Raw genomic sequence first — 221,727 nt, forward strand, 5'->3', positions numbered from 1 at the left:
TACCTTGGTGCTTTTCTTTTTCCTTTTTTATGAGATGAAGTCTCGCTCTTGTTGCTCAGGCTGGAGTGCACTGGTGCGATCTCGGCTTACTGCAGCCTCCACCTCCCAGGTTCAAGCGATTCTCCTGACTCAGCCTCCAGAGTAGCTGGGATTACAGACACCTGCTAACACATCCGGCTAATTTTTGTATTTTTACTAGAGATGGGGTTTCACCATGTTGGCCAGGCTGGTCTCGAACTCCTGACCTCAGGTGATCTGCCAGCCTCGGCCTCCCAAAGTGCTAGGATCAGAGGCATGAACCAATGCACCCAGTCAGTGCTTTTTCATATTAATATACATAGACATAATTCTTAAACTAACATTCACTAACTTACATTTACTGGTTTCTGTGTTCTGCTGGTCCCCCTCTTAATTAACTTAACGATGGGTACTTCAGATAGCTGAACAATGGACCTGTGTTGAAAGACAACACAACCTGATTTTTGGCACTGGGCTGGCTCCCAATCTGTTTTAGGAGTGTTAATATGCTGGGCCCATTGCCTCACGCCTGTAATCCCAGCACTTTGGGAGGCCGAGGCAGGCGGATCACTTGAGACTAGGAGCTTGAGACCAGCCTGGCCAATGTGGCGAAATCCCGTCTGTATTAAAAATAAAAAAATTAGCTGGGTGTTGTGGAGCATGCCTATAATCCCAGCTACTCGGGAGGCGGAGGCAGGTGAATTGCTTGAAGTGGGAAGGTGGAGGTTGCAGTGAGCCAAGATCATGCCACTGTACTCCAGCATGGGTGACAGCCAGACTCTGTCTTAAAAAAACAAACAAACAAACAACAACAAAAACTGTTAATAGAGGTTCTTGAGATAAGTTAGGAGTTTCATTTCTCGCTTACAATGTCTTCTGTAACTAATTTGATTTTATCTCTCAAACTGAAGTCTTATAGACCTGGTAGAGTAGATTCAAGGCAGCTGCTCTATTATTTTTCTTCTTTCAAAATGGTTATAGCCAGCGTGGGCAACATGGCGAAATCCCTTTTCTACTAAAAATATAAAAATTAGCTGGGCATGGTGGTGCACGCCTGTAATCCCAGTTACTCAGGAGACTGAGGCAGGAAAATCATTTGAGTCCTGGAGGTCGAGGCTGCAGTGAGCCGAGATCGCTCCACTGCACAAAAAACGGTTGCAGAGAAATAACTGCTCTAATTCTTACCCCCTTAGCTAGTGAAAAGATGGAAATGGGACAGGATAGAGCGTGACCAGTGCTTTTAGGGCTAAAACTGGGAGTGGGTCACACACATCACCTCCTCTCCCACCCGCTCCTGGCCACAATTTAGTCACACGAGCGCATCTAGATCGCAGCCAGACGGATGGCCACATGGGAGTGGGAGGTGATACCACTAAAAGAGGGAATGCTTGGGGACAATCAGCAGTCTTTTCTCAGTGTTTGAGGTTTTACTGAGAAAACACAGTCTGTGGGAGTTAGTAAAGTGAACAGACCTGCGTAGTCATCTGCGTAGTCAAGAAATTGAACAGTCGGCACCGCAGAGTTTGGAATTTCTTAACGTAAAGGAAGCGTCAAAAGGTAAAGGACCGTTCTAGCCAGGATGCAAGGCTGAGTACGAGACAGCAACGCGTAGGCAGGGCAGCGGGCGGTCAAAGGTGTGCACCCAGCCGATAGTGCGCGCCCGGCGATGGGGCGTGGCCAGGAAGAGAGGCGGGGCTCCACCGAGCCTGGCGCTGAAGCTGACGGCCAGAAAGGGGCGGGGCCTGGCGGCGATACGCATTGGGGCGGGGCTTCCAGACCGGGCATCCCAGCTAGAGCGGAGGGGCGTGGTTACACATAGGCTATTGGGGGCGAGATTAAGCAACGTAGAATTTCGCAGCCAGAATGGACAGGTCTCAGCGATCCTGAAAGCAGCCTGGACGACCAGAGGCGAGTCAGGTGGAAAGGCTGGCCGGGCTTCGAGAAGGGAGGAGGCATCCAGCTACTTGAACGCCTGAACCGCGCTCCGTGACGTCGGAGGCGCGGTTTCGCGGCGTCTGGGCGGACGCTGCGCTGGGGGGCGGGTCTGGGCGCGCGCTCCAAGATGGCGGCGAACGTGTTCCCGTTCCGCGACGCCCGTGCCGCCCCGGACCCGGTGCTGGAGGCTGGCCCGGTGGCACACGGGCTACTGCCGGTACCGCTGGTGCTGGACAACGGGTCGTTCCAAGTCCGCGCTGGCTGGGCGTGTCCCGGGCAGGACCCAGGTCCCGAGCCGCGCCTGCAGTTCCGCGCAGTGTGCGCCCGCGGTCGTGGCGGGGCACGGGGCGGGGCGGGCCCGCAGGTGGGAAACGCCCTGGGCAGCCTGGAGCCTCTGCGCTGGATGCTGCGCTCGCCCTTCGACCGCAACGTGCCGGTCAACTTGGAGCTTCAGGAGTTGCTGCTGGACTACAGCTTCCAGCACCTGGGTGTCTCCTCACAGGTGAAGGGCGAAGTGGGCTGGGCTGGGCTGGGCTTGAGGGGAGGGGTGCGGTCTCGTCTCCTCTCAGTCTGCTTTCGGAGAGGTAACAGTCACTTCAGTAGCTCCGATTGTCTTTTAGTCGATCAGATGCTAGGCGCTGGGGGTATGGCAGCGAATATGGTGCTGCTTGTATCTTGGAGCATGCATTTGGGCATGTATGCTCGTTTGTTAAGAAGTCCATTTATTAACAAGTATGTATTGAGCACTTACTCTGTGTCAGGCACTTTTTAGGCATTTGCAGTACATCTGTGAACACACAAAACCTCCTTGCTTATGGAGCTATTAATACTATGGAAAGATATTCTAGTATGAAAAGTCAGTAAACATAGAATTAAATATAGTAGATTCTATGCCATCATAGGAGAGGAGGGAGTTACATTTTTTTCAATAAGATGGTCAGGGTAGGAATCCTGAAGGTGATGTTTGAACAAGGACTTGAAGGAGGTGATTGAGATAGCAAGCGTGTGAACATCTGAAGGAAAAACAGTCCAGGCAGTGTAAACAGCCAATGAAAAGGCCCCGAGGTAGGAGTGTGCCCTAATCCTAATTGCAAGGCTGCCTGTGTGAGGGGGAGAGTAGTACCTGGAAGAGGATGTCAGAGAGGTAGTGGAGAGGCAGATCACACACCTTATAGGCTTTTACTGAGTGAAATGGGGAGCCATGGCAGGGCGTTGAGCTGAGGAAGGACCTGACTTATGTTCAAAAGGATCACTGTGACTGCTGTATGGAGCATGAATTGTCATGGGTCATAGGGTGGAAACAGGGACGAGTTAGGAGGCTGTTGGAATAACCCAGGTGAGGGATGATAGTGGCTTAGATGAGGCAGGTAGCAGGGAATGTGATTAGAAGCAGTTGGATTTTGGAGATACTTTGAAGATAGAGCCAACACGATTTGCTGACAGTTTGGATGGGACGTTGACTTAGTAACTTAAATTGACTCTACTTTCATATTTTCCAGTAAAGATGAGATGAGAGTCTTACAATCGCCTGTGATCAGGTTTTTGATTAAGAGGCCAAAAGCAAAATCAGCCCTGCAATAAGGATTTTGGGTTCTTCTATGCTTCAAAAAGAGTATTCTGTTACCACTCATCTATTTGCCCTTTCTTTTCAAAGTAGGGCTGCGTTGATCATCCCATAGTTTTGACAGAAGCTGTGTGCAACCCACTATATTCACGGCAAATGATGTCCGAGCTTCTTTTTGAGTGCTATGGGATTCCCAAGGTTGCCTACGGAATAGATAGCCTCTTCAGCTTCTACCACAATAAGCCAAAGAACTCAATGTGCAGTGGACTCATCATTTCATCTGGATACCAGTGTACACATGTTTTACCCATCTTAGAAGGGAGGTGAGTTGCACTTGTGGCATTTGAGTGCTATTTTGAGAAGCATTCGGGAAACTTAGTGCGTGCTTTAAAGGCAGAGTAGAAAGAGCAGTACTAGCCTATGAACTGAGCCCTTGGGCTTAGCTTTGAACTACCTCACTGTGTGACTATGGATAAGTCCCTTTGCCCATAGTTCTGTCCTTTGTGACCTTCTGGAGGGAGTTGGGGTGGATGATCTCTTAGTTCCACATCCATAATTCTACAGTTTTATAATTCTGATTTATGGGGAGATAGCTAACACAGTATCTACAGGTAATAGACATTTAATAGAAATGTTTTGAATACATTTAATTGAGACCATCTTTGTGTTCTGGAGTGGTTTTTTTTTTTTTTTTTTGACAGAGTCTTGCTATGTCATCCAGGCTGGAGTGCAGTGGCACAATCTCGGCTCAGGGCAACCTCCGCCTCCCAGGTTCAATTGATTCTCCTGCCTCAGCCTCCCAAGTAGCTGGGACCACAGGCACCTGCCACCATGCCCGGCTAATTTTTTTTGTATTTTTAGTAGAGACAGGGTTTCACCATGTTGGTCAGGCTAGTCTCAAACTCCTGACCCCAAGTGATCCACCCTCCTTGGCCTCCCAACTTGCTGGGATTACAGGGGTGAGCCACCGTGCCCAGCAAATTTAAAGTTCTTTAATCATTATTGTTTAGACCTTTCAGATACAGTGTCTGGCACATAGTGGACCCATACTAAATATTTTCAAGTTGAATAAAAGGCAAGGGTAGTTTATGTCATATTTAAAAGTCTGTTCCCACTTTATCGTTGAGCTTTCACTGTCTGATAAGAGCCTAGGCCAGCACTGTGTTCTCCTGAGAAGGTTTCTCACATGGCATAAAGAGACTCACACTTTAGAGCTGAATGTCTGGGTTTGCAGCTCTGCTACTTAACTTCCTCACTTCATTTCCTGACATGTAAAATTGGGAACAACTGATTTTCCAGGGTTTCTCTGAGAATGAAATGAGATAAGGTAGGTAATGGCACTTTGTAAACTGTAAAGCAGACTGAACATATAAGACAAATACCATTGAATTTCTTGCGAAGTTTCTGTGAAAATCTGTGAAGAAAAAAGTAATTCTTAGGTGTTACCAAACACTCCTGATGTATGAAGTTCTCTATGTAAAAAGAATATGCAGAGGCCGGGCACGGTGGCTCAAGCCTGTAATCCCAGCACTTTGGGAGGCCGAGACGGGTGGATCACGAGGTCAGGAGATCGAGACCATCCTGGCTAACACGGTGAAACCCCGTCTCTACTAAAAAATACAAAAAACTAGCCGGACGAGGTGGCAGGCGCCTGTAGTCCCAGCTACTCGGGAGGCTGAGGCAGGAGAATGGCGTAAACCCAGGAGGCGGAGCTTGCAGTGAGCTGAGATCCGGCCACTGCACTCCAGCCTGGGCGACAGAGCGAGACTCTGTCTCAAAAAAAAAAAAAAAAAAAAAAGAATATGCAGAAATAAAAGTAACATGTTATGTTATATTGAGAGGAAATTACCTGAAGGCTGCGAAATTATCAGAGTGAATCATACCCTGTTCTATGCTGGCATCTGCTGGTGAGGTACGATACAGCAGTGACATTTTAGTTTTCTACAGCAAGTTCCTAGTGCTCTGCCACTACTTTCACACATTAGGAAAATAAAGTTACTCTGGTTCTTTTATAGTAAACCAGGATGTGTGTGGTTACTTAATGTGTTACTTAATCAGTAGATGTGGAGTGTGCAGGGGAGGACTTCTTAAACTCTGGCCTTCATCAGTCACCTAGGGATCCCATTAAAATGCAGATTCTCAGGCCCTGCCCCAGAGCAGCTGTGTACTGGGAATTGGCATGTTCAACATTTCCTCCAGCTAATTCTGGGATACTTGGTCCCAGGACTACAGTTTGAGAAATATATGATGAGACTCATTAAGATCTGACTTTGGAGTGCATTCCTGTTAGGTGGCCATGTGACTGTATAGGTGAACTAGGAATGCCTGCCTAGATAAGAGGCTATACCAAGGGAACTTTAACGTCCCTTCCAACTGTCAGGTTTTGTGTTTCTTCTGCTGGTCTGTTTCTTCTTTATCTGCCTTAAATTATCTTGTTTTTCCCAAGATGCTCCGTATTTCTGTCCTCCAGAAATTTCAGTGCTGTTTTCTACTGCTTGGTTATAGATTAGATGCTAAAAACTGCAAGCGCATCAATCTTGGAGGAAGCCAAGCAGCTGGTTACCTCCAGCGTCTCCTCCAGCTGAAGTACCCTGGGCATCTGGCAGCCATCACCCTCAGCCGCATGGAGGAGATTCTGCATGAGCACAGCTACATCGCTGAGGATTATGTGGAAGGTATCCAAGAGGATGTTTGCCTGCAGCTTTTGGGTGTTGTCTACCTTGTATTCCTTAAATTACTGCCAGCGTAATTCTTTGTTTGCTCACTTTTTAAGCACCCCCTTCCCCTTTTTGTATTCCCTTTCTTAAACTATTCAGTAACCTGATAACTTACGTTGTATGGGTTCCCTTCACAAATGGTAGCTTTTATAACTTGCCTGTAATACAGATCTTGGAATTGTACAACTTTCAACTTTTTCCAGATACTAAACATTTTTAAGAGCGAGCAGAACATATCAGACTAAAAATATCTTAAGTTAGAAAACAATTGACATTGTTTTATTATACCATTAGAATAGCATCTATGCTGCATAAACACCTCTTATTCTTTTCAAGCTTGTCTTGGACTTTTGGTTGTATTTTACACTTCAAATTAAAGTGTGAGTTTTAGTTACTATTGTCACTTGAATGTGATGAAAATATCTTCCTCCTGAATTTAAATAGTTCGTATTAAAACCAAAGGACTATGGACAATGCCGCTGTGAATACAGCTGTATTCCAATAGTGGATTTGCTTGTTCTCGTTGAGGGTGCTGACCTCAGCTGACCAATAATGAGCTCCTGAAGGGCAAAAACTACATCTGTTTTTTTTTTTTTAATTTTTAATTGTGGAAACCATGTAACATAAATTTGCCGTTTTAACCATTTTTAAGTATATGTTTCATGTGTTAAGGGCTGTGTTTTAATTAACTTTAGAAAGCATTTATTCAGCATCTGTTATTGCTGGGATATAAAGAAGTTGGGGAGACAGATAGGGAAATAAATAATTGATGAGAATACTCAGTCTGGAGAGTTAGAGGCTTGCCAGAAGACACGGCTGAAGCACACAACTCTCCGTGCTCCCACTTCTCTGTTCTCTGGGTGCTCCAGTATTGACTCTTTTTTTTTAGTCAACTTTTTCTTTTACAGTTCTGTGATATGATTATAAAGAGAGAGCATGAGGGAATTTTTTGGGATGATGGAACTGTTCCGTATCCTGATTGTGGTATTGGTTACATATGCTTTCTCTTTATAATCAGACCCTGTCTTTATCCACAATAAACAGGAACAGACTACTGATACACTCAACAACTTGAATGAATCTCAAAGGCATGATGTTGAGTAAAAAAAAAAAAAAGTTTCAAAAAGTACATACTATTTGACTCCATTTACGTGACATTTTGCAAAGATAAAACCATAGTGATAGAGAAGAAGTGAGGGAAAGATTGCCTGGACTTGGGATAGAGGCAAGCTTTTGGGTGAACTCATTTTCATTTCTCCAGAGTAAATAGATTGCTGGGTCATGTGCTTGCATGGTATGTCTTTCCGTCCTTCTACCTTGAATCTACTATATCATTATATTCAAAGTGAGTTTCTTGGTAGTTGGATCATTTTTTAAAAAATATCTATTCAAAGTCAACCTCTATTTAATTGTTAGGCTGAACCATTTATAATTAGTTTAATTATTCATATGCTTGGATTTATGTTCATCATTTTATTATTTTTGTTTCTTCTGTTTATTGTTCTTCTGTTTCTCTCTCCTGCCTCCTTTTAGGTTATTTGAGCTTTTTTTTTTTTTTAAGTATTTTATCTGTTGTGTTTTTTACTGTACCTTTTTACTGTAGTTTTTAGTGGTTGCTCTAGAGATTACAGTCAACACAACTTTTCATAGTCTACTTAGATTCTGTGTTTACCACTTCAAGGGGAATGTGGAAATGTCAGCACTATATTGACTCCTTTATTTTGCCTGGTTTATCTTAAAGTTGTCTTATTTATTTCTTCTGTATACATTGGAAACCCATCAGACAGTGTTGTGATTTTTACTTTCAATTGTCAAATAGGTTTTAAAGAACTCATAAGGAGATGAGTCTGTTATGTTTAACCAGATTTTTATCATTTACATTGCTCTTTCTTCATTCTTGATGCTCCAGGCTTCCTTCTGGTGTTGTTTCTTGCCGAATAACTTTACTTAGCAGTTCTTTTAGAACGGGCCTGCTGGCATTATGTCCAGGTTTGGTAGCTGCTTTTAGTTGATTGAGTAGATTCAGGGATTGGGTGGAGTGTATTTTCTCCATCTGACTTATGTCTGAAATGCTGGTATTGATTTAAAAAAAACAAAAACAAAAAACAGAGTCTTGCTCTGCCGCCCAGGCTGGAGTGCAGTGGTGCAATCTTGGCTCACTGCAACCTCCGCCTCCTGGGTTCACGCCATTCTCCTGCCGCAGCCTCCTGAGTAGCTGGCACTACAGGCGCCCGCCACCACAGCCGGCTAATTTTTTGTATTTTTAGTAGAGATGGGGTTTCACCGTGTTAGCCAGGATGGTCTCAATCTCCTGACCTCCTGATCCGCCCGCCTCGGCCTCCCAAAGTGCTGGGATTATAGGCATGAGCCACCGCGCCTGGCTGGTAATTGACTTTAATTGTTGTGTTAATAGTGTTTCCATTTCATAACTTTCAAAACTGTTTCTTTGAAGAATTACACAAATGGCGGTGTCCTGATTATTATGAGAATAATGTCCACAAGATGCAGCTCCCATTTTCCAGCAAGCTCCTGGGCAGCACCCTGACCTCTGAGGAGAAACAAGAAAGGCGGCAGCAGCAATTGCGGCGGCTGCAGGAGCTCAATGCCCGGCGGCGGGAGGAGAAGCTGCAGCTGGATCAGGAGCGTCTGGACCGACTGCTATACGTGCAGGTAATAACAAACACAGGGACGGGCGCCCTTCTGTGTTAACAAGATGATCTCAGATTTTGTTGTATGTTTTTCCATTGGCCTTAAGATGCTTTGACTGTTTGTCACCTTTGGGGTCAGGAAGGAGTGCAGGGGGATCTTCAGCATAGAATATAGTGTAGAAGCAGCTGTTTTGGAAAGAGCTGTGGACTCCAGCATTGTTTATTTTCACCTTATAAGCTCCTTTATGTTTTTAAACTTTATAAGTGTAGCATACATCATGCAAAGTGCACAAATCTTTGTTTCATCTTGAAGGATTTTCAAAGTGAAACTCGCCCATGTATCTGCTGTCAGGTCAAGAAACAGCATTGTCAGCATCCCCCCCAGAAGGTTCCTTTTATGTCTCCTCTTAGTAACTTTCCCACCTTCCTCCACAACCTTTCTCCCCCCGCCCCAAAAAAAGGGGTAACAACCTTTTAGGTATCTGTCACCATCATTAGTTTTACCTAATCAGTTGTTGCTACAACTGTGATGCAATGCTAGCCTAGAGACAGCTAGAGAGGTGGGCAGCTGTGTGAAACTGGAGGGAGCTGGAGGTGTGGCTCTGGGCAGCGTAGGCCAGGGGAGCTCTGGAAGCCCTCTCCAGCTGTCATTTTCTCCGTTTGACTCTGAAGCTACTTTCCTTCCTGTTTGTGACTGCTCTGTTTTCAGGAACTTCTAGAGGATGGCCAGATGGATCAGTTTCACAAAGCTCTGATAGAGCTGAATATGGACTCCCCAGAAGAGCTGCAGTCCTACATCCAGAAGCTCAGTTCAGCAGTGGAGCAGGCTAAGCAGAAAATCCTCCAAGCAGAAGTCAACCTCGAGGTGGATGTGGTAGACAGCAAGCCAGAGGTAACTGAGGGCCTTGGAAGGAGCAGCCCTTCTTGAGAGGAGGAGTGTCCTCAGAGGGCTGGCATCAAAGGGATTTTGCCCAGAGTCGGGAGGAAAAGAGAGCAGAAGGGACATGGATGGTGGCAGAGACAGCACTGACCTTGTACCAACTGAAATTCTGTGAGAAGGGATTTCACCCTGTAGAGAAAGTGCATTTAACATAGGAAGAACATTCACACAGCAAACCTGTGGTGCTGTCTTGAACCTAAACCAGCTCCACTGATAGTCATTGGCAGTCATATACTTCCTTTAATTTTCTTCTAGTATGTTATTAAATATATTGTGGTTGATTATTCACCTACCTCCTTTCTATCTTGGTATTCTCTAAGGACAAGGATCATGCTTCATACATGATTTATGAATTTTTTACAGCAATTGCTAGTTATGCTCAATAATACATGTATAGGTTGCCTTAAGATCAGCCTTTTATTAGTTGCTAAAGACCCTCTGAATAAGCTCTTTGATTTTCTCTTTTTCTTCTTCCTCTTCTGTTTTCCTCACCCATGCACTGTTAATAAGTGTTTTTGAGGCCGGGCATGCTGGCTCACACTTGTAATCCCAGCACTTTGGAAGGCCCAGGTGGGCAGATCACCTGAGGTCAGGAGTTCGAGACCAGCCTGGCCCACACAGCAAAACCCTGTCTCTACTAAAAATACAAAATTAGCTGAGTGTGGCGGCACATGCCTGTAATCCCAGCTACTTGGGAGGCTGAGGCAGGAGAATCACTTGAACCTGGGAGGTGGAGGTTGCCGTGAGCTGAGATTGCTCCATTGCACTCCAGCCTGGGCAACAAGAGCAAAACTCCATCTCAAAAAAAAAAAAAAACCAAAAAACAAATAAAGTGTGTTTCTGTTCGTTTGAGACAGGGTCTTACTTTGTTGCCCAGTTGGAATGCAGTTACATGATCATAGCTCAATGTAACCTCAGACTCCTGGGCTTAAGTGGATCCTCCCACCTCAGCCTCCTAAGAAGCTAGGACTGCAGGTGAGCGCCACTATGCCCAAGTCATTTTTACAATTTTTTTGTAGAGATGGGGTCTCACCAAGTTGTCCAGGCTGGTGTCAAACTCCTGGCCTCAAGTGAACCTCCCTCCTCAGCCTCCCAAAGCACTAGGATCACAGGCTTGAGCCACCATGCTTGGCTGTTAATAAGTGTCAAAGTAGCCAAAAGAGCTTAGGCCCCAGCATCTTAGTTTCTGTATGGCAAAGGGGCAGCCTGCAGGTCAGTATCACTGGTAGAGTCCCCTGCCTTTAGAACTGGAAGAAAGAGTTAGTAATTGTACATACTATTCCTGGATCTGTCATCCCTAGAATTCCAAAACAAAGTAATTTATTGCCTTGAGACATGTTTTAGGCAGGATAAACCAGACTAGCCTCTTGTTTTTTTTTGTTTTTCTTTTTAAATCAATTTTAATTAAGCTGTTGATTACCTATCCTTTTAGAAAAAAAGATACTTTGGAAAAATGCAAGTCAGTGCCATTTGATGCTGGGTGTATCTTGGTGCTTATCAGTGATGTCAGAGTTGCCTTTGGCTCAGCAGGAAGCTTACTTTTGCAGTGACGGGCTCCCAGCTGGAGGCTCGCTCATAGTTTCTGCTCTCACCGTTGCATTCTCTACATCTCGACAGGCTGTCGATTGTGTGAGGACAGTACATGAGTGTATGCTTTATAGAGCAGATCCTGAGATAGGCTTACTAGATACACCTTACTGGATCACTAAGATCTTGTGTAGAAGGGGCCTTTACCATCTTCCAACGTGGCATCCCAGATCAGCCTCAGCTGAATCAGTGTGCCTTTTCCATTTTGCTTCTCTCGGTTTTCAGTTCTTTGTTTGAGGTTTGACTTGTTGTTTACTGAAATCTGGAACCATGTTGTCTTTGTTATATATTCATCCATATTTCGTTTTTATCATGCTTGACATGTTAGCAGGACATACTCTTCTTTATACCAGAGCAGTGCCACTCAGCCACATGCAGATGAAGGATTTCACATTTCAAAAAGGGAAGAAACCAAACAGCTGTGAAGATGTGATTCTTCAGCAGTTGGGAAACTAGTTTTTCCTTTTCTTTGTTCATTTGTCTGCATTTGTTACGTGCTGTGATTCACCACCCATTCCCCCATTCTTTCAGCAGATACTCAGTAGGTACCTACTTCATTTTATGCTCTGGCACACACATTTAAATCTCCTTGGGTTTAGGGGATTTTGAAATGTTGGACTGCAAAAGATTTTTCTATGTGCAACAAATTTGACGATCAGCTGGGCTGGGGGCAGTGGCTCACGCCTGTAATCCCAGCGCTTTGGGTGGCCGAGGCGGGCAGATCACCTGAGGTCAGGAATTTGAGACCAGCCTGGCCAAAATGGTGAAATCCCATCTCGACTGAAAATAGAAAAATTAGCCAGGCGTGGTGGCAGGTGCCTGTAATCCCAGCTACTCGGGAAGCTGAGGCAGGAGAATCGCTTGAACCCAGGAGGCGGAGGTTACAGTGAGCCGAGATTGCGCCATTGCATTCCAGCCTGGGCAACAGAGCAAGATTCTGTCTCAGAGAAAAAAAAAAGCGATGATCAGTCACTAAACCTTTAATGGTTAGTCAGCATTCAGCATTTTAGGGTAATTCTTAATGATCAGAGTCAATTACAGTCACATTTGTGGGATAAAGTTGACTATGACACTGGCTAGCCAGTTCTACCTTTCAAAAAGTATTTGTAGTATTTTCCAATAATATGATTCATTTAGAATGAATTGAATCGATATATGTGAACCAAAATTCATATTGAAATTACACTTAAGCAGTAATGGCTGAACTGAATACAGCTGGAATTTAACTAATAGTGATCTCAAAAATCTGTTTTCTTATAGACTAATCTATTCTGGCCCTTGCTATTCTGCAGTTATTTCTGTGAGGATGTTGTGGAGGAGCAGGCTTTGTTAGCATGAATTCTAACGAAATATTTAAACCAGAAGATGCTTGATTTTCATGGCTACAAGCACAGCATAAGAGGGTATGAGGGGGGAGAACACAGTTTTTGAGCATCATCATTTGTTGGAAAACACAATGGGCCAGATATAGAAAGTTCTCCCGCTTTACTAGCCAAGATCAAGGTTGGCCTCTGCTGCTTCTTGTGCCGCTCAAGGCTGTTTTAGGGAACCATGCTGCATCTTCTGTGGTATGCCTTGGCAAACTGTCATTCCATGCAGTTCCAAAAGAATAGTCATATTAGTGTTTCTGAACACCACGTAAGACATGTGGAGACCCTGGCAAACTCTAGCAGGAGAGAAGCCAGCCGTGGCAGAGAAAACTGTTCTCTGTTGGATGCCTGTTCTCTGTGTTGAAATTACCAGCTTTGTTCCTCTCTGTGAATCATATGAATTGGGATAAGTAATCTTATCTTCACAAAGATTTTATAATCTTTGTGAAGATAAGAAGTTATCTTAAGATGGTATGCTTTGGAATGAAGCTAGGTGAAGGTGAATGTTGATTTTTTTTTTTTTTTTTTTTTGGCGGCTGAAGAAACCTCTTGAAACCCAAAGCTTTACAATCATCTCTATTCCAGGGGAATTTGAGGGTGTAGCCCAGGGGCCCACCACTCAGTGCCAGGTGCAGTATACCAGGGATGCAGAGGTGATTAAGATACAATGCCTGCCTTCCTGGGTACTTCAAAAACAAAAAGCGAAGGCGATAGCACCATGCTTAGCTGACTGTAATGAAGCATAGCAGGTATGCTGGTAAATGTGTGTGGGAATACACATTTGGTTTTTTGAGAAAGGATTGGATGTTTCAGCTGGTCCTTGAAAGATTATTTGGGCCGGGCACAGTGGCTCACATCTCTAATGCCAACACTGAGAGACTGAGGAGGGAGGATCACTTGCACCCAGGAATTTGTGACCAATCCCTGAACCACGTAGATCCTGTCTCTAAAAAAAATTTTTTTTGGCTGGGCGCGGTGGCTCACGCCTGCAATCCCAGCACTTTGGGAGGCAGAGGCGGGTGGATCACCTGAGGTTAGGAGTTTGAGACCAGCCTGGCCAATGTGGTGAAACTCCGTCTCTACTAAAAGTACAAAAATTAGCCGGGCGTGGTGGCAGGTGCCTGTAGTCCCAGCTACTCGAGAGGCTGAGGCAGGAGAATGGCGTGAACCTGGGAGATGGAGCTTGCAGTGAGTGGAGATCGCACCACTGCACTCCAGCCTGGGCAACAGAGCGAGACTCCATCTCAAAATAAATAAATAAATAAATTTTAAATTAGCTGGGCATGCATCTGTAGTCTCAGTTACTTGAGAGGCTGAGGTGGGAGGATCACTTGAGCTTGGGAGTTCGAGGCTGCAGTGAGCCATGGTTGTGCCACTGCATTCCAGCCTGGGCAACAGAACGAGACCCTCTCTAAAAAAAAAAAAGGAAGATTATTTGATTTCAGTAGGTAGCAGAGGAGGAGGGAAGGACATTTTAGGTGGAAAGAACTACACATGCAGGTATACAGAGTGTGAACAAGAAAGGCTGTGGTAGGTGATGAAGTGGAGATTAAGGTCTTTACCCATTAGGCTTACGAGCCTGCATATTATCCTTCAGACATTCGTAGCCTTCCAAGGATGTTGAGCAAGTGAATGAGACAATGAGATTTTGTTTTGGGAAACTAACTGGTGGCAGTTAGGATGATGGGTTGAAGGGAGGGGTGAGGCTATGGGGGGAAAACAGAACAGATGTAGGATCAGATGTAGGATCCCAAGATCTCACTGCCATTTACAAGCCAAGGTGACGAGAGTAGCAGTGTTGATAATAGAGCGTGTGGCATGTGCCGACCCCTTGCTGAGCACCTACACAGGTGTCCTCCTGGTTCATGTTCACAACTCAGCGCATAGGTACTGTCAGTATCCCTCTTTTACAGACAAAGATTTCTTGTGAGGTCGCATAGCTAGGAGTAGTACTGGTCAAATTCAGACACGAGCAGTTCAATTCCAGATTCCACTCTTGTAACCCTTAGGCTGTATTGAAAGGCAGTGGGTAGATGGTAGTGCCTTTGACCAAGTTTGGGAAGATAATTGGCTTAGTTTTGAGCACCTTTTTTTAAGAGATTGGATCTTACTCTGTTGCGCAGGCTGGAGTACATGGTGTGATGATGGCTCACTGTAACTTCAAACTCCGAGGCTCAATTGATCCTCCCACCTCAGCCTCCCTAGTAGCTAGGACTATAGGTGTGCACCACCACGCCCAGCTAACTTTTTGCTTTTTAATTTTTTGTAGAGATGGGTCTTGCTGTGTTGCCCAGGCTGTTCTTGAACTCCTGGCCTCAAGCAGGCCTCCTACCTTGCCTTTCAGAGTGCAGGGGTTACAGGCATGAGTCACCGCACCTGGCCCTGAGCTCCTTATTTTTAAAATCACTGTAGGACATCAGGTGGAGCTTTTGAGGACTCTGCGGGACATCAGGTGGAGCTAGGGGAGGACAGAATCAAATGGGAAGCAAGAAAAGAAAAATTCCTGGAGAATGCCACCACTTGAGAGTTAGGTGACAGAAGAAAAGCCAGGATGAAGATTGAGCGAGAGCAGTCAGAGATAAGGGAAGCCAAAAGGGTTGATGGGAGAGTTAAGAGCTTGAATGGTCATCTTAACTAGGATGAGAATTATTTTTTGAAACAGGGAAGGCTTGGAAGGATAAGAAAATAGGACGTGAGAGTGATCTGGCTGCGATATCTGTCACCCCATTGATTGCCAGGGTTGATTCGGCTGATCTGGCCGGCTAGGCGGGTGTCTCCTGTCCTCACCACTTCGTGTGTGTCCCTCCTGAATCTGCATGCTTGGTCGAAGAGGACGACCATCCCCAATAGAGGAGGACCGGTCTTCCATCAAGGGTATACGAGTAGCTGCGCTCCTCTGCTAGAACCTCCACACAAGCTCTCAAGGACATGAAAATAGATAAAGAAGTAGAATGAAGAATAAAGAGGGAAGTTCATTTTTTGAAGCAACTAAGGTGATCTTTTAAGATTCCCAGGGTTGAGATTAGAAAGGAGACTGGAGAAGGGTTTTGGGAAAGGGCAGACAGAAGGAAGCTGAGAATTAACCACAGGATTGCCTAAATAGCACCTGGGACTTTCTGCACTCTTGCCCCCCTGGAGCGTATTTAACTTTTCTATTGCTACAAAAACCACTCCAAACTTGGCAGCATAAAACAACAACAATTTTATTGTGTTCATGGGTTTGGTGGGTGAGGAATTTAGAGAGGATACAGCAGGGATCTCTGCTTCAAGGTGCCGGGAGCCACTGCTGGGAAGCATTAAATAGTTGGGGACTGGAATCAGCTGGAGGGTTTTTCACTTCTCTGGTATCTGGGCTGGGAGGACTTAAGGGCTCGGTTCATGGGGGACTCTTGACCCAGGCACCTACACATGGCTTCTTCGTGTGCCCTGGGCTCCCCCAGCATGGCCTCTGGTTTCCAAGAGGGAGCTTCCCAAGAGAGCAGCCAGAGAGTGAATGTGTCAAGAGATGAAAGCATAAGAAAGCTGCATGACCTTTTAGGACCGTACCTCAGAAGTCACCTGACATCATTCGCACCATACTTTGTTGGCTGTAGTCCTCACAGTCCCCCACTGAGACTCAAGGGGAGGAAACAAAGCCCCTCCACCTCTTTATGAGGAGTGTCAGGGTCACATTACAAAAAAGTGTGTGGGATAGAAGTTACTGTTGTGACCTTCTTTTAAAAATATAATTTGCTCCAGAGCCCAAGTGGAAAGAGTACTGGGAGGCATCCTTTAGACTGCAGGCTTATTGGTTGGGTGTAACAGAAGCAGATAGAGTTCATGGAGGGATGGTGGCAAAAGTGATTGGATTCCAGGCTAGGTAGAGAAGGGTGTGTGAATCCACAGGAAGGGTCATCACTTGGATTGAGGGAGGCCAGGATGGAGGTTAGGATGAAGATGAAAAATAGGGTAAAAATGTGGGGTGTAGAGAGGAAGGACTCCAGTGGACCCCAGTGCTTGCTTTCATCTGTTACTTGGGGAATCACAGGTTACAGGTTTTTGTCTGTATTTATCTTAAATACACAGATGATATTTTTGTCTTCAACCCAATAATATGACAGAATTATTTAAGGGACCAAATTAAGTGTGTGTTTAAAAGGGAAGAGGGAAGAGTTGTTCATTTCTCACCCAACGCTGCCCCAAGTTCATGTCCTACTTATACACAGATGGAGAAGCAGCTCAGAGTGTGCTTTTCCAGCTCTGCCTCTGTGGACCTTTCATATACCTTTGATTGCCTTCCAAGCTGGATCAGTGACTACAGAGCCTGGCAGCCTTCTGTTATGTCACACTGCCTCCTGGTTCCTGCTTCCCCCAGATGACAAACCACCAAATGAAAAACAACTTTGATGATCAATTTCCACTCCTCTGCTGGAACCCTTTGGGGTCATTCCTGAAGAACTGGGTTTGGTGCCAAGCCAGAATAGGCACAGACACTCCTGTGGGAGGGCTCGTTTCTTGTGAGGGGAGCTGAGAGTCTTCCAGATCACAAACTGCAGATGGCAAGGGGAATGTTCCTTTACTCCCTCTCTGCTGTCCCTGCTTGGACAGAGGAGCCTGTCATTGTCTCAGCTGGTCTTGCTGCTGCATGTAAAATCTTTCATTGATCTCTTGTATTATCTACTCAGAGCTTAGGCTAGATCGTTTCCATATTCCTAAAGCCCCACTTGTCTTAGCCTCATGATTTGTAGAACTCCAGCTTAAGGCAGAACAAAGACTTCAGAACTGAGTAGTTCTGTCTCTTCCCACGTGTCCACTGCCTGCTAGTGCTATGTGACCTTGGGCAAGTTACTTCACCTCTCTGAGCCACAGTTTTCTCACCCATCAAATACAGCAATATCTGCAGTGAGGACTGTGCAGATAGCAGGTGTCCCTCCCTTCTGTGTCTGCTTCAGTATTGGCAGGGACAGCTTTTGCTTCCTTCCCTGAGAGCAGGGTTCTTAAGATTCGTGTTACCCAACCCATCTTCTTTCCTCCTCAAATTACCTCTATAAACCAGCCCCCTCATCCTGTACACAAGTCTCACATGAAGAAACATTCGCTTTCCTTTCCACAGTTTATCCTCAAGCCTGGAAAATCCCCCTCAAATATTGTAGAGTCATCTATACTGAACAGAATTTAGAGTACATTGTCACCCATTTTGCATGCCATATTTGCCACATGACTTTTGGTGTGTGAATGTGTGTGGAGTATTGAGGGGTATTGCCTTATTTTAATGCCAGTTTACATTTGCAGTATATATGAGTAGGTTCTAGAGAAGTATATTTAAGTTCTCTGAATTATGTTGGTAATTTACATATTTCATAAATTCCGAGAGTAAGGAGAGACTCAGAATGCATGCTCAGTGGCGCAGTCTCCCTCTCAAGCATACTTGGCTATTGGTTACACTCCACTTGAACCCTCCCAAGACACTACCTCATAAGACAGTCCATTCTGCAGCAGCTCTCATTGTTACAGCATTCTTCCCTGGGATGCAACTAAATATTTCCACCCGGAACTTCTCTCCATGGAGTCCAATGACAGATGGCTAAATATGTCTCTCAGAACCCCCACCATCCCCAGCTTACTTTGTACAGATTAGAATTAAAAGTGCCCTAACTTCTCTTTTGGAAATGGTGCTGGCATGTCTAGACCCTGCTCAGGTTCATTGTGGTCATAGAGGAGAACTTGTTCTGCTGGTCATAGAGGAGAACTTGTTCTGCAGGACTCCACAGATAGGAAGCACTCTGCTACCTTGGGGCCTCTAGTCCCGTTCCCAGCCCAGCAGGACCTGCTGTTAAGGGACCGATTGTTAAGATCATTAGTGTTGACACATACATTTATTTAATAATTTATTTCTATCTCTGAGGCAGAGTCTTGCTCTTTCATGCAGGCTGGATTACAGTGGCATGATCATGGCTCACTGTAACCTCCACCTGCCAGGTTCAAGTGATCTTCCCACGTAGCTGGGACTACAGGTGCTCACCACCACACCCAGCTAATGTTTGTACTTTTTGTAGAGATGGGGTTTCACTGTGTTGCCCATGTTGGTCTCGAACTCCTGGACTCAAGCAGCCCGCTTGCCTTTGCCTCTCAAAGTGCTGGGATTACAGGCGTGAGCCACCGCTCCCTGGCCAGCAGATATATTTATTAATTATTAAGAGATTGCTTTAACTTTGCTGGCAGTCTAGCTGTCTTGTAGGATAGCAGCTGTCACACCCTTCCCTCAGAGTTGCGTGTGTGGTGGTGTGACTCATGCAAGCAGCAAGCCTTCCACGGGGCCCAGCCATGAGCTGGCACCATCAGAAGGCTTTAGAGAAGGCGGGGGTTGGTGGGGCTTGTATAAAGTAGGAAAGGTAGGAGATCAAAGCAAAGCCCGTTCCTGGCTTTTTAGTCTTCGTGTTCATGTGTGCTTTTTTAAAAATAGCTTAGAAACATTTTCATAGTTTTTATGTAAGGTTTTAGAACATTGAGCAAGATCCCAGTTCTTTTTTGTGGCACTAAAATGATAGAACTGAGGCCTGCTGAAGGTACAGGTTCCATTTTGCTTCTTCTCCTCTTAGACCCCTGACCTGGAGCAGCTAGAGCCGTCTTTGGAAGATGTGGAAAGCATCAATGATTTTGATCCCTTGTTTTCAGAGGAAACACCTGGAGTGGAGAAGCCGGTCACTACTGTCCAGGTTTGACTCCTACAGCCCAGAACATGCTTATTTTTTGAAGGTGTTGACTTAAATGGCTGGGCTAGTCTGTTTCTTTAGGACTGAAAACAAAACTGTTATATTTTTAGAAAATTGGGTACCAAAACTTAAAACATCTGAAATCAGGGATTTTTTTTCCCCAGTGATTGATGGATTGGTTCCAGCACCAAGATCTGTGAATCTGTGAGAAACAGTCCATCCGGCAGAAACATCTGGGAAAGGGATTGGGAACTTGAGATCTGAAGACTGGCTCCTAATGGTTTCATTTACATTTAAGCCAATGCCAGTACACATAATCCTCTTTGGAGTCTATGTTTCTGTCATTACAATACCAACCAGCTAAACTGTCCTGAGTCTGAGACCCACCTGGGAGAGAGCTTCCTTGCCATACAGGGATGGGGCACTAAGCAAGGCACTGAGCAGGAGACTTGTCCTCTAGGCTGGGCCTTTCCTGCTGCTCTCCACAAAACCTCTCCCTGCAACTCGGGGACCATTTCATGGTGGAAACATGTACATGTTTATAATATACAGGTTGGAAGAAAGTAGGAAGTTAAATTAGCAGGTCAAGAGAGTTGGGAGAGGCTATACTGGCATTAACAAGGGACAGAAACTGTTGGGATAAGAAATGCAGTTTGAGGAAACTAGCCACTGGAATGTTTGTCATTTGGCCTAAAAATATCTTTTAAACCTTGGGTTTTTAAAGCCCGTGTTTAACTTGGCAGCATATCATCAGCTGTTTGTTGGGACAGAAAGAATTCGAGCTCCAGAGATTATTTTCCAGCCATCTCTCATAGGAGAAGAGCAGGCTGGGATTGCAGAGACTCTTCAGTACATTCTGGACAGGTGAGACAGCGAATCTGCTTTTCCTTCTATTTTCCTGAAACATTTCCTTGGATTTTGCATTGAATGGTAGATGTGATGGTCAGGCACTTGAAAATGCATCTCACTCTCTTCTTTTCGTTGACTTGCTGTGCTCAGACAGTATTCCCTTAATCTCTTATCACCAGGCCTGGCACCTACAGGCACCTACAACTACAGAACTGGAGCTTTGTAGTTAGTTGTTTTCTGAACCTATAAATGCTGGGTTGACTTGAGTAGCTTTAAGAGTGTCTTTTTAAGTTTGAACAACCCAATAACACGTACGGTGGTTTCCATGTAAATCTTCACATTATTAAAGACTAGTGATCTTAAATCACCCTAAAATATTGCAGAGCTAATAAAATTTTTTCCCCTCCTTGGAGGCATTTTTCTTACTTAAGAGTTTACATTTCCATAAGAATCGAGGTATTTTACCCATTTATGCGGGCATTTACCTGAAGTGTGAGTTTGATCATTCAAGTTAGTCAAGTAGGGAATCGAATTCTGTAGGACTCTGGCTGCTGTTGGTTATAACGACAGGGAAACGTGTACCTAGCAAGGAAGAAAAAGCTGCTGCTGCTGCTGTTTTGAGTGCCTTTGAGCCTTGTCTTAACCGTGGTTGAAAAGTGATCAAAGATGTCTTAAAGCTGTTATTAAAAAAGATAAGAAGAAAGCACAGGTCGATAGATGGGCCCTCAAAAGGGAGGCATGGCTTTTGGGGATAATGGAAATGTTTTGTCCCTTGATTGTAGTGATCATTACTGGAACGTATAAATTTGTTAGACTTTATCAAAACATATGTAAATTTATTCTCGTTTTTTTTTTAAATGTATTATAAAGGTATAAAAATTCTAATCATGTTAAGGAAATAAGTTGACCATTCAAATTATGGTTTTGTCTGGCTATTGGGAAACATTGGGCTGGCACTCTGTAGGGACACAAATGAAAATTGCAAGTTTTGATTTTTTTTTTTTAGCTTTTTGTGTAGATGTTTTCCTGTTTTGTACTGAGAGCTTACATTTCGGCATCCACATTTCGTTCTGATATTTGAGTTAAGGGACTATCTTAGGAGTTGTTTCTTTCCTAGGTACCCGAAGGACGTTCAGGAAATGCTGGTTCAGAACGTTTTCCTCACTGGCGGGAACACGATGTATCCTGGGATAAAAGCCAGGATGGAGAAGGAACTGTTGGAGATGAGACCCTTCCAGTCTTCTTTTCAGGTACTTGATTGTTTGAGTAGTCAATTATTCTGAAAATAGCATTACCTGTTTTCTGATTGCAAAAGTAATAATCATGCAGAAATATCCACAGTTAACATTTTTGTGGCTTTTCTTCTGATCTTAAGTCCATGTTTAATTTTTAAAGCAAAATGGGAATCGTGTTTTATATACTATTTTGTGGTTTCTTTAAATTGGAAGATGAAGACATGCATAGAATTCTAAGAGTGTGAAAGAGTGTGTACCTCAAGAGCAAGTCATTCTCCTACCCAGTCCTGGCCCTGCAGGCAGAGCTTGTCCGCCATACATTTTCTACACGTGTGAGTGTGTACTGCTTTGTAAGCTGAACTGAACTTGTCATGAACATTTTCCCATGTCATTATTCTGTTAAAATACTATCTTTATGACTGGTGTGAATGCCCCACAATTTACCTACCAAATCCCTGATTACCAAGAAACATGGTCTGAGCTCCCATCATGGCACTGTGGGGATGCTGAGATGTCCTAAACACAGCACCTGGCTGCAAGGACCTCGCTATCTGAGCAGGCAGCAGCCAGGTAAATCAGAGCATAAGGAATATACAGGCATGGGCACCTGGCAGTCTCCATTGGTGTTCAGAAAAGGCTCCATGGATCTGGACCTTCTCAGGTGAATAGGTGTTTGCCATGTAGACAGTGTGGGGCATGGGACACATTGGAGAGAGCATCCCAGACAGAAGGATTAGCATGAGCAAGGGCACACAGGCCAGAAGCTTGTTGAGGGAGTGCGAAGTGGCTGAGTTTTGCTGTAGCACGTGGCTGACAAAGAGGAGAGGAGGTGGGTGAGGTAGAGAGGTCAGCAAAGCCCACACTGTGCAGAGCCTGTGCATCTTGCTAAGAAGCTTGGCCTGGGTCTGCTCTGCTGCATGATGTAGTGTACATTCAGGGTGGCGTCTCTGGGCTTTGGTCCTGACTCCATCGTCACCATTACTGAATTGTGCTAAGCTTTGGCTTTCTCAGTGGTAGGAAGAGGGTAATCGGTATGTGTTGCTGGGATTCGGTGTACTGGTGCACGTCAAGCGCCCAACAATGGGCCTGCGTGTAATAAACTCTCAGACATGAGCTGTTGTTTTGAGGGTCCCTAAGACCATTCCAGGCAGGATGTTTCTCTGGGAGGAGTCACAGGACTCAGCATGTAATCATACTTACAGCTGTGACTTAGTACGGCAACTCAGCAGAGAGACAAGGTGCCTGGGGTGAAACCTGGGAGCAACCAGGTGTAAGTGTCTGAGGCCTCTCCCTGTGGAGTCACACAGGACGTAATTTCCCCAGCAGTGCCTTGTAAGAGCGCATTAAGTGTTGCCAACCAGGGAAGTTGGTAGGAGACGCAGTGCCTGGGGTCGTTATTTGGGGTCTGATCACATACGCACCGCCTGCTTGGAGCATACCCAAATTCGAGGCTCACAGACGGGAAACACGTGTTTGGCATAAACCACATTATTTGTATGAATGGGCTTATTGAGCCACTCTTACCGGGTGGTGGTGGGAACCCTCCCAAAATTCAAGTTCCCAGATGCCTGCCAAGGCCCCACCCTTGGAAGTAGCCTTTCTAAGGTAACAGTAGGGCCGTTCTGTTAACTCTTTTCTGTACAGCTGTTACCTTTAGCCATAGTGATGAACCATGAAGGAGTCTAAGCAGGGAATGTGATCTGATTTACATTTAGTAAGATATATTTGACATTGATGTGCAAAATAGAGTATTAAGAGAAATATTGGAAGCAGACCAGTTAGGAGGCAGCTTTCCAGCCTCTAGGAGGAAGTCCTCACTCCACTCGTCAGGCTTTACAGGGTCTCTTGTTTCTGACCTTGAAGAACTGTCCAGGGTTCTCTCATCATTCCCCCTTCCACCCTGCACTTCAGCCACAGCTAACTGCTATTAGTTTTCCAGAGTTTTCCTGCCTTAGGGCCTTTGCACATGCTGGCTCCCTTTGCCTAGAGTACTCTTTCTAGCTCATCCAACTCTCTCAGTGGCTGGTTTCCTGGAAATCACTTCCTCCAGGAAGCCTTCCCTGTCCTTTCCTATGTTCCTTACGAGATCCACCTCTGTTAGGGAAGAGACAACCACTGTCTTGTGAAATGTGTCCCAAGCCCTTGGCACAGTGTCACTTGGTAGCTCTGCAGGAAATACGAAAGCAGTGGCAGAGGGAGAGGAAGAGAGGAAGTTGATGTAAAAGAGGCTAAGGCAGTCAAATTGTCAGAACTTGTTAGTAAGTTGGATCTGGGGAGGGAAGTGAGACCTAAGATAATTCCTAAGTTCTAGGTGGAGCAACTAGTTTGCTGAATAAGAGATTCACTGGACGAGGAGCCGTGGGAGGAAGGACAGACTTAAGGAAGAGGATAGTGTGTTCCATTTCCAGGGTGGGTTGAGTTTCCAATGGACACACGGAGAGGTGGCCACAGCTAGCTGGATGAGCGCTCGGTGGGGAAGGGGAAAGGTGAGAGGGTAGTTTTACACCCTTCCACCTGCCACAAGCATAAATGTGTTCTGGGCACTCTTTGGGAGGGTAGGTGATGTTAAGGATGAACCCCTAAAGAACACTAGCATTTAAGGGCTGTAGGACACCCATGAGTCTAAGAAGGAGATGGAGAAAGAGGAGGGGGGAGCAGGAGAGAGCAGCAGTGCTGAAGCCAAGGGGTGACAGGAAGGGGCGTGAGCCTGGGGCTGGGTCATGCTGGCAGCAGCGACTTAGGATGAAGTAGTAGAGAAAAAAATCGTAGAGGATTTTCAAGATGTGTTTCTTGGTAATTTCCAAAGTCTCTCATGAATCACTTTGTAAGCATTGGTTGTAGGAATGCTGCTACCAGCCAGATCTTTTCCCAGCCCTGCGTTTGCTGTTATGGTCTCACCTGGCCTTGCCTCAGCTCCCCCCGGCTCCTGTTTCTGCCCCCTTTCACACTGTAATGTCATGAGTGTGTCACACCGTCACTAAGCCCTGATGTTCCAGTTTTAGATTATGTATTCAGCGGTGGCTCAAACACACCAGCCACCTAAGGCCCTCCGTGATCGTTAGAAGGAAGAGAACCCCAAGATGTGCAAATTTACAACTTTAAGCTCCTGTTTTTTCTTAAACAGCAAAACATTTTTAAATATTACAAAAATATCAGACAATTTAAACCAAAATAAAAACCAAGAAAACTAGTCTCGGCCTCTGCGAGCAATGTTCTTTGTATACTCTCCGGTCGTTTTCATCTCATGTATGGTTTTAACCAAAAAGAGATTGTTGACAGCTTATTTTGTAACCTGTAATTTTTTCACTTTCAAATTATTGTGACACTGTTTTTATATCAATAGGTACATTTCCAGAGCATCCTTTTTATGGCTATATAGTCTATTAATCATATATCTTGCTGCATTTTTTATTAGTAATGATGAGAGCTATGCTTTATTGAATACTCTGTACCAGGCAGCATCTATCACGTGCCTTACACTCATGCACTTAAGTCCACTGAAGCCAGGAGGTGGGGCCTCTGGTTATCCTAGTGGCGAGGTCCTGGTTCACAGGCCCCTTGCCCACGTGGCAAGCCCAGCAGCTGGACTCCCGAGCCTGCACTTTCCCACCTCCATTTGCGCATGCTGATTCCACCGTTACGTCCTCTGCCCTTCACTCCCGAAAGTTCTGAAACCACCATTGCAACCTGGAACTCGTGGGATTGGTGGAGTGGGGAGGTGAGAGGGAGGTAGGAAGTGAGGCGGTTAACTCCAGAACACAGGAGGCCCGATGGGAGCTGTAGTGTTACCATAATGATCAGGTCAGCCTAGCCGAGGGCCTTCTCAGAGCTGCTGAACCCCAGCCCAGCTCCGATGAGAAGAAGGGGAAACTAAGTGCCAGCAGCCTCACAGAGAACGTCACCCCTCTCTGCTGCCATTTCTCCTGAGGCTCTTTTGCTACCCTGACTAGAGCTGCCTTGCAGTGGCCCCTGTTTCCCTCTGCTCAGAGTGGGGAGCAGGGCCAGGAAGGCCTTTTCCCCAGGTCACAGGCCAGCCTCCGCTTCACCTCTCCCTGACAGCTTGTGGTTGACAGCATCGTGCAGCAGGAGGCCGAGCCACTGGCCTCTCTCTGACCCCGAGTGTCAGGTCTTGTGTTAGTAAAATGTCTGACAGCTGTGTGTTCTGAAGAATCTGGGCATTCCAGCTCAGCTTTGTTTACAGGGTGTGGAGCTAGCCCCGAACTGTCTTGGAGTGCACTGGGCCCACCTATGTGTATATTTCTGGGGATAAAATATCGGAGGCTGTAGCTAAGCCAGGTGAACTTTCATGCCTGGAGCCCTGGTGGAGGTGTCCTGGTGAATCTTCTTTGTGTTTCAGGTTCAACTTGCCTCGAACCCTGTTCTGGACGCCTGGTACGGTGCTCGTGACTGGGCCTTGGACCACCTAGATGATAATGAAGTTTGGATCACCAGGAAAGAATATGAAGAAAAGGGAGGAGAGTACCTCAAGGAGCACTGTGCTTCCAACATCTGTGTCCCCATCCGCCTGCCGAAGCAGGCCTCCCGCTCCTCAGATGCCCAGGCATCCAGCAAGGGTTCTGCTGCTGGCGGAGGTGGTGCTGGCGAGCAGGCGTAGCAGAGGCCCTCCAGAAAGGCTGCCCTGCACACCATGCCTTGGGCCACGTTGGCAGCATGACGAGACTATGATTGTGCCAAATGTATCCACCCAAGTCTGCTGGTCACATTTGGCAGCAAAATGGATTTCTCCTGGGGAGAACAAAGTTAAGGGACACTGAGACCTGTCCTTCAGAATTAGGTTCACTTGGGGCTTCTGTGGCGAAGAGACTAACTGGCCTTCTGATGTCTTTGTTCAACTGTGACCGGCTGTGGCATCAGCTTCCTGTAGCAGTGTATGAAGACAGAGTGGAGGACACAAATATACAAAATGCACAAGACTGATTTCTTGCCATGTTTTAGTCTTTTTTGTTTTAAAAAAATTCTTTAAAATTTATCTTGTCCGTGTAGATACTTCATTCTTCTGGATGTATTCAGAAATTGCATGAATGCCCAGCAAGGGGAGCTCTTTCATGCCTATGAAAAGGTAATGTTTATTGCCAGGCACAGTGGCACATGCCTGTTAAGGCCCAGCTATGTGGGAGGCTAAAGCATGAGGATCGCTTGAGCTCAGGAGTTGGAGGCTATTGTGTGCTGTGATCGCACCTGTGAATAGCCACTTCACTCCAGCCTGGGCAACACAGGAAGACCTTGTCTCTAAAAAGATACATTTTTCATAAAAGGTAATGTTTGTGCAATAAAAGCAGTTGCCTCAGGAACCAGAAATATTTCCCTCCTCCTATTTTTTCCCCTTACAGATAAGGAGAAAAGGCCCAGAAAGTTACCAACATGGGAGGTCACTCTGCAAGCCAGGGACTTGCTTGGTGCCAGAGCCAGTGGCCCAGCTTTGTTCATACTTTCTCTGCTGGAAACTTTTCCACCATACAAGGCCTACAGATGTTTTATTTCTGTCCCTCTGAGTTTGTTGGCTCCTTAACTTTTACAGACTTTTCAGAAGAAAGAGACTGGAGGAGGTTTATCCTGTATCCTATTCAGTTTTGCCATAACCTCACATTCCCGGTACCTTCCCAGCTCTGTCTTAAGTGGACAGATAACCCCTCCCTTTTACAGAGATTGCTTGGTGAGAATTTTAACTCAAAGACAACCAATTATTGATCCCAGAAGGCCCCTGAGCTAGTATCATTGTCACTGAATTTGTACCTTTAAATCTTATGGAGCCTCTAGCCCACCCCTCTGATGAGGCCACCGCAGAACCTGTTTGCTCATACAGTTTACCTGGATCTCCAGCTCTGGAAGGCTTAGAAACTGCAGACTGGGAGGGAAGGAGCAGCAGTGGTGATGGAGAGAGTGGAAGACCACAGCTGACCCTAGACAAAGGAAAAAGGAAAGGTTATCACAAACCTAAACAGAAGATGCACAGGGGGAAGATACTCCATTGAAAAGAAATAAAGGAAATAAGAAAGTAATAGATACGGAAAAGAGGCAAAGGAAATTAAACTGTAGTTGAAGAAGAAAATTTGACTAATTGAGTTTTGTGGTGCTGGTGGTAAAAACAACGTGACATAAACTTTACCATCTTAACCATTTGTTTTGTTTTGAGACAGAGACACTCTTTCGCCCAGGCTAGAGTGCAGTGGCGCAATCTTGGCTCACTACAGCCTCCTCCTCCCGGGTTGAAGTGATTCTCCTGCCTCAGCCTCCCGAGTAGCTGGGACTACAGGTCCGTGCCACCAAGTCCGACTAATTTTTTGTATTTTTAGTAGAGATGGGGTTTCACTGTGTTAGCCAGAATGGTCTAGATCTCCTGACCTCATGATCGGCCTCCCAAAGTGCTGGGATTACAGGCGTGAGCCACCGCGCCTGGCCCATCTTAACCATTTTTAAGCGTCCAGAACAGGAGTGTTAACTTTGTGCACATTGTTGGTCGAAAGATCTCCAGAACTTTTTCATCTTGTCAAACCATACTCAATACCCATCAAACAACTCCCCCGCCTCGCCTCTGTCCCTCCCCAACCCTTGGCAACCATCATTCTACTTTGTAAGAGTTTTTCTTTAGATACCTCACATAAGGGAAGCCATGCAGTATTTGTTTTTTCGTAACTGGCCTATTTCACTTAGCATAATGTCCTCAGGCTTCCTCCATGTTGTGGCATGTGTCAGAATTTCCTTCCCTTTTAAAGCTGAATAATACTCCATCATATGGATATACCACATTTTCTTTCTTTACCTTTGATGGACATTAAGGCTGCTTCCATTTCTTGGCTATTGCAGATAATGCTGCAGTGAACATGGGAGTGCAGATATCTCTTCAGGATCCTGATTTCAATCCCTTTGGATATATACCTAGAAGTGGGACTGCTGGATCATATGGTAGTTCTATTTTTAATTTTTTGTGGAACACTCGTACTGTTTTCCATAGCAGCTGCACCATTTTCATTCCCACCATCAAGGCATGAGAGTTCCAGTTCCTCCCCATCCTCACCAACTCATTATTTTGTTTGTTTGTTTTTGTTTTTTATAGTTTCCACATTTACTATCTTTCATCTTTTTGATAATAACCATTCTAACTGAGGTGAGGTGACACTTCATTTTGGTTTTGATTTGCATTTCCGTGATGATTAGTGATGTGGAGCATCTCTCTGCTTGTTGGCCATTTGCGTGTCTTCTTTAGAGAAGGCTCTATTCATGTCATTAGCCCCTTTCTTCATTGGGTTATTTCCTTTTTTGTTGAGTGTAGGAGTTCTTGATATACTCTGGATATTAACCTCTTATTAGATACATGGTTTGCAAATATTTTCTCCTATTCTGTAGGTTACCTTTTCACTCATACTGTTTACTGTGCAGAAGTTAAGTTTAATATGGTCTCCTTTGCCTGCTTTTTCTTTCATTGTCTGTTTTTGGTGTCATATCCAAGAAATCATTGCCATAGTCAATGTCGTGATGCTTTTCCCCTAAGTTTTCTTCTAGGAGTTTAACAGTTTCAGGTCTTATATTTAGGTTTTATCAACTACATTAAATTTTGTTGAAGAAAAAACAATGGAACAGAATTAATGTTTAAATTGGTAATAAAATTGTTTTCCCCCACAAAACAAACCACCCTGAATATAAATACTGTAAGGACACTCTGTGCTTGGAAAAATTGACTCAGAAGTGTCAGATCCTAGTGAAATGATTAGATTTTAAAGATAAAAGAAGTCCTCTCAGGCCAGGGGTGGTGGCTTATGCCTGTGATCCCAGCACTTTGGGAGGCTGAGGCAGGCGGATCACTTGAGGCCGGGAGTTTGAGACCAGCCTGGCTAACATGGCAAAACCTCGTCTCTACTAAAAAACAAAACTTAGCTGGGTTTGGTGGCGCACACTTGTAATCCTAGCTACTTGGGAGGCTGAGGCATGAGAATTGCTTGAACCCAAGAGGCCAAGGTTGCAGTGAGCCAAGACTACACCACTGCACTCCAGCGTGGACAACAGAGCAAGGCAAGACTGTAACCCCCGCCCAAAAAAAAAACAACAGTCCTCTCAGCCTCCATGCAAAAAGAGAGATGGCTTACATAAGATAGGAAAATTAGATGGTGTCAGACTTTTTAAGAGCACTAATACTGGGAAGTTAAATACGTTGAATAATTAGAAAACAAAAATGATAAATTTGAAGAAGGATCGCAAAATTTTTAAACTACTAGAAGGCCTAATTAATGTAGAAAGCACAAATGCATGTGATAAATAAGGTAATAGTCATCAAAAGAAGAAGTAGGTTGGGCTTAGTGACGCACATCTGTAATCCTAGCGGTTTGGGAGGCCGAGGCAGGAAGATCATTTGACCTTGGGAGTTTGAGACCAGCCTGGGCAACATAGGGAGACTCCACCTGTACAAAAAAATTTAAAAATCAGCTGGGTGTGACGTTGCATGTCTGTGGTTCCAGCTGCTCGGGAGGCTGAGGTGGGAGGATTGCTGCAGTGAGCCATGATTGTGTCACTGCACTCCAGCCTGGCCAACAAAGTGAGACCCTGTCTCAAATAAGCATCTGTTTTGCACACACTCTGTAAATATGAAAAAATCTAGATGCAATTGTCAATTTTCTGCATTCAAGCCTTTAACATATATATTAAAAAAGTGAATTTTCTAGGAAAATAATTCACCAAAACTGACCTTAACAGAAGTATATAAAGTCCAAACAGACATTTTTTTCCCGTAGACAAACTCAAGAAAATTGCCACAGAGCTGCCTCCCTCCCTCCAAAAAACTCCAGGACCAGTTGAGTTTAATAGCTATTAGTCTTAAAGAGTAGATACAGTGTTCCTCAAACTTTACCAGAGCATAGGAAAAAAAAATCATCTAAATTGAGTATAATGTTGCTATAAAAATCCAGTAGGTTGTACACACACACACAAAACAATCTTGCTTAAAGATATCAATGGAGAAAACACAAATTATTTGCAATTGAAATCCACCAACACATTAAGAAATAACATCATGGCTGGGTGCAGTGGCTCACGCCTATAATCCCAGCACTTTGGGAGGCCGAGGCGGCCGAATCACGAGGTCAAGAGATCGAGACCATCCTGGCCAGCATGGTGAAACCTCGTCTCTACTAAAAATACAAAAATTAGCTGGGCGTGGTGACGTGCCTGTAGTCCCAGCTACTCGGGAGGCTGAGGCAGGAGAATCACTTGAACCCAGGAGGTGGAGGTTGCAGTGAGCTGAGATTGCACCCCTGTACTCCAGCCTGGTGACAGAGCAAGACTCCGTCTCAAAAACAAACAACATTCTGACCAAATGGGTTTTATTCCAGGAAATCCAGATATATCTGTCAAACACCAAAATCTCAGTGGCTTAACACCAGGTATATTTCTTATGCTGCATGTTCAGTAAATACCAGTATGGTGGAGTGCAGGCAGGGGGTGATGCATTGCTGTGGATTATTTATTACTCCACACCATCTTATGATCCTTCCATCTCAATGCAAAGCAAGGGAAGAGAACATCGAGGGTTAAGTCCTGGCTCCCAAATGTGCCACCCAGAACATATCCATCATGAATACTCAAATTTCACTGGCCAAAGCAAGTCATTTAGCTATGTTTAATTTCTTAGTATTTCATTTTACTCTTTATTTATGACTGTATGCCCTTGTGTGTGTGTGTTGGTGGTTCTTGGAATTACAATATGCATCTTTAAAATATTACACTCTGGGGGGTCGCAGGCAAAAAAAATTACAATCTGCCATTAATTCATTCTACAATACTTCGTATGTAATGTCAGAATGCTACCATATATACTGCGGTGTACCACAGTATAACTGTTTCCCCCCGGTTGGTCTTTTGTGGTATTGTCATGTATTTTATCATTATGTTGTGAATCCCATAACAGTATGAATTTTTTTATGTAGTAGTCTTCTGGAGAAATGTAAAAAGATGGTCTTGGCTGGGTGTGGTGGCTCACCCCTGTGATCCCAACACTTTGGGGGGCCAAGGTGAGAGGACTGCTTGAGCTCAGGAGTTCAAGACTAGCCTGGGCAACATAGCAAGACCCTGTCTCTATTAAAAAACAAACAAATGCCAGGTGCAGTGGCTCATGCCTGTAATCCCAGCACTTTGGGAGGCCGAGGCAGGTGGGTCATGAGGTCAAGAGATCAAGACCATCCTGGCCAACATGGTGAAACCCGATCTCTCTCTACTGAAAATACAAAAATTAGCTGAGTGTGGTGGCACACGCCTATAGTTCCAGTTACTCGGGAGGCTGAGGCAGGAGAATCGCTTGAACCCAGGAGGCAGAGGTTGCAGTGAGCCAAGACCATGTCACTGGACTCCAGCCTGGTGACGGAGTAAGACTCCTTCTAAAAAAAAAAAAGAAAATCTTAGCTGGCCTTGGTGGTGCATGCCTGTAGTCCCAGCTACTAGGGAGGCTGAAGCAGGAGGATTTCTTGAACCTGGGAGGTCAAGGCTGCAGTGAGCCATGATTGCGCCACTGCACTCCAGCCTGGGTGACAGAGGAGCAAGACCCTGTCTCACAAAAAAAAAAGAAAAGAAAAAAAAAAAGATGATCCTTAGCACTAACCTGCAAGTTGGCCCTTTCCAGTACAGGAGAGTAGGGATGGAGGGTCATTTCCTTGACGCTAGTCTCTCAGCTTGGACATTCCTCTCAGGAATGATTAACAGGATGAAGGAGGGGGCTTCGCCTTTGGCCAGTGTCCAGCTTAAGTAGCCTTTTGGAAAAGTTCCAGCAGACATGGAGCAGGTGGGGTTCTGCAAGCAGCCATTCCTCAGCCTAGATAACCCTCTGGTTCCACAAGAATTGGGAGATGAATTCAGCTGCCTGCACTTCCCAGCCTGCATCAGGTTTTTATTTGTTTGTTTGTTTGTTTATTTATTTATTTATTTATTTTTATTTATTTAGAGATGGAGTCTCGCTCTGTCACCCAGGCTGGAGTGCAGTGGTGCAATCTTGGCTCACTGCAACCTCCGCCTCCTGGGTTCAAGCTATTCTCCTGCCTCAGCCTCCTGAGTAGCTGGGACTACAGGCACATGCCATCATGTCTGGCTAATTGTATTTTTAGTAGAGTCGGGGTTTCACCGTGTTAGCCAAGATGATCTTGATCTCCTGACCTCGTGATCCACCTGCCTCAGCCTCCCTAAGTGCTAGGATTACAGGCCTGAACCACCATGCCTGGCTTGCATCAGGCTTTGATGAGCACGTGGCCAGGAGAAGGGTAGTGCTGTCTAGCCGATCCCCTGCCCGGGCAACCTCCTGTGGATTGTCTGGGATTGAGGTTGGTCGTATGCCCCAGCCTGGACAAATTTCTGGAAACTCTTTTGCTTTAGTCGTGGGAGCAGGGCTTAACCCACTGATACTCCCCAGCTTGCAACGCTTCAGCAATAATCTGGACTGGGTTTCATCACAGGTGGTGTTAAGTCTCCAAGGCTTTACAATTGGACCATTAATAACCATGCCCTGGTCATCAGTAGAAAAGGGCATTCCAGTAGTGTGAACTAGGTCCTTGTGCTGATGGTGATTCTGCCAGCCTTTGCTACAGGCATTCCTTCAGCCATTCAGAGAAGATACGCTCAAATGCTACAGTATACTCTAAGATATGAATAAAATGAACCAGGATATTTTCAAAGGGCCCCAAAGGAGAGGATGACCTGCCCTCATTTTCTTGACATCTTTTCTTACATCTGGGCCTGTGCAATAAGGAAGCTCTTACAAAACTGCTGAGACACACTGGGAAATCCAGGGTATACCGATCACATCCAGCCAGTCCTGGCACTCCTTGGTGTGTGCCAAGCTAGGGGCCATGGGAACGGGGTTAGTGGGTAGACCCTTTGATGTCACTCCACAGCTTTCTGGGGAGCACCAAAATGACAGGAATGCAAAATCTCTGAAGCCTCTTTTCTGAATTCCGGGCTGACCCTGCAGAAGGGCCAAGCTTAAAGAAGCAGCTGGGCCGGGCCCGGTGACTCACGCCTGTAATCCTAGCACTTTGGGAGGCTGAGGTGGGTGGATTGCCCAAGGTCAGGAGTTCGAGACCAGCCTGGCCAACATGGTGAAAGCCCGTCTCTACTAAAAAATACAAAAATTAGCCAGGCGTGGTGTTGGGTGCCCGTAATTCCAGCTACTCCACAGGCTGAGGCAGGAGAATTACTTGAACCACAGGCTGAGGCAGGAGAATTACTTGGAGGTTGCAGCGAGCTGGGTTACTTCACTCCAGCCTGGGCATAAGAGTGAAACTCCGTCTTGGAGAGCAGGGGCGGGGGGAAGCTGCCCGAGGAGACTGGTAGGGTGATGAACGTGAGAGCAGAGGTGTAGCTCAGGACCCTGCAGCACCGCAGCTTTGGCTCTTTGCAGGCTGTAGAAGCAGAATCGTAAGACTTCTCCTGGCCCATTTCTGTCCATTTCTCGATTTGAGTTCTCAGCCTGCTCTTCTGGCTCCCTGCTGTCTAATGAATTCCAGAGCTTGACCTTGAGAATGCAGATTCTCCCGGTCGACAATTTCTAGTGAAGGGAATCTCAGAAAGAGACAAAGGAGATGTTCCTTCTTCCCCTGCAAGAGTGGAGAAGCAGACACTCTTGCGAGAGCCTCATAAAGCTGGTGAAAGTCTGTTCTGATAAAGCACCCAGGAGATCATTCCTCCCGCCCCCTGCTCCCAGGATAGGCACTTAGGTGAGAATGTGTGACTCATCCAGTTCTGATACCTGCTGCAAATGGTATATGAAACAAAGGAATCTTTTAAGCCACCTGGGTTTCAAAGAAATGTAACTGTGTACTTTTTTTTTTTTTTAATCTGCTTTTAAATTGGTAACCTTGCTTAATTACATGTTGCCCTGGTAATAACCTTGCAATTGACATCTCTTTTAAAAAATGAAGGAATACATTGTCTGTATTGGCCAGAAGAGCTTTGCAAGTTTCTTTGTTCATCTTTCTCCTATGACTATGATTTTCTTCACACAAAGAGTTTGAGAGGCCTTGCTTCATTTTAAATTAACAATACATACTTTGCATATTTGACTCGAGAATTGTGTGTATGTTATACACTGTTATAAACCAATTTCAATAAAAATAAAAGCACAATCCTCAAAATCAAAGCAAAGTGAAACAAGTGAACCTCATTATATATCAAGCTGGTGGTTTTATTCACATGGAGAGGACTTATTTTAAGTGACTTTAATTAGGTGACTTTATTTTAAGTGACTTTCCATGGTAGTTGGAAAAAAAGAAACCACAGTAGTTGAATGTATATCTTTAGTGGGATAAATGCTAAGAACAAAAAATAACTGCACAGAAATCTCACTGTTTTCAATAATTATGTTGTTAGTAATGGCATTGGTATGATTATTCTGAAGATATAAATATGTGTGTATATATTCAAATAATGTTAACGTTGTTAGCAACCAAGATTTTCAGTATAACAAATATAAAAATATAAAATAAAAACTGAAAAATCGTATAATCCTAAATTTGAATTGCACATATCTGTATGAATACATGATGTATTTTCTCTTTATAAATATTAACTAATTAGTCTAGAACAACAAATAGCCATAACAAGGAGTATACCCCTAGTGACTACATTGTGGCTTCTCAATACCATGCCCCATTCAAAGGAACCAGTGCTCCTTGGAGAAATGACTGTTTCTAGTTCTGGGACAGGAAATATATAAAATAGACCTGGAATATCTTTTTTTTTTTTTTTTTTTGAGGCAGGGTCGCCCTCTGTCGCCCAGGCTGGAATGCTGGAGTGCAGTGGCACAATCATGGCTCACTGCAGCCTTGACTTTCTGGGTTCACTTGATCCCCCTGCCTCAGCCTCCTAAGTAGCTGGGACTACAGGTGCACACCACCAGTCCCAGCTGAGCCTGGAATATCTTGTTGCACCAGAAAGCAAGGAAACTATCCAAGACTCCTTAAGACTTTTGGGATCACATCAAAAGAACTCAAGGTCAGGGTGCAGTGGCTCATGCCTGTAACCCCAAAACACTGGGAGGCTGAGGCAGGAAGATCTCTTGTGGGAAGGAGTTAGAGATCAGCCTAGGCAACGTGACGAGGTGGCCTCATCTCAAAAAAAAATTTTTTTTAATTAGCCAGGTGTGGTGGCTGGCACCTGTGGTTCTGGCTACTCAAGGGGCTGAGGTGGGAGGATGGCTCAAGCCCGGGAGGTCAAGGATGCAGTGAGCCATGATTGCACCACTGCACTCAAGCTTGGGCAACAGACTGAGCCCTGTTTCTTAAAAAAAACAAACAAATGGCTGGGCGCAGTGGCTTACACCTGTAATCCCAGCACTTTGGGAGGCCAAGACGGGCAAATCCCCTGAGGTCAGGAGTTTGAAACCAGTCTGACCAACACAGTGAAACCCCATCTCTACTAAAAATACAAAAAATTAGCCAGGCGTGGTGGCAGGCGCCTGTAATCCCAGCTACTAGGGAGACTGAGACAGGAGAATCGCTTGAACCTGGGAGGCGGAGGTTGCAGTGAGCCGAGATTGTGCCACTATACTCCAGTCTAGGCGACAGAGTGAGACTCCGTCTCAAAAACAACAACAAAACAACAACAACAAAACTCTCAAAATTCAAGAGTCCACTTGAAGGGGCTCCTGCTGGCCCAGGAATGGGACAATTTGAGCATCTGAAAAAATAACAATGAAAGGTTGAAATATATTAAAATCTATGAATTCATCATGGTCACCTTTGGAGAATGCTAGGGAACCAGCTCATAATTCTGAAACTAGGAAATAAAGGGCAAAAGCAGGCATCAACCTCATCTTTCTTATAGAAACTGTACCTCTTGGCAACCGAACAGTTAATAAGGGAATGGTTTTCATTGTAGATTTCCAGCTAAATAAATGGAGACAGAATGATGAAATACCACAATTTTCCTTTTCTTTCTTTCTTTTTTCTTTCTCTTCTTTCTCTTTCTTTCCCTTCCTTCCTTTCCTTCCTTTTTCCTTCCTTTCCTTCCTTTCCTTCCTTTCCTTCCTTTCCTTCCCTTCCTTCCCTTCCCTTCCCCTCCCTCCCTCCCTTCCCTTCCCTTCCCCTCCCTCCCTCCCTTCCTTCCTTCCTTCCTTCCTTCCTTTTCTTTTCTTTTCTTTTCTTTTCTTTCTTTTCTTTCTCTTTCTTTTTCTTTTTGAGATGAAGTCTGGCTCTGTCATCCAGCCTGGAGTGCAGTGGCATGATCTTGGCTTACTGCAACTTCTGCCTCCTGAATACCACCATTTTCTAGCTCCTAATGAAATAATGGCAAGAGAAAAATCTTCATCAATGACAGCTAAAAACCACTCAGTGAAAAGTTGATGGAAGGCTGGGCACAGTGGCTCATGTCTATAATCCCAGAACTTTAGGAGGCTGAGGCAGGTAGATCACCTGAGGCCAGGAGTTCGAGACCAACCTGCCAACATGGTGAAACCCCGTCTACTGAAAATACAAAAATTAGCTAGGCGTGGTGGTGCACCCCTGTAGTCCCAGCTACTTGGGAGCCTGAGGCAGGAGAATCACTGGAACGTGGGAGGTGGAGGGTGCAGTGAGCCGAGATCGCGCCACTGCACTCCAGCCTGGGCGACGGAGAGACTTCTTGGCCTCAAAAAAAAAAAAAAAAAAAAAAAAAAGAAAAAGAAAGAAAAAGAAAAAGAAAAAGAAAAAGAAAGAAAAGAGTTGATGGACGTCTTTATAAAGGATGGATATTATGTGCCTCCTGGTATGATACAATAAGACATACTAAACATCATCCATGATGAATTCTTGGGAAAAAATTTGAACCTGAATGTGATCAAGCCATTACATTTAATGGCCATTTTACTAGAAATTCTGGGGACAGAGAAACATATTATGAATTAGCATCCCCACAGGAAGCAGACAGGATACTCAGGTTAGGAGAATGAGATATAAAGGCAGGGTGTGAAAGATGGTGCGGCGTGCTGGGAAGGTCCGCAGAGAAGCCTTTACAATCGGAAAGGAGAGGTTACCCAAATTTGGAAGGAGAAAGAGTTGTATTGAAAAGTTGTGTTGAGAGGGACACAGCTTCAGTCAAGAAGCACAGCCAAACCAAGGTGGCCTTGCCAGCAGGGAGACAGAGAAATACACACCCCGACTGCATTGTCCTCCCTCCCTCCCTCCCACACCTGCCAGGGCTCCCTATTGGCCAAACCTATCTGAAGCCAGAGGGCAAGAGAGCCCAGCTGATGTAATTCACACATGGCAACCTCCAAGGGCAAATTCAAAGGTCAGAGTAGAGAAGGGTAGTTGCTAAATGGGACAAACGAGTACAGTCTGTCACAAATATGATAACTAACACCACAGGGCTGCAAACAGCAAAATCCAGAATGCAGAAAACTCTCCAGGAGAAATAGCATTTTCCCTGCACCAAAGTGCAAAGGAGGAAAAAGAGAGGGATAACATATAAATTAAAAGAAAATTTAGGCTGGTGCAGTGGTTCACGCTTGTAATCTCAACACTTTGGGATGCCAAGGTGAGCAGATTGCTTGAGGTCAGAAGTTCGAGACCAACCTGGCCAACATGGTGAAACCCTGGTCTCTACCAAAAAAAAAAAAAATTAGCCATGTGTAATGATACGCACCTGTAGTCCCAGCTACTCAGGAGGCTCAGATAGGAGGATCACTTGAACCCGGAAGGCAGAGGTTGCAGTGAGCTGAGATCATGCCACTGCACTCCAGCTAGGGTGACAGAGCAAAACTTGGCCTTAGGAAAAAAAAAAAAGAAAAGGAAAGAAAGAAAGAAAAGAAAAATAAATTTTAAAAGTGTAATACAAATATAAAGTGTGGACCTTGTTTGGTTCCTAGTTCTAATAAGCCATGTCTGATAAAAGAAACTTCTGTGAAAATCTGGGAAATGTGGATATTTAATAATATGAAAGAATTATTGATAATTTTTGGAGATGTGGTTGTGATTTTTGTAGTTTTATGGACAGAGAGAGAGAATGAGTGAGCTTACCTTATAGAGATGCATACTGAAATGTTTGCAGGTGAAGTCATATTTGGGATTTGCTCCAAAATAGGCCAGGGCCTATAGATAAAACAAGAGTGGGCCGGGTGCAGTTTCTCACGCCTGTAATCCCAGCACTTTGGGAGGCCGAGGCGGGCGGATCACGAGGTCAAGAGATCGGGACCATCCTGGCTAACACAGTGAAACCCTGTCTCTACTAAAAATACAAAAAATTAGCGGGGTATTGTGGCGGGCACCTGTAGTCCCAGCTACTTGGGAGGCTGAAGCAGGAGAATGGCGTGAACTCAGGAGGCGGAGCTTGCAGTGAGCCAAGATCCTGCCACTGCACTCCAGCCTGGGTGACAGAGCAAGACTCTGTCTCAAAAAAACAAAAAACAAAAAACAAGAGTGAGTGACCATGTGTTGATTGTCACTGAATATGGGGGAATAGGTACACAGGGGCTGGTTATACTTCTCTGTTTTTGTGTGTGTTTAAAATTTTCCATTAAAAAAACTAAAAAGTTGGGCCAGGCACAGTGACTCATGCATGTAATCCCAGCACTTTGAGAGGCTGAGGTGGGAGGATCTCTTGAACCCAGGAGTTTGAGACTAGCCTGGGCAATATAGCAAGACCCCTGTCTCTACAAAAGCAAAAAAAAACGAATAAGGCATGGTGACCCCAGCTACTCGGGATGCTGAGGTGGGAGGGTCACTTGAGCCTAGGAGATCCAGGCTGCAGTGAGCAGTGATTGTGCCACTGCACTTCCACTGCACTTCAGCCTGCGCTACAGTGAGACTGTCTCAAAAAATAAGATAAAAAGTAACAACACTCTTGCTTAGCCTTGTTTTGTTTATCATATAGCAATAGTAATACCCTTGTTTTGTTTATCATATAGCAATATTTCTTGGATATCACTCAGTGCATAGCAGTGCATAGTGAGCTGCTGCTTTAAAAAAAAAACAAACAGTGAAGGATTTCACTATTGTTGCACAGGCTGGTCTCAAACTCTTGGGCTCAAGCGATCCTCTCACCTCAGCCTCCTGAGTAGCTGGGATTACAAGTAGGGATGCTTCTTTCTTGTTTCTTTATAACGTATGTCTGTATAAATTATATATATCTGTATCAATTATATCACAAACATGATAAACAACACCATGGACATGCAATCAGCATATCCATGACATATACTTATAAATTTTACCCAAATGGTAGCATACTATGGTTTAACAATATATCTTGAAGATCACTCCATGCCAATAAAAACCAAGCTTCTGCTTTATTCCCTTATCTTAATATTATTTTTCCTGGATAATGCATTCATGAGATTCTGAAAATCTACCCCCCAACCTTTGGCTCTTTTGTTTTGGAGACCCAGGCTGGAGTGCAGTGAGTGCAGTGGCACAATCTTGGCTCACTGCAACCTTCACCTGCCAGGTTCAAGCGATTCTCCTGTCTCAGCCTTCTGAGTAGCTGGGATTACAGGTGCCCACTACCATGCCCAGCTAATTTTTGTATTTTTTAAAGTAGAGATGGAGCTTCACCATGTTGGCCAGGCTGGTCTCTAACTCTTGAGCTCAAGTGATCCACCTGCCTCAGCCTCCCAAAGAGCTGGGATTTCAGATGTGAGCCAGTGAGCCTGGCCTCCTTGGCTCTTTTCTCTTAAGAGACTGATAAGAATTGCAAACATTTTCCCATGATGCCATTTGTCTTTTAACTTTGTTGGGGTGTTTTTCCACTCAGATTCTTTTCGTGGACTCAAATGAAGCAATCTTTTAAAATTGCTTTTGGCTTTTATGTCGTAGTTTAAAAGGCCTCACTCACTTAGAGATAATGAAAAAACATCCTGCGTTTTCTTTTCATATATGTGGTTTTTTAAAAATCCTTTTTGGGCTGGGCATGGTGGCTCACGCCTGTAATCCCAGCACTTTGGGAGGCCAAAGCAGGCAGATCCCTTGAGGTGAGGAGTTCGAGACCAGCCTGCTCAATACGGTGAAACCTCGTCTCTATTAAAAATACAAAAATTAGCCAGGCGTGCTGGCACGGGCCTGTAGTCCCAGTTATTTGGGAGGCTGAGGCAGAAGAATTGCTTGAACCTGGGAGGTGGAGTTTGCAGTGAGCCAAGATTGTGCCACTGCACTCCAGCCTAGGCGACAGAGTGAGAGTCCATCTCAAAAAAAAAAAAAAATCCTTTTTGGTAATACATACACACATATAATGATATAAAACACAAATGTCATAAATGTACAACCAAACAACTGTGGCTAAATGAATACCTGTATGACCACCACTCGCTGTGGTCAAGAAATAGAATACTGCTGCCATCTTAGAAGCCTCCAGTGTGATCCCTCTTTCCTCATCAAAATCCGCTCCTTCCTCCTTAGAAGTGACCATTGTACTGATGTCAATGGTATTCTATTTCATGTTCCTTATCATGTTACTACTTCATCATGCATCCCTAAACATTATTCTGTTGTTTTGTTTTGAGATAGAGTCTAACTCTGTCACCCAGGCTGGAGTGCAGTGGCACAATCATGGCTCACTGCAGCCTCAAACTCCTGGACTCAAGTGATCCTCCTACCTTAGCCTCCTGAGTAGCCAGGGCTGCAGGCATGTGCCATCATGCCCAGCTAATTATTTCATTTTTTGTAGAGACAGGGGCCTCCTTTTGTTACCCAGGTTGGTATCGAACTCTTGGACTCAAGCAACCCTCCTGTCTTGGCCTCCGAAAGCTCTGGGATTATAGGCATGAGCCACTGAACCTAGCCCCTAAACATTGTGTTTTTGTTTGTTTGTTTGTTTTGTTTTGTTTTGAGACAGAGTCTCACCCTGTTGCCCAGACTGGAGTGCAGTGACGCGATCTCTGCAAGCTCCGCCTGTCGGGTTCAAGCGATTCTCCTGTCTCAGTCTCCCGAGTAGCTGGGACTACATGTGCATGCCACCACATGCGGCTAATTTTTGTGTTTTTTGTGCAGATAGGGTTTCTCCATGTTGGCCAGGCTGGTCTCGAACTCCTGACCTCAGGTGATCCCCCTGCCTCGGCCTCCCAAAGTGCTGGGATTAGAGGTGTAAGTTACTGTGCCCGGCCAACATTGTTTTTAAGATCCATTCATGTTGTGTGTAGCTGCGGTTCATTTTTTTCATTGCTGTGTAGTATTTTATTGCATGCATGTACCATAATTTATTTATCCAGATGGAATTTATCCTGGCATAGGTTTGCAGTAAGTCTCCACCTGAATTTCTTTTCAGATGACTAGCCAGTTGCGCCAACAATATTTAGTGAGTAATCCATCTTTTCTCCACTAATGTAAATGCCACTTTTATTATTTATTAAATGACCTTAAATATTGTGGTCTACTTCCATACTTGCTCATCTGCTCCATTCATCTTTCTGTTTCTGAATTTGCAATGAATTGTTTATTATTGTCACTTTATAATACACTTTAAGATCTGGCAGAGTTTGTCTCCCATGTTTCTCTTTTTTTTTTTCAGAACTTTTCTTGATTTCCCTGCATGATCTTTGGAATCAGTATGTCAAGTTCCAAAATAATCCTGTTGGTATGTTTGTTTGCATTCCATTAAAATTATAGATGAAAATATAGAAAGATGATATCTTTTCTTTATTGACTCTTCTAGCCAGAAGTGGATATGACTTTTTCCTTTATTCAAGTCTCGTGGCGCACAATAGCCTTTGCAAGTTTTAGTCATATAGTTCCTGCGCACTCCTTGTGAAGTAACTCATTCATTTAAACATCTGAATAGTATTCTATTATGTTTCATTCCATGGTTTATTTAATCATTCTATCTTTGAAAGGCATTTGAATAAATCTGTTTCCAAATGTATTCTATTACAAATAGCACTGCAAGGAGTATCCCTGCAAAAATATGTATTTGGAAATGATGTTACTATAAATGAAGTTGATGGACCAAAGGATTTTTAAAATATAAAATAATAAGATAATAAAGGTCATGCTAATATAAAAGTAAACAAGAAATTAAAGAACAGTGTGCTGTTGGTCGAGTGTGGTGGCTCACACCTGTAATCCCAGCACTTTGGGAGGCTGAGGTGGGTGGATCACTTGAGGCCAGGAGTTTGAGACCAGCCTGGCCAACATGGCAAAACCCCGTCTGTACTAAAAACACAAAAAATTAGCCAGGCATGGTCGCATATGCCTGTAATCTCAGCTACTCGGGAGGCTGAGGCACGATAATCACTTGAATCCAAGAGGTGGAGATTGCAGTGAGGTAAGATCGCGCCACTGCAGTCCAGCCTGGGTGACAGAGCAAGACTCTAAAAAAGAGTCGCCCAGGCTGGACTGCAGTGGCGCGATCTCACTTCACATATGTGTGTGTGTGTGTGTATATATATATATATTATATATATATGATGTGCTATCATATAAAAAATAAAAGGAATATGAGGATAAACAAAATATACCAAATAAAGGTAAAATGTGTAATATCCTTGTATTAAGTAGAGGATCATAGCAGGAAAGTAAAATGATTATTACAGTACTATTACTATTACACTGGTCTTGACTGCAAAATCATTTCCTGCCTGTCCCCAGGCTAGGGGTCAGAAATGGCAAAGCTGCCACCATGAACTCTGTTGAGGTTCTGCTTCAGGGCTTTTTTTCACTGAGGCGGACACCTGGAAAGCCTCCACTACAGGCCCAAAGCCAAGCAAGGGAATGAAAGCTGCCCAAGGGCTCCAGCTGCTAACTGGGTTAACACCTGGGAGTGGACCACAGCAACTGTGTGGGGAAACCCTGTCTGCACAGTGAATCCCAGCAGAATCAAGCAGAGACAAGAGCTGAGTAACACAGAGCCCCAAGGAAACCATATGCGACCCTGGATCCAGCCTCACCTGAGGATGTTTCAGAGCAGAGTTCTCTAAGGCACAAGCTACAAGTGAGCATGGCTGTAGCAGGCCCAGGGGGACACCAGAACTGGTGAAAGGGGCTTGGTGCCTCAAATACTGACCACTTTGGGAACTGCAGGAGTGCTTGAGCAGTGGATGCCAGCAGCAGCAGAGGGGCCCTTCTAGAAGCCTAAGAAGGGTGCTGGGGCAGAAGGGGACACACAGCAGGGGATCGGTTATCTATTGCTGCATAACACCCACCCCAAAACTTAGCTGCTTAATAAAGCAACAACCATTGCATTTGCTCAGGATTCTGTAGCTCAGCAATTCGTGCTGAGCTCACCTGGGCAGTTCTCCTGCTGGTCATGCAAGAGTCACTCACATGTCTATAGTCATACGGAACTTGACTGGGGTAGGTGGTCCAAGGTGGCCTCACTCATATGTCTGGGGCATCAGTTGGGATTCCTGGAACAGGATGAGTGACTGAGTCATTCTGTGCACATAGCCTCTCATCCTTAAGGAGTCTACTCCGACTTTATTCACAAGGTGACAGTGTTCCTAAAGAACCAGGCTCTATGTATACCTGCGTTCCAAGCTCCTGTCTGCATCATGTTTGCTGATGTCCCATTGGCCAGTGCAAGTCACATGGACAAGCCCCAAGTCAGTGTGAGAGGGGGCTATGCATAGGCGTGGATGCCAGGAGGTGTGGTCCACTGGACTCATTACTGTCATGATGTTGCCATGTAATATACAATGCATGCTTGGCCCTCAGCCTATTTCTAAGCTCAGGTGAGACCTTCCCTGGGACAGCCCAAGCATAAGCAAGTAAGCCTGGCAGGTGGGACTAGAGCTGGTGCCACCTGCGTTAATGAGGGGATTGGTGCTTTGATAGGATTAAACCGGGGGCTAGCATAGCACAGAGTAGGAGGCCTAACCAGTGCCAGGGCTTTCAGAGGCCCAGTGGCTCAAGGTGATAAACACAGACTCTCAAGCCAGGCAGACCTGGGTTCGAGTCTTCACTCTGCCATTTCCTTGTTCTGTAGTCCTGGGCTGGTAACTCTCCTACTCTGTCAGTTTCTTCATCTGTGAAATGGACCCCACAGGGTTGCTGTGAGAATTAAAGGAGCTCAGAAGAGCTTAGCCTGACATAAAGCAGCAGTCTATAAATGGCAGTGCTAGTGATCAATGTGACAAGAGTGGTAAACATCATGGTCCATGAGAATGGTGACAGGAGGCAGGGTCATGGCCGTTCTGGATGAACAGAGAACTCTGGATAGGTGACTAGGAGTGACCTGTTAGAGGAGGGCAGGGGAGGGCATCCCGGGCAGAGAGAACGGTGCACCAGGGATGTGCCACGCAGAGGAAGAACCATGTGAGGACAATGAGAAGACAGCCATCTGCAAGCCCGGGAGGGGGTCCTTAGGAGAAACCAACTCTGCCCGCACCTGATCTTGGATTTCTTGCCTCTACAACTCTGAGGAATAAATTTCTGTTGCTTAAGTCACCCTGACTGTGACACTTTGCTATGGCAGCCTTAGCAAACGAATCCATTGACTTTGACATCCCTCCCATTAAAGGGTGTCCTATTTCTCCTCTCCTTGAAACTCACACTTGAGCCCAGCCATCATCCTATGAGGAAGCCCAAGCTAGCCCAACAGCCATGCTGTTTCTGAGCTAGCCCAGCTGCCATGTTGTTCCTGAGCTAGCCTAGCAACCATACTAGGAAGCCCAAGCTGGCCCAGCCGCCATGCTGTGAGGAAGCCTGAGCTAGCCTACACAGAGAGACCACACAGAGAGACCCCTCGGTAGGGATTGCAGCTGACAGCCATCATCAATACCCAGACAGGAGAATGAAGACACCTCCGGATGATTCCAGCTCCCAGCTATTGAGTCACCGCCCCCCCACGCCCCCACCTCCAGCTCACGAGTCACTGCCAGCCAACAAGTATATCCACCTGAGGCCCTGGACATGTGGAACAGACAAGCTATCCCTGCTTCACCTTTTCCAAATTTCAGACCCACAGAATTCGTGAGCGTAATTAAATGGTTGTTTTACCCTTCTAAGTTTTGGAGTAGTTGGATACAAAGCAATAGCAACTCCCAAGGGCTCTTATAGATACAGCAGCTACCCACAGCCTGGTTCTATCTTTGACATAATAACATCATAGATCGCCTCTCTCCCGGGCACTCCCCAACTTTGACTGAGAGCTGATACTGCCACCTGGTGGCCAATAGAAGCTATGCAAGACCCACTATTTCTCCCTTTCTTCTTCCTTACGAGTTTATTTACGTTCATTCGTTCATTCCACATTCACAATCCCTGATGGTGGTGGATCAAGTATAGTTTTAAAAGGCATGTTCTAACATTACTGTTTTTTTTTCATCTTTGGTCATGAAATTTCATTTACAAGTCTACAATCCCTTACACTCTTCCAAAATCCAAAATTCTCTGCAAACTGAAAGTGTTTGCATCAGTTTATAAAAGCGTACTCGGTAGCTAAATCTAATCCGAACTGGCTTAAGACTATTTATAGTCTTTCATTAACATTTCACGCTGGAATTTTATTTCTTTTCTTTTCTTTTCTTTTCTTTTTGACAGAGTCTCTCTCTGTCGCTCAGGCTAGAGTGCAGCGGCACAATCTTGGTTCACTGCAACCTCCACCTCCCCGGTTCAAGTGATTCTCCTGCCTCAGCCTCCCCAGTAGCTGGGATTACAGGCGCCCGCCACCAAGCCCAGCTAATTTTTGTATTTTTAGTAGAGACTGGGGTTCACCATGTTGGCCAGGCTGGTCTCGAACTCCTGACCTCAGGTGATCTGCCCGCCTTGGCCTCCCAAAGTGCTGGAATTACAGGTGTGAGCCACCACGCTGAGCCTACAGTAGAAATAATAATGTTTGATTTGGGACTGCTGCCCTAGACCCCTCTAAGGATGTTGTAAAATAGCAGTAGTTCTCAAAGTGTGGTTCTGAGACCAGCTGCATCAGTATCAGCTGGTAAATGGAAATGGAAATTCTCAGGCCCCACTTCAGACCTACGGAATGAGTGTGGTCCAGCCCTCTGTGCTTTAACAAGCCCTCTTGGAGATTCTGACTCATGCTCACATATGAGAACCACTGATATAGACTCTGTGCACCCACCACATTGCATTTATAAAATTCAAAAAATTCTCAGATTACAAAGCACATGTGGTCCCATGTTTTATGAAAAAGGATTGCTTTCAGACCTGTATTTTGGAATGTCAAGTAATATTAAGGGAAGCCATGAGATTTTCATGTCTAAAAAGTGAGGAAGGAGCCAGGTGCGGTGGCTCACGCCTGTAATCCCAGCACTTTGGGAGGTCGAGGTGGGTGGATCACCTGAGGTCGGGAGTTCGAGACCAGCCTGACCAACATGGAGAAACCCTGTCTGTACTAAAAATACAAATTTAGCCGGCCATGGTGGTGCATGCCTCTAATCCCAGCTGCTCAGGAAGCTGAGGCAGGAGAGTCGCTTGAACCTGCGGGGAGGAGGTTGCAGTGAGCCGAGTTTGTGCCATTGCACTCCAGCCTGGGCAACAAGAGCAAAACTCTGTCTCAAAAAAAAAAAAAGGAAGGGGTGGGGGTGGGGAAGGAGTTTCTTGTTGTTATGGAGAAAGTGTGTGATTAATAACAATAAAAGCTTACTTTTGCTGAGTTATTTATAACCTACCAGGCAGTGCGCCAAGTGCCTACACTTATCTAGTCCACATAATGCACCTAGGAGACAGTTACTTTTATCATACCCATTTTATGAATGGGGAAACTGAGGCAAGTGGTGTAAGCACCTACCAAAGCCTGAAGAGGGTCAGCAGTAGAAGCTGTGGCCTTCAGTAGAGGGACACAGCCAACTCACATGGCCTCACTTCTACCCTCATCTCCTACAAGAAGCCAGAAGACAAGGGAATTCCTATGGTGTCATCCACAGTAGTGCAGAGCAAGATGAAGGATGCTACTCAGGCCTCCAAATTTCTCTTCAAAACGGTTGCACCAGTGTTTGGTTCCTCCCACTCCATGGGGTTCCACTTACACAGTCTTAGGGCTGTAGAGCTGGTAAAGACAGCCAGCCTATCATTTATTATGCCTCTAGTGTATATCTGGGTATCACAAATGGATGCTATTGTGGTTTTAAAATATAAAAGTATTGGCCGGGCCCAATGGCTCATGCCTGTAATCCCAACACTTTGGGAGGCCGAGACGGGTGGATCACCTGAGGTCAGGAGTTCAAGACCAGCCTGGCCAACGTGGTGAAACCCCGTATTTATTAAAAATACAAAAAAAAAAAAATTAGCTGGGCATGGTGGCGGGTGTCTGTAATCCCAGCTACTCAGGAGGCTGAGGCAGGAGAATCACTTGAACCTGGGAGACGAAGGTTGCAGTGAGCCGATATCATGCCCTCGCGCTCCAGCCTGGGCAACAAGAGTGAAACTCCACCTCAAAAGTAAATAAATAAATAAATAAAATAAAAGTATCACACTGTAAGTCTTCATTTGCAGCTTGCATTTTTTACCAACTCATTTTGTTTTTCAACTTTATGTTGATACAGGCAGCTTTATTTCTGTTCATTTTCTCTATTGTTTAGAATTCTGTGATATTAAAGCCTTCCTGAATCCATTTATCCATTCCCCCATTGGTAGGCATTTAGGATGTTGTTAGCCTTTTGCAGATAAAGACCTAATGAATATCTTTAGACAAGTCTTCTACACAGATGGGGGGTTTTCTCCTAGCTGTATATTCCTGAATGTGGAGCTGCTGCATTAATGGACGTGAGTACCCAACTTTCCCAAGTAATGCCAAATTTCCCTCCAAAACGATTGCACTAGGATTTGGTTCCTTCCACCCCATGGGGTTCCACTTACACAGTCTTAGCCCACCGCAGTATTGAGAGACTTTTTAATTTATATTTATCTTGCCTTTCTGATGGATGTGACCTTTATCTCCTGGCTGTTTTATTTACATTTCCCTGATAATTCAGAAATGGAACATCTCTTCAACCCATCTATTGTGTGGGGATAAACATTTTGCCTTTCTACTTCAGGCTTTGCCTGTATACAATTGTCCCGTAGGCAACACAGGTTTGAGCTGCGCAGGTTCACTTAAACATAGTTTTGGGTTTTTTTTTTTTTTTTTCAATAAAAACGGTAGGCTGCCCATATGAATGGGTTCTGCATCTGCAACCCAATGCGGGTGGAAAATACCATATTCGCCAGAATCCTGCAGGACTCCCGAAATTTTACACACTGGTTTTGGGAACCAGAGTCCTCTGCAGATACAGAAGGATGACGGTATCTTCCATGCCTAGATTTCCAGAATTCCAAAACCTACATTGCTAGAATTTCAAAAGACCTTCCCTCTCTTATTCCAGGCAGTAACACATGAAAAGGGCTTCAGCTTTCAGGCTGCCCCCTGGACTGTGGGTGTTCCAGACTCAATTTTGCCACTCAGGCCTGAGGAACAATTTTATTTGCTGTTGCTGGCATCTGTCCTTCCCCAGAGGCAAAGAGTGACAATCGCTAGATGGGTGAGAGCTGAGGACAACCGCAGTAGCAGCGCAACAAAACAAACGTGGAAGGGAAAGAAACCTAACCCCCATTTGTGATTTCCAAAATATTCTCTTGCTGTATTATCTGTTTATTAAAGCCCTGATGTATGCCAGGAGTATATTTCTCTACCCTCCAAACACTTCCACCAGCCTCCTAAAGCAGGGTCACTTCATCCCTACAACAAATCCTTGCTGCCAGGCACAGTGGCACGCACCTGTAATCCCAGCCCTTTGGGAGGCCCAAGCAGGAGGGCTTGAGGCTGAGTTAGAAGTCAGCCTGGGCAATATAGTGAGACCCTATCTCTAAAAAAAAAATTTGTTTTAATTAGCCAGGTGGCTGGGCGTGGTGGCTCATGCCTGTAATCCCAGCACTTTGGGAGGCCGAGGCTGGAAGATCACTTGAGGCCAGGAGTTCGAGACCACCTTGGCCAACATGACAAAACCCCGTCTCTACTAAAAATACAAAAATTGGCCAGGCATGGTGGTACATGCCTATAGACCCAGCTACTTGGGAGGCTGAGGCATGAGAATTGCTTGAACCTGGGAGGTGGAGATTGCAGTGAGCTGAGATCATGCTGTTGCATGCCAGCCTGGGCGACAGAGCAAGACTCTGCCTACAAAAAAAAAAAAAATTGCCAGGTGTGGTGATGGCACCTGTAGTCCCAGCTACTTGGGAGGCTGAGTCAGGAAGGTCACTGGAGCCCAGGAGTTCAAGGCTACAGTGAACTATGATGCTATCATGGCACCACTGCACTCCAGCCCAGATGACAGAGTGAGACCCTATTTCTAAAAAGTAAAATAAAATAAATAAAAATGTCCTTGGTCTTCCTATGTGCCAGGTTATGTTAGGCACTGAGAATCCGGGTTAAGCAAAAAGGCCTGGTGTCTGATCAGATCACAGGGTGACACTCACTAGATCAATGTTCTGGGGCTCTCATAACAAAATACTGCAGACTTGGAGGATCAGACAACAAACAATTTCCTCACAATTCTGGGGGTTAGGAGTCTGAGGTCAAGGTGTCAGCAGGGCTGGCTTCTTTTTCTCTCTCCTTGGCTTGTAGGTGCTGTCCTCCTTCTGTGTCTTCACAGCGTCTTTTATCTGCCTCCAAATCTCCTCTAATAAAGACACTCGTCCTACTGGATTAGGGTCTACCCATATGAACTCATTTGACCTTAGTCACCTTCTTTTATTCTTTTTTTTTTTTTTGAGACGGAATCTCTCTCTGTCTCCCAGGCTGAAGTATAGTGGCGTGATTTCAGCTCACTGCAAACTCCACCTCCCGGGTTCAAGTGATTCTTCTGCCTCAGGCTCCTGAATAGCTGGGATTACTGGAACCTGCCACCATGCCCGGCTAACTTTTGCATTTTTTAGTAGAGATGGGGTTTTGCCGTGTTGGCCAGGTTGGTCTTGAACTCCTGACCTCAAGTGATCCGCCTGCCTCAGCCTCCCAAAGTGCTGGGAATGCAGGTGTGAGCCATCACACCCAGCTCCTTAGTCACCTGTTGAAAGACCCTGCTCTGTATGCAGTCTCATGCTGAGATACTGGGGGTTAGGACTTCAACATAGGAATTTAGGAGTGGTGGGACCCAATTCAGCACATAACACTGTCTAATGGGAGAAGCAGAATTAATATTCAATGCCACACGATGTGCAAAATGACAACTGTGGTCCCTGGGGTTATGAGAGCTACTACCGGGGGGTTGGCTGAGTGGGCTCTAGGAAACTTTCCCTGAGAAAGTGACGGTTGAGCTGAGACCTGAAAGAGGTTGGGGGCTAAGCAGAGGGAGGGAACAGCAGACCAGGTGGAGGGACAGGATGTGCTGCAGGGCTGGCAATACCCCAGTAGGCACATGAAGACCAAAGGCAGTAAGCGGCACAGGTTGCTGGCGGGGGGACTTCTGGGCACAGTGTTGGAGATAGTGGCACCTTGCTCCAGGTAAAAATCATCGGAGCACTCTTTAAAAAATACAGATCTCAGGCGTCATCCAGGTCTGCTGAATCAGAATCTCCAAGGGGAAGGGCCCAAGAACCTGCATTCCCTCCCAATTTTCCTTATTTTGAAAAATATCAAATCCAGAGAAATGGAAAGAAAAGTACAAGGAACACTTGAGCCCCCTTCACCTAGACTCTCCAGTTGTTAACATTTTGGCTCATTTTTGCTTTCTCTCTCTCCCTCCCTCACCCTCTTCTTACCATGCGTCTCCTAAAAATAGGGACCTAGGCCAGGTGTAGTGGCTCACACCTATCATCCCAGCACTTTGGGAGACCGATGCAGGAGGATTGCTGGAGCCTAGGAGTTCAAGACCAGCCTGGGCAACATAGGGAGACCCTGTCTGTACAAAAATTTTTTTAAATTAGCCAGTTGTGGGCTGGGCATGGTGGCTCATGCTTGTAATCCCAGCACTTTGGGAGGCCAAGGCAGACGGATCACAAGGTCAGGAGATCAAGACCATTCTGGCTATCACAGTGAAACCCCGTCTCTACTAAAAATACAAAAAATGAGCCGGGTATGGTGACACGCACCTGTAGTCCCAGCTACTCGAGAGGCTGAGGCAGGAGAATTGCTTGAATCCGGGAGGCAGAGGTTGCAGTGAGCTGAGATCGCACCACTGCACTCCAGCCTGGGCGACAGGCTGAGATTCTGTCTCAAAAAAAAAAAAAAAAAAAATTAGCTACCAGGTGCTTGGGGGGCTGAGGTGGGAGGATTGCTTGAGTCCTGGAGGTTGAGGCTGCAGGGAGCTGTAACAGCACCACTGTCCTCCAGTCTGGGTGACAGAGTGAGACCCTGTCTCAAAAAACAAACAAAAAAGGACCTTTTCCTCCATAACCACAACCACAACACCACTGTCATATTTAAGAAGAGTAATCTCAATCCACTAATGTCCTCTAATGTACAGATAATATTTAAATTCCCTGTGGTTTACAACATTTCTTTTATAGCTATTTACTTGTTCAGTCCAAGAGCCAATCAAGGTGCCCACATTATGTGCTTTTTATTGTGTCCTTTTAATCTCTTTCAATCTGGAATAAGTCCCCGCCACTATAGAAAATGATATTAACTTTTAAAAGGAGAGTCTAGGCTTGTAGAATGCCCCACATTCTAGATTTGTCTAAATTTTCCTCATGATTAAAATCAGGTTAATTATTTTTGGCAAGAATATGACATAGAAGACGTTGAGTACATCTTATTGCATCACAGCGGGGGTGAAAAATGTCAGGTTGTCCCACTGGGGTGATGCTGTGTGATCTCGTGTTTAAGGCGGAGACCACTGGAGCTCTCTGTTGTAAAGGTACATTTTCCCCTTTTAACTAGTAGATGATCTGTGGCATGATGTTTTGAAGAGTGTGGCTATTCTGTTACCCAATATCTTTTCTCTCAATGGCTGTAGCAGCTGTTCATGGCTGTTGCTCCCTCAATCAATTATTATATTCGTGATTGCAAAATGCAATCTGCTTATTTATTATTTATTTATTTTGAGATAGAGTCTCACTCTGTTGCCCAGGCTGGAGTGCAATGGTGCGATCTCAGTTCTCTGTAACTTCTACCTCCCAGGTTCAAGCAATTCTCCTGTCTCAGCCTCCCAAGTAGCTGAGATTACAGGCGTGTGCCACTATGCCTGGCTACTTTTTGTATTTTTAGTAGAGATGGGGTTTTGTCATGTTGGCCAGGCTGGTCTCAAACTCCTTACCCAAGGTGATCCACCCGTCTTGACTTCCCAAAGTGTTGGGATTACAGGTGTAAGCCACCGCGCCCAGCTGGAATGTGCATTTTTAATAAGTGCCTCAGGTGACTTTTCTTTATCTGGAATTTTGGAAACCCCGTTTAAGGCAACATAAGGAATAAAGCAGAATGAGGAGAATGGGGCATTGCTACCAAGGCAGCTAAAGGCATTAGCTAAGGCATATTGTTCATTAGAATCTGTTAAAATGCATATTCCAAGGCCCCATCCTACACCAAAGAATGAGAAAGGGATGCAAAGGACATGCCCAGGAAGGAGCATTTTAACACTATCCCTCCTGCCGACCGTGGATATGGTTTGTTGCCACCAAAATTCATGTTAAAATTTGACCCCCAGAATGAGGGTTTGGGGAGGTAGCAACTAGTGGGAGGTGTTTGGGTAATGGAGGCAGATCTCTCAGGAATAACTTGGTGCTGTTCTCGCAGTAGTGAGTGAGTTCTGGCTCTGGGGAGACTGGATTGGTTGTTGCAGGAATGGATTATTTCCCACAAGAGTGGGTTGTCATAAAGCCAGCACAGTCCTTGGGTTCCCCCTCTTTGCACATGTCTGCTTCCCTTTTGACCTTCTCCCTTCTCTACCATGTTGCGATAGAGAAAAATCCTTGCCAGAAACCCGGGCCATACCCTTGAACTTCTCAGCCTGCAGAACTGTCAGCTAAATAAACCTCTTTTTTAAATAAATTACCCAGTCGTGGGTGCTCTCTTATAGCCACAGAAAACAGACTAAACCCCCTCTTCCATTCCCTACCCACTTTGTGGTCACCAGAACTTGTGAAACACTGACTTTGGTGGAAATTCTTAATCCTGGCTGAGTGAAGTTGCATTTTCAGCATGCCTCGGGAGTTGTTTTGATCTGTGTGTATGCCTAAAAATAAACCGCCAGAGATTTTGATTCAAAGGGTCTGGGGTAGAACCCAGCCACCAGAAAAATTTAAAACCTCTTAGTGATTCCAAAGTACCACTAAGACTGAGAGTCACTGCACAAGATTCTCCATAAATTGAACATAAAAATGAAAGCCAGAGGAGCATAGTGGCTCACACCTGTAATCCCAGCACTTTGGAAGGCCGAGGCAGGCAGATCACGAGGTCAGGAGATCAAGACCATCCTGGCTAACACTGTGAAACTCCGTGTCTACTAAAAATACAAAAAATCAGCTGGGCGTAGTGGCGGGCGCCTGTAGTCCCAGCTACTCAGGAGACTGAGGCAGGAGAATTGCTTGAACCGGGAGGTGGAGGTTGCAGTGAGCAGAGATCACGTCACTACACTCCAGTCTGGGTGACAGAGCGAGACTCCATCTCAAAAAAAAAAAAAAAAATGAAAGCCAGTCTGTCCCACTCTTAGTCACCCCTATCCTCACAGCATCACAAGTTGAGCTCACCACTGGCCCTAAATGCCTGGGGCTCCTTCCACGTACTTACGGGGCTCCTACTGCATGCAAACAGCTCTTGGGGAGCTTACAAAAGAGGTAAAACAAAAGTCACTTCCCACAAAAGCATGAGGACGTGGGAAAAAACCACACATACAAGCACTCGCAAGTATTGTACAATCAGAATTGTACAGACCAGGAAACCGACATTCAGAAGAGGAAATGACCGCCCAGCAAGTTCATGCCAGAGCCAGAACTCTTACCTGGGATGCCTTTCTCTTTCTTGGCTCATTTTTACTCGAACCCAAGTTGAACCCTCTGCACTTCCTGCTCCTCTGTTAGTTGGGCTTGGCCCGGAGCCATCATCTTCATCATCAGCAGTAACAGCAAGGGGACAAGGGCCACTATCAAAGCTTACTCTGAGTCTAGCATTAGACTAAGTATCTGTTGAATGAATGAACGAATGAATGTAGCCAGCCTAGCACCTGCCCACAGGCTGATATTAAGAACCACAGGTTCTCATCATTAACAAACCTGCATGTTGTGCACATGTACCCTAGAACTTAAAGTATATATATAAAAAAAAAAACCTAACAAAATAAATGAATAAATAAATAAATCTAAAAAAAAAAAAAAGAACCATGGGTTCAGGCCGGGTGCAGTGGCTCATGCCTATAATTCTAGCAAGATTGTTTGAGCTCAGGAGTTTAATACCAGCCTGGGCAACATAGCAAGAGCATATCTGTACTAAAAGTAAAAAAAAAAAAAAATTGCTGGGTGTGGTGGCATGTGACTGTAGTCCCAGCTACCCGGAGGCTGAGGTGGGAGGATTGCTTGAGCCCAGGAGGCTGCAGTGAGCTATGCTCATGCCATTGCACTCCAGCCTGGGTGACAGAGTGAGACTCTGTCTTGGAAAAAAACAAAACAAAAATATAAACAAAAACCTTCATTCAGGCTGGGTGCAGTGGCTCACGACTATAATCCCAGCACTTTTGGCGGACCGCTTGAGGCCAGGAGTTGGAGACCAGCCTGGCCAACACTGGGAAACCCATTCTGTATTAAAAATACAAAAACTAGCCGGGCATGATGGTGGGTACCTGTAATACAAGCTACTCAGGAGGCTGAGGCAGGAGAATCACTTGAACCCAGGAGGCAGAGGTTGCAGTGAACCAAGATCGCACCACTGCACTTCAGCCTGGGTAAGAGAGTGAGACTCTGTCTCAAAAAACAAACAAACAAACAAAAAATCTTGGTTCAGATAACCTCTAGGATGAATCCCTTTAAACGCTGGAATTAGTTCATTTTTCACAGACTCAGGAGTCTCTAGACCTTGCCGCATAGCAACCATATAATTCACCCAAATTCTACCTTCTGTATAATTTATATGTAACTATGAATTGACTGAGTTGCAGTTGACCAGTTGACCTAAAGTTATGTTGACATTTAACTCTATAATTTTTAACATCACTGTTTTAGATTTTGTATGTTGGAGCCCATTTATTTATTTGCAGGCCCTCAAACATTTTCCTATAGCCTCATAGAATATTCAGTGGCCTTGGACTGTCCCTTAGTGTCTTACCACAGATGACCTCCAAAATAAAGGAAGAGACTTTCCTGCCTGTGGACAGGAGACAGAGGTGTGGAGGATGAGAGCATAGTTTAACTTTTTTTTTTTTTGGAAGAATGTTATTGAGATGTAATTCACATGCCATACAATTCACTGGCTTAAAGTATATAATTCAATGGCTTTTAATGTATCCATAGTTGTGTGATCATCACCACAATCAATTTTAAAAGATTTATATCACCCCCAAAAGAGAAACTGGTACTGTTTTTGAGACAGCCCCCCATTTGCTTCCAACAACCCCTTCCCAGCTCTAGACAATCACCAATCTGATTTCTGTCTCTATAGGTCGGCCTATTCTGGACATTTCATACAAATACAGTCATACAATATGTGTATGGCCTTGGAACTGGCTTCTTTCACTCAGCACAAGGTGTTCAAGGGTCATTCATGTTGTGGCATATGTCAATGCCTCATTCATTTTGATTGCCAAGTAACAATGGATTGTCCGTGCTTTATTTATCCATTATCATTTGATGGATACTTGGGTTGTTTCTACTTTTTAGCTGTTGTTAATAATGCTACTATGAACATTTGTGTATAAGTTTTTGTGTATGTATGTTTTTATTTCTCCTGAGTATATACCTAGGAGTAGAATTGCTGGGCCATCTGGTAACTCTGTGTTTTAAATTTTGAGGAAATGTCATACTGGTTTTCAAAGCAGCAGCACCATTTTACGTTTCCATCAGCAACGCATGAAGGATCCAATTTCTCCATATCCTTACCAACGCTGGTTATTGCATATCTTTTTTATTATAACCATCTTAGTGGTTATGAAGTGGTATCTCGTTGTGGTTTTGATTTGCATTTCCTTGATGGCTAATGATATTGAGCATCTTGGCCATGTGTATATTTATCTTCTTTGAAGAAATGTCTATCCAGATCCCTTGCCCATTTATTTTTTTATTTTTATTTTTATTTTTTTGAGACTGGGTCTCTCTGTCACCCAGGCTGGAGTGCAGTGGCATGATCTCGGCTAACTGCAACCTCCACCTCCCAGGCTCAAACAATCCTCCCACTTCAGCTTCCCCAGTAGCTGGGACTACAGGCCCATGTCATCATGCCCAGCTAACTTTTTGTATTTTTAGTGGAGACAGGGTTTTGCCATGTTGCCCAGGCTCCTTGCCCATTTTTTATTGAGTTATCTGTCTTTATTATAGAGTTGTAAGAGTTCCTTATATATTCTAGATATAAGTCCCTTACCAGGAATATTATTTGCAAATATTTCCTTCCATTCTGTGGGATGTTGTATTAATTTGCCAAGGCTGCCATAACATAATACTATAGACTGGGTGGCTTAAACAACAGAAATTGGCTGGGCATGGTGGCTCACATCTGTAATCCCAGCACTTTGGAAGGCCAAGGTGGGTGGATCACTTAAGGTCAGGAGTTCGAGACCAGCCTGGTCAACATGGTGAAACCCCTACTTTACTAAAAATACAACAATTATCCAAGCGTGGGGGCACGCGCCTGTAGTCCCAACTACTTGGGAGGCTGGGGCAGGAGAATAGCTTGAACCCGGGAGGTGGAGGTTGCAGTAAGCCAAGATCGTGCCACTGCACTCCAGCCTGGGCAGCAGAGTGAAACTCCATCTCAAAAAAGCAAACAAACAAACAAACCCCCAGAAATTTATTTCTCACAATTCTGAAGGCTATGATTCTGAGATCAAGGTATTGGCAGGTCTGGTCCCCCAGCCCCGAGTCCTCTCTTCTTGGCTTGTAGTTGACCTTCTTCTCCCTGTGCCTTCCACTGGTCTTTCCTCTCTGTGGCGCATCTCTAATGTCTCTTCCTATGAGGACACCAGTCACTAGATGAGGACCCCATCCTAAGGACCTCAGTTTAAGTTGATCACCTCGTTAAAGACCTTATCTCCATCCACAGTTACATTCTGAGGTTCTGGGACTGTAACCAGTACAGTTCAGCATATGAGTTGGGGGGCACACAATTCAGCTTATAACAGTTATTTTTTCACTTTCTTTTTTGTTCTTTTTACGTTTAATTTTTTTTTTTTTTTTAAGAGACAGGGTCTTGCTCTGTCACCCAGGCTGGAGTAGAGTAGCACTATCATAGCTCACTGCAGCCTTGAACTCCTAGGCTTAAGCAATCCTCTTAAATAGCTAGGACTACAGTCATGAACCACTACATCTGCCTAATTTTGAAAGAATTTGTAGAGACAGAGTCTCACTACGTTGCCCTGGCTGGTCTTTAGCTCCTGGCCTCAAGTGATCCACCTATCTCAGCCTCCCAAAATGCTGGGATTATAGGTGTGAGCCACCAGGCCCAGTCCTATCTTTTCACTTTCTTGATGATACCCCTAAAAGCACAAAAGTTTTTCATTTATCTATTTTTTCTTTTGTTGCTTGTGCTATAGGTGTCATATCTAAGCAACCACTGCTTAATCCAAAGTCATGAAGATTTAGGCTTATGTTTTCTTCAGAGAGTTTTACAGTTTTATCTCTTACATTTAGATCTACATGTTGCATATAGTACGAAGCTGGGATCCAAATTCATTCTTTTGCATGTGGATATCCAGTTGTCCCAGCATCATTTTTTGAAAACACGATTCTTTCCCCATTAAATTGTCTTGGCACTCTTGTTGAAAATCAATTGGCAGTAAACGTAAGGACTTCTGTCTGGACTCTCAGTTTTATTCCATTGGTCTGTATGCCCATCCTTATACCCATACCACCCTGCCTTGATGACTGAAGTTTCCTAGTAAGTTTTGAAATCAGGACATGTAAGTCCTCCAACTTATTCTGAATTTACTTTAACTTCTGATACCAAACACTGTGTGAGAGGTGAATGAACAGCATGTCACTGGAGCTGGGAGCCCCTCCAAGCGCCTCGCTTTAGGAACACAGGCCCCAGGTGCCACAAAAGCCTTGGAGAGATGGGTTCCCATCCTCTCAGCCCGTGGCTCTTCATTATCAATCAATGGAAACATTCTGCGGAGAACAATGATCCCCTTGGGTTATTTTAAACATCACTTTAAGCCTTCCCCACCTGCTCTGCTGTCTAACTGCTTTTCCTGAAACAGTGTCATTCACAACTGGATTATTAATGAACTGAGAGGGAGCCAGGGAGCCAACCAAGGGGGCTCGCACAGTTCCTGGGGAGGGCCTGGGGGCCTGGAACAAGTTCAACCCACAGATTTTCTCTCCCCCAAGAAAGTTGACTGAGCACACAGAAAATCACTAAACTCAGGTGATGCTAGTAGTCTCAAAAGAACATTGGTAGTGAAAAAAAAAAAGGATTCGGGAAGAGTTCCTCAAACATGACAGCTGAGAATTAAATTAACTGGGTACCATCCCCAAACTCCCCAAACTTAAACTCTGAATTTCCCCAGCTGGCTGGCCCTAGGGTGCCTAGGGCTCTCATCTGTAGGCCGGGAAAGCTCAGGAAACAAGGCCTTTGTGGAGAAGAGAAACCTATTGTTCTAAGGCCAGGGTTCAGCAAATGTGGATTCCAGAGAATGTTTGGGGATGTTTTCTCCGCTTTGTTTATGAACTTTCTCTTCTCTTCCTGGGGTGGTGATGGTGGCGGCGGGGGGGGGGAGGGGGGGTTACTACCAGCAACTTAAATAGTTAAACCTATTGTGATGTAAAGTAAAGAAAGGCTGGTGCACAGAGCGCAGAGGCCTTCAGCCCCAGAAAGAGGCTTGAATAAGGTGACAGAAGTCACCGGGTATGTTTTGCTTTTTATTTTTAGCGTTAAATCTCAGGGAAGCAGCCCCTATCTTCATCCTGCACACCTCAAAGGGTGGCAGACGTCAGCAGAGGTACGACCACTTCCTTCCTCCAGCGCTTCACCTCTCTTCTTTCCAGAAAGAGGAAATGATGCGAGTCCACGCCGCAGGCCACAGCCCCCATGTCTCGCCTCCGCCAGCTGGGCGACCTGGCCCCACAGTTCTGTCCCCAGCGTAAGGCCAGGGCCGGCCCCTGGACCTCCCGGGAAGCCTTCAGACTCAGGCCGCGCAGTACTTCAAGCTAGGAACCCTCTGTTCCTGGAATTCATTCTGTGTGACCTTGAGCAGGTTACTACTCCACTCTGGGATTCAGGATTCCCGTCTGTCAAATGGGAGCAGGGATACCGTCCTTGGCTTCCCTCTTTCCATGGTCGGGGTTGGGGTTAGGAAAACTATTTTGGAGGAGGAGGCAGCATTAGGAATACTATTCCGAAGCCTGGCCGCGTCCCAACCAGTTTCAACTTCCTGAAGCTGAGAAGAGGGGTCCCCACCCGAGAGCGCCGGGACCCTGTCCGGCGCTGCCTCTCAAGCCGGATGGGGTTGAGCGCGCCCACCCCAGTCCCGGGAGCTCAGGCCCCGCCTTGGGGGAGGAGCCGAGAGGCGGCGCGGAGGCTCGCGGCAGAGCAGAGCCGGCTCTGTCGCCGCTGGAGCAGCTGCGGCTGGGGGACCCACAGACACAGCCGGGGTCGGGAGCCGCCCGGGGCAGGGCTCGGGAGAGCTGGTGAGTTCCCCGGCGGCGCCGCCTCCCTCCTTGCCCTCTGCGGCTTCGCGGGGCGGGGGATGAGGATGGGGCGGGGAGGTGGTCCCAGCCTCGGATCACCTAGCTGGGGGCCAGGGCGCTTTGGCCAAGGGACGGTAGCTTAAGATAAATGGGAGTGTGGGGACTCTGGAAAGGCGGGTACCGAGGGCGCTGGGTCCGGGAGTCGGGCCGGAGTGGGGGCGTTCTCCCCGGCCTCGCAATTCCTTGACGAGGCCAGGGGAGGGGGCGCATTGGCAGGTTGTTGGCTGCCGCCGTCGTGGCCCAATCTTAGGGCGAGGAGGTGGGGTCCTTCGTCGGTACTAGGCTCGTGGGCCGCCGTCTGCCGGGGGTGCAATGCCGGGCGGCGGGAGCCACAGCGGACAACAAACAGCCCCCTCGCGCCCACTCTCCCGGCCGGGCATGGGGGTGCCGCCCCCTCGCGTGGCGGGGTTTGGTCCCCGCGGGCAGCGGCAGGGCACAGAGAGCGCTCCTGCCTGGGCAGGAAAGGTCCCCAAAGCAGGCGCCTCCGCTTGCAGACCCACCCCGCTTCAGGATCCAGCTGACAGCATCAGCCAGCCCGGGGAGACCCGGCGCTTGGTAGTTCCCCGGGAGGGGCGCGCCCGGCCTCTCCCAGGGCCCCGTGCGCCGGCTGCTGGGTCCCCCGCGCCGGGAGCGCTCCCCTCCGGGCGACTCCCGCTCATCGATTCAGGCCAGGAGGAGCGCCCCCGAGCGCCGAGGATGGGCGGAGACGTGCAGCGCCCCAGAGAGGTCGCCCAGAGGGGTCTCACCAAGGTCACCCGGAGTGCCCAGACTGAGCTGCCCAGACCGCCCCGGTGGAGAGCGGGGAGGGGCAGGCGCTCGCTGCCCGCCTCCTTCCCCCATGCAGACTCCCTTCCTCCGCTCCCCCTCCCCGGCCTGGCCTCCAGCTTCACTGGAGATGCTGATGATGCAGCTCCCAGCCCTTAGTGGATAATTGAGCCTGGGAGAGCTTTGAATCTGGCCCTCCCGAGACCCCAGGGCTGCGCCGCTGCCGCGCTCCAGGCCTGGGTCCCGGTGCTCCCGGGCACCTCAGGAGAGGAGGGAGAGGGATGTGGCTTCATCAGCGCTTCTAGGAACGGAAAACCGAGCTGCCTGCGCGCCCATGTGATTGCATTTCACATAAAGGGCCCCTGTTCTCACTGTCAGAAGCGCCCCCCAGCTCTCCGCGGCTCGGGGCACCAGGTGTCGCCTCTGAATCACCCTCTGTGGAGGACCCAGGGCCCGGAGGTACCAGGCGCCCTTTCCCGCAGGGCTCTCCCTGGAAAGGGCCTGCGGGTGGCGGCCTCAGTCCGCAGGGGTACTTCCCTGTGTACTCTGCCATTTCCTGCGGCTGGTGAAGCACCGGAGAAAAACCCTCCATCTAGGAGGCCTCCTCCAAGGCTGGTAATAAAGCTTCTTAGCTCAGCCAGCGACTAGCTGTCTACTCGTGGACAAGGTACTTGGCCTCTGGAGTCTCAACTGCCTCTAAGAAACTGGGGCTAACAGCCGCCAGGCTGTGGGGAGATGAGGGAGAGGCTAGGTGCGGCAGAGCGGGAGGATGGACACTCCTTGGCTAATACTGGCCGCCCTCGGAATTGGCTTTGAGTGGGGCGTGTCTCTCTTAGACAGGTGCAGAAGTGGAGCCCTGGTGGGTGGTTCTGCAGGGGCTGGGGGAGTTTCCACATCTTCCTCCCCCAGCTCTGTCATAAAAAGCCGGCTTGCAGGAGGCCGGTGGGGGCCAGCAAATCTTTCCAGCCGGCTGCCTGCTCACAGGGCCCTTCCCACACAAATCTCCCATGCCCTTCTCTCCCACCTGTCACCCAAATCCAATCTTCCTGGCTGAGTCCCCAGGATGCTGGGGGCAAGGTGTCAACCAGGCCACCCTGGACCATCAACTCTGTACCTACTTGTCTATTGGGGTCTACCTAACAGTGTCCCCCTGTCCTGGAACCTTCCTGGCCCCAGCTGTTCCCAGCCTCTGGAATGTCTTCTTTCCTCTCTTTTGGTCTCCTACCACCGTGGCACTCATTAGTGGCTCTGTGGTTCATGTGTTAAGGGCCCCGTGCCATCTGTGCTCTCCAGATCATCCATGGCCTGGAAAGACGTGGTAGGCAAGGCCCTGTGCCCACTCAGACTTTGCTCTCTCTGGTAATTGACGGTGGAGTGGAAGTTAAATTCTAATCTGGCTGTTAAGTCATTTCAGGAGCTTGAGCCACAGGGCTAAGAGGATGCTGACGTAGGGAGGTGGTTTTTCCTTAAAGCCAGAACCTTTCTCCTTTCTGCAGAGCCCATTTGAGACTATTGGAAACTAGGCCTATGTGTGATGGCCTCACAGAATCCTCACAAACCCATGAAGTAGGCATTACTGATTCCCATTTTGCAGATGGGAAAACTGGGGCTCAGCTCCTCTCAAAACCAGCTCCATGCCCCAAGTGGAGCAACAGAGGCTGCAGCCAACCTGGTTTAGCAGAAGGCAGAAGGCACATACCTGAATTCAGGTGCTGTGTTTGGACTCTCAGGACCCCATCCCCCCAACCTTTCCCTCCCCTCTCACAACCTAACCACCACCCTTCCCGCACCCAGGACACTTGTGACATTTGTTGAGCAGTAGGTCCCAACTGGTACTCTTCCAGCAGAGACCAGGAAAACCTTCACTGTCCTGAGTGCATCTTAGCAACTGGGCTTCAAGGAGGGCTTGGACAAGCCTGCCTCTTACAGAAAGCTATGAGTATGAAGAGTGAGGGAGCCAGAGAGGTCTAATTTTAATTAGGGATCTATACCTAAAAGCTCCGTGACCCTGTATACATGGCTTAATCTCTCTGAGCCTGGTTTTCTCATTTGTAAAACAGGTATCATAGTAATGCCTACTTTGTGGGATTGTAAGGATTCCATGAGACCATTAACACATAGAAAGTGCTCAGTACTAGGGCCGGGCGTAGTGGCTCACACCTGTAATCCCAGCATTTTGGGAGGCCAAGGCGGGAGGATCACTAGATGTCAGGAGTTCGAGACCAGCCGGCCAACATGGTGAAACCCTGTCTCCACTAAAAATACAAAAATTAGCTCAGCATGGTGGTGCATGCCTGTAGTCCTAGCTACTTGGGAGGCTGAGGCACAAGAATTGTTTGAACCCGGGAGGAGGAGGTTGCAATGAGCCAAGATCACCCGACTGCCCTCCAGCCTGGGTGACAGACTGAGACTCCATCTCAAAAAAAAAAAAAAAAAAAAGAAAGTGCTCAGTACAGCATCTGGTGTGGGTAGGAATGCAGGAAATGATCATTGTCACCATCACTACTATTTCCTCCTTTGTGTTGGGCTCTCAAAGGTCCCACCTCCTCCAGTGCCAGGGTGGAGAGTGAGTTAGACCCTGTCTCTTCTGCCTGTAGCCATTAGGACAGGGAAAACCTCTCAGCCTGTCTCCTGGAGTGCAGGTGGGGGCTCTCTCCTGGGAACTTGAGTCTAGCACCAGCTTTTCCCTGGGGAGTCTGTGAGCAGCCACTTAGCCTTTCTCAGCTGACTGCCATTTTCCAGGATTCATTGATTCATTCAAAAGATGTTTATTCCATCCTGGCCCTTGTGCTTAGCAAGGGATTTCAAGATGAATGAGGCAGCTCTCAGAGTTCTCCCTCTATGGGGAGAGGCAGGCCTGGAGACAGATAATGAGGACACTGTGGGATAAAGGCTGCAGCAGTAAGAAGAGAGAGTGAAGAGCAGATCCACATGGCTCAGGCTGACCCAGGTCTGAATCCTGAAGCTGCCACCTTATAGCTGGGTGAGGATGGACAGGGGCCTTATCTCTCAAGCAGATAAGCCACCTCCCTAAGGTGATGATGTGAGGAAAGAAGTGAGACACTGTGGGTAAAAAACCTAGCTTGGACCAGGTGCGGTGGCTCATGCCTGTAATCCCAGCACTTTGGGAGGCAGAGGTGGACAGACTGATTGACTCCAGGAGTTCGATTCCCACCTGGGCAACATGGCAAAACCCCATCTCTACAAAAACTACTAAAATGTAGCCAAGCATGGTGGTGTGCACCTGTAGTCCCAGCTACTTGGGAGGCTGAGATGGGAGAATCACCTGAACCAGGGAAGTGGAGGCTGCTGTGAGCCATGATTGCGTGCGTCTCTGCACTCTAGCCTGGGCAACAGAGTAAGACCTTGTCTCGAAAACAAACAAACAAACACAAAAAACAGAACCAAAAAACTTAAAAACCTAGCTTGGGCTTTCTAGATATTAATAAGTGCTCACAGATGTTCATTGCTATTATAAGTCTATTATTGCCAATAACAGGTGGGCAAAAGTTGCTGTGGGAGCATGTTGAGCCCTTCAGTGACAGTTTTCCAGGTGGTAGGGCAGCCCTAGCAGGGAGAACAGTGTGTGCAGAGGCACCGAGGCTTAAAAGTGCTGGATGTTTTTGGAGAGCAGTGGGAGGAGTTGCTGATGGAGCAGAGTCATCAGAAAGTTTGATGGAGGCAGAAGCAAGGCCAGGGATGTAGCAGAGGCCATCCTGCCGGGAGCTCCGAAGGATTAAACACTCACTGACCCGAAGCAGTCCCTCTGCACCTTCCTTGGAGGGTGGCTCTCTAGTGAGGGTTGTCCAAGAAACTTCAGGATTAACTTTTGCATGGGAGGAACGGCTGGCCTCAGCTCAACTGTCCATACATTCACCATCCTTCCCTCTTCGTTCCACCCAGGAAGTACAAAGAAGAAGAGGTCCACTCCCTTTTCCTGAGATGCTTTTCCCACCTTTACACTTGTTTCTTTCTTCCTGGGACTCAGTTTCTCACTTGACAGAAGAGGGTAGAAGTGGAGGAAGCATCATGACCTGACTTACTTATTGATCATGATATAGCACCAAGTGCATTTCTGGATGCTGGTCACTGTCAAAGGTGTTTACTTGCATCACCGTTGAATTCTCATACCAATCCGTTGAAAAGAATGCACTTATCCCCCACTGCACAGAGGGAGAAACTGTGGCACAGAGGGTGAGGCTATTTGCTAAAAGGCATGCAGCTTGTAAGTGACAGGAACTCACGTCTTGGGGGCATCTCAAAGTTGCCATGTGCTATCCTGCACCACCTTCTTCACACACTTTGTAAATCTAAGGCTGACTGCAGAATATCTGGCCTCTTTCGCTTTGTGTACCTTTGGGTGCTGGGCAGTAGGAATTTTAGAGATGGGTCACAGTGGGGTGTGCTCTGGGTATGTACCCTGACTTTGGGGAAATTCCTGGGTGCAGGTGCTTTTGGGGGAGGTGTTCTTGGATGTCTCAGAATCTAGAATGGCATTCCTTCGCCCACAGATGTGCCTTGATGCAAGCAATGTGCAGTTTGATTGATGTGGCAGATGGTGGCTGAGCCCCACGGTGGCCCCAGGAAGAAATGAATCTTTTAGGATGGCTGGTCAGAGCATCACATGACCACAGACCCTCCCTGTTTCAGAGGACATCCAAACACAGGCTTACGTTTCCTTTTACATGGGGGCAAAGTTTGGGGCCAGGGTTCAAATCCTGGCTCTGCCTTCCACTGGCTTTGGGGCCGAGGGAAATTTTTTCACTTCCTTGAACCTTAATTTCTTCATCTGGAAATAAAGATGAAGAAATAAGTTGCTATTTTTACCATCTTCAATAAGTTGCTAAATAGTGACTAACAAACACAATTCTGAATTGTCATAAGGATTTGTAATCATATGTAAAATGCTTGGCTTCCAAGCTGTAGATAATATTGATATAATATCCAGCAGATTTTTCTCTGCAGTACTTATCATAATTGTGATTATATGGTTATATGTGAGCCTTACTCTCTTAGTCTTCTGTTTCATCCACTAGACCTGTGGTTATCAACTTGGGGCAGTTTGACTCTCCCTGGGGAGGATATTTGGCAATGTCTAAAGACATTTTTGGTTGTTACAACTTTGTGGGGGATAGTGGGAGAGAGGAGCTACTGACATCCAGTGAGTAGATACCACGGATGCTGCTAAATGTCCTATGGTGCACAGCACAGCCTCCCACAACAAAAAATTATCTGATCCCAAATGTCAAGAGTGCTGAGGTTAAGAAAGACTACCCTGGACTATGAGCCCCATAAGATCGGTGACTGTGTCCAATTCATTCAGCTGTGTGTCTCCTGTTGGCCAGCGTGATCAGCATGATGCCCAGCACACGGGAGACAATCAATATGCATTAAAGGAATGAATGAGGACTTGGAAGGCCTTGTGTCCCCTGGAGTCCCAGGGGTTTAGCTTGTGGAACATTTGAATAGGCAGAAGAGATTTAGATGAACTTGAATGATGAACAGCCAATTGGTAATTCACCCAAAGACATTCAGACCGAGCTGTTTTCCTTCCCAAGCAGGTGCTTGGGGGCCCAGATTATCTGAATTGTTCCTGCCATCACCACTGCATTTTACTTATGTAGATACAGGAGCCGTCTTTATCTGGAAAGTAGGCTGGGGCAGAGGAGCATAGGTGCTGTCAGCTGGGCCCTTGGGATTTGCCAAGCTGGGGCACAGCTGCTTGTCAGCTTCCTGTTTTGTCCCTTTCTAGTGGAATGAAGGAAACCCACTGAATGGCTATTTTCCACTGACATTTACAGCAATGTGATAGGCCTTGGATTAATGAGGTCAAGCTGCAGTGTGAAATCTGCCTGATAACTTGAAGCTTGGCCAACAGGAAGACATCGCTTGTTTTCTTTGGACTGTTTGATGTCCCTGGATGGCTTTAGGCAGGAAAGCAGGGGTCTCAATCCTGTACAAAAGAGGAGGGTGTTTTACGTCCTGGAATTACAGAGGCCAGAGGTGTCTCTTTTTCAATTTATTGGGAAGGTTTATTTTAATGTGGACTTAGAAATAAATAACTTAAAGCGAAGTTTCACCTGGAGCCTTCGGCTGGCTGCTACGTGTGAGTCTGGGCTGCTGAAGGGACTGTGCTGTTTTTCTGGGTCTCTGTAGGAGTTTGAAAGAGAAGACTGGCCCCAAAGGGTGTTTGGACAGGTTAGATGTGCCCATTGGTTAGAACTTACTTGGATAGGGAGAAGGGGTCTAGGGCGTATCCACAAACTTGCATATGGATGCCCTTTGGGTTCCTGCTAAAATGCGGAAACTGACTCAGTAGGGCTGGGTATGGAGTTTTCTGCATTTCTACCAAGCTCCCAGGGGGTGTCAAGCTGCTAGTCTGTGAACTGCACTTTGAGAAGCAAGGGTATGGGAGACCCCAAGTCTACAGGTGAGGGTTCCCTGGTGCAAACCGCTTAAGCACAAAAGCAAATGCAGCCTGTTGTGCCTGTTCCCACAGCCATCTGCTGTGCTGGCTGACTTGCAGAGTCACAGATGTTCACTGTGCCCCTTCCCTGTGTGCCCAGGCCTGGGACCAGACTTGACAAAGAGAATGCTTGATCTCAAGAAGCAACTCAGACAGCCAGAATGTCGGCCAGAATGATGAACTTTGAGTACTTCCAAAAACACGTGTCCAAGAACATGCTGTTTCGGTGTCATCTGGTCACCTGGAATTTGTGAAAAGTACAGATGCCTGGGCCCTAGCCCAGTCCACCTGTGTTAGAATTGGCCGAGGTAGGGCCCTGAAAATCTGTATTTTTTCAAAGTGTGCCAGGTGATTCTGATTCACAGCTAGACTGATGGAAGGGAAGGTGGGAGGAAGAACTGCCAGTACATGCAGATTAATTGCTCAGCAGGACCTATGCAAGGTTGTAGAGTTGTGTATTGCTGATAGGCACAGTGGCACTCAGCTAAAAGAGAGGCTGAAATCTAGCCTGTGATCCACTTGCCAAACTCTGCACCCTGCAGGGTTGCATCTGCTTAGAGGGAAGGGCACCTTTTTCTTAATATTCGTCATGATCACTTGGTGTTTGTTATGAGCCAGGTGCTGTCTATTTAACTCCTTCAGTCCTCCTAACAACTCTAAGGGGTGACATTATTGTTATTATTATTATTTTATTTATTTTGAGACAGAGTCTCGCTCTGTCGCCCAGGTTGGAGTGCAGTGGTGCGATCTCAGCTAACTGCAACCTCCACCTCCCGGGTTCAAGTGATTCTCCTGCCTCAGCCTCCTGAGAAGCTGAGATTACAGGCACTCGCCACCACTCCCAGCTGCATTTTGTATTTTCAGTAGAGACGGGGTTTCACCATGTTGACCAGGCTTGTCTCGAAATCCTGACCCCAGGTAATCCGCCTGCCTCGGCCTCCCAAGGTGTTGGGATTACAGGCATGAGCCACTGCGTCTGGCCAGGGATGACTTTCTTGCTACTCTGATTTTGCTGCTTGGGAAAGTGAAGCACAGGTTCAATGACTTACTCAAGGTCACACAGCCAGTAAATGGCAAAGTCAAGATTCGAATTCAGGCTTCAAAGTCCTTGCATTGAATCATTACACTCTCTGGCCCTTTCTTTGCATAAAAATGCTGTCTTCTCTTTATGGAGCTGTCCCTACTCCCTACTCGGAGGGAGTGCTTTTTCTTGTCCTTCCCTCAGAGGGGGGAAGGCTAGCAATGACCTTGGCTGGCTTTAGAGTCAGGTACAGGTTTGATTCCTACCTCCAGCACTGACTGCAACCTTGAGTAAATTACATGCATATATTTGCTGAGTCACAATTTCCCCATGTGTAAAACAGGAATAATAATAACATAATATAAATTGATATGATTAGGCATTTAGCCTCTGCTTGACAGGTAGGAGGTTCCTGATACATGCCAACTATTCTTATGGCGTTATTATCATTAGAGTTAGTCCTAGGGGTATTCAGGGGCTGGGGAAATAGGTGAGCAGAGCACTGTGTCATTATGTTCCCAGGAGCTCGGTCATTCGTTTTGTTCACTAGGTTACTTATGGCCATTACTTATCTGGGCATTCCTAGTCTCCGCTTCTTGGCCCCGGAGTCTGTGCCAGCCTGGTGAGTTCTCAGAATGTCTTAGTTCAGACTCTTATTCAGAACTGGCTTTATTTCCTCGCATCCAAGAATAAGTAAAAGGTACACATTTGGACACTTATTCTCTTTAGGGTTCTTAGCCCTTTTTGGTGATTTTCTCTGTCTCTGGTTTTCTTTCTGGAACTGTTGCTGTCATTGGCTATCCCATGGACTGGACAGAGAGGAAATGTTGTCTTATAAATATTGCCTATTACCTTATAAAAATATACCAAAGATTTCCACCAAAATGTCATTCACATTTTTTCTTTTATATGTAACTTAAGCTTTTGTTTTCCTATTGCTGTATGTCATGCTTTTTAATTACACAAAATATAGAAGTGTATCATAAGTAAATTTTCCCCATCTTCCCAGCCACTTATCCCTTTTCCCCAGAATAAATCTATGAATGTTTTATGTATCTTTCCATAAATTTCATATGCATATGCAAACCCATATTCATTTACATGTTTATGCATTTTTCTTTTTAACACAACTACACAAAACTCTTTTGAGATCTTCTTTTTCTGCTAATTTATCTGAGCACATGCCAACACACAGATATACCTGGATCTTTAAGGCTATCTGATAGTCCAGTGATAATGTACCATCATTTAATTTCTAGTTTCTTGATGATGGCTAAGATAGTTTCCAGTTTTTTCCTCCTACAAACGTATAATGTTGCAACATCCTTGTCTGAGCAGTGTATATATCTTTGTGTACTCTATACATTGATGATTTTATTCATAAGGAAAATTCCTGGCAATTTCAATTATGATAGACATTGCTAAACTGTTCTCCAAAGCTGAACCAATTTCTGTTTCCTCAACAGTGTGTGACTGTTTCCCCCATCTATTCTCCAGCACTGAGGATTAAGTAACTTTCATTTTTGTCAGTCTGATATAAAACAGAACGTTTCTGCAGCAGGTTCTGCAGTAATTTTTAGATTTTATGACCTTTTGGATTATGCCTACATAATGACGATCAAATATTCAGAAACTACATTGTACCTGGCCTTATGCTTGGAATTGGATACAAAATTAAATGAAACCAGCCTTTGCCCTCAGGCTGATCCCATCTCCTGGAGTTGGCAGACACATGAACAAATAAAATGAGAGCAAAACAGTATGGTTCACCTTGTGCTAGAGAAATGCATAAGCTTAACTAACTTTTGTTTGATAAACTCTATATTCATGAATATCACAAATGAATTCATAAAATGCCATATGCATTATGTCCCAGGGTGTGAGGAGGCTTGAAATTCTCAAAAGAAAACAACTTGATTAGAAGAAAAAAAAAAATAATGGAGCTTATCCTTATTAGGGCAGCAGAAGAAGTGGGAAGTTAGGAAGGAGTGAGTAATTTTAAAATAGTCTCTTTGGTAGTTTCCATGTTTACAAATAGGGTTTGTTTGAAGGTGCCTGTGGGGAAACCCAGCTGAGTTCGCAGCTGGCACTGATTACCGATCACTCAAACCTGGGCAGATCTGTATGTTGGTCCAGATAGAGTGCGAGCAAGGGAACAGGAGGCTGGCTTTAAAAATCAGCAACCTTGAAGCTCATAGAGGTTGGATGTGGGTGGCATAAATAGTTGTTTACCACAGGGGTTACAAGCAGGTGTGCTTGCTTGAACAGGCCTGTGGTAGAGTGGATCCACAGAATGGTTTTCAATCAATGAGTGAACATCAAACATCTGTCTATGTCTTGTAAAGGGGCCTCCTTCTGAAAAAGAACAGCCCATGTAGAAAGGGGTATGACCATCTAGTCGACCCACCTGGGGGGAACCAAGCCTTAGCTAGATACATTTTCTTTGGGCCCATCTGTCCTAGATAGCTCTTCATTCACTTGAGACATCTTAAAAGCAACACAACACAAGGAGCAGTTGAGAAAATCAACTGAATCAGTGCTGTGGAATGAACCTAACCATTGTTTTATAACAAATCCCCTCAGCAGGGATAGATAGAGCCAACTGCAAAGCATGCAGAGTTGAAAAGAGACTGTGAAGACCAGAACAATCTTAGTCCACCCTCTCACAGGAGGCAAAGCACAGGGGCCAGCCGAGGTATGTCCTGGTTCTGGTCCCAAGGTCCACCCTCCTTGCCCATTAGCCAGGTCTGTTTTGCCCAGTTTGATTTTACAGCTCTTGTTCTAAGTGAAAGGACCACTCTCTCATGGCAGAACAGAAATTCTTCGTGAATTTTCAGTCTCTTGGCCAGCCTGCTGTCCACCCTCTCCCATTTATTGAATACCTACCATGTGCTGGGTGGCACTATGATAGGATGTAAAGGTGAACAATACATATCTCTTGTCTTCTGAGAGCATCCAGTCCAATGGAAGAGGCAGATCTGAAACCAGCAATTACCAGAGTGCTGAGCGCCACAGAAGAGATGCAGTCAAATGCCTTGGGACTAGAGAGGGGAACGAAGCCCATTTGGCACAGGAGAGATAAAGAACAATTCAGAGGCAATATTAAGACATTGAGGCTGGGTGCGGTGGCTCATGGCTATAATCCCAGTACTTTGGGAGGCTGAGGTGGGCGGATCACCTTAGGTCAGGAGTTCAAGACCGGCCTGGCCAACATGGTGAAACTGTCTCTACTAAAAATACAAAAAAATTAGCCAGGCATGGTTGTGTGTGCCTGTAATCCCAGTTACTCGGGAGGCTGAGGCAAGAGAATCACTTGAACCTGGGAGCCGGAAGCTGTAGTGAGCTGAGATCACACCACTGCACTCCAGCCTGGGTGACGAGATCGAAACTCCATCTCAAGAAAAAAAAAAGACATTGAGACAATATTGTCTAAATGAGACAAGGCAAGTGCTGAACACGGTGCCTGGAAAGCCCTTAAGAGATGATAGCTATTGTCATTTTAGCACTTGAGCTACCTCTCAAAGAACAAGAGGAGTGTGCCAGGTGGAGAGAAAGAAGGGTACTGCCACTCATAAAACAGCATGTGTGGGCTGGGCGTGGTGACTCATGCCTGTAATCCCAGCACTTTGGGAGGCCAAGGTGGGCGGATCACAAGGTCAGGAGATCGAGACCATCCTGGCTAACACGGTGAAACCCCGTCTCTACTAAAAATACAAAAAATTAGCCGGGTGTGGTGGCGGGTGCCTGTAGTCCCAGCTACTTGGGAGGCTGAGGCAGGAGAAAGGCATGAACCTGGGAGGCGGAGCGTGCAGTGAGCTGAGATCCGGCCACTGCACTCCAGCCTGGATGACAGAGTGAGACTCCGTTTCAAACAAAGCAAAACAAAGCAAAAAACAGTGTGTGTGAAGGCGAGGAGGTGAGTGTGGTGTAGTGAAAATTGCATGGACTTTGTAGCAGATACATCTTGGTTCAAATCCTAGCCCTGCCACTTCCTGGTTGTGACTTCAGGCATGTCAAGAGGAGCCTCCTTTTACTAATAAATCCAGTGGGGGTAATGACACCTGTTTCTAAGACTCATTGCGCGGATTAAAGTCAATTTATGCATAGTACCTGGCACACAGTAGAGTCTCAGCAAATGGTGAGTACCACTGGGGAGGAGTGAATCCATCAGTCCTGTTGGGTGCAGCTGGAAAATTAGGTATTTAGTGAGTTGGGGGTGGGGAGGGAAGTTAGGCTGGCCAGAGAGCAAGCTAAAATGTCAAGGTCCAGATATTGGATGGTTTAGGCTGAGAGCTTGAAACTGGACAGCATAGGCAGTGGGAGCCATCAAGATGCTTCCCTCCAAAGGAAATACAGGATCAAACTTGGCTTAAGAGTGAAAACTCCACCAATGATGTAGATGGTGGGTTGGAAGGTAAGCGGTGGAGGTGAGGAAACCACTTTGGGAACTGCTGCATTCAATATTCTTGTCTTCACCTCACAGCTCAGATTACCATAGCAAAGGCTCTGTTAACTCCTGCAGTCAAGTGCTGTCTGGACAGGAAATTTAGGGCATTAGTCGAGTGTGTAGGCTTCACTGATTGTCCCCCCTTTTTTTTTTCTTGAGACAAGATCTCACTCTGTTGCCCAGGCTAGAGTGCAGTGATCTGCGGCCGTGCAGTGGTGCAATCACAGTTCACTGCAGCCTCTACCTCCTGGGCTCAGGCAATCCTCCTACCTCAGCCTCCTGAGTTGCTGGGACTACAGGTGGGAGCCAACACACCCAGCTAATTTTTTAATGTTTTGTAGAGATGAAGTCTCACTGTATTGTCCAGGCTACTCTCAAACTCCTGGGCTCAAGCCATCCTTCCATCTTGGCCTCCCAAAGTGCTGGGATTCAGGCATGAACCACTGTACCTGACCCCTTGTAATTCTTGGAAGAAAAAGGAAAAAATAAAAAAAAGCATGGGTTTCAGTGTCAAAGCCACTCTGGATTTGAATCCCAGCCCTATTGCTTACTAGACATTGGGCAATTACTTAACCCCACTGAGCTTAGTGTGCCCTTCTATAAAATAGGGATTAATAGTACCTTTCTCATAGGCTTGCTGTGAAGATTACATGAGATAGTATGAGTAGCTAAAACATATAGCTTAGCTCCAGGAATGCAGTGAGTGTTCAATAACAGTTGATAATTGTAATGAAATGTATTACTAGCTGGGCGTGGTAGTAGCTATAATCCCAGCTGCTTAGGAGGCTGAGGCGGGAGGATTGATTGAACCCAAGAGTTTGAGATCAGCCTGGGCAGCATACTGAGACCCTATCTCAAAAAAGATAAAATAAAATAAAAATAAATATATTACGTATATGACCATAGAAGGCTTTTTTTCATGTAACTCCTATTAACATCCTCTGGTGCTACTAGTGTTCTACCAAAAACATCCTGCCTTTAGCCTTTCTGGAGAAGCAGCAGCACTTTCTGCTCCAAGAAATAGTAAGGAGAGTTGCCAGGTTCTGATACAGTGGTTCTTGGGTGCACATGAGACCCACCTGGGGAGCTTTTAAAAATGTCCGTTTCTGGCTGCATTCCAGACCAATTAAACTAGAATCTGAAGAGGTGGGACCCAGACAGCAGTATTTAAAAAAAAAAAAAAAAATTGTGATGATTTCTTAAGGAAAAACAAATACACAAAAGTTCACAAATCTTAAATGAATCAATTTTTCACAAACTGAATCTGTCTAACCCATATCCTGCTTGGGGCGCTAACAGCACTCCAGAAGCCCCCTCCCCCACCTGTATGTCCCTTTCTAGTCACTCCCCACACCCTGAAACCGCATAGATTAGTTTTGCCTGTTGTTGAATTTTACATAAATGCAATCATATAGCATGCAGTTTTGTGTGTCTGGGTTATTTTGGTTAACATTGTTTGTGAGAGTCATCCATATTGTTGAGTGTAATTGTATATTGTTCATTCTCATTGCTGTACAATGTTCTATTGTGTGAACAAACCATATTTTTTTCTCCAAACTACTGCTGGGGACATTTTGGGTTGTTTATAGTTTGCGTCTATTAGAAATAGTGCAATTAACATTCTTGTGAATGCCTTTTAGTGAATGTATATAGAAATTTCTGACCAGGCGCAGTGGCTCATGCCTGTAATTCCAGCACTTTGGGAGGCCTAGGCAGGCAGATCACCTCAGGTCGGGAGTTCAAGACCAGCCTGACCAACATGGAGAAACCCCGTCTCTACTAAAAATACAAAATTAGCCAGGCATGGTGGCGTATGGCTGTAATCCCAGCTCCTCAGGAGGCTGAGGCAGGAGAACTGCTTGAACCCGGGAGGCGGAGGATGTGGTGAGCCAAGATTGCGCCATTGCACTCCTCTAGCCTGGGCAACAAGAGTGAAACTTCATCTCAAAAGAAAAGAAATTTCTGCTGGGTGTATTCCTAGGAATTCAATTGTTGGATTATAGGACATGCCCGTGTTTAATTTTACAAGACACTGCTGAACAGCTTTAAAAAGTGGTTGTACTAATTTATATTCCCACTCAGTGTGTAAGAATTTTTGCCAACAGTTGGCATTTTCTGTCTCAAAAAAAATTTGGCCATTCTGATAGATTTGTAGTGGCCTTTCTCTGTGATCTTCATGTATATTCCCAGCATCTCCAAGTGATTCCAATGCCAAGTTTGAGAACCTCTTTCCTAATAGATTTTGCAAAAGCAGAGTAGAACTGGGGAAAGAGATGTTGTAATGGTGAGTGCCTCCCCATGGACTTCCTGTGATGTCCCAGAGTTTTTGGTAGAACTGACCTGGCTCTCAGCTGGTGGAGGGAGAATATTCACATGTATCAAACCTGACAGACTGCCTCTCATTCCTATGTGCTTTATTTGGAGCAAATGGCTCCACCAGAAGTGATCTGGAAGCTAAGGGGGAAGCACTACGAAGCTCTGGAAAGATGCTGCAGCAGGACTTTAATCTCTTTTTAAAATTTAAGACCTGAATGAGAAGGGAAGATATGAGAAGTGACTAGTGGGCTATATAGACACTGTCAGAGAAGAAAATCTGGTCTTTGTGACATATTTTTGTGCCCCAAAGGCTGCCTGGAACCTGGCACTTGGAAGGTGCTTAAAAATGGTCATTGAAATAAATATATTAGAACTTTGTAACTGTCCCTAGTGAGAGACACCTACCAAAGAGTTGCAGAGGAAGGTATTGGTGAGAATTTAGTGGAATTGATGCTTTGGGTTCTTTTCTTTGTAATTTCAGTGTTGCTGCTGAGATTTCCTATCTGTTCGTTTATTATAAGCATAATTTCCTTTACATTCTTGAGCAAAGTAATAACTGCTTTAAAGATCTTTATTATTTCCAACACCTGGGTCACCTTGAGATTGGTCTCCATTGATTGCCTTTTCTCTTGAATTTGAGTCACATTTTCCCATTTGTTTGTTTTTAATTTGCCTAGTAATTTTGGATTACACCCTAAATGTTGTGAATGAGACCTGAAGAGACTCAGAATTCTTTCCTATTACTCAGAAATATATATATATTATATATATTATAATATAAATATATTTATATATATAAATAATATAAATTATATATATATATATATATCAGGCAATTAACTTGACCAAACTCAAACTCCAAAGTCAGTCTTCCTTGGGTGGGCAACATGTGAAATCTTTGCTCAATTCATTTAGCTTTAGTTGAACTACTTGAAGTCTGCCCTGTATGTATCATTCAGTGAGATTTGGGCACTGTTTATACTCAGAATTTGGGGCTACTGTTCTGTGATTCTTTTCTGGGATATTTCTCCTTATTTTCCAGCTGTGGTTACCTGAACTTTGTCTTTAAACTCCTCAAATAGTAAGACAGTGGTTTTGGCTTTCTCTTTTTTTTTTTTTTTTTTTTTTTGAGACAGAGTCTCGCTCTGTCGCCCGGGCTGGAGTGCAGTGGCCGGATCTCAGCTCACTGCAAGCTCCGCCTCCCGGGTTCACGCCATTCTCCTGCCTCAGCCTCCCGAGTAGCTGGGACCACAGGCGCCGCCACCTCGCCCGGCTAGTTTTTTGTATTTTTAGTAGAGACGGGGTTTCACCGTGTTAGCCAGGATGGTCTTGATCTCCTGACCTCGTGATCCGCCCGTCTCGGCCTCCCAAAGTGCTGGGATTACAGGCTTGAGCCACCGCGCCCGGCCGGTTTTGGCTTTCTATCCAAGTTTTAGCTAGTAAGTACAGCATTGCCTGGGGGCTTCCCACAAGTAAAAAGCTATAAAAACACGAAAGTCATCTAGTGCCATTTCTTTTTTTCTTTTTTCTTTTTTTTTTTTTTTGAGACGGAGTCTCACTCTGTCGCCCAGGCTGGAGTGCAGTGGCGCTATGTTGGCTCACTGCAAGCTCCGCCTCCGGGGTTCACACCATTCTCCTGCCTCAGCCTTCGGAGTAGCTGGGACTACAGGCGCCCACCACCGCGCTCAGCTAATGTTTTGTATTTTTAGTAGAGACGGGGTTTCACCATGTTAGCCAGGATGGTCTCGATGTTCTGACCTCGTGATCCGCCTGCCTTGGCCTCCCAAAGTGCTGGGGTCACAGGCGTGAGCCATCGGGCCTGGCCGTGCCATTTCTTTCTTTCAAGTGTTGCCTCCTCTCCAGTTTCCACTTGCTTGTAGTTGAACACATTTAGTGCCTTCCAATGTCTTTTTTTTTTTTCTTGTCTAGAGTTCATAATAGTTTTGTATGGGACGTTTGGTCCAGAAAGAGCTACTTTGCCCTTACTAAAAGCAGGACCTCTCTGATCAATAGCTTTGTTCATTAAGGGATACTTAGAGCCACCTTACTTTATTGCCTACCTCATATAGATGGCAATAAATATTTGTTCATTGGCTAAATAAATAGGCTTTACATTAAAAATGGAAGTGAATTCACAGAGAAAATTGCCAGAAGAAAATCCTGAAACTAGTAGTTACTCATTGTTGGCATCGAGTATGAAACAGCGTGTTCAGGAATTTGCTGAGTAGAAGGATGGGTGTGGTCGTAGAGCTCCAGACATTTGAGTGTAGACCAAAGCAGTTAACAAAGTGAACCTGAGATTTTAACATGAGGAGATAAATTCAATTGTGTTAGCAACACCACTTTCGTGGGATGAAACTATGGCTTATAGAGAAGTTACCATGTTCAAAGGAAATAGAACTGGTGAGAGGGAAGTGGAGGTATACTTGGAGTTCTGTGTACCCAAGAGGAGGGAATCAAAGTGGAGGAACTTTGGCTGGAGATCAAAGAGAGGAGGAACAGAAGCAATGCTCTAAAGGCAGAATACTACAGCCCGCTTCTCTGCATGGTGACCTGGAAGGTCATAGATCCAGTACTGAGACTTCAAAACCTGCCTATTAGATGGAAACTTCACTTACCAAAATGTAGAGCAACTGGAAACTTTCTGTTTTATTCTATTAGCAGTTTCATCTCTCAGACAGGAGAGGAGAGAGGCCAGTTGCTGTTATGAATCTGGTTTGGGAGTTACCAGGTGAAGTGAAAGTGAGAAAGTGCTCACTGAGGCTGGTCATGGTGGCTCACACCTGTAATCCCAGCACTTTGGGAGGCTGAGGTTGGCGGATCACTTGAGGTCAGGAGTTCGAGACCAGCCTGGCCAACATGGTGAAACCCTGTCTCTGCTAAAAATACAAAAATTAGCCGGGCGGGGTGGCACTTGCCTGTAGTCCCAGCCACTCAAGAGGCTGAGGCAGGAGAATCACTTGAACCTGGGAAGTTGAGGTTGCAGTGAGCCGCCGAGATAGTGCCATTGCACTCCAGCCTGGGTGACAGAGGCTTTGTCTTAAAAAAAAAAAAAAAAAAACAAAAAAACAAAACAAAACAAAACAAAAAAACACACAAAAATGCTCACTGAAAAAAGGAGCACCCATAGGGGGTTGAGTGTATGGGGGTTTGGAAGGCAGATTTTATGAAATTTAGGATGAGATATATTTCCTGCCCAAGCCTCCAAAAGTGATGACAGCTCCAACAGTAAGGGAAGTTATGACTTTAATCAGTTATCCTTACTCTGCATAGATTTCATTTATTTTCCTTCAAGGACTCCTCTTACAGTCATGCCACTGTGGCTCATCTTTCCTGTCGGACATTTTTTTCTTTTATTTTTAAGCAGGGAGGATATTAAAAATACTTAACTAATGGCATAGAGACTGACCAATCAAAACAGATGCCAGACTAATCAGAAGAGATGCCAACCACACACATCTGGAACATCAGCCCTAGTTACGAGTTCCCTAACCTCTCTGAGTCCCAGTTTTCTCCTCTCTGAAATGGTAACAATATCTACATTGCAGAGTTGGTGCAGTGATTCCCAGAAAGGTTACATGCAAAGAACTTGGCAGGTGGAAGGTATGCTGGGCACAGAAGCTGCCAGGATTACCTGGCATTCTTTGTTTCTAGGTTCATTTCATGTATCTAGTTTATAGGTTCTGCAATGTTAGCCTTTAATTTCATGAAGCATATGTTTTACTCTATACTGACTTCAGCAAGTATTTGTTCTATTACCAATTGGTCTGTCTGGTTTGTTGGCCAAAATGTCCCCATCTCCCTGGTCATAAATACTGTGGGTTTTCTGAAATCTTCTTGCAATTCATGAGAAAGATCTATTAAAGCACTTATGGTTCCTTTAGAGAGTTTCCCAGTTCCTTCTTCTCCTGCTTTTTATGGGTGTAGGCTTTGGAGTTAGGCAGACGTCAGTTCGAATGTCAGTTCCATCCTCCACTTAATTGGAATCTGCTCTCTGTGTTGCCCTCTGTCTTCCTCTTCTCATTCTTTTGTCCTCCAGGGTAGAACTTTTTCCTTCAGGTTCAATTCTATGCTTTTAATTGTCCCTGTTTCCTTGGAATTATTCTCTGAACTTCAGTGAACAAACTATATAAAAAGTTTTTAAAATTTCCCATTCCAGGCTGGGTACGGGGCTCACGCCTATAATCCCAGCACTTTGGGAGGCAAAGATGGAGAGAATCAGTGGAAGTCAGGAGTTCAAGACCAGCCTGGCCAACATGGTGAAACCCTGTCTTTGCTACAAATACAAAAATTAGCTGGGCATGGTGGTGCATGCCTGTAATCTCAACTACTCAGGAGGCTGAAGCAGGAGAATTACTTAAACCCAGGAGGCGGAGATTGCAGTGAGTTGAGATCATACCAACACTCTCCAGCCTGGGCAACAGAGTTAGACTCTATATCCAAAAAAAAAAAAACTATCCCAACTACTTCCTGAATTGGCTAAGAACATCCCTAGCTAAAGGGGAAGAGATAGCTTGTTAGGGATATTTGAGGTTTCTGAAATGGGGAGAGTGGTCTTATTAGGCAGCAAACTATGTTCCCCTTCCTCTCTCATGCTGGTAATGATGTGGAGCCCAAGATGCTTGGAATGGACAAGACAGTGATCCCCAAATCTGGATGAGGAAGGGTGTCAGCTGGCGACAGTGCCTTGGTCCTTCTCCATTCCTGAATGGACTCTATCCAATTACCAACAGCATGCTATCTCCCCACATTCCAGGGCCAGGCTTGGGAGGGGGAAGTAGGAACTAGAAAAAATTGTAAAAGAGCTGCAAGTTATTTAGAAGCTCTTCCTGGTAAAATGCAACAGGATGTCAGAAAATCCATGGTATTAGTGATCAGGGAGATAAGGGGACATTTTGGTTAACAAAGCAGACAGACCAATTTGCAATAGAACAAATACTTGCTAACATCCATATGGAGTAAAACAGGGGCTGCCCTCGTCTGCTTGAGTTCCTAGAGTCTGGTTCTAGTCACCTTAACAGGGTACAGTTCTTCCTTTGCCCTCTAGGGTGGGTTATTGGGAAAATTCCGATGTGAACCTGAGATTTTCTTGATGCTTAGGTACTGATGCCACGGTGAGTTTTTGCTGTTGTTTGGATGATATCCTCGGATTTGAGGGGCCTTTCCACTCGTATCTGATAACTTTCTAGATCCTCGGCTTCCCAAAGTGCTAGGATTACAGGCATAAACCACCATGCCCAGCCAAGGATTTTAATCAGTGGATACAAAGGCAACTATTGGATGCCAAGTTCTGAGGCAGCATGATGTAGAACAGAATTGCGTACTCAGTATGCAGGCAGCTACTTCCCATCTCTTCAGCCGTGGCAGGCTTTGCTAATTAATTACAACACACATTCTTCCCGTTATCACACATGGCTTCGTAATCCCTCTCCTCACAGTGCACCAAGTAGCCACCACCAACCTAAGTGGTGGCACAACAGAGGAAAGTTTTGTCATGAGTGTCATGCTGGGAGAGAAAGGCAGGGATTAGAGGCCACCCCCAGCCTACCTGATGTGAAGGGCCATCCCCTATTTAATACCTGTGTAACCCAGGAGTGTGTTCCGTAGCCACAGGTGGTCTCCTTTGGAAAATGATCCCTCCGGCTGCAAAGGGAGTTTTTATCTCCCTGTGAAGGGAGGGGGTGGACCACACTCCCTCAAGCCTGGAGAAACTGTTTGTAATTTGACTCCCGTTTCCCCAAGCTTAGCTATTACATAAGCTTCTTTAGAAGACAGGCTGTTTGGTTTAGCACCGTGCCTGTGACTGACTAATGTGTTTGTAGACATCATGTCAGCTTTGTGAGTGCCCCTGTCCTTGGCACCCTTGTTCCTGTCCCCTACGGCCTTCTCCACACTGCTGTACTTACCTGCAAGTGTGTGGGCTTCCCTGGGTTCAAGATCTTGCGGGGAAGCTCAGCATGGAAGACCGGTGTGTTCATGGGTTTTCCTTTACCTGTTTGAGCTGTGGCCTCCTTTGAAGTTTTCTTGGGGCTGAGCCTGAGAGAGTGGCTTCACCCTGACAGGCAGAACCAATCCAAATCATCAATCAGTGTCTGATTAAAATGGGCCTTGCAAGTTGTGTAGCCTGGTGGTTACCAAATGCTGGGTGCAGACACGCATGATAGAGTGCTTAGTCCCAATACGATGCCGTCCCCTGCAGGCCAGGATTGGGGCTCATGGGCCTTCACGGGGCCAGTTCCATCTACCACCCAACATAGACCTCTAAAGGCCGTGGAGTTCCTGGCAGTGGGGCCTCCAGCATCATGCCATGGCTGGACTTTGTTGAATTATCACTGTTAGACAGTTTATTCTCATGCCAGGCTGATCCTAGTTGTTCTTTCAAAAGATTATTCATGTATTTATTTTTTAAATGATTTATTTTTATTTTTTATTTTTAGAGACAGGGTCTTGTTCTGTCACCCAGGCTGGAGTGGACTGGTGTCATCATAGCTCAGTGCAGCCTCAAACCCCTAAGCTCAAGCAATCCTCCCACCTCAGCCTCCCAAGTAGCTGGGACTAGAGGCACATGCCACCACACCTAGCTACTTTTAATTGTTTTTTTATAGAGATAGGGTCTTGCTATGTTGCCCAGGCTGCGGATTCTACTTCTTCATATTACCATGCCTGAGCCTCACTCTGCCCTCCAGAGGCCTGGAACAAAGCTGATCCTTTCTTGTTGCCTTTTGTTAACACCTGGTCCTCTGCTCCCAGTATGGCCCAGCCAGTTCAGACAGAGGTCAGCAGGTCTGTTATTGTTCCACTGCTGGACATGATGACCTGATTCTTTTCCTGGGACAGCTCAAGATACATGAATTGTTTCATCTTTGTTCTTGTTGAATGTGTGGTTTTTGAATCCTGCCTCCTCTACCTTCAGCCTCCCCAATACACACAAAGTCCTGCCAAATGGGGTTACAGCCAATGGGCTTCAGGGGACGGTGACAAGTCAGAGATCTGAATGAAGGAGCACAGCTGGGAGAATTGGAGTTACAGAGCAGGCCTGTGGGGATCTGAGTTTCACAACCGATTTAAAACCAGGAGATCTGTCTATGATGATAAGGCCCAAAGTCTAGAAGGTTCATTCTAGCAGGAGTAGGACAATCGGTCCACAAAAATCCCATGGGAATGAGATTAGGGGAGACAACAGTGATTTCTAATTCAGGTATTTGGAGCACCAAGGGCCCCAGAAGTCTCTATGCTCATGAGTTAAAGCATCTCTATGCTTGAAAAAAAAAATGCTATTATTCAAAGAAGTGAGTTGTGGGAGGGCGGGGGCGTACATCCTTTAGGAGAAAAAGTAGGTCCCTAGTGAGATCCCAGGAGTAGAAAAGCCAGCACTGTTTGTTTTGTTTTCTTCTTTCCCTCGTGCTCAATGGTACAGGAAACACAAGGAGAAAAGGACCCATCGCCTTCCTCCAGGCTGCTGCCAATATTGTGTAGAGAAGAATAGCTGAAGAACATGAAAACAAATCTTCACATTTCCTTTTAACAGTGTGAACTTTGAAACACTTTCTGACTCATATTTTAAAATCTCTTAAATTTGAATTCACCTTCCTTCGTGTTGTTTTTCTCGAGGCACTAGGCTCGAGTCCAAAGATGTGTCAACCGACTGCTCCCCCAGAATTAGGAATTAACAAAGCCTGGGCCCCCTTCTCCTAGCTGAGTGGGGAGGGCTTCTCTGAGAACCTGCCTTTGACCTTCCTACCCTTCCTCAAAGCTGGGCCTCACCTCGGGCCTGAAGGGCCAAGAAATAACCATTGTGGTGTAAGAGAAGGTATTTGGTAATATGCCTCAGCAAGAGGCCATTCATTTTGCTACAAGCAACAGTTGCCTCTGGGGTCCCTATTTCTGCACTCCTAAAAACATCATTGCTGTCTCTTAAGGTGCTTTTGGCTACAGGTAGCAGCATCCAATTCAACTGGCTCAAATAATAAAGGGGCTTTTGTTGACTTGGATAACTGAAGTCCTGAGACCCCTTAGTTAAAGGACCCTGTTCCCCTCTGGTGACTGCCAAGCACTGGCTTCATCCAAAAGCCAGCTTCCTGCAGGGATGGTGGCAAGATGGCTTCCAGGAGCAACCGGGTGTTATGCTTCCAGTTCACAGCTTGTGAGAAGAGAGAGCCTCTGATTGGGCCAGCTCGGGACACGTGCCCCAACCAATCACTGGGGCGGGGCTCAGGCGGCTGCTGACAGGCTCTGGCCCATCAGGACCCAGCACTGACTAATAATGTGGGAATACACAGATCACCACCAAACCAGTGCTTCTGTAGTTTTCCCAGAGGTATATTTAGTCCCCCAAACAACTCTTGTAATAGTCGTCTTTCTTTTTTGAGGGTGGGGAGTGTGAAGAGTTCTTTAGTACATCCTGCCCACTTCCTTGTCATACCTTGGGGTGATGATATTACTCAAAGAATTGTATTGTGGGAGGGCTGAGGTGTACCCTGCCATACTTTCTTGCTCTTCCCGTAAAGGGTCAGCTCTCTGGAGCTGAGTCTCTGCTTCCCCAGATATGCACTGACTCTGTCTCTCCCTTTGGGGTCCACAAGAGGAATGAAGTTCAGACTTTGTCAGACAACAGGGGCTGAGTTAAGGCTCTGGGGGAAGGAGTGAACACACCTCAGCGGCCTGTTTCTGCTTCCCCAAGGGTCAAGTGCCTTGGCCTCAGACTTCCTGCTGGTCACAATCAAACTATTTTTGTTCATCCACCCAGATGTTAGAAAAATTAAGTACCCTGCCCTATTTCCCCTTGCTTCTGATTTCTCTTCTCATCTCACACCTACTTCCTGGATGACCTCACCCGACCTGGCCTCCACAGATCCCTCCCACAGATGTCTTGCCAGTCCTGGACACTCTGTTGACTTGTGGGCCCATGTGTCCCATTCTCTGTAGGATGGTCCGTCTGGATTTTCCAGTGCTGGACTTGCTATATCTCCATGGAGCTGGTTTTCCTCCAAATGAGGTCTTCCTTGGGGATCCCCTTGAAGTGTTGATGGTAACCATTGCTCTCCCAGATCCTGGCAGTTTGGGTTGTGTTCCCGTCACCCTCTGGGGCTTTCTCTGGAAGTGTGGATCGGTGAGCCCAGGTCTCCCAAGGAGGCCAGTCTGCAGCCCATTGGAGCCATGGCTGCTGTGGGCTGCCTCAGCACCCAGGCCAGTGCCCTGTCTTGGGGCTGCCCCACTGCTGTGTTTGCAGCTCCATGGCAGTTCTTTAATTAGACCAAGCAGGGTTTTCTCAGACGGGGGTGGGAGGAGGTGTGTGGGTCTATTGGGGGAAACTGGGTCACCTGAAAACCAGTAATCAAGAGGGAGCTGTCCTCGAGCCCCAGCTCCAAGGAACCCAGAGGGGCGAGGTGGGAGGGGCTGGCGGGGAGGGCCAAGTCAGAGAAAATGTGCCTCTGGCCCCTTTTACTGGCCCTTGGGAGACATTGTTCTCACCTTTCTCCAGGGGGCTGGGCAACTGCCCTTAATTCTTTTTGCTGGGAGTAGGGAGGACACTGCAGTGGTGCCTTCTCTCTGCCTGGGGCCTGCCACCCTGGGGCCCGTGGAGGGAGCACTGTGCTGTGAGTCAGGCAGGCCCCAAGTTTAGTTACTGCTCAGCCTCTGTATCCTTGGAGCATGTCACCCACTCCCGTGTGTCTGTGCCATCCATCCACTGCACAGGGACTGTGTCTGCCTTCACCCTGCTGCCTGTTTAGCCCCGAGCACAGGCCTGGCATGTGGTAGGTGCCTCTAAATATATGTCAAACAAAATAATGAGTTTATATGAGTGTTTCTCTTGTAAGATTATTGCCATGAGGATAAGTGGCAAGACGGGTTTCCCAAATGTCAGTCACTTATAAGTTTTGCCAACACTAAATGCCATTGTCATTAAATTTTTCTTTACTATCAACTTGATATTTCCAACTGAAATTGACTTGTTTAAAAAAGAAATTTTATATCACGGCCATAAATAAACAGTAATTGTGAAAACAAATCCACAGGAAACAAAACAATGTTATTACATTCTATCCTAGATACAGTGGCTTGCCCAGGCCAGGAGCCTGAGGCCTGCTTTCTCTTTGTTTACAAGGAGGATTGGCATGGTTATAAAGATGTTAAGGATCTATTAGCATCAGACTGACACTTTTCTCTGGAGAAAGTCTGAAAGATTAAAAGAGAAGTGAAAAGTGTATATACCCTGCTGTCTGTGGGTCCATGTTACGTCAAGACTTCTTCCTGTACTTTTGAAAGTTTCCTTGGAGTGGATTCTCCTTCCACACTTAGGGAAGCACTTGACTGAGATGATGGCTGGGGAAGTTCTTTGAAAGGGATAAAGTGCTTTAACAGCATAAGCGATTGGTGCCATTACTCTTATCGTTACTTTTAGCATGTTTTTGGTACCTCCCACTCAGAGGTGATCAGTCATAATAATGAAGAAGTGAGTAACTATGTACAGGATCTTAGGGCTGAAAGACATCTCACAAAATACTTAGGCCAGTCTGACACGGGTGGAAATTTTATCCTCCAGTGAGTGATGAGGAACTTGCCACCTCCTGAGACAGCCATTGACCAAAGTACCTTTGTCGAATTGCTTGTTGGACAGCTCTGGAGGCTGGTGTCTGTTCTTGGGGTGCACACAACTGCTTCCTTGTACTTCCTTGTTCCTCCAAATGAGGTCTTCCTTAGGGATCCCCTTTAAGTGTTGATGATAACCATTGCTCTCCCAGGTCCTGGCAGTTGGGTTGTGTTCCTACTACCCTCTGGGGCTTTCTCTGGAAGTGTGGACAGGTGAGCCCAGGTCTCATGAGGAGGCCAGGCTGCAACCCATTGGAACCTGGCTGCCATGGGCTGCCGCAGCACCCAGGCCAGTGCCCTGTCTTGGGGCTGCCCAGCTGCTGTGTTCATCCTGCTCTGTGTTGGGGAAACTCACAGGCTCTCCTTCCTTTCTTGTGCAGATTGGAGCTCTGGTTATTTGGAAACTGCTGTCTCATTCTGCCTAAGACAGAGCTTGCAAACTCAAATGACATTGGAGCTGGCAAATGATGTCAGTTAGTGAGAGCAGTCAGGCGGGAGTAACGGGGAGCATTGGGGACTATGGTAGTGGAGAGGGTATGTGCCTGACTCTACACCAGTTGATGATGATGCCGTGTGAGCCCACTGTGGCCACATACCAAGATGTTCTAAGAAAAGCTGAACCTCCGATGTTGGATATAAAATCTCCAAGTTGTAAATGTTAGCAATGAATTAAAATATTGTAAAACATGGTGTGGACTTCGACCAAACAAACCAACAAACATGATGTGGATCGCAGGGGGACTTTCTGTTAGGCCTGGCCCACAGCCACAAGTGGCTCATCACTGCCAACAAGACTTCTCTGCTCCTTTTGGGCTGGGCAGCCACGTCCTCTTTGGGCCATGTTTGTGCATGTTGGTTTCCAGAGTTCCCTCCATTGTGGTCAGTCACTCAGTAAACCTTTGAACACCGTCTAACTCCCTCTCAGCTCGTGTCTGCTCCTTTCAACTGGTGAAATCCTGCTTCTGCACTGAGATTCAAATCCACTGTCCTGTATTCTGGAGAGCCTTCCTTGAGAACCCTGGGCGGACTGACTCTTCCATTATCTAGCTGTGGTATGTTGGGTAAATGACTTAATCCCTCTGTGCCTCAGTTTCCTCCTCTGGAAAACGGGCCTGATAGTACCTAGTACTACCATTTTATTAGGTTACTGGGATAATTAAATGGATTTATAAGATAAATCGATAGACAGAAGGCAGAGCTAGTCCACATCCATCTCTGAATCAGGGCTCGTCACAGAACAGGACTTCATTAAATGTTTGCTCACTTGAGGAAGTGGAGTGAAACAAACTTGTGGTCTGCTAGCTCCCAGAGAGGTCTGACTATAATAATTATATTGGGTGGTTGTGAATTGAACTATTTTGAACTCCTTACTTCTAACAAAGCAACCAAAACATCTATCTAAGTGGCTAAAATAGAAAGCAGTGACAATCCCAAATGCTGGCGGGGAGCTGGATCACTCACACATTATTGGAGGGCATGAAACCAGCACAGCCATTCTGGAGAACAGTTGGGCAGTTTTCTTTTAAAAGTAAACATGCGGCCAGGCATGGTGGCTCACGCCTGTAATCCCAGCACTTTGGGAGGCTGAGGCGGGTGGATCACGAGGTCAGGAGATCGAGACCATCCTGGCTAACACAGTGAAACCCCGTCTCTACTAAAAATACAAAAAATTAGCTGGGCGCGGTGGCAGGCGCCTGTAGTCCCAGCTACTTGGGAGGCTGAGGCAGGAGAATGGCATGAACCCGGGAGGCAGAGCTTGCAGTGAGCCGAGATCGCACCACTACACTCCAGCCTGGGCAACAGAGCAAAACTCTGTCTCAAAAACAAACAAACAAACAAAAAAAGCAAACATGCGCCAGGCGCGGTGGCTCGTGCCTGTAATCCCTATAATCCCAGCACTTTGGGAGGTCGAGATGGGCAGATCACCTGAGGTCGGGAGTTTGAGACCAGCCTGGCCAACATGGTGAAACCCTGTCTCTACAAAAATAAAAAAATTCGCTGGGCATGATGGTGGGTGCCTGTAATCTCAGCTACTTGGGAGACTGAGGCAGGAGAATCGCTTGAACCTCGGAGGCAGAGGCTGCAGTGAACCGAGATCGCACCATTGTACTCCAGCCTGGGCAACAGAGTGAGATTAAAAAAAAAAATGTAAACATGCAATTACCATATGCCTTATCACTTGTACTCTTGGGTATTTGCTCCTGAGAAACAAAAACTTATGTTTACACAATCTATAGATGAATGGAACAGCTTTAAACTGGAAACAATGCAGATGTTCCTCAATAGGCAAATGGTTAAACAAATTGGGGCCATCCATAAAATGGAATACTACCCAGCAACTAGAAGAAATGCACTATTGATGCATGCAACAATGTGGATGAATCTCAAAGGAATGATGCTGGGTGAAAAAAGCCAATCCTCAAAGATTACCTGCTATCTGATTCTATTTATATAACATCTTTTGAAATGACAGAATTCTACAGATGGGGAACAGATTAGTAATTGCCAAGGCAGGGACAGGAGTGGGTTGGAGGGGGAGCTTAGAGAAGGAGATAGGTGTGGTTATGAACCGAGGTGGTAGATACATTGATACAGCTGCATAAAACAAAACACATCCAAATAAGTACATGTAAAACTAGGGAAATTGGCATAAGATTGGTGGGTTGTATCACTGTCAGATTTCTGGCTGTGATACTGTGTAGTAGTTTTCAAGACACTACCACTGGGATAAACTGGGTGAAGTGTACACAGGATCTCTCTGTACTATTTGTTACAGCTCCCTGTGAATCTACAATGATCTAAAATAAAAACTTTAATTAGTTGAAAGTGCATTGCGAGTATATTCAAAACAGAAATCAAAACAAAACAAACAAAAGGCAACCAAAGCCAGCTAGCTTGTCTCCCATTGAGACTTGCCACTGGCTTATTTATGCTGGAGGTCACACCCACTCAGACCCTGGGACTTTTGCCCTTTGGGCATTGCCAAGCCAACCCCTTCCACATTTTGCCTGTTTACTCTCCGGTCTCCGGTCTCCGAGCTGGGAGAGGCATGAAGAACGATCTGGATCTGACCCAACCTAGCACCTGAGGATTTAGGCTGAACCCTGCTCTTCAGCTTCCGTAGAAAGGGCTTTTGGAGGGGCAGGTGATGCGGGCGACCCAGGAGATTAACAACGCTTCCTGAAACCAACCAGGGGCTAACCCAATACTCTATGCGACAGTGGGCCACATCACACAGATGTAGACTCCTGCCATTGTTTCCTGTTTCCCAACAACCCAAAACCAGCCTTGCCTGCTGGTTCACAGACATGCTGCATTAACATCTCCCTACCATTCCTCTCCAAGCTTGTGTCTCATTGCTTAGGTGTCTTAACGTTTTGAGCCAGCTCTTTTAAAAAAATTATTTTTATTCTTTTGTAGAGATAAGGGTCTCGCTATGTTCCCTAGGCTGGTCTGGAACTCCTGGTCTCAAGCTATCCTCCCACCCTGGACTGCCAAAATGTTGAGATTGCAGGCATTGAGCCACCGCATCCAGCCCCAGCTCTTTTTATTCCTTGCACCTGTAACTTCTGGGAGGTGGATAGGACACTTTGCAGGTGGAGGAACAAGCTTAAAGAGGATCAAGTGATTGTCCTAAGACCCTTTCCCTCTGTGTCTGAAAGTTCATAGAGTCCGTGCCGAAGACCAGCTGACTTTAGACTCTGAAATTTTGTTGACCTCATGTTGTCTGAGACTCATGAGAGCAAGAGATAATAATTTTTTTTAAAAAGGTCATTCAAAGAGAGAAACTTCAAGATTTCCTATGTCTCAGTAGTTCCGCATTTTTCAAACTTTTTGGTCTTAGGATTTCTTTAGTTCCTTAAATTGAGCACCCCAAAGAGCTTTTGTTTATGTGGATTATATCTGTCAATATTTATCATAATATAAATGAATATTGAGAATTTTTAAAAATAGTAATAATTCCTTTAAAATAAAACCATAAATCCAAGATATATTATAACAATATAATAATCTATAATATATTTTATTAGACTGTTATGAAAGCATAATATATAACATTTTGATGAAAAATAGCTACTTTTCAAAACAAAAAAAATTTAGTGAGAAAAGTGATGTTTAAGAATTTTGCAAAATTCTTTATGTTGAGCTTAGCAGCTGGATTCTTGTATCTACTTCTGCATTTAGTCTGTTGCAATGTCACTTTTCATATAGCTTTGGGAACCACTGTACACTCATGAGATAATGAGTGGAAAAGGTTAGTAATATCTTAGTATAGTTATGAAAATAGTTTTGACCTATGGACTTCTTGAAATGGTTTCAGGGATTCCCTATGGGGTTCCCAGACCACACTTTGAGAAGCACTGCAATAGCATATTATTTCTTCTGGTCTCTTTCTAGTCCTGTCCATCGCATCTCCAGAACAACTTGCATCTCATAGTGATCAGAACAAAAGAGGCTTGAGCAGAAGTGTCAGATATTCATAATTCTGAGGCCTTGGACGTTTGTATAGTCTCCAGATTTTGGGGGGTCTACAGCCCCCATCATGTCCTGACCCTCCCTGCACCCCTTCTGGTTCCAGCACCCAGATACCCAGATCCTTAAGTAGGGTGACTCTTGGCCGGGCACAGTGACTCACGCCTGTAATCCCAGCACTTTGGGAGGCCAAGGCGGGAGGATTACAAGGTCAGGAGATCGAGACCATCCTGGTTAACATGGTGAAACCCTGTCTCTACTAAAAATATAAAAAAATTAGCTGGGCGTGGTGGTGGGCACCTGTAGTCCCAGCTACTCGGGAGGCTGAGGCAGAAGAATGGCGTGAACCCTGGAGATGGAGCTTGCAGTGAGCCAATATAGCGCCACTGCATTCCAGCCTGGGCGACAGAGAGAGACTGCGTCTCAAAAAATAAAAATAAAAAAAGGTAGAGTGACTCTATACAAGAAAACTAAAAGGGCATGGTTCCTGTTAAATGGCTGTGGCTAGATAGGCAGACAACCAAGCTATCCAATAGAGCTTTCTGCAGTGATGGAAATATTCTCTATCTGCATTGTCCAATATGAAGCATGTGGCGATTGTGCACTTGAAATGTGGATAGTGTTGGCCGGGCGCGGTGGCTCAAGCCTGTAATCCCAGCACTTTGGGAGGCCGAGACGGGCGGATCACGAGGTCAGGAGATCGAGACCATCCTGGCTAACACGGTGAAACCCCGTCTCTACTAAAAATACAAAAACTAGCCGGGCGAGGTGGCGGGCGCCTGTAGTCCCAGCTACTCGGGAGGCTGAGGCAGGAGAATGGCGTAAACCCGGGAGGCGGAGCTTGCAGTGAGCTGAGATCCCGCCACTGCACTCCAGTCTGGGCGACAGAGCGAGACTCCGCCTCAAAAAAAAAAAAAAAAAAAAAAAAAAAAAGAAATGTGGATAGTGCAACCAAAGAATTAAATTATTTTACTTTATTCTAATTAATTTAAATGTAAATAGTCACAGGTGGCTACTGGCTGCTGCATTAGACAGCACAGCCAGACCTTGCTGATACTTACAGAGCCATTGTAAGGATTTGCACTTTTCTCAAGGAGCAATGGAAGGAAAACCTCAAAAGCGTTTTGAACAGGGGACGTTGGGGTGACAATCAGATCTGAGTTGTGGAGTCTGACACGTGTTCATCTGTGTCTCCCTCCCTGCCACAGGCCCCACCATGAGGCCCCAGCCCCACCAGAGGCCCCGCGCTGCCCTGGCCCCCGGTGCACTGTGCTAGCCCCCAGCCAGGGCGTGGGGAGGGCGGTGGCCATGGCCAGCCACGTGGACCTGCTGACGGAACTGCAGCTGCTGGAGAAGGTGCCCACGCTGGAGCGGCTGCGGGCCGCCCAGAAGCGCCGGGCCCAGCAGCTGAAGAAGTGGGCACAGTACGAGCAGGACTTGCAGCACCGCAAGCGAAAGCATGAGCGGAAGCGCAGCACGGGCAGCCGCCGCAAGAAAGTGTCATTCGAGGCCAGTGTGGCCCTGCTGGAGGCCTCGCTGAGGAACGACGCCGAGGAAGGTAGGCCCCTCTGTGCCTTGGCGGCCATGCAGCTGCCTTGGCCTCTGATCAGGGTTTGGAATCCAGGTTCTGTGCAGTAGACGTGTGGGCAAGGCAGGTCTGCAGACCCTCTTCCAAGTTCCAGCAGCCCCATTCCTCTTAGGAAGTGGCCTTTCCTAGGAAAAGCTTCGAATTTATCATAGACTTTTTTTTTCCTCTCTCTCTAAGACAGGGTCTCGCTCTGTCTCCCAGGCTGGAGGAGTACAGTGGCACGATCTCAGCTCACTACAACCTCTGCCACCCAGGCTCAAGTGATCCTTCCACCTCAGCTTCCCTAGTAACTGGGATCACAGGTGTACTGCCACCATACCCAGCTAATTAAAAAAAAAAAAAGTTTTTTGTAGAGATAGGGGTCTCATTTTGTTGCCCCTGCTGGTCTCGAATTCCTAAGCTCAAGTGATCTGCCCACATTGGTCTCCCAAAGTGCCGGGATTACAGGCATGAGCCACAGCGCCAGGCCTAGACTTTTTGTTTAAACATCTTCATTCATTTGTATTTATTTATTTATTTATTTATACATAGGGTCTTACTATGTTGCCCAGGCTGGTCTCAAACTCCCAGCTTAAAGGGATTCTCGTGCCTCAGCCTCCCAAGCAGCTAGGATTATAGGCAAGCCACCTTGCCCAGCTTTATTTTTTTGGGAACAAGGATTCCAGCCTTTGGCTAAGGAATACCATAATAACTTTCTTTCTCTCCCACAAATATTTGCAGATAACCACAAATATTTACAGACAACTTCTTTTGCATTACTTTCCTAGATATAGTGGTGAACAAGTTGGATCTGGTTTCTCCCCACCAAGAGCTCAATACTCGTAGGATCTTGCATTTCATAAAGCTCTCCTCTGTGCCAGACCCCATGCCTGGCACCCTCTGAATGCTGTTCCGTGTATTCAGTGTATGTAGCCTTTGCTGCAGTCATAAATGATGTAGAGGGATGGACTCTGAAGTGAGGCTACCTGAATCTAAAACTGCCTTTGTCAGTTCCCTGCATGAGCTTAACAAGTAGACAAGTCTCTTCTGCTCTCTGTATTTCGTTTACACCTCTGCAAAATGGGGCTAATAAGAAAATCTACTTTAACGGCTTGCTGTGAACATTAAGTTAGAAAATCCCTATGAAGTTCCTAAACATGGTCCCTTATGCTAAGGAAGTGATTATTAATGTTTTATTTTATTATATTAGTATATTTATTTACATTAACAGAGGATGTCCATAAAGTCTGAAAACAGATATAGACAATGCTGTCTAGGACATTTTCACTCTGTAAAGTGAATGAGTAAATAAATATAAACAAACATGTATACACATTTGTATAATTTATGTTTCCAGGTGTTTTTCTTTTTCTTTTTCTTTTTTTTGAGATGGAGTCTCGCTTGTTGCCCAGGCTGGGCGGAGTGCAGCGGTATGATCTCGGCTCACTGCAACCTCTGCCTCCCAGGTTCCAACAATTCTTCTGCCTTAGCCTCCTGAGTAGCTGGGATTGCAGGTGTACACCTCCATGCCCTGGCTATTTTTTAAAATTTTTAGTAGAGACGGGATTTCACCATGTTGGCCAACCTGGTCTCGAACTCTTGACCTCAGGTGATCCACCCGCCTTGGCCTTCCAAAGTGCTGGGATTACAGGCATGAGTCACTGGGCCCAGCCTATGTTTCCAGATTTTATGGATACCTTGTACTTGTCATATTTAACTTAATTATATTATTTTTGTGTCTCATGAGCTAGATATCATGATCTGTACCATGTACAGTGCTTTAAGAGCCATGTATGATAACACCCATTTTACAGATGGGGAAACTGAAACTCATAGAGGTTCAGAACCTTGACCAAGGTGGCAGAGCGGGATCAGAACCACCGGCATCCGACTCTTGTCACTGCCCTCATAGCCTTATAGGTTTGCTTCCTGTTGTAGGAATAAATGGAGGATCCACGATTTAACCATAGCCCCCTTCCCTGGGCTTGTTTGGAGGCGGTCTCGCCTGCTCATTGTGAGCCAAGGTCTGTGTACCTCCCTGTTCCCCTGGGCACCTCTGACCCATCCCTGTATAATAAACCTTCCTGACTGTCCCTGGAGAGGCCTGGCCATGCTTCCTGGGTCCCTGCACGCACCTTCCAGTCAATGAAAGAACAGAGAGGTGGTGGCATTTCTGGCCCAAGAGGTGCTGGATTTTAGTCACCTTGCTCTTCATGTTCTAGAACCCTCTGAGAAGTGTAATTCCACTTCCACCTGGCTGCAGAGGGCTCTAGGAAACGAGCCAAGAGGCATCCCTGGAACTACTCTGCTGCAAGCAGCTCCACTGAGAGCCTGGGGTGAGCAGCCCTGGTGAGAAGAGAGGTGGAATCTCGGGCTTGGGGACATGGCCCCGAGGCTCCTTCCCACGTGCAGTTTGCCAAGTGACGCGGCAGCCCCATCCCCACGCAGTGGGTGGCTTGTCATGATGTCTAATTTTTGTTGGGGGCGGAAGTTCATCAGCTCTTCTCACCCCTCATTATTGACTGCCTTCTTGCCTGACAAAGCCCCATTGCCCCTTCCCGAGGGGCTCTGTGCACGGGCTGCGGGCTTCAGACCATTCTCCCAGCCCCCTGCCGAGCCCCCACCCCTTGCTGATGTCTTGTTTCCTGGTTAGTAGGAGCCCTGGGTTGGGAGTGAAGGGGTCAGTGCCCCGCAGCCCTGCCTGTGACTTTGAGTAGCTTGTTTCATCTCTGTGGGTCCAGTTTTTTTGTTTTGTTTTGTTTTGTTTTTGAGAGCAAGTCTCGCTCTGTCGCTCAGGCTGGAGTGCAGTGGTGCAATCTTGGCTCACGGCAACCTCTGCCTCCCGAGTTCAAGCGATTCTCCTGCCTCAGCCTCTCGAGTAGCTGAGACTACAGGCATGTGCCACCACACCCAGCTAATTTTTGTATTTTTAGTAGAGTTGGGGTTTTGCCATGTTGGCAAGGCTGGTCTCACACTCCTGACCTCAAAGTGATCCGCCCACCTTGGCCTCCCAAAGTGCTGGGATTACAGGCGTGAGCCACTGTGTTCAGTTTTTGAATCTGTGAAATCAGGTTTTGAAGCTTGCACTCAAGAGGGTATGGCAAGACTTAGACAAGGTCCTGGATGTGACAGTTCTTTGAAAATTTACCCTGAGACCTGTACCAGCACGGTGATAATGCACTTTATTTTGTTTTGTTTTTTACAGACTTCAATGTCTTTCAGAATCTAAATATGCACAAATACACTCTTCTTGTAAAAAACAATCAACATAGAAGTGTACAAAGTAAAAAGTCCTTTCTGTCTCTCCCTTCCTCCCTCTCTCCTTCCTCCCTTCCTTTGCTTCTTTTTGTCCACCCATCACTACTGTTGTTAGTGTGATGGTTCTTTTCCAGGTTTTTTTTTTCATTTGCCTATGCATTTGTGGACTTCAGAGGAATCTAGAGCCAGGTTTCTTTTTTAAAAAGCTTTTACATAAGTGATGGTATCCTGGACACATTATTCTGCAATTTGCTTTTTTTCCCATCCAACAGTATATCTTGGAGACATTTTCATGCCAGAACATATACAGTACAGATCTGTGCCATTATTTTTATCTGCTGTGTCGTATTCCATAGTATGGATTCACCAGAATTTTCGAACTAGCTCCTTATTGATGCAGATCTTTCCAGTAGCTTTGCTTTTGCCACAGTGAATGTTTTATGTGCATGTGCAAATGTTTATTGAGGACAGATGTGGTGAAACAAAAGAGATGGATCTGAAGGTATTAAATTTGAATGAGAAAAGTGCTAGACCCCATGGGCTGGTCCCCCTGTCTCTAGGGCCAGCCAAGTGAGGGGAAGGGGCCAGAACACTGTGCTCTGTGCCAGGCCCTGGGATTGGTTTGGGGGTCCACAGGTGCCTGGGTTTGGATGAGGGGTGTGAGGCTGCCATCAGTCAGCCCTTGACCTCACTGAGCTATGCTCAGCTTCCTGGCAGCACTACAGAGCCTGCTGCTTCCAGCAGGCTAGAAACGGCTGCTTCTTGCTGGTGGAGCTGGTGTTTGGGAGGCTGCCGGGGTGTTAGCTCACAGTGGCGTGGGAACGTGGGGTGGCAGCTCCCCCGCTTCCCTGAGCTCACAGCAGCCTCTGAGTCAACCTCCCCCACCTGCCTGGGGAATGTGAGTTGTTTCCAGAGAAAGGCAGGCTGGGAACTCTTGAGTTTCGTCCTCTGGTCCCATATTGCCTTTAGGCTAGTGTCCTTGCCCTTGGACTTGCCTGAGCCCCATGCTCACTGCTCTCACTGCCATCACCCTCTGCCCCAGGCAATGCCAGCTCCACCGAGATCCTCCCATATTCCCTGTGTTATCTTACCTCCACACCTTTATATATGCAATTCCCTCTGTCTGGGACACTCTTCCTGTGACTAACTTCTGTAACTCTCAGCTTTGAGTCCGGCGTGACCTCTAGGGAGCCATCCATGAGCCTTTTCTGCACTTCCACCCCATCACTGGTTAAAGTAGCAACTCAATACGTAGCTGATGTTTACTGAGAGACAATGTAGTGTCATGGCTAGGAGCACAGACCCTGCAGTTTGTCCTCCAGGATTCAAATCCCCGCTCTACCGTTTACTAGATATGCATCCTTGGGAAGTTACTTTACTTCTCGGTGCCTCGGTTTCTCCATCTGTAAAAATGAGGATGATAATATACCTGCTCCAAAAGTTGTTGGGGGGGTTAAATTAAGTTGATAAACATTGAAGTGGTATGGTGAGAGCTATGTAAGTGATATAAATTGTTGTTATTCTACACTATTATTCTACATTTACATAATCTATTATTACGGCATATTCTGATTGTCATCATTGTTATTATTTATCAGGTACTTTGTACCAGACAGCTTGCCTTACATATGTTATCTCGGTTAATCTTCACAGTAACTCTCTGAGGTTAGAGAGTCAAACCCCATTTTTTAAAAATAGCTTGGGGTTCAGTTTACGTATTATACAATTTGCCCACTTTAAGTGTACAATTCAATGATTTTCAGTAAATTTACAGAGTTGTGCATCCATCAGTCACAATCTAATTGTAAAACATTTCCATCGCTGGGTGGGGTGGCTCACACCTGTAATCCCAGCACTTTGGGAGGCCAAGGTAGAGGATGGCTTAAGCCCAGGAGTTCTAGACCAGCCTGGAAAGCCCGTCTGTACCGAAGGAAAAAAAAAAAAAAAAAAAAGCCAGGCGTGGCGGCACATGCCTGTGGTCCCAGCCACTTGGAAGGCTTAGGCAGAAGGATCACTTGAGTCTGGGAGGTTAAAGCTGCAGTGAGCCGTGATTGAACCACTAGCTTGGGTGACAGAGCAAGACCCCATCTCAAAAACAAACAGAAAGCATTTTCATCATCCCAAAAAGAAGCCTTATGCCCATTTGCAGTAACTCCTGGTTCCCAGCCCCAGGCAACCATAATCTACTTTCTGTCTGTATAGCTTTGCCTTTTCTGGACATATTATTTACATGGAATCATATAATATATGATCTTTGTGATTGACTTCTTTCATTCAGAATACTGCTTTCAATGTTCATCCTTGGTGTGACATCATATATCAGGGTTTCATTCCTTTTCATTGCCCCGTAGTATTCCATTGTATAGATATACCACATTTTGTTTATCCATTCACCAGTAGGTGAGCATTTGGATTATTTCTGTTTTGGGGTAGGATGAAGAATGCTGGTAAGCAAATTTGGGTACAAGTCTTCGTGTGGATATATGTTTTCATTTCTCCTGGGTCATCACCTTGGAATAGAATTGTTGGGTCATATGGTAAATTATGTTTAACTTTTTAAGAAACTGCTGTACTGTCTTAGAAAATGGCTTCACTGTGTTAATTCTCATCCCCCCGTTTTACGGATGAGGAATTTGAAGCTCAGAGAGACTAAGTCACCTGCCAAGGTCTCACAGTTTTAAGTATCAGACTCAGTCCCAGGACTCAAACCCAGAGCAGTTGTCTCTGAAGCCCATGTATTTAACCACCAGGCAGTTCTGTACTTCCTGGTTTTGTTTTCACTAGAAAAGCAGAGAACCCTCAGTTGTGGTTCTGATCTGTGTTTGTTTTGGCCTTAGGCATCCTGGTGGTTCTGCTGGCCTCTTAGGCCCTTTGATTTGGGGGCCCCCAGATAAGCTCTTTAGCCCCAGATATAACTCTTTCTAGGGCCACAATAGCCCAGCCTCCCTTGAAATCATCGAATTTATGTTAAGTTGTTAGAGACTTCTGTTTTTCTCTCAGAATGTGTAGGGTTTTCTTTATGGAAATTCTCATTCAAAAAATGTTTGAGTGATTCTTCTGTACTCTAAATTTAACTCTTATTAAATTTAATGATTTTTCTCACTGTAAAGGTTTTTGAACTCTTTTTTAAGCAGTGGAAACTTTTCTTTAAATGAGATATTATGCAGAAGCCCAATATGTAAAGCAAAGGAAGGAGGTGTTCTGACTGGGGTCAGATGGGTGGGGTGCTCAGTCATCCCTGCCACCTGCAGCCCCCTCCCCTGCCCCCAGGCACAGCACCAGACACCTGGGCCCTGCCGCCCCCCTCTTAAACCATTGGCTCCTCTGCAGGAACTAACTCTGACTTTCACTTTTGATGATTTTGAAAAGGGAAGTTTCTTTTCTTCTAATTATTTAAAAAAAAAAAACAAACCCATTATTGTTATAGAAACTTTTAGAAGTACAGAAAAAAGAAGCATTAAGAAGAAGATAAAATCACCCATATTCCCACTGAACAGCAACAACCATTGATAATATTTTAGTATCGTGTCAGGCAGCGTCCTGGGAGGAAACAAATGGTGATTTTATATGGGGCGATTTGTGGAAAGTTTGATGAAGGGGCAGTTTGTAAAGGGTTTAGGGAAGTGGTCCCCAAACTTTTTGGTCTCAGAGCCCCTTTATATTCTTAAAACCTGAGAACTTCTAAGAGCTTTGGTTTAACTGGGTTCTATCTACCCATATTTACTGTATTCGAAATTTAAACAGAGGCATTAAATATTTATTCATTCATTAAGTCAGAGTGATAAACATATTATCTATTGATTATCTGCTTCTGCGTAGCAGGTGAGCTCAAAATTTAGCAGCTTAAAACAATAAACATTTACTGCCTCACACAATTTCTGTGGCTCAGGGATCCAGAGCAGCTCAGCTGGGCGGTTCTAGTTCAGGATATCTCATAAGGTTGCAGTCACTTCAGGATTTACCTGGGGCTGGAGAATCCAACTTCAAAGATGGCTCACAGGCATGGCTGTTGGCAAGAGGCCTCAGTTCCCTGCCATGTGACCCTCTCTATAGGACAGCTCGACTGTTCTCTCAGCATGGCAGGTGGCTTTTTTCAGAGTGAGTGATCCAAGAGAGAGAGCAATCCACAATGCCTTTATGACCTCATGTTGGAAATCATGTACCATCACTTCTACCATCTTTTATTCATGAGAAATGACTCACTAGGTCCAGCCCACACTCAAGGGGTGGGGAATTAAGCTTCATCTTTTGAAGAGAGAATTTGTGGACATGTTTTAAAACCACCACATGTTAACATAAATATTTTTATGAAAAATGGTATTTTTCAAAACAAAAAAAAAAAGCAATGAGGAGAGTAGCCTTGTTTTATATTTTTGCAAATCTTTTTAAGATCTGGCTTAACGGAAGACAGTTGGAGTATCTTATCTGCTTCTGCCTTCAATCTGCTGTGATATGTTATTTTGGTTGAAGTAAATAAAGAAAGTCTTATGTAGTTGGAAAAGGGAGGAAATATTTTAATTTGCTTTTTCAGATATTGTGGATATTCTTTGATACTACATCTAAACTCAACAAGTAGTACTTTCTTAAAGGTTAGTTGCAGTGCAGAATCTGAAGCCATATCAATTTACATCAAAATCCATTGGTCTGTCTTGCATTTTGAATGGTTCTTTTACCCATGTGTACTTTTTTTTTTTAATGTAATGTATTGGATCTGTTAGAAAATATTGGTTCACTTTACCCATGTGTACTTTTTTTTAAAATGTAATGTATTGGATCTGTTAGAAAATATTGGTTCACTGAGTTATACAGATTTTCCAAATGTTGACACGTTGCTTTGTACAATATAAGAAAATGCATAGTTTCAATACCAGTCTTGCCATACAATTATTCAAGTACTGGGAAACTGTTAAGTTTATGGTAGCTATAAAAGTTTTCTAAAATTTGGATTTTTGCTTAAAAGTTCAAATTCTATCATTGGTAACAAATGCTGTTAGTTGTGAGAAGATTCATTTGCCCTTTTTAGGAAAAAAAAAAAAAAACACTGCCTGTTAAATACTCAAGTCTGAATAACCATTGTTTGCTAGACATCCTTTAAGTAAAACTAGTGCTCCATGAGAGAAGAGGCTAGCTTAGCACACAGCTTAAAAAATAGCTCAAGTGGGCCGGGTGCGGTGGCTCACACCTGTAATCCCAGCACTTTGGGAGGCCGAGGCAGGCGGATCACAAGGTCAGGAGATCGAGAGACCACGGTGAAACCCCATCTCTACTAAAAATACAAAAAATTAGCCGGGCGCGGTGGTGGGAGCTTATAGTCCCAGCTACTCAGGAGGCTGGCGTGAACCCGGGAGGCGGAACTTGCAGTGAGAGGAGATCGGGCCACTGTACTCCAGCCTGGGGGACAGAGCGAGACTCCGTCTCAAAAAAAAAAAAAAAAATGGTTCAAGTATTGCAGTTGGAGACAATGATTATTCTTTTTTTGAACTTCCCATTTTGTCACATGGTATATTAAAAGGACATATACTCAAGGATTAAGGTTTCATAAAATTGATACATTTTACTGCTTTATCAAGGACATTTTTAAGGGAAACTGGTATTGATTTTTTTTTCTTTTGATTGTACATACAAAACAATGAAGTTGGTGATTGCTAGTACAGCTTGGTGCCACTGAGTTAATTCTGTTAAAACAATAGTAGTTTTACCCACCATTTTTATACCATCAGTGCAAATGTCAACACAGCGGAAAATGCAAGTAATTTCTTTTTTTTTTTTTTTTTTTTTTTGAGACGGAGTCTCGCTCTGTGGCCCAGGCTGGAGTGCAGTGGCCGGATCTCAGCTCACTGCAAGCTCCGCCTCCTGGGTTTATGCCATTCTCCTGCCTCAGCCTCCCGAGTAGCTGGGACTACAGGCGCCCGCCACGTCGCCCGGCTAGTTTTTTTGTATTTTTTAGTAGAGACGGGGTTTCACCGTGTTAGCCAGGATGGTCTTGATCTCCTGACCTCGTGATCCGCCCGTCTCGGCCTCTAAGTGTTACTGTGAAAATCGTTTTGATCTTTTAATACCCTGAAAGAGTCTAGGGACCACTTTGAGAATCACTGGTTTATGGGAGTCAACAAGGAATGGGGCAATACCCTGGGATAGCAAAAGTTGGGAGATCTTACCCACCCCACCCCACCGCCCCCCTGGGCCTGAAGGAGACAAGGAAATGGAACCTACTGGAACCTAAGGCAGGTACCGTATGGAGAGGGCTGCCTAACAGGAGCAGTGGCTGCCACTCCATGCCTCTGCCATTCTGGTGCTTTCAATGACAAACCTAACCAGAAAGCAGAATGCAAGGAAGCCTTTGATGTAGTGCAAGTCGGCTGACTTCCTCAGGCATGGAGAAGGGAAGATCTAGAAGGACAGATGGGGCAGAGAGTGAGCCCAGCTGTCTTCAACCCTTCGGATCTACACACAACAAGGAGTGAGTTTGTGTACATTTAAAAAACAACTTTTAGGGCCAAATATGGTGGCCCATGCCTGTCATCCCAGAGCTTTGGGAGTCTGAGGTGGGCGGATGGCTTGAGCCCAGGAGTTCAAGACTGCAATGAGCTGTGATGGTGCCACTACACTCCAGCCTAAGTGACAGAGGAAGACTCTGTCCCTAAAAAATAAATAAACAAATACATAAAAATGTAAAAGTAAAAACAACTTTTACCCTAACATTCACTTGTGAATTCAGCAAAATGAGTCATCTGCTAGAGCTGTGGTATCGTGGAGAGCCTGTCTGAGGAGGTGATTTGGGCTCGGACCTGAATGTGGAGGAGTCTGGGAGAAATGTACAAAGGATATCTGATGGGAATAGGCTTGGTGTGTTTGAAGACAGGAGAAAGATGGGAGGGGAAAGGGTAGGGGGAGCAGGTGGTTGGGGAGAGCATACTGACCTTAGAAGACTAGAGTAGGAACTGTACATTTGATTTCAATGAAAAGCCACTGGTGGTTTTGAAAGAGGAATCATAGGATGAGACATAGATTTTGAATTAGGGATGGATTTTCCTAGTTGCTGAGTGCAGAATGGACTGTAGGAATCTATTCTCACGAGGCCATGAGGGGAGCAGGGAGGCTCATGAGAAGCTGTCACAGTGGTGAGAACCTATGGTGGTCACTGGATGATGCAGAAATCAGGAGGTGGAGCCCACGGGGCTTCTGTGTCAAGTGACGGAGGAGGGACTCAGTGATGACTCTTGGGTTTTTGGTTTGAACACCTAGGTGGATAACAGTGCCACATTCTGAGACTGGGAAGATTGGAGTAGGAGGGAGGAGGGGATTTGGAGAGAATCAAGTTCTGTACGACTGTCCAAGTTGACATGTCCTTTTAACATCCACATGGAGTTCTTGAAAAGGCAGATGAATATGTGAGTCTGGAGCTCAGGGGAGATATGAGGGATGGTTATAATATTTGGGAAGTCATCAGCATAATACGAGTGCGGTCTTTTCAAAAATGCAGGACTGTATGAGGTCATCTAGGAATAGAGGGTAGTTGGAGCAGAGAAGGGATCGCAGAGAAGGGATCACTAGAGAAAGCTCTGGGACACCTCAATAGCTGCCTATTGACTCAAGAAGAAGAGAACAAAGGAGACCAGAATCATCTACTCAGATGGTAGAAAGAAAACTAGGAAGAGTGTGGCATCTCAGAAGCCTGGAAGAAAGGACTGTCGGCTCAGTCAAATGCTGTTGAGGGGTTGAATATTTTGTCTTATCTTTATACAGTCTTTGGAAAAAGAGATTTCTAATGATGACCTCATATATCCTGTCTGGATGTTCCATAATTTATGCAACTACTCCCTTATTATTGTATTTTGAGGCCATTCCCAATTTTTGCTAGTATAAATATGCCGTGGTGAATATCAATGTATAAAAGTATTTGGTTGGCTGGGTGCAGTGGCTCATGCCTATAAATCCCAGCACTTTGAGAGGCCAAGGCAGGAGGATCACTTGAGCCCAGGAGTTCAAGACCAGCCTAGGCAACATAGTGAGATCCCGTATCTACACAAAATTTTAAAAATTACCCAGGTGTAGTGACGTGTACCTGTGGTCTTAGCAACTTGGTGGGGTGGAGGTGGGAGGAACTCCTGAGCCCAGGAGGTTAAGGCTGCAGTAAGCCGTGATTGTGCCACTACACTCCAGCCCAGGTGACAGAGTGAGAACCTGTCTCCAAAAAACTAAATAGATAAAATAAAAATAAAAATATTTGGCCATAGCTTTATTTACTAGGTAGATTCCTAGATGTTCATTGGCTTTGAGGTCTCGATATAAACCACTCATTTGACTACCAGAGAGGTTGCATCAGCTGTGTGTATCCATCCCGGCTGTCTCCCCACCTCATCACTACCTGCCACATCAATGCTGGATGATGACATTGAAAACACACCTTTGCTGATATATTTGATATATGGAAAATAGTCCTGTTGTCTTAATTTGCATAAAATTGAGACAGTTAAGGTTGCATACCTATTCATAAGTTTACTGGTCATCTCTCTCCTTTGAGTTGTCTAGTTTGTCTTTTTGTTGTTGTTGTTGTTGTTTTGAGATGGAGTCTCCCTCTGTCCCCAGGCTGCAGTGCAGTGGTACAATCTTGGCTCACTGCAACCTCTGCCTCCTGGATTCAAGCAATTCTCCTGTCTCAGCCTCCCGAGTAGCTAAGATTACAGGCACCCACCTCCACACCTGGGTACTTTTTGTATTTTTAGTAGAGATGGGGTTTCACCATGCTGGCCAGGCTGGTCTCAAACGCCTGACCTCAGGTGATCTGCCTGCCTCAGGATCCCAAAGTGCTGGGATTACAGGCATGAGCCACTACACGCAGGCTATTTGTGGATTTTTTCTGCTAGTGCGCTTCTTATTGGTTTCAATGATTGTGTACGTTTATGTTTGTGTGTGTGAGAGGAGACAGGGAGAAGGCAAGAAGGGGGAGAATGACGTTGGAGGGAGAGATGCCAACCCTTTGTTGTCATGTATGGTTCATATATTTTCTGCAGTGTGTGTATGTCTTTGCTTTAACGTTTTGTGTATAGTAATGTTTTTATGCCTTGGAGTTCTTATTTTTTATATTGTCAAACCTAATGATACTTGATCTCTTTTTTAAAAATTATTTTATTTTTTGTTTTTATCCCTTTAAAGCAGGGACCAGAAAAGTGTGGCCTGAAGTCCACATCTTCCCACTGTCTGTTTTTGTAAATGAAGTTTTATTGGAACACAGCCATGCCCGTTCATTTACCTATTATCTATGGCTGCTTTCACATTACAATGGCAGAGTTGAGTTGTAACCGCGACCACATAGCCTGCAAAGATTAAAATATTTACTCTCTGGCCCTTTACAGAAATAGTTTATGGGCTCTTGCACTAAAATGTTTCCTCATTTAGTGATGTGTATTAAACCTATGTTTTCTTCTAGGGCTTTTAGGCCTTATTTAAATAAATAGTATTTCTGGACTCCATTTTAGTATAGAGTACTAAATGAAAATCTGTCTATATTTTGTTTCCAAAGCATCATCAATTGTCCCAACATCCCTTCCTTCCCCATGAGTTTGTGAGGCCACCCTCGCACTCTAGAGCCTCATCTGTAATGAAGGGTAACTCTTCAACCTGTCTATTCTGTTCCAGCAACCTATTTTGGTGCCAGTTACATACCGCTTTCATCCTTGTAGATTTATATTGTGGCTTAATATGTGATGAAACAAGTTTCCCTCAGATTATCCTTCTTTTTCAAAATGCTCCTGCTTATTTGCAGCTGTTCACATAACATTTAGGACTGTTTGGTCAAGTTTTCCCTCCAAACCTCAAAAATAGATTTCTCCAAAGCTTTGCAGGGACATGGATGGAGCTGGAGGCTATTGTCCTTAGCAAACTAACACAGGGACAGAAAACCAAATACAGCATGTTCTCACTTATAAGTGGGAGCTAAATGATGAAAACACATGGACGCATAGAGGGGAACAACACACACTGGCTCCCTGTTGGATGGTGGATTGTGGGAGGAGGGAGGAGATCAGGAAAAATAACTAATGGGTACTAGGCTTCATACCTGGGGGATGAAATGATCTGTACAACACATTCCCAAGACACAAGTTTACCTACGTAACACACCTGCACTTGTATCCCGAACTTAAAAGTTTAAAAATTAAAATAATTAATTAATTTGGACCAAACTGATACGTTTACCATGCTGAGTTTTTCTAAGCATGGGAATGGCACATTTCTCTGTTAAACATGTCTTCTTTCTTGTCCTTTAGGAAAGCTGTAGGTGTTTGTTTGTTTGTTTGTTTTGTTTTGTTTTCATGTAAGTCCTGTTTAATGTCTTAAAAGGAGGGCTTTGGGTTTTGTACATTAATGTTATACCAGGTCAATTTACTGCTTTCACCTTAGCCTCGGTTTCTCAGTAAGTTATCTTGGGGGTTTCTATGTAGAAAGAACATTATTTGCAGATGATAAAGTTGTCTAATCATTCCAGTGTTTCAGTGAGCCTGGAGATCTGAGTCCTATCCAGATTCTATCCTCTCTCCCCTTCTCTCCAGGCTAACTACTTCTGTTTCTTTTAGTATTCTTTTATGATATGTGACCTTGAGATTTGTGAACATGCTCTACCTTGTCTACATTCTTCCCAAAGTCTGATCTGGCTCACTCTAGAGTGAATGAAACTGTCACTTTCCTCGTTCTGGTTGGTTTTGCCTGTTAGTATGACTCAAGTTTCCATTAGCTTTTTGAGTAGCTGCTGTTGACTCATATTGAATTTATAAGAAAACAAAACCCCCAAGTCGGCCGGGCGCGGTGGCTCAAGCCTGTAATCCCAGCACTTTGGGAGGCCGAGACGGGCGGATCACGAGGTCAGGAGATCGAGACCATCCTGGCTAACATGGTGAAACCCCGTCTCTACTAAAAATACAAAAAACTAGCCGGGCGAGGTGGCGGGCGCCTGTAGTCCCAGCTACTCGGGAGGCTGAGGCAGGAGAATGGCGTGAACCCGGGAGGCGGAGCTTGCAGTGAGCCGAGATCCGGCCACTGCACTCCAGCCTGGGCGGCAGAGCGAGACTCCGTCTCAAAAAAAAAAAAAAAAAAAAAAAAAAAACCCAAGTCAGTTTCCCTTTAATGAAGCTACATTTTCCCCATACAGATTAAAAAAAAGAAAACTAGTTGTTGAAGCATAATCATCAGGCAGAAAAGGGTAAAACTGGTTGGATTTTTATATGCTAAGCATACCTGTGTAACTAATCAGCACTCAGATCAAGAAACAGAACATTACCAGGACCCCCAGAAGCCTTCCTGGACTCACAGTTGATTTTTAACATTGAGGTCAATCTCTACATTTATCTTGTTGAGTTTTGAGCCCAGTTATCTACCTGTTCAGATAGTTTTGGATTCTTGAATGATACATTAGGACTTTGGTGTCCTCAGTGACAAAAACTCACACTAACAAGGTTAACAAAACAGTGTTCATGTAGTAGAGAAGTTCAAAGATAGCATAGCTTCAGGCACATGTGGATGCATGAGACTACCAAGAAATGTCTCTGAGAAGATGACTAGCAGCTTGAAATATATGTCCTAAATCCTTTCGGCAACCTCAATAAGAATAATTTCTTTTCCCAGAAGTGTCCCAGGCTCAACAAGTCCCAGAATGGAACCTCATTGACTACGAGGTCAATTCCTGAGTCAATTGCAATGGCTAGATCAGGGAAGCAATGCTATGATTGGTCTGATTGGAGCCACATGCCCACTCCTGGAGTCTGCTTCTCCCAAACGCTGACACTTGGGATTATGTTGTACCTACCCACTCCCCGCAAAATATTGCGATGCTATTTCCAGAAGGAGGGAGAATGGATGCTGGTCAGGCCATGATTAAATATATTCACCTCAAATGAAATATTCACCAGCAGTTGCTACTCCATATCATTCATAATTGCAATAAGGATTTGCCTTCTAGACCAGAATTGTCCAATAGAATTTTTTTCTGATGATGGAAATGTGCTGTCCAATATGATAGCTGCTAAAGTTTTGATTGTATTTAGTTAGAAATAATGTAATTAGTCAACTGTGGCTAGGCTAGAAGCTGCTGACTCAGAAACATAGTCATAGGCCATTATCCAAATCCCTGATAAAAATATTGAAGAGGGCCTGGCACGGTGGCTCCGCTTGTTAATACCAGCATTTTGGGAGGCTGAGGTGAGTGGATCACCTGAGATCAGCAGTTTGAGACCAGCCTGGCCAACATGCGGAAACCCTGTCTCTACTAAAAAATACAAAAAATAGCCAAGTGTGGTGATGGGCACCTGTAGTCCCAGGTACTTGGGAGGCTGAGGCAGGAGAATTGCTTGAACATGGGAGGTGGAGGTTGCAGTGACCCGAGATCATGCCACTGCACTCCAGCCTGGGCAATAGAGCAAGACTCCATGTCAAAAAAAAAAAAAAAATTGTTGAATAGGTCATGGGTAGAGATGCTGCCTGGGGCCACACCCCTGGAGACCTTTTTCAGATTAATGTATCAAAGTCAACTATTAAACATTGGGAATAGTTGTGAAACTGAAAAGAACTTAACTACATTGTTATTTGCAGTTGGTATGTGGGAACAGTAGCAGGAGTCTCTACAATTAAAAAAAAAAAAAAAAAAAAAAAGAGCTGGCTGGGCGTGGTGGCTCACGCCTATAATCCCAACACTTTGGGAGGCCAAGGTGGGCAGATCACCAGAGGTCAGGAGTTCAAGACCAGCCTGGCCAACATGGCGAAACCCATTCTCTACTAAAAATATAAAAATTAGCTGGGCATGGTGGCACATGCCTGTAATCCCAGCTACTCAGGAGGCTGAGGCAGGAGAATTGCTTGAATATAGGAGGCAGATGTTGCAGTGAATTGAGATTGCACCACTGCACTCCAGCCTGGGTGACAGCATAAGACTCTGTCTCTAGAAAAAAGCCATCTTTGCCTACAAAACTTGGAAGACGATTTCTCTCTGAGGGTTAAATTACAACAAAATGTGATGGATCAGAGTAGCGATTCATGCACAGACATTTATGGAACATAGTCTGGACATCATCAGGCTGGCATTGGTGGTTCAGTAGTGAACAAAACAAAATGGGCCAGGCCACCTTGGAGCTCAGAGTCTAAAAAGTCATTGTGAAGAGAGTATAGTATTAACATGCTTAACAATGGATGGTGTTATTATAAAGAAGGCCTTGCGGGGCATGGTGGCTCACACCTGTAATTCCAGCACTTTGGGAGGCCAAGACAGGAGGATCACTTGAGGCCAAGAGTTCGAGATCAGCCTGGGCAGCATAGTGAGACTGTATCTCTACCAAAAAAAAATAAAAAAACAAAAAATAAATAAAAAGCCATGCATGGTGGTGTGGGCCTGTACTCCTAGCTGCTTGGGAGGCTGAGGCAGGAGAATTGCTTAAGCCCATGTGGGCAAGGCTGCAGTCAGTCACAATTGTGCCACTGTACTCCAGCCTGGGTGACAGAGCAAGGCCCTGTATCTGGGGAAAAAACAAAAAAGAAAGCCTTGTCAAGAACAGATGCCAGAAAAAGGGGGCTAGGAGATCATTTATGAACAATTCTATTTAAATATAATTCAGGGGAGAGGACACTGTGAGCAACACTTTGACGATTATCATCCCATTGCTAAAGACAATCTGATTATGGAAAAAGGGGACTTCAACCGATCGTGGTGATCTTGGCGTAATCATTAAACATGATGATTATGTACTTCCTTACAACCTTCTGATTATAATTTGGCATCCCAGCCAGGTCTGCCTATAAGCACAGAATGAGTTGACCATGCTTAACTGAATTTCATACATGCAAAGCAGTTATTCTCCTGTGATCCTGGCATTGTGTTTTTATGCAGCAACCTCATAAACTTGGATAGTATGAGACTGCTCTTGGGAGAAGAAACTGCCGTTGGTAGGCTGGTCAACCATGGTTGATCACCAAGGTGATACCATCCTAGGGATCTTGGGGATATTTAACCAATTGGAACTCCCTTGGAACCTCCCTCAAATCAAACCACAATGACACTCAACCAGTATTTCTGCAGGGTGTTAATAAGGAGATATATGAGAGGCTTGTCAGGTGCTAAATGGAGTCTAGACATTTTCTATCTCTGAAATTTCTCAGTGTAGTGAACCCATTGAGAAGATAGATGAGCCATTGCTGGCATGATTGATTCTTGCTTGGCTTCTAGGGACCACTGTTTCCTTTTTTTGTTGTTGTTGGGGTGGGGGTGTAGAGGGACAGAGTCTTGCTCTGTTGCCGAGGCTGGAGTGCAGTGGCATGATCTCGGCTCACTGCAACCTCTGCCTCTCAGGTTCAAGTGATTTTCCTGTCTCAGTCTCCTGAGTAGCTGGGATTACAGGTGCCAACCACCACGCCCAGATAATTTTTGTAGTTTTAGTAGAGACAGGGTTTCACCATGTTGACCAGGCTGGTCTCAAACTCCTGACCTCAGGTGATCCATTCCCCTCAGCCTCCCAAAGTGCTGGAATTACAGTACCAAAGTGGAATTACACCCAAAGTGCTGGAATTACATGAACCACCGCGTCCTGCCCCACTGTTTCCTTTCTAATGGAGTGAGAAAATGGTCAGTATTTCTGTCAAAGAAACTCATGAGGCTGTTTGTATGCATGGACTTCAGGCCCTTCTGTCAACAATCGCCAAAGCTGAAGCATCACGTGGAGGAACACTGGGGTTTGAAAAACAGGAATGTTGCAGAATCTTCTCAGAGTATTACATTTTCCAACATGTCCATCCCATGTTTGTACCAACAAACAGAGCTGGTCCCACTGCCCTCATCCTTTGTCTACCATGTTAGGCTGAGGAAGTTGCATGCAGAGCAGAGGTGAAGACTAAGAAAGGAGATACAAGAAACCTGCTGAGTAGGGGAGAGGGAAAAGGTCCCTCTGCCAGTTACGCTGGAAAAGCTAAATGAAACTCAAATCTCAATGGAGGTGTTATAGAGTTTTCAGTCTTTCAAGAGAAGCTCAGGACACAGGCTTTTTGACTTCAGGACCCCACATTTCCTGGGCACCACAAAAGTAGCAGTGGCAGTCCAACAGGTGAATCAGTGTCAAGAGCTAGACTGTAATCACTTGCCTTTTGTTGCATTACAAACCACTCTTGAAACACTTAGTGGACTGAAACAACAACTTCTTATTTCTCAATGATTCTTTGGCTTCTCTGGGCACTCTTTCTGCTGGTCTTGCCTGGGCAGTGCTGGTTCTTCCTGGGCTCACTCATGAGGCTACAGATAGCTGCTCGGTCAACCAGTGTCTGGGGCTCAGCTGGGATGACCTGGCCTCTCTCTGCATGTGGTCCTTTATCCAGCACGATGGTCTCAGAGTTCCAAGCAGGTAAGCTCCAATGCACAAGTATTTATCCAGCCTTTGCCTGCATCGTGTTTGCTCATGTCTCATTGGCTAAAATGGATCACATGACCAAACTCAGACTCAGTGTGGGAAAAGTCTATACAAGTTCTTGGGTACTGAAAGGCATAGTTCATTGGGGGCCATTGTTATAATCTACCACACATTCTAGACTTTGCTTTGCTTCAGATCTGAATTCTAGCAACTCGACGTGATAACCCTAGGTATGTCATGTTGCTCAGACACTGTAATTGCCTATTGATGTCCCTGGAATGTCTGAGATGTATCGGATGGACCAAACACTGCCTCTCTCTGGGAACCCTGGACTTTGGGTTGAGAATGCCTAGTGTTTAGTTGGCATTGACTCTAAAACCACGTGGCATTCAGAATTCAGCACTAGGCAGTGGCGCGTATGCTGATTTGATTTTATTAGCCTATTAGCTGCAGAGACACAACAGTGATTTATGTGATTTTATAATATTATATTGAACCTTCAATAATTGGGGTTAAAGTCTGGATTGATGTTGTAACAGAAACAGGAATAGAAAAATAATCATCAGCCAGATGGAAGAAATTATTAGTTCACAAATGCAGTGTGCTCAGTAATAAAATCTTTCAAAATGTGGATGACATGGGTGCAATCAAATATAAAGAGGCCTGCAGTGGAAAGCTTGGGAAGCTCTGCAGAGATGCAGTGGACCTTGAAGGTTAAGAGCATGGAGTCAGACAAAACTAATTTTTAATCTCTATTTTGTGACCCTGGGCAAGTTACTTAACCTCTTTTGGACTCAGATTCCTCATCTGTAAAGTGGAGAGAATGATGCAGGGAAGGGAGGGGAGTGGCTCACCATGAAGATTCATAGAAATAAAGGATGGATAGTGGACATGGTCAGTGTAGCTGTTACTGTCACCTGCCAGTAGTCTCAGTTATAGCAAGCCAGAGGCAAGGTTAACATCTCTTCCTTTTCTTTCTAATTCTCCTGGTCCCCACATTGCCAAAACTATTCCCATTTTCTCTGTCTCTGTTTATTCAATGGCAGCCTTCTATCAGTCAGTTACATAAGAGTATTCTTTTTTTTTTTTTTTTTTTTTTGAGACGGAGTCGCTCTGTCACCTGGGCTGGAGTGCAGTGGCCGGATCTCAGCTCACTGCAAGCTCCGCCTCCGGGGTTTACGCCATTCTCCTGCCTCAGCCTCCCGAGTAGCTGGGACTACAGGCGCCCGCTACCTCACCCGGCTAGTTTTTTGTATTTTTTAGTAGAGACGGGGTTTCACCGTGTTAGCCAGGATGGTCTCGATCTCCTGACCTCGTGATCCGCCCGTCTCGGCCTCCCAAAGTGCTGGGATTACAGGCTTGAGCCACCGCGCCCGGCCAAGAGTATTCTTATTGTAGTCATTTACACTTTAGTATGAATGAATCAGCACATTTTGTATCTATTTTCATTGGAAGCCAGTGGGAAGTGAAAGGCTTTGGCCACCCCACATAATATGTGACTTAAAGCCTGCTTGCAATAGAAAGCCCTTGCAGAGTCTCTAAAAGAAAAGGACCTGCCCCCTGAAGAACTTCTGAGATCATAGACCTATTGGTGCCCGGCTTTTCCTGGTTCCCATGTGTCATCTCTGAACATGGCCATGAATATCTGTTTTGGTTGACTTGAGCCATTTGAATGTCTAAAACTCATCTTAATAACAAAAGTTCTTTGGAGGGATGCTAATTAACTTCTTTAAATTACTTTCTCTAACCTTTTGGAATTAATGCAATCTGTTCCCTTGTTATTAAAAACAAAAAACAAAAGACAAAAAACCCTAGGATACTCCACAAAACTTCTCCCAAGTTACTTGGCACCTAACATTTTGTCAAGGAGACATGGTGGCCAACCTTCCCCTGAATGGGTTCGGTTTCTATATAGTCATTCCTTCCGGCTCATGACTTTCTTCTCCATTTGCTGCCCACGGACGCTGAAAATAACTTGTTTTCTGGCAAGCTTAGGATGAGATTCCTTATGATTTAATCAGATCCATAATGAAGCTCTCCCAGCTTTCAGGAGAAAACATCCTGAACCACAGGGCTGGTTAAGGGCAGGGCCCTGGTGAAGGGGAGGAGCCCCCTGCCTGAGCAGCACACTTGGAGCCAGGAGAGCTGCAACAGGGCCCTGCTACCCACCCAGTGGGGTGCCCCCCTTGTGGCTGAGACTCCTGGCAGTGCTCCAAGTTGTGTACCATGTGAGCTCTGCCGTCCCACTCCCTGCAGCCCAGACTAAAGGCCTCAAAGATAATAGGCAGGAGATCCCATCTGTAAATACCAGCTGCTTGGTCCAGGAAGAGACAGTTTCCTACATATATATATATATATATGGAGAGAGAGAGAGAGAGAGAGAGAAGAAGCAGAAGAAGAAGAAGAAGAAGAGGAAGAGGAAGAGGAAGAAGAAGAGGAAGAAGAAGAAGAAGGAGGAGGAGGAGGAGGAAGAGGAGGAGGAGGAAGAGGAGGAGGAGGAGGAGGAGGAGAGACCAGGATAGACTTGTCCTGGCTGAAACTAGGATTCCCTTGATTGTTCCAAACTGATGTTAAATTAGAGGATAATAATTCCAGATACGATAACAAGCTGGGGGTGGCAAAGTAGCTGGGTAATGAGGGAGCATCTGAGTAGGTGACAGAGAATTGGATAATGAAGAGGCAGGTAAGGTGATGGGAAGCAGCTGGGGCGAGAGGGAGTAACCAGGCAATAAGGCAAAGTAGCTGGAGAATGGAAGAGTAACTTGATGATGAAGGCCAGGTACAAAGTGGGAGTTACTGCAGTGGGGCAACAGAAGACAACCCCAGACCTGGGGTAGAGGCTACTCTGCTCTGTTCCAGTTACCTTCATTTTGCCACTTCCTTAGGTCTTGCTGGTGAGAAGTAAACTCAGCCTAAGTCTGTACCAGTTAGCCGGAATCTGGGCTGTTGTAAACTGTTGGGGTGAAGCTCTCTGGGAGTGAGGCTCAGGTTGTAGCAGTAGCAGGTAGATATGGTGAGTTTATTTCCTTGAAGGAGGGGCTCTCTCTTCTCTCAGCCCCTCAAAGGATGGGTGAGGTTGCCTGCCAGAGGTCCTGGCACAACTCACACCTGAGCCCCCAATTTCCCCATCATCACCTTCATCCTTCTCTCAACCAGTTTTTTATTGAACAACTTAAGTACCAGGCATTGTGCTAAAAATCTTTCTATGCATCAACTCATTGCATCCTCTCAACAACTCTACAAAATAAGAACCATTAGTAATCCCATCTTACAGGTGGATAAACTGAGGCTTAAAAAGTCTAACAACTTGCTCACGTAAGAGGCATAGCCAGGACTCTCTGACCTCTAAGCCTTATGCCACAATCATGGATACTTCTACATGGAGCGTTTCTCCTTCAAAAGCTCACCCCTACCCATTCACTATTTAACAGCACTTAGCAAGGTTTGGGCTGGGAGTCAAAGCTCAGGTAGGCTGTCCTGGTTGGGTAAGGAGCCTGAGAAACAATTCAAATGCTCATGGTCCCTACGTACGGTGGGCATGGCCACCTGGCTGCCCTTTTCCAAACCCATTGCCCGTAAGATCTATTGGATAAAGTCACAGTTTAGAATCAGTCTTCCCCAGGGTGCACCCACCACTGGCAATCAGACCTCATTTGCACTGATACATTTATAGTCGACGGTGAATTTCTATTATCTATATAGAATGAGACAAAGAAACGGAAGGCTCCTGGGTTTAGGAAGTTTCTTCTTCTCTCCTCTGTCTGACAGCCATCCTTTCCGGCATGTCTTGGGACAGATGCCATGTCAAGGGTCATCTAGGTACTTGGAACATATTGTATAATTCCAGGCTTTGTAATTTTTTAATTGAAAAAATTCATGTTTGGAGAGCCTAACTGTATTCCTTATTTAATGGAAGAGCCTAACTGTATTCCTTATTTAATGGAAGCAGTGCAGTCGCATTGTCATTGGTGACGTGGTCCCTCATTTCATAAGCTGCTGGCTCCAAGATAGGCCATTCACTCCAGGAGGTTCATGATTGGTAAAATTGTTTTGCACTAAAAGGAGCTTAAGGTTAAGCACTAATTAATGGAAGAGGGTTGGATTTTATATAGATAGATTGGTAGGTAGGTTTGGGGACATGTCAAATACACCATCTTTGTCTCTGCAGCTGAAAATATATATTTAAAGCCCACACAACTCTGTAGATTTCTTAAAGCTCCATTTTTGGCAAGTATATTCCAGTCTTGGTGTGCTCTGGTTAATAAACAGCTTCTGACTCATGGCACTCAGTGACTGATGGTTGCATTGACCCAAGTATCTCTCAGGACACAGCTGATGTGGTCAAAAATCCCTCAGATGGTTTGAGCCCACCAGTCTTTCTTGGCAGACATGGCTTGAGAACCTCAGTTGGGCACTAGGACACTATCTTATCTCAGGCGACCAGAAAAAAATATTATAGATTGGGTGACGTAAATGATAGAAACATATTTCCTTACAGTTCTGGAAGCCAGAAATCCAAGATCAAGGTGCCAGAATGGCTGGTTTCTCATGAGGGCTCTCTTCCTGGCTTTCCACCTTCTCACTGTTTCCTCACCTGGTGGTGGTTTAGGGTAAGAGAGACTCTCTGGCGTCTCTTTTAAGGACACTAATCCCATCATGGGGGCCCCACCATCATGACCTTATCTAAAAGTATCTCCCAAAAGTCCCATCTCCAAATTCCATCGCACTGGGGGTAGGACTTCAATGTATGAATTTGCAGGGAACACAGTGTAGTCTATAGCAGGCACTTTCTGAGGCTGGGCAAGAGAGCTGGCTTCTTTGATGTCCCTGGGCTTCCTTGTGATGCTGGAGAAACTGATGAGGGATTCTCTGGAAAGCTTGGGGTGAACACAAAGGCCTCAAAAAGCTAGAAGCCCATTCCTAAGGCCTGGCTGCATTGAAGCAAAGTTTACTGCTGATTGGAAGATCTATGGGGTCTTCAGATCCTGCCAGAACACAGGACATATCATTTTGTGGGGGAGAACCCTGGTCTTTGAAAACTTCCTGGTGGAAAGGAAAAGAAAAGAGGCAGAGGAAAGGGCTAAACCTGATGTATTGGGTAAATATTAATAAATGAATGTACCTAGTGGCTGCCATGCTCTTCTGGCAATGAGATTGGAGGAAGGGGATATGATTCAGACCCTCTCCATAAAACTCTGGAGAGGGCAGTGGGCTTGTTTACCAAATCCCTGATGCTACCCAGAGAGGTGCCCAGGAACTTGAAGCAAGTAGGGATGTAGAAGGAACCTGTATTATTAGGGAGGTGTCCTGGTTCTCTATTGTTACATAAAAAAAAACCATTCTAAAATTTAGCTGCTTAAATGATCTCACGTGGGTCAGGGGTTCAGATGGAGCACACAAGGGAAAATTTGTCTCTGCTCCACAACGTCCAGAGCCTCAGCTACAATGACTGAAACAGTCATCCTGTTGTCCCAGGGCCTCTCTACCATGGTGGCCTTGGCAGAGTCAGACTTCTTAGATGATGGCTCAGAGCTCCAAGAGCAAATGTTGCAAGATCCAGGAAGCCGCCATTTTCTTAAGACCTTGGAGCAGCTATCAAGCTGACCCTGACTTAAGTGGAAGGGATGAAGACCTCACCTTCTGCTGGCAGGATTTTGATGGTCACAATTGGGGCTGTCTTTAAACTGCCACGGGAGGCTACCTGCTACAGCATTTTGAAGTTTATCTCTTGTTCATGTGACAGCCCAGCACGGGTATTCATGCTTACTTCAGCCTGTGGGTAGGGAATGGGGAGTGACTGCTAGTGTGGGTTCCTTTTTTTCTGGGGAGGGGGTGTGTATGAAATGTTCTGAAATTGATTGTGGTGATGGTTGCACAACTCTGTGAACCGTTGTGGTGCACCATTGTGGTGATGGTTGCAACTCTGTGCAAAAATCCCTCTTAGGCAGCTCTCTTCAACACAGTGACCCCATACCCAAGCTCCTTCCATCCTATGGCTCTGCCCTCTAGATCAGAGCTGTCCAATAGAAAAAAAATTCAAGCCACATATGTAACTTTATTTATTTATTTAGAGTCAGGTTCTTGCTCTGTTGCCCAGCCTGGGATGAAGTGGCAAAATCATGGCTCATTGTAGCCCCAGACCCCTGGCCTCAAGCTGTCTTCCCACCTCAACCTCCCAAGTAGCTAGGACTACAGGCACATGCCACCACATCTGGCTGATTTTTAAATTTTTTGTAGAGACAGGGTCTTGATATGTTGCCCAGGCTGGTTTGAATTCCTGGCCTGGTTTGAACTCCCAAGGTGTTGAGGTTATAGGCATGAGCCACTGTGTCTGGCTAGTAATTCTTAAATGCACTAGTAGCTACATTTTTAAAAGGTTAAAAAAAAAAACAGGTGAAATTAATTTTAATATATTTTATTTAATCCAATATATCCAAAATATCATTTCAACATGCAATAAACATAAAACTTATTAATGAGAGATTTTACATTCTGGTTTTCTCATATTTTTTACATTTATTTATTTATTTAGAGACAGAGTTTCACTCTTGTCACCATTGCACCCATTGGAGTGCAATGATGCGATCTCAGCTCACTGCAACCTCCACCCTCCGGGTTCAAGTGACTCTCCTGACTCAGTCTCCCAAGTAGCTGCGAGTACAGGCATGTGCCACCATAGCAGGCTTATATTGTATTTTTAGTAGAGATGGGGTTTCACCATGTTGGTCAGGCTGGTCTCAAACTTCTGACCTCAGGTGATCCTCCCACCTTGGCCTCCCATAGTGCTGGGACTACAGGTGTGAGCCACTGTGCCTGGCCTTTTTGTATGTTTTTGAAATCTGAAATTGATGCATCTTGTGTTGATTCAGATTAGCCACATTTCAACTGTTGTGGCCACACGTGGCTCATAGTCACCACATGGGGCAGTATAGCCCTGGATCCTCAGAGTCCCCTCATTCAGGTTGGAGGTGGGGATTGCAGGGGAGGGATCTGCAGGCCAGATCTGGAAGTGGCAAGTTCTGCCCACATTCCACTGACCGGAACCCAGACTGTGGTCACACCTTTGCAAGGGAGACTGGAACATGCAGCATCTAGCTTTGTGCCCAGGAGAATAAGGAAGCAAAGTCTAGCGAACACTCAGCAGAGTCTCTCCCAGAAGCCAGCAATTTTCTGTGCACCTACTATGAGCTAGTCAGCCTGGTAGGCAGCTGTACCTAGGTTTTGAGTAAGGTGGAAGAACTTTTGCTGTATATACTGGTTTCCTTTAGCTCATATTTCATATTCCTTAAAGTGGCTTCCAGGGTCTTCCATGCTAACTTGTTTCCCAGTGCTCCCAGGGGTCCCCTGCAGGTCCCATTTGCACAGTTACTCATGCCCTTCCTCCCGCTGGGAGTATTGGTGTTTTCCTCCGGTCCTGTGCCCATCTTCTCTGATCCTCCCCCTTCCCTGGGTCCTCTTCAGTCTCTTACATTTCCCTTTTATGCCCTGCACCATGTACAGACATACAGGCAGCATGAGTGGAGAAACATGCAGTTCAGAAGCAGCTGGGCCTGGATTCCAGCCCCAGTTCTATGACACATCTGCTGTGTGACCCTGAGGAAAGTCACTCAACCTCTCTGAGTCTTGAATCTGTCCCCTCTGTAAAACGGCAATAACCAGAGCTACCTGGCGGGATGTTGGCCCCTGCCTGTCCCAGTGCTGCACAGCTGCAGGCCAAAGCTCAACTTGGTATTTGAGCTGGTTCTGACCTGGGCAGGCCCTAGAAGAGGGTGAGACCCCTTCCCACTGAGGGAGATAGATTTGATCTTGCGATGAGATGTCCTTGTCTATGAGATGCCTGGGAGAGCCAAGACTCTTGTGTCCCTCCAGAGTGATGGCTCCACTTGCAGGGCTAGGCTCTGCCTCAGGGTCACCATCCAGCTTTTAAAACGTTTGGCTTGAAGAATCTCAGCATGGTTATGATAGGGCCCTGACCTGTCAGTTTTCACCCTGGGATGGGATATCTTCTCACCCCCACCCTTTAGCCAGCCTGCATCAATCTCCTGTTGCCACTTGAGAATCCAGATAGTGGCCCCTGGCCTGCTGCAGTTCTTCTTCTTCTTCCTTCTTCCTTCTTCTTCTTCCTTCTTCCTTCTTCTTCTTCTTCTTCTTCTTTTTTTTTTGGATGGAGTCTTGCTCTGTCACCCAGACTAGAGTGCAGTGGTGCAGTCTTGGCTCACTGCAACCTCTGCCTCCCAGATTCAAGTGATTCTCCTGCCTCAGCCTCCCAAGTAGCTGGGATTACAGGAGCCTGCCACTGCGCCCGGCTAATTTTTGTATTTTTAGTAGAGACAGGGTTTCACCATCTCGGCCAGGGTGGTCTCGAACTCCTCACCTTGTGATCCACCCACCTCAGCCTCCCAAAGTGCTGGGATTGCAGGCGTGAGCCACCATGCCTGGCCTGCAGTTCTTCTTTTGCTTTTGATCTCTTACTGGACTCTTAGGAGGCTGACACCAGCCCTGACCAAGCCCAGTCTCCTTGGAGAACAGGCCCAAGTCCAGCCCACAGCTGTGTAGGGCCCCCTAGCCTTGTTGCCTCCCATGCCTGTTTTCTTTCCCTCTCTCTAGGGGCAGGGCATGCTGGGCTGGCTTCCTGAAGCACCAAGAAAAGTTATGAGGAGGGGACAGTTAATGCCAGGTAACCAGCGACCCTGAGCCCGTCCTCATTGCTATGTTCAGAAGAGACAAAGGCAATGTTAGCATAGTGAATGTTGAACTGGGCTGGGTGCCGTGAAAATGATATAAGGCAGAAACTATAAGGCAGAGGATACTATTACACACCCATTTTTGGAAGAGGAAACTGAGGTGCAGAGAGGTTCAGAGAGTTGCTCAGGTCTCACAGCTCCAAGTGCTCAAGTTGAATTTTGACTCGATGTTAAATGAATGCCCCTGACACAACCCTACCACCTAAAAACTAAAAGGAAGATATGAAAGCAAATGTAGACAGAATATAGCTAGTAGCTAGAGGTAAAGTGAAGAGTCCCAAAGACTCAGAAATAAAATCACTGTCTGACCCTTTGTCCAGAAAATTCCTGACGTAATAGATGGGCCTCATCATCCCGAGGAATCCAGAGTCAGAGTCAGGAATAAGCAGGTCCTTGAGGAAATGAGGAATGGGATGAAGAAGAGTGTTCAGGAGGGAGAGCATGGCCACAAGGGTGACTGTGGCCTGCCCTAGGGTGGGGAGTACAAAAGCAAGATCTTGGAGCTCTTGGGCGTTCCTTCCCTGCTCTCCCGCCCACCCCTGAGTCCATGAGTTACGGCCTTTGGAGGCTGTCTGATCTCTGCCCTGCTTCCTGGCTCATCCAGCCACTGCTTGTCACCAACTCAGCTTCCTGGGTGTTCTGATGTTCGAAAGAGGGTGTGTGGATGGTGGACGAGAACATTCTGGTCTATAGGAAGGAGTGGGCTTCAAGATGAGTAGATACAGTGGTCCCCCTACTTAGTTCCCTGATGCTAGGAGACCATCGTGGTGCTGGGTCATGAAGCAGAGAGAGCATTTGTGGGCTCTCCCAGCCCAGAACTGAAGCTTCTGAACCATGGTGACTCTAGCAAGCCCACCACCCAGGAGTCAGCCTGCCTCCCTGGATGCAAGTTGCCTCTGGTGCTTACAAACCACAGGACAAAACACAAAAAAATGTAGAAATGGGGACGTTCCCAGAAGACAACTTCCTGGGGCTCAGATAATCCTGCTCTGACCGCAGAGACCTGATGCACCTCGTACTTCCCCTCGCATCTGTGAAGCATGAACTTGGCTGGTTTCATGCTGCTGTGGCTCAAAGATCCCTGCTGACAGGTTTAACTCCCTGCATGATTGAGCTCCTGCAGAGCCCAGGACCGCTCCACTAGGCCGAAGTGAGGGGTAATAGAAATGAAAACTTTCCACGTTTCCGTGTCTGTCTCCCCATAGCCTGAGCCCACACCATCTGCCTCCTTTTACTTTGGCCTGGATGATGGGAAGGACCAGGCCCTTTCCAGGTTCCTGTTCTGGCTCCTCTAGACAGCAGCAGTGTGATCCTGGGCCAGTCGCTTTGCCTATCTGCACCCCAGGTTTTTCATCTGGACAGTGACGGTCACAGTAACAGCCACCTCAAGGGAATTGTGAGAATTAAATGAACCTGTGGATGTCATCCTAGAACAGTGACTAGTATATAGTAGGTCCTCAATAGAGGTTAATTCTCATCTTTTCTGCTGGGGGACCCAGATGAGATGAAAGTTTTCTGTTTAATGAAAATGTGCACAAAAGCCCAGCAGCGCTATTCCTAGATATATTCCCCCAAGAGAAATGACATATGTCTACATAAACACTTGTCTACAAATGCTCATAGCCACATTTCTCACAATCACCCCAAAGTGGAAACAACCCAAATGTCCATCAACTGATGAGGGGATACATGGAATGCGGTCTAGCCATACAAAGGAATCTCATTCTGCCATAAAAAGAAATGAAGGACAGACATATGCCAAACCACGGATGAACCTTGAAAACACTATGTTAAGTGAAAGAAGCCAGACACAAAAGGCCACGTGTTCTAGAACTCCACTGGTGTGAAATGTCCAGAATAGATGAATCTATAGAGACGGAAAGTAGATTAGGAGTTACCTAGTGTTAGGGGCGTGGTGGGGAATGAGGAATGACTGCTAATGGGTATGGGATTTCTTTTTTTTTTTTTTTTGAGACGAGTCTCGCTCTGTCGCCCAGGCTGGAGTGCAGTGGTGCAATCTTGCCTCCCTGCAAGCTCCACCTCCTGGGTTCACCCCATTCTCCTGCCTCAGCCTCCCAAGTAGCTGGGACAACAGGTGCCCACCACCACGCCCAGCTAATTTTTTTGTATTTTTAGTAGAGACGGGGTTTCACTGTGTTAGCCAGGATGGTCTCGATCTCCTGATCTCATGATCCGCCTGTCTCGGCCTCCCAAAGTGCTGGGATTATAGGCTTGAGCCACTGTGCCCGGCCAAGGGTATGTGGTTTCTTTTTGGGGTGTTCAGATGTTCTAAAACTGATTGTGGTGATGATCGTGCACCTTTAAATATAATTTAAAAACTGAAGTGTACATTTTTAATAGGCGAGTTGTATGACATATGAATTATGTCTCCATAAAGCTATTTAAAAATGAGAAGTTAGGGAGAGGAAGAGACACTTACTAGCACTTGCTAGTGCCACTGACTTAAATTGCTTCCTAAATATTCACCCCTTTGATTCTCACAGCAACCTTTTGGGATGTCCTTTCATTACCGCATTTTTGCAGTTGTGGAAACAGAAGCACAAAAAAGGTGAAGTAACATGGCCAGAGTCACAGAGCTAGTTAGCAGACCTGGAATCTGAACTCAAGCAGTGGTGCTCTAGGATTGAACCACCACCGTAAGCTGCCCCCTACTGCAACCAGAGGTCGGACTGCGTGTATAACAGAGGGAGTCCACAGGACCTCATTCACCCAGAAAGACCACCAGAGTCCCCCACCTGTCACAGAGGGATCTTCCAGGACTTGGTTGCGGAGGGTGTGGGGCCTACATACCAGCAGAGAGCCAGGCTCTGAGAGGCAGACAAGAAGTGGGTGTTTCTGGGTGACACTATGGGACTAACATGTCTCTGACCCAGTTTGAGAGTGCCTGGCCCCTCCTGGAGCTGGAGCTGCAGAAATCGATTTGCAGACTGCCAGTTTCCACTTAATTAGCGTGGCCTCCTTCTGGCTGGGAAAACACCATTAAATGGGCTGGGTTGGCCTGGAATCATGCCGGTGGCCTCAGCCCTGGTTCTCTGGGGCTATCTGTCTCTTGGGCTCTGTCCCCTTAGCCAGGCTGGAATTCAGAATGGCCCGAGTTCCTGGTTTGGCGTATAAGGCAAACTCTACCCATGTCCAAGCCCAAGTGTGAGATGATCCTGGGGCCCAGATTGAGGGAACTGGAAGGAGAAGTAGAGGCTTCATTCTTCATACTCTGCTTCCTTGGGCCCCTCTGTCTGTGTCCTGGCACACAGAACTCTGACTTGCACAGGGCAACTACCCTGTGCCATGTACACTGCTGCATTCTTTAGATGCGTTGCCTGGTCCACCTTTCACTCACATCCTGCACAGATGGGCTCCACTTCACAGATAAGGAGACTGAGGTGCAGAGGAGTTGCCACTTACTGAATGTTACCACGGCAATAAGTGACAGGGCCGGATTTCTACCTCCGGGTCTCCTGCTTCTGTTGTAATCTCAGCTGCCCCTGCAGAGCCTGCCTCTGTTTTGAGGGCACGACTCATCATCTGGGCTTTAAAAACTCGAAAAGAGGCCAGGGGCGATGTCTCACGTCTATAATCCCAGCACTTTGGGAGGCCGAGTTGGGCAGATCACGAGGTCAGGAGATCGAGACCAACCCGGCCAACATGGTGAAACCCCGTCTCTACTAAAAATACAAAAATTAGCCAGGCATGGTGGCGTGCGCCAGTAATCTCAGCTACTTGGGAGGCTGGAGGAGGAGAATTGCTTGAACCCAAGAGGGAGAGGTTGCAGTAAGGTGAGATCACGCCACTGCACTCCAGCCTGAACGACAGAGCGAGACTCTATCTTGGAGAAAAAAAAAATTAAAAAATAAATAGGCCGGGCGCGGTGGCTCAAGCCTGTAATCCCAGCACTTTGGGAGGCCGAGACGGGCGGATCACGAGGTCAGGAGATCAAGACCATCCTGGCTAACACGGTGAAACCCCGTCTCTACTAAAAATACAAAAACTAGCCGGGCGAGGTGGCGGGCGCCTGTAGTCCCAGCTACTCGGGAGGCTGAGGCAGAAGAATGGCGTAAACCTGGGAGACGGAGCTTGCAGTCAGCTGAGATCCGGCCACTGCACTCCAGTCCGGGCGACAGAGCGAGACTCCGCCTCAAAAAAAAAAAAAAATAAATAAATAAATAAATAAATAATAAAAATTTGAGAGGTTTGATTTCTGCTTCTGGTTTCGGAGGGAGGAAAATCACTTAGGCAATGAGCCCCCAGGGAATAGAACAGCTCCTAAATCCCTGGTTGGCTGTCCTCTGTGGGCTGAGTGTGTGCAGCGGGGAGAAGGGGCACCTCTGGGTTCTACCCTGACTTGCTGCATGACCTTCAGCAACTGACTTGATTTCTCTGAGTCTCTTTCCCTCATCTGTAGAACGGGGCACAGCAACAGCTTCCTTTGCAATGTGGATGACATAGAATGCCCTGGAAGGTGTGTTGACATGCGGTTAGTGTCCCATAGCAGCTGACTGTTATCTCGCCAGCACTCTTGTGGTTAGCCCATCGGAAACGAACCCAAAGAAGGCCTGCTTGCTTTTTCTTGCACCGTGGATGTCTGGGATGTGAGGCAAGGCACGTCTTTTTCCCACAGAGGGGATACAGCCCGCCATGCAGGAGATAGCCTGGGATGGAGGGTGGGCCTCCTGGGCCTGGAGCTCAGCCTCTGTCTGGTGATGCCAGGAATCAGGCACATGCTGTGGAGCAGAGGCGCCCTGCAGTGCACACAGTACTGGTGTTTTCTTTTAAATTGAGGTAAAATTCACAAAACACAAAATTAACCATTTAAAAGTGTACAATTTAGTGGCATTTAAGTACCTTCACAAAGCTGCGCAGTCATCACCTCTGCTTAGTTCCAGAACATTTTCATTGTCCCAAAAGGAAACCCTGGACTCATTAGCAGTCACTCTCCAGTTTCCTCTTCCCCCTAGCCCCTGGCAACTGCTAATCTACTTTCTGTCTCTATGGATTTATCTGTTCTGGATATTTCATATAATATGTGACTTTTCGTGTCTGGCTTCTTTTACTTGGTATAATGTTTTTCGGGTTCATCTACGTTGTAGCACGTGTCAGTACTTTATTCCTTTTATGATCGGATTGTATTACATTGTGTGGATAAACCCCACTGCCAACCATACACAGCCAGGCTGGAGTCACCCTAAGGTCCACCTCTGCAATGGTGGTTAAAGTGATGTCCCCAAAGGGCACTGTGGTCTTGGCTCCTTGACCTCACCAGCCATTCATGCCCAAACATCAGTCTGATACTGAGGGGTAAGAGGTAGGAGGTGACTCTGGGGGATGGGGATGGTTAAAGATCCACCAGGGACAGAATATGAGCTTCCTGTGTGGTCCAACTCAGGAGTCACCAGGGTCCATGGTTCAGATGCTGGGCTCTGGAGCGAGACCATCTAGGCTCATATCCTAGCTCTGTTGCCTACTGGGTAAACTTGGGCAAACCATTCAATTTCTCTGTGCCTCAGTTTCTCTTTTGGTTAAATAGAATAATAATATACTACCTACTTAAAAGGGTTGTACCAGAGCTAAATGAAGCCTTGCTTTTTTAGCACAGTGCCTGGCACAGAGGAATGTTTCCAAAATGTGTTAGTTGTCCAAAATGTGTTAGCATTTCCAAAATGTGTTAGCTGTCAGCTCTTGTGATTATTTGATTTTTGTTGTTGTTGTTGTTTTTTTTTCACCTGAGACGGAGTCTTGCTTTGTTGCCCTGGCTGGAGTGCAATGGCGTGAACTTGGCTCACTGCAACCTCCACCTTCTGAGTTCAAGCGATTCTTCTACCTCAGCCTCCCGAGTAGCTGGGACTACAGGCATGCACCACCACACCCGGCTAATTTTTGTATTTTTAGTAGAGACGGTTTCACCGTGTTGGCCAGGCTGGCCTCAAACTCCCGACCTCAGATGATCCACCCATCTCGGCCTCCCAAAGTGCTGGGATTACAGGTGTGAGCCACCACACCTGGCCATGATTCTTTGATTCTATCAGTTGGTGTTTCCCCCCAAAATTGCAGTCCTGTGACTGTGCTAAGGCCCTGCCTGGGCACTATGCACCCTCTTAGCATGGATTACCTCTTCTTACTGCTCCTCTTCTGGGCTGTTTTCCATCTGTTTCAGGGCTTTCTTGTTACTGTGCATCACTGTGAGCTCCACAGGGCAAAGGCTGGCTCTGGTTCGCTCAGCACAGTGTGCACGCTGGGCACAGTCCATCTGAACAACTGCATGCCCACACCACTCCTGCATTTCATCTAAGGACCCCATGGTACACCCCAGTGAGCTAAGCTCATGCCTTTTTATTTTGAAATAATTATAGATTTACATGCAATTTAAAAAATACAGAGGGATTCCTTCTACTCTACACCCAGTTTACCCAAATGGTAACTTTTTTTTTTTTTTTTTTTTGGAGAGAGGTTCTCACTCTGTCACCCAGACTGGAGTGCAGTGGTGTAATCTCAGCTTACTGCAACCTCTGTCTTCCGGGTTCACATGATTCTTCTGCCTCAGCCTCCCAAGTAGCTGGGATTACAGGCGCACGCCACCACGCCTGGCTAGTTTTTGTTTTTAGTAGAGATGGGGTTTCACCATATTGGCCAGGCTGGTTGGTCTTAAACTCCTGGCCTCAAGTAATCCTCCCACCTTGGCCTCCCAAATGGTAACATTTTGCAAAACCAATATATGTTATCACAACCAGTAAATTGACATTGATACGGTTCACCAATTCGATCCAGATTTTGCCAGTTTTGTATGCATTAATTTATGTGTGTGTGTGTGGTGTGTGTGTGTGTGTGTTTGGCTCTGTGAAATCTTTAATCACAGGAACAGATTTGTGTGACCAGCACTGCAGTCAGGAGGCAGAATTATGAAATACTGGTTACATGATAAAACTATAATATTTTGGACATATTGGATTAGATAAAATATATCATTAAAATATCACCTGTTTTTATTTTTTAAATGTTGCTAACAAAACACTTCAAATCACATATGTGGCCTATGGTAATTTCCCTGGGACAGTGCCATCGGCCCAAAAAGTCCTCTTGTGTCTCTTCCCAGTCAGTCCTCTGCCCTCTCCCAGGCAGCTACTGTTCTGATGGGTTTTTTCCTCACTACGGGCTATTTCTTTTTTCTTTCTTTCTTTCTTTTTTTTTGAGGTGATATGCACATAAAAAATTAACCGTTTTATTTTTATTTATTCATTTATTTTTGAGAGAGTCTTGACGTGTCACTCAGGCTGAATGCAGTGGCATGATCTTGGCTCACTGTAACCTCCAGCTCCTGGGTTCAAGTGATTCTTGTGCCTCAGCCTCCTGAGTAGCTGGAATTACAGGCATGCACCACCACGCCCAGCTAATTTTTGTATTTTTAGTAGTGATGGAATTTCACCATGTTGGCCAAACTGGTCTCGAACTCCTGACCTCAGGTGATCCACCCGCCTCAGCCTCCCAAAGTGTTGGGATTACAGGCGTGAGCCACTGCACCCGGCCTGCAAAGCAAAAATTTATTGAGCACTGTGGTGTGCCAGGACTCATTTATAAGTAAACAAAAAAGGTCCCTGTCCTTGTAGAGTTTATAATCTATAGGGGGAAACTGCAAGCCCACAAATACCTAACTTATCATTTAAAAGTCTGACTAAATGCTACGAAGGTACAGGCAAAGTGCTTTGATAGGGAACAGAGGGACAGTGTGTGTCTAGGAAGGCCAGTCAGGTGGGTCCCTCTGAGGAGGTGACATTTAGGAGGCCTGAAGGATGGGAACTGAGCCAGCTGTGCAGAAGGATAGGGGAGGCTGGGCTAGAGGAGAATGTTCTAGGCAGAACAAAATAGGATGAGCAAGGGCCCTGGGGCAGAGAAATCCTCTGGTGGTTCAGTGCAAAGTTAGGAAGGTGTGAAACAGTGGGAAGGGAAGGGACAGGGATGTTCCTGCTGGCTGATGGCCCGTACTGTAGGGGCCATGACTTTGTGTTAGCTGCAGGCAGGACTGGAGACATGAAGGGCCAGGCTCTGGGCCAATTTCCTTGCTGCGTTCTCAGCTCCAAGAGGCAGCTCAGCTGGGATATTGTGGCTCATTGCAGTGTCTTGCAGCCTCTCAAACTGGAGGTCTGGAGGGTTGGGGCATGGTTAGTGGCAGCTGTGACAGAGACCACCAGAAAACAGGCATGTAATTCCTGCAGTGATTCACACCCAGGCCCCAGTTTACTGCAGCTGCACCCTCAAACAGGGCTTGGATGCTTGCATCTCCCTGACCTTTGTGTACCCTCATTCTCCCAGGGCCTGGGGGGGGGGTTTGGGTGGGGCAGCACATGGCTCAGCCTCGTGCCCTCCTCTCACTGGAGAACTTGACTATAAAGCTGCAAGCTCAGGCCCACGCCCTGGCCAGCCTCCTGGAGCTTTGAGAACAAGGTGTCCTGTACACGGAGTCCTGGCCCCGGTATCTGAGCCCACAGGAACCCTGTATGCAAAAAGAAAACTGACCCCAGCCCCATGTTACCTAAGAACATCTTTGGAATTTGGCTCCTTTTGAAATGAAATGGGAAACCTGCACTCAAACAAGCAGGTATGGGGAATTCAATAGGAGGCAAATGCCCTCAGGGTCACCTCTGGGCCAGGGTGCATTCTGAGCATTGGTTTATTCATTCCGCAAACATTGTGGACACGTGCTTTGTGCCAAGCTTCATGGGGGGATGCAAGAAGAGATGTTCAGTCAATGTTTTTGGGAAGAAGGAGAGAGGGGTGGGATGAAAGGGAAGGATTGAGAAGGAGGAGAGTAGGGAAGTAGAGAGGAAGGAAGGGAGGGAGGAAGGAAGGAAGGAAGGAAGGAAGGAAGGAAGAAGGAAGGAAGGAAGGAAGGAAGGAAGGAAAGAAGGAAGGAAGGAAAGAAGGAAGGAAGGAAGGAAGGAAAGGAGGGAGGGAGGAAGGGAAAGGAGGGAGGAAAGGGAGGGAGGGAGGGAGGGAAGACAAATGGGCAGAAATACCCTCACAGAGTTCATCGTCATGTGACTGTGGGTGCAGCTGTGCCCATGGTAATGTAACTAAGTATTTACAATCTAGCTCAGCTCTGATCAATGGAAAAATAATGTGAGCCTCATATGTAATTTTAAATGTTCTAATAGTTCCAGTAAAGCAGGCAAGAGACAGGTGAAATTAATTTGAATAATTATTTAACTCAACATCATTTCAACATGTATTTAGTATAAAAATATTAATGGGTATGTTACGTATCTTTTTCACACTAAATCTTCAAAGTCCGGTGTGCATTTTATACCCCCAGCACATCTCAATCTGGATTATGCACATTTCAAGTACTCCCCAGCCCTGGACGCTGTGGAGGGTGGCAGGCACTCTGACTGAGGTGCGCAGAGCCTGCTGAGGGCACTTAACTCAGGGTCAAGGAAGACTTCACCGGGTGGTGGCTTCAGTCATTTATTCATTTGTTCATTTACTGTTCAACTAATGTTTATTGAATGCTTCCTGTGCTGGGTGTGATAGCTGGGCAGAGACTCTGCTTGGAGGAAGGAGGGAAGGGTATTCCAGACTAGGAGAGCAGATTGCAAGCTCTGAGAGGGCAGACTGGTGTCTGTCTGGTTCACTGCTGTAGCCCTGCACCTGGTGCAGAGTTGGTGCCTGGCGAATACTTGCGGAGTGGGGAAGGAGGGAGAGAGGAGTTGGGCATTTCTAAAGCTCAGTAGGCAGAGAAGACTGCCCAGAGAGGAAGCTGGAGACACCGTTCTCAAACTTGACGGTGCACTGGAATCACTGGGAGGGTTTGTTAAAGCACAGATTGTTAGACACCCCCTCCCGCAGGGTTCCTGATCCAGTAGGGCTGGGGTAGGGCCACAGGATTTGCATTGCCAGCAGATTCCCAGGTGCTGCTGCTGCTGCTGGTCCAGGGATCACTGAGAACCACTGGGCTAAACCATAAACACTGTGAAGGCAGAGAGGAGCCAGGAGAGGTTTCTGAGCAGGAGAGAGGGGCGCACTTAGGTTTGTGATTTAGAAAACTGTGGGTGCGAGGCACTGTGGCGCGTGCCTGTAGTCCCAGCTACTCAGTAGGCTGAAGCAGGAGGATCACTTGGGGCTGGGAGATCTGGGCTGTAGTGTGCTATGCCAATCGGGTGTCCGCACTAAGTTTGGCACGAATATGGTGACCTCCCGGGAGCGGAGGACCACCAGGATGCCTAAGGAAGGGTGAATCGGCCCAGGTCGGAAACAGAGCAGGTCAAAATTCCCCTGCTGATCAGAAAACTGTGCGTGGCTGCTGAGGATAGGGGTTTCCACCTCCTTCCCACCTCTCCTGCCAGGTCAGTGGCACCCTTAGCTCAGGAGGGTGCGTCAGGACCCAGTTCCATCCTCACATGGTGGGGAAGACTGGGCTGTGCTCCCAGAACAAGAAACAGACCCGGGTGATGAGTGTCAAATGTGGATGGTTCTCTGCACTGTGGGCGGAAATAGAAACCCTTAGTCAGCTGTGGGGTTCAGCGATGAATTTCCCTGGTTAACGGAAACTTGACTGGCTGCGGGTGAGAGGGAGGTTGGGTTCTGAGACATCTAGGAGGCCTGGGCTCTTCAGTCCTCATGGTGCCCAGCTCAGCATGATGCCTTCAGGCTCGAGACCGCTTCCTCCCGTTGAGCCTCTTCTCTGGGGGCACTCATTATGTATGCTACATAACAAATCACCCCAAAATGTGGCGACTGAAAGTAACAATAGATGTCTGTTTTCTCACAGTTTCTGTGAGTCAGGAACCCGGGGTCACTGGGTGGTTTGGTCTCAGGGTCTCTCAGGAGGCTGTAGTCAATATGTGGGCCAAGGCCTGACTGGGTTAGGAGATCTGATTCTACGATGGCACCCACAGGCGGTTGACGGGAGGCCTCACTCCCTCACTGGTGGTCTTTTCACAGGACTGCTAAGTCTTCACACTGTAATAGCTGGCCTCTCCCAGAACAGGTGATCCAAGGGGCAAGAGAGTAGCTGCAACATCTTTTTTTTTTTTTTTTGAGACGGAGTCTCGCTCTGTTGCCTAGGCTGGAATGCAGTGGCGTGATCTCAGCTCACTGCAACCTCCGCCTCCTGGGTTCAAGTGATTCTCCTGCCTCAGCCTCCAGGGTAGCTGGGATTATAGGCATGCGCTACCACACCCGGCTAATTTTTGTATTTTTAGTGGAGACGGGGTTTCACCATGTTGACCAGGATGGTCTCAAACTCCTGACCTCAGGTGATCTGCCCGCCTCGGCCTCCCAAAGTGCTGGGATTACAGGCCCAGGTGTGAGCCACCACGCCTGGCCAGCTGAAACACCTTTTATGACTCAGACTCACAAGGCACACTCCATCCTATTGGTGACATGTTAGCCCTGTTCACTGGGGAAGGGAACTGGACAAGAGCATGAATCCTAGGAGGCTGGGGTACTTGGGTGGCATCTTGGAGACGGACCACAATGCCCAAACTGTCCTTTGGCCTTATCTCGTAGTCAGTCCACAGATCTCCAAAGATAACTCTGTTTGGTGCTGCTATTTGTTGTCTTGGAGCTTGAAGACTGGGCCCTACATTCCTAAGGGGTGCCTGCTGGGGCTAGGAGGTGGGGTAGGGGAGAGCCAGCTAGTAGCTAAACACCTTACTCATTCCAGACACTGTGTTCAACACTTTATAATCTAATTCTTAGAAAATCTTGTGAGATTATAGTCCCCATTCTACAGATGAGGAAACTGAGGCTCAGATAGAGGAGATGACACATCTGAGATCAAACCACTGGGATATGGTGGGGTCTGAATTCTGAACCACTACACCTGTGTTTTCATATCATACCAGGTGCAATGCTTAGGTAGACTGCATGTCCCCCAACATTATGCTGTGATGGCTTCTCTCCAGGGTGGAAGTGGTTGGAGCAAAGGTCAGACTGGCCCTTTCATCCCTTGGGCTCAGAGCCTGGCACTAGGCACGCTGGCAGAAGAGGAAACAGGAAGGCTTTGGGCTGCATGCAGATCCCCAACTCTTAAAACCTGGGGTCAAGTTGGGCTCTCTCATACATTCTCATGGTGGAGCAAGCATGGGTCAAGTGTGGGTGTATTGGAGCCTCTTACCAGCTGAGTAGATTGGGGCAAGTTAATTAAACCCACTGTGCCTCAGTATCCCCAATTGTAAAACAGGAGCTCATGGTAGAGCCTGCCTCACATTTGCCTTGGGCTGTTGTAAGGATTAAATGAGATCATTTCCTACACGTGCAAGACTCAGGGCTGGGCACAGAGCAAGTGGTCAGTAAACGTGAACTCTTCTTATCACTGGCTTGTTAGATGCTGCTATGCATCTGCTCTCTGTTCCCACATCTGGCTGAGCTGTGAGGATATGAGTGTTGAAGACCATGGCATTTTTGTCTATTGCTGGGAGCATCAGCAAATGATCCTTCCCCCAGGTCCTGGAGCTCAGGGCATTCTCAGCAAATGGCTCTCAAGTCCCATACATCACTCTACCTCCATCCTGTCCTGGTCCTCTCTGAGCCAGGAACAGAGGGTTCCAGAAGCCTTGGAAAACTTGCAGCTTGCTCCCTTCTGGGCCCAGCCAGCTCCTCTCTAGCTGTTCCTGTCTGATAAGAGAGTGGATTTTTCCATTTCCTGCAGCAGAAATGCTCCTGTTTCCTCTCTGCCCACCCAGCTGCCCTGGTTTCTGCTACTGCAGGGGCAGAAGATGGGTATCTGGAAGTCACAGGAGATTGTGCAGCATTAAGGGAGGGTAGCAGGACAGGGCCCCCCGGGCACGTGGGGCTGCCAGGCAGTCAGCATACCTTGCAGGAGCCAGACTTCTCTGTTCTGTTATGACATGGGAACCGAGTCTGTATCAGAAATGACAAAACCAAACACCCGCAAACAAAACCCCCTAGCCAAGCAAACAGGAAGCAGGGTCTGGATAAAAATACCATCCTCTTTGCAGCTGCAGCCTCCACCATGCAGGTTTCAGAAGGTCACGCTCTTGACAGGAAATGCGGCTGCTTTCAGAGGGGAGAGATGGCTGAGTTGGGTTTTGGGGTAGAGACAGTGGGGACAGCCAGAAGCAACAGCAGGCTCTCTGGGGAGGTTCGTGCACCCTTCACTTCTTAACAGGTGAAGGAACTGGGCCCAATCTCTCTGTGCCCTTCCTGGCCGCGATCCCAGGGTTCACCTTGGTCTTATATTTGTTTCTTCCTCTCCTACCAGGGACCAGGAGACTTTTATTGTGAGGGTGAAATGAGACTGTGGTTTCGAACTTGTTTTTTTTTTTTTTTTTAAGATGGAGTTTTGCTCTTCTTGCCTAGGCTGGAGTGCAAAGGTGCGATCTCAACTCACTGCAACCTTCACCTCCCAGGTTCGGGCGATTATCCTACTTCAGCCTCCTGCGTAGCTGGGATTACAGGTGCCCACCACCACACCTGGCTAATTTTTTTGTATTTTTAGTAGAGACATGTTTCACCATGTTGGCCAGGCTGGTCTCAAACTCCTGACCTCAGGTGATCTGCTCACCTTGGCCTCCCAAAGTGCTGGGATTACAGACATGAGCCACCGCACCCAGCCATTGAACATATTTTGTTAGCTGAAAAGCATTACCCTGAGGATCAGCAAAGTTTTTCTGCAAAGGGCTAGATAAGAAATATTTTCGGCTGTGTGGCCATATGGTCTCTGTCTAACTCCTCAGCTGTGCTGCTGGAGCCTCAAAACAGCCATAGGCAATGCATAACAAGGGAGTGTGTGTTCCAATTAGTTTTTGGACACTGGTATGCCACTTTCATATAATGTTCATGTATTGCCAAATATTACTCTTCTTTGATTTTTTTCAACCATTAAAAAAATAGAAGCCATTCTTAGCTTGCAAGCAGTATAAAATTAAGTCAGATTTGGTTTGTAGACCACAGTGTGCCAACCCCTGCACTCTCCAAACATAATGGTTTGTATTATTGTTGCTATTTAACTTCCTACTCAATATAGGAATCCCAGCTTTAGCACTTCCTTCATGGGGTCAGCCAGGTTGAGACTTTGTTTCTGCGCTAGCTACTTTGAGCAGAATAGAGTTCTTACCACTTGGCTATCATTTTGTGGAAGGTTTTTGTTTTGTGGTGAAACTGAGAAGTTCTGATTATAAAGGTAGTACATATGGATTTTTAAATGCTTGGGAAATACTGGCAAACAGAAAATAAAAATCCCTGATAAAGCATAGCTACTGTATATATTGTTTTCCAGTGAAAAGTGTGGAGGTGTGGAATGCATTTTTTTCCTTTCCAGTTGAGATTGCATTGAATGTAAAGTTTTGACTCCTTGTTTTTCCATTCTATATTACATATCAAGCATTTTCCCATGTCATTAGAAATTCCTCAAAGCTACCAGCTGCAGAATATTCCATTATATGGATGTTCCATCATTTACCAAATCAGCCTTCAATTGTTTAGGCATTTGGGTTGCTTCCAGGATTTCTCACTTATAAACGATATACATATAAACAATGCTGCTGTGAACATCCTCATTCGTAAATCTTTGCCCTCTGATCTTTTCTTTAGGGAGTATGTGTGCTGAAGATTCCTGGGAAAACTGTGCTTCTGACTTATAACTTATATACTAACTTTTTTTTTTTTTTGAGTTGGAATCTCGCTCTTGTTGCCCATGCTGGAGTGCAATAGTGTGATCTCAGCCCACTGCAACCTCCCAGGTTCAAGCAATTCTCCTGCCTCAGCCTCCTGAATAGCTGGGATTACAGGCACCCACCACCACACCCAGCTAATTTTTTTGTATTTTTAGTAGAGATGGGGTTTCACCATGTTGGCCAGGCTGGTCTCGAACTCCTGACCTCAGGTCATCCATGCGCCTCAGGCTCCCAAAGTGCTGGGATTACAGGCGTGAGCCACGGCACCCAGCCTATGCTAATCATTTTTGCTTTACTGAATTTGACTTTGCTGATTATGCAATTCATAAGGTTTCCTCACTGATAATGACTTCATTCTCCCCTCCTGCACCACTAGCCCCAGGCAGCCACTGATCTGCTTTCTGTTTATAATTTCATTTTGAAGTACCTCATTTTTGATCAGCCTAAAGTTGATTACCTCCTTATTTGCTCAGAATTCCATTCTTCGTAATAGTAACGCTGCCACCTCCACTTTCTTTGTGTTTGTGTTTGCCTGTTTTATATTTGAACATTCCTTTATTTTTAGTCTCCCTGCTATTTTGTTCGGAATATATCTCTTGTAAGCAGCACACAGTTGATTTTTTTTTTTTTTTTTTTTTTTGGCAACCAAATCATTGCTGCTTTATGGGAAGGATAAATGATTCAATTTATTCATCTGGTACATATTTGGATGTCGGTCATCTTGCTTCGTGATTTGTGGCATTTGTTTCTTTATTATTTCTTTCATTTTGCGACTTTAACGAATACTATGTTGATTTGCATTTATCTTTTCCATCTATAATGTGGAAGATACAAGTAGTGACTTCAATTTCTTGTGTGGTTACCTTTAAAATTTTCAGAAATCTTGTTTTATTTTCCCAGGCAGACACTTGGAAGCCCAAAGGAGGATTTGTTCATGTCCTATGTAATACAGGGCTTAAGCAGAGTAGCATCTTTAGGAAAGACCAAAATTGAAAGGCAGGCAGAGACTGGAGAGGTAGTTTTGGGACAGCAAAACAGGACCAGGGAAATCAGAGAGAAGCTTCAAAAGGGACAGGTGTGAACTGAAGGAACTTCCCCCTTCATACGCAGCTTGTTGCCTCTCGCTAAAGATTGATAGGAATGGATTTTATTCTTGGCTATAATTGAATGAGGGTCCCTTGTAATTAGTCATGCCTGAAATACCAGTTATGTATGGAATCACCCAGACTAGAATTGAATCTCAGCACTTACTAGCTAAATAAGCTTGGGCAAATCATATAAATTCTCTGTCAAATGGTCTAATAATAGCACCTAAGTCATGGTGTTGTTGTGGGGATTGAGGGATCCCAGGGATCTGGGATAATACCTGTAACATCCTGGGACAGTGCCTCATACTTGGAAAAATAGTCAATGAATGTTAGATGCTATTATGATGGCTGTGAAGCTATTACAGTGTTTATACGCATGTATCTCCTACTTGCAGGGCTGGAAATATTTTAATCTATTACTTGCCTGGAGAGATAAAGTAATTTGACTATTAAAAAAAATCAGGAGAGATAGCTGGAAGGAGAAGTGAGGTGAAAGGGATGGGTCTTGGAGAGCAAGAGCAAGTCAGAAAGAGGCATGCAGGGCATTTGGGGAGAGGGAAATTGGGATAAGAGCAGATACCTTGGAGAGCTCCCAGGCGGCCAGTGCCTATTTAGGCACGCCAGGCTCTGCAGAGCGGAAGGGAGATCAGGTCGCTAGGTCTGCAGTGAAGCTGTAAGGAGAGGTGCTGGGAGAATTCTGGAGGTAGAATCAGTAAAGAACAGGGGCCTGATACAGCGGGGGTCTGATGTTGTATGAATAGAATGCGTAAGTTCCAAGATCATGTTTCTGGATAAGGGGGATCCTTGCCGTCATTCTCTGAGATTAAGCACTGTAAGGGGTAAGAGAAGGGGAAGGAAGGGAGAAGAGAGAGGGAAGGGTCCAAGGCACACAGTCTTTGCAGCTTTGGTGGAGAAACCTTACAGGCCCATATCGTCTTCACGGTAGCTGAGTTAAATGCAGTTCTCCCTCCCTTTGAGGAAATCTAATGCACAAATGTCCCCTTACACATTAGGAAGTGATGCCCCACCTCACCCCAACCTCCATGTCTCAGAAAGACTATACATTTTGAAAAGGATTAACTGCAGGCCTACTTTGCACATCAGTTTTCTGGGTATCTTTAGTTTTTTATTCTTAGAATTAAAAACATCTTTTTAATTTGTTCATTCAGTCAACAAATATTTGTTGAGTGCTTTCTCTAGGAGCTGCATGCCCCAGATAAGAATTCAGACATGAGTTGCCCACATAGAGCTTATATCCTAAAGGGTGTGCTGTCACTTTTCCTGCATACCCCCAATGCCAAATGTAAGTTACATGTGCAGAGGCATCTGGGTAGCTGATGTGAATCTCTGTTAACCCCTTTTGTCTAGCAGAGACATATGTCCTGGGCACGGAGGTTCTAGAAGGGAGAAGGTTTATAGCTACGTGTCTGGGCTCCCCTTGGCTATCTTGTCCTGGTGATGCTAAGGGTATCAGAGATGGTAGGAGAGGAACTGGCCTCTTTGTTCAAGCCAAAGGGTGAAGATTCTCTCTGAGAAGGAAAAGTCTGTGGCCCAGCCAGGGAATGCTCTTGTCCAAAGGAAGAAGCATACAGTAGCCCAAGAATAGATGTTCTGGTCGTTTCTGAGGCTTGGGTAGAGGCCAGGTAAGCTCCATTCACTTCTGCGGTCATCTGAAATTGACTGGGGGCCTGAACTGCATCACATAGAGAAACATGATAGCCAAAAGATGGTCCTACTCGCCCTACCCCTCTAGAACTTTAGTGTTGTAAAGACACAGACAAATTCATATATGACTATAAAATAGTATTAAGTCTTTTTGGAGTTTGGGGGGCACAGCAATCACATGAGAAGGGTGCCTGGCCCAGCCTGGGAGACCTGCAGGAGACTTTGTAGAGGAAATGACATTGAAGCTGGGACTTGGAATCTAAGTAAGAATTAACCAGGTGAAGTGAAGACAGAGAAAGACAGGCAGGGCTGGGCGTGGTGGCTCATGACTGTAATCCCATCCCTTTGGGAGGCTGAGGCAGGAGGATCACTTGAGCTCAGGAGTTCAAGACCAGCCTGGACAACATGGCAAAATGTCATCTCTACAAAAATCCAAAAAAAAATGTAAAAATTAGCTGGGCATGGTGGTGTGCACCTATACTCCCAGCTACTTAGGAGGCTGAGGTAGGAGGATTGCTTGAGCCCTGGAGGTCGAGGCTGCAGGGAGCTTGATCACGCCACTGCAGTCCAGCCTGGGTGACAGAGGGACCTTGTCTCAAAAAAAAAAAAAAAAAAGGCAGGAAGAAGGAACAGCACATGAGAAGATGCACAAGAGAGAGTGGTATGGAGTGTGCCTGGTAGGGTGTGTGGCGGTTAGGAGGGATGATGCTGGGAAAGACAGGCAGATCACATAGGGCCCAGAAGGGCCCAAGTGGCCAGTGGCCTTCCCCCTTCCTTCCCCTACACAATGATCGAGCACCTACTGTGTACCAGACACTGTCCTCAGCACTGTGGGTACAGTGATGAGTGGGACAGATGCTGTCTTGACCTCACAGACCTCCCAGGCTGGCAGGGGAGTGAGATCCCAGCAGACCTAGTTTGGAACCCCTTCCTCTTCTTTTTTTAAAGTTGAGATATAATTCACATACTATAAATTTTACCCTTTTGTTTGTTTGTTGTTTGTTTGTTTGGCAGAGTTTCACTCTTGTTGCCCAGAATGGAGTGCAATGGTGCGATCTCAGTTCACTGCAACCTCCACCTCCCAGGTTCAAGTGATTCTCCTGCCTCAGCCTCCTGAGTAGCTGGGATTACATGTGCTCACCACTACGCCAGGTTAATTTTTGTATTTTTAGTAGAGGTGGGGTTTCACTATGTTGGCCAGGATGGTCTCAACCTCTTGACCTCGTGATCCGCCTGCCTTGGCCTCCCAAAGTGCCGGGATTGCAGACGTGAGCCATTGCACCTGGCCAAAATTTACCCTTTTTTTTTTTTGAGATGAAATTTCGCTCTTGTTGCCCAGGTTGGAGTGCAATGGCACTGTCTTGGCTCACCACAACCTCTGTCTCCTGGGTTCAAGCAATTCTCCTGCCTCAGTCTCCTGAGTAGCTGGGATTATAGGCATGTGCCACCATGCCCGGCTAATTTTGTATTTTTAGTAGAGACAGGGTTTCTCTGTGTTGGTCAGGCTGGTCTCAAACTCCTAACCTCAGGTGATCCACCCGCCTTGGCCTCCCAAAGTGCTGGGATTACAGGTGTGAACCACTGCGCCCAGCCCCAAATTTACAGTGTGCAATTCTGTGGTCTTTGCTACAAGACCTTTCACAAGATTGTACAACTATCACCAGTGTTTAATTTCAGAACAATTTCAGCATCCTCAGAGGAAACCCTGTACTCATTAGTAGTCACTCCCCATTCTCCTTCCAGTCCCCTGACCCCTGGCAACCACTAATCTGCTTTCTCTTTCTATGGATTTGCCTATTCTGGACGTTTCATGTAAATGAAGTCACACAACACGTGGCCTCTGTGTCTGGCTTCCTTTACTTAGCATGATATTTTCAAGGTTCGTCCATGTTGTCACACATAGCCATACTTTATTTCTTTGTACGGCAAAATGCTGTTCCATTGTATGGAATTTTGTTTATCCATTCATTAGTTGATAGAAATTTGGGTCTTACTTTAGAGATACGGCAACTAATGCTGTAAAAACATTCATATGCAAAGTTTTGTATGGACATATATGTTCATTCCTCTTAAATATATACCTAGGAGTAGAATTGCTGGGTCAGGTGGTAATACTATGTTTAACTTTTTAAGGCTCTGTCAGTCTGTTTTCCACAATGCTGTGCCATCTTACATTCCCACCAGCAGGGCCCGAGGGCTCTGACTTCCGTGCGTCTTCACACGATTGTCCAACCCCTCCTCTTCTTGAATGGGCCAAGAGTGATACTATCTGTCTGGGGAAGAGCAGGGAGTTGGCGCCCGGGGCCTGAGGCTTGGTCCTGGGAATGTGACTTTGAGGGAAGCCCGTGTCTTTCTGGTCCACCAGGGTGAGTCATCACCCAGGATCTCGGGGGAGCTGCCTGGCAGAGGGGCGGACTGCACCAGCCACTGCAGAAGCCACCATGCGACTTGACTGAGTCTCCACCCTCAGCTCCAGGCTGCCGGGCTTCCCTGGGAGCAGCTATTTCTGGCTATTTCTGCTCCAGGGAGGAGCAATGGTGGGTGGAAAGGTTGCAATTACTCGGTGGGGTGATTTTGGAAGTGCACTGCCTTGGGGACACAGGGCAGCTTTGACTTGGGAGGAGAGCAGAGGGGCTGCTCTGAGAATGCTGACCCTTTGGCATTATCTGAGCACAGGGCTGGGTTCACAGCAGTCCTGACAGCACCTTGAAGAGGGGGAAATAAGTCTTTGCGGACTGAGCTTTTCATGCAGGAGGTGCAACTCAGCGGGCGGGATGTGGCAACATGAGGCAGGCCACCATGGTGCTTGGAAGCAGGGCCAGGCTGTGGTCTACCCACAGTGGAGATGCAGCAGGAAGACCGACAGAGGTGGTGCTGGACCTCAGGCTCAGTGTTCACTTCTGTGCCTCAGTGACTTCATTTGCAAATATAGTAAACACAAAGGCTGCAGCAACGCCTGTTGGCAACTGTCTTCTTTATCACATGATGTTCTGGAACACTGACCTTTATTGACTATGGTCTTGACCTTTCTCTTGGCTTTTTGCCATCCCTATGGGCTCTCTTCATGATAACATCTGTGTCCATCCTGTATGTCTCTCTGCTGTATATGTTTCCTTCCCTGGGTCCTTGTTTGCTACCATTTTAGCAAAGTGGTTAAGGGTTCACTCTTCAGAGCTGGCTAGGCCTGGATGAAAATCCCAGCTCTACCATTCCCAGCCAGGTGTCTTTGGGCAAATCATTTCATGTATTCAAACCTGAGCCTTAGTTTTCCCATCTGTAAATTGGAGCAATAATCCCAGGGAGTTATTTAATAACAGCAGGTTACTTATCCTCGTAGCTGGATTATGAGGACTAACTGACTTGATGGATATGAAGGGCTTAACACAATGCCTGGCACACAGTTAGTGCGGGGCTGTAGAAAGAGCAAGGGCACAGGACAGAGAGAATGAGGAATGGGGTCCTGGACAAAGGGACATACTGAGTCCCCTGCATCCAGCCTGCAGAGGGGACAGTGTTGGGGGGAGCTGAAGGACTCCTGTGGTCAGCCTCCAGGTCTGGCGGTGTTGATGAGGGAGGCTCAAGGAAGGGTGTCTCCTGACTGACTTTTTAAAGTTTGTTTTGTTGTTGTTGTTGTTTTTAAGAGACAGTATCCCTGCTCTGTCATCCAGGCTGGAGTGCGGTGGTACAATCACAGCTCACTGCGGCCTCGAACTCCTGGCCTTAAGTGATCCTACCGCCTCAGCCTTCCAAAGCATTGGGATTACAGGTGTGAGCCACCACTTCTGGCCTCACTCAGTTCTGTACAAAAGTCACAATCATTGCTTTTCATTCCTGAGTCATGCTCCTGCAGTGCCCCGTGTCTGTGGGACTACACTGAGAAATAGTTTCATGGCCTCAGGAACAGGTAGCTCCATGGGCAACAAAGTAAGTGCTGCTGTGAAGGACAAAAGCAGAAGTGCAGGGTAGTGTGGAGAGAATAGATGGGGAAGCGCAATGGAGATTGGGGCAATCAAGGAAGGCCTCCCAGAGGAGGTGACATTTTAGCTAAAATCTGAAGGATGAAGAAGAGTTTGCCAGCCCAACAACGGGAAGAAAGAGGGTTCCAGGCATAGGAAACTGGGTGTAAAGGCCTGGAGAATCGGAGGTCGGTTTTTGTTTTGTTTTGTTTTAGGAAATGAGAGGCCAGTGTGGCTAAACCAGTGAGGGATTCAGGGAGTGATTTCCAGGTGAGGCAGATATGGAGCAGGCAGGGACCCGATCATGCAGTGCCTTGGAGGCAGTGGGAGGATGAGGCCTCATTGCTGGGCACTGGGCAGGAAAGGAAGGAAGAGAGATAGGAGGGTAGGCCTTGTGAGTGAACATGACACTGCAAGTCACATGGCCAGGTGGCAGCAGCTCAGCCCCAGGGCACCCCCCAGGGAGATGCAGATTGCCCAAGGTCCACCTTCACTGGGCAGACACCTCTGTCTGGCTATCCCCGTTTCCCCAGAGGAGGAACAGGAGCCACGCCTATGGTCGCATGTCACTGACCATCTCGAGGTCAGAAAGATGCTCTGTGAGACGGAGTGGGTCAGATGCCAAAGAAAACACAAGCTTGTCAGCGGTAATGTCTCCCTGCAAAGGCAGCCGCCACCAGCTTCCTGCTGAGACGGGCCGGCTCAGCCTCACTTGCTACAGCTGGAGATGGAGAGGACCAGATGGCCCTGTTTGGCCCAGATTCCAGCCAGATTGCCAGGGAGGTGTGGGCGGAGCGGCGGGGTCGGCGCCAGGAGCAGGGATACGTGAGTGAGGAGGGTGGGAGCCACTTCTTTGCCATCTCAATAGGGTCCTGCCTGCATAGGGGGTGGTGGAGCACCGACTGTGGCCTTATGGTGGTCCGTGAACCAGCATATGCTCAGAGCTCCCTGGAGGGAGACTGCCTCTGTCATTTTACCGCCAGCTCTAAAGCTCTTGAGAGATGCAACGTGTTGATGGTTGTATTCCCAGCACCCAGCACAGGCTGGGACACAAGCAAAAGCTCACTGGTTGATTTTTGTTTTTATTTTTAAAATAAATGCTAACAATAGCCAGGGCCTTGTCTTCCTTAACTCCACAGCAATGCCATGGGGGAGCACTGTTGTGATCCCCATTTTGCAGATGAGGACATGGAGGCAGAGAGGGGGAATAACTTGCCTAGAGCTGCAGCTAAGCAAATGCATGAGAATAAATGGGTCACTCCGACGAACTGATGGCTGAGCCTGGGACTTAGGGCTTTGTGGGCAGGGAGCTGCCCTGAGTGTGGGCAACTGAGAGAAGGTGTGGACACTCCTGGCCGAAGGAAAGAAGTGTGCCTTTCTCGTCTTTGTGTTCCCTGAGCTCCAGGCAACACCTTAGACCCAAGCCAGCTTCCTCCATTGTTCCAGGTGCTCTAGAAAGCAAGAGACGAGCCTGGAGAGGTAGAGAGACAGGACCGCTGGGCATGGCTGAGCAGGCTGCACACTGCATAATTCCAGGGCACTCTATTCACACAGACTATGATGAGAACAGTACAAGGTACTGTTATGCAAGCGTATTTGCATATTGCCTTGGAATTATGCAAGGCAGTAGCTCTGTAGGAGGGACCACACCATACAGGACTTTGAAGACCAGGGGTCTGCAAACCTTTTCTGCAAAGGGCCAGATAGTAAATATCGTAGGTCATGTGAGCCATACAGTCTCTGTTGTACCTACTCAAATCTGCTGTTGTAGGGTGAAAGCAGTCATAGGTGATATGTAAATGAATGAGTGTGGATGTGTTCCAATAAAACTTTATTTACAGAAACAGGCTGCCTGCCAGATTTGGCCCACAGGCCATAGTTTGCCAGTCCCAGTGAAGGTCATGGAAGGATTCTGAACTTCATCCCAAGAGCACTGTGGAGGCTGGACATGGTTGTGTGTGTGCTTGGAGTCTCAACTACTCAGAAGGCCGAGGTGGGAGGATTGCTTGTGAGCAAGAGTTTGAGGCCAGCCTGGGCAACATAGTGAGGCCCTGTCTCAAAAAAAGAAGGTGGCGGCCAGATGCAGTGGCTCACGCCTGTAATCCCAGCACTTTGGGAGGCTGAGGCAGGCAGATCACGAGGTCAGGAGATTTAGACCATCCTGGCTAACACGGTGAAACCCCGTCTACTAAAAATACAAAAAATTAGCTGAGCATGGTGGCATGTGCCTGTAGTCCCAGCTACTCAGGAGACTGAGGCAGGAGAGCTGAGATCACACCACTGCACTCCAGCCTGGGCAACAGAGCGAGACTCCGTTTCAAAAAAAAAAAAAAAAGAAAAAGAAGAAGAAGGCTGGGCATGGTGGCTCGTGACTTAAATCCCAGCACTTTGGGAGGCTGAGATGGGAAGATTGCTGGGGCCAGGAGTTTGAGACCAGCCTGGTCAACATAATGAGATCCTATCTCTATATTTAAAAATAATAATAATAATAGAAGAAGAAGAAAAGAGCAAAATGGAGCCATGAGAAGATTTAAAGCAGGGAGTCGGGGAGGCAGGTTTACATTTTAAATGCCCCTGAAAGAGCTAATCCCTCAGCAGGGTAACACCATTTCTTCTGTCCCATTTGCAGATCCTTGAACTCTTCTGTCTTCAAAAAGAGGCTTGGCCTGGGACTGCAGGCCTTCTGATACATAGACAGTTCCAGAAGCAGAGGTCACTGCTGTCCATTTCCCATTACCCTCGTCCCCAAATCAGCTCTCAGCACAGGTCTCGACATGGCAGAAATCCAGAAATGTTGGTTCCATTCCTGGCCTTAGGGCAGAGTAGAATGGTCCACTGGCCACCTGCCTGGGCTTTGAAATCAGAGAGGCCTGGTGCCAAACCCCTGCTCCTTAATTTGGCCACGTGTGACTGAGCTACACCTTCCTGGCCCTCTGTCTTTTCTTCTGCGTAAGAGGAATAATTATAGATGTGAACCTATAAAATAAAGTGATTCTGAATTGACCAAGATGCAAATGAGAGGCTTGGTAAGAAAACATTATTTTTATTTATTTATATATATTTTTTGAGACAGAGTCTTGCTCCGTAACCCAGGCTGGAGTGCAATGGTGCAGTGTCGGCTCACTGCAACCTCTGCCTCCTAAATTCAAGCTATTCTCCTGCCTCAGCCTCTTGAGTAGCTAGGATTACAGGCACGAGCTACCACGCCCGGCTAATTTTTGTATTTTTAGTAGTGACAAGGATTCGCCATGTTGGCCAGGCTGGTCTTGAACTCCTGACCTCAAGTGATCCACATGCCTTGGCCTCCCAAAGTGCTGGAATTACAGGCATGAGCCACTGTGCCTGGCCAGAAAATATTATTAATATAATAATCATTTTCTTACTGAACTCTAGAGGCAGGGAACCTGATTGTGCACTGGACGGCGAGGACTTTGCTCCTGTGACTAGGTGCAGAGCCGGGCCTTGGGCTCCTAGCTACACTGGAAGTCGCACTGCTGAGGCAGCCTTGGCTCATGAGTACTAAGGGCTTCCTAGAGAGGGGAATGATTTGTCCCACCTCTTGGGCTGAAAATAACTGCCCAACATCAGGGTAATTACATGGCTTGGATTCCGGCAGAGCACGGAGGACACCCCAATAATTACTGTGCATCAACACTGCTTTTGGCAGCTGATGCTTATTTTCTGCCTCAAAGAGTATCTCCTGGACAGGAAGCTTATTCTGCTACCCATCCCATGGGAATTGAACCCCTAGCTAATGTGAGCAGAACCATCCAGAAACCCATCCTAGTCAGGGACATAGTGGCCACTGCTCCTCTCCCAAAGGCCATCTGTCAGGCTCAGGGCACCCTCACTCACCCATGGGCAGGTTGGGCTGTGGTGATCAGTGGCTTTGCCATCATCTCCTACATGGTCTTGAGGCTAACACCAGGCACCAGGTCTGTAGGAGGCGCCTGCGAGCAGAGACCTGCCTGCTACAGACATGAGTCTTCCGGAGTCAGCCCTTGAGGGTGATCTGCTTTGCTCAGAGATGGAGAGGCTTTGTCCTTGTACTGAACTAGAGGGCTGCCAATTGGGTCAAGGTCCTAGAGGAGTTCTTGAGGACTCACTGTGTACCAGGCTTTAGGGATAGAGTCATAAGTACCAGGTCATGGTTCTGCCCTCGTGGGGCTTAGTGTCCAATGGGCAGATACACTCAAAGCCCATAATTAGTTATACAATTGTAGTTGTGACAAGGCTGTAAATGAGATGTATAGGAGCTATGGGTATATATAACAGGAGCCTGGGGAGTGGAGCTGAGACCTAAAGGATGAGGAGTGGGGCTGAGGGGTGTGTGTGTGTGTGTGTGTGTGTGTGTGTGTGTGTGTGTATGTTAGTGTTAGAGGCAGATGCATGGATGATGCTGGTTGGATGGATGAATGGATGCTGGTGGATGGATGGATGAATGATTGAGTTTTCGAGGCAATGGGAACAGACTATGCAAAATCTCAGAGACCACAAGAAGTGGTGTGACTCTAACTGACAAAAGACTCTTGTGGAAAGTGTTTGGAGTTTAAGAAATGAGAATGGAGAGGTTAGCAGGTAGGATGATTGTGCACAGCTGAGCAAGTTGTGTACTGGACAGCTCCAGAGGATGCCAGTCTTAGAAACCATGATATGGATGGTGCCCCCTAGAATTGTACAAGCTGGAGGTCTGCAGGCAGGGCTCACATCATGCAAGAACTTGTATGCCATAGGAAGAGTTTTGGACTTTATTCCCAGAGCAATGGGGAGCCATGGAAGGATTTTAACAATTTGTGATAGAGCTAATTTTCATTTATAATGCCCCAAAGCAGCACTGTCCAATATAACTTTCCAGGAAGATGAAAATGTTCTATTTCTACACTTTCCAATATGGTAGCCACCAACCACTTGAAACAGCACAGCATGCCTGAGAAACTAAATTTGAAATGTTAATTCATTTAAGCAGCCGTAATAGCCAGATGTAGCTAGTGGCACCATGTTGGTCAGGACAGTGCCAAAGGATCTGACCTTACTGGACAAGGTCCTGTCATGCTTAAGCCATACTGGCTATGCATACTGGGCAGGTCTACTGGAGATGCCACCTCTTGCTGGGTGGTGACCTCAACCTCCCCTTCATGCAGGGCCTTGGCTCACACTGAGGACTAGGGTGCAACTGGGACTGTGGTTTGGGAACTGGGCCTCATGAGGATGGAGCTGAGGCACTGTACCCCCACCCCATCCACTGTTCCTGAGCCCTTAAGAACTCCTCCCTTGCCTACCAGCATCTTTTGCCCCTGTACCCCCTGGAGTTGCTGACTGGGGTTTTTGTCCTGCAGAAGGGATAGCCTTCTCTCCACCCTGACCAGCTCACTTCTAATTTGTTTCCCCACAGCAGAAATCAACGAGGAAGCCACCTCAGCCCTGCCCTGTGGCATGAACCGTAGTGTGGAGATAGTGTCTGCGGTGGGGATTAGGGGGTGTAGACATTGGCTTCTGTTTCACAGGGAGCCAGACTTGGCTGGGGGTGGGAGGAGGCTCAGAGGGCTCAGGGCCAGCCTATATATCCTATCTGCAGTGCCTGGGCCTCCACACCTGGCTTCATCAGCACGATGGCACGAGGGCCACACACACAAGCCAGCTTGCTTGTTCAAGTTCGTCCACTTGCCCCACAAACAGCCACCCTCTGTTCACCCCTCTGGCCTAGAGGTCCGCTTGCCCAGTAACTGCACAGTCTACCTTTGGGAAGTTGGATCCAGGGAAGATCCTACTGAGGCCCTGCAAGCAGGCTCAGAGCCATTTGGACAGGAACAGTAGAGGTGTGGCCTGGAAGGGGAGCCAGGGGCTCGAGTGGACTCATCCCACTGGCCCCCTAGACTCCTCATCCACGGGGAGAGGCAAAGCTGGAGGGCCTCAGATCACCCTGCTAAAGCCAGAGCTGGGGTCCCAGTTGCCAAGCTGGGGAAGGGGGCTGCAGGGCTGCTGGGTGAGCTCCTCTCTTCTCTCCCTTTGCACTTGGGTTCAGGGGAGAATTAGGGCCTGAATGGTGGCGGGCAAAGGAGAAGGGAGGAGAATCACAGTGATAAGGGGAGGGGGCTTATCCTAAGCAAGAGGGATTCCAGGCTGTCAGTGCTATTCACTGTGGCCTCCCTGTCCACCCAGAATCCCTGAAAACACACACACACACACACACACACACACCCCTAGACAAAATTCTAGGGATTGGAGATGGTTAAAACCTCTGCTACCCTCCTTCCCCAGGGCTCAGTAGGGCCAAAGAAGGGGCATTTGACACCCATAGGTGAGCCATTACCTGCTGCGGGGACCCACAGTTTTAATAAAAATCACCACAGCTACCAGAGCAGGAGTTCACCCCCAAACCACATGCAGGCCACTGTGCTGAGCCCCTGGCATGGCTCGCCTCGATGACCACTCACACTGTCACCGTGAGGAGGATGAACATCATCCCCATTTTGCAGATGAGAAAACTGAGGCACAGAGAAGGTAGTGTCTTGACCGAGGTTGCACAGCCAATGAGAATGGTGCCCAAATTTGAACCTCCAGAGTGTATGCTTTCAATGACTAGAATGTGCACCCTCTGGACAACAAATGTAAATTGCTTAGCTCAGTGCCTGGCATACAGGAAGTGCTGAATAATTGTTAGTTCTTGTTATTGTTATCCATAATAAGATAGGCAGTGGCATCCACCTCTTGGAAATTCTGGGCCTCAGTTGTCTCATCTGTAAAATGGGGAGGTGTTACTACATTCCTCATGGGCCTGGGGGAGAGTGGGTCTTACCCAGGCCCCTGCATGCCTGCACACCCAGTGTGCAACGGGAAGCTCACTCCTGTACCCTCCTATTGCAGTACGCTACTTCCTGAAGAATAAGGTCAGCCCTGATTTGTGCAATGAGGACGGACTCACAGCCCTACACCAGGTAAGGCTGGGCTCGTTGGGGCTCCCGGGCTCCCTGCTCCTCACCTGGACAGGTACCCTGTTTCTTGGCACTTTCCTGCTGAGAACTCTCAGGGAGGAGGGAATGAGGGAGGGAGGAGGAGCTGCAGCTGGCCCATCTGAAAGGCTCTTGTCTACTTTGGAGACACGCGTGTCTGTTACTGCCATCCTACAGAGCCCTGTGTGCGCGTGCAGACGCGCCTGCACATGCAGGCTCTGTTGACAGGGAGCCTTTGTTCACTGCATCCCTCCTGCCCATGAAAGCAAGTGTGTTTGGAGCTTGACAGTGTACGAAGCACATTCACACTTAATCAGGACATCCCATCCACCCTCGTGACAGAGGCAGTTGGCGGGACTTATGTGACCTGCCCAAGGTCACATGATCTTGATTTATGGCCTTGAGCCATGTGCTATCATGACATGTCTTTTCCAAGGCAGAGGGATGGGTCCAGTCCTCCTTGCTGGGGATGGCTGCTCTGGCTGTCACCTTTCACATGGATGCTGCTATAGCCTCGTAACTGGTCCCCAGCATTCAGTCTGGCTCTGCCATAATTCTCTCTCCACGTAGCAGCCATGGGGATGCTGAAGCTAAAACTCTCTTCGTGTTACTCAAAGTTCTCTGGTGTCTTCCTATAATGGGGGGGATAAAAACAAACTCTGCACAAGGCCCCATGAGGCGGGGCTCGCACCCGATCTTCCAAGCCTCCTGGCTCTCGGGGCCCTAGCCACCCAACTTCTCAGGTCCTTGGACCCACTGCGCTCCTCCCCACCACACTTCCCACAGCACTTGGTGCTTTCACCCATTAGCTGCCCTCCACAGCAAGAGCTTCAGAGCTGTGTTGTGATGGACATACCCTTTGTCTTCTGAAGGCCCTCTTCCTTTGTAATTAGTCATTTTAGCCATTGATGTCATCATTTGGTGCTGACTTCTCCCCTACTCAGACGCTGAGCTGCCCGAGGGCACAGCCCATGCCTCTTGCTTATGGGTGTGTCCTAGCATCTTTCCCCATGCTGGCATACAGCAGGTACTCAATATGTGCATGCTGAATTAATGCACAAACACACCAAAGCCTCCCTGTGCCCGAGTTTCTAAGTAGATGGACTTGAGTGAGAGGCCAGGCAGCCAGAACCCTGGGCTGGCGAGGGCCTCCCCACCTCCATGCAAGGGCCGGGGTGGGATGGACAGAGACTGGCCACGCCCTGCCCACAGGCCCCAGGGGCAGGTCCTTGTGTGTCCTCTTGACTTCTCTCTCACAGGGCCTCAGGCATCCACTCTCAGGCAGCTGCCTCAGTACCCTCTCTCCATCTGCCCTTGGAAACTCCCAGACTCCCAGCTCCATGAACTCTAGAGGGCCTGGGACTCCACCAGGGAGCGGAGAGCAGGTGGCTGCTGTAGCTTGCCCTGAAGTGGAGACCCAAATGCCAATTTCCAAGGCTGGGTAGCACCCACCAGCCATGGGCATGAGGACCAAATGTGTAGGCTACTTCCTACTGCGTGCCAGAAAGGTGAGGACGTCAGGACTGAGAGTCAGACTTGTGGCCCAGAACTGTCACCCACTAGCTGTGTGACTGTGGGGAAGTTACTTAAGCTCTCTGTGCCTCAGTTTCCTCATCTCTAAAAGAGGAATAACAAGTACCCATCTCATTGGGTGGCTGTGAGGATTAAATGAACACACGTAAAACTCCTTTAAGCAGTGCTCAATACTGGATAAATATTATCTATTATTATTTATTAAAAGTTATTATTATTAAAATGTATCATGTGACCACTTCTCTGCAAATTACTTCAGTTATATATTTCATTTTGATCCTTACAACAAACCTCAGAAATATTATCATCCCCAGGCCGGGCATGGTGGCTCATGCCTGTAATTCCGGCACTTTGGGAGGCCAAGGCAGGCAGATCACCTGAGGTCAGGAGTTCAAGACCAGCCTGGCCAACATGGCAAAACCCTGTCTTTACTAAAAATACAAAAATTAGCCGGGTGTGGTGGCGGGTGTCTGTAATCCCAGCTACTAGGGAGGCTGAGGTACGGAGATTTGCTTGAACCAGGGAAGCAGAGGTTGTAGTGAGCCAAGATCATGCCACTGCCTTCCAGCCTGGGTGACAGAGTGAGACACTGTCTCAAAAAAAAAAAAAAAAGAAATATTATCATCCCCATTTTATGACTGAGGAAACTGAGGCAGCCTGTTCAATAGAACTTTCTACAATGATGAAAATGTTCTGTGTTTCTGCAGTGCACAGTACAATAGCCACCAGCCACATGCAGATCTCCAGCACTCGAAATGTGGCTGATGTGACTGAGGAAATGGATTTTGAATTTTATTTAATTTTACTGGATTTAAAGAAACAGTGGCTGTCGTATTACACCGTGCAGCCTGGGGAGGTGAAATCTTGTCTGAGGTCAAACAGTGATTGAGTGTTGAAGCCAGGATTGAAACAAGGTAGTCTTAACTGCTCTGTGGACACCACAGCTGCAATTCTCGGAGCCCCAGGTATCCCCTTGAGTTGCCATCACTGATGCAATGAGCTCTCGAGTGGCATCCTTTTTTTAGCTTGGGGTTCCCGCCACCTCATATAGTGCTTCTTCCTTGTTGGTCACATTGCTTTCTCAGGACCAGTTTCTCCTGTGGGTTCCTAGGCCCCTGGGGATGCATGGTCAGGGAGGCGGGAACTCACCAGGCTCCGAGTTTAGCTCCATGAAGCTCATGGCTGACCAGCTGAAACCCACATCCCACCCCAACCACCACCTTTGCCTTGGGCCCCATATTGAGATCCCTTTCAGGGAGACATCCACCCTCATCAGCCTGTGGGCTTCCATTTATTTTTTCAACAAGTACCTATTGTGTATCCACTCCATGCCAGGTATCTTCTGGGGACAGGGCCCCAGAAGTAAGTTAGGCAGAGTCCTTGCTCTCAGAATTCAGAGTGTGCTGTGGCCACAGGCACATAAATCATAATAGAGGTAATGCAGTGTGGTCAGCCCTTGCACAGAGGCAGCTTAAAGCTGGGAACCGAAGACTTGACCCAAGGGGGAACTGAGTAAGGCTTCTAAGAGGAAGGGATATCTGAGTTGGGTCTTGAAGGATGAGTAGGAGCTTGCTAGCTAGAAAAGGGTAAGGCAGAACATTCAAAGCAAGGGAATAGCATGTGCAAAGCCTTGAGAAAGGGGCTCAGCATTTCAAGTTTGGAGTCTGGAGGGTTCCGTGTGGCACAATTAGAGCGCAGGGAGCCTCAGGGAGAGGTGCAGGTGGTGAGACTGAGAAGGTTAAGAACAAGGCCTTTGGGGTTAGACTGCTTGGATTTCAATTCATTTCTTACTCCGTGTGATATTGTGCCACCAGGTCTCCTTGAGCCAGTTTCCCCATCTATAAAAGGGGCCATTTCCCCATCTGTAAAATGAGCAATCCTCCTTTTTTTGAAGATTAAATGAGGCAATGCATGGCCAAAACTTAGCAAGCTGCTTGACTCTTGTAAGTCCTCAAAAAGTATTTGACATTGTTATTGACAATGTGATGTGACATGTTATTACTGTTGTTGCCGGGGCTGTTGTTATTGTTATCACTGCTATTGTCACTGTTGCTCCAGTGCAACAAAGGAGATGGGGGCAAATTAAGAAGAACTGCCCCTGCCTGGCAAAGGAGTGTGGATTTTCTTCTCTTGGCAACAGGGAGCCCTCAGAGGTTTGTAAACAGAAAGCAACATGATTAGATTAATGAAGAAGCTCTCTCGGGTCGAGGGTGTTAGGAAGGGGAGTGACAGGGAGGTAGAGAGAGATGATGAAACTTCATCCAGGGCAGAGGGTGGGGACAGCGATTTAGGAGATGTGCAATTCATACCTAGTGATAGATTGAAGGTGGGAAGGGAGGAGGTGGGAGGAGGTGGGAGGAGATGGGAGGAGGTGACTGACTGCCAGGTGCCATTTCCCACCTCGGCCACCGCAGAGGAGGAGGCCCGCCCACTCCACCAGCTACCACCTACTCCATGTGCGCCCCTGCACCCAGCCCCCAACGCAGCCCTTACTCAGGCTGGGTCTCCCAGGTATAGACTGGTCCAGCCCCTGGACAGGTGTCTCACAAGACTCTGCCATTCTGGGCACACAGTCCCCTCCCGCTTCAACCTGAGGCTTCCACTCCACCCGCTATGTTTCCTGCAGTCTCCAGCGGTTGGATTTCTGGCCCTCTTGCCCCTGACCCCAGGGGCTTCTCAGTGGCATCTCCCAGTGAAGGCCTGGAGATGTTCACCTTCCACCACAGCCTCGCTTCGTTGCCTTTGGCGCCCTCTGCCGGCTGCGCCGTGCTGCTGCGTGGTTCTCCCGCCCACCTGAGGCAGCACCCAGCCGCTACAGGGTCACGTCTTTCCCTGCCTGTCCGGAGAGATGTCCTCAGACCTAGCCACCTTCCCCCCACATCCCCGCCCTGCAAAGACTGGCTGGCGCAGAAAGAACCTGGGTCTCTGGCGCCATCTGTGCAAACGGCTGCTCCTTTCCCACATGTCCTGGCGCTGAGCCCTGGCTTCCCTGGGGATAGGGGTGGGGCTGTGGTGCCGCCCCAGCCCACGCCTACACCCACGTCCACACCCACCTGGTGCCGTGGGCTTCCACAGCTGCTCCTGCTCCTTCAGCTGGCATCTGGACTCTTCTCTCTATCCCCGTGGTCGTTTCTGGAGGCCAGGCCACCATCATCTCTTAACCGGGTGACTTCAACACAGCTCTTTGCTGTCCCCTCCCAACGTGCACACATGTGTGTGGGCGTGCACGCGCACACACACAATCTGTTCTCCACGTGCAATCAGAGGAGCTGTTGTTTTTAAAAGCAAGTCTGATCCTGCTCCCCTTCTTAGCGTAACTCAGTGTCTCCCATTGCACTGAGGACCAAGTCCCAAGCCCTTATCTGGATGGGCAAGGCTGAGCCTTTGAGCCCTGCTGTGTCCCCTGCTGGCTTCCGCAGAAGTCACCTCTAGGGAATAGTTTCCTCCTGCAGTCTGTAAAGTGGCTCCCTGTCTTTCTCCTCTCTCCCGGCCTCTCCCACCCTGGCGCCTAGCTTGACACCACTCTGTCTCCTTGGGATCTTTTCCTCCCTATCCCTGGAGTCTGGGGGCCACCTGTGTTGGAGCCTGTGTTCTCTCTAGGAGGCTGCAGGCTGCTGGCCCTTCCCTCTTACCAGGACTGCCCCGTGTGCAATCCTGCAGCATACAGGCAGGAGCACAAACATGGCTGTCTCCTAGCAGGGGCTATGAGGACCCCGTGGAACACTCACGTGGAGCTAGATTCTTTGGAGGGGAGTCTTGGTTACTTGAAGGCTTCCCCAAGATCTGAGCTACTGGGTCAGAGGTTCCTAAGTCAGAGGTTTCAAGCTATGATCTTGAAACCACTTTGGAGGCCACTGCCGGGAAAGGGGACACCCCCCCACAACACATACACACCCCTGCCTCAACCCAAGCAATCCTGCTTGGATTTACTGGTCATCTAAGTGAGAGTTCTCCATACAATTTTGTTTGGAGAGAGCCTTCTGGGATTAAAAAAAGTTTTAAAACCTCATTCAAAATTTTGTTCCATTTCACTGATACTTGCAAAGCACGTTATAGCTGACAGAGTGTTTTTTACCTGTATATTTTTATCTTATATATTATTTACTTCATTTTTACTCACAAGGAGACTGAGGCCCAGAGAGGTTAAGTTGCTTGCTCAAGGTCAAGGGCAATGCTTACAGTGTAAACATCATGGAGCTGGATTCAAACTTAGGCCTTCCACAGTCTTCCTCATGGACTCCAGGGGGAACCTGGCATGTCCTGACCAGGGCCCAGGGTCCTGCCTGGAGATGACTCTGCCTCTGTGTCCCTCCCAGTGCTGCATCGACAACTTTGAGGAAATTGTCAAGCTGCTCCTCTCCCATGGTGCCAACGTGAACGCCAAGGACAACGAGCTGTGGACACCCCTCCATGCTGCAGCCACGTGCGGCCACATCAACCTGGTGAAGATCCTCGTTCAGTAGTACGTGCCCCTCTCTGCCCCAGAGCAGCCTCCTTCCACCTCTTGTCTTTTTCCAACTTCCTTCTTTCTCCCCTCACTTCCTCCCTTCCTTCTTTCTTCCCTCCCTCCCTCCGTTCTTCCTTCTTCCCTCCCTTCCTCCCTTCCTTCTTTCTTCCCTCCCTCCATTTCTTCTTTCTTCCCTCTCTTCCTTCCTCCCTTCTTTTTTCCTTCCCTCACTCCCTTTCCTTTTTCTTCCCTCCCTTCCTCCCTTCCTTCTTTCTTCCCTCTCTTCCTTTTTTCTTCTCTCCCTTCCTCCCTTCCTTCTTCCCTCCCTTCCTCCCTTTCTTCTTTCTTCCCTCCCTTCCTCCCTTTCTTCTTTCTTCCCCCCTTCCTCCTTTCCTTCTTTTGTCCCTCCATCTCTCCCTTCCTTTCTTTTCCCTACCTGCCTCCCTCCCTTTCTCCCTCCCTTCCTTTCTTCTTTCTTCCCTTCCTCCTTCCCTCCTTTTTTGCTTTTCTTTCTTCCTCTCCTCTTTTTTCTCTCTCTCTGTCACTCTTTCTAGTCACTTTAGTGCTTGTCACTTTCTTTCTCCTCACATCCTCTCTTCATCTCTCTCTCTCTCTCTCTCTCTCTGCTTCTACCTCTTGCCCTCTCCTCTCCTCAGTTCCCCCTTACTCTCCCCATCTCTGTGTGCCTGTTATTTTCTTCTTCTATCTCTGTCTGCTCTGTCTGTCCTTCACTCTTTTTTTCCAGTCTCTTTTTATTTTCTCTCTTCTCCTTTCATGCTCTCTTTCTCCCCAATTTTTTTTAGTGATAAAACACATATAACATAAAATACCGTCTTACCCATTTTAAGTGTGCAGGTTAGTGGTGTTAAGTACATTCATACTGTTGTGCAGCCATCACCCCCTCCATCTTCAGAACGACTTTCATCTTGCAAAACTGAAACTCTGTACCTATTAAACAGTAATTCCCATTCCCTGTCCACCCCTGGTTCCTGGCAACCACCATTCTACTTTCTGTCTCTATGAATTTGACTACCGTAAGCACTTTATAGAAGTGGATTTGGAAAGGCCGGATGCGGTAGTTCATGCCTGTCATCTCAGCAATTTGGGAGGCTGAGGCGGGCGGATCACCTGAGGTCGGGAGTTCGAGACCAGCCTGACCAACATGGTGAAGTCCCATCTCTACTAAAAATACAAAATTAGCTGAGTATGGTGGCGCATGCCTGTAATCCCAGCTACTTGGCAGGCCGAGGCAGGAGAATCACTTGAACCCAGGAGGTGGAGGTTGCAATGAGCTGAGATCACACCATTGCACTCCAGCTTGGGCAACAAGAGCAAGACTCCACCTCAAAAAATAAATAAATAAATAAATAGTGGATTCAGCTGGGCATAGTGGCTCACGTCTATAATCCCAGCTACTCGGGAGGCTGAGGCAGGAGAATCGCTTGAATCCAGGAGACTGAGGTTGCAGTGAGCTGAGATTGTACCACTGCAATCTAGCCTGGGCGATGGAGTGAATGAGACTCCATCTCAAAAAAACAAGAAGTAAATTCGTACAGTATTTGTCTTTTTTGACTGGCATATTTCACTTAGCATAATGTCCTCAAGGTTCATCTACGTTGTAGTATGTGTCAGAGTTTCCTTCCTTTTTAAGGCTGAATGTACTCCATTGTATGTCTATACCATGTTTCACTTATGCATCCATTCGTTGATGGACACCTGGGTTGCCTCCATGTTTTAGTTATTGTGAATCATGCTGTGATGAATATGGGTGTACAAATATCTCTTGAAACCCTGATTCCAGTTCCTTTGGTTATACACCCAGAAGTGGAATTGCTGGATCGTATGGTAATGCTATTTTAAATTTTTTAAGGAGCTGCTATCCTGTTTTCCACAACATTTTACATTCCCACCAACAGTACACAAGAGTTCTAGTTTATCCACATCCTCGCCAACACGTATTATTTTCTTTTTCTTTTTTGTTATTAGCCATACTAGTAGGTGTGAGGTGGTCTCTCACTGTGGTTTTGATTTGTATTTTTCTATTGATGAGTGATGTTGAGCATCTTTTCATGTGCCCATTGTCCATCTGTATATCTTCTTTGGAGAAATGTCTATTCAAGTCCTTTGTCCATGGTTGAATTGGTTGGGTTTTTGTCATTGAATTTTAGGATTTCTCTGTGTATTCTGAAGATGAATCCCTTATCATATGGATGTAATGTTTTCTTCCATTCTATGGGTTGTCTTTTTAACTCTGTTGGTTGTGGCTTTTGCTGCACAAAATGTTTAAATTTTCACAAAGTCCAATTTATCTACTTTTCCTTTTGTTGCCTGTGCCTTTGATATCATATCCAAGAAATCACCGCCAAATCCACTGTCGTGGAGCTTTTGTTCTATGTTTTCTCCTAAAAGTTTTATAGTTTTAAGTCTTTCATTTAGGTCATGGATCCAGTTTGAATTAAATCTTATATGTGATATTGGGTAAGGACCTACTTCATTCTTTTGCATATGGATATCCAATTTTCCTACACTATCTGTTGGAAAGATGGTTGGTCTTTTCTCCATTGAATGGCCTTGGTACCCTATCTAAAATCATTTAACTGTATATGTGAGGGTTTGTTTCTGGACTCTATTCTATTTTATTGGTCTGTATATTTGTCTTTATGCCAGTCCCACACTGTTTTGATGCTAGAGTTTTGGAGTTCGTTTTGAAATCAGGAAATGTGAATCCATCAGCTTCGTTCTTCTTTTTCAGGGTTGTGTTGGCTATTCAGGTTCCTTGAGATTCCCTATGAATTTTAGAATAAGCTATTCTAGTCTGCAGAAAACATCACTGGAGAGCTGGGCACGGTGGCTGACACCTGTAATCCCAGCACTTTGGGAGGCCGAGGTGGGCAGACCACTTGAGGCCAGGAGTTCAAGACCAGCCTGGCCAACATAATGAAACCCTGTGTCTCCGAAAAATTAAAAAATTAGCTGGGCGTGGTGGTGCATGCCTGTAATCCCAGCTACTCAGGAGGCTGAGGCAGGAGAATTGCTTGAACCTGGGAGGCAGAGGTTGCAGTGAGCTGAGTTCGAGCCACTACATACCAGCCTGGGTGATGGAGCAAGACCTTGTCTCAAAACAACAACAACAACAAAAATCATTTTGATTCTTAAAAGTAATAGCAAGAACCAGAATTACTTTTGCACCAACCTAAATAATAATTGGTATTACCCAGAGGTGGGCACTGGGCACACAGGGATGCAGAAGTCCTGGGGAGCCAGGAAGAAAGCCAGGGGGTTTAAGTACCAGAATTGAGACAGAGCCAGACCAGGGGACTGATCATCTGAGGGCAGGGAGTCAGAGAGAGTGGCCAAGGGCAGGTAGCCTTTTGCACTGGTCTTGGCAGAGCAGCAGGAGCCCATCGTTGGCTCCCGCGGGGATGGAGATGACAGTACTGCTGCCCCAGCTCAGAGAGCTGGATGAACTTGCTCTGAGGCGTACAAGAGCTCAGGGAAGTCAGAGTGGAGTGCTGTGAGGCCACAGGACTGGATGGTGGCCCATGCCTACATCTCTGATGGGAACCTGAGTATGGTTAATTCTGCTAGGAGCTTCAGGCAGTCACAGCCTGATCAGTGATGGTGCCAAGAGGACAAGGAAAGTGGTGCCAGCCTGGGTCAGTGGGTCCCAAAGCTGATCGGTATTACAATCACCTGGGGCATGGGTTTAAAACACAGATTCCCATGCCCTAACCCAAGGACTTTTTCAGGAGGGCTGGAGTGAAGCCCACCCAAGATGCTTCATTTTATTCCCATGGTCCGCAGGTAATTCTGCCACAGGGTGTCCAAGGCCATTCTTAGGAACCACTGGCCCAAAGGGCAAATTCTTCCAGGGAGTCCCAAGTCTCTGTTCTTCTACCTCTGTCCTATCAGCCTTTTGAGTAGGGACTTGGAGGAGGTGGAATGTAACTGAGGATGTTTCTGCATATGGGCAAAAAATGAAATAGAACATGGAGAAGTAAAAAGAACTAATATGAGAGGTTTAAGTCTGGACTCCACTGTATCCAAGCTGTGTGACCTTAGACAAGTGACCTAACCTGTCTGAGTCTTTTTTTTTTTTTAGACCGAGTCTTGCTCTGTCGCCCAGGCTGGAGTGCAGTGGCGTGATCTTGGCTCACTGCAACCTCTGTCTCCCGGGTTCAAGCAATTCTTATGCCTCAGCCTCCTGAATAGCTGGGATTACAGGCTCCCACCACCACACTCCGTTAATTTTTGTATTTTTAGTAGAGACAGGGTTTCACTATGTTGGCTAGGCTGGTCTTGAACTCCTGACCTCAGATGATCCGTCCTCCTCATCCTCCCAAAGTGCTGGGATTACAGGCGTGAGCCACTGTGCCCAGTCATGTCTGAGTCTTTGTTTCCCCTTGCGTGAGATGGGGCCGACAATATTAACCTGAGCTATTATGAGGGTTATATAAAAGGATGCCTGCAAAAGGGGCTTAGATCAGGCTTGGCTCTAAGCAAGTGCCTGGTAAGTGGTGCTGCTGCCATTCATGCAATTTTTGTTATTGTCACCAGGAGGACTTTTATATCTGTCCCTAAGTCCCTGCCTGCTGGTTCAACAGAGTGAAAGGCTTAGGGAGGTCTCCTGGGATAGCTGTCCTGGGACTTTGGTCTCTTCCCACCTAGGGCCCTGGGATCCTGCAGCCGTCGTGCTCTTGGACTGTATGTCAGGCAGATCCAAACATCATCTTGCTGGGGTACACCTTGGTAGGGTTTTGAGCGCCGGGTTGTACAGTAGGATTGCAGGTGAGAGGCCAGAGGGCAGAGGCAGCTAGACCAACCCTAGCCACACCTACTTGGCCCTCACCCTACCTCTTTCTCTGCAGTGGGGCCGACTTGCTTGCTGTCAACTCGGATGGGAACATGCCATATGACCTCTGCGAGGATGAACCCACCCTGGATGTCATCGAGACCTGCATGGCATACCAGGGTAAGGGAGGGCAGCCTGCTCTGAAGTGAGCATAGCACAGAGTTTCAGAGAGCGTCTCTTAAATCAGTGCAGGCAAACAGATTAGCTACTCATCGGCCTGCCTTGTGCGCCACGCTCGGTGAATAGGATGGGTCCTCGTTCGTATCCTTATCTGTGTGATTATCAAGAGCAGGACGTGAGAGGACCCTGGAAAATGTGCTGCGCAGAAGGGAGGTATTGATCTCATTTGTGTCACCCACACACGCAGCTGGCCGCAGCTGGCCTTGTCTTCATCAGCTGTGACAATTTGATTCAATAAACATTCACCGTAAAGATATATTTCTATGCGGGACAATAATAAAGTCAAGAATACTGGAGGGTGCCTGCTCTGTGCCAGGCACCACACTGGCTGCCAGGGGCCCAGATAAACAAGATGTGGGCTGTTCTTAACTCACAAATGAGGTTCAGAGAGGAAACAAATGCAGCAATGAGAGACCTGTGTGCCCCCAGCACCCCACAGACAGGCCTCTGAAACGCCACCTCCTTGGAAATATGTCACACACCCCAGATCCTCAGCTGCAGCTGCAGTCCTGCGCTGGCCCTGCCCTTGTGTCCCCCACAGAGCCACAGTGACCATGATTGAATCTCCTGTTCCCTGCACCCAGCTCTTCCTGTTCATCTCCCATAGAGGTTCTTAACCATTTTTTGTGCCAATCTGGTGACTCTATGGACCCCTTCTCAGAATAATGTTTTTATTTTTTTGAGATGGAGTCTTGCTGTGTCCCCCAGGCTGGAGTGCAATGGCACAATCTCGGCTCACTGCAACCTCTGCCTCCCAGGTTCAAGTGATTCACTTGCCTCAGCCTCCCAAGTAGCTGGGATCACAGACATGCACCATCATGCCCAGCTAATTTTTGTATTTTTAGTAGAGCAGGGTTTCACCATGTTGGCCAGGCTGGTCTCAAACTCCTCACCTCAGGTGATCTGCCTGCCTCAGCCTCCCAAAGTGTTGCGATTACAGGCATGAGCCCCCACGCCTGGCCAGAATACTGTTTTTAAATGCAGTTATAAAATTATAGGATTATAAAGGAAGCCAATTATATTAAAGCATAACTACCAAAATATTTTTCAATGTGTTAGATAGAAACTTCATTAATTCATTAAACAATAAGATAACAGGATATGAAAATAGCTATAGTATCTGTTGGTAACAAAGTCACAAGCACTGCTGGCACTACTGTGGGTTTTGCTTACATTCTAATGGTAGGGAATGCTAAATTTCATTTAAAGCTTAGTCAAAATAAACGTGTGATTTTATTTCCTCCTTTTGTAGACCTCTCCTGAATTCGATCGAAGAGTGCTTGGTCTAATGCATCTTTTTACGGAGCATGTCATCCTCTCCTTAAATACTATTCGTAGCTGTCAGTAACACGCTTTTAAGACAGGAATGGGATTCGGGCTATACAATGTCTCTCTGCGCCCCCTACCTTAACTGACTCAGCTCTCCACTTGAAAGTAATACATTCATTTATTCAGTCGTTCTGCAACTAAAATTGATTGAGCATTGTGCCAGGTGCTACAGCCACAACTGTGGTTGAGACGAAGGAAACTAACAGAGACCCTGGTCAGATAGGGCGGTCAGTAGAGGCCAGCTTGGGAGATGATCCAGTCCAGGACCTAAAGAACAAGACAGAGGCAGCCATCTGAGCAGTTGGAGGTGTGTAGCTGGATGGTAGGGACTTTCAGGTAGAAGAACAGCATATGCAAAGCTGCTGACATGAATCCAGTGCCTAGTGAGTGCCAGGCAGGAATGCCCTTGCTTTGTGGGCCAGTGCATGGTGTCTATGCTCATCAGGCCTGAAGACAATGATCTATGGGCATGTCTGCATGCCCCCTTGACTGGCGTACCCTAGGGTACAAGAACCATGCCTCCTCGTCTGCCTTCCCCTCCGCTCTGGGGTTCTAGGCCTGAGGGTGCTAAATAAATCCCCTCTTTCCCACTGCAGGCATCACCCAAGAGAAAATCAATGAGATGCGGGCAGCTCCTGAGCAGCAGATGATTGCGGACATCCACTGCATGATTGCAGCAGGCCAGGACCTGGACTGGATAGATGCCCAGGGTGCCACACTGGTGAGGAGATGGGCCAGTGCCAAAACCAAGACCAGCTAGGTCCAAAGTGGGCCAGCATCTGGTGGGAACCAACCCTGTACCCTTGGGGCCTGTCTGTGACCTTGGACCTCCTCAAGAATCCTTTTGGGCCAGGATTGCCCCTGGATAGGGAGGGTCAGCAGAGCAGGGCTCAGCCTCTTTGAGAACCTGGCCTGTCTCTGGGCTGAGCTTGGTGGCTCACACCTGTAGTCCCAGCTACTTGGGAGGCTGAGGGAGGATCACATGCGCCCGGGAATTTGAGTTTGAGCTGTGATTGCATCAGTGCACTCTAGCCTGGGTGACAGAGCAAGACTTTGTCTTTAATAAACGAACAAACAAAAAAGAATCTGGCCACTCTCAAGTGGGGCTTGGAGTTAGGAGCATGGGTGGGAGGCCTGGCTCCCACCTGTTCACCACCTGCTCTGTCTCCAAGATACTCCTTCACCCAAGGCTTCAGGTGTCCATCTTAAGCGCCTTATTTCCCTCTCCTCTAATGACCTCCTCCATTAAGGACTGGTGTCACCATTCACCCACTCACCCATGCTTTCTTGCTTTGCACTGTCCATTCCTCTGCCTTAGTGTCTCCTCTGCCACCCTAGCACCCTACTGCCTTGCCTCATCAGCTCCCCTGTTATTACTGCAATAATCTCTCCTTTGGGTTCCCTGACTTCCATCCATCCATCCATCCATCCAACCATCCATCCATCCATCCATCCATCCAGTCAACACACAGTTATGAGCATCTCCTCTGTGCCACATACTTTACTAGACCCTGGAGACAGAACAATGGGACCTTCTTCTCTCTCAAGCTTGCCTGGTTAACTCCACTCATCCTTGCAGCTCAAGTGTCAATGACTTAGGAAAACCTCCCTGGCCACTCCTCATAGGCTCTCAAAGCACACTGCAGCCTAATATTGGGAGGTCTACTTCTGCAGCCTGTAAATCAAAATTCAGATCATGGCTGTGGCAGCCTATCCCCCAATTGGGGGGCGGGTGCCCTGTCCCAGGCTTAGGTTCCTGCTGGTCGTAAGCACTTAGCAGTCTCGGGATCTCAAGCTCACTAGGTAGTGCTCTGCAGTACCAGGTATCCTCACTACCCCTCAGGCCTGTCCTGGCAGCCTAGGTGTGATAAGTGGGCTTCTTCCACCTGCTTCCTGAGCTCTCACATCTGTTTTGTGCCCATTTCTATTACTTGGGTCCCTGCTTGGATTACCTGCTCAGCCTAGCACTCAAGAATGGGGTCAGGTAGGAGGACTGACTGTTTCTGTCTGAAGTCAAGGTCAGGCTGCACTAGGGCATTACCCACTCTCATTGCAGCTCTACTGGGGCTGTGACTGGATCTTCAAGATACAGGGATCTTCTCTTCCTGGGCTGGGGCTGGCCTCAGGGCGGCCCCACCCCCACGGACCAGGCATATACTAGGTCTCGGGTCTTCCCAATAAAGTGGAGATCATAGTGCCTTCCTCGTCTTCCTCACAGTGTTGTTGGGAGCATTAAATGAGATTCTGTGTGAAAGTGCCTAGCACAGTCTGTAAATTCTCAATATATGTTAGCAATGACCATTATTTTTACTAACAATGCCACTATTCCACTCATACCTTTTAATTTCCAGCCAAGTAGTGAGGTTTGTAATGTCGTACTGGCCAGCAGGTATCATTCTCTACAACTGGCAAGAATCAAACATTTATAAATCAGATAATTATACTAATTTTCACATCATACCCTTGCTTTTTCAAGTTGGAAAACAAAACAAAACAAAAAACAAAGAAACAAAAACCCTCCACTGACCAGAGCTTTAAGCAACCTTCTCCCAGGATGAGGTAGCATCTGACCATCAGGGCTGTGTTCGGAAGGATCACTTCCTGAGGCCATGCCTTCTTTGTCCCACTGACTCTCTGGCCCCAGACCTCAGGTCTGCTGAGGCTCTCTGACTTCCTCCCAGCCAGTCTTCTGCTGGCCGCCTTGGACTTTCACTTCTATCTCTCATCTTGGCTGGACAGTTGATGTCTTTCTGCCTTATTTCCTTCTCCCTCATTCATTCTCATGGTCATCACTTAGGGCTCTCTAAGAATTTGAATCCCTTACTGAGTGTTCATTATGGGCTAAGCACTTTATGTATTTTGGGGGCAGATTGAACAAGCATGACAACTGAGGTCTGCCAGGCAGTGGCCATGACTGAAGGCCTTGAATGGGATCACAGTCCCTTATTGGATGTATTATCTATTGCTGCATGACAAACTACCCCACAATGTAGCATCTTAAAACAATAATAAATATTTATTGTCTCATATGGTTTCTTTGGGTCAGAGAGTTAGGAACAGCTTAACTGGGTGGCTCTGGCTTGGTGGCTGTCATGATACTGCAATCAAGATGTTGCAATATTGTTGAGACTACTGGGGCTGCAGTCTCATCTGAAGGCTTGACTGGTGCTGCAGGATCCACTTCCAAGGTGGCTTACTCACATGGCTGGCAAGTTAGTGCTGGCTGTTGGCAGAAGGCCTCAGTTTCTCACCTCTCCTTGAGGCTTAGGACCTCTCCTTGAGGCTTCTAGAGCATCCTCACAACATAGTGGCTGCCTCCTTCTAGAGTAATTGATCCAAGACAATGTAAAGTAGAAGCAGCAATGCCTTTTATGCCCTAGCCTCAGAAATCACACATTGTCACTCTCTTCACAATATCCTATTTGTTAGAAGTGAGTCACTCAATCTGGCCCACATTCAAGGTGAGAACAGTTGGGCTCCATCTTCTAAAGGAAGATGTGTCAAATAGTTTGTAGACATATTTAAAAATCACCATATTGAACCTCAGAGACCCCTTCTTCAGGGCTCAGTGCACAGTAGGGGCTCAGTAAATGCTGTTGCTTTAACCATATGGATGCTAAGACAAACCACATGGGAGAAGAATTCAGCTCTCTACCTTTCCTTCTAGGTCCATATTTCAGACTTAATAATCCTCTGCAATGTGACTGGTATTTCCATCTCATTCTATTCCATTCTATTGGCCCCAAGGATGCTGTGGGACTTGGGTGGGGGTGAGGGCTAGCCTACCTTCAATGTGGGGCTGATCCCCTAGGGAATGCTTACTTCTTTCCTCTTCTCCAGCTGCATATAGCTGGAGCCAATGGATACCTGAGGGCAGCTGAGCTCCTCCTGGATCATGGAGTGCGTGTGGATGTGAAGGACTGGGATGGCTGGGAGCCCCTGCACGCAGCTGCCTTCTGGGGACAGGTAGTTCTCACCCATAGGGCTGTGGGGAACCCGGCACAGGGTTAACCTGCTAACATCAAGTTTTTTGGGCTGGCAATTGGTTTCAAAGAACATAAGACTTTAAGGCTTAAGGTGTTGACTATAGCTCATATGTGGGATATGAAAAGGCCTAGGGAGTTTGCAAAAACATTGGACAAGATAAGTTGTGTTCTTTTTTTTAATTATTATTATTCTTTTTTTAAATTTTTTGAGCCGGAGTCTTGCTCTGTTGCTCAGGCTGGTAGAGTACAGTGACGCAATCTCAGCTCACTGCAACCTCCGTTTCCTGGGTTCAAGCAATTCTCCTGCCTCGGCCTCCTGAGTAGCTGGGATTACAGGCATGTGCCACCGTGCCCAGCTAAATTTTTTGTATTTTTAGTAGAGACGGAGTTTCACTATGTTGGTCAGGCTGGTCTCAAACTCCTGACCTCAGGTGATCTGCCCGCCTCATCCTCCCAAAGTGCTGGGATTACAGGCGTGAGCCACCGTGCCCGGCTGACAAGTTGTGTTCTAATAGGATGGTAATCAAATTTGCCAGATAAGAAAATTTCCAGCATTTTTGCTTCCAGTACTTTCTCCAAACTCCCAGAGTTTTCTCCAGACACAAAACTCTGATTGTCACTTACACCTAGTCCCTCCTTGGATACCTGCCAGCTCTAGAGTTACAGCCAACTCTTTCTTCTCCCTCTTCTTGGTGTGGCCCAGGCATGTGGAGGAGGAGCTAAGCTCATTGCATCTGTCTGGATTCCCCCCATGGCTCTAGCATGCAGGCCTTCCCTGGAAATCAACTTTGTCCCACCATTCTTTGGGTCACATCCTAAGAGGCCTTGGGCACTCTCTCCACCTCCTAGGCGTTCTGAGCTCTGGGCAGGGGGACACGTGAGCTTCTTCCTGTGTTTCAGATGCAGATGGCAGAGCTTTTGGTGTCCCATGGAGCTAGTCTCAGTGCAAGGACATCCATGGATGAGATGCCAATAGGTAAGTCCAGCACAACAGCTGGTGTGCACAAATAGACAGTTATCAATTTTTTGATGGGTAGAGGGAGAATAGATAAATATATGGTTATATAGACTGATGGATTGGTGTAGAGAGAGATAGATGGATTAATTAATGGATGGTAGATGAATGGACAGACGGACAGATGAAGGGATAGATGGATAAATGGATAAATGGATGGATGAGAGGGGTACATGTGTAGATATTATGAGGTATGGTTGACCGGATGGGTGGGTGGGTGGGTGGATGGATGAGTAGATAGAAGAATAAGTGGATGAGTGGATGAATCTGAATAGATGGCTCAGTCAGCAGTGGGTAGATAGATAGATAAAGGGGTTAAGTAGAATAGATGGGAGTATGTAGCTTTCTTAGCATCTTTGCATAATTTATTGCTTGGGCTATGTGGGGTACCTGCTTGTTTCCCTCACTACTTCTCCTGTCAGTGAAGACTTGAGGACTCTTCTTGGAAACTATCAAAGAGGAATATTAATCCCTCGGTCATAGCTGGGAACCTTAGGAATTGTGACTGTGCCCAGAACCTGGGTTTCCCATTCTTATAGTCCTCTAAGGTTTGGGTTGCAGCCCAGGAACTTAGGCTGGCATTGTTTTCTTCCCTCCCTGCATGCCCCAAAAGATGCTTGGAGTTTTCATTGGGTTGGGGTGTGGAGCACCCTCTTGGGCCACAGGTCCTGGCCCTGTCCCCGACAACAGACTCCTCTGCCCCTTCAGACCTGTGCGAGGAGGAAGAGTTCAAGGTCCTGCTGCTGGAGCTAAAACACAAGCATGACGTGATCATGAAGTCACAGCTGAGGCACAAGTCATCCTTGAGCCGGAGGACATCTAGCGCGGGCAGCCGTGGGTGAGTCCAGGGCAGGGCAGCCAAGGGTCCCTGTGCGTGCTTCTGCCTGTGGCACCTGGGTGCAGCCTCCAGCACCCACTTTGTCCTCTCAGGAAGGTGGTGCGTCGAGCCAGCCTGTCGGACAGGACCAACCTGTACAGAAAGGAGTATGAGGGAGAGGCCATCCTGTGGCAGCAGCGGAGTGCAGCCGAGGATCAGCGGACCTCCACCTACAACGGGGACATCAGGGAGACCAGGACAGACCAAGAGAATAAGGACCCTGTGAGTGGCCTCGCACCCTGCCCCAGTATCAGCCACTGCAACGGGAGGAGAACAGGGCCCAGCCTGGCCTTGCCTCTTCAACTGAGAGCCTTCAGAGGGAAGTAGCCAGGCACTGCTCTTAAACTAGCATATCCAGTCTGATGGTGGTGGCTACTGTAGTTAAACCAGCAGTTTCAGTCCGATGCTGGTGGCTGCTGTAGTCAAAGAGGTGATCAGGGAGCGTGTTAGAGGCTAAGCTGGGTGCTTTGGCACACAGGTGGGTCTCCTGACAGGGGTGAGTGTCTGCTATGTGCCTAGCTGTGCTCCAGCACACCTAGCAGTAGGCTTCCCAGAAGAGAGCTTCAACAGGGTAGTCACACAGGAGCTGAGGGCACTACAACTTCTTTTTCAGGAAATATAACAAAATAGTGAGAATTATGTTTATCAGAACATGTTTTTTGAAAAATGGAGTAGAATCCTAGCAGGACCTCTGAGAAGCCTGCTCCTGTAGCAGCCAATGGTCCTTTAAGCTTTAAGCTGCTTTCCTAAGGGAACACACATTCGTTTCTGGTGGTTGCTTTGAGAAATTATCACAAACTGGATGGCTTAACATGGTGGAAATTTATTCTGTCTCCGTTCTGAAGGCCAGAAGTCTAAAATCGAGGTGACACCAGCGTTGGTTCCCTCTGGGGGCTCTCAAGGAGATTCTGTTTCATAGCTCTGTGAGCTTCTGGTGGCTCAGGCATTCTTTGGCTTTTGCTAGCATGATTCTAGTCTCTGCTTCTATCTCCACATGACATTCTTCTTTGTGTGTGTGTGTGTGTTTTCTCTTTTTATTTTTATTTTATTGAATTTTTTTTTTTTTTTTTTTGAGACAGGGTCTTGCTCTGTCACTCAGGCAGTGGCATGATTCTAGATCACTGAAGACTCCAACTCATGGGCTTAAGAGATCCTCCCACCTCAGCCTCCCAAGTAGCTGGGACTATAGGCGGGGGCTATCATGCCTGGCTAATTTTTAAATTTCTTGTAGAGATGAGGTCTTGCTATGTTGCCCAGGCTGGTCTCCAACTTGGCCTCAAGCAATCCTCCCACCTTGGCTTCCCAAAGTACCGAGATTACAGGTTCGAGCCACTGTACCTAGCCTGTTTTCTCCTCTTATAAGGACACCAGTCATTGGATTGGAGCCCATGCCAATCCAGTATGACCTAATCTTAATTTAATTTATTATACCTACAAACACCTATTTCCAGATAAAGTCACATTCGGAGGTTCCAGGTAGACATGAATTTTTGAGGGACACTACTTAACCCAGAACCAACACACTCAGCATGGCTGCGTTCTTGCTGAGTGGAGTGAACAAGTTTGGGGCTGGAGTGGAATTGCTGAGGACGAGGGAGAAGCTAACTGTACCAGACGTGGTCTGCCATTTTCGTTCTTCCACCACACCATGAACAGATGAAAACATGCCTAGAGAGTTTAGCTTTGGTGGGATGCAGTTGATTAGCTACCCAGCATGCCCACATGTCTCAGAGGGACCCTGCTTCCCACCGTGAACAGTGAGGTCACCTACTGCCTGTCTCACCAGGAGGTGTGAAGGTGCCTGCCCAAGGGGAGGCCACATCAAAACCACCAGCTGGTGATGGAGAGGGCACATAGGGAAGCTTTGTTCTACCTGGCCCCTTAGTCTGAGGATTGGTGAGAAAAGAGATGTAGGTGAAGATCAAATCACATTTCAGATGTCTCCCAGCTGTGCTTTATTTATTTTTCCTTTGTGATTGTGGTGTAACTTAAGTATGGTAAAGCAGACAAATCTTTTTTTTTTTTTTTTTTTTTTTTAATGATATGAAGCCTTGCTCTGTTACCCAGGCTGGAGTGCGGTGGTGTGATTTCAGCTCACTGCAACCTCTGCCTCACGGGTTCAAGTGATCCTCCTGCCTCAGCCTCCCCAGTAGTTGGGATTACTAGTGCCCACCATGACACTTGGTGGATTTTTGTATTTTTAGTAGAGATGGGGTTTCACCACGTTGGCTAGGCTGGTCTTGAAGTTCTGACCTCAAGCAATCCGCCCACCTGAACCTCCCAAAGTGCTGGGCTTACAGGTGTGAGCCACCATGCCTGGCCAAGTAGACAAATCTTAAATGAGATTTTCAACAAACTTTTACAAATGTACATACTCAGATGAATTCATAGAGCATTTTCATCATCCATGTTCTCTCTCTGTCCTTTCCCCCACTCCAAATGTAGCCACTATCTAACTTTGAGTTCTAAAGATTAGTTTTGTATATGCATATGAATAGACACTGTAGTTTGTTTTCTTTTATGTCTGGCTTTTTTAACATCTGTGAGAGTCGCCCACGTTGTGGCATATAGCAGTAGTTCTGTTTGTTTTTGTTTTTTGTTTGTTTTTTGTTTTTTTTTTGAGACAGGAGTTCACTCTGTTGTCTGGGCTGGAGTGCAGTGGTGTGATCCTAGCTCACTGCAGCCTTGACCTCTTGGGATCAAGTGATCCTCCCACCTCAGCCTCTTGGGTACTGGGACTATAGGTATGCACTGACATGCCTGGCTAATTAAAAATATTTTTTTTGGCCGGGTGCCGTGGCTCATGCCTGTAATCCCAGACTTTGGAAGGCCAAGGTGGGTAGATCACAAGGTCAAGAGATCAAGACCATCCCAGCCAACATGGTGAAACCCCGTCTCTACTAAAAATACAAAAATTAACCGGGTGTAGTGGTGGGCACGTGTAATCCCAGCTACTCAGGAGGCTGAGGCAGGAGAATTCCTTGAACCCAGGAGGTGGAGGTTGCAGTGAGCCAAGATTGAGCCACCACACTTCAACCTGGGGACAGAGTGTGACTTTGTCTCAAAACAAAACACAAAATGTTTTTTAGAGATAGAATCTTGCTATGTTACCCAGGCTGGTCTCAAACACCTGGGCTCAAGTGATCCACGTGCCCCAGTCTCCCTGGCCTCATTCTGTTTTTTTTTTTTTTTTTTTTTTTTTTTGAGATGGAGTCTCGCTCTGTCACCCAGGCTGGAGCACAGTGGCGCGATCTCGGCTCACTGCAAGCTCCGCCTCCTGGGTTCACGCCATTCTCCTGCCTCAGCTTCCCTAGTAGTTGAGACTACAGGCGCCCACCACCACGTCCAGCTAATGTTTTGTATTTTTAGTAGAGACGGGGTTTCACCATGTTAGCCAGGATGGTCTCGGTCTCCTGACCTCATGATCCACCCGCCTCGGCCTCCCAAAGTGCTGGGATTACAGGCGTGAGCCGACGCGCCTGGCTGCCTCATTCTTTTTTATTGCTTTCTAGAATTTGGTTGTTTGAATATTAAAATTTACATATCCATTCTCCTTTTTTTTTTTTTTGGAGACAGAGTCTCGCTTTGTCACCCAAGCTAGAGTGCAGTGGCGTGCTCTCGGCTCACTACAACCTCCACCTTCCAGGTTCAAGCGATTCTCCTGCCTCAGCCTCCTGAGTAGCTGGGAATACAGGTGCGTGCCACCACGCCCGGCTAATTTTTATATTTTTAGTGGAGACGAGGTTTCGCCATATTGGCCAGGCTGGTCTTGAATTCCTGACCTCAAATGATCCACCCTCCTCGGCCTCCCAAAGTGTTGGTATTATAGTGAGCCACTGCTCCTGGCCTCCATTCTCCTTTTGGTGGACATTTGGGTTTCTTGTTTCTGGCTACTGTGAATAAAGCTGCTATAAACATTTTTGTGTGTGTCTTTTCGTGGACATAAGCACTATTTTGTGTTGGGAATATACCCAGGAACACAGTGGGAGTCACAGGTAGGCATATGTTTAGCTTTAGTGGATACTACCAAGCAGTTTTCCAAGGTGCTTTGTACCTGTCTGCTTTCCCATGGCAGAATGTTTCTTGCCAACCCTTGGTATAGTCAGTCTTTTTTTTTTTGGATACAGAGTTTCACTCTTGTTGCCCAGGCTGGAGTGCAATGGCGCCATCTCGGCTCACTGCAATCTCTGCCTCCCGGGTTCAAGTGATTCTCCTACCTCAGCCTCCCAAGTAGCTGAGATTACAGGCACCTGCCACCATGTCCAGCTAATTTTTGTGTTTTAGTAGAGATAGGGTTTTACCATGTTAAGGTGGGAATTCTCAAAGCGTGGTGCCCGGAGCAGCAACATCAGCACACCTGGGAACTTGTTAGAAATGCAGATTTTGGCTGGGCACAGTGGCTCACACCTGTAACCCCAAAACTGAGGGAGGCTGAGGTGGGAGGATCTCCTGAGCCTAGGAGTTACTGGACAACATAGCAAGACCCTATCTCTACCACCCCCACCTAAAAAAAAAACAATTAGGTGAGTGTGGTGGTGTGTAGTCTTTGGTCTCATGAGGCTGAGGCAGGAGGATTGCTTGAGTCGAGGAATTCGAGGCTGCAGTGAGCTATGATAGCACCACTGCACTCCAGCCTGGGTGACGGAGTGAAGCCTGGTCTCTAAAAAAAAACAAAAAGTAAAAATAAATAAATGTAGATTCTCAGGACCCACCCCAGATGTGGCGATACTGCTGCACGTAAGAATTTCAGAACCACTGAAGAGGAATTATTTGTTCAGCCTGACCCCCAAATCACATTTCTTCCAAGGCTGTGGCTGACTTTGGTTCACTGTTTTTTCTTCTTTTTTTTTTCCCTCTGAGACAGGGTCTCACTCTGTCGCCCAGGCTGGATTGGAGTGCAGTGGCGTGATCTTGGTTCACTGCAGCCTCTGCCTCCCAGATTCAAGCAATTCTCCCACCTCAGCCTCCTGAGTAGCTAGGACTATAGGCACCCACTATCATGCCCGGCTAATTTTTGTGTTTTTTGATAGAAGACGGAATTTCCCCATGTTGGCCAAGCTGGTCTCGAACTCCTGACCTTAAGTGATCTGCCTGCCTTGGCCTCCCAGAGTGCTGGGATTATAGGCGTGAGCCACTGTGCCCCTTGTTTTTTAATCTAATGTTTAAGAAGTAGTACAGACAGACTAAATCAGAATCTCAGGAGTTGGGACCTTGGCATTGTATATGTTTGTTGGTGGTTTTTGTTTGTTTGTTTTGAGATGGAGTCTTGCTCTGTGGCCAGGCTGGAGTGCAGTGACTTGATCTTGGCTCACTGCAGCCTCTGCCTCCTGGGTTCAAGTGAGTCTCCTGCCTCAGCCTCCTGAGTAGCTGGGACTACAGGCGCACGCCACCATACCCAGCTAATGTTTGTATTTTTAGTAGAGACAGGGTTTCACCATGCTGGCCAGAATGGTCTCAATCCCTTGACCTCGTGATCCGTCTGCCTCGACCTCCCAAAGTGCTGGGATTACAGGCGTGAGCCATCGAGCCCGGCCATGTCATTGTTTTTCAAACCTAAAGAGAGACTGTTTTTCAAGTGATTGCAGCAGTAAGTAGATTGCTTTGACCACAGAATTGACAAGGATCTCGGAGGTCAGGGAGAAAGGAGTTCGTTTCCTAGGGAGGAAGACAGAGGCTGCAAGGACTGAGGGTGGGGGGTGGGACGAGCAGGTGGTGTAATTGGACAGTTGACCAGGAATGTGTGTCCCATGGTCAGCCCATTTCCAGAAGGGTCTTCAGGAGAGTTTTTCTGCATTGCAGTGCTTGTTTACCCTCAGGGTGAGTCAAAGTCCAGGATCCTGTGGGGAGGGGAGCAGCTTAACTAAAATTTGGTTAAATCATTTACCGCTGGGCACATTGGCTCACGCCTGTAATCCCAGCACTTTGAGAGACCCAGGTGGGCGGATCATCTGAGGTCAGGAGTTCGAGACCAGCCTGGCCAGCATGGTGAAACTCTGTCGCTACTAAAAATAGCCAGGTGTGGTGGCAGGTCCCTGAAATCCCAGCTACTTGGGAGCCTGAGGCAGGAGAATCACTTGAACCTGGGAAGCAGAGGTTGCAGTGAGCCAAGATCGCACCACCGCACTCCAGCCTAGGCAACAGAGTGAGACTCTATCTCAAAAAAAAAAAAAAAATCATTTAGCAAGCATTTAATTTCAGTTGATAAGTTGACAGTTTAGCTAATCATTGCAGAGAAAAAGAATGAGAATTTGGGGAACTGTGTTTGGGTGGTCCTAGGAAAAGGAGGGGTCGTCTGAGCGCTCTGGAAATCCTATGGGGAAGGCTGATTCTGTGCAGTCAGCCATTCCCCAGAATACGAAAGGTGGGGGTTTCGTTTAACCTTCCTGTTTTCCAGTATCTCAGTTCACCATTGCCAAGATGATGTGCCTACCACAAAGGGTGTTCTAGGGTCAGTTGTGTTCTTATTTGCATAGGACTCAGCCCATAATTTGTATATCATTAAGCATTAGGCAGATAAATGTATTTAGAAGTTCCCTGCATCATGAGAAAACCTCTTTCATCTAACCCACATCCTTCAGGCCAGAGTTAATTCCTCTTCTTCAGTGCTCTGATTTCTGACACTGGAGATGGATATAGGTGGGTTTTGTTTTGTTTTGTTCAGACGGGGTCTCATTCTGTCACTCAGGCTAGACTGCAGTGGTGCAAATATGGCTCACTGCAGCCTCAACCTCCTGGGCTCAAGTGATCCTCCTGCCCAGCCTCCCATGTAGCTGGGACCACAGGCACGCACCACCATGCCCAGCTAATTTTTAAATTTTTTTGTAGCAATGAGGTCTCACTATGTTGCCCAGGCTGGTCTCCAACTCTCAGGCTGACGCCATCCTCCCAACTCAGCCTCCCAAAGTGCTGGGATTACAGACATGAGCCACTGCACCCAGCAGGGATTTTTTCTTTTTAAACGAATAGATTTTTTTTTTTTCGAGCAGTTTTAGAACTCTAGAAAAATGAGTGGAAAGTACAGATATTTCCCATATACACCCCCCTCCACCCTGGTTTCCCCTGTTATTAACAACTCGCATTAGTGTGGTACATATGTTATCACCAATGAGCCAATATTGATACTTTATTGTGAACTAAAGCCCATAGTTTACGTCAGGTTTGCTCTTTGTGCTGTACCTCCTGTGGGTTTTGACAAATGCATAATGTCATGTGTCCATCATGATAGGGTCACACAGAATGCTCTCGCCAATTGGTTTAAGCGGTTATATTAGACGGATGAGATTGTGAACAACTGGTTAAAGAGACCAAGTCTGTCCCACTAAACAGCCCCGGTGTTCTACTTATGCTTCCTCCCCAAACCCTAGCAACCACTGATCTTCTACTGTTTCCATAGCCTTGCTTTTCCAAAATGGTATATACTTGGAATTATATAATATGTGATGTTTTCAGATTGGTGTTGTATATGGGTTTTTTTTTTTTTTGAGATGGAGTCTCACTCTGTTGCCCAGGCTGGAGCGCAGTGGTACAATTTTGGCTCACTGCAACCTCTGCCTCCTGCTTCAAACAATTATCCTGCCTCAGCCTCCTGAGTAACTGGGATTAGAGGCATGCATCACTGCACCTGTCTAATTTTTGTATTTTTCTTTTAGTAGAGACGAGATTTCACCATGTTGGCCAGGCAGGTCTTGAACTCCTGAACTCAAGTGATCCATCCACCTCAGCCTCCCAAAGTGCTGGGATTATAAGCGTGAGCCACCGTGCTCGGCCTGTGCATGTTTTTAACAGTCTAGATGATGCCAATGTGCATCCAAGATGGGATCAGTGTCTCAGATCATTGCCACTCTAAACATCAGCAGGAAATTCTTAGAAGTGCCAAATTTCAGGCCCCAACCCTGACCTCTTGAATCAGAATACGGATTTTAACAATATCCCTAGGCAACTCACATGCACATCAAAGTTTGAGAAGCACTGACTAGGACCACCAAGAAACGGTCTCCCCATGACATGACATCAGTCTGCCTGCATAGTTCAGAAGGAGCCATTAAAAAAAAAAAAAATAGTGGATTCGGTGGCTCATGCCTGTAATCCCAGTGTTTTGGGAGGCTGAGGTGAGAGGATCACTTGAGACCAGGAGTTCAAGACCAGCCTGTGCAACATAGGGAGGCCCTGACTCTAAAAGAAGAAAGAGAAGAAATACACACTCATAAATGGAAACTTACTATGGAAAGTGTTTTTGCCTTATCACATATTACCATATATGTGTTATTATATATGTTATTATAGATATGTATTATTATATATATGTTAGAAAATTAGATTATATATATATCTTCGACATCTTTCCATGCCAGCTCATGGAGACTTCGTTCATTCTTTTTATAAGCTACAGAGCATTCCAATAGAAGTACTGGCCACAATTTCCTGCTTGCCCAATGATGACTTTCAGGCTTTGCATTAATGAGAGAGAAAATCTGGGAAATAGGCTTGCTGGTGCAAAGTATACAATCTTTTCTAAAAAATTATTATCATTATTATTATTTTTTTTTTTTTACTGAAGCGCTGGGGAGAGAAGAAAGGAAAAAAAGAAAAAAAAAATTTCACTGAAGGATGATGCAAAATTGTCCGTCAAAGAGACTAGCAATTTACATTCTCACTCATTTCCCTATACCCCTGCCAACACTGAGTAATAACACACTTTAAACATATTTGTCAATGTGATATCTAAAAGTGATATTTTGTTGTTTTAATTTTTATATTATTAACGATGTGTGAGGATGAATACTTTTTTCCAATGCCATGTATATCTATATAGTTTGCTGTGGGCTGCCTATTAGTATCCTCTGCCTACCATTTTTATTGGGTAGGTAGGCTTTTTTTTTTTTTTTTTTTTTTAGATGGAGTCTCGCTCTGTCGCCCAGGCTGGAGTGCAGTGGTGCGATCTCGGCTCACTGCAAGCTCTGCCTCCCAGGTTCACGCCATTCTCCTGCCTCAGCCTCCCGAGTAGCTGGGACTACAGGCACCTGTCACCACACCCGGCTAATTTTTTGTATTTTCAGTAGAGATGAGTTTTCACCGTGTTAGCCAGGATGGTCTCAATCTCCTGATCTCGTGATCCACCCGCCTCGACCTCCCAAAGTGCTGGGATTACAGGCATGAGCCACCACACCCGGCCTGGGTAGGTAGTCTTTTAAAAATTGGCTGGGCGCGGTGGCTCATGCCTGCAATCTCTGCATTTTGGGAAGCTGAGGAGTGTGGATCACTTGAGGTCAGGAGTTCAAGATCAGCCTGGCCAGCATGGTGAAACCCCGTCTCTACAAAAATATGAAAATTAGCTGGGTGTGGTGGTGTGCACCTGTAATCCCAGCTACTCGGGAGGCTGAGGTGGCAGAATTGCTTGAACACGGGAGGCAGAGGTTGTGGTGAGCGGAGATTGCTCCACTGCTCCACTCTAGCCTGAGAGACAGAGCAAGACTCCGTTTCAAAAAAAAAAAAAAAACAAAACTTTTAAGAGCTCTTTATACTTTAGAAAATTACTCTCTTTTCTGTCGTATATGTTGAAAATATTTTTCTAGTTTCTTCGTGTGTCTTTTGACCTTGTTCCTTGTTCGTGGTGATTTTTGCTGTGCTTTAAATGTTATTGTCGCTTGTATCTTTTAGTTTATAGTTTTTAGGAAGCAGTTACTTTTCAAACCCTTGTTATCCAAGGATTATTGGGTATACAGGGTCCCTGAGTAAGAATCTTTGTGAGATACACTTCAAATACAGAGGAAGGATTACAAGTGACTGAAAAACCCAACTAAAATGGACTCACACAAGGAATTTATTGGCTTGTGCAACTGAAAAGTCTGGGCCTGGAAGGATCCTGGGCTTCAAATGTGTCATTGGGATGCAGTCTCTCTTAGTTTTCCTTCATGTCAACTTCATTTGCAAGCAGACCCTTCAACATAATATCTCCCCAGCCCTCAGCTTACATCATTCTTACTACCCACAGTTCCTACAGAAACTTCTCTTTCCCAAGTGTTCTTGCAGAAGTCCCAGGGTCGCTTCACTGAAGCAATTTCAGTTAAGAACTCATCCCTGGGCCAATCCCGGTAGTGAAATATGTTGACTGGCTAGGCCTTAGGTCATGATCCAGGCCCTGGAGCAAGACCAGGGGTCAGTCAGCTCTACGAAAATTCATAGATTGGGGGTTCCCCAAAGGACAACCCTCGCCCCAACACCCAGAGAGGGAAAACAGATAGGGGAAAGGTCTAAAGAATAATGCCCTCAGCAGAGAGACAGGTGGATAGTAGGTTCAGATCTTCCAGCCAGCTGGTAATGTTGTCCTTCTCACTCGCAGAACCCCAGGCTGGAGAAGCCAGTGCTACTCTCCGAATTTCCTACCAAGATCCCACGAGGTGAACTGGACATGCCTGTTGAGAATGGCCTCCGGGCTCCGGTCAGTGCCTACCAGTATGCACTGGCCAATGGGGATGTCTGGAAGGTGCATGAGGTGCCCGACTACAGCATGGCCTATGGCAACCCTGGCGTGGCCGACGCCACCCCGCCCTGGAGCAGCTACAAGGAGAGCCCTCAGACGCTTCTGGAGCTGAAGCGGCAGCGGGCTGCAGCCAAGCTGCTCAGCCACCCCTTCCTTAGCACCCACCTGGGCAGCAGCATGGCCAGGACGGGCGAGAGTAGCAGTGAAGGCAAGGCCCCCTTGATCGGAGGCAGAACTTCACCGTACAGCAGCAATGGGACCTCGGTATATTACACGGTCACCAGCGGAGATCCCCCACTTTTAAAGTTCAAGGCCCCCATAGAGGAGATGGAGGAGAAGGTGCATGGCTGTTGCCGTATCTCCTAGTCTCCATGTGATGGAGGAGGGAGATGCCTGGAGAGGGGCTCCTGGAATCCAGGCCAGCCCGACAGCCCTGGCTGGGGAGGTGTCAGAGGGCAGTTGGGGAGAGGTGGGCTCTGCTTTTCAGAGGAACTCAGACCCCAGCCCTCACCTGGCTGCCCATAGCATCCCATGTCCCATGTCCCATGGTTCTGCTTCCTGCTGCATCGTCTGCCTCTGACACAAGGCCCGTCATGGCCTCCTGGCTCACTCTGCTGTCTGATCTTGGGAGGGTGGGCTTGAGATCCCAGCTCTATTCTTGGTATAAAGGCTTCTCCGGATCAGTACGTGCATGTCCCATCAACACACACACACACACACACACACACACACACACGCACACGCACACACAAGCTCAATCAGTGTGTGTAGGAATGACATACCTGGGCTCAGGGGAAGTAAGGGGGCTTAGAATGTATGGGGTATTCCCAAAAGGATGGAAATTAAGACTCAGAGTCTCATTACCACTGCCAATGTGGCTTTAGCAGGGGAGGGGACCTGCTAAGCTGAGACCCATAGTCCTGCTCAGAGTCATCCCAAGGTCTGGGCCACCAGCCACACCTGACAGGAGCGAGAAGTCCTCGCTGTGTTCAGAGGGAGCCAGGAACCTACATGGGTAGATGAGATGGACACAGACCTGCTCCCCGCAGCCTTGTTGAGAGTCACACTTCTACCCATGCCAGGAGCCAGCTGTATGACCATCCAGGGGTAAAGGGGGAAACCAGGCGATTCCATTTCTGGAATCAACCAAATCATGTTTTCCTCTTGGATGGAAGTGTCAAAGGGTGTGGGAGGGGGACAAGGTCAGTATTTACAAAAGCATATCTGATTTTAAAAATTCCTGTAGTCTGTAAAACTCCTAGAGGGAGGGAGGTAACTAAATTCACTTCTTCTTGCGGATCGTATCACGGTCACTGGGTTTTACTGGCTGGTGCTGGAAAAATGAAGCTAAGCAAGGAGCTTCCATTGGAATGCTTTTCCAGCCAGAGAGGCCAGTTAATTTAAAAAAACAGTCACTAGTTAACAGTGACACAGCCCAGCACCCTTGGGTCTTTGTGAATATCCAGACTGTTTCAGCCCAGCCCATCTCAGCCAGCCCTCCTCAGACTGAGCTGTCAGAGCAAGCAATTAGGGGCCAGCCTACCTCCACCTCCCACCCCCATGCACCCCCATCCGTCGTGTGTGGAGTCAGTGCTCAGGATCCCGGGCCCAGCTTTTGCTTTTCTGGGGATGCTTGGTGAGGCAGATTTGCCAGTCAGCCCTTTTGAGTTCCTGCCTGGCCCAGGGGCTCCCAGCCTGCACTTGCAGGAGCGGTGATGTCCCAAATCTGCGAATCCAGGGTGCACGTGGTCAATATCCCGTCCTGTATTCAGGAGAGCGGTGGTAGGGCTGGAGTTGGGTCTTGCCCAGCTCTGCAGTTTCATAGTCCCAGCCTTCCTGATGCTGGAGAGGGAGGACTGTGAATGGCTGTTCTCCCCTCACTGCTGATTCTCCCAGGACCCCCTTTGGAGTTGCCCATGGCATGGGCACTGCCCACAGGCTCAGCCAGAATCTTTTGGTGCAACCAACAAGCTGCAGGTTGGCCCCTGCTCTGTGCGCCTTTTATTTGTCCTTAAACTACCTCCTTAGAGCTCTGAAGGGGTCCCCTAGGTCCAGATTTTAATCTGGGGAACAGATCTGGGTTCTTTTTAACCCACTTCTTTCTCAGTCTATGAGAAACTTTCCCTGAGGGGCACCTGGGCTAGGGGCTTGGGGCTGGAAGACCATCCCCGCCTTGTGCCACAACTTTTGTCATGGGATCTGCTTTTTGTCATTCTTCATTCTTAGCCCGCTACTGTGGCCCCCATGGCCCCATAACCCAGAGAGGAAGCTGGACTTCAGGGAGCCTGAGTGATGCTTTCCCAGGAGCAGAGCGACTGGACCAGAGAGTAGAGGGCCCATGGGAGTGACTGCGCCCTTGGTGGCTGCTGGAAGGGGAGAGGTTCTCAGCATCAGGCCACCTCCACCCCAGTGCCAGGATAGATGTATTCTAGAGCAGAGGTGGAGGCGGCCCAGGAGGCTGAAGACAGGTGCACAGATGCTTCCCACGTCCCTGCCATCTGGGGTGGGCTCTTCAACATCTCAGGCTGTGGCTGGAACAGGACAGGATGATGTAAAACACATGTACCATTGGCTGTAAAACAGTATGAGCCCAGACTGACGCTGAAATCCCTCATGAGCTAACCTTAGCTACAAGGTAGGGAGTTCTGAGGGAAGCCACGTGCTCCTCAGGAGAGAGCTGGGCAGGTTTTCCCATCTTTTTGCTCAGGGGCCAAACACTGAAGGCATGTGCTGCCCAACCCACTGAGCGCCTGAGGCCATTCCCTCCTTTTCCGCAGGCCTCCTGCCTCCTGGGCCATTCCTCTCCACCCAGAAGGCTGGGAATCCCAGCTGATTCCCTGACAGGAGCTGACTTCACACACAGGTGCCTCTCAGGCATTGGCTCATGTTTTCAGCCAGGGACAAACCATCCCCTCTTGGGGCTTTAAGTCCCTGGGGAGCTTTCCCTGTAGGTCTTCTGAGTGTTGAGAGACAAGTTGGAGACCAACCTCCAATGAATGAGCCGCCGTCATTCATTAATTCACTCACTAATTTACTGAGTAGCTGCAACATGCCAGCCACTATTAGGTTCTGCGGATAAAGGAGGAATAAGACAGAGTCAAGAGAACTGTTCTTTGTGGTTTCTGCCCCTTGGGGATCACAGGCATCAGCAGTCCCATTCAAGTCACCTGAGGCGAAGTGTCTGCATCTTGGTCCAGCAACCCTTTGCTTTTCAGCTCCCAGAATCCTTAGAGTCTGAATTCCTTTAGCTGGGAACAGCTGTCATGGCCACCCCTGGATAACATTTGCCACCAGTTATAGATGCTGGGTCTCGGGTTCCAGGCAGACATCATCCAGCTCCATCTGGAACTTTCAGTGATAGCTGCCTTCAGCCAGCATCTTTGGGGGACTCTATAATATCAGCTTGAGATCAGTGTCTAGAAGACTGTTCTGCAATTTGCTGCCAAATGCATCTCAGGTTTTTAAAGTCATTGTTTCTTGCTCATGGTGGCTCATTTATTACATAGTCCCCTCAACCCACTAATGGATAATGGGAGGAAAAGTTGCTGCTTCCTTCAGCATCAAAGCCTTTCCCCAGGAATCTGCCTCCCTCCATGGCAGGGGTGGATTCGGGAGCTGGGAGAAACCAGGCAAAGTCAACCAGATGCCTAGCTCCTGCTGAGACCCAGGTCCTGAGGCAGCTCCTCATTAGATTAAAGGAGACCACTTCCAAAGCAGGTGCTGCATGGCTCACCATCATATGCCCCAAACAATTGAAAGTTGGCGGCTATTACCAGACTGGGGGTTTCTGGCGAGTAGCTTAGGGAAGCCGAATAAACTCTAGGCCCAGAGCTACTGAAGACTTCAGGATAGAATTCTCCATCAAATATGCAGCATAAATAAAACTGCTCTGCACTGTTTGATCCATTTCCAAGGGGCTTAGAAAAGTTAACAAGGGTGTGTCCCCTGTCCTGCCCCACCGGTTTGCTGGCTTTGTAATAACATGAGACCATTGTGGTTGTTGGTGTCAGATACCTTTTCATCCTGAGCTCTCTCACCTACCTGCTCTCTCTTCTAGAGCAGGATACTGGGGTACTTTCAAGAAGGGTGCTCCTTTCAAGATGCCCGGAAAGACTGTATTTAACTCTTGCTATTTGTAACTTGGGGATGGTCTCCCCTGCCCCAGGGCACATAAGAGCAGAGGGTCCAATGGTCAGTGGATGACTCTGCAAAAGTGACCCCCTGTGCCAGAAGCTATAGCCCTCTCCCTGACAGGACTCTCTTGTTGGCCAGAGGGCCCGCTTCCCATGGGCATTGCAAGTGCCACGGTGCGGGGCCTGGCTCTGCACACCCAGGAAAAGTCTGCAGACCCCCAGTCCTCCGCAATAATTCACCAGACCAGAAGCCACTGATGTACAGAGAACACTTTAAAAAATGTATTTTATGTGAAAAAAAGTTAAAACTCTGTATACTGTATCAGCAGCTTTGTGTAAAAATGGCAATCAAGAGAGTCTAATATATTTAAAACTTTTTTTTAAAAAATCTTCGCGGATCTTTGATATCGTATTGAAGTAACTTCCAGGTAGCCCCTCGCCACGCGGCACCAGTGGGTCTCGGGTCCAAAACCGTGGTTCAGCCACATCCCAAAGGGGGCACATGTCCCTGGAGTTGCTTCCAGATGCCAAGGCCTGTGACGGAATTCGCTGTTAAGAGTTTTTAATTAAAATTATTAAATTCCTTTTAATAACACCTGCTAGTGTGAGTGGTTATTGCTGTGAGCTCACTTGAACAGTGCTGACTTGAATTCACAAAGAGGAGGTTTCTGGAATAGAGGGTGGGTGAGGGCTTCTAGTCTCTCCCCTTTTACCTCACCCCTTCCCCACAGAGGGCTTTCCCATGAGGCCCCTGAAGTAGAGGGAGCTCTGGGGGCTCAGACCTGGAGCAGATGTCTCTCCAGACTGGGAGATGGTGAAAACTGATGAATTCAAGAAAAGATTGGTGGTTGGGAATGACCTTCATTCTGTCAAATATTCTCTTTGAAATTAACATGAGGCCCTAGAGTTGCATATATTTATTCCATACATTTTCAAAGCTTTTCCTGATATTTATTTATTTATTTTTATTTTTTTAAGACAGAGTCTCACTTTTTCACCCAGGCTGGAGTGCAATGGTGTGATCTTGGCTCACTGCAACCTCTGCCTCCCGGGTTCCAGCGATTCTCCTGCCTCAGCCTCCCAAGTAGCTGAGATTACAGGCGCTTGTCATGATGTCCAGCTAATTTTTTGTATTTTTAATCGAGACAGAGTTTCACCAAGCTGGCCAGGCTGGTCTCCAACTCCTGACCTCAAGTGATCTGCCCGCCTTGACCTCCCAAAGTGCTGGGATTATAGGCGTGAGCCACTGCGCCCGGCCTCTCATGACATTTGTATGTAACAAGGGTGCCTCTCTTCTCTGTCCCATTCTTGGAGTGCACTGATGTGTCCTGTCCTCTTCCCCCTGCCCTATTCCACTCTTTCCCCTCGTGTGCTTATTGTGGGGAAGTACAATACTATAAAGTACTTCACCTTATGACAGCAATACAGCAGCTAAGGCCCTGGCCATTCTCATTTTTTACCTCAAGCATTAGAGCCATACAGAAGCTATGTGGTTGCACAGCCTCAGACCACAGTCCTTGGTCCTTGTCCCATACAGAACTTTGTTGGTGTTTTTCTTGAAAGAGGATGAAAAGGGTGTCGGATCACAAGTTCAAGACCAGCCTGGCTAATGTGGTGAAACCCCATCTCTACTAAAGATGCAGAAAATTAGCCAGGCGTGGTGGCACAAGCCTGTAATCCCAGCTACTCTGGAGGCTGAGGCAGGAGAATCGTTTGAACCTGGGAGGCAGAGGTTGCAGTGAGCCGAGATCACACCATTGCACTCCAGCCTGGGTGACAGGGCAAGACTCCATCTCAAAAAAAAGAAAAAAAAAAAGAGAAAAAGGTGCCCTCTTGTAGCCTCCCAGACCCTGGATACCAGAGCAGGAACACATGGAAGGCCCCATACTTATTCTTGAGAAACTTCACAAAGGGATGAGGAGAGCAGGGGAAGAGAGGGAGAGGCATCCAAATAGCCGCAGGCATTCATCCATTTAAAAAGGTTATTGGTTACTAAATAATAATAGCAACCTCTCACATTTATGACGCACTTTTCATTTACATAAGAAAGATGAGGACTGAAAATTGTTTGTTGGATTTAGCTCTGTGGAACTCATGATGAACCTGACAAGAGGTTTTGGTAAAGAAGTGGGGATTTTAGCCTGATTGAAGAGGGCTGGAAGGGAACTGGAGACAGCGGGTATAGACAACTGGTTTGAGGGTTTCTTTTTCTTTTCTTTTTTCTTTCTTTTTTTTTTTTTTGAGACAGGGTCTTACTCTGTCACCCAGGCTGGAGTGCAGTGTTGTGATCATAGTTCACTACAGCCTCAAACTCCTGGGCTTAAGTGATCTCTTGCCTCAGCCTTCCCAGTGGCTGGGACCACCAGGAGCACTGCCATGCACTAAGAGTTAGGCGCACCACCATGCCCAGCTAACTTTTGTATTTTTTTGTAGAGACAGGGTCTCACTATGTTGCCCAGGCTGGTCTCAAAACTCCTGGGCTCAAGTGATCCTCTTCCCTTGGCCTCCCACAGTGCTGGCATTACAGGTGCAAGCCACCATGGCCAGCCACATCTGAGATTTTATGCTGCAAAAGTAAGAAGAGAGATGGGGAGCTTTAGAGGAATGTAGGGTCAAAAGAGGGTTGTTTTAAGATGAAAAATATTTCAGCATGCGTGTAGGTTGATAGAAATGAATCAGTAAAGAGGGAAGCTGATGTTCCAGGAGAAAGAAGGAGGTTGCTGGAGTGATGCTGGTGAGTAGTAGAGGGGCTGGAAGTGCCCAGGCAGAGGGGTTGGGGTTGGATGGGCACAGGAGCAGTTCATCAATGCCCAGTATATGGGCAGAGATGCAGACAGGAAGGTAGACTAGATGGGCGCACATGGACCTTCCCTTCTCACTGCTTCTGTGTTCTTGGTGACATAGGAGGCAAGCTGTCAGAGAGGAAAAGGTAGAAAGAATGAGGGAAATGTGGCCTACCAGGCAGTTTTTTTGTTTTGTTTTGTTTTGTTTTTGATGGAGTTTCGCTCTTGTCGCCCAGGCTGGAGTGCAGTGGTGTGATCTGGACTCACTGCAACCTCCTCTTCCCACATTCAAGTGATTCTCCTGCCTCAGCCTCCCGAGCATCTGGGATTACAGGCATACATCAAGATGCTCAGCTAATTTTCGTATTTTTAGTAGAGACGGGGTTTCACCGTGTTGGTCAGGCTGGTCTCAAACTCCTGACTTCAGGTGATCCGCCCTCCTAGGCCGCCTAAAGTGCTGGGATTACAGGTGTGAGCCACCTCCTATCCCAGCACTTTAGACTACCTCCTAGCAGGTAGTCTTACAGATTATGAATTTAAAACATGACCAGTCAGTAAGCATGGTTATGCTCTTTTTGTTTTTTTCTCCAGCCCTGTAGGGCTGCCGGGGTGCAGGTGCAAAGTAGGATATAACCAGGGTTGGTTGGAGTTTTACAAGGCAAAAACCGATGAAATGGGAGAAGACTACCCGAGGGTGTAATCAAAGGAGCGGTCCTAGTATGATAAGCCGGTATTTTTTTAATGAATGAATACATGGTTAAAGGCAAGGGATAAAGGCGATATGGTTGGCCATGCCAAAGCTCTGAGAGCCTAGGAGCAGCGTGGCCAACGTGTCTGGAAGCCGGCATCTGCCTCTCCTCACTGCCTAGGCCTGTCCCTGGCCTTGTATGGCCGCTCTGTGGGGTGGCCGGCAGGGGGCGCCCTGGGATGGCCAGGAGCCCGGCTCTCCCCGCTCTGTCCCTGCTCTGCGGCCCGTCTTGCCCCTGCAAGTTTAAATTCCGCTTAGCAACCCCAGCATCGCAGCCAATAACGCATGAGGGGGCGGAACCGTAGAGGTTTAAGGAATGCAGCCAATGGGAGAATCGAGGCGGGGAGGTGCGGCCAATGGCGCGGGTCTGTTTGATTCAAAGGTTGCCTATAAAGTGGGCCTGCAGGCTGGTTCTTGTCGAGGGCTGTGGCGTCCGAGTGCTGCTATGGCTCTGCTGTCCGAGGGCCTGGACGAACTGCCGGCTGCCTGCCTGTCTCCGTGCGGGCCGCCCAACCCGACCGAGCTGTTCAGCGAGTCACGGCGCCTGGCTCTGGAGGAGCTGGTGGCCGGCGGCCCCGAAGCCTTCGCGGCCTTCCTGCGACGCGAGCGCCTGGCTCGCTTCCTGAACCCCGATGAGGTGCAAGCCATCCTGCGCGCGGCAGAGAGGCCGGGAGAGGAGGGCGCGGCGGCGGCGGCGGCGGCCGAGGACTCATTCGGCTCTTCGCATGACTGCTCGTCGGGCACCTACTTCCCCGAGCAGTCGGACCTGGAGCCGCCGCTGCTGGAGCTCGGCTGGCCCGCCTTCTACCAGGGCGCCTACCGCGGCGCCACGCGCGTCGAGGCGCACTTCCAGCCCCGCGGCGCGGGCGAGGGCGGCCCCTACGGCTGCAAGGATGCTCTGCGCCAGCAGCTCCGCTCTGCGCGAGAGGTGAGCGGCCCTTCCGGGCCCTGGGTCGCACGGGAGACCCCCTTCAAGAATGGGAAATTGAGGCCTGCTGAGAGCACAGGCCGGGGCGACTACCTCCTCAGCTCCCTACCGGAAGGGCGGGCCACGGGGTCCCAGGGTCCCCGACTCACACCCCACTGTGCGTGTCTTCCCCGGATCCCCCGGGCCGCTCCTGGTGGCAGAGGATAGTGGGGAAGCCTCGGTTCCCAAGGATAAGAATTGTGTCCGGGTTCCATCTCCTAACGTTCATATCCTTGAAGGAGGGACCAGAAGTACTCCCATCTCCAAATTTCAGTTGAAATCAAACTTGGAAAATTGCCGATTTCCCCGGCTGTCAGCCAACGCTAGATCCCACTTTCAGGAGCTTCTTAGGAGACTCATTACCAAAGAACTTACCTAGGGAAAGTTCCAGGAAGGTGGTCTCCAGAGACAACTACGGGGCATTAGGAATCAATTATTATTGCTAATTACTTTCACGCATCTTATGTTGTAAAAAGCAGATAAACACAAGTGGCAAAGTGAGACCCCTGCCACTTTTTCTTTCTTGTCTTTTTTTTTTTTTTCTTCTTTGAGACAGAGTCTCGCTCTTTTGTCCAGGCTGGAGTGAAGTGGCGGGAACTCAGTTCACCGCAACCTCCGTCCCCCGGGTTTAAGTGATTCTCCTGCCTCAGCCTCCCAAGTAGCTCGGATTACAGGCGCCCGCCACCATGCCGGGCTAGTTTTTGTATTTTTAGTAGAGACGGGGTTTCACCATTTGGCCAAGCTGGTCTCGAACTCCTGACCTCAGGTGATCCACCCGCCTCGGCCTCCCAAAGTGCTAGGATTAAGGCGTGAGCCACTGCACCCGGCCCCCTGCCGTTTTTTCTACTGCCAGAGACTGGAGGGGAAATTTGCCTCTGTGAATGAAAGGGGCAAGGAGTTTTCCCTAGGCTGGGTCTGTGCCAGATTGCAGTGGTCTCCTAAAATGCAGATACATTTGCATTAGATCGGCCTCTGTATTCATAGTGGGTTTTGGTCCTACTGTCTGACTCAGTATGGCATGATCATGGGCGCGGTGGAGGTCTTGTCTGCTTGCCGGCCTCGATGAAGCTGCAGCAGGGTGCTGGGGATCAAGGAGGAAGAAGGCAGCCTGCATGTGGGTGTGGCAGATACAGTATGGTGGCAGACACCTTGGTCTGGAACCATGGTCAGGTTGCTTGCTGACTGGCAGTGCCCGGCTTCCTGGCTGTCTGCCTGTGCCAGGGACATGGCAGATAAAGCCCCAGCCGTGGTAAGACTTGTGAGGGCTGGTACATGAGTGTGTCTGACTGTGGGTGAAGATACCAGTGCATTGTCAGATTGACATGTCCAAGTCCAAGCCCCAACTCTCACCAATATTCTTAATGTTCTTTCCCTGACTGGTGGGGTTGCAGTGGTAGTGGATACAGTGATCTAGTGCCTTGCTTTTGAGGGAGTGGTTGTGGGCTGCAGCTAGGCTTTTACCAGCCCTGAGGTGCTTTGGGTGGGCTGAGGGTTTTTTGATGGAGCAGACATTTTCCTTGCGGGTTCAGTGAGAAGATTAAAAAGATGGAAAAGGCAGACTTGTGTAGGTATGCATTCCCAAAGCTCACCTCCAGTAGAACTTGAGCGCTTGGAACCTGAAAAATGTAAAGAACTGGTCTATATAGTGAGAGCTGTGGATTGTTCTAGTCTTTTGCCCATCCCCAAATTTTAGTGATAGCAAAGGGGCACTGGAACCAGAGGCCAGAGGGAAATTAAACTCACGTGCTGGCCTGAGGAGATGGAGCCGGGAGCTCAGACTCTCCCTCATCCCACGGGCATTTTGTAATACTGACATTTCCAGATAGAACCTGCTGCCCTAAGTCTAGCTACCCACAGTTCCCTCCGAGATGCTATATTTGGAATCTGGGCAGTTTTAACTGAGAAAGTTACCTTTAAATTAAATCCGATGAGTATTGGCTGGGCACGGTGGCTCAAGCCTGTAATCCCAGCACTTTGGGAGGCTGAGGTGGACGGATCACGAGGTCAGGGGTTCGAGACCTGTCTGGCCAACATGGTGAAACCCCGTCTCTACTAAAAATACACAAATTAGCAGGGCGTGGTGGCACACACCTGTAATCCCAGTTACTCAGGAGGCTGAGGCAGGAGAATTGCTCGAACCTGGGAGGTGGAGGTTGCAGTGAGCCGAGATTGTGCCATTGGACTCCAGCTCTGGGCAACAGAGCAAGACTCTGTCTTGGGAAAAAAAAAAAAAATCCAATGAGTATTTTCAGTGGGTCGAATAGATGCCAAATTATTTGCTTACTCATTGCCTGCTGTGTATCAGACACTACCAGGCCTGGGGCCACAGAAGGCGTCAACCTTGCTGACACTTGAGGGTGGACAGTGTGCTGATGGGAAGCAGTGAGGAGTCTGCTACAGGTACTGCGGAAAGGGCTGAAGAAAGAAAGTCTGTGGAGTGGCAGCGACCTCAGAGCTGGGTTGGGCTTGCCAGACCTAGGGTATGGGGGCTGGCCCACAAGTGTTTAAGGAACTGGAATGTTTGGGGGCAGCCAAATTCCCCATAGCGGGTTAGTTGTAGGAGAGGAAGCTAGAGTAAGGGATGCTGAAATGAGTTGGGTTTGAGACAGTGCTGAATTTGAGGTCCCAGAGGCTCTTTTGTTTAAAAAAAAAAAAAAAAAAAAAAGCCAGGCATGATATCATGTGCCTGTAGTCCCAGCTACTCAGGAGGCTGAGGCAGGAGGATCGGTTGAGTCTAGGAATTCGAGGCTGTAGTGCACTATGACCATGCTGTGAATGGCTACTGTGCTCCAGCCTGGGCAACATGGGGAGACCCTATCTCTGTAAAAAAAAAAAAAAAAAGTAATGCTTTCTATTTGCCAGGCACTGTTCTAAGTAATCCCAAGGAAGGTGCAATTATCGTCTTCATTTTACAGCTGATAGAACTGAGGCATAGATAAGTTAAGTAGCCCCAAAGTCATGCAGCTAGAGAATGAAGGACCCTGTACTCAAATTGAGGCACAGAATGTCTGAACCACTGTTAACAACCACACTCGCTGTGGAGGATTCAGGAGCCTGTGCTCGGGTGGGGAGAGGTGACAGAGAGCAGATCTGGTGGTTGGCTAAGTGCTACCACTGTTTAAGGGCATGCATTGTGTGTCACCTTGACCACATCCTTTGAAGTCTAGTACCTGTGACAGTGAGGACCATAAAGGTGTAGGTCTCAGGCTGCTTTCAGGATGAAATGAAAAGCTGTTCTGCATCCATGTTGTGATGGCAAAGGTACCTAATGGTGATATGATTGAGCATTGAGAATGGGTCAGTTTCTGTGCTAAACCCTTGACCTGAATTACCTCATTTAACTCTCCAAACCCTGTGAGGAGGCTACAATTAAGAAAAGACCGGGCACAGAGAAGTTAAGTCAGTTGCCCAAGATCACACAGTTAGCATGGGACAGAGCTGGGCTCAAGCCCAAGTCTGTCTAGTTCCAGCTCTGAAGCTCACATGTTTTTTTTGTTGTTGTTGTTATTTATTTTTTTTAAGACAGAGTCTTGCTCTGTCACCCACGCTGGAGTGCAGTGGCATGATTTCAGCTCACTGCAACCTCCACCTCCTGGGTTCAAGTGATTCTCCTGACTCAGGCTCCCGAGCAGCTGGGATTACAGAAGCACACCACCAAGCCCAGCTAAATTTTGTAGGGTTTTTTTTTTTTTTTTTTGAGACAAAGTTGCTCTTGTTGCCCAGGCTGGAGTGCAGTGGCACAGTCTCGGCTCACTGTAACCTCTGCCTCCCGGGTTCAAGCGATTCTCCTACCTCAGCCTCCCACGTAGCTGGGATTACAGGCGCCTGCCACTAATTTTTGTATTTTTAGTAGAGACGGGGTTTCACCATGTTGGCCAGGCTGGTCTTGACCTTGTGATCCACCCGCCTCAGCCTCCCAAAGTGCTGGGATTACAGGCGTGAGCCACTGTGCCCGACCACTGAAGCCCACACTCCTAATCCCTACACAGCCTCCCTGCCATGAGGAAGGATTGGAGCTTTGTTAGTTTTCAGCAGGCTGAAGGTTTGTAACAGTTGAAGATTGGGACTTTTTAATTTCCGTGTTGCGTATTCTATAAACAGGAAAATGACAGTGACTAGACCTGTCCTTTTCAGGAAGAAAAAGAGGTGGTCAGTTTTTAGAGGAGGAGGCATTAAGGCTGGCAGAGAACCTCCTCAACCCATCAAGTGGGGAAGGTGGTTCATGATGCCAGAAGAATATAGGTCTCTGGGTTTAGGTTTTGTAAACTAGAGTACGTTTTCCTCTCCTTGGGAAAGATAGAGCCAGATAGATACTTCTGGTACCTGGAGCAGAGGGATCTATGGGAATCTTTTGGTGGGTGAATGAAGGAACTTTGAATGCCACGTGAAGGGTCCCACTTAACCCCAGAGGTTGGGGCCAGGCTGCAGTAGAGCAGGGTCAGAGCTCAGTGTTTGCCCCGTGCAGCTTTATTTGCCCTCACTAAGGTGGTCTGAGGACCACCTTGCATCTTCAGGAATGTCTCTGGAAGGAGCCAGAATATGAAGCTCCTTGACCAGAGTATAGGCACAGGAAGCCAGGGTTACTTGGTAAATGGCAGGGCCTAATCCTGGCTTTGCAGCCTAAATGGCTGGTTCTGGCCTAGGTTTTATCCAGCAGCTCTCTGACCACGCAGAATTACTCAGTGTGTCTGATACATAAAAGGTGCTCAGTAAATACTGTAGGGGCCTATTATGTGCAGCTTTGCTCCATTCAGCTACATGCTTTGAGGAGAAATAAAGGGCGGGGGGAAGGGAGTGGGAGGTAGGAAGAAAAGTAGTTCAGGTGATTCTGTCTGCCTTTCTACTCAGCAAGTATTTGTCCCTGGGTGGCTGTGCCTGGGGGTTGTGAATCTGCCAGCCCCTTCCTTGACACCGTTTCTATATACCTTTCAAAGTGTGGGCATTCTGCCACACTAAATGAGGTACAGTGTTTAAAAACAAATAGTTTGGCCATGCGTGGTGGCTCATGCCTGTAATCCTAGTGTTTTGGGAGGTCAAGGCTGGAGGATTTCTTGAGGTCAGGAGTTTGAGACCAGTCTGGGCAACATAGTGAGATCCCGTCTCTACAAAAAGTTAAAAAATTAGCTGGGTGTGGTGGCATGTGCCTGTAGTTCCAGCTACTCAGGAGGCTGAGGCAGGAGGATTACTTGAGCCCAGGAGTTGGAGGCTATAGTAGCTATGATCATGCCACTGCACTCCAGCTTAGGTGACAGAGCAAGACCCTGTTTCTAAAAAATAAATAAAAACACAATTATGTGTAGCATGGCTTGAATACAAGCTGGCTGCTTACTAGGTGCTTAGGCGAGCTTCACCAAAACTGGAGGAAATAGTGCTTTGAACCTTTTGAGAACCCATATGTTTGCTTCCTAAGGAAGTTTTTGGATAATCTTGAATTATGCAGGATATTTTCCCCACGTACTTGCTCTAGGTCCACCCCTCCACCACTGTATCTATTGATGACTCATTCAGCTTTTTGCCTCTGTTGCTATGTGAACTGGGATTTGGCTGGGCTGTGGCCCCTTGCCTGGAAGGGCTATGTAGTGTCATTTTGGCAATGTGCTCATGAATTGGCTGTCCAGCTATTCCTGGTTTGTTGAATGGGAGTTCAGAGGCAAAGCTGGTACCACCAGGAGGTTCCGATTCCTCAGAGTCACCTTTCTTACCAGTGCCTATTCCCTATGCTCTTTTGTTCCAAAGAGGCCCCTTTTGCTATGACCTCACCCTCGGGCATCCTCTTGATAACCCGAGCGTTAGTAGTGGGGATCATTGCATTCCCAGAGAGCCCTGCCAGGAGGAGTAGCAGCTAAGGAATCTGTTGGGGGCCCCTGGCATGTACTTGGATGTATCTGAATTAAGGCTTTCCTGTTCTTGCATAACTTTCCTCTGCATTAGAGTAGAGCCTGTGTGGTGTGATCAGTTTCTGTTCCAAATGCTCGTGTCAGCCCCAAGCAGGGCTTCTCACCCTCAGCACTATTGACCTTTTGGGTTGGATAATTCTTTGTCCTGAGGGTCTGTCCTGTGCATTGTAGGATGTTGAGTAGCATCCATGGCCCCCATTCAACTCGATGCCAATAGTGTCCATCACCCCAGGTAGTCATGATATTCAGTGTCTCCAGAGGGGGAAATAGGGAGTTACTGATGAATGGGCACAGAGTTTCTGTTTGGGGCTATGAAAAAGTTTTAGAAACAGATAGCCTGGGCGTGGTGGCTCACGCTTGTAATCCCAGCACTTTGGGAGGCTGAAGTGGGTGGATGATGAGGTCAGGAGTTCGAGATCAGCACAGCCAAGATGGTGAAACCCATCTCTACTAAAAATACAAAAATTAGCCGGGCATGGTGGCAGGTACCTGTAATCCCAGCTGCTCGGGAGGCTGAGGCAGAGAATTGCTTGAACTTGGGTGGCGGAGGTTGTAATGAGTCGAGATTGCTCCACTGCACTCCAGCCTGGGGAAAAGAGTGAGACTCTGTCTCAAAAAAAAAAAAGAAAAAGAAAAAGAAACAGATAGTAGTGATGGTTTTGAATGTAATTATTGCCACTACGTTGTACACTTAAAAATTATTAAGATGGCAAACTTATCTATTTTACCACGATAAAAAATGCCTCCAGACATTGCTAAATGCCCTCTGGGGGCAAAATCGCCCCCAGTTGTGAACTAACTGACATATCTTTGAATGTGTGCAGATCTTTGGTGGAATTCCAAGCATGTTGTACACCTGACCTCACTTTATGACTCTGGGAGGGAAGGGAGGGAAACTGAGGTGCAGTGAGAAGGGGTGATCGGTACGAACTTCCTGCTTCACACAAAGGAAGAAGAGCTGGAATGAGAACTGGAATGACTGGCCCTGAGGGGCCTCTTGGGGCTGCACATGTGCCTGGTCAGAGCCCAGACCTGCCTATTGAGTGTGTATGAATCACTGACTTTGAAGAGCTGGAAGGGGCCTTGTTTTAAGGACACTGAGACTCAGATGGAATGGCTTGTCCAGGGATAGTGACAGAATTGGGACTAAGAATATGATTAGCTGCCATTTGAGGGCTTTCCATATGCTAGGAACTGCCAGTAAACATTATGAGGTAGGTAGTCTCAATCATCCGTGGTGAGCTTGAGCCCGTGCACTTCATGGGCTAAGCTACTGAGCCTTTAGTGTTCGTTCTGAGCTCCCAATCATGTGAAGAATTGCCCATTAAACTTGTTTGGAATGATATAAAATACTGAGTGTAGTACTTTTCTTAGATGACTGCAGAGTCACACAGACCTGGGTTGAAATTCCAGCCCTTGTACTTGCTTAAGTTTGTCACCTTGAATAAGTTACTTAACCTCTTCAAGCTTTGGCTTTCTCATCTATAGATTGGGGATGATAGGTAATGGGGTTTTGAAATCTCTAGATAGCACTTTTGAGCTTTTGTGCAAGAAGGCAAGCAGAAAAGAGTTCAGTTCTACTTGGCAAGTAACATAAACAGGGTCTGTGACCTTCCCAGAGACCAAGAAGGCCATCATGATGTCTGCTGTTCAACTACATGGGTTCCCAAGTCCCTTGCTACAAATCAGGAGGGGTTAGGAAGAAGGACTGAGAGAGATAGGCTTGTGATTTGTCACCTGAGATGATGTGCACAGGTGCAGTTGCTCCAGATATGGCTGGAGAAGCGCAGGAACAGTGGGGTGCTGCATTAGGCTGGCCATTAGGCCCCTGACCAGCTGGATGCGTCCTCCTCACATCTCCTGTTGTAACTGACTTGCACTGAGTTGCAAATTGCAAATGGGTGTTGATCCTGGTAGGGACTCTTGAAAGTCACCACTCTCATGACTTTCTAGCCCTTAGAGAGTGGGTGGGCTCCACGTAGCACAGACTGGGAGAGTGCCATGACTGTGGGCACTTGATGTGCAAGGGCTGCCTGCCTTCCAGACATGCCTTTGTCCTTCGCACATTATGCCTCCAGGAGTGGGAGCAGTGGCCAATTTCCACATCAGTATTCAAGTCCAGGTGTATTTCTGGGCCCACAGGATTCAGCATGAGCACCAGACACCTAGGAGATGCATCCTGGCTTGGAAAGCAGGACTCGGCCGGTTAGTGGATGAGTCCAGGTCATTGCTCAGCTCGGTGAACAGAGTGTCCCTTCAGTCTAGCCCCAGGTCTAATTCAGCTACGCAGGAATTGGTTGCATGAGGGCTGGGACACAGGAATAGGGGGATGGGGATGGGAATGGGGATTTGAAGGAAGACCTCCCTACTGATTGCTTCTACAGTAGGACTGTGGACTTTTCCTCTGTAAAAGACAAGTACTTTTGACTGGGCATGGTGGCTCATGCCTGGAATCTCTGCACTTTGGAAGGCCAAGGTGGGTGGATCACTTAAGCTCAGAAGTTGGAGACCATCCTGGGTAACATGGTGAGATTCTATGGCTACAAAAATTAGCCAGGTGGGGTGGCATGAGCCTGTAGTCACAGCTACTTGGAAGGCTCATGTGGGAGGATTGCTTGTGCTTCAGAGGGGGAGGTTGCAGTGAGCTGAGATCACACCACTGCACTCCATCCTGGGCGATGGGGTGAAACTTCGTTTCCAAAAACAAAAAATAGATGAATACTTTTAAGAGTCCTGCCTTAGTAACAAAGGAGGGGATGCTGGGTGTAGGGGGAGTCAGGGAAAGAAAAACCTCCATCAACTCTACACACCCTGAGGGTGTTAAGGACGAGTGTTCAAATCCAACACGCAGGAAAGGGTGAGGCTTTAAAACCAAACGGTGGAACAAATAGCAAATTAGGTATTTACTCACCATATAACAAAGGTGTTGCACAATTGTTTTGTTAAGTGGTGAATCAAAATTCAGCTTGGTGGTGCCTTGTGCTGTGGGCTCCTGGGCCCATGCCTCTGGCTCCAGCAGGTCTCTAATCCAGCAGCTGGGCTGGGTTTTTCTGGTCTTTGTTTCCAGAAGCACTGAGGTACGTGTCCATTGGCCACTCTGTTACCCCTGGCTTGTCTCCTGTCTCATTAGACTGCGTTCTCGAGGACAGGGATTGACACTAGATCCTCAGGGCTCAATACCTGCCTGCCTCGATTGGGTCCCCCCTGAAGATTTGAAAGAAGAGTGGGAAATCGGAGAGGCAAGCAGGTGTGTGCGTTTTCCTCTTTAGCTTTCTCCTGTGAGTGCTACTCTCATTCTTACACCTGCATATTCCAGACCTCTTTCTGAAGGTTTTACTGCCACCTCAAAATTCGTTTCGAAGCCCACCCCTCACTCTTGCTTCTTGTCTTGTGTTTCCTGTTTCCTTGTATCAGAATATCCCTCTCCCTGTCATCCTCAGCCCATCGCCCACTGCTGGGCTCTCCCATGGCTTCCTTCCCTCTTCTGCAACCTCATTGCTTCTTGCCTGCCACTGATTTTCCTTCTTCCCTCTTCTGCAACCCTCATTGCTTCTGCCATGTCACTGATTTTTCTTCATTTGGTCTCTAGTCCTCCTAAACATTTATTGAAGTTGCTTAACCTAAAGAATATCCACGTGACTGACGTGTTGTAGGTCCTGTGTTGGAGGAAGTGGGGCCAGACTCTGACCTATACCAGTCTCTTCTGGCATCAGTTTCTCCCATCCTGTTGGGATGATAATGAGTTCACTTTGAACTCATTACTCTTATATAGGCAATGTGGGGAAGTTTGAAACTGATTCCTCGGTTGGCATTCAGGGCCTTCTGTGATCTTGCTCATTCATCCATCTTTTCCAGTCATGTCCCGTGACTCCCTTTCATACATGCTGTACGTTCCAGCTAGACTGGTACATACCCCGTCATTCCCTCCCTCTTCCTTTGTCATCATATGGCTTCCTGTGGGAATGCCTTCTCCTCCCTTCGCTTCTCCCATGCCCTTGTCCAAATGTCCTTGTGATTCAGCTCAAATGCCATCTCCTCCAGGAAGCCTTCCCTGCTCTTATCTGGTAAGCATTTGAGTACCTATAGTGCCTATGGTCCACCACTGGAGGAGACACCTTGTTTTTGTTTTGTTTTGTTTTGTTTTGTTTTGTTTTTTGAGATGGAGTCTTGCTCTGTTGCCCAGGCTGGAGTGCAATGGTGTGATCTCGGCTCACTGCAACCTTCACCTCCTGGGTTCAAGTGATTCTTTTTTTTTTTTTTTTTTTTTGAGGCGGAGTCTCGCTCTGTCACCCAGACTGGAGTGCAGTGGCCAGATCTCAGCTCACTGCAAACTCCACCTCCACCTCCCGGGTTTACGCCATTCTCCTGCCTCAGCCTCCCGAGTAGCTGGGACTACAGGCGCCCGCCACTGCGCCCGGCTAGTTTTTTGTATTTTTTAGTAGAGACGGGGTTTCACCGTGTTAGCCAGGATGGTCTCGATCTCCTGACCTCGTGATCCGCCCGTCTGGGCCTCCCAAAGTGCTGGGATTACAGGCTTGAGCCACCGCGCCCGGCCTCAAGTGATTCTTATACCTCAGCCTTCCTAGTAGCTGGGATGACAGGTGCATGACACCATGCTCAGCTAATTTTTTGTATTTTTAGTAGAGACAGGGTTTTACCATGTTGGCCAGGATGGTCTCAAACTCCTGACCTCAGGTAGTCCACCCACCTTGGCCTCCGGAAGCACTGGGATTATAGGCATGAGCCACCGTGCCCAGCCCCCTTAGTTTAATTGCTTAGGCTATATATATCATTTTGCCTCTCTGCATCCTGTGTCCTCTCCTTGAGGTAAGTTGGGTCTGTGTCAAATTCCTCATAGCCATCTTTCTGCCTAGTGCAGTGTGCAGCCCACGGTGGGCTCTGAGGAGGTCTTGGCTGCATAATAGCACCCGCTTCCTGCCTTGCCCTCCTGTGCTAAGCCCTTTCCATGCTTTGTTTCACTTAATCCTCACAGCAGCCCTTTGACCCAGATGCTATTAATTGTATCCTCCCGAGGAGGAAACTGAGGCTCAGAGAGATTAAGCCACTTGCCCAAGGTCACACAGCTGGTAGGTGGTAGAGCTGGGTTCTATGCCCAGATCTTTTGTCTTTAATCCCTGCTGTATGACCCGAATGAGTAGGATGAATAGGACGGTCAAAATAGAATGTGTAAAGCCAGTGGAGGATATAAACTTCAGAGGATGCCATGAGTTCAGAAAGAATGTTTCTTGTTTTTTAAATCACTGTGTTCAGTGGGTTTCAGCCTTGTTCTTTACCAAGAATAGCCCACAGCTTACAGCATCATTAAAAGGGGTGGGGAGGGAAAGGCAGCAGGAGAGTAACTGGTCTTCTTGACCCCCTCATAGCAGTGACTTCCCAGGAACTGGCATTTCAAGGTCTCACATCCTAGCAGACCAGGCCCTGGAGTGCTGGAGAAAGACAGCCAAATTGCCTTTTTGTCTCTTCCTTCCTTCTTTAGTTCCCCAAATTCTTAAGGAGTAATGACTGTCATGTACTGTCCTGAGTCCTCTGGGACCACAGAAATGAATCAATCCCATTCAAGAGCCTTTGCTGCAGTAGAAGGAGTGAAACCCATAAATGAATAATCCTAACTTTCAGAAAAAGAGTTAATGTGATTCTGAGAGACAGGCTTTTACTGTTGAAATGGGGAGGAAGGAGAAACTTATAGCTCCAGACTACAGAAGAGCTCCCAAGCCTTGGTTTCCTTAGTTAACACCCCCGGCTTCTGACTCAGTTTGTCAGGACCTGTTTCTAAGCCTGGATGTTTGGACACCCCCACTGCCTTGCCATGAGTTTGCTGAGGACCTTGGTTTTAAGCTTGCAAAGGGTGTGATTAGAGGCATTGTGGCCGGAGCAGCCTGTCTTTAAAAGAGCGAGGAAAGCTGAGCAGTGTCTCCCTGTGTTGAACTGTCTGGACAGCTCCAGCTCAGGACTGGTAAAGTGAATAAATGAGCGGATACTAAGGGATCCTTTGTACCTTGTACTTTATGTAACATAGTCATTTAATTCTCGATACAACCCTATTTTGCAGCTCAGGAAACAGACATTTGAAATAGCTGTAATTTGCCCAAGAATGCGTGGCTAAAAGGTGGCTCTTAATTGTAGTCTGATGCTAGGTGTGGAAAATCACTTGGGAGGCATGAGTGGAGCCACGCTGTTGGGGAGAAGAAAGGCCTACTCTGAGCTTAAGGGCAGAATCCTTAGGAAGTATTTCCCCGTTCTTTGCTGTGGGCTTGCACTGTGGACAATACCAAAGAACTGCAGAGAGAGCCTTTTACTGAGGAGAGGCCAGTGCGGTGGAAGCCATTTGGTTAGAACCTGCCCAACAGACAGCTGATCAGGCCTGGCTGGTGGAAAGAACAGAATGTTAACAAATGTGGTATGCAGTAGGAGGGAAGCAGAAGATGGGAGAATCCATGGGCCTGCTTTGGTTGCTTTCAAGTCATGAGTTGGTGGTGAATGGGCAGGCCTTAAAAAAGTCAGAGATTAAGATTCAAAACCAGACAATAATTTAAAAAATAGATTTCGAGAATGCTACCCCCCAGAAGGGCCCTCAGAGAGAATGTAAGGTTTTATTTACTTGTTTAATGGACAGCAAACTGAATCCTGCTGGGGAAGTCTACAAGCCAAAGATAACAGTGTGTTATCCACAGAACCAGACAGCTTGCTGATCTGAATTAAGCCTGTAAGACAGGGGTTTAGTGGAGAAATAGAAGGCGAATGGAGCAGGTTCATAAGAGAGCAAGGCAGTGGATTGATCTGTATTTTTGAGAAACCTGCCAGCATGGACAGTTTAGCTGGGAGTATTAGCTCCTAGTGACAGCATGGAGTGTTAGCTAGGCCAAGTCAAGATTTGTAGGATATGGGGCCCAGGTGTCTTTGGAGGTGCAAAAGAGTCTATGGTGAGGGGAGCACCAATATTGCAGAAGCAGGAGGGAAGGATAACTGTTGGATAGGGATCATTTCCCAGTTCTGAGTGGAGTCCAGAGTCCAGACAGCATGCTGTAAGGTGGTGTCCTATAAGCTGACCATGTGCTCTTCCCCGTTTCACCTGTAGGTGATTGCAGTGGTAATGGATGTGTTCACAGACATCGACATCTTCAGAGACCTTCAAGAAATATGCAGAAAACAGGGAGTCGCTGTGTATATCCTTCTGGACCAGGCTCTCCTCTCTCAGTTTTTGGATATGTGCATGGATCTGAAAGTTCATCCTGAACAGGAAAAGGTTTGTGGTACACTATATCCAGTTTCACCACAGTCAACGAATGTGGCTAAGCATCCATGATCTACAAGGTGGTTGGTGGCAGTGTCCCTGTTTACAAGGAAGGGACTGAGGATGTGAGCAAAGTCATTTGCCTGGTCTTACAGAAAATGGACAGTACCTGTGACCTGGCAATTCTCCTAGGTGTCTACCCAAGAGAAATGAAAATATAGGCCTCCACAAAAATTTGTGTATGAATTTTATAGAAGCATTATTCATAAAGTCAAAGAGTGGAAACAATCCAATGCCCATCAACTGATAAGTGGATAAATGATATGTTGTCTATTTATACAATCGTGTACTATTCAACCATAAAAAGGAATGAAGTGCTGATACATGCTACAGCATGGATGAACTTGCAAACATGCTAAGTGAAGGAAGACAGTCACAAAAGACCACATATGATATTATTCCATTAAGTCAGAATAGGGAAATCTATGGAGACATCGATTAGTGGTTGCCTAGGGCTGGGGAGTTGGAGGGAAGGACGGGGTTATTGCTAACTGATGAGAATGTCCTAAAATTGACTAACAATGATGGTGGTTGCATATATCTGTGGATATACTAAAAACTACAGAATTTGTGTTAATTGTATGATCTGTGAATTAGATCTCAATTAAGCTGTTGAAAGAAACGTTAGGATTCAAGACCTTGGCCTCTCCCCTGTACTGTCCTGCCTCTTCAATAGAGCCTGGACCAGCTCCCTTGTTGAAGACCCGAAGGCCACCCTGGAAGCTGCTGCTTTTGACAGTAGTTCCAGGAGGCTGCCCTTTTAATCACGGCAACCAGTATTTGTTGAGCTCCCACTCTGTATTTGGCACTGCTCCATGCTTTTTTTTTCTGAGACAGAGTCTTACTCTGTCGCCAAGGTGGCAGTGCAGTGGCACAATCTAGCCTCACTGCACCATCCCTCTCCCAGGTTCAAGCGATTATCCTGCCTCAGTCTCCCAAGTGGCTGGGATTACAGGTGTGCACCACCACACCTGGCTAATTTTTGTATTTTTAGTAGAGATAGGGTTTTGCCATGTTGTCCAAGCTGGTCTTGAACTCCTACCTCAGGTGATCTGCCTGCCTCGGCCTCCCAAAGTGCTGGGATTACAGGTATTAGGCCCCACCCCCAGTCTGCTCTGTGCTTTTAACAGATGTTATGTAACTGAATCCTGGCAGCAGCCCTATCAGGTAAGTGGCATCTGTGTTTCAGATCAGGAAATAGTGACATAGAGAACCCAAGTGTCCACAACTGGGGTCTGCCTCCTCCTATGTCTGCCTCCAACCCCAGTGTCTGTAATCACTATCACATGCTGCTGCTGTTCATTTCTCATTATTGTAAAATTAGATTTTATGTCTATTTCTCTGATTCTAAAAATAATCTAAGTGTTTCAGTGGAAGCCTATACAACATAGCTAGCTTGGTCACTTTCATGGAAAGAAGCAAGAAAAATTGTCATATTTATTACAGAATTTTTTTTTGTTCTATTTTGGTTTTTTTGAGATGGAATTTTACACTTGTTGCCCAGGCTGGAGTGCAGTGGCACGATCTCAGCTCACTGCAATCTCTGCCTCCCGGGTTCAAGCAATTCTTCTGCCTCAGCCTCCTGAGTAGCTGGGATTACAGGTGCTCACCACCACACCCAGCTAATTTTTTGTATTTTTAATAGAGACGGGGTTTTACCATGTTGGTCAGGCTGGTCTCAAACTCCTGACCTCAAGTGATCCACCCGCCTCGGCCTCCCAAATTGCTGGGATTACAGGCGTGACCCACCACGCCTGGCCCAGAATTTGTTTTTTGAAAATTAAGCAACCCGTCGCTTCTCAGCCTTTTGGCTAAGATCAAGTGTAAAAATTAGGCAACTTAACCTGTGAGCTTCAGAACTTTATTTGTTCATCACCTATCTGAGCATCTATTATGCACTGGGTTACTAGATATAAAGCAGTCAGCAAAACGAATTTAGTCTTTGGTACTATAAGTTATTGCCTAAGAGACTCTAACTTACCACCTTGTTATTACCAAGCAATTTGATTTACAGAATTCAGATTCTCCCACAGAGTTCTTGTTGATTGCCTCATGATAAAGACAGGATTGGGGTTTATTTTATTTTTTTTTGAGACGGAGTCTCACTCTGTCGCCCAGGCTGGAGTGCAGTGGCGCGATCTGGGCTCACTGCAAGCTCCGCCTCCCAGGTTCACACCATTCTCCTGCCTCAGCCTCCCCAGTAGCTGGGACTACAGGCGCCCACCACCTTGCCCGGCTGGTTTTTTGTATTTTTTTTAGTAGAGATGGGGTTTCACCGTGTTAGCCAGGATGGTCTCGATCTCCTGACCTCGTGATCCGCCTGTCTCGGCCTCCCAAAGTGCTGGGATTACAGGCTTGAGCCACCACGCCCGGCCTAGGGTTGGGGTTTAGAGACCAATTGAGATGAGACAGCCATGTAACCCAACAGGTGGTTAGAAAATGAGGCCAGGTGGACCCAAGGAAGATACACTTTGGCATGGAAAAGAGCATTATCATCTAGCCAGGTGAAGAAATTGAAGGTGTCAGTGTTTAATTTCAAGGCGCTCTTTCTATAATTAAAGCTGTGCATTAGCAGAGAAATCACAGAATTGTTCTGGCCACAACTTTGATCAAGTGATTTTCTCTGATTTATCTACTAGACAGAAATCTATGAGCAGGTACCGGTTCAGGTGCCTACTGTTGGTTGCTGCCTTCATAGGTGTCCAGATCCTCTGTAGGGGTATTTAAGAAGGCCTATTTCTCTGGCTTCCCCAGTTTTTGTGGTCTTACTCCTTCCTGGGGAAGCACTGTCTTCCCTGGTTGCTTGTGTCTCCTGTGCCTGTCTGTGCTAGTGAATTTGTGCCCTTGCCGTATGGGAGCTGATTTCCCCATGCTTTGCCTCTGTAGCTGGTTCAGAATGTTGGGTTGTGCTGTCTGTAGGAACTTGGTCACACATTGATGTGCAGGCACTCACAAGTGCTTTGGCCACGATCACAGAGGCATGTACAACATGCAGATGTGTGTCAAAGGGAAAGATACACAAAACCACACCTAATCTGCCCATAATGGTATGTTTTATGCTTATTATATGTTGATCCTTTAAGACTTGGCTCAGGGGTCATCACCTCCTCCAGGAAGCTCTCCTCCCACCAAGTCCAGGTGTATCTCTATGACATTCCCTAGTTGTCTTTTTTTTTTAATTTTTATTTTGAAATAATTTAAGATTTATAAAGAAGTTACAAAAATAATGTAAGAAATTCCTGAATACTCTTAGTCCAAGTTCTCCACATGTTAACATCTTACAAACCTTAGTACAAATAACAAAATCAGGAAATAAACTTGATATCAATACTATCTAATTTACAAAGTTATACATTTCCTCGTCATTCCACTAATGCCCTTTTTCTGTTCCAGGATCCAATCCAGTCTAGGATCACACCTTACATTTAGTTGTCAAGTCTCCTGCATATCATTTAATCTGGAACTGTTTCTCCATCTTTCTTTGTCTTTTAGGGTCTTGACCCGCCCCCCCCCCAACTGCCCCCACTTCATTTTTTTTTATTTTTTATTTTTTTAAAGAAATGAGGTCTCACTATATTGCCTAGGCTGGTCTTGAACTCTTGGACTCAACTGATCCCCTTGAATCAATTAGCCTCCCAAGTAGCTGTAACGACAGACATTTGCCACTGTGCCCGGCTGGGTCTTGACACCTTTAAAGAATACTAACTAGCAGGGCATGGTGGCTCACGCCTGTAATCCAAGCACTTTGGGAGACCGAGGTGGGCGGATCACCTGAGGTCAGGAGTTTGAGACCAGCTTGGCCAACATGGTGAAACCCCGTCTCTACTAAAAATACACAAAAATTAACTGGGCTTGGTGGCAGATGCCTGTAGTCCCAGCTACTTGGGATGCTGAGGCAGGAGAATCACTTGAACCTGGGAGATGGAGGCTGCAGTGAGCCAAGATCATGCCACCGCACTCCAGCCTGGGCAACAGAGTCAGACTCCACCTCAGGAAAAAAAAAAAAAACTAGCCAATTTTTTGTAGAATTTGGGTTTGTCTGATGTTTTCTCAAAGTTAAATTCAGATTACGCATTTGATAAGAAGACCACAGAAGTGGTATTATGTCTTGCCATAGTTTTGTTTTGTGTTTTATTTTTAGCTTATTTTGAATATTGATAGATTAACGGAAGTTGCAAAGATTGCACGGAAAAGTTTCATGTACCCTTCACCCAGTTTCCCCAAATGTTACATCTTATGTAACTTATGGTACAATGTCAAAACCTGGAAATTGACATTGGTACAATGTGTGTATACAGCTTTGTGCCATGTTATCATCATGCATGCACATCCAGACAGCAGTTTCCATCACCACAAAGATCTCCCTCCTCCTCCTCCTTTATATAGTCACATCACTCCCCTCTCTTTAACCCCTAGCAACCACTAATTTGTTTTCTATTTCTATAATTTTGTCATTTACAGTCTATTATATAAATGGAATTATACAGTATGTAACTTTCAAGATTGGCTTTTTTCCCCTCATCACAGTGCTTTTGAAATCCATCCAAGTTGTGCATGTATCAACAGTTTGTTCCTTTTCATTGCTGAGTATTTATGGTGTCTTATACCATTCAGCCACTGAAGGACATTTGGATAGTTTCCAGTTTTTGTCTATTATGAATAAAGTTGCTGTGAACATGTGTAGAGGTTTTGTGTGGATATAGGTTTTCATTTCTCTGGATGCTGTTACGTGTTATTGTAGTTTCTAAATCATTCAATTAGTTTCTCTCTCTTATTCTAGTCCTTGAAGGTAAGGAGCATGCCTTACATCTCTGTTGTCTCAGGGCTTGGCACATAGTAGGGGCTCTCTATGTTTATGGAATCAATGAGTTGAACAAAAATCTTACACATATAATTTAAATGTGTAAGATTTCTAATGATATAGAGCCACTGGTCTGCTCCAGAGAATGCAAATTGTTGTAGTATTTTGTATGCCATTGTTTATACATTTATGTGTGTCATTTTACAGGAATAATTATGCATACATGTGCAATATATCGCCCCAGCATACCACCACCAGTGTACCTTTTTGGTAATTATGTATTTGTAGGAGATGTGACATTGCTCATTAAGCCACATGTGATATGAGTTGAAGGGGTGGCCTGCCCCTCCACACTTGTGGGTGTTTCTCGTTAGGTGGAAACGAAAGACTTGAGAAAAGGAATAAAACACAGAGACAAAGTGTAGAGAAAGAAAAGCGGAGCCCAGGGGACCGGCACTCAGCTTACAGAGGACCCACGCCGGCCCCGGCCTCTGAGTTCCCTTAGTATTTATTGATAATTATCTTTACCATCAAAAAGATAAGGGAGTGGCTGGACAATAGGATCATGGTAGGGAAGAAATCAGCAGTAAGACATATGAACAAAATCCTTGTAACATGAATAAGTTTAAAGGAAAATGCTGTGCTTTGAGATGCATATGCGAACATCTCCATAAACCTTTTGGCAGTATTGCTCCAGCAAGCCCCACCTTATTCCTAAAGGTGGTTTTCTCCTTGCTCAGTAAACAAAATGCACAATGGGTATTACCCGGAGATGTTCCATTGCCCAGGGAGGGGCAGGAGACAAATGTTTTTCTCTTTCTTGAGATTTAAGAGAATGTTGATGACCTTTAACCATAAGCAGCCTTTAGGCACTTGTTTAACAAAGCACATTCTGCACCGCCCAAAATCCTTTTAACCTAAGTCACCTTTGCACATGTCTCTTGCAAGGACAAAGTTGAAGGTAAGGTCACAGATTAACAGCATCTCAAATACAGAACTAAATGGAGTTTTTTATGTCTACTTCCTTCTATATAGACATGGTAACAAACTGATCTCTCTTTTCCCCACATGAGTGTTTCTGCCTCAGCAGGCCTGTGCTGGAGAACGCCTATCTTATGTTCCTCTTCTCCATACTCATTATGGTGTTGAGGGTGAGTGAGGATGGACTGGTACTCTGACGTGATACCATTAAACAAACAAGTTGGAGGAAAATCAGCTTAGCTTCTTTCAGATTTTGTTAAAATATTCTTTATTACTGGCGTGTTTTCTTTTATGATTTTATCCCACACGTTTTGCTTCAGAATCATTTCTCGAATTCTGTTGTTTAGTATCCCAAAAAGGTTCGAAAAGAAGGCATACACACATGAACTAAGGGTCTCAAAAGTAAATATAAGAAAAGAACAGATGAGAAGAAGGACCAAGTGTAGACGTAACATCACTTGAGGCTTGAGAACTGTCTGGCTAGTGTACCGTGTGTACTGTCACTAAATGGTAACCCGAAGCCACGCATCTGCCAATAATTATATCTGGGAATTGTAAACTCAGCCTTTTTGTCCTAATCATTTGCTCAACGGCTGAGTATTGCTGAATTGTTCATTTATATTTCTCCCACTCCCCACCAACAGTTGATGACAATTCGGACTATCACAGGAAATATCTACTATGCAAGGTCAGGAACTAAAATTATTGGGAAGGTTCACGAAAAGTTCACGTTGATTGATGGCATCCGCGTGGCAACAGGCTCCTACAGGTACGTTTCTAACCCGTCCAAGGCTTATTAATCTAAACTCTTAAGAAGAAGCATGTCATCTAAAGGTAAAAGCCTTTTCCTCTCAATGGGAGCCTGTATGGCCATGCATTCTGATATGCATGCATCTGTGTATACGAGCTGGTTATCAAAGCCTCCTGTTAGAGGCAGTTTGGGTGGGGGTCACCTCCCCTGTCTTGTAGTCCATAGATTAAAATGCAGAAGTTGAACTTGTATTGACACAACACAGTCAGCAAGTCCTAGATTTCAAGCCTTGACCCAGGTTTGCAGGGGATGAATTGGGGGTTAACAGCAACACACAATCTGGAATCCTGGTTCCTTAGGGCTCTGGACCTAGCTTGCCCTGGTCACTCGAAGGTAGGGGCAGTTGCAGGCATCTCCATTAGTGTTGAAGGCAGAGCCAAAGCTGTCATCTTTAGACTCAAATCCTGTATGTTGCTTCAAGCCTTGTAATTTAGCACGTTAGTCTAGAAAATACTGATTATGTTTCTGACCCACCTTTGAAGTCTCACATTGGCAATGACATCTTAAGGTAGAGAGCAGGGAGGTTGAAGAGGGGGTGGGGATAATGAGTGGTTTACATCAGTCTCTAGAATTTGTGCCATTTTTACGTATGTGGCTCCAATGGTTGTATGTTTTGCTGCCTCTGCAGTAGATTGTCTTTAATGGTTTGCATGAGGTGCGTCTGTAGAATTTTAAAAAGAGGCCGGGCGCGGTGGCTCAAGCCTGTAATCCCAGCACTTTGGGAGGCCGAGACAGGCGGATCACGAGGTCAGGAGATCGAGACCTTCCTGGCAAACACGGTGAAACCCCGTCTCTACTAAAAAATACAAAAAAAACTAGCCAGGCGAGGTGGTGGGCGCCTGTAGTCCCAGCTACTCAGGAGGCTGAGGCAGGAGAATGGCATGAACCCGGGAGGCGGAGCTTGCAGTGAGCTGAGATCCAGCCACTGCACTCCAGCCTGGGCGACAGAGCGAGACTCCATCTCAAAAAAAAAAGAATTTTAAAAAGAAAACCCCATTTTTGAAGAAACATACAACCCTGAGTGATAATTACATGTCAGCCCTGGGTAAAGGTAGAAATGTGAAGACTTGTGGAAGATGAAGCAGTAAGATCAAGAAAATTTTGACACCTTTTTAAACAATACTCTCACTGCTCAGAATAAAATTTGAACTTTCTTCACCAAAGAGGCTGTTGGAAAAAACAAATACGAACTCTTTTTCTTGGAATTTCCTTTTGTGAGAAGTTTATTAAAAAAAAAATTTTTTTTTAACCCAAGTAGGATTTATCTATATTAACTAAACTTAACTACAAATGGTTTTTGGCTGTTCTAAAATATAAAAACTACCCTCTTCAAATGAAATTGATGACGATGATAGCTTCCATTTGCTGAGGATGTTTTATAATCTTGGTGTTGGATAGGTGTTTTATTTACATTATCTCATCGAAGGCTTTCTTTTTTTTTTTTTTTTTTTTGAGATGGAGTCTTGCTCTGTTGCTCAGGCTAGAGTGCAGTGGCACCATCTTAGCTCATTGCAACCTCTGCCTCTCAGGTTCAAGTGATTCCTGTGCCTCAGCCTCCCGAGTAGCTGGGACTACAGCCATGCCACCATGACTGGCTACTTTTTGTATTTTTAGTAGAGATAGTGTTTCACCGTGTTGGCCAGGATGGTCTCAGACTCCCGACCTCAAGTGATCCGCTGGCCTTGGCCTCCCACAGTGCTGGGGTTACAGGTGTGAGCCACTGCTCCTGGCCTCATTGAAGGCTTTCAAAAGAATCTTCCTTCTCAGGCTTTGAAGGCAGTTTTCAGGGGGACTTTGCATTAGCCAGATTTTTGGTTACAGGAAATAGAGTTGACTGTGTTTTATGATCTCTATTTGAAACCTATTTCTGGTACAAATACCACCATTAGTGGGGTGATGGCGAGTGTCAGCTAACTCTCAAACGTACTGACTTGAAGAACTTGGAAGGAAGCATAGGAAGTTACAGTTGGTTTTCAGTTCACCTTGACCTAGGACCCACACACTGATCAAAACACTGTCTCCTGGTTCTGATGTTTTCGAGTTGATTTTTGTTCTTAGGCAGGCTCTCCCTTTGAAGTCAACAATCCTGGCTTCCTTTTTTTTTTTTTTTTTTGAGACAGAGTCTTGCTTTGTTGTCCAGGCTGGAGTGTAGTTGCACGATCTCGGCTCACTGCCAGCTCTGCCTCCCAGGTTCACGCCATTCTCCTGCCTCAGCCTCCTGAGTAGCTGGGACTACAGGTGCCCGCCACCACGCCCGGCTAGTTTTTTTTTTTTTGTATTTTTAGTAGAGACTGGGTTTCACCATGTTAGCCAGGATGGTCTCGATCTCCTGACCTCGTGATCCGCCTGCCTCGGCCTCCCAAAGTGCTAGGATTACAGGCATGAGCCGCTGCACCCAGCCAGATCCTGGCTTTCTTACATGGTCTTTAGTAGCTGTCTCCCAAAGGGTGAAACTCTTTCACTCAGAATTGCTATCAATCCCTTCTGTCAGAATCCATTTGACAAAGAAAAAAGAAATCTCTAAAAAATTACTTGGCTCGGGTGGGATTACATGCCCAACCTGAATGAATCCCTGCATCCAAGGGAATAAGATACTCTGGCCAGTCTGGACCATACGCCTGCCCCTATTGTGGTTGGAGAGAGTATGATAATGAAAGCTTTCTGGGGTACAGGTGGGTGTGAGTTCTGCTAGCAGACAAGGGAGGCGGGGAAGGGACACTGGACAGGCAAGGGCATATGGCCACTAATCAGCTCTAACATGTTTTGAGCCATGGTGTTTTGTGAAAATGGCAGCATAGCCCCATGACTGTGGGTCCTCCACTGTTAGTGAGGAAGACTGCTTCAACAGCCACAAGGACAAGCTTGAGGGCAGGAAGGCATGTTACCACTCAAACAGTAGCAAGGAGCAGGGCATTAGCAATTCATAGGGCCTGGGGCCTGATCTGGGGTCCATTAGTAGCTCCCCACTGTGATAATCCCTTTATCTGGTTTCCTTACCTTTAAAATGGGGGTGCTGGCCTAGTTTTCTTACCTTTAAAATGGGGATGCTGGCCTAAATACTTACAAGCCCTACTTTTTATTTTTAATTAATTAATTAGGCCGGGCGCGGTGGCTCAAGCCTGTAATCCCAGCACTTTGGGAGGCCGAGACGGGCGGATCACGAGGTCAGGAGATCGAGACCATCCTGGCTAACACGGTGAAACCCCGTCTCTACTAAAAAATACAAAAATCTAGCCGGGCGAGGTGGTGGGTGCCTGTAGTCCCAGCTATTCCCTCCGGAGGCTGCGGCAGGAGAATGGCGTAAACCCGGGAGGCGGAGCTTGCAGTGAGCTGAGATCCGGCCACTGCACTCCAGCCTGGGCGACAGAGCGAGACTCCGTCTCAAAAAAAAAAAAAAAAAAAAATTAATTAATTTATTTTTTGACATGGAGCCTCACTCTGTCATAGAGTGTGCAGTGGCACGACCTCGACTCACCGCAACCTCTGCCTCCTGGGTTCAAGCAATTCTCCCACCTCAGCCTCCTGAGTAGCTAGAATTACAGGCATGCACCACCACGCCTGGCTAATTTTTTGTGTTTTTACTGGAGACAGGGTTTCCCCATGTTGAGCAGGTTGGTCTCGAATTCCTGACTTCAAGGGATCTGCCCGCTTTGGCCTCTCAAAGTGCTGGGATTACAATCGTGAGCCACCTCGCCTGGCCCCCTTTCTAGTTTTTAAAAACTCTGAGGCAAGGACCAGGTGAGGTGGCTCATGCCTGTAATCCTAGCACTTTGGAAGGCTGAGGTTGGAGGACTGCTTGAGCCCACGAGTTCAAGACCAGTCTGAGCAATATAGCAAGACCCCATCTCAAAAAAAAAAAAAATCCCTCTGAGGCTGAGCATTTAGTGTGTTTGTTAAACAGATGGCCTTTTTACTTTTATAGTAATACACATATGTGTTATATATATGTTTTTTTTTTTTTTTTTTTTTTTTTGAGGCGGAGTCTCGCTCTGTCGCCTGGACTGGAGTGCAGTGGCCGGATCTCAGCTCACTGCAAGCTCCGCCTCCCGGGTTTACGCCATTCTCCTGCCTCAGCCTCCCGAGTAGCTGGGACTACAGGCGCCCGCCATCTCGCCCGGCTAGTTTTTGTATTTTTAGTAGAGACGGGGTTTCACCGTGTTAGCCAGGATGGTCTCGATCTCCTGACCTTGTGATCCGCCCGTCTCGGCCTCCCAAAGTGCTGGGATTACAGGCTTGAGCCACCGCGCCCGGCAATGTGTTATATATATGTTAAGGCTAGTTAAATGCATGCAAATGTTAGGTATTGTATCACCAAAGTTGTGACCCTTATGTGGTAAGATACCTGTGCTATATTATTCAGATGGACCAGTGAGTAAACCAAAATTGCTCATCCTTACCAGCTGCTGTTTGTTTCTTTTTAATCCTTAAGTTTTACATGGACAGATGGCAAATTAAACAGCAGTAACTTGGTTATTCTATCTGGCCAAGTGGTTGAACACTTTGATCTGGAGTTCCGAATCCTGTATGCCCAGTCCAAGCCCATCAGCCCCAAACTCCTGTCTCACTTCCAGAGCAGCAACAAGTTTGATCACCTCACCGACCGAAAACCACAGTCTAAGGAGCTCACCCTGGGCAACCTGCTGCGGATGCGGCTGGCTAGGCTCTCAAGTACTCCCAGGAAGGCGGACCTGGACCCAGAGATGCCCGCAGAGGGCAAGGCAGAGCGCAAGCCCCATGGCTGTGAGTCCTCCACTGTTAGTGAGGAAGACTACTTCAACAGCCACAGAGATGAGCTCCAGAGCAGAAAGGCCATTGATGCTGCCACTCAAACAGAGCCAGGAGAGGAGATGCCAAGGCTGAGTGTGAGTGAGGTGGGAACACAAACCAGCATCACCACAGCATGTGCTGGGACGCAGACTGCAGTCACCACCAGGATAGCAAGCTCTCAAACCATGGTTTGGTCCAGGTCAACCACCACTCAGACTGACATGGATGAGAACATTCTCTTTCCTCAAGGAACTCAATCTACGGAAGGGTCACCAGTCTCAAAAATGTCTGTATCGAGATCTTCCAGTTTGAAGTCTTCCTCCTCTGTGTCTTCCCAAGGCTCTGTGGCAAGCTCCACTGGCTCTCCCGCTTCCATCAGAGCCACTGACTTCCACAATCCTGGCTATCCCAAGTACCTGGGCACCCCCCACATGGAACTGTACTTGAGTGACTCACTTAGAAACTTGAACAAAGAGCGGCAATTCCACTTCGCTGGTATCAGGTCCCGGCTCAACCACATGCTGGCTATGCTGTCAAGGAGAACACTCTTTACTGAAAACCACCTTGGCCTTCATTCTGGCAATTTCAGCAGAGTTAATTTGCTTGCTATTAGAGATGTAGCACTTTATCCTTCCTATCAGTAACTGCTCTGTGTTCAGACTCCTGGTTTCTTCCAGGCTTACAGTGGACATCATCAGCTTCCTGCTTTAAAAACTATCTATGATCCCTAATTGCCTTTCTTTTACCTTTTATTTTACCTGACTTTGTCACCTTTGTTGTCTTTGAATTCTGTAGGCTGCCTATTTACATGCTTTGTTTTGTTTTTGTCATGTATGTACCAGGTATTGGTTTTATGGTTTAAACACTATGGATACAGGTTTTTTGGGGTTTTTTTTTGCACAATTTTCATAGTCATGCACTACATAATGATGTTTCGGTCAACGACAGACCACGTATATGATGGCAGTCCCGTAAGATTATAATGCCATATTTTTACTATACCTTTTCTATGTTTAGATACAAATACTATGATGTTACAGTTGCCCACAGTATTCAGAGCAGTAACATGATGTACACGTTTGTAGCCCAGGAGAAACTGGCTATACCATACAGTCTAGGTGTGTAGTAAGTTATACCATCTAGGGTTCCGTAAGTACACTCTGTGCTGTTTGCACAAGGACGAAGTCACCTAACAACACATTTCACAGAATGTATCCCTATCATTGGGCAACACGTGACTGTATTAATCTCTTAAGAAGAATGCTTAGGTGTTCCAAGTCTAACTCAGGTGAGAGATGAAATATGTTTTGCATTTTTCTTAGGTTGTATGCTCTTCTGCTTTAAAGGTTTGAATTACCAGCATTTTTGTGATCAAAATCCTATTTAGAAAAAATAAAACTACTTTTTGTTTATCTATTTAGAGTATCTGTGTTCTTAGCATTAAATAAATATAAACTTGTGTTTCTGTACTTTTTTCCCCCTTCTCTGACACTTTTCTCTTTAAATCTGGGAATATGTCACAAATAAATGCATCTAATAGATAATAGGTATATAGGTATCTATATCTGAAGGTTTTTAAAACAGTGTCAGGGTGAGGAAGAAGTAGATGATCCAAACTATAGAAGGGAAAACAGATCCACTTAACCTTCGTTAGCATCATGAATATTGATATTACTGTATAGTTTGAGTGAGGAAACTGGCCAGAATAGCAGGCCTTTGCACATGCTCTGCCTTTTCTCTTTCCAAAGAAGAAGCCTGAGCTATTTCGGTAGGTCCTTGGTACTTTGGTGCTCTGTCTACCAAAGGAGGCCTTAGTGTGTGTTCCTATATTCATTCCCAATATTAACTCTGGTGGCCCCATGGGCCTCATTTCATCAGCTGGGTGTATTGACAGTGATTTACAATCTAATATCCTAGAGTAGGGGCAAAAGAGGACACTAACAATTATCCAGGTTTCCTGGTCCAGTGGCAGGCAATGTAACTGGTTTCTACACCCTGCTAATCATGATTGGTATGGCTGTGGAATCCTGTTTTTGTCTCATTCTCATGGACAGACAAAAGGGAAGAGAGTTAAATAATGGCTTCATCCCTCTCCTGACTTAGCTACAGCAAACAAGATCTACAGCAGGGAAAGGCATCTGCCACATAAACTGCTGATGCACTTGGATCACGAGTGCCCCTACACTCACGCCTGTGCCAGGACTCCCTTAGGATGGTCAGGTTATTTACTGGGTTAGTGCTGTAATCTGTGGCTGTAAAGCAAATGTAAGGAAACTGATCCATGTCTCCTTAGAAGCAACTCTGAGCTAAGCCTGGAGTGAACATATTGTTACTTGAAATCATCTTGCAGACTTAGGTCACTTCATATGTGTCATCTTTGATCTTTGCAGCAATGTAGCAGAGAGCTATGCAGGTTAGATAGCTGTTATTTCCAATTTTCAGATGAAACTGAGGCTCTGATTAAGTAGCATATTCAAGATGGCATGGCTTGTAAATGGTGACACAAGAATTTAAAACACAGGTTTCTAGATTCTAAGTGCAGTACTCTATTATACGACTATTTCTTTTTTTTTTTTTCACCAAACTACCATTTATTTAGCTTTGTTCCCTCCCATCCAAGACTGCTGATCTCTAAACAAGCATCAAAACCCGAAGCTCATTAACATCAGAGTGAGCTTCAATAAGATGAACACTACAATGATGTACAATTACATCCAATAATTCAATGCCCAAGAGCCCTGTAAAACTATTGCAAGGCCCAGGATTGTCACAGTATGCAAATACACTAGGAAAATCATTACCTGTTTAGTCTCCTTCATTTTGGTGGGTTTAACATGAGAAGAATAATCCATGCTACAAGACGAGATTTCATTTTACAGCTGTAGTAACCAAGTACATAAAAGCTTGAATCTGTCCCAATAGCTTCTAAAAATTTTTTCCCATAGTGTCAGAGGCAAAAATAATGAAATCTTGCAAATGTACAGTTAATAGGACCCTAGTGGACACTAACTTCAAAAATACATGGTCTATAAGACATTACAAGGCTTGATTCTAGTTTCTGCACTGCTCCTGTTAATAACAATGTCTAATTAAAACATCTGTAAAATACTGATAGTTTTAATTTTACATAAAATTTCCAAAACAACTGTTACACAGTGTAACAGGTATCTGCAATGAATAGGTTATTAATGGAAGTATTATTTTAAATTAAAATCTGGTTCTAAATTTAAATTAGTCATCTCTGGCTAATGAAGAGAAAAAAAAGTCACCCATGCTGGGAATACAGTAGAAAACTTAGTTTTCAACGTCTATTAAAGCAAATTCACTGTATCACTTGGGCTAAAGGACAATTCTCTTTGTTACTTTCTGTCTTCTCCATTTGGCACATCTGATGGATTTCACAGTTGAACTCAATGTTAGAACTACAGCCTAATGCACCTTTTAATACATTACTTTGTAATTTAAAAACCACCATTCAACTTTCTTCACAGTCTGAAATCCCCCCTCCCTATTTTCCAGTGAGGAGACAGCAAACAACACTCTTCCTTGTGGTAGCTTCTCCCTCCCAGCCCTGCCTAACCTGATGAATATTTTAAAAGGAATGGCACAAAATCTCAGCTTTCCCTTTCTTTGGGTCTCATCTTCAGTTACAAAATAAAAGAGATTAGCAAGGCTTACTGGGTGGCCGCAATTCAATACCTTTCTAATTAACGCACAACAAAAGAGGGTTAAAAAGCGATCAGCACTGACTGGTGTGTGTCTACCGATGCTGGCACTGAGTTGGTCAGGGATTCATTCCAGACAATAAGAAGCTGCGTTTCAAGTTGCTTCAGACGCACACATTGCTTCACAACAGGTGCTGCAGAATGTGGTCCACAGCATGAGGGAAACTCTCACAAGTAAAATAAGGAGGTGGTTTAATTTTTTCTTCATCTGATGCTCGGTATTTCCCAGTCTTTACTAAGGTGCCCAGCATGCCAACATCCTGAGCCCCACCAACATCATCCCTGCAATCATCTCCTATCATGACAGCCTCCTCAGGTTCACAGCCAGTGCCTCGCAGTGCTTCCAAAAAGAACGTCTTCTCTGGTTTCCCCATGACTGTGGCTTTGGTATCTGTGGCATACTCTAAAGCAGTCACAAATGGTCCAGGCCCCAGGGCTAAGCCATCTTTCCTCTTGTAATACCTGGCTTTGTGGATTGCTATCAGAGGTGCTCCATCCAGGAGTAACCGGAATGCTTGATTCAGAATTTGATAATGAAAATGTTCTGGTGCCAATCCTATGACCACAGCATTAGGATCACTTGTTTGTATTCCTTTGAAATCAGGTAGTGCCCGATCATCAACTAGCAGCATGGGTCTGACTTGTTTCTGCTCTAGTAAACTTCTGGCTGCAGTCAGAGATGTGAATATTTCATTTTCAGAGATAACAAATTCCAATTTTCTCAACCTTTCCAACAGGTCTTGCTTGCTCTCTTTGGTCGTATTGGTCACAAACCTAACGATTACAGAAGCACCACGTAACCTTTTAAGAGCTTCCTGTGTGCCTGGCACAGCTACATCTTCAATGTGAAGTGTGCCACTGAGATCTACCAAAACAGCTTCTAATGCACGGCGTGCTGCCATCCTTCATTCCCCACACTCCGTACGCCATCCTCAGGAAAGGCCCCCGCTAATGGCAAAACCAGCCAGCCACACTGGCCGCAGGTTCCTCTCAGCCGGGATAAAAAGCCCCGCAGCCAACTATTTCTTTACATGGAGTATGGAGGCAGGAGAGAGTGTACCTTGAGAAATGGCAGTTACTGCAATGGTGAATGGAAAATTAAAACAGCCTCATTAACAAATGTAAGTACAAAGTCCTAATCTGTAATAATTCTTTTTTTTTTTTTTTTTTTTTTGAGACAGAGTCTTGCTCTGTCGCCCAGGCTGGAGTGCAGTGGCCGGATCTCAGCTCACTGCAAGCTCCGCCTCCGGGTTTACGCCATTCTCCTGCCTCAGCCTCCGGAGTAGCTGGGACTACAGGCGCCCGCCACCTCGCCCGGCTAGTTTTTGTATTTTTAGTAGAGATGGGGTTTCACCGTGTTAGCCAGGATGGTCTCGATCTCCTGACCTCGTGATCCGCCCGTCTCGGCCTCCCAAAGTGCTGGGATTACAGGCTTGAGCCACCGTGCCCGGCCTTTTTGTTTGTTTTTGAAACAGTCTTGTTCTGTTGCTCAGGCTGGAGCTCAGTGGCACAATCACAGCTCACTTTTTTGTTTTTTTTTTTTTTTGCAAAGGTGGGGTCTCACTATGGTGCCTAGGCTGCTCTTAAACTCCTGGGCTCAAGTGATCCTCTTGCCTCAGTCCCTCAAAGTGCTGGGATTACAGGCATGAGCTACTGCACCCAGTTTGTGATAATGTATTTTAATGCAGTTTGAAATTTTAACTCAATGTTCTAGGGAACTATTAATAGGATTACATAACAAAGGTTCTGTGTTTAGTGTGAGAAACTGGGCCAAATAAATTTAAACAAGGTTCTTTAATGCAGGACTATTCAGAGTTCTGAAGTAATGATCACAGTGAATTTCTCAGAACAGGGCAGGTATATGGCCTACCACAAACTTACCTGACCACAGAGTGCTCTTTTTGTGGAGCAGGACTCAAAATCTTTATTCTCTGAGAGTGTGGCCAACAATTAGAAATAAGAGCAAGAGATACATGGAGTCCCAAGAAAATGACTCAGTCTCTCAGAGTAAGCAAAGTTTTTCTGGAGTCGAGTCCAGAAAGTATCATTTATAGGGCAGAGTTTTTCAAAGTGAGATCTGAGGACCACCTGCATCAGTCTTGGGGTGCTTGGGTGCTTGCATTTAAAATGCTGATTACTGGTTCCACTCTCAGGGGAGCCGGGGGGTGAGTATGGCAGCCTATGTAGTTCAAAAATATTTGTTATCCCTCCCTGGGAGAAAATTATATTCCTCTGTCTACTGTCAGACTTAGCTGTAAATATTTCAGCATATATATCTAAAAGATAACTGTTTTAGAAAACATAACCAGGGCCAGGCGTGGCAGCTCATGCCTGTAATCCCAGCACTTTGAGAGGCCGAGGCGGGCAGATTACGAGGTCAGGAGTTCAAGACCAGCCTGGCCAACATAGTGAACCCCGTCTTTACTAAAAATACAAAAATTAGCCGGGCATGGTGGTGTGTGCCTGTAGTCCCAGCTACTCGGGAGGCTGAGGCAGGAGAACGGTGTGAACCTGGGAGGTGGAGGTGGTGGTGAGCACTCCAGCCTGGGTGACAGACCGAGACTCCATTTCAAAAAACAACAAAAAAGAAAACATAACCACTCTACCACTGTCACACCTAAACAACTTTGATAAAAACGTATCAAATAAACATTCAGTGTTTAAATTCAGTTGTCTAATTTTTTTCCCCCTGATGGTTTGTTTGAATTAGAGGTTGATCCATGCAGGGTTGACATTCTCCTATTAAACTTAAAGGAATCAACTGAAGAGGTGGCCGGCCACCCCACCTCTGTAGGCAGTTGGGCTGGGGAGTATCTGTCGTTTACTTACGGGACTTAAAGTGACTGACAAGAAAAGCTAGGGTACAAGGTTGTGTAAATGAAAAGTTACAGGCCGGGCGCAGTGGCTCAAGCCTGTAATCCCAGCACTTTGGGAGGCCGAGACGGGCGGATCACGAGGTCAGGAGATCGAGACCATCCTGGCGAACACGGTGAAACCCCATCTCTACTAAAAAAATACAAAAAACTAGCCGGGCGAGGTGGCAGGTGCCTGTAGTCCCAGCTACTCGGGAGGCTGAGGCAGGAGAATGGCGTAAACCCAGGAGGCGGAGCTTGTAGTGATCTGATCCGGCCACTGCACTCCAGCCCAGGCGACAGAGCAAGACTCCGTCTCCAAAAAAAAAAAAAAAAAAAAAAGAAAACTTACATAAAGTGAGGGATGCAAAGTGGAGTCTGGAATGAGGCTTGAAGAGCACACCATGACATACACACCTACTTCATGAGGCCACACGTTTAATCTTTCCAATAGTGAAGACAGAGAAACCTGGTCAGATACACCATTCACAGTGTCCTGAAGATTAAAGTAAATCCAGATACAGAAAGGACAATTATTCCCCATGGTGGCATGTGCCTGTAGTCCTAGGTATTTGGAGGGCTGAGGCGGGAGAATGGCTTGAGCCAGGAAGGACGAGGCAGTAGTAAGCTGTGATGGCACCACTGCCCTCCAGCCTGGGTGACAGAGTGAGACCCTATCTCTAAAACAACAAAATTGTTCCGGGCGCTAAGATGAGAATTTCTTTCAAGGATTTTTTTCTAAAAATGATACTTATAAAAATGACATTCTGGTAATCACATTCCAATAATAAACAATGACAGATACTCTGAGGCATGCCCATACCCTGAACTCTGCAGGGGCAGTTGTCTGAAGCAATAAATGAGGTGAATGTATTCAGGTGTATTCTGTGAGCATGGACTACATATCTTATGTTGAATAGGTTTAGATCAACATTGTTAGGCTAAGTTTACACACACACCTAGATGTATGCCCCAGTTTGCCTGGCAGAGTTCCAGTTGGTGCCTCTTATCCCCAAGTCCCATCTGGTTAACACCTCCTTTTATTCTCAAAAGTGTCCCAGTTTGAACATTAAAGTATATAGTCATCCTATACAGAAAGCACCTCGCAGACCTAAGGAGGCCATCCCCAATTCACCCAACTTCACAGAATTGTGTGTCCCTCAGGCCAAAGAGACAGAGGCTCCTCTGGCTGCCGAATCCTTTCCAGTGGATCTTTCCACAACTCCGTACCCGAATCTTTGAAGCTGCATCAGCACTTGTGCTTATGCTAATAACTGTGGAACGTGATCATTTGTGTGCAAACCAACAAACCAGACAGGTTTACATATGTTACAACAAGTTGTGGAAGACTGCACCTTAGACTCTCGGGAAAATCCTGATATAATGCAATTTAGTAAAGCAATTCCGCAAAGGACCACCACTTTTCAGTCTGGGGGATGGCTGCCTCTCATCTAGCTTGATGGTGGCAACCAAAGGGCAGTTAGTGTTTTTCTTAGGAAGCTAAAAGTTGTAGCAAGTGGATACATGGGTGGTTGCAATGGACATCTATTATTTTTGCTTCCTTCATTCAATCATTCATCCTCTGGTAATCTCACCCTCAGATTTCCCTCTGAGGAACCGTTCTGTTTCCAACTCTCAGTCCACGTGGTTCTGCTGAAGCTGACCTAACCTGACCCTGGATGTGGAACGTGGGACCAAGGCCTAAGTCAATTAGTACATTAGATTCCCTGGCTTAGTGATTGATTTAGGGATGGATACATGGCCTGTCAGGAATACTTTGCCAAGGAATTTTGGAAAGAGGTTTAATGCTTAAGAGGATGTGGTGGCTAAAACTGGCATGGCTACTTTGTTACCATGTTACACCTGAATCAGCAGAAGGTGGATCAATATGATCAGAAAGAATCCTGATGCAGCTGCGTCTCAAGTCAGAACTACTCTTGGATTTTATTTTATTTTATTTTATATTTTATTCTATTCTATTCTATTCTATTATTTTATTTTTGAGACAGAGTCTCGCTCTGTGCCCAGGCTAGAGTGCAGTAGCACGATCTCAGCTCACTGCAAGCTCCGCCTCCCGGGTTCACGCCATTCTCCTGCCTCAGCCTCCTGAGTAGCTGGGACTACAGGTGCCGCTACCACGCCCGGCTAATTTTTTTTTTTGGGTTTCACCGTGTTAGCCAGGATGGTCTGGATCTCCTGACCTCGTGATCCGCCCGCCCTGGCCTCCCAAAGTGCTGGGATTACAGGCGTGAGCCATCATGCCCGGCCTTATTTTTATTTTTTATTTTTTATTTTTTTTGGAGACAGAGTTTCACTCTTGTCGCCCAGGCTGGAGAGCAATGGTGTGATCTCAGCTTACTGCAACTTCTGACTCCCAGGTTCAAGCAATTCTCCTGCCTCAGCCCTCCGAGTAGCTAGGATTACAGGCGTGCACCACCATGCCTGGCTAATTTTTTTGGTATTATTAGTAGAGACTGGCTTTCACCATGTTGGCCAAGATGGTCTCGAACTCCTGACCTCAGGTGATCCGCCTGCCTCAGCCTCCCAAAGTGCTGGAATTATAGGTATGAGCCACTGTGCCAAGCCAGACTTTTTAGTTTATATGAGCCATTTCTGCTTAAGAGAGGTTGAGTTGGATTTTCTATCACTTATATCCATAAACGTCTTAACTGATATAAAAATGAAAACCCTAAATTCTGTGCCTTCCTGAACATGATCAATGGGTTTAGTCTGGAAATATTTCCAAGCAAAAAATACCCTTTATCATAGGCACAGAAAAACTTCCATATTGTAACATGATTTTGAGGAACATTATCTTTCTGGAAAGCTTATCATTTGGAAGTTGCAAAATACACCTTTATGTAACAAAATGATTACACTTTTATGGAATTGTTGGCAATGAACTAAATAAATTCTGGATGCCATCTCAAGAAATATCAGTTTTAATTTTAGGGCTGTTATTTTAGCCCATTCTTTCTGAAAATAATTAGGAAGACTAAGAATCTGTTGAGATCATTCCTAATTTGTGGAAATAAAACCACAACATCAACATGTAAGTTACTACTTAAGTGTTTTCTCTAACAGAAGTCTGTGTAGGCAAAATAACCCCTTGGGGAGAGTTGGACTTTGAGAACTTTCTAAGGCAGATGAACTAATTTTCTTCTAGGAGAGTGTAGCTCTAATGATTTTAAAAGGCACATGTGGTTGAGCAAACACTGGCCTGGGAATTAGAAAGCCCAAGTTCTAGTTTTAGTTCTGATACTAAATTAAATCATTGATTCTGACCAAGTCCTTTTAACTTCCATGTACCTCACTTTCCTGTAAGACAAGAAATTCAGGTGAGGTGTTAAGTATGGTCTCCTCCAGCTTTAAAATTATGATCCACGAGACCAGCCTGGCCAACACGGGGAAACTCCATCTCTACTAAAAATACAAAAATTAGCCGGGCATGGTGGTGCGTGCCTGTAGTCCCAGCTACTTGGGAGGCTGAGGCAAGAGAATCACTTGAACCCGGGGGGCGGGGAGGTTGCAGTGAGATGAGATCTCACCACTGCACGCCAGCCTAGGCAACAGAGCAAGACTCCATCTGAAAAAGAAAAAAGATGATGATCCAATAATACAGGCATGGCCAATTTACCATATCTTCATAAACAGGAAGGTTTCATTATATGAGTAATAGATAGAGAAGTTATTTTTATTATTTTTATTTTTTTTATTTTTTATTTTTTTGAGGCGGAGTCTCGCTCTGTCGCCCGGACTGGAGTGCAGTGGCCAGATCTCAGCTCACTGCAAGCTCCGCCTCCCGGGTTTATGCCATTTAGAGAAGTTATTTTATTTTATTTTTTAAATATTTTTTGAAGAGTCTCACTCTGTCACCCAGGCTGGAGTGCAGTGGTGGATCTCTGCTCATTGCAACCTCTGCCTTCCGTGTTCAACCGATTCTCCTGCCTCATCCTCCCAAGTGGCTGGGATTACAGGTACGTATCACCACACCGGCTAATTTTTTTGTATTTCTAGTAGGGACAGAATTTCGCCATGTTGGCCAGGCTGGTCTCGAAAACTCTTACCTCAGTTAATCTGCCTACCTCGGACTCCCAAAGTGCTGGGATTACAGGTGTGAGCCACCATGCCCGGCCATGAAATAATCTTAAAAGTGGCATTTATTTCATTTTGCGTTATATTCATGTATAAACCTTGGTTTCCATATTTGGGCTGTTAGTAAAAATAAGACAAAAATTAAACAAGGAAAAATCAATGTCATGAAGAACTAAAACTAAACCTAAAGCATGATGTTTATCTATACATTACTCAGTAGGCACTTGTTATTGGGCTACGAATGTGAATGTGACATGGTCCTCGTCCTCAGTAATTTCCCTGTGTAATAATGGCGGCAGGTAAACTACAGGTCAACTAAAACTAAGCCTAAAGCATGATGTTTATTTATACGTTACTCAACAGGCACTTGTTATTGGGCTATGAAAGTGACATGGTCCTCGTCGTCAGTAAGTTCCCTGTGTAATAGTGGCGGCAGGTAAACTACAGGTCACTTTTCTCACAAAAGCGAGAATACAGGTTCCTAGACTACAAGAGGAATGTTTAAGTTGGATAGATAATTTAGAGCTGGCCCTTTAAGGGATAATTTAAAGGATGGATGGAGAATTCTAGGCAGAGGGATTAACAGGTATTGAGTCCCTATATTAATTACTATAAAGATAAATCAAAGGAGATTATTTGTTAAATGAACCTATGCAAGTAAATTCAGATTTTTTCCCCCTGGTGGATTCGCTCTGTTTGAGTTGAGGTAATGAGAGCTAACGGTACTTTACATGTTATCTCATTTAATACCTCTTTAAACCTCATTTACGACTAAAATTAAATGACAGCTAGGAGCTAGGAAATGGCAAAGTTAGGATTCCAAGTCTGGACTGGCTGTCCACAAAAGCCCTTGCTCTTGCCGTAATGATGCCACTTATTTCAAAGAATTCAAAATTTTCTTCACAGCTTTAAAAATGCATAGATTCTGAAGCCTCTCACTTCCAATTAGTTGCCTACCTAGAAAGTCATTTCCTCCACTTGAGCTCATCACCCCTCCTTTAGCGCTCCTTTGGATTACTGTAATTTTTTTTCTTTGACCTCACCTTTCCTCGGATGGATTAGTCTTTCCCAAATTTGTTAATCCTAATAATTCAGGAGCTTCTTAAAATGCAGGTTCCTAGGCTATGCTCCAAGACATCGATTAAGAATTGGATCGAGGCCTAGAATCTGTGTTTTCAACAAGCATTTGACTCAAGGGCATCAAATTGGAGGAAGCACTGAGTTAGTGGACTACCTTAATTTATCTACCCATTTTTAGTCTCTTCTTCCAACCCATTCGCTCCACCCCACCCCCAGTCCGTTTTTCCGTTTTTTCCTCACGGTCCCTGAAGACTTCCATATCATTTCACATTGTTTTACTTGTGGCACTGTGCTGCAGTACCTGGGCCCACAGCAGGCGCCCAATATTTACTGACAAATCCAACCCATGAGGTAGTTCCTATTACTACCCTTCAATTTGAAACTGAGAATAAAACAGAAGTCGCTAAGTTGGGGTAGCTGGTAACATCAGTATTTCCTATTTAATCCAGAAAGCACTGCTTCAACGCCCACTGCGTGCAAGGTTCCACTCTCGGGCCAACAGTCCTCTCCCAAAGCCTGTTCTTTCCAAGTGTGCAGCCGCCATC

The 221,727-nt window shown here is 46.5% G+C and overlaps 4 protein-coding genes across 5 annotated transcripts; 3 read left to right on the forward strand and 1 right to left on the reverse strand.

Annotated features, from left to right (window-relative positions):
- The first annotated feature begins 1,850 nt into the window (after window positions 1-1,850).
- On the forward strand, window positions 1,851-26,869 carry ACTR5 (actin related protein 5). The gene is made up of 9 exons (XM_033186413.1): window positions 1,851-2,455; window positions 3,611-3,840; window positions 6,023-6,192; window positions 8,687-8,904; window positions 9,592-9,774; window positions 19,358-19,474; window positions 20,196-20,335; window positions 21,438-21,570; window positions 25,913-26,869. Exons 1-9 carry the CDS (start codon window positions 2,081-2,083, stop codon window positions 26,168-26,170), a joined length of 1,824 nt encoding a protein of 607 aa, XP_033042304.1. The 5' UTR covers window positions 1,851-2,080; the 3' UTR covers window positions 26,171-26,869.
- Window positions 26,870-59,997: 33,128 nt separating this feature from the next.
- PPP1R16B (protein phosphatase 1 regulatory subunit 16B) lies at window positions 59,998-180,958 on the forward strand. Of its 2 annotated transcripts, none has more exons than XM_033186414.1 (11): window positions 59,998-60,143; window positions 91,490-91,839; window positions 147,446-147,516; window positions 153,381-153,526; window positions 158,380-158,483; window positions 160,469-160,593; window positions 163,713-163,838; window positions 164,759-164,834; window positions 165,582-165,711; window positions 165,804-165,972; window positions 176,090-180,958. In XM_033186414.1, the coding sequence occupies exons 2-11, from the start codon at window positions 91,590-91,592 to the stop codon at window positions 176,594-176,596; spliced, it is 1,704 nt and encodes a 567-aa protein (XP_033042305.1). In that variant the 5' UTR covers window positions 59,998-60,143; window positions 91,490-91,589; the 3' UTR covers window positions 176,597-180,958. The 2 variants fall into 2 exon arrangements, with proteins under 2 accessions (XP_033042305.1, XP_033042306.1); XM_033186415.1 differs by having other exon boundaries at window positions 165,808-165,972.
- Window positions 180,959-184,215: 3,257 nt separating this feature from the next.
- FAM83D (family with sequence similarity 83 member D) lies at window positions 184,216-210,845 on the forward strand. Its single transcript, XM_033186416.1, has 4 exons — window positions 184,216-184,822; window positions 197,855-198,022; window positions 204,497-204,621; window positions 209,093-210,845. The coding sequence occupies exons 1-4, from the start codon at window positions 184,220-184,222 to the stop codon at window positions 210,072-210,074; spliced, it is 1,878 nt and encodes a 625-aa protein (XP_033042307.1). The 5' UTR covers window positions 184,216-184,219; the 3' UTR covers window positions 210,075-210,845.
- A 1,149-nt stretch (window positions 210,846-211,994) lies between these two features.
- LOC117068772 (haloacid dehalogenase-like hydrolase domain-containing protein 2) lies at window positions 211,995-214,165 on the reverse strand. Its single transcript, XM_033186417.1, has one exon. It carries the CDS (start codon window positions 214,055-214,057, stop codon window positions 213,278-213,280), a length of 780 nt encoding a protein of 259 aa, XP_033042308.1. The 5' UTR covers window positions 214,058-214,165; the 3' UTR covers window positions 211,995-213,277.
- Window positions 214,166-221,727: the final 7,562 nt, after the last annotated feature.

Source organism: Trachypithecus francoisi, unplaced genomic scaffold (genome assembly GCF_009764315.1).
Source record: "Trachypithecus francoisi isolate TF-2019V2 unplaced genomic scaffold, Tfra_2.0 Lachesis_group21, whole genome shotgun sequence".
NCBI classification, from domain to species: domain Eukaryota; kingdom Metazoa; phylum Chordata; class Mammalia; order Primates; family Cercopithecidae; genus Trachypithecus; species Trachypithecus francoisi.

Excerpts from the sequence above, each read along its gene's own strand:
- ACTR5 (XM_033186413.1), top strand. The coding sequence starts at position 2,081 with ATGGCGGCGAACGTGTTCCCGTTCCGCGACGCCCGTGCCGCCCCGGAC. Across the intron at positions 2,456-3,610 it reads ACCTGGGTGTCTCCTCACAG|GGCTGCGTTGATCATCCCAT; the intron begins GTGAAGGGCGAA and ends TTTTCAAAGTAG. Across the intron at positions 6,193-8,686 it reads CGCTGAGGATTATGTGGAAG|AATTACACAAATGGCGGTGT; the intron begins GTATCCAAGAGG and ends GTTTCTTTGAAG.
- PPP1R16B (XM_033186414.1), top strand. The coding sequence starts at position 91,590 with ATGGCCAGCCACGTGGACCTGCTGACGGAACTGCAGCTGCTGGAGAAG. Across the intron at positions 158,484-160,468 it reads GACCTGCATGGCATACCAGG|GCATCACCCAAGAGAAAATC; the intron begins GTAAGGGAGGGC and ends TTCCCACTGCAG. Across the intron at positions 165,712-165,803 it reads TCTAGCGCGGGCAGCCGTGG|GAAGGTGGTGCGTCGAGCCA; the intron begins GTGAGTCCAGGG and ends TTGTCCTCTCAG.
- FAM83D (XM_033186416.1), top strand. The coding sequence starts at position 184,220 with ATGGGAGAATCGAGGCGGGGAGGTGCGGCCAATGGCGCGGGTCTGTTT. Across the intron at positions 184,823-197,854 it reads AGCTCCGCTCTGCGCGAGAG|GTGATTGCAGTGGTAATGGA; the intron begins GTGAGCGGCCCT and ends TTTCACCTGTAG. Across the intron at positions 198,023-204,496 it reads TTCATCCTGAACAGGAAAAG|TTGATGACAATTCGGACTAT; the intron begins GTTTGTGGTACA and ends CCCCACCAACAG.
- LOC117068772 (XM_033186417.1), bottom strand. The coding sequence starts at position 214,057 with ATGGCAGCACGCCGTGCATTAGAAGCTGTTTTGGTAGATCTCAGTGGC.